This window comes from Mustela nigripes, chromosome 8, assembly GCF_022355385.1.
Source record: "Mustela nigripes isolate SB6536 chromosome 8, MUSNIG.SB6536, whole genome shotgun sequence".
Taxonomy (NCBI): domain Eukaryota; kingdom Metazoa; phylum Chordata; class Mammalia; order Carnivora; family Mustelidae; genus Mustela; species Mustela nigripes.
In genome coordinates, this window is record NC_081564.1 from 33280142 (window position 1) to 33568499 (window position 288358).

The following is a 288358-nucleotide window of genomic DNA, read 5'->3' on the forward strand; positions in this document are numbered from 1 at the left end:
CCAAGGACTGGACAGCAAAGGAAGTGCCTCCTTCCCCAAGGCCCAAGGCTCACCTTGTTCCAAATAACCACCTCCCAGAATGTCTACTAATGGTCACTCCCAATACCTTTCCAGAAGAGTCTCAACCCATTTCCTGGGGTCCCAACAATCATTAGGAGGTCAGCATGGGTTCACTTCCTAGAGAAAAGGATGTTTGGTTTTATACCCACATAGTCATCTTGAATGCAGTACTGGAAGGGCCCTAAATTAAAATGAAGGGGATGCCTGAGCCACCTCAAAGCCTCTGTATTTTCTAGAAGCTTCCCTGGTGCTAGATGGTTCCCTATGAACCCAGAGCGCGTTGGTGTTTGCTAGATAGGGACAGTGAGCAATACAGTTAACAGTATTGTCTCAGCCTGATTTTAATCATGGACAGTGGAACCAAATCTGAATGAGGAAGCCAGGAGGAAAGGAAAAAAATAAAAACAAACTGTTCTTCATGAAGGATAACGGCCATAGAGGGTATTTCTGCAACTAAGATGAAAAGGAGAGAAACCCAGAGTTGCAAAATGGTGTATCTGCGGTCAAGATCACTGATCTGTCTTCGTGGTGACAGCCTCTAGGAAGACTGGAGAGTGGGATGCAGAGGAGTGGGGAGGGTAGAGCCACTGGGGGGAGGGGTCATAAACGAGAACCCCACTCAGCAAAGTCACTGGAAGTGACAAGAGCAGGGTGGAGAAGAGGGTCAGGAGCCAGAAGCCACCATGTTAGAAGAATGGGAAGCCACAAGGCCATAAGCAGAAAACAGCCCAGCAAGGAGACAAGAGGGCACGGATGGAGTGCATTAGAAATGGTAGCCACTTTTGCAAGAGGAATTCAGAACAAGTGTGAAAATGAGGAAGGAACCCAGCCCTTCCTCCTGGCTCGGAAGCTTCTTCTGCATTCGCTACCAAGGCTTCTGTAAGAGCATGGTGGCAACAGCCATCCCTAGAGGAAGTTCATTGATCACCCATGGTGAATTCTGAAGCTCTGTGCACATTAGAAGGGTGAGGGATGGGGTCAGACTGAGGCAGGGTGGGGTTTTAACTAAATCCCATAGTAAGAATGAATTTACATTGTTAACCTGTGTACATGCATGATGGCACCCTCCCTCTGCCTCCCTGCCATCCTTCCACCAACAAAGATTTACTGAGCACCTACTATATGCCAGTCAGTTCTAGGCACTGGGACACAGCAGTGAACAAAACACATCAACTCCCTGATCTTACAGAATTTTCATTCTGCTGGAGAAACAGACAATAAACAGATGAAGTACATAGTATATTCAATGGGAGTGAGGGACACCTGGGAACAGAGCATGGAAAGAGGCAGAGTTTCAGCTGGAGAGGCTTAAGAAGGTCTCAGGAGTGAAAGCCTGAGAGAAATGAAGGTTAGCTATGAGACACAGAGAAGCATTCATGCAGACACAAGAAGGTCAGTCTCCAATCCTGGAATATGCTGGAATATTCTACAAATACCCAAAGACCAGTGAGACAGAGTGAAGGAGGGAGCAGGAAGTAAGTCTAGGGAGGCAAGCAGGGGTGGGGGAGACCGCAGAGTCTTGTAGCACACCGTAAGGTCAGAATGAAACACGAAGGGGCAGAATGTTGCTGTGACCCACCAGAAGCACTAGTCTAAATCCAAACCCAAGTCTTTGAGATGACAATGGCATTGGTCCTGACTTGAACCTTGAGTTGAATATGAGAAAGACTGAACTAGTCTGAAAGGGACTGACTGAATCAGAAGAAAGTGAGATCCATTTAAGGGGTGCAGTTGTTTTATCCCACTGTCTGTGTCACACTTATCTCTAAACCAGTGGGAAATGCCAGTTGGCTTAGACCAAGATCTTCTACCTCCCCTCTGCTGGAGGTGGGGTCCAACCCAGAGAACTCGGACTGAGAGTGGGGAAATGATGGTCCCTCTGGTCAGCAGAATAGTGGCCCCAAAGATGCCAGCATCCTAATCCCCAGCACATGTGAACACGTCACCTTACACAAAGGGACTTTGCAGATAGATGGTCTTGAGATGAGATTATCCTGGATTAGGTGGGCACTGTCACCACAGGGTCTGTAAGAGGGAGGTAGGAGGGTTGTAACAAGAGAAGAGGTATGATATGGAAGCACAGGTCAGCACGATGTGGTTGCTGGCTGGAGGGCCACCAGCCTGGGCATGCAGGTGGCCTCTAGATGCTGGAAAAGGCAAGACACCAGTCCTCCCTTGGAGATCGATATGGATGATGATGCCTAGCACCTATGGTGTTCATTACAAGCCAGCCACTTCCTTCGGCATTCTACTATTAACTCAGTAAATTCAAACAACAAACTTGTAAGATGGGTATCAATGCACTTTTTTTTAAAAATCCCCATTTTACGGATGAGGAAACTGAGACACAACCATGTTGAAAGCTGCCCAGGGTGATAGGGCAAAGCCAGCATTCAAACCCAAGCAGTTTGATTCCAGAGCCCTGAGCCCAGAGGGTGTGCGTCCTTTTTCTGTGTCTTCTGGGTGTACCTTTTTCACAATGAGAGGCAGAACCCCGTGGACCTCTGGGTATGATGCCCTGAGGACATAAAACCACTTCTGTAGTGATCCAGCTAAGACTCTGCAATCTGAACCTAATCGGGGAAAAATGTCCAAGAAAACCCAATGACAAATATTCGATTTTAAAAGGTGAAAGCAAGGGATGACTGCATTCTTCAGAAACATTAATGTAATAAAAGACCAAGACTAAGAACTGTTTCAGATTAGGGGCGCCTGGGTGACTCAGTGGGTTAGGCCTCTGCCTTCGGCTCAGGTCATGATCTCAGGTCCTGGAATCAAGCCCCGCATTGGGCTCTCTGGTCAGCGGGAAGCCTGCTTCCCTCCCTCTCTGCCTGCCTCTCTGCCTACTTGTGGTCTCTCTCTGTCAAATAAATAAATAAAATCTTAAAAAAAAAAAAAAAACAGATTAGATCCCAGAGACACGATAACTAAAATGCAACACATGACCCCAGCCTGGATTTAGTCCCAGAGCGGGAAGGCTGTAAATGACACTGGATGCATGTGGACGATGGATTCGGGAAAAGTATTGTATCAGCGTTCAACATACTCAGGTTGACAGCTGTCTTATGGCTACACAAGAGAAGAGCCTTCCCCTTAGGGATACACACTGAAAGGGTTAGGGGTAATATACGCCTGCCATACCCCCCCTGCAACTTAGTCTTGGCTTCAGGACAAAGTAAAACATGGGAATACAGGCACATTTGTGAATGCACATGTGTGTGTATACACATACATTATACCTCAGAAGTGCATAGTGCGTGCACATAGAAAACGTGTGTGTACTCATGTGTGGAGAGAGAGAGCAAATATTGAAGGAAATGGGGCAAAATGCCAACTAACTGATGAATGTGCCGGAAGGGTGTATTGGGGGGTTTTTGTATTATGCAACAATTTCAAAAATTGTTTCCAGATAAGAAGTAAATTCAATTAATTGCTCACTGGTTTACAAAAGCATACATGTTTTGATACTCTTAATATATATTTACATGAAATGTAACATTATATATTTAATACTTGCTGAGACACTTGAAAAGCTATTAGTAAGTTGTCTCTGGGGAATGGGATCCTGATGTTTTTTTCTACTATATTATTTTTCTTAGACTTTCCAAGCTTCCTTAATCAATTAATGTTACCTTCATATTCAGAAAAAAGAAACCAAAAAAGTAAATGCACATCACACTTAATGCCCATAGGCAGCTTACCTGCAAGAATGCTTCCTTCTTTACATTAAATGGTTTTGCGTTTTCTAACTCAAGATCACCATGACCATCAAACAGCTATTAAAATTTGCAAATTCTTGCCACATATCTTTTTGAAATAGGATTAAAGGACAGAGCAAAAATGCATTTTCAATGTTTATTATGTACCAAAAACACTAGGTTCTTTAAAATGTCTTACAGTACCCCCCCACAACCCCACAAGGTTATAAGAGGAATCTGCAAATCGGACGACATCACGGGCAACAAGGCTGCACTCTGGAGAATTTCCATCATTGTGCTCAAGAGCACACATCAGGTCAAGGGCAGGGCGGAGATCCAAATCCAAGTCTGTCTATCCTCGGAAACCCACGCTGTTTCTCCTGCTGCCTCCTTACAGGTGCTCGGTAAAAGGCTGGTGCACACATACGGCCAGATAACGCCTCCAACTGCAGGACTGGTTAATAAACTTCAAAAATAAAATTCCAAGCCAAATATGCACTATCTTGTTTCAGTTTTAATCCAAATAATCAGACAACCGCCCAATCTCCCACCTCATGTGTATAGAGACAGTAACAGCTGACATTTGCTGAGCCTGGTGTCACACCGCTCCAGGAGCTGCACCTCTCCAATCCCCTTCACACCCAGCAACGCAAGCATGGCGAGGATCCTCAGAGACAGCTGAGGCGCACAGAAATAAAATGCTCACGGTCGTAACTAGGAAAGTGACCAAACCAAAATTACAACCTATGCAGCATCACTCCAGACCCCATGCTCCTAACAACTTTGATAGGCTTCCTTCCCAAGTTACTCATGCTTAATATTCCAAACAAGAATGCTATAAATACCATTTACAAAGCTATCAATCTAGATTAACTGGTTGAAAGGCCTGCAATAAAGAGTCTGAATTCCGAAATACCTTAATTTCCGAAACCTTATGCAGCCACACCCCACCCCCTAACCACTAGTGCAGTGTATAATGAGCTGTAGGTATATTATTTGTCAAGATTTTCAAAAGCAGAAGCCATTTTTTATTTTATACTTCCAAAAGAGTGACCGAGACCAAAGGAAGCTGTCTCTGTCTTGTAATTGAATGAATACCATTAAGTCAGTTTCACAGTATCATTCCCCTTTTCCAAAGGCAGTAGGGCACAGTAAGGGGCCCAAGCTCGGGAAATAGACTCCGTTCAACCACAAAATGCACAAGTTCATTTCTCCAAGTTCTTCTTTGTTACAAAGTTTAAAAGCTTATTCCGAAGAGTCAAGATAGGGTAGGTAAATAAAGTACCTGACATACACTAGGTACTCAGTAAAAAGAGTTTTTAGTGTTCCTCAAACTTTATGCCTATATTTCAATTGACCATATTTGGGGCATTCTGGGCCCAATCACCTGTTGACCAGGCACGGGTGCCAAAGCATTCTTTTGTCCCCTGACAATAGGATCCCACCCCAACTCCCACCAGTGTGCAGGACGGGGGAAGTACTCCGTATTATGTGGTATCTTAACTAAGAGTCCCATATTCTGATGAATACAGATCACGGAGGTCACTAGTAAGTGAAACAGTATGAAACAGGTAGTGATGGGAACTGGAGGTAAACCTGCCACTTGGTTCCAGCAAATTATTGCCCACAAAAATCAAAGATTTGGAGCATAGGACTTGCATAAGGCAAGTCCTATGCTCCAAATCTTTGATTTTTGAAAAGTGGGAATTGCAGATGTTTATGGGACATTTTTCTAGTTGAAGAATGTGTCCAAGAAACACCTCCATAGCGACACTCACAGGCACATATGTGGTCTGCAAGCACACGGGGAATGCACAAATTGCAAAGATGCAGTCACGTGATCCCACGTGGGTACATGAGCACCTTCTATCTTCCCTCAGACAGGGAATTTCTACTAAAATTGTGTGCAAATGGGCATACATACGGTCACGCACAGCAGGTGGCCATTAAGGCTCCATTTGTCTGACCAACAGTCCTTGGGCCAGCCTTCAGACCTCAGTCCTACAATCACCACCATCAAAGAAATGGCTTCAGGGACTGTGGCAAGGACTGGGGTAGGTATTTGTGTCATAATTTCAATGGTAGCATCAGCAGCAACAGAGAACATCGCCACAACAGATCCCAGCTGACAGAGCAGAGGAGCAAACAGTGCGTGAGTTCACGGAACACATGTACACAAAGGATATGCTACTTCAAAGTGTGGGCACTTCCAAGTAAGAAATTTTAGGTGAGGGCAGAGCTAGAGAAGTCAAACTCTGAGTAAAAAACACGTCACATTTTTAAAACATGCAAAATACACTATATAAATGATAATCACGTACATGTGGAGTAAAATCTCATGCATGGCCAAGGAAGATACAAACTTCAGGCTAGTGGTGTGACAAAGAAAAATGTGCTCAGGGAAGGGCATAAAGGAGACTTCCGTTATTATTTTTCATGACTTGCTCCTTAAAAGAAACCAAAAGACCTAAACAGAAAAATTAAGATCTCGGGAAACCTTTGTAATAAAAACAATAAAATCTAAACAGATGGGGAAAGACACCACCATTCTACAGCCACAACAGCCCCTCCCACCCCCACACTACTATGACATGGGAACACATTAGGCAAAGGTAAAATCTCATTATCTAGTGGCATCTGCAATACACCTTTCTGGAGTTAAGAGATCAAGTATGGGATGGAAAGGGTTACTTACGTATTTGAGAAAGTGTTGGAGACATTTATACCATTTACTACCTCAACAAAACGCACCAACGTTACAAGACTCATACTCAGTAACAGGAGCCATCCTCTCTTAACACATCACCATGCAAACATTAGGATGAAGACACAAATTTTTAGCACTTTTAGTGTATAGTCCAATATACTTATCTCCCTGAAATTCCCATGCCACCCACAACTTATTTTACAAAGGAACCACCTTACCCAATTGTTAAAATTCTTAAAATCCTTGTGATAGTGTAAAATCTTGCTAAGAAATGCCTTAAAACATATATAATGAAATTCTTCAAATGACAAATTTCATGGGAGTCTCAAAGTGCAAGAGCATTTTTCCCTTGGGGAGATAATTCACTTATTTGATACACTAAATACCGTCAGTAAACTTCTAAAAGAAAATCTATTCTTAGGTTTATTATTTAAGCAATCTCTACACCCCACATGGGACTTGAACTCATGACCCCAGTACCAAGAGTCGCACGTTCTTCTGACCGAGCCAGGCAGGAACCCCTAAAAGAAAACCTAAATTTTATTTCAATATGTTGTAAAATTTGCTTGATAGTAAACAAAAAGCATCCAAAATACTTTGCAACAAAATTTTCCTTTGATTCTTACAAGTTGAATTTCCCAAGCGAATAGCTTCCTAAATTTAATTCAAAGTAGCATGATACACACCCAACACCTTTATATTTATCTACATATTATACATTTAAGGATATACTTTCAATTAAAGCAACACAGAAAAAGCAAGTTTACCCCCCCCCCCAAAAAAAACCCATATTAACACCTTTATATGACTCCTAACAAATCTCTACTTCCTAAAACATGCAACATACTACAATAAGGGATTCTCATTGCTCAGGTAATGTAAAACAGATTTCAGTCCCTTGCAATTACAACTCACCACACTCTTTTAGAACATAGGTGTAACTTCTCACCCTCAAAAACATTTGGATTAACCTCAGGAGTCTTAAGTATCTATATTACTTGACACCCTTTGTTCCTTGTAGAACAGCATTAAGAATTTATATAATTTATCAAAATTCAGATACTGAAATAATGGTTAAATCTCTTTTTTAAATAATGGTAAGGATCATATACAAGAGTGAAGTCATACTGTTCTCCAGCCTTGGTTACATAAACCATTCCTATAAATTCCTATAAATTCTATAGCCTCCTTCTTTAATGCATTGTTTAATAATGTTTCTATTGATTTTGAGTTGAGACTGTCAATGGGCAGACATTTTCTCTGCACTTCTTTGAGAGGTAAAGGCAAGAAAAGTCTTTGAATATTTAAGATCAAATGTTTTCACAAGGAAAGGTTAAGTACAGCCTTTAGAAAAGGATCAAATGCATCACATAATTACATGAATTTTCTGTGGAGACAATATTGGACTTGGACCAGGGTACAAGTCGCTCCCTTTCCTTCTAAATTAACAATGGTTGAAAGAATGGGCTCTAGGATCAGACCCTCAGGATCGACGTCCTGTGCTGTTAAAGCTGTGTAAACCTCTCTGCAAACCTGTCTGCCCCAGCACACGATGCAGATAAGAACAGTACCCTCTTCAAAGGTCCTGAGGACTTAATGAATTGACACACAGTACCTGGCACATATTCATAAGCACCTTGAAAACCATCTCATACTTCAAGAAATATAGGACAGGCAGAATCAACTTCCTAGTGAGTAAAGATAACCACTTGGGGTTATAAGCAAAGTGGTAATTAAAAATAATCCCATAAAATTTCTCAAATCATCTTTGCAGACAGCTCACATGTATTTACAGAATATTTGCTGGCATTTTACAATCCTAACTTCTACAAAGACAGTTCTCGCATTAAGCAATACCTAAAGGTGACTCCTGCAACTTAACTTTTTTAAGAGAAGTGGGGTGGGGTGGGAAGGGCAGAGGGAGAGAGAATCAAGTAGGCTCCACACCCAGCATGTAAGCCCATGCAGGGTTCAATCTCACCACCTTGAGATCACGATCTGAGCCCAAATCAAGAGTTGGGACACTTAAACAACTGAGCCACCCAGAGACCCCTGCAACCTGTTTAAGATTAATATACAAAGAATCCTGAAAATACAATTGCCCTGTACTTTAAGACTTAAATCTTACTTAAACACAATCTGTATCTGGCTTTGGCATTTAAAAGCCTATGAAACAGCTGTCTGGCTGCAAATTAAAATGACTAGAGCTTTAAACAAATGACCACGCCAGGTATTTCCACTCCCGACCAATTAAGCCAGTATTGCAGTTCAAGCATCAGTATCTTTATTTTTTTAAGCTCTTCACATGAGTTAATGTACTACTGTAGTTGAATACCAATGCTATAAACAGAATAGTTATCTTAATATTTCCCTGCACCTTTTTTCAAGATGCGCATTATATACCTCTTACACTGTTGGTAGGAATGCAAACTGCCGCAGCCACTCTGGAAGTTCCTCAAACTTAAAAACAAAACTACTCTACAACCCAGAACTACCCTACAACCCAAGAAGTGCACCAGTAGGTATTCACCCAAAGAATACAAAAAGATTCCAAGGGGTACATGCACCCAGATGTCTATAGCATTATCAACAATAGCCCAAACTACAGGAAGAGCCCAAATGTCCATCTACTGATGGAATAGAGTGTGTGTGTGGGGGGTGTGTGTGTGGGGTGTGTGTGTGTGTGTGTGTGTGTGTGTGATGGAGTATTAGTCAGCCACCAAAAAGAATAAAATCTTGTATCTGCAACGATGTGAATGGAGCTAGTGTATTACGCTAAGCCAAGGAAGACAAGAGAAAGACAAATACTATGATTTCAAACTCACGTGAAATTTAAGAAACAAAATAAATGAACATATGGGAAGGGGGTAAAAGAAACAAAGGAAAGGGAAGCAAACCTTAAGAGACTCTCAATGATAGCAAAGAGTTGTTTGCTACAAAGAGGATGGCCTAAATGAGTGATGGGCATTAAGGGCACTTGTTATGATGAGCAGTGGGTGTTGTGTCTATTTAAGTTATGAATTACTAAATCCTTCTACTGAATAATATGCTGTATTATTAACTAGAATCTAAATAAAAATTCAAAAAGAAAAAGGATGGGTGATATATTAAGGAGCAACTGGAAAACAAGAGAGAGTTCTAGAACAAAGGAAATGAGGTAAGTAGGAGGACGTGCCTAACTAGAAGAGTAATCACCTGACCAATCAAGCTTTCTGTTACACATAAAACGTTCATCACCTTGTGGTCAAGAAAGTGATCGTAAACAAAGAAATCTGTCAACAACTTCTACTTGGTTTTCAATATACCACAAATGATTTTGTGACAACTATAGGATACAAAGTTGTATGCAAAATTATGCTTAAAAAGTATTATTAGAGGGAAATAAATCAAATGTTCATATAAACTGATAATGCTGGATGCATGATTTGCCAGTACTTTTTATCTTTTTATAATTTTATTTCTAAATTCCCTAAAAATTAACATATGAACATTCCTATAATCAGAAATGTGGAACGATAAAATTTCCTTTCCTTTAAGGATATTAATGTTCAAACTTCTTCACACCAATGCCTATCAGGCTGAGCATTTCCAAGAGGCCACTGCTCCAGCACAGACCTCTCCAGAAGCATGGCTTCTAACAGTGGGCTATCAAATGTGGAACTGAAAGACCCAGCTGTTCCCACTTCCATGCAAAGTACTTTACATCTAGGTCATTAAGCAAAAGACTAGAGCTGGTGAGTGACTGATTACTACTATTTAACCTAAACACACAAACCATCATAATCTGTTGAAATCAAATTCCTTTTTTTGTTTCTTGGAAAGGAAAATGACACTTCACCACATTTTTAAACAGTTTATTTATTCACGCAATAGTTTGATTTCCTTTGAAAGCTAGAAAATAAAGATCATTTATTTACCTTCTTATTTTTGTTGTTTTTCCATACGGTAAACATTGATCTTTCCCTAACTTCATAAAGGTGAATTTTTTAAAAATCTATGCACACACCAAAATCACTGAAAAGGAATGTGCAAAACTCTAGGAAAACTCACTTGAATGTTTTTAAAGTGGCAGAAGATCACAATTTGGGGATCTACCCTATTAAGAACTATTTTTTTTAATCTTACAGATAGAACTTGTTTTCAAAGTGGCATATTTAGAATGATTATTATCCAAAAATAATCCCCACAACAGAAAATCTCAATTTTAGGAGAATTTCTGAGCTAATATACTTAAATGAGAAAATAAAAATACTGTTTTTCTTTGACCAGAACTTTTGAATTTGATACATACTTTTTTCCAAGTGTCATTTCTTTTTCTTTTTTTAAAGGTAACAAACCACACACTCAGAATACAATTCTTAAATTTGTTTCTTGTAAACACAAGAATGGGCAAAGTTAAGGTACATTATTATAGAATGAAATAAGGTAGTGCATTTAGCGTCACATATGAACTTAAGGCCTTAGTAAGTTGATTGTGATTTCAGTATTAGCAACAGTATATTTCCCTCATGCTTACATACACGAGTAAGCAGGCAGACAAAGCAAAAATTTCTAAACATGTAAGGAACGAAGACAAACAATTTAATCTATATATTATCAGTCAATTAATACAGTTGGACTCTTTCAAAGTAACCGCTGGTAGTAAAATAATCTGACCACATTTGATACAGCAATTAAAAGAATAGAAATTAGGTCTCCTATACAATCAGAGCATCTCCCGATGTGTAAAGCAGTTAAAAGCCCATGTATACTTTATTTTGCAGATACTGCCCAGACTACAAGCTACCCCAAAACCAACCTTTGCATAATGCATTTTGTAAAATGCCTACCTAAAAATACATTGTATTTCATAATATTACCAATACAGGGGGAGGGTTCTAACCCAAAACACTAAAACCAAATATACATGAGACTATTCAACAGTAGCCTGTGATACAATCTTAGGATAAGAAATTTCACATACATCTATTAAATAGCATCTTGTGTTCATAATTTCAGTCATGTCAAATTAGACTATTTTTTTTTCTACAAAGTTACCAAAAAAGACACTAAGCTAGAGTCAGGAGAGCAGATCTTCCTGTTCCAGCTCTACCTCTACCTGTAAAACACAGGACAAGTTCCCTTAATTCTCAGAAAGGCCTCAGATTCCTGAACTATTAAAAAAGGGGGCTGAAATAAATGAGTTCTAAGGAGCATTCCCATAAAACAGGATTCTGGTAAATTTTTGAAAACTCAAAATTTTCAAAAAAATTTTAGCTATGAAATATCAAGCCTTGATACTTATCATCAATAATGCTGACTTTTATAGAGAGCTTTAAGCCAAGGAATTACTGATTTTGCATTTATGGGACAAAATGCAAGATATTTTTTCAACATGCTTTTCCAGTTATCAGAAAGGGAGGGAAATTTTACGACGACTGTAAAGCATTGGAACAACAGTGAAAACACTACTTGTAATAGCATGCTAGTCATGGATAGGCATTACTTGTTTGCTTTTAGGAACTTTTGTGCACAAGGCAAGAGGTTTTATAAGATACCACAGAATACAATGACACACTACATGTGGCCTGACAAACTCAAAACACAGTCAAAATGAACTTTAAGGAGTATTTCACTTGTTTATAAAATGTATACAGAGACCTGGGCCTAACACACTTCACTGCATCAAGTCCCAAAGTCTAGTTTCCCTTTCAGAAAGAAGTGCATCTTTTACAAAACTAACACCTATTTTCAGGAATCAAGAGTCACTTACACTGGACTGCCCTTAGTAGAAAAACTGAATATACTGTCTCTGATTCCAAAGTTTTCTATGCTAGTACAAGTGAAATAAATGAAGACATAAGACCAAGTGCAAGAAAGAATCAGACCTCAAAATGCGTATTTATACTGAAAATGTTTCACATTAATAGGTAGATCTGCAAAGGATAAAGTCATTTTCCACAAAGAAATTTCCTAAGACTTACTAATTCCAAATTTCCATAATAGAAATTTACTTTGAATGTCAGATTGAGCAGGAAAAACACCTACTTTTAAACTATTATTATGAAATGTTCTAAAATAAAAGTTCTTAGGCTGGTTAAAAAGCACTGGACTAGAACCAAGGAGAGTAAGTCTTCCTTGAGAATATACTAGAAGAATCAAATGCAACAGAGCCATAAGGCATACATATAAATGGACTAAAATTATAGTCTTTGTATTCTCATGGGATTTCTTTACATTATCTTGAGGACAAACTGTGATTTTCCAAAATATCAAAAGTAGCTTAAAATTTTATCAATCCCTTTCCTTAAGAGAATGAGGATTTTTAACTATAAATACTGTAACATATGAAAGGGTTTCAATGCAAAATAAAATTATGCATCAAAAATTTCAAATTACCATTCAGTGGACTCCCTGGAACCCCCGCCTAATGACACGACACACAAACAAGCTATCGAGCAAGAATCTGTTAACAGTTTTATTTTTTTTTTTATGTTAAATACCATGGGACAGGATTGTAAGGATGAAAAACTCAGTCAACTGCCTCACAAGGGATAAGAAAAATTCTGCCATGATATTAGCAAAGGTAAAGGAGAAAATTTACACTGTAAGAGGCACCATTTCCCCACAGAATACCTCTTGGCATTTCCTGAATGAGTGGGATTAGCAATCTAAATAAATCATATTTCAAGAGGAAACAGCAACAGATAAAATTTAAAGGGATTATTAAAATAACATTTACAAGACTCTGAACAATTCTTGAACTCTTATTAAAACCACAAAGAAAGAACAATTCTTTATTTATGAATTTCATAAAGGACTGAATGTGCAACTGACATCTGCTAGTGATGATCTGGTAATATACAATTTGTCCAGGAGCCGAACAGTTTGTTTTATTGTGTTTTCTAACCGTAAGAGATCATTAAAGGCAAAGCCTATATGACGCTGTACACACAAAAAAAAATGGTCACCGTGGGCCATACTACCAATGAAATGGTAGGTAAACAAATCTTTTTCTGGTCAAGAGAAAAAAAAAGAAATAGCACTCTGCATGCTTCACTCTACAAGATGAACTTCCCTAGAAAGAACCCGATGAAAATGGCTGCAATTACGACAAGAAGGGAAGGAAGAGGACTGGCGACATTATCTCTGAAGGATGCAGCTGAGGTTGATCCAGGTTTATCCGAATGTGCTACCTTTCTGAGCCTTAAGCCTTCATCCTGAAAAAAATATATGCACAAAAAAGTTTTAAAAACAAATATGCATACAGTCAAACTGTCAAGCTACAGCTCTATGGCCAGAAAGCAGATCAGCATGCACATGGCTGCAGTGGGAACAGGGATTAACTGCTAACCAGCATTAAGATAACTTTCTAGGCTGATGGAAACATTCAAACACTGGAGTCTAGTAATGGCTGCACAAGTCTACAAATTTACTAAAAATGACTGAATTGTACACTCACAATGGGTGCTTCAATGGAATATAAATTATACCTCAATAATGTCGATTCTAAAAACGAGAGCTGAAAAATGTACTCCTAAAAAAGTGAAAAATTGGATACGGATATAGTGACACAGAAGGGGAAAATGTCACTAAACTATATTAAGTAAGGAAGAGCTCTATGCATGCACTTATTTCCGTGGTGGCCCGTGGTATCTTTACACTGTTACCAAAGACCACCAGGAGCAAAGCTGTGGTCCAACAGGGTTATGGACACACTGCAACCAGTGTGCCCACACAGCACGAGCACAGGGAGTATCAGGCCGAAGGAAAAGAACAGGAATTTTACAGGATCTGGAAAAAAGGGGAATTTCAGGATAAAATTTAAAAAGCAAGCATATTGATGAGTTCAAAGCAGGAGGTCCATGTGTGGAAGGGTCAGCACTGGGTCTTGACTACAAAGGAGATGCCTAATCCTACTTCTTCAGAAAAACAACAAACTACAACAGCTATAGAATGTTGTATACAGAAACTAGCCCCCCCCCCCCCCCCACCCCCCCATCAGAGGCTATGCCCCTGGACTGGAAAGGGACGCTGCTTCTCTGTGTCAGTGACTCAGATCCTCTAGACAAGAGTGAGCTGCTGCTCAGTTCTTACCAGTATGATTTCACACAGCAAAGTTTCTGACAATGTGATTTTACGGGACAAAGTTTCTCAGTAAGAAAGCAATAGTCACTCAAAATAGAAGGTTGTTATGACACTTTACCAGTCTCAGTGTGATCCTGGGGGAAATACTGATACCTATTACCTAGGCAACTGGCTTTACCTATGTCCAACATCCCAACCAGATGAATGACAGGACAGATTTTTACTTCCTTAGTGCAAGCTCATTTTTATTTTCTCACACTGATTTCTCTAGTATGCTTCTAATGCCAAATGAATTAAAGAATCCACCTCAGGTCTTACTTTTTTATTTCCAATTACTGGATTTTCTGAGGGTTGGTGGGGTTTTTTAGTCTCATTTTCCATTAGTCCTATGTGAAGGAAAAATTATTCTCAATCCCATCGAGAACTTTAAACAATACTCCTAGTGATTCTGATTTGCTGGGTCTGGAGAGGACCCGTATTTTTAAAAAGCTCACTAGGAGATTCAGATGAACAGTCTGAATTAAGAAACACGGGACTAAAGGAATAAAAAGGAACAGTGAATTTATGATGGGTCTTGTGCATGAAATGTTAATAAAGCACCTGAAATTGATCCTATAGGCCAATGGCCTTCAAGGTTCTTTTGTTTTTGTCTTGTAAACAGCAAAACACTCTTTCAAATAATATCTCCTACAAAACATCAGCCAATAAATAAAAAGGAGATACCAGCACCCAAATCTCACCTCTCTCCCTGTCCACTCTTCCTATATTCCAGCCCTGCCCTACTTACATCATTCCTACCATTTCCACTTCTCCCTCTCCTGCCAAGAAACAAACAGTGGTTTTTTGTCATGCTAAGAAGCCCATCTTTATCAAAGAACAGAACTGTGCCATGAAAGTCATGGTAGATAAAGTAGAAGTAACAAAAAGAGCATCCTTAAAAATCTATGGTGTATGGATATTAGTGTGAAATGAAGATAATCTTTCCACTATCCCAAGAGGTGCTGAGGGCCTCTGAGGGGTACTGTGAAATAGGAAGAGATAAACAATTTTTTCAACACAGATCAACTCAAGATACAGTACCTGTGATTCAGAGTATATGTAGTTTCTATATACATTTAACAGATGGAAGAATCAAATGTAGATTAAGCCCCTTAATTTAGGTTATTTACTCATGTATATTTTTGTATCATCTACTTTGACGGCACTTTAAAGGTATTCGGGTCTTGAAATAATTACTGTCAAGACAAATTATTAATAAACCCCACACGTATTCAATTAGTCCTCATTCACCAGTTCATCCATTTATTCACCCAAATGTATGAATGACTACTATACGCATGTACTATGAATGCAAAGATGAATGAGCACAGGTCCCTGCCTCTAAAGAACTACCGCCCACTAGAGGGAGAAAGACCTCCAACAGACAGGAGCAGTTAAGATGACAGAGGTTTCATGGAAACTAAGGAGAGAGCATTCCAAAACCATATTTCTTTTCTTCTGGGAGGCGAGAGCCCTAGAAAAGGTTATATTGAAAAGATGACAAGAACCAAGGAACCAAGAGACAATCATATATGTATAATGGGTTTATAAGGGTAGGAATGGGATTTCACAGCGATCCAGTCAGAAGGAAGAACTCAAACTAAAGCAAAAAAAGAGATCATTAACAGAGAGACCTCTTCAGGATACTCTAGTCCAAAACTGTCCAATATAAAAATAAGCTTCCAATGTGAGCCACCCATTTACTTTGAAATTTTCTAATAACACATTAAAAGGTAAAAAGAAAATGGTAAAATTAATTCTAATAATAAAATTCAATCCAATATAACCAAAATATTATTTCAATATGTAATAATACAAAAAAAAGTATTTTTTTTGTACTGAGTCTAAGCAATCAATCGGGTGTTTTGCACTCACAATACATGTCACTTCAAACTTACATTTCAAGTGCTCAACAGCCACGTATGTCCCTACGCTATATAGGATAGCACCATTTAAGGCAAGACATATGACTAGGGCACAAAATGTAAAGGCTATAAAAATGTAAAAAACAAGAGAGGAAGCTAGCAATGCCACCAGCTAGATCACAAAAAACTAGGGCATCTACTAGGAAAGGAACTTGCAGGCAAAGAGAAGCCTTTGTAAAACTAGAGGCAACAGTGGGGAGCAACAGCTAAGACATAATAAAATTAGGGAAAACGAGAACTGACCATGGGTAAATTTTAAAAACTGATAGATAACATGGCCTAATAATATTCACACATCTTATGCCTTCATTTAAATCAACTTATCTTCAAAAACAACTTACTCTCAGGTGTCGATTTTCTTCTGATAGTTTCATCATTTCTCCCTGAAGTCTTTTACATTCTTCCATGAGTTTCCTTGTTTCGGTATCGTTGAGTGAAACACTATGTGGTTTTGGCATGGGTCCATCTTGTTTAGAGGCATTCAGTGGAACAGTTTTGCTAGGTTCCAGATCATTCTGTATTACAAAGATAGTGGCACTTTTTTAACTGACCAAATCTCCTTTAGATTTTAAACAAATTCAAGTTGAAACTCCATACCCTTCTTTTCCAAAAAATCATTTAAATAGAAATTCTGAGGTTGTGATTTCATTAATAAGAACTTTTTAAAACTACCCAAGGTTACAGTCATCTGTGAACAATTTTGGCAGGACTAAATCAATAAAGGTCAGAAAGAGAAGTCAAAAAAAGCACCCCACTCCCTCTACTCCCAAAACCCTTCACACTTACCTCTACCATAGCACTTATCATATATCATACAATAATGTATTTCTGACGTTCTTTCCTACAGTATTTCAAATTCTGGGAAAGCAACAGTCATTCCTTTCTGTATTTATGGTTTGTGGATATAGGTGTGCTAAAAATCAGTGCCAAAACCCAGCACTTTGGCCAAGAGTAGTTATTCAATGAAAGTATGCTGAATGACGCCAACCAAAATCCAAATATGATGGTCATTTTCAGTGCTCTGATTCTGTAATTCAAATGAGATTCTGTGGGGGTAGGGGGATATTATAGTAATAATTCCAATGATATTATAAGACTACCTAAGAAAAACTTAAAACCTAACTTCTATTAATGGGAAAAATACCCAGGATATAAACATAGAAGGGAAATAATAAACATAAACATATCATGGTTTAAAAAAAAAAAAAAAAAGGGAGGTGGTAAGGGAGTTAATTACATGTTCTTCAACTCATACATAAATAATTCTTTCAAATCACCAACACTGTTTGCTTTAATTCATGAAATTCCATAGAGAATCATGGTAATACTTGGACCCTTTTAAAATTGTGAGCCCTAAAACTGCAATTCTTACCAATACCCATCCAATATAGATAAATATCTAGGGCAGTGCCTAAGTAAGTGTCCCAGGGCCTGTGGTCTAAAGTGCTTCAATGTCCTTACCTGAATGTCATTTATACCAGCACCTACACCTTAATAGTATTAGTGCAACAAGTCATCTCTTCAACTAAAAATTTACTTGCTAGAAATTTAATGCTATTTTTAACTGCTTTATTCAGATATAAACTTCTAACAAAAACATTTCCAAAATCAACCTCATGGCATTCCACAGTACTCAATAATGGGTTACACATCTACCACACCATCTCAAGTCCCAAATTTATATTAAGTGTAAATAACTGTTAGTTCAAGGGGCAAAACTAGTACCTCTTATGAAGGGAATGTGATTTCATCACCATGCTTACACCCATGTAAAAACGGTAATGTTATAATGAGGTTCTAATGTACAACACTACACTATTTGACTGTCAACATTCAGATTTTTTCATTTTTCTTCAGAAGCTTCTCAGCTGTGAAGAGTTTTAAGAAGCCTGCTTCTAATTTCTTTCTCTGAGTTGTCCTCTTACTAGCTTTCTTGTTCTTCACCCTATCTTCCCCTATTCTGAGCAATTCCATCTCTATCCGTAAAAATCTGTTTCAAATATATTTTGCTCTCCATTAATATTCTTTCTTAATCCTTCTCTTAACAGTAATTAGAATTCATTTCAAAATGATTTTTCAAGTGTGCTCCAATCCAACCTAGAACAAGCCAAATTTGTAAAAAGAGAGCAGCTCACGGTCTTTCTCTATAAAGATGAAAGCAGCAGTCAACAATATGGCAACTAAGGAATCCTCAGGTTCTGCTTATGAAATTGGAAAAAATATATACTCAAAACGAGAAAGCTGACTAAAAAATCAAGAGGCGATACATGAGGCCAACAAGTGAAGATAAAAAAAAACAAAAATGAAAAATCATCAAACTCCTCACAATTAGCTTATTTTTAAATGAACTCTTGAAATTCCAGAAAATTCAGAATTATCAGAGGGAAACTACCCATCTCATCAACCCAACCCAAGTGTTATTTATGTATTACTTTCAATATTTTCTCATATGCACATTTTATAAAATCAGCATACACTAACATTTTCTTCTTTATCCATTTATATGTTCATCTTTTAATTATCATTTTAAGTGACATAGTATGTCATTAAATATTCTATTCTGTGTGTAAACAAAACTACTTAACAATCTCACTCTTTTTAGACATTTCATGGGTAGCTTCCCACTCTTTGGGATTTTAAATAACATGTCAACAAATATTCTTATGGTTGACAGAATTAGATTTTTCTTTTTCACTGAAATTTTTCTTAATGTTATATTTTTTATAACAAAAAGGAAATGTCATAACCAATTTGTGAAGCATAAACATAAATAAAGGCTAGAATGCAAAAGATACAGTGAAGCTTAAAAACACATTTCAACAGTGAGTCAAGCAAACATGAAACAAGTTACTTGGGAGTACACTTCTGTCAAGTACTATTTAGGCTCCCTACAAACCAGCCAACATACATAGAAGATGCAATGAAATCTAATTTATTTGTGTATATTTAAAGTATAAGCATATATAACCTAACTTAACTGGGGGATAAAAGAGGGAGTTCGGCAGGGGGCTGAGTCATGCATATAGTAACCATCTGAAAAGTCTGAAGGGAACACTAAGGCTGCTGGGACTTTAAATGCATACTTCCATTCAGGAGCTCCGTTACTGAGGTTTGGCTCCAGGAAAACAGCTCCTTCTTGAGAGCTGCTTTAGGCTGGTCCAGAAAGAGGAAAGCAGTTGTTCTGAGAACCATGAAATAAGCAAACTGGAGGGATTCAACATGCTGTGACTCTTAAGAAAGTGATGAATAGTAACACTGTATTACATTAAATTTACACTGCAACTAGAGTAAATGGGAAGGTCAAGGCCACAATATCAATACAAAAAAATATTTCACAACTTGTACATTTTCCACTATTTTATATTATTTAGCCTATCTGCAATAATCCTTTTCCATCCATAAACTGAACTTACTTCTTTATTCTTCTTTAACAACCATCAGAATTTCAATTCCAATATTCTAAATTATCCCTGTTGGGGGTAATTAGGAAACAGAGCAAGGGATTGAAAACAGAAGGGACAAAGCAAAATGTAAGGCAAAACAGGTTTTTGCAATAATGTCTTGTGAAGGACAAGCCTTGAGCTAAGGAACAGAAGTATGAGGCTACATTCCTGTGACTATAATGAGTAAAGGATATAAATGAACATGAAGGCAGAGCAGCACCTGGTTAGCTCAGTCAGTGGAGCATACTACTCTTGATCTTAAGTCTGTGAGTTCAAGCCCCACATTGGGTGGTAACTCAAAAATAAAATCTTCAAAAAAGATGTTTTAAAGTCTATAAAGGAAATTATGACTAAAACTAAGGGCTGCGGCATGAAATCGTTATAGGCATAATTAAGGCCTTGACCTGGGAAGAGATAGTATTTGAAAAACAAGGTTACTAGAGACTTCATTTCACTCTTAAAAAACCAATTCACTGTTTCTGTAGAATCATGAGTCCCAGAAATAAGTAACTAAAATGAAAGTATCAGACATGTAGATAAAGATCAAATTTTTTTAACCCTCAGTTACATATTCTCTGGAACACTAAATCAAAGTATAAGCAAACTGTTCAAACTGTAGGGTTCCTCAAGTATATAGTAAGCAAAAAAATGGTAAAGAGAATCATACAGCACCCATTACACCACCCAGAAGTCATTACTGACACGCTGTCATCTTAAGTGAATGTTAAGCACACACATGTACACGCATGTGCACATGCATGCACATGCATATGCACTCACAAGTTCAACTATGACCTAAGACCTTTAGAGTTTAACCACATATTCTCCTACCCTGGGGCACTGTAAATAATAATTATAGTTAAAGAGGGGTTACCATTATCTGTGTTTGATAACAAAATAATAATTCCATTTATCTTTTTTAAAATATATATGAACAAATATTTGCCTGGAGATCAATGTTTGCCAGTTCCTACCTTTACTGCTATACCTGCTACTCTATTCAAATAAGCTCTTAACTCCTTTTTTAAAGAATGCTCCCAAAATCCCAATGACAGAAAAAAATCATACCAACTTCATAATGTTCACTCTTAATTTGTCCTGCTCACTGCTGAGATTTTTAAGTGCTCAATTTGCTTTTTTAGAACAGAGAATAGTGTCTGTGCCTGATTTTTAAGTGATCTGTGTTCTACTGTATTTTTTAAACACAGCTGAAAATTTCAATTCTATCTACTTCATATAATATACTCATAATATATGTGCTAGGTAAACTACATTAATATAACCAGTAACACTAGAAAACTCCTATAGCTGTTAGCTCCCTAAAACAAACCTTCTGCTTCTCCTGTTTGAACACACTGAGTCCCCTGGGATCATTCTTCGTATTAAAACTGCCAGTTGTTGGAACTGTGTTGTTGATGCTGCTTATTGAAGTGACAGCTGGAGAAGTCCCTGGTGGAGTTATACCCTGAGATGGCATGGGAAACATATTCTCAGATTCACATCAAACTGATTTCTCCTGCATGTACTGGGAATGACTAACATAGAAATCATTAGGCTTTTAGACATTCACATTTTATTCTATAAAAATATATTATATATAAGATATAACACTAATAATAACTATGTTAAAGCAAAAAGTACAAAAGTTTTCATAGCTTTTTATATTATTTCCCAAACAATATGCACTATGGTCAATTTGCATTATGCTAATTAATGTATAAATCTTACTAAATTTATGCTCACCTCATGCTGTCCTAAAATGAACATGTTCTAATTCTGTAGCTCTAATTTCTGTTGCTAATCAATGCTTGTCAATATCTAAAAGCAAGCACTTCATATTTTCTTACCTTTGGTAATACTCAACCTGAACAATTTTAAGTTAAATGAATTTTTCTCTCTTGAGATTCAACAAATACATTACTTTATAAGCCTCTCCTATACTCAACAACACCCACCCCCAAATGCAGACACACACCCACACACACACCACACACACACCACACACACAGACACCCTTTCCCAGGACCAATAAACTTAAAGATGCATGTAACATTCTAGTGTATCAGTTTCTCCATAGTTCTCTTCCTATCTTCGCAAATTCCTTTAATACAGGTGAAAATAATTGGATACCAAAATGTTGATACACCCTTTAAAATAACACTTAGTGATATTCAGGTCAATGTATATAAACTATGAGAACTCCATTTCACTTAATAAGGCACTGTCCCCAATCTGCTCCTTGTCTCAACACAAAACAATGCATATATTTAATCATAAAGGTTCTTTGTATACATAAGACCACTGAAATTCCTTGTTGACAACCCATCAATTAAGATAAATTGGTATTTTTTTCCTAGAAAATATGTCATCAACACACATTAGGATGGAGGGCATAAATGAAATGCAATATATTTTAAGAAATATGGAAAATTTCAAGTAGAACCAGAGGCCTCAAAATAAACCCCCCAAAAAATTTTTTTTTAATTGAACACAAAGAATTAAACAGGTGATAAAACACCATAAAATAACAAGTTAATTAAAACCACATTCAATCCTGGAAAAAAACACTACCACTAAATACACATTAGATTTCATAATACAGAGTTGATAGTAACTAAAAAGAGCTAATAATTCCAAGAATACAACTTTGCAAAAATAGAACAGTCAACACTTCAGTATCATCTGCCTCCAGCTCTCAACAGCCTAGGGAACACGCTGAGCGGCACTTGTTACTAGTGCTGAACACAACTCAACTGAAGACTCTATGGGCCATTAATTTACTGACATATATCCAAAGATCTGCTGCTTCCCTAGGACAAGAGTGACCGCGAATTTTAGTATGCTTAAGAACAGTATTAGTTAATGTTTGCTGTCTTGGAATAATTATTAATAGTACCTCCATTTATTTAAAAAGGGGGGGGCTCCTGGAATCCTAGATCACTCCATCTATGATGCAAATCAAAGAATTATTTCCCAAAAAGAGCCCGCTCTAATGACGATTCAAAATGTTAGAACTGTTTTGAAAAAAAAAAGATTTCTTTAAATTATAAAAATTTTAAAAGAACTCAACCACTATACTTCTAGACCTGGCATCCTTTTTACCCTGACAACCAAAAACTTCAATGTTTTCTTTATATGTTCAGTATCAAGGTCCTGAAAACTTGAAGAATCAACAAAATAGTAACATATCCTTTTCTACAGTTCTTAAGGACATGTAAATACCTCAACACTAACAGCATACCTAAAAAGATCCAGAACCTCAAATAGGTTAAGATACACTTACCTAATGTAATTGAATTACACGCCTATCTACTCCTTTTGTGGGGAAGATGGGTAAAGGAGGACCTGGGAGCAGGAGTGAGAGAGTGGGATGGGGTGGTTAACATAAGCCCAATTTCTCTCAACACAAACATTATACCTAATAAACGTAAGAATGACAAAATAACATTACTCAATCCTAAATAAATTAATGAATCTAAACTAGTTTCTCAGTTTTGACCGTATTGATGTTTGGGGCAGATAATTCTTTATTGTGAGGGTTGTCTTACCCACTGCCAGTGCTGAGCAATATCCCTGGCCTCTACCAACCAGATGCCTTTAGAACCTCTCCCTCCTAGTTGTCACAACCAAAAATGTCCCCAGACGTTTACAAATGTACCCTCAAGGGCAAAATTACCCCTGGTTGAGAACCACTCATTCACACACTGCACACCAATGATCACTAACTTCACCAAAAAAACAAAAAGAAACAAAACAAAACAAAAAAAACCCGAACATCATATATTGAAAAGAATTTATCACCACCTACAAAGCAGTCTTGCCTCTCCCCTGCCTCCAGTGAAAATAAATCAAAATCTAATCAAACTTCTAGATCCAACTTTAGAATATACCAAAACAAGAAAAATTAAATGACACCACAAGGATGTAATCAGCAAATCTAGTCTACAGGGAAAGTCTACAGGACAAACTTAGTTTCTTCAATAAAAATCTGAAAGAGAAAAACAAGGAATCTATAGATTAAGAGATTCAGGAAATGTATCATCCAAAAAGCAGTATGTGGACTTTATTCTGATCTCAATTCAAACGAACTGCAAAAAAAATCTTTCAATGACATCTGTGAGACAAATTTGAATCTGCCTACATAGTTTGATATTAATATTATAAGCTTTTAAAAGCTTGTTGGCAAGGATGCAGAGAAAGGGGAACCCTCTTACACTGTTGGTAGGAATGCAAAGTGCTACTGCCACTCTGGAAAACAGTACAGAGGTTCCTCAGAAAGTTAAAAATAGAGCTACCCTATGACCCAGCAATTGCACTACTGGGTATTTACCCTAAAGATACAAATGTAGTGATTCAAAAGGGCACATGCACCCCAATGTTCATAGCAGCAATGTCCACAATAGCCAAACAATAAAAAGAGCCCAGATGTCTATCGATAGATGAATGGATAAAGAAGATGTGGTGTATACACACACACACACACACACACACACACACACACACACACACAAATGGACTATTACTCAGTCATCAAAAATAAAATAAAATAAAATAAAATCTTGCCATTTGCAACAACATGGATGGAACTAGAGGGTATTATGCTGAGCAAAATACGTCAATCAGAGAAAGACAATTATATGATTTCATTCATATGTGGCATTTAAGAAACAAAACAGAGGAGCACTGAGGAAGGGAAGGAAAAGTAAAACCAAATGCAATCAGAGAGAGGGACAAACTAAAAGAGACTATTAACCACAGGCAACAAACTGAAGGTTGCTGGAGGGAAGAAGGGATAGACAGACGGGGCAACTGAGTGATGGGCATGAAGAGCACATGGTGGAATGAGCACTTGGTGTTATATAAACTGATGATTCACTGAAATCTGCCTCTCAAACTAATGATACACCATATGCTAATTAATTGAATGTAAATTAAAAATAAAAGGCTTAATTATAGTATTGTCAGTAATTTTTTCCTTTTTTCAAAGTTCTTATCTTTGAGCAATATATATCAAAACAATTCCAGATAAAATTCTATCTTGTTTTGCCTTACAACAATAAGTGAGATGAAAAGTGAGGGGGCTGGTTAGATGAATTAAGATTAACCATAAACTGATCATTATTAAAACTGGTCATGGGTTCACAGGAGTTCACTGTACTTTCCTAAGTGTTTAAAGGTCCTCCACAGAAAATGTTTTTAAAAAATCATTATCTTTTTTATTATATGTTTATAAAAAATAAAAAATTTTTTAAAAATCATTATCTTTAACACTTATTCCTTACCATTTAATCAGATAGTAACTACACCACAAGCCCAAGTAGTTCAATTAACGGAAATACACTCTGTAACTCGTTCATCTAGGCTCAGAATCAGTCTCTGGTGTACTCTGAAATTATACTGAACAGACTTTAGCTTCCTAATAATACTTGCTCTGAAAAGATTCCAGGGCCAAACTATTTCTGCTCATGCTCCATGGTATAGGACTCCAGAAACTCCATTCAGTATTTATTCAAGCCCTTCAGCAGACCCAAAACCGCTTTCATGGATTACTAGGTGCCATACCTGTATGTAGGCACACCTGCTACTCTCCTCTATGGGGTGCTTAAAATGGCCAGGCACAACTATCATAGCAATATCATTTCCATAGACTTCCAGTTTGGTTTTTTTACTCTTAATCAATAATATCAGATACTTGGGTGAACCCTTTTCAGAGTATAATCTCAAACTGTCTGCTATACAGAGTATAACAGAAGTCCAGATGAAAGACAGTCACAGCTCTATCCATGTTAATTAAAGAAACGCAAAAGATGACATAACCCTAAGTGAGAAAACATCCAGATGTATTTCTACTCAATTTTACTTCACAGAATATATCCAAAGAAAATGAAAACACTACATCAAAGAGTTATCTGCATCCCCATATTCACCGCAGCACTATTTATAATAACCAAGACAAGGAAACAGCCTAAGTGGCCACGGACCAATTGAATGAATACAGAAGTTCCGGTTAGGAAATTCTGCCATCTGTGCCAATATGGATGAACCCCCAAAGGCACTATGCTAAATGAAGTTAAGTCAGAAAGACAAATACTGACAATCTCATTTATATGCAGAACCTAAAAAAAATAAAAAATAAAAACAAACCCATGGAAAAGGAGATCAGATCTGTGGTTACCAGAGGCAAAGGAAAAGAACATGGGGGAACTGGCTGAAGGTGGTCAAAAGGTGTAATACTTCCAATCATGACACAAATTAAGTCCTGGGGATATAATGTACAACATGATACCTAACACAGGTATATGGTATATTTGAAAGTTAAGACAGTAAATACTCAGAGTTCGCATGCCAAGGAAAAAAAAACATTTTTTCCCTTTTTTATATCTAAATGGCATACTTAACTAAACTAAGCAAGCTATTAGCTTTCTGGCAGCACAGGCAAAAGAGAAAGTAAACTCCAATTGGGAAGCATCAATATGCCAATGAACTCTCACTTTCTAGTAAGAACATATTCATTCACATTTTTTATTTTTGGCAAATATTTCAACATTCCTTTAGAAGGGGATTAAAAGACACAATAAAAATTACCACTCAGGGACTCTTTCATTTCAGCTTATTCTAAAAGAATAACAAAATAATTGAGCACAGGTATTTATCTAATCTGTGAATTTCTTTTTCAAGAGGGCAAATGGCTTCCAGATCAAGGCAACAGTCATGTCAGTGTAACCTAACTGTTCTCACCATTTCTATTTACCTGTATTATTTTATATATTAAGTCACCAAAAGGAAAAACCTACTTAGCTTTTTCAAGTCCCTCCAACAAACCATAGAAAGATTAAAATCTGCATTGCAAAATAGGGTAAGTGACCACAACTCATTCTACACATTCACAGACAACTTTCTGAACTGTACACATATATTCCTCAGTCTTCCAAATTGTATTTGCCTGACATTAATCAAAAAGCAACATAGAAATTATTTACTAAGAAATAAAATCAGATGGATTTTGACCAAAATCAACAGTAAACAAAATACCTGGGAATAGACAAACTTGGAATAAACTGCTTGTCTATGTAAATTAAATCTTTTGTCCCCAGGCTATGGGTATACAGTTGTCCAAAAAGTGGTTTATGCATATTATTTAATTATATTTATGCATGTGTGTGTCTCATTCTAAAGAACTTGAACTTACTTAAAAGTGGCAAAAAAAACTGGGAGAATTAAATGGTTCTTCTCCATCATGAAGACTGTATCTGAAAGTATTTTTCTTCTTGAGTGGACAAAATATTCTCAAATGAAGAAAGCACATCAAGTTTTTTTTTAAACCTAAGTAAGCACTGTCTTAAAATGTGGAACAGCATTTTCACACATTCCCAAAAGGCCAAAAACAGAAGCAAAATTAATCTCAAAGTAAATGAGAACTTAATAGCTCCAATCTTCTCCCATTTTCCTACTTACCAATTTATCATTTTCATTGGGCATTTCAAATACACATCTCAATTTAGAATCCATTAATTCATCAGGTTTTGCCTCTTTCCACTAAAAACAAACAAAACCAACATGAGACAGAGAAAGTTTAACTGTGACAAATAGGTTTCACACCTCAAGGGACAACCAATAGGTTTCAATCAGGGGACACTGAGGCTGTTTGGAGCAGAGGTGAAGTCTGTGGCTCAGGCAGGACACAGAGCAGCACTCTGAACTGACAACCCTACCCCTCTTATCTGGCAATACCACAAAACTTTGTATATAATCCTCAAGAAACCTACTATCACCATCTGTTAAAATCACACTAACATCTCTAGAGACTGAGGGCTTTCTTCCTCACAGTAGCATTTCTAAACTGTTTCTAAGAAATACTATTTCAAAATTCTTTCAATCTTGAAATTAAGTCAGAATTATCTATAATTAACAGATTTACATATTTTTTAATTAAAAATTAGCTTTCTCAAATAAGGACTGTACAAAACCCACATTTTCAACAACATCCCTCAAAATAAATTCCATTCCACCGCTATACTTACCACAGCTTCCATATCTGAAGTGTTTGGTGGAGCAAAAATTGTCTGTACCATAAACTTATGTTTACTCTTCTCATTGGGATCATAGTCAAAAGGCTGTAGCATTACTAAATAAGAAGAAAAAAACACATTGCTTTGTTTCTTCTGCATTTGCTTATCATCCCTACTGCTTAACTGACTAATATGCAAACTTATTAAAAATCCAGGATGGGTTCAAGAAACCTAATCCTGGACTAGTTACATTAAGGATCCAGAATCAACTTTATGGTTTCCAACTATTTTAACAAGCCACAAAATAAACAGCTACTTAAAAAATAAATATAAATCTATGACTACCTCCTCTAAATTAAAGTTTGGGAAAATTTTCAAAATGTTGCCAACATTAACTATTATAATACCTATAAACTCAGATTAAAATCTAGTAAACTATCTATTAAAACTAGTTATAAATACAAGGCTTCATTTGGTATTTAGTGATAATATCTTTTAGAATGACAACAGGGATACATAAAGGAGAATTTAAAAGTTAACTTCAAAACTCACTACATTTTAGTGTTCTAATAAAACTAATTTTTCAAAAATAGATTTTAAGTATTTATTCAAGAAGCTTATCAATCTGTTTAAATCTCATTCTAAGAAAACAAAGTATAGGGGCGCCTGAGTGGCTCCAGCTGTCAAGCGTCTGCCTTCAGCTCAGGTCATGACCCCAGGATCCTGAGATCAAGCCCCACATTAGGATCCCTGCTCAGCGGGAAGCCTGCTTCTCTCTCTCCCACTCCAGCTGCTTGTGTTCCCTCTCTCACTGTGTCTCTCTGTCAAATAAATAAATAAAATCTTTAAAAAAAAAAAAAATATATATATATATATACAAGGAAGAGGTATACTCTGATCATTTCCAGAAATTTTCTAGCATCCCAGCAATTATATTCAAATTCTTCTAAGCACTCAAGATTTTCAGTAGTCTTTAAAAGAGGATTTTTAGGGGTTCCTTGTAACTAGAGGGGATACAAAACTTTTATTAAATTTATATTACAAAAACTGTAAGAACAAATCTACAGTTACACGGAATATATATACATATGGTATTGTACAAATTATTCCCCTCTAATACGTAAATTATTTCTAAGATATATCTTTTATACATGTACATCAACACTTTCAAAAAGACAAATGCAATTAAGCAAATGTGAGAAATAGCAATTACGTAAGAAAATCCTATTCTAAGTGTATCTGAGATGTCCATAACTCCCATCATGGCTAAAAACATTTTTGAAGGGGCAAATACAAAGCAGAAAAAAATGCACAGGATAAATACTTCGGAATCCACATGAAGGCCAGTGAATGTCCATTAATGCCCTTCACTAAGCCATCACTGCAGGGTCATCAGTAGGAATTGAATAAGAAGAAAAATTAAAACATGACTGATTGTGATTTTAGGACAATTATATTCTAAGTTATTGCAGACCATATAAGAATTAAACAATCTTAAAAATATATATAAATATGCCAAATTTAAAGAACCCACAAAACTAAGTGCTAAAGAGAGAAAGTTAAAAAGAAAGGAGTATGTAATACAAAGTCAATCAAGGAAAAGTTGCTAGAGAAAGGAAGCACAGTTTGAGTGACTACTTATAAAGAAACTCAATACACTAAAAACTGAAGAGCTAAATGCTAACTGGAGAAGCATCTGTAGGCTGGCTATGGAAACAGTAACTAATGTGTCTGGGGATTTTAATATGGCAGATGCTCAACAAAAGGGATTTATGGAAGACAGTTTTGGAAAGTACAGGTTGACCTCTGTCCAACACAGGGACTTAACATGTAACATGCAGTTGAAAATCCACATGTAACTTCTGGCTCCCCCAAAACTTAAGTACTAATAGCCTATTGCTGACCAGAAGCCTTAATGATAACACAAACCACAGATTAACACATATTTTCCATACTGTACATATTACATACTGTGTTCTTACAATAAAGTAAGCTAGAGAAAAGAAAATGTTAAGAAAATCGTAAGAGAGACCATCTGGATGCCTCAGTTGGTTGACTGTCCAACTCTTGATTTGGGCTCAGATGTGCTCTCAGGGTCATGAGATCAAGCCCCATGTTGGGCTCCAGGATCAGCATGCATTCTGCTCCTCTCTCTCCCTCTGCCCTTCTTCCTACCCACACACGTGCTCTCAAATAAATAAATCTTAAAAAACAAAAAAATAATGGAGAAGGGTGCCTGGATGGCTCAGTTGGCTGAGGTTCTTGGTTTCAGCTCAGGTCCTGATCTCAGAGTCTTAAGATCAAGCCCTGCATTGGGCTCTGCACTCAGCAGGAATTCTGCTTGAGATTCTCTCCCTCCCCTGCTCAGGTACTCTCTTTCAAATTAATAAATAAATCTTTTAAAAAGAGAGAGAGAGGGGCACCTGGGTGGCTCAATCAGTTAAGTATCTGCCTTTGGCTCAGGTCATGATCCTGGGGGTCCTGGGATCGAGTTCCCTGCTCAGTGGGGAGTCTGCTTTTCCCTCTCCCTCTGCCCCCCCTACCCCTGCTCATGTACATGCTAATAAAAAAATGAAAATAAATTTTAAAAATCGTAATAAGAGAAAATACACTTACAGTACTGTATAGTCTTTATCCCAAAAAAACTCACATCTAAGTGAACCTGCACAATTCAAACTTTTAAGAAATAATAATACAACAGAACTTCAGCAGTTTAGAAACTTCCAAGATAATGTCATTCTGAATAGTTTTATGGATTCCTAAGGGTCAAACTAGATGCACCAAGAAACTATTTTTAACCACATGGATAGAAATAATTCTATTTTCTTCCAACTTAGCTAAAAGGCTTAAAGATTTAGAAGGCAACTTCCAGAATGCATGTACTCATTGCTTTATCTTCCTCTCCATCCATCTTTCCCATGAACTTGGACAAACACAAACACATTCCTACCCGGCCACCATATCACGTTACTCACTAAAAACATTTCTTCTAGGGCCAACTAGCTCTCAGTTTTTGGCTAATCCTACTGACCCTGAGGATTCAGGGTCACACAGAATCCTACAGTAAGTCCCTCAATACCTTTGCAGTCAAGTTCTGCTTCTAAGTACTCTCCCTGGGCTTGCTATAGGTTCTCACTCTTTATATAATTGTTTTTAATCTGCTGTGGATTTAAAAGCCACAAAACTGATAAAGAATTAGTTTCTTAGGAATACTTATCAGGATCATCCAGACATTTTTTGTTGTTGTTGTTGCTGTTGTTGTTTTAAAAATATACATGGCTGGGGCCATGCCCCTAGAGATTCTGAGCTGAGAGAAGTCCATGTGTGTTCCTGCTCCACCTGTTATCAGGACATACAGTGAGTGGGAGATAAGAACAACTGCTAGAAAATTAAGAGTAAATGGTCTCTGTGGGAAGCCTAAGAAGTTCCCCCATAATTAAGATATGTTCTCATATGTGGTTGCTATTTCTCAGCTATATCAGAATATTGTTAAGAAGTACTGTCTTAGGAAGTGTGATGAAGAAAGAAGTTTATAGAGGGCATTAACTACAGCAACAGCACAGACCCCATAGCAGGGGTAAGCAATCCATACACAGAGTGAACCAAACATATTCCCTGGACTACAAGTAAACCAAAAGGGAGCCAAAAAGCTAAACTTTGGCATTTATAATGAAAAGTAGAAACACTCATCTAATTTGCTACAATCAGCAAAAAATAGGCATTGTACATTTTTAAGACTTGGAATACACTTGTATAGCTGCATGCAACATGTAACAATAGCTAGAGATCTGAAAAGAATGATCCATCACAAAAATGATGTCATATTTCAAAGATAAAATAATAAGGGCAGAGAATATGGTACTGAGTGGTAGAAATAAAGGATATAAAATATTTAAAATAACAACTATTGTTTACAAATTGACCACAGATACCCTCAACTACAAGATAAAGGTATGAAATGTTCTGCAACAGCTGGCATACAGGAAAAGAAAACCGAAGGACAGGACTAAGGCAAGCCAGAATAACTTAAAAACTATTTCCCTCCCTCCCTCCAGATGAAACCCTGTTAATTAAAACCAAATTCAACATAAACATAAGAAGATCAGAATCCAATACCGTTCAAATTCAGAACATGATTTGCTACCTGAAACAGTCACAGTCAACCCCGGGTCAATAATTCCACTGTTGGGCCTCACGCAGTACCGACGAGGTGCTGTAGTCTTCACTTTGAAACACACTTTTCTATCAGATGGATTTCGCAACTTAAGATTTGTAGTGACTACATCTGTGAAGGGGCCTGTAAGGTTTAAAAGACAAAAACAGAAAAAAATGTTAATTGGATTCACACATACAAACCAGGATTCAAAACTGAATATATATACCCTCAATTTTATTTAAAGTATATACTGAAGTCTGTGCACCTAACTGTATCAAAAACTAACAGTATTTTTTTTCAGGTGGTAGACTTACAAATAACTGTCATTTTCTTCTTCATTACTTCTTATATTGTATAAAATTTCTATATGAACACGTATTATTGCTATCAAATAAAAAGTATTTTCAAAGTTTTGATTTATGAAGTAAGCCCACAACTATATTCTTAGAGTGTGCTTTTACGACATTATTGAAGAGAGATTTTTCCAGTGGTCTGCAAACCAGTGCAGGTCTTCAAATTGATTTTACCAAGCAAATTCCATTTTACAGCAAAAATCTCTTTATCTAAAGATACTACATCTAGTGACAATAGTGTTCTTGCTTCACACCTCAATTAAGTCTAATTCATTCACTCATATATTTGTTAAGTGTTTCTTATAAGCACTATATCAAATGTTCTAGATACAAAATTTCTAAACTTTGGTGATATACCCAAACATGAGATTACGAAACAAAAAACCCAGAAGGGTAATCTACTCCTACTTGAATTAAATCAGTCCTAACTAGTATAACCTCATTATTTCTTAAAAGAGGGTAAAAGAAAGATTACAGCCACTTTTTATCTTGGCTGAAGAAAAGTCTGTAAGACATTATGTAAATTACTTTAGACAATAAAATTAGTATCTTTTACTTTGGGCAAAATACAAATTTAAAGGTATGCACCAAGAGGAAGCAGGGACTACACACTTCTAACTAACCCAAAAGCAATTTTAAATGGCTTTCAAAGCAATCAGTTTCAAGTTATATTTTTTAAAAGCAAAAAGGGTAAAATCAAAGACATTATAGAAACTATCTTTATTTAAATAAACAAAAATAAGCATGACTATAGGCAAACCTTACAGCATGGAACCCAGATTGAGAATATTCTTCAACTCTACCAGATAGTTTCCCATTTACCTGAATACTGGAAAATCGTCTAAGACAAAGATTTAGAAAGGGAAAAACAAATAACAGTCAAACGAAAAGAGACATTCAGAAGAGTGCAGGAGATGAAAACAAACAGATCTGCCAAGGAAAAAAGATTTCAAAGTTAAGGTGTTAAAAGGTAATTATTCCAAGTCCTAAGGAATGAAATGATCTTACTCTACACTCAAAATTTAAGTTGTGAAGTATTTTCCAACAAAGATTTGGAACTCTTAAGAGGGAGAAAACAACAGTAGAAAACACAAAGGCAGAGAAACAGCTACAAAAAAAAAATTAACGAAAAATAGCTGTTTAAATCAACAGGTATGCATTTTTTTTAAAATATATATACAAAGTATGATCTTCTGAACAGGCTGCTTTAATTATATGGTAACCTTAATGACTCAATTTGTGTATTATTTTACCCCCTTTACTTCTTCAATACCAAATGCTTGCATTTTTCCACAAGCGGCTAATTAGCAACTCCACCAATACAACAGCATAGGAGGTAAAAGGAACAGGGTAATCTGTTCATTTTGCACTCGAACCCACAATATCATTGGGTAGAGACATTATTTTTTTTTTTATAGATTTTTTATTTGTTTATTTGACAGAGATCACAGTAGACAGAGAGGCAGGCAGAGAGAGAGAGGGAAGCAGGCTCCCTGCTGAGCAGAAAGCCCGATGCGGGACTCGATCCCAGGACCCTGAGATCATGACCTGAGCCGAAGGCAGCGGCCCAACCCACTGAGCCACCCAGGTGCCCCGAGACATTATTTTAAACTACTGATGAAACTAGGAGTCTTAAAAGATATACAGATTCCATTTCTTAACATTCTCAAAATTCATAATTAGTAGAGATATTTAAGAACGTGTAAATTTTTATAGGGCTATTTCAACATTAGCAGGAAGCATGGATAAGAAAACAGTTTCTTAGAAACATGACAAAAGAAACCTTTCTCAATACTTTAATTTTGAACAATCCTATTTTTCATAACATACTTATGTAAGATTTTTTAAATTCAATTTTTTAAATCACCTCAATTTGAGGAAAATACCAATTTTCCAAAATAAGGTAAAATAACAGACTTTTAAAAGTGATTTAGAAAATTACCATGTGTCAATTTCCAACAACATATGAATTCTGAAGTAGTACTTAAAATTTATATTGCCTGAGCTTATAAATCTTTAATAACAGATTGTGGCTGTGACACAAAAATGCGAACTATCTAAAGAAAAAGATAAAAGAGGCTTTTTCATTTAGCCTCCGATGAAGATGTAAAAATATCTTTATTTTATATCTAATATCTAAATATCTAAAAAAGATATTTTTTAGCCTCTGGTGAATACATAAAGATGAAGATATAAAAGGCTTTTTTTCTAAAGAAAAAAGCCCACAAATTTAAAACAAAGTTCTTAACTGAATATATTGACCTGACCAGTAAAATGTGAAACTACCCACCTAACAAATGAGTAGCCCACCTAACATCTGAATTTGAAATTTTCAGCTCCATTGTGTCCCTCTACCAAAGTATCGTATGCGCTGCTATCCCAGCAAACAGCTCAGAGTCTGGGTCTATTTTCCAGGTTAAAATGGAAACTTAGCTCACACTTAAAGCATTCCTTTAAGAATAACCAGATTTAACTGTTATAAGAAATCATGGAAAGAAACGTCTGATCCACTTCTGTGAGTCACAGAACCCCTTGAGAATCTGATGAAAGCTATATACTATACCTCAAAATAGCCAAATACTCACAAAAAATTTACATGGACTTTGGGGGGGCAAGGGTACAATAGAGAGGTTAGGGCCAGTGTGGGGGGCGGGTAGGCAGTGCAGGCTTTGTGAAGAAACCGTTCATGACAAGAGTCTTCCAGGACCTGGACAATGAAAGGAGCCTGGGCAAGCACTGTACAGTAAGATGCACACAGCTTCACCTTTACTTGATCAAGTCTCATCCGAGAGAGACTAGAGATCCTGTCTTCACTTTAAGAGCTCTTTATCAAGAATCTGGGTGGGAAAAGGAAGAATGGGTTGTCAAAGGGTTTGAAATTTTCTGCAGTATTAAGCTGACGTTTAATAGAATAATATAGTAAAGCTGGCGCTTATTATTACTGAATAATTAATAATAAAGAAAAATCTAACAACAACAACAACAAAAAAGCTACCATATATCATAGATCCCTGAATCCTCAGGTTAAGAAGACCTGGCAAGGGGCACCTGGGTGGCTCAGTTGGTTAAGTGACTGCCTTGGGCTCAGGTCATGCTCCTGGAGTCCCAGGATCAAATCCCACATCAGGTTCCTTCCTGGGGGGTTGGGGGGAACAGACATTGGAGGGGGGGTGCAGGGATGAACAGGATGTTAGACATTCTGCAATGCCTGGGCAGTCACATACAAGTATCATGCCCTCATCCTATGGAATTTTCAAATAACCCCTCCCAGGAATTCATACTAATGAAAATCTTTCCAGAAATATATCTATTGTGTGAAAAAGGAAAAATCTGTTTTCTTTCCTCCAAAACTTGAAAAGGTTAAGTTTACCATCACAGAAAATTACTGTACAAACTGCAATGCCACTCATGATACTTGAATCACAACACACTTCTATCAAGATTTGTGACACACACAATTCTACCCATATGCATAAACTTTCTTATTTTGCTCTTATTAAGTCAAAATGTTAAAGAAAACCAGTCAGGCCTATTCAGATAACTGTTGTGTTCTACTAAATCCAAACTTACTTGTTATTAGGAAGGTTACAAGTATCTGGCTACTTCATTCCCTCTTGTAGTAGTGATGCCCAAATATTTACACTGAAATGCTTAGGTCATTATCAGTTTTCTTTTTATTTCTCCTTTATGTTATAATTAAGACATTATATTAAAATTTTAAAACCATATGCTGACAGGCAATATCATATATGAACTTTGACATGGTAAAGTGGGCATTAAAGAATGTAAAATATAAAAATGGGACATCCTGTCCAATAGAGTTAAAAACCACTGCATTATATCAGTAATCTCCTGCTTGACTTAATGAAAACTTATCCTTTGCAAAGCTCTGGTTGTTAAACCATTAAGAAAAACAAGGAACTGTATAGGGACCAACTCTGCAGGGAAAGAGAGAGTAACTGGGAGGGTACAAGGAAGATTTTCAAAGATTTTATTTATTTGTCAGAGAGAGAGAGCACGCAGAAACAGGCAGAGCGGCAGACAGAAATGGAGAAGCAGGCTCCATACTGAGCAAGGAGCCCGATGTGGGACTCAATCCCAGGACTCTGGGATCATGACCCCAGCCAAAGGCAGCAGCTTAACTGACTGAGCCACCCAGGCGCCCCTAAGGAAGATTTTTAAAATGATTAGCCAAGCTCTAGTTCTTGTCCCAGGCAGTGATTACATCGATATTTAATTTTTTGGTAACTCTATAAACCATACATATTTTTCATTTATGCAAAACAACAATTTTTTAGAAAAGCTGATTCTTCATGTATCCTTAAAAAAAAAAAAAAAAACCTGAAAAAAAGTGAGAAGCAGTTTTGATGAGAAAGTAAGTATCTGAAGCAATTTATATAAAAAACAAGTACTTTTTGAGGGCATCTAAACCTTAATCCCTCTAAGCAGAGGAAAATCCTGCCAGTTGTCTAACGCAAATGCTTAATTTAACATTTAGAAACAATCACTGAAATAGTCCATTTTAAGATTACCTAATAGTATACTAGTCACCAGTTACCATTTCATACATACTTCCTAGGTTAGAGATGAAATCTCACTGTTTGTATATAATAGTATTCCACATAAGAAGAAAATTCCATATGATACTTACTGTACTCATCAACAACAAAAAAACTATAATCAAACTAATCCTACCTTTTATAATTACATGGGTTGTTTCTTCCTTTAGCCTTTTAGGCAGCCATAACATTTCCTGTCACTAAGTATTGTGTCCTAATTCCAACACAACTGCTTTGCCAATAAGCCAAAATCCCTATGCCCTGCCCCAAATTCTGAAAATCAGAAATGTAACAGACACAAATATGGTCTCTGTGGGAAAAAAAAAAAAAAAAAATCTGGACATAAATTTTAAAAAGCCTGCAAACTAAAATTTCAGAAATGTAGTAAAAGTTTAGGACAGCTACCTAGAAGGATGTGCCAGGTGGGACTAGTCTGCTTCCTTTATCTAAAAAATATTCCTGCATGAAATGCCTTTTATACTCAGGCTATATACCTAAAATGCTAGCAAGCAGAAAAATGATTTCCTTCTAAAATCATTGGCTCACCTTCTAAAAATGGGATCCTTAATCTCCAAATCCCCAATTTTTTTTTTAAAGATTTTATTTATCCATTTGACAGAGAGAGATCACAAGTAGGCAGAGAGGCAGGCAGAGAGAGAGAGAGGGAAGCAGGCTCCCTGCTGAGCAGAGAGCCTGATGCGGGCCTCGATCCCAGGACCCTGAGATCATGACCTGAGCCGAAGGCAGCGGCGCCCCGCAAATCCCCAATTTTAAAAAGAAGCTCATAACGCTTAAAAGAGCTGAAAGTAGAACCACACTGACAAGTTTTTGAAATGTTGTCATCTATCTACATTTTTATATGAATTGACACTCAAGTTTTCTTGAAATGCCAAGGTGAGTCTAGTTACAAAAACTGAGTTGGGTGAGAGAATAGAAGACAGCTGTTGGCTTGGCTTTTCCCCCAACATTTTATTGCAAATTTTCATACAAAGAAATTGAAATTGGGGTGCCTGGGTGGCTCAGCCCTTAAGCATCTGTCTTTGGCTCAGCTGGGGTAATGATCCCAGGGTTCTGGGATTGAGCCCCACATCAGGCTCCCTGCTCCATGGGAAGCTTGAATGAAGCAGGAATGCTCCTACTTCTCCCTCTCCCACTCCCCCTGCTTGTGTTCCCTTTCTCATTGTATCTCTCTGTCAAATAAATAAATAAAATCCTTTAAAAAAAAAAAAAAAAGAAAGAAAGAAATTGAAATCATTGTAAACAATCATGTATCTATTACCTAGATTGGACAATTAACATTTTGTTGTATTTGAGACTATAACCTATTTATCCATCTCTGTCCATCCACCTTATTTTTGATGCAAAATAAGCTGAAGACATCAGTACACCCACTCCTAAACACCCCAACATGCATATCAATTTGAGTTCAGTATTTGCTTACTCTTAAAATCAAGTTTTAATTCACGATAAGCAGTAGTCTACAGCATAGAGCATTTCAGAAACTGAACAGGCCTCTGAGATGCAGCTTTAAGAATAAAAAGGCAATGTATGTGAACATTAATTCATGAACTCTGAGACATCCATTTAGGCTAGCTACTCCGAGTCCAAATGGGAGATATTTCTCTACAGGTCTCCAGCATTTCTGCATGTTTTCAACGTGGAGGCACTGGAGCTTTCATCCAGATTATCTTGTCAAGGATGTATTTAAAGAGTGAATAGTCTTGAAAAACAATGCCTCTCTCCTGAGGAAAAAGCAGGCTTCTTATTGTCCTTTATAATAAAGATAAGGTCTTCCTCTAGGAAAAAAAGGACAGGTAAGTTTCCATGCAGCCCACTAGCAAAGACTCAGATTTCCTACACTCAACAGCTTCTCAGCTATGATGCAAACCCACTACATGAGAAGCATCTGTCTGAACTAAATCCATGTGTTGCCCCTGGAGGGGGCAAAGGAAATCAATGCAAATACAAAGCTCATGTTACATACACTGTCACGAATAATAAAGTCCTCGGTCTCTGAACCCAGGAATCTCATATACTCTACCAATATTCATAAAATTATAGTACACTCAATTTTCAGACCCTTCAGTTCTTGACAAGGTCTTTCTGAGTTCTTGGCTATGGGGAACAGACTCAGTTAGTGGCATGAATCTTGGAGAAGAAAGATGGCTGACCATACCATTCCCACAGCACATACTCTATACCTCTCTCAGAACACTTCTCACTTACTTTATTATGTACATGTTTTATCTCATCCAACTAAACTATACACTCCCTAAGAAGAAATAGTCAATTCATTCCTGAATGAAATGGAGTAATTAACACAGACTGTTAAGTCATAACAGCTGCTTAATACTACTTGTTCGCTATACATGCAGTGAAGTATGCTTGAATAATCATCTGGATTCTTTCTAATGAACATGTAACAAAATAAAAAATATCAGAAATATGTATGAAATAACATTTTTACTCCTTCATCCTACCTTTATTGAAACAGAATAGTAAAAATTCTAAAGAGGAAGACTGGATGCTTAGCTCAAACACATAAATAATGCAGCTGTAGCAAAGCAGGTGATGACTACACTTCCATGTTTCCATAGGTTTTAGCAAATTAACAGCTATATCAGATTATACAGTATTCTAGTTAGATAAAGATTACATGGCTGAATACATGTCCTATTAAAATAATCACGCATGTGGAATATACACTGTACAATATACAGAATATCTACTAAGATTCTCCACAATTATAGTAGCATGGCAGTAGCAGTAATAGTAAAAATAGTGCTAACAAGTGTTCATAACAGCAAGCCTTTATTGGGCACTATGTATCAAGAACGCTGAACAAATTACGTCCCTCATAACAAGTTTACAAGTTAGACACTTTATTATCCCCATTTTACTGATAAGTCAACTCAGACTCAGAAAGGTTAAAATACTTGCCCAAGGCCATAAACTACCAAGCAGTGGAAGGTGGGGAAGTCAAATCAGGTGTGACTCCAGAGCTTGAACTCTCATAAGTTCTATATATACTTTATGCAAACTACCTAGCTACAGTTGTTTCCTAATTCATAAGCATTCCAGGCAGATTTCTAATAAGCCATGAAATGGCAGTCAAATCATAATATATGAAACAGATTTTTTTAAAAAGATTTTATTTATTTATTTGACAGAGAGAGAGAGATCACAAGTAGGCAGAGAGGCAGGCAGAAAGAGAGGGGAAAGCAGGCTCCCGCTGAGCAGAGAGCCCGATGCGGGGCTCAATCCCAGGACCCTGGGATCATGAGCTGAACGCAGAGGCTTAACCCACTGAGCCACCCAGGCACCCCTGAAACAGATTTTTAAATGGATATTTTATTTCCCTTTTTCCCCATACACAGGTCAACTTAATATTTTCTTAAGTAAGCATCATAAACAGTAAAATAATATCTTATGTTTTACAACCAAGAAAGTCCTAACATTTTCATTAGAATTTTTAAAAATGAAGTCACCTTAATTTATTTGTGTTTTTTATTTTTATTTTTTCCAAATATACTGAAATTTCAGGCTTGAATGCAAGGTTCATGAAGACTGGGTCTTCGTTCTGTTTTCTACTGTATCCCCAACAGCTACAAAAAATCCCTGGCAAAGCAAGTAGTGAACATATATTGTATAAATATATCTGTACAAATAAACAGAGTACTACTTTCTAGAAAATAAAAATGAGTCAATTCTACTCAAGGTTTCAAAAATACTAAACATACCTTGTTTTAAAGCTTCACTAACATTACTTATAAAAATATGGATCCTGAATCATGAATACATGATGAGAATATAGATAAAAAATCTCCAGGGGCGCCTGGGTGGCTCAGTGGGTTAATAAAGCCTCTGCTTTCGGCTCAGGTCATGATCCCAGGGTCCTGGGATCAAGCCCCGCATTGGGCTCTCTGCTCGGCAGGAAGCCTGCTTCCCTTCCTCTCTCTCTGCCTGCCTCTCTGCCTAACGTGATCTCTGTCAAATAAATAAATAAAATCTTTAAAAAAAAAAAAATCTCCAAAAACCACTAAAAAAAAAAGTGGTGTGCTTTTAAAAACAAAAAAAAAAAAAAAAAAACAACTACTTTTCTCATCTAGAATGGGGCTTAAAATCATAGTTAACAGAAGTTACCAACAGGCAGTAACCCTGTCTTATTTCTTTTGTACCAGTTTCAAAAAACGTAGTAGGGTTTTGATCATATAGTTAAATACTCATCCATTAACTTTACATGGAAAAGCACCTAAGTCAAAAGTCAAAATATCTATTCTCTTCATTCCTTTAGAAGCCTTTTGGAGAGGGAGGGGCCAGTTTCTGTTATTGATGATGTAATATGACATTTGTAAAAACTATAAAGTAACACACTGAATTAGAGGTTTCAAATCTAAAACCATTTAGCTAGGTGAGTGACCTTGACCAAACCACCTGACTTTTCCAAGGACAGTCTAACTCCTTGCATTTTAGCATCAGTAGACCAAAATGACCTCCAATGTTCCTCTGTGCTCTAAACTTATGTGACATTATGATCAACTTCACCTGCTTATGGCTTTAATTAAAGAATATCTTCTACTCTATGGCAAGATAGCAGAAAACTCAATCCTAAATTTTCACAGCTTTATTAACATTTTGTATTAAGTTACTGTAAACATTTTATAAGTGCTTTTTTAGAACTTCTGATACTCACTCTGCTAAACAATCCCATGACGGTCTTGAAAACATTAGGGAGAGAATAAAAAATAAACTGTCTTTTCACAGAAACAAAACATTTTGATTTGTAACTTTATATAAACTACATCCTTCCATTGTGTAACCTTCTACTAAAGAAAAATAAGATGTACACACACCTAAAAAACTACTTGAAGAAGAACATTTCCATTCAAAGCTAAACATGAAGGATGCCTGATACTTAATTTAACATCTTTATTAAAACAGAGGTGGCTCCATATCTTAAGAGTTTAGGTGACTTTTTAACATCTAATTAAGAAGGATGGTAGGGGGTGGGGCACTTGGGTGGCTCAGGTCATGATCCCAGGGTCCTGGGATCAAGCCCCCCACCAGGCTCTCTTCTCAGCAGGGAGCCTGCTTCCTTCTCTCTCTCTCTGCCTACTTGTGATCTCTGTCAAATAAATAAAATCTTTAAAAAAAAAAAAAAAAGGATGGTAGGAAACAAAAAAGGAAATGGTATTTGGGGAGAAATGGAAATAAAAGTTTTTAGCACCATTTACATATCTAAAACTTGTTAGATTAGAAGAAAATGATCATATTCCTAAGAAAATGATCACAATAATATTAACAAAAATACAGGAAATAAGTGTGTACAATTATAGACAGAAAACATAAGAAATACATCAAATGTTAACAGTCGTTATTTCTAGATGGTAACATTTCAGTAATTTTTATTTGCTTTACACCTTTCCATCCTTTTTCAATTCACTACATTAAGTATTCCAAACTTAGTGTCCAGAATTTTATGATCAGGAGGACTTTTTAACATGTATACCTATTAGCTCAATTTGTTCATAAAGCCTTTTATTTGCGGGGGGGGGGTACTGAAAATTTTCAGAAAAACACACCTTCTGAGGATCAACTGTTAGTGAACGTTTTGGTTGTGGGAACAGTACTCAGAAAACAAGACCAAGTGCTTCACCTTCCCCCGTGTTATAAAATTATCTCTGATTTTATAGAGAAAACAACTAAAGAGGAAACAAAGATACCCTATACCTTTAAGGCTATGGCAGTCACTCCAACTCATCAGATTATCCAAGTACCGGGGTAAATATTTCACACACATATATGTGTGTGTATATATACACGCACACACACAGCTTCAAAATAAAAGCTGTCAAAATGTAGGGCCATAAGAAACCTATTGAATTACACTGCAAGCTAAGTATTTTAAAGTCCTCTCATATTAACAATTCTTTTTAATTAACAACTCTATTTTTAAGAATGTTAACTGAATCCTTAGAAAGCTCTTTAAAATACACATTAACTAGACTCATTCATTTAACCTGAATTTTGAAAATAGCACAAAATGTTCATGATTACTCTAAAGAACATTCCAAATTCCAAATAGAACAGCAGCTGAGCAAACTATGGTATATTAATGACAAATAAGTCATCAAAAATAACTATGTGGATGTTTTTTCCATAAAAATTTAAGACACTGATCTAGATTATTTTCATAAAGTGAAATGTGTGACCATCACAAAGTTGAAAATGTTTTCACAAATTATGAAGTCCAATCTTGTTTAAGCAACGAATTGATTATGAAGAACAAAAATCATACTTAAGAGTTTATTATAAAGATATAAGAAGTCTCAATGACACAGGAAATGAAGTATAACTGGCCTTAAAACACGAGGCCGCAGGGCACTGGGTGGCTTGGTTGAGCTATCCAGTTGGTTTCAGCTTAGGTCATGATCTCATGGATCAAGGGATTGAGCCTGGCAGTGTAGGTATCCTGCTCAGCAGGGCATCTGCTTGAGTCTCTCCCTCTGACCCTACTCCCACTCATGCACATGCTCTCTCCCTCCACTCATGCGCTCTCTAAAATAAGTAAATAAATATTTTAAAAAAAAAAAAAAAAAAAAAAAGGAGGCTTCATTCAAGAGAAACCGATTCCTGGGACTACCAGATCTCTGGCCAGCTTTTCTCCCCCTCTTCTCTCTCAACTAGTTGCTTCTGCTTAAGACTTGGCACAAATCAGCCTACTTTAAAGACCTAAAGCCTATCATCTACCTTTATGTGTGCTTAAAGGGGTAGTATCAAAATTCTGGCTGGTCAGTCATCAGCACATATATTGGCTGGCCTTGGGTTAGGTGCTTGCCACTGGACCAGTCAACACTGGGGGACAAGGAATCCTAAAAATTTACCTGCAGGAGCCTTTCTCAGATAAATAAATATCCCCAAACAAATCTCATTTTTCATATTTCTCACAAGAGAATATCAACCGATGCCAATAGTAAGAACTCAAAGAAACAACACATTTAATATACAGTTATGATTTGTAAATTATTACAGGATAACTATAAATTAGATTTACTTTCAGATGCACATGGTTTTCTATTTGTCTTTATATAACTTCATTTGTGAAATGTTACTGGAAGGTTGCAAACATACTTGTTTACCTATTTACCTTCCTATAACTTAACGTATTTTTTAAAAAAAATAAGACCTCAGACTGTAAAAGACTTAAATTACCAATTAAAAATAAAAGGAAGTAATACAGGAAGAACAAATGAGGACTTTGGGATCTAATCTTCTAAAGGTATTAAGACTGGTAAAATAATTTTGAGTTTTTCTCACTTATGAAAAGCAACACAGGGGAACCTGGGTGGCTCAGCCTGTTAAGGATCTGCTTTGGGCTCAGGTCATGACCTCAGACTTCTGAGATCAAGCCCTGCTTTGGGCTCTCTGCTCAGCAGGGAGCCTGCTTCCCCCTCTCTCTCTGCCTGCCTCCCTACCTCCCTACCTACTTGTGATCTCTCTCTGTTTATCAAATAAATAAATAAAATCTTTTTTTTTTTTTAAAGGGCAATGCATGTTCAATGTGAAGTCCTGGAAAACAGAGAAAAGTAAAAATATAAAAACAAGACATCTGAATCCTAAAGCAGAGCTAACTGACAGTTAACATTTTCTTTCCAACCTCTTTTTTTTCTTTTTTTGCACATATTACCAGAAACAGGCTCATATCTACGCAACTTTTCTATGAAGGCTGTTACCACAAATGAGCATCACTAAAACTGGGATAACCAGACATTATACCTGATGTGACAGAATTCCATCCAAGAAGTATTTTTACCAATAAATACTGAAACCTAAATCTAATCAAGCCTTCAAATCTAAATCCAAATTTACAGGAAACACATTTCAGACATATCTAGAATATCAGAAATTCTACTGAACAACCTGATCTTTCTCAACGAGTAAATAGTATGACAAGAAAAAGAAAAAAAAAAAAAGAGGTGGGAGAGGTGGTGTTTAAAAGTAAGACTTGGATACATGGCAACCAAATGCAATACAGGGAAGAATGAACAGCTTAAAAACAAAAATACAATTAGGGAAATTTCAACAGATTAAATATTAAATGGTATTAAATAATTATTTTTGGTTTTAAGATAATGACATTATAATTATGTAAAGAAAATGTCCCTTTATTAAAAAAGCAAGCTCAGGTACTTAGGTTTGAAATGTTTGATATCCACAATCCATTTAAAACCCAGTAGCAAACATACAAAAAATAAACAAACGTGATAAACTGCTGTGATTATTAAATTTAAGGATATGAAGTTATTAGATTTAAGTATAAAGGTTCATTAAAGTATTTTTATGAATATTTGAAAGCTTTCATAAGAAGTTTTAAACTTTTTATCTAGTAATTTGAGTCACATTTCAGTTAAAATAAACAAGCTTTTGCATGTAAGAGCAACCCTCTTACATTTAATCTTCTTTTAAAACAACTTTTAACAGTTGAAGAGAAAAGTAAGATTCATTCCGTATTAACATTAAACACCTTCTCCTCTGAAAGGCAGCTAACTAGGACTCCAATGAATAGTCCGTCAAGGTTAAGATCCAAAAGCACAGGAAAAAGAGAGGGCAGCAAGTGCCTCTGGGAAAATAAAAGGGTGCTTGCTAACAGACTCTCCTCACAGAATACCTCTGCATGGTGAAGGAAGGTCTTACCTAAAGGAAATTAAAAGGTAACTAATACAGTAAGCCAACAAAAAAATTACCAGCACTAACAATCACAAAATACCAAACTTCAAGAACAAATCAAGTTTTCCCAATTCCTTATATATATTTGTCCACTTACAGAAACATCTTGTTTTCTTTTTGTTCTCAGCTGTCACACATATTCAAAACCTTTAAGGCCAGAAAAACTATCCAGGAAATCACCTAGTCCTGCTTCACACTTCACAAACAAAAAAGGGTAAAGCACAATGATGAGAAAGATTCATGGTTAGTCAGCTTTTAACAAAATACCCTACAATCTCTTTTGGAACTAAAAAAAATTTGAAAACACAACAACCTGCAAAGACAGATGAAAACCCCACTGAAAAGAGATCCAAGATGAAAACCATGGAATTATAGGAGAAATCATCAGAGTCCTATAAACGCAATCAACATTTATTGGGCCATCATCCATGCCAGATCTTGTTACCATGGACATAAAAATAAAACAAGTATATCCTCAAGTAGTTAACCCTACAGTTTGGAAGAGAAAAAATACACAAGCATAAATACTATGTAATGTGATATTACAGATAAGCACAAGGTTCAATAGTGGTCTGCAGAAGAAGGAAGGTGATGACCAACATGGACCTCAAAGTCAAAGACTTCACACAAAAGTGAAGACTGGACTGGAGACTGCTTGACAAATGTGAGGGAGAACAATACTCTGGACAGAGCCTTTACAAAGTCTTGCAACAGCTTAAAATGTTTGTTTCATGTAACCAGAGCTACGAAGAGAAATGAAGAGGTAGGCATTGGATTTTGGACTTTTTAATCTACATAATGGGAAAACATGCCAGGTTCTTTAACCAAAGGAGCAATAATACTGGGTTTGCATTTTACAAAGGGTAGTTCTAGCAGCAGTGTGACACTAGCGAAAAGCAGGCCTATTTACAGACTAGTAGAAAAAAGACAAGAGCTCATCACCCAAAATAAAGTAATTATCCAAACCCCAGACCTCTCCCTCAGTAACATATCCATATAACCAAAACCTACTAAGTTACCTTTTATTAATTATCTTGAAAGGACCTGAAAACATCTAACATACCTAATGAAATCAGGGTCCTCCTCCTATCACTCTCCCAAACACCCCAAGAAAAACACATGTGGTCTTCATTCAAATATCCAGTGTTTCTTTTTTTAGCTCAGCACACAGCAACACCATTCCTCCAGTTACATTAAGTCAGAAATCTTAGAGACATCCAAGATACCTTTACTCTGCATAAGCTTATCTAATAGACCACCAAGTCTCATTGGCTTGACCCTCTAACTTTTCACCATCTCCAATACCTCAGACCAAGCTGTCACTTCTTTCCTGGACCGGAACAATTGCCTAATTCATCTCTGTTTCCCCTCTAATATTATCTGATGTTGTTGCCAGAATTATGTCGGGCTTTTTTTTTTTTAAATATGTATGTGATTATCACTCCATTCCCTCTACCTCTACCATTACTCCCACTTAAAGTCCCTCAGTGGGTTAGGATAAAAACAAAACTCCTTACTCAACCAACAAACCAGCACAACACTCATGAAATGTTAGTTTAACATGTTAAGTAACATTAAATGTTTCATCCTCCCTCCTGCCACAGGATCTTTACAAATACATGCAACTCCTACTGCATTTTCCTTTCTTCTTCACCCAGGAAACCGCTCATTCTTAGAAAATCTTAGACAATTATTTTCTTTCCAGACCAAAGTCTTCTATTTCACATTTTCATAGCACTACACACTACTTCATAGCTACATCTCCTGGTTCTGATAAACAGATTGGTGTCTATCTCTCCCACTGGAATTGCCTCATGAATAACAGATTCTGTTTTATTCAAAACTGTAGTTCTAACACTAATTCAACACTTATGACACATAGCAAAAACTCAAATCTTTATTGTATAATTTAATGAATTAAAATGAATATATTTAAAAGAGTTGTTTTAAAAGAGATTCAAGAGTTATCTCTGGGATGCAGAAATACAGATTTTAATTAAAAGATATACAGAGTATGTCTGGTATAAGCAATCATGATACCACAGAATATTAAAAATATGGGAAGACTAGTAGGCTTGGGTTATAAAAAATCCATTTGGGATATAAAACTTTGATATGTCTGAGTTAAGGAGTGCCTGGGTGGCTCAGTCAGTTAAGAGCCCGACTCTTGATTTTGGCTCAGCTCGTCATCTCAGGGCTGTGAGATGAGCCCTGTGTAGGGCTCCTAGCCTACTTAAGATTCTCTCTCCCTCTGCCCCTCCCCCGCAAAAAGTCTTGAGTTAAAATTCAAATCCAGACAGTCAATAAGCAATTCTAAAACTGACTACTGTAAAGTCTCAATTAAAATATAAATCTGGGTGTGAACCAACATGGGCAAAGAGAGAGCAAGGAAGAGAAGTCATCAAAACAATGAGACTGAACAAGGAGTTCAGAGATAAAGCCAAATCAGAATCTCAGAAACATTAGCAATTCAGAAAAAGCCCACAAATGAAACAATAAAGACAGCAAAGAAAATTAGAAGACAATTACACAGAAGTCAAAAGACTTAAATTTTTAAAAAGAAAAATTGTTAATAATGTCAAGTGCCAAAAAGAGAAGCACTGGAAATGCTCAATGCGATCAGCAATCAATAAGCAGTGAGGACAGAAGTACTACAGTGGACGAAAGGTGAGAAAGTAGACAGTGAAGAGGGACAATTTTCCAAGTCTGACTGCAAAGGAAATGAGGGAGAGAAAGGGACAAATATCAGAAGGAGCCAGGAGTCAAAGAAGTTATTTTGTTTGCTTATTTGTTTTTAAAATGAAAGACTTATGTGTATTTGTATGTTTTAAAGGAAGAAGCCAGTGGTTGAAATCATGAGAGGGAAAATATCCGAGGAAACACGGTCTAAGTATGAGTCATGAGGGATTTTACCTTAACCAACAAAAAGAGAACAAACAAGCTTGAATATGAGAAGGGTTTTTCTTTCTCAGGGTAAAAAGTATGGATATGTGCAGATGAACAGGTGTTACAAGAGGAGACAGCATATCACCAAAGGGATTAAATGCCACACTAAAAAACAAAAAACAAAACAAAACAAAAAAATGGACTTTTATCCAGGGGGCAATCAAGAGCTACTCGAAAGCTTTTAAGGAATGAAGTAATAAGATGTCTGTAGCCCAGGAAAAGGCTGGGGAAATCATCCCTGGGATCTAATGATGCCACTGCGAAACAGGAGCTGATCTGAAAGACCTAAAAGTGTGCCAAGAGTAGAACTCTACATCCTCACTTGGACTTCTTAGTAATGTGCTGCTAGTCAAAGATGCTCTGGCGGACACATAACAGTTTCTTGGTTCCTAAGAGAGCTTAATTTTCTTTATTGACTCAATACTGCTATGGACCACCATCAACACAATGGTTTTAGTCTACTGTCCTTTCTCTGATTATTATGAGGAAGAATACTCTGACAATTTATTTTAGCATTTTCTAAATTTCTTTCTTCCAACTACTCTCCAAAAGTACAATACTACTCTACAAATAAACTGTATAATACAACTGGAAAAAATTTAATTATAATAAATTATAATGGGACAAAAAAAATCTCAGATATAATATCAAATTTCAAATCTGAATTCTAGGTCAAATTACTGCCATGATTTAAACAGAATTTGAAAATACCTACCTCTTTTTCTTTACCAAAGCAACAAAAGAGCTACCTTAGAATTCATTACACCCTTATAAAACAACCTTCATATGCTGACAACTGTATAAAATAAAAAATTTTAATAAAAGTACTTATAAAAATGTATTAAACTAGTATCTGTTTCTCCATAGTTGTGCAAAGTGCTGATAATTCCTATCAAGATGACTGTTACGCATATGACAGAAAAATTCACAACCTATTCTCAGAATGATTAAATGAGTCTCTCTTGGAGAAACCATCTTAGTCAAATGTTGAGTTCAAAAGAATTAAAATAAGCCTACTGAAAGGTAAGAGAATTTTGAAAACTATCCTTTAACAGACTTAAACTAAAAATTACAGACGATTTAGGGCAAGTGAGTATGAAATGACTTTATATCATCATCAAACTAAGCATATGGAGTTTGTGGATTCTAAATTAGTCTCCTTACCTAGTGCTGAACAGTGCACTGGAATAGAGAGAGCTTTCCATCAAAGCAAATTATTTACCCTTGACTAGAAAAATAACATAAAGGAAGGAAGCAATCAAATGACACCAAAGGGCACCTCTCCTAATTCATCCTACCCTCCTGTTTCCCAATCCTCCCCATTATCCCCCCCTTAGAACAGAAGCACACAGCAAACCACTGAAGTATAAGCCACACATTCTTTTACATCAGTGGTTGAGTAAACTACCACTCCCTTGCCCAACCTTTTCTCCTACTCCCTAAAAGAAAACTGGCCTCTTTCAAGAAACCTGGGGGGGGGGGGGGGGGGGTCTCTCTTCATACCAGTCTGCCTCTGTTATAGCACCTACAAGCCTTTTAGGTCTCCCTCACTAGTCTCAAGAGCTCCTCAAGGGCAAAGATAAAACCTAACTAAAATGTTTCACTGTTTTACTGGGTACTTTCCCCATTAAACTACAAACTGTAAATCTTTTCCCCCACCTTCTTTAGCACTGAATCCCCAAATATAAACCTATGATTGCTGAGTTACTCAGCTGTATAATCTTAATACAGGGATGGCATAAAGCTTTCAGTAAGTGTTCACTAAATAAGTGGCCCAACTGAGTATATCTCTATAAATTTTCAATTTATTATTTTTTGAAGTCAATTTTAAAAAGTGGTTATTGATGTCCAAACTTTTAAAAATGGTCCTTGGGAATTACTTTCATCCATAACACAGGAAAAACCTGTTCTATAATCATGACTAATAACTCTACAATACCTAAAATAAGTGAAACATATGAATGTTATTGCGTAGGGTTCTGAGTTTTTTTAGCTCGCTTCTCCACTACTATTAGTCTCTTACTCTGGCAACATCACAACTTTTCTAGGATGAAAACTTCAAATTCCGTGGACATTTCCTGGCCTAAAACTGGTTTTAAAGGCTTCTAAGTCCCTAACGGCAATATACATACGATTATCCAGTAGAGAAATTTCCTCTGTAAACTCAAGCTGTCAAAAAGTAAAAGTTCTTTTAACTTCTCAAAAGAACACAACCCATTATAGGGGTTACATTAAATTCCTCCAACCAAAGATCACGGCTATCTAAGGTAACTTCAGGACTCCCCAAAGGTGTTTTTTTTTTTCCTTTCAGCTAAAACGATAATGAAATGCCACACACACAAACTTGTTACAATAAAATACATTTAGTGCCTCTCAAAATATCTGAGTTGTCTTAAAACTAAATCCTTACTGAAAAAGCAGGTCCCATTTCCATTCAAAGAATTTTGCAAATGTACTAAAAAGCTTGCAAAATAAACTATACACTATTACTCTAATGCCAGAAAACGGTATTTTAAAATTCCTAAAAACTATTTAAAACGTTGCCTATGGAAGGCAATGGTTTCTCCTTTGGACTCAATCTTCTACAACGATAAAGGATTTATTTTGTTGTAAAAGCACTGAAATGGTTACACATTTCACAAAAACTGCTCTCATCGTTAACTGCTGAAAATGAAATACAAGATAAGGAACCTTCCAAAAAGCGAATCATTTTACACTTGAAATGAAGACAGGAAGGATTCTTTCCATTCTGTATCGCCACAGGCTTTCGGTATTCGTAAAAAGAAGCCAGTTTAACTCTCTTCCCTAAGGTACCCTACATACTGAAAAACAAATGGGCCAAAGAGCCCTTCAGGATTCCTGAGGGATCACCAAATCGGACTTATAATTTATCAGAGGCACTGCTACAAAGTAAATTAAGGGCGCTCGAGAGCTGAGTGACACCTCATCAACCTTCTCCGAAACCGCAAACGTAGAGGCAAAAGTCCTCAACACTGAAGATTCCGCAGCCAAAGAGCTAACTAAGCTCAAGAGCTAAACAAGCGCAAACACCAGGTCCGCCCGGCGCGGAAGGTGAGCTGAAATGTCATACGGGAGGACCAGGAAGACGTCTACTATTAACCTACTACTATCAATTCCCGGGCTGACGCATAGCTTTCCTGCCCGCACGCGCTTGGGTCTCTGCCAACACAACCGGGTAAGTCATAACCAGAGGACTTCACGGGCTTCTCCGCCTCCCTAACGCTCCTCGTACCTGACAGCCGAATTCTAAAACAAGGCAAAAAGGTAGGCAGCAACCCCCTCCGCAAGGGCCGGGGGCCGGCTCCACCCAGCCCCTGCTCGAGGCGGAGGGGTGGCTCGCTCTCGGAACCCAGTCCGGGGCCGCCGCACCGCCGCCTCGCCTCGCCTCGCCTCGCCTCCCACCGCCGCTGACAGCCGGCTCCGGCGACCGACGCACTTGCGCCACCCCCAGAGCCCCCCCTTCCCGTCGCAGACCCGAGCACACGCTCTAAGGTCACCGCCTACCCACACCCTCCCAGACAACGCCCGACGGCCCACGGGGGCCAAGGACGAGAGCCAGGCGCGGGCAGCAGCGCGGGCAGCACCCGGGAGGCGCCCCCGCGGGACCGCAAGATGGCGGCGGCGGCGCCAGGGCCGGGCCCCTCCGCCTCGCCTCGGCCGGCGCGCGCATCGAGCCGCCAGCGGGCGAGGGAGAGAGCCGGCCGGACGCGGGGCAGGCAGGCCGAGGGCCGGAGCGGGGAGCCGCGGCAGAATGGAAAGTGCCGGGCGTGGGGGAGGGGACGTTCACTCGCGGCCCGCCGCCGACCTTCCCTCAGACCCCCCCCCACCCACCCTAAATCACGCCGTCCGCCCGCCCTACCCGGGCAGCAGCCCTCTCCCAGCCCACCTTTGAATTTGAGGTCTGTGGGCGGGTCGAGGACCAGGATCTGCTCGTGCTTCGCCATGGCCCCGGAGGCGGACGCCATCGGAGAGACAGCGCAGAGCGGGGGCGCGCCCGCGGCGGCGGTTTGCTGGCTGGGGGCGGGGAACGACGGCGGCGCCGGCTCGGCGGAGCTCTATGATGGGGCCAGCTCACGGCTCCCGAACCCCCGACGCCTGCCGCTCTGTGGCCGGGCCACTGGGCCGCCCGCTGGGTCAGCAGCTCTGGGTCTCACAACTGACTCAACCTCACACCAGCCGCCGCGGCCACGCGCACTGCGATCCTCGGCACCCCACGTGACGGCCTCTGCGTGCCTACGTGCGCGCCCCGGCGGCCGGGAGCCTCTTGCGCTCGTCCCGCCCTCGAGAGCTACCCTGCGCGGCGCCGGCTGCTGCGCCTGCGCGCTCCGGGCCTCGCGACCCCTCGGAGCTCGAGCTGTCAAGGGAAGGGGCGTGCACAGGGGGCGGAGCGAAGCTCGGTGGCACCGATGCGGTACGCACCGCAGGGCAGAAGGGCGCAATCCTCGGTCACGTTTAGCTCCGACTACGAAACTGGAGAGCCAGCTGTAGCAGCGCATTACCGTCTTCCGAGTGGGAATGCCTAACAGAAGGAAAGAGTAGTCGAGCTCACTCACTACAACTCCCAGCATGCCAGTGGGACCTGGTCCTCTTGCGGCCCTGCGCGATGCTTGCTGGGAATTGTAGTAGTGACTGTTTGTGGGCGGGAAGGCTAATGAGGTCCGTTGGAGGCGAATGGGGTGGGGCGCGCTGACACTCCTTTTTGGCTTTCAGAGCGTCTTTTCTGCGCTGAAAAGGAAAAAAAAAAAAAAACTTTTGAAAACTGACCTGAGGTCGCCCGCCTATATAAAATACACCCTGTGGCCGGGATTTGTTAATTTATTCTCCATCTAAAACTACCCATCCCTCTATTGGCAGGGCAGCATTCTCGGTCGTATTCCAATCCAACGTCTACTGCTTCCTGAATTCAATCCAGTGATGCAAAAGCAGATGAGGAAACACCCCTCGTTTAGGAAGCAAATCCGCCGTTGGGGAAATCTGACGAGCTGGAAATAGAAACCAAAATCTACCGCGTCTGTTCTTGGGCTTTATTAATGATAGACCCAAACCGAAACCGTTGTCACGTTCCCGTGTCGGACCTGAACCCCATCTGCATCATTTATGGATAGCGTGTAGTAAACCGAACCGAATGAGGAAGATCTGTGAGCAAAGGTGCTGACAGACCTTTAACCGAGTGCCAGGGTACTCGGGGACAGGAACATCGAATGAAACAAATGAATGTGCCGTAAATAAACCTGTACCGTACTACTTGCATTTTAGTCCCTAGGGCACACCACAAAAGGAAGGACATGCTGAGGCTGCTGCCATGAAGGAGCAGCGCGGTTTGTCTGGAAAATAAATGAGCAGGTGAACAGTAATCTAAGTGTAGGCACAAAGTCCCAAGTTCTCAAGCTCAGTCCATGCGTGTCTCAGGGCCCATCTGGGGAGAGGTCTCCAGAACAGCTAACCCAGCGTCAGGGGAAGATGGTACTACACCGGAAGAATGTATCTCAAGCCGTGAAAAACCTCGGGGGATAGGAGTGCTTAAATAATCGGGAAAAGTCGTTTCTAAATTTGTCTTTCCTTTGGTTTATTTTTATCCACAAAATTTATTTTGAAATTTCAATCACCATCAAAGGAGAATACAAAAACCGTGTTTGTCAAGAGACGGCTTAAGGTTTAAAAAAAAAAAAAAAAAAGTTAAGATTGACAATCACTCCATGGGATAGTGTCTCACACATTCTTAGCTGTGAACTGACAGCCCAAAAGCTGTCACAAACTGCAATTTCTTTTTGCTTTTTTACTTGCCTAAGAACTGTTATCCATGGGCAAATTAATCAGCCTTGGCTGAATTGGCTCCTCCACAGCTAGATGGACATTTCTCTTACCGGAAAGCATTTGGGAATCCCCAGTGAGGGGACAGCAATTAGCAAGTACAGGAAGCTGGGGAAGTTCTCCCTCACTCCCAAACAGGACAATGGCTAGCCATTCACTATGAATTCAGTGGGAAGTCTGAACTGGATGTATTCCAGTTTTCCAGTCTATACAATGAAGAAACTTCTGCCCATCTTAAGTCATTACCTTTGAAATGTACTTTTTGTCTTTTCAATATTGCTTCAAATATCATATTGCCTTAGAACTATAGGAGAATTTAAATATCTGGTAATCTAAGAATCCATGAAACATCTTTGGAATAATTCCTCCATTACTGTTTTAGAACATCGCCTTAATCATGACTCAGAATCCTCCTGAATCATCTATTCCTCATTAAATAGTATGCTATTTTATGCTTTGGTATTTATTAATATCTTTCTTCTAGCAGTTCAGAGATCTTTACAAACATCATCACACTCTTCTCAGGACTACCAAATAACAGCAAGTTTTATTTTTGTTGTTAAATATGAGAAAGAAAAGACAGATGAGAGCATCTCATAGCAGGAACAGAGCTAAACTTTGGGGGATAGTTGCCCAGTTTTCCATCCCATGCATTTTTGTTTTTCCCAAAGCCACAATGAAATGATAACTAGAAGTGATTAAGACAATCTAAAATGTAATTGACTTATGTATTGTTTAACATTTAAGTTAGGAATGGAGAAACATGGAGCCAAATATTCATTCTTCTTCCTATGTTGTATTAACAAATACACAGAGTACATATATACATATACAGTCATACTCAGTGTGTGTGTGTGTGTATATAGATATACATATATATACATATATATACATATATATTCATATATAAGTACATATATATCTATATACATATATATACTCATATATATGTACATATATATCGATATACATATATCCATATATATGTACATATATATCTATATATAATCAAGCATATTTTTGTGGTTACTAAAAAGTTTTTATGAGTCTAAGAAGTATGAAGTCCTTGAATATTATGTCAACCCACTGAATCACTAATACTATTCACCTTTGGACAGATTATCTCACAGGTTTGGCAAGGATTTAAAAAAAAAGCTACCAGTACAAATGGTAACAAAGTATAACCATCTCCATAGTTAAACATGTTAAGCTTTCCTCTATAAAAGTACTCTGTAGTTTAGATGAATTTGTAGGGGATTAATCCACTGTGTAATACAACTCAGTCAACGTTGAAATGGGCATACTTGAAATAAACATTGAGGCAATAAAGCATATTGAGTAAGAGTCTGAACGCTGGGTTCAAGTCCTCTTTACCACTGTACAGTCTTAGCAAACTTACTTCACCTCTCTGTGCCTGTTCTACATCTGTGAACTAGGGAGAGTAATAATACCTACATCTGAGGTTTGTTGGGAGAATTCAATGAGTTAATGCACATAAAGAGCTTGGGGTAGTGCCCAGAGCCAGCACCGTTTCCATGCACGTGTTGAATGTTAGATTATTGCTGTGTGCCTGGTACTGTGGAAGCTGCACGTGGTTTAGTGAGGAGCCAATAGGCATGTTCTCTGCTCCCACAGGGCTACATTCAAGCAGGAGAGACAAACAGGAACTCTCTCCTTTGCAGTTAGGATTCTGTTCTTGAGAGTTTGAGTAGTGAGATCCACTCAGATGAGACTTAAAAGTTAGACGCAAGACGGAGATCAACTTTCTGCACCTTCTGACTATTTTTATGTTGAGGCAAAACCCCCAAGACTTGAAGTTTTCAGCACCAGCATTCCAGCATCCATTTACTAGGTTCCTGGATATCAAAAGACAGTCAGTTGTTGGAGGCCAATGAAAGCAGTGGCCCTTTCTTGGGTCCAGCTTCCTGACTCCTGGGTCGGAGGCAAGAGGTGCAGCCTCCAAGGTGGCAGCTGCCCAGGTGGGCCAGTTCAGTCCTGCCCTGGAGTCATTCCTGGGGAGCCTAGTGTAGAGCCTGCTCATCCACCCCTCCCCCCCCCCCATGTTATAAACACCTCATTCCCTTCATTGTGTTCTTGCAGCTTATGATGTCAGAGTACTGCAGAGTGAGGCATCAGGGAAGCCAAGAGTGGCTCAGGAAGGAAGTTGATAGGGCACAAATCTGCTGAGCTGTTCTAGAAGGCAAGGACTGCAAACCATTCTCCTGCCCGAGTAACAAGGATGCTGGGGGTCAAACAGGAATGAAGCAGAGTCACTGCACTCCAAGAGATCTGTCTAAAACAGAGAGACACAACGGAGACTGATAACTCACTAAAAAATGGACGAGGCTAGGAGGTATCACGGGGATGCAATGTCACATAAAGGGGGATTTGTAGGTGGCGCTTATTGAATGTAGCACATTTGTAAGACTTCAGTGAGAAATATAGATTCCAACAGAAAGCAGATGGGAGCTTCACCAGATAAAATCAAGGCTGGAAGAAGAGTTTAAAAAAAAAAAAAAAAAGACTTATCCTGGGGATTTTTCTTTTTATAACCATTTAAAGCAGTTAAAACTGTAAAATTAATCATCTTTGTTTACAAAGAATCATTTGAAGAATATGTGTTTTCTCAATTAATCTTTTATACTGTAAAAGCAATCTGTAGCAGATGACATAATCCAAAAAAAGCAGATGGTCCAAAAGTTTCTTCCTACACCTCCCAATTTCTACTCCACTTAGGGTAACCAGTTTAACTGCCTGAGCTATGTATCACTCTCTAACCTTATCCATACTTACAAAAACAGAGCTAGTTGGCTTTTTGGGTTGTTTTGTTGTTGTTGTTGTTTTTAACACGAATTCTAACACATTACCAGACCATTGCTTGATTCACAGTATATTAACAGTATCTGGCCAGGTCAATTGGTAAAAATCTAATTCAGTTTTTTAACAACTAAATCCATAGAATAGATAATCCTACTACAGAACCATTTGTCCCCTTATTGATGAACATGTAAATTGATCTAAGCTTTTCTCTCAACCAATAGCACTGAAATAAACATCCTTACACATGTATATTTATCATAGAATGCTTTTATTTCCAAAGGGAGATTTCCAGTGCTGGGACCACTGGATCAAAGATATTTCCTATTTCAGTATATATTGCATTCTTTTTTAATTGTAAGGTATTTATTTATTTTATTTTTAAAGATTGTATTTATTTATTTATTTCTCAGAGAAAGAGAGGGAGAGTACAAGCAGGGAAAGAAGCAGGCAGAGGGAGAAGTAGACTCCCAGATGAGCAAGGAGCCTGACACGAGGCTTGATCCCAGGACCCTAGAATTATGACCAGAGCCAAAGACAGATGCTTAAGCAAATGAGCCCCTGCAGGCATTGCTATATTGTGTACTTCTTGTCCAGTAGGTTGTAACAATAAACCTCCATCAGGAACATATTGAGGACATCTGTCTCCCTCATTGTCATCAAGCGCTAGATCCCACTCCATGTCAGCTGCTGAAGACAGTGCATATCTAAGTATCCTTGTACTGTTTGGATCAGTAATTTGGCCTCCAATATTGTACATTTTCATTAACTCCATTCTTGCTTACTGAACCATTTTCTTCTCTTGCTCATTTCATTTTCCTTCTCTAGATTGCAAAGGTGAGAGCACCTGTAAGCAACCAGATTCTTAGCAGTTCTGAATGTGTTTTCTCTCACAGATATAGTTATCCTTAAAGGCAACCACACAAGTAGAAATTAGAAGATGCCTGTGAACATAGAATCCACATTTGATACCTTGCCCGATTTTCATAGTCTCTGAACACACAGGCTTCTTCGTATGGTCCTAACAAAACCTAGAGTAGATGTGGGGTGAAGAACACAGATTTGGACATCAGACTGACTGGAATTTAGACTCCATCACTGTGCAGTTAAACACTATAGCCTTGTCTATAGAATGGCAACAATACATCCTATATTTAATATTGTCTCTGAGTACTAATAATAGTACTGAGTACTAATAGTACTAATGATAGTACTGAGTTTTAATAGTCTCTGAGTACTGATAAATCTGTATAAAGTGCTTAGCATAGTGTTTGGCATTTATTGATTATTATATGATTGTTCACAAAATTTGACATCTCCTTTGAAATATAAACCATAGAAATGTAAGTTGTTAAACATTTAAACCCATAGCCAAATGCCACGTTTTGCCCAGTGACCCAACTGTTTATATGCATCTTACACTACTTAATGTTAATAAAAACATTTTAATTAATAAATAAATAAACCCACAGCCAAATGTTATCTTCTTAATGAAAAACTTGAAATTTAAACTGGAAATAATTTTTTCTTTTCCCTTTTTCCAGGTGTTGGTTGATGGCTTCTTTGGGGCCAAGCTCTGTGGTGTAGGCTCGGGCAGACACAAAGAAGGCTAATACTTAACTTCAGCCCTGAAGAAGTTAACAGTCTAAAACTTAAAAAAATTAAAAACTTAGACTTAAAAACTTAAACAAGTTAGTCTTAAACAAGTTAGTCCCTAAGCAAGGGAGTCCGTGCTCTATGAGCACAGCGTTTCCACTTGGGAAGATGAAAAACTTCTGTGGATGGATGACGGTGACTGCTGAAAAACAGGGCGAATGTGATTAATGTCCCTGAACTAGACCCTTAAAAATGGTTCAAATGGCAAATTTAATGGGAGGTATATTTTACCACAATGAAATAAAAGAATAAAAACATTTCTGTTTAGCACAGATGGTTGCTCATTGCATTCCATCACCATGTTCTTGCTGTCTCCTTGCATTTCAATAGCTTTTCTGACCTTACTTGTCATGGGCATTTTAAGCACTAGCTCAGGGATCAGAGCTCTGGCTTCCTCAAATCTGGGCTCAATTTCTGTATCAACCATTTACATGGGGATAATAAAGCCATTTACCTCACAGGACTGCAGTGAAGCTAAATGAGATAATACTTGTAAATACCCGAACACAATATCTGACACATGTAAGTGCTCAATAAATTTTACAATTACGGGACGCCTGGGTGATTCAGTCGGTTAAGCATCTGCCTTTGGCTCGGGTCATGGTCTCAGAGTCCTGGGGTCAAGCCTGTGTCAGGCTCCCTGCTCAGGAGGGAATCTCCTTCTCCCTCTGCTCCTCCCCTGCTCATTTTCTCTCCCATGCACTCACTCTCTCAAATAAATAAATAAAATCTTTAACAAAAATAAATAAATTTTACCATTACTGTTCCCTCCTTCATAATGGCTTTTTCATAGGCAGGCATGAATATCCATTTTTGGCTCTTTTTTTGGAAATTATATAGCTTAGGATAACTAGGATCATACTTTGAAGAAAATAATGAATCGAGCAGTTGAATTGTCCCCCTGGAAACTCAATGAACAATCTGACAAATTACCGCCCCCCCCTCAAAATTCTCTTGAGGCATCTCATTGAGCTTGCTGCTGGTGCTGTCACATAAGTCGGGATTATATTAAGTAAGTTCCTAATCAATATATTACAAAATAGAAATATTAATCTATTGGGGGATCCCTTTTCTGGTTGCAGAGGTTAAGGAAAACCAGTAGTTTAAACCCAAGGGCTGAAGGGAGGAGGGGGACCCAGTGATTAAATAGACACCCAACCCGAGACCTCGCAGGTCACCGGTCAGGAATCTGGAAGGTTCGTTATCAAGGCGACTATGATGTGTTCACTCAGTGCAACTGCTGCTAGCGTGAGGTGGAGAGGGGGGTGGCAGGCACGGAGTAAACAGTTCATTCAAGTCAGCTCAGAGGTGTGCCTGGACTTCACAGATTCATTCATTTAGGCAGTTTGAGCCAAGAAATATGTCAGTCAAGCAGACAGTAGGATGTCTGTAGGGGAACTGTTCCATGCTGTAAATATCCTAGTGGTTTACTCAGGAGACTTTGTCAGTTTGCAACATGTCTGAAAGAAGTTGAAGCCAAGTATGCAGATTTCATTTCATTTAGCTGTAATTACATGGCCGAGGAAACTTGTTGAAGAAATTCATTGAGCTCCTTCCTTACCTTGAGTGCTCTATTTAGAATTAAAGGTAGTTCACCTGATTTTACTTTCTTCCTGGTGTGGTGAAAATGCTAGAACCCTTGGAAAAACACACACAATGCCCAATTTCTTTTCACATTCTATTTCTCTCCTCCCAGCTCTCTTTACATGACTGACCCACTGATACTGGCACGTGCTGGGAAAGAATAAATCACATAAATATCAGAGCTCTGATTCCATCCTCATTTTTGGCCAGTTTCACTTTGGGGGTTTCCTCTAATCTCCCCACAATTGCAATCTGTGGTCAGGAACAAGAGTCAGCATTAGAACTGACCCACCGGGCTGCCCCCTGTCCTGTTTCCTCACCAAGGGATGGTGATTTGACACAATTCGGACAAATAAATTCAGCACAAAACTTCTGGGATAGAATTTATCCTATTTTTAATCTGGTTGAAAATCAACAGAATGACAGATTTCGAAAAATTGTAAAGCCAAAGGATGGAAATGAAGTCGAAATTCAGATGCAAGCCATGGATTTTAACATGTATGAATTGTTCTTGATGTTTCTATAGTGACACGAAGTACAATCCAGATAATGTGTGTTATATCACACATCAGTCTTACCAGAGTGATTCAATTTCAGAAGAAATACATTAAACTGAAATTGGGCTGTGATCACCAAGAAGATGTAGTAATAATGCTATTATGGAAAGGAGTTTATCAGTTCCAGAACTGTTTGGCAATGTGGTAAACAACGCTTGGTCCTCGATTTTACATTCGCTTTTACAAAACCATTGTTCACTGCTGTATCTTCAGCATCTGGAACAGGGCCTGGGATCCAGAAGGTACTCAATCTACATTTATTGCTTTCTAATTTTTACTTAATTTTGCTTAATTATGTTTACTTTATTAATAATTACTTATGTAATTATTAATAATTATTTAATAATTTTAGACTTACAGAAAAGTTGCAAAAAGAGGTCAGAGAGTTCCACTTATACCTTGCTCTCCCCCAGCTTCCCCTGAAGTTAGTATCTTACAGAACCCTAGAACAATTACCCAAAACGGGAAAACGATATTGATTCAATATTGTTAACTAGCCCATAGACCTTAGAATTTCTCCAGTTTCCCCACTAATGTCCTCTGACTTGTCCAGGATACAATTAAGATCCCCAGCTTGCATTTAGTTGTGCTCTCTCCCTCGTCTGGGACAGTTTCTCAGTCTTTTTGTCTTTCATGACCTTGATATTTTTGAAGGGCATTGGCCAGTTATGTTACAATGCTCCACATTTGGGGTTTGTCCGATGTTTTCTCCCAATTGGATGGAGCTTCTGCATTTTTAGCAAGGATACCACAGCGGTGATGTCTGGTTCTTCTCAATGCGTTCTGTCAGATGTGCACAACGCCAATTTATTTCTGGTTTTGATAGCTTTGCTCACGTGGTTAAGGTGGTGTCTGCCAGGTTCCTTCCTGTAAAGTTACTATCTTGTTATGAGATGCTTTGAGACACTGCAGATGCCGTTTCTAATCAAGCTCTCACTCAGGACCCTGGGACAGTGACCTGAGCCGAAGGCAGAGGCTTTAACCCACTGAGCCACCAATGTACCCGTCTATCTACTATCTTAAAAACAATGAGTTCATACTGATACCTTTCATTCCAATCTAACATCACAGAGTTCATTCTAGCTTTCTTCTCCCTTATTTGCAACTTCGTTCTCATGGGATAGTACGAGACCTTACTCTCATTACCCACAATAAATGTGCTTATTTGCTCAATCCTACAATGTACATAGAGTAATCTCAGAATTGCTAACCCATACCTCTGTGAAAAACAGATTTACTGACCAGAGGTGGATATTTGTGACAGTTCATTTTTCCTTTTACTTTACAGATACAGTCAAAATACTGATTTTCAAGGTTACTTACCTAAGTGCTTTCCTTTCCCACTCCCTTCACTATGGTTATACTGTTCACTTGGAATACAATTAAATTCATTTTTTACTATTTTCCATTTTGCTCCTCCTCTTTGCTTTATTTATTTATTTGGGGGCATATGTGAAACATTGATATGGTTCTAAGAGTCAAAAACATTCTTTTTCCCTCCTTGGCATAATGAACAGATGTATGTATACTTTCTTAGATCACCCTCATTTTTACTCGAAGGGTTACATACTATATTCTTTTTTGTACTTTGTTGTTTTCCACTTAACATATCCTGGAAATTACTCCATATTGGTTTCCTCACTCTTTTTTATAGCTGAATAGTACTCCAAATAATTCTGAAGAAATATTTTGCAATAAGCAACCAAGGCTTCAGTGAATAATCATTCATACATATACAGATAGGCAGATACAGATATATAGATAGGGTATAGATATATTTTATATGTATGTTTATCTATATCTATATCTATATCTATCTATCTATCTATACCAGAAACCAAGGAGACATACCAGGCACTGTTTCTCTCTTTGTGGGATGCAAAAACGAGAATTCATCTTTTATTTTCTTTTTTTAAAGATTTTATTTATTTGTCAGAGAGAGAGAGCGAGAGCAAGCACAGGCAGACAGAATGGCAGGCAGAGTCAGAGAGAGAAGCAGGCTCCCCGCGGAGCAAGGAGCCCGATGTGGGACTCGATCCCAGGATGCTGGGATCATGACCTGAGCCAAAGGCAGCCGCTCAACCAACTGAGCCACCCAGGCGTCCCGAGAATTCATCTTTTAATTTGGAGAAAGCATCTCAGCACACATCTGATCACTGGATCCCTGACATGTTTCCTGAACGGCAGGTCCCTGAATTTCCACCATCCTGCCAAGGATACCGCGGTACTCTAGCTTCTGCTGTCCTCCTCGATTGTGTGATATCAAGTAATGTATCACTGTTATACAGGAGGTCCAGACGGTTCCTATTTTCTTCATACTATGTGATAACAAAAGATGGAAAATTTCAAAACACTTTGGAGCAAAACAGTAAGTGATTGTCGTTGTCTCTTCCGCCCGAAGACCAATTGTTTCTTTTCAGAATGGAAAAGAACTATTTGCCAAATCACTGGCCCCATAATATGTACCTGAAGCCTTATTAATCTGCTTTAGCAAGCATATGGCTCTGTCCAGCAATTGCAAAGGAACTACAGCTTAGTTTAGCTTGTGACGTTCTACCATCCGTTTTCTGCAAGTGCCAGAACGGCTATTCAAATGAAGATGTGATAGGAGGGACCACGACCCTGTATCCTTTCAAGCTTTAAAGCCCAGTGATCTACACTACTATACAGAGATATAGTAAGTGTACTGCTAGGGTGGCACTTAAACACTAAGATCTTGTCCATACTTGCCATGGCTCTTGAAGTCAAGGGGACCCAACTCTGCACTGCACCTCAGCCCCATTCACCAGTGGGTGTCCCACGTGACCTCTTCCTCCATTTCCCACACCTTCCGCACATCGTCTCCCCTGAGCCCCCCCTTGTCCCCTTGACTTTTATAACCACTGATCACCATCACCCCTACGGTTGAGGCAACTTCCATGGTCCCCTTCTGGTTTCTTGGGTCTCATTCTCAGTGCTTCATTTTTAGCTGTGTAGTCACATCTGCTGCCTGCACAAGAGACCCCTACTCTCAGCCCTTGACTTTCAAGGAACTCCAACTCCCTATTGCTTTGCTGTTCAGCTCAAGTCCTTTTCCTCCCAGAGAGGGGCCATTTGGACATATTTCACTTGGACTGTGGGAAAGGCATCCCCTCTCCATCCAAGAGGAGAGACCAGGGTCATGAAAAGCTCATATTTGAGCAAGTCAGTAAAGGATAGAAGAATCCTAAGAATTAAAAATCAGTTTGTTGATTTTAATTAAAAACAGGCATTTTCAGTTTCACAAGCACCTCTAAACTGTCTTCTCACAAGACAGCCTCTGGGCTCTGAATAGTCCCTGCATCGAAAGCAGTTTATCTATTGGCTGTGGATAGAGTTCATTACTAACATGTGAACCTATCTTCCTGCTTTCAACTTCAATACCAGTGATAAACATGTATAGTATCTGACCTTCACATAATAAATCTTAGAGTGTGTGTGTGTGTGTGTGTGTGTGGTTTGTGTGTGTGTGTGTGTGTGTGTGTGTGTGTGTTTTAAACCACAAACAGAAAACAATCAGTACATGGATGGGTCCTGAGGAGGATGAGGGAAGGCAGTTGGTATCCAACTGATACAGCCACCAAATTTATTTTAGCATTTTTCTCTCAATAAACATACATGAAACTTGCAATCACAAATGAAGTAGGATTATAATTTAGACTTATAAATCCTTTTTTAAACAAAACCTCAGGTGCCAAAGCAGAGATATTTGAAAGTAAGCATCTTTATCCTATGAGCAATTTCAAACTCACAGAAAGAGATCAAAATTATTCGGGAAATGAACATAGGGAGATTTAAGAAAGAACATTAATGCTGAATTGTTACACTGTTGCTGTTCTAGCCGTTTCGTTGTTTCTGACAGCATGATAACACACTGTAGTCTTGCCAGTGTTAAGGGAAATCTTCTTTAAAGCCTTCCCTGGGAGGCTAGCCTCATTTGCCATTTCTAAACTAAGAATCATTGCAAACTGGTGAATTTCTTCTGTATCTTCTAATGTCTGTAAAAGATATTGATCTATGAGTCATTACACTTGCATCTAGCTTTGCCTTTCAAACACCGAGGTTTTGTGGCCTTCCTGGGGCATGGGAGAGAGAAGCAGTCCTTCCCACCTTCTTCAAATTGCACTAGTGAGGTGGCTCTTAGAGGCCAGAGACCCTTCAGGAACATTTAGGGAAAACCAGCAATGAAGACTTGCAGAACTGTTCTGTGGGAGAACGGCCATGCCCTTCTCTGCTCCTCCCCAAGCCATGGTCCCCTTCTGGTTTCTTGGGTCTCATTCTCAGTGCTTCATTTGAAGCACTCTTATTTGAAATCACCATCTTTTTTTTTTTTTTTTTTAATTTATTTGACAGACAGAGATCACAAGTAGGCAGAGAGGCAGGCAGAGAGAGGGGGGAAGCAGGCTCCCTGCTGAGCAGGGGCTCCATCCCAGGACCCTGGGATCATGACCTAAACCAAAGGCAGAGGCTTTAACCCACTGAACCACCCAGGCGCCCCCTGAAATCACCATCTTAAGAGATGACTCTCAACTTGTATGAGTAAAAGTAACACACTCCAATCAATATATAATAGAATGATCATGTTTTTCTTCAGTGCTCACAATTCGCCTTTCTTCATTTCAATCACTGCTTGTCTTTACCACCCTTAACTTCTTCATGTTTATCATTTTCTAACATTGGCCCTTTCATTTTCAAATAAATCATTTTTTTTTTCCACTCTGGAATTTGAAAATCCTGATTTTCCTAAACCTTGAAACTACAGCCGTGGGCTTTCTCAGGCTCCCTGCTATCTGGATTCCACTATTTTTCATTGTTGCAATGGGTGACTATTGCAACTATTGTTGCAATAGGTGACAACCTTGGCTATTGAAGGATCTCCTGATTAAAGTGCCACTATTTAAAAAAAAATGTATTTAAAGATTGTATTTATTTATTTATTTGAGAGAGAGAAAGAGAATGAGAGAGAGAACACAAGCAAGGGGAGCGGCAGAGGGAGAAGCAGACTTCCCTTCGATCAGGGAGCCTATGTGGGGCTCAATCCCAGGACCCTGATATCATGACCCAGGCTGAAGGCAGATGCTTAACCGACTGAATCAGTTAAGAATCAAGCCACCCACCAACTTTTTTTTTTTTTTTTTAAAGAGGGAGTGGTGGGTAGCTGAGTTGAGAGGTGGAAAACATCAGTGTCTTGGTGATATTCGTTGAACCTCCAAATACCCCTGAAACACTTTGTCCCCTTAGAATTTCCAGTCTCAAGATCCGACACATTCTCCATTTTTGCTGGATCAGGTTTGAGTTGGGCCTCTGTCCCTTACCACCAAAACACAATTATACTGCCTTCCTTACAGCTTCTTCGACCACTTAGGCACTTCATCCTCAAGCAGAAGAACTTAGAGGATTTTGTCTCTAACACTATGGGTAACACAAAGTCAGGAAGGCCCAGAATGCTCAACCAGAACACAAAGCCTCAGGTGAAGTTCCACAGTTGAAGCCTTGGCCAGAAGCATCCTTGACCTTGAGCCATATGCTTGCTCCCTCTTATTTCAGTCCTCCCAGATTCTGTTTTAGCAGCTGGGTTCTCCCAAAACATTTCATTAACTGCTTTTGCTTTTCACTGTCTATGTAAGCAGCAAAAACAAACAAAAACAAGAATAGAATGGAAGAAAAAATATCCATACACAGAGAGCCAACAATACTTTATTCAATTTTTACAGAAAATAGGAATCATTCTGTTTTTAGTATTTTGACCATTTTACTCTTATTTTATTTTATTTTTTGATTGGTGAATCTAGAAGAGGAAACCAGTCTTCTCATTCCCACCTGCTCTTCCATTGACAGGAGAAGGAGGACCATTCTTATAATAAGTGAAGCTCAGAAATTTGGCCAGTCTATTAAGAGGCATTTAACAGAGCGACCTCACACCTCTGCTCTAGAATTCAGTGGGCTGAATTCCAGCCTTTGTTTAATTAATTAAATAGGAAGGCCTTTAGCCTGAGGTGACTCAAACTATGTAAACAATCGAAAATCTAAGCCTATAAATGCCTCAAGGTTAAGAAATCAAAACCTAAGGACAGGCGATCTCAAATAGCCCATTAGGCTTAAAGCTCTAGCCAATCAAATAATGTCCTTTCTTTGCTCACACACCTTGTCTACACCAAGTCTTCCCCTGACTCTTGTGGGCAGAACACATAGCCATTTTTGGTTTGGTACCTCCCTGATGGAATCAATTTTTACTCAAATAAACTCACAGAAATTTTAATATGCCTCAGTTTATCTTATAACGCCCTGTAAACATGACTCAGCAACGAGCCTATCTTCTTATTCCTGTTAGAACCCATTATGTTCCTGTGGAACCAATCTGAGAGAGTGCGAAGGAAGGATGCTTGGTCTAATAATGTGAAGTCCTAATCCACTGGAAAAGAAGCAGCCTTGCAAATTATGGGGACAGGAAGAGGTTTCTGGGGAGGAAGTTCCTTGTGGGGTTAGGCAATTCAGTCACTGAGGTGGGATTGTGTAGTGGAAATGTGTTTGTTCCAACAGTGATGTTCTGGATTATCAGAAAAATAAGGGGCATGCTAGTGAGGATTCCTGCCAACGGGGACATCTCCAAGGAGACTGAACCTGCTCAAGCCTAGCCTCTTGTATGGAACCTGGACGGCAAGGATCCACCTTCTGTCCCCACCCACTGACAGGGGTAGGGGCGCAGGCCTCTCTCTAGCAGTGGTTTCCCAAACTGAATAACAGAGTCTCAGGAAGGAAATGCTGTGGGAAGGGAACCCATCTGGGATAAGACAACCCTACGGTGCACCCAGGATGGGAGCTTGGGGGTGGGGTCGAGACTGAACTTGGACTATGGGGAGAGATTCCTGGACCCCGCCTACAACTACTGAAACTGATTTTACAAGTATGGAGGCCTAGAAACCTAATGTGGGTTTTTTTTTTTTTTTTTAAGATTTATTTATTTATTTATTTGACACAGAGAGAGAAAGAGAGCGTGAACACAAGCAGGAGGAGCGGCAGAAGGAGAGAGAAAAGCAGGCTCCCCACTGAGCAGGGAGCCGGATGTGGGGCTGGATCCCAGGACCCTGGGATCATGACCTGAGCCGAAGGCAAGACTGAACCACCCAGGGGTCCCAAGACACCTAATGTTTAACAACTTTTTAAAAATTACCCACTCACATTTGATCAAAGGGAAACATTTCTTTATTGATATATTACGATTTACATACTGAAGTCTGATTTTTGGTTACTGTTATGTTTCCTCTCTCTTCTTTCTCCATCAATACTTCTATTGGTATCCCTACACTTACTGTACACTTACTATACAGTTACTGTACTAATTATACATTCTACTATCTGATAGAGCAAATATCTCTTCATTACTTCTTAAAACTTTTTCCTATCTTTGAATTTTTAAGTATTTTGTCAGATTCTCCCAATGATCTCAATGAGATATTGGTTGGGATCACATTAAGTCTACTCAGGCGGAAAGACTCAACATTTTTCAATCTTTCTTTCCAATGTGGAAAGTAGACTGTGTCTCACTTTATTCAGATCTATTTGTTGTTGTTATTGTTTTTAAAAGATTTTATTTATTTATTTGACAGAGAGAGATCACAAGTAGGCAGAGAGTCAGGCAGAGAGAGAGGGGGAAGCAGGCTCTCTGCTCAGCAGGGATGCTGAGGCAGATGCGGGGCTCGATTCCAGGACCCTGAGATCATGACCTGAGCCAAAGGCAGCAGCTTAATCCACTGAGCCACCCAGGCACCTCTATTCAGATCTATTTGTGTATGTCTCAAAATGTTTAGCATTAGTCTTAAAAATCCTTACTGTTGTTAGGACTATTGCTAGGTGTTCTATTTTTTTTTTGTCACTGTTGTAAATGGAGACCTTTTTCCATAATGATTCTTAATCACTTATCAATGAATCAAAAGGAAGCTATTGATTTTTTTTGCAGATTATTTAGAATACTGCTGCTTTGTTAAGTTCTGGTTTTGCTTTGTTTGGTGTTTTGTTGTTTTTTTTTTTCGTTTTGGTTTTAAGAGAGAGAACATGCGTGCAGGGGGAGAGGGGCAAAGAGGAAGGAAGAGAGAGAATGTTAAGCAGGCCCCACGCCACAACCCTGAGATTGTGACCTGAGCCGAAAGCAAGAGTCAGACACTTAACTGACTGAGCCACCCAGGCGCCCCTGTTGAGTTTTCTTATCAAAGCAAACAGATATTCTATTGATTCTGGTTAGGGCTCCTGTTAGATTATCATCATGCACAGCCAATCTGATTATCTGGAATCTTCTTTCTCATTAGACATGATTCTTGTTTCTCCTTCATGTTCAATCTTAGAGGTGATGACAATTGCTTGGTTCATTTTTTCTAAGTGCATGATTTTTTTTTTAATATACATTTTTTTTTTCATATATCTATTATTTTATTTGACAGAGAGAGAGAGAGATCACAAGTAGGCAGAGAGGCAGGCAGAGAGAGAGGAGGAAGCAGTCTCCCTGCCGAGCAGAGAGCCCGATGTGGGGCTCAATCCCAGGACCCTGAGACCATGACCTGAGCTGAAGGCAGAGGCTTTAACCCACTGAGCCACCCAGGCGCCCCTAAGTGCATGATTCTTAACCAGCAAAACAGAATGCCTATACTTAAGCTTTATGCCAGAGAACGTAACTTTGACCTGGTTACTGTTTAACCATTATGCAAACAGTCCAAAGAAATGGTGGGTAGTCTGAAGGACATGAATCAATTCTCTGCTTGTTTAGATTTTAATCCCTGGATCCAATTAGATTGTCAGAGAGCCCCACATTTTCTCTGCATTGTGTTGGCCCTACAGAATTACCTTTGCAAAGCTGTGCTTTGCCTTCCTCCCTTGATTTACATCAGGAATGGCTTAAAATCACCTGAAAAATCTATCATGACTGTTTTCAGGGGTTTTCTTTAGGTCATCGTCCATGTTATCACTTAGTAACCTCAACATAAAGAAAGACCTATGATTTAAAAAAAAAAAAAAAAAAGACACCTACAATACTACAGTCCCAGAAATAGCTATTGGTGTAACTCACTAATATTAGATTTTGGGGTCCCTTGTCCTCCAAATTACAGAGTCTAAAGTGGTGTGGGGCTAGGCTGTCCAAATGGGGCTCTGGTGCCAGAAGGGTTGGGTTCATTCTTAAATGTCTAAGCAGATAAAGTTATATTAAAACCAGCCTGTTCAATATGGAAAACAAGAACACAGCAGAGTGAAAAAAGTCAGAGGAAGGTCTCTCTACAGAGGAAAAGAACAAGTATATGGATCATTAATGGAAGTCCATTTATATGAAAATCAAAAGCCACATACTTGTACACCCTGAATCCCAAATCCTCTCATTGAAGAGTGGCTTATGATCGTAGCTTTGGTTTTTATGAGAGATTATTACTAGAAATAGCTATATGAGAATTGTTTCTGAATTTCTCATAAAAAATACTGTCAAGGACCTCATCCAAAAGTGTCCAGATGAAAATTTCCTTTCAAGAATTTAGTTACAAGAAATCATGGGCTCGTTTTTCCAATTCCAGCGTTTTCTTCTCTTAGGGTAATGACATCTGGTTATTATGGGGTTTCCCCTTCTCTCACACCAGCACCCTCACCCTCTGCCCCATCCAGACTGCTGAGAAACTCAGAACAAAATGTGCCACTGAAACAGAGTGATTATATGAGCCTCAGTTGATATCTTACTCATTTTCACGAATTTGTTAGCCTTATCATTAATACTTCACGTAGGTCATCCCAACTGTTTTTGGACGAAAGTCCAGGTATGCATGGCATTTTGTTTCTATTCTTAGGTGGTTATTTTTCCTGGCTCAGACGAGGTCTATCATTGAGCTAGAGCACACAGTAGGAGTCCCTGGCGCAGCCCCCTCCTGCGGTTAACTGAGGCATTGCAACTCAGCTGCATAAAAGTGGTCAGCCCGGTTTCTCACCACCAATGGGAGGCAGTGCCACGGAGCCTCTAAGATTAGACTGGTTTCTTGAGGGGATGCAAGCCCAGATCGCCCGGTTTTACAGTGTTTCAAGAAAAGCTGGAATTCAAGGTTTTAAAGGGAATCCTGTTCTTTGAAATGTTGACCAGTTCAAATTCTTTAAAAGACTGGACCAGCAGAAGACAGGATGATGGCTGACCAAGGAATAGGGCGGGAAATGAAGAGTCGTTGCTCATTGGGTACAGGTTTCGGTTCTCTGGAATGGCTAAGTCTTAGAGATTTGCTGTACAACAGAGTTGGCCTGTCATTGGCAACACAGTATTGTGTGTTTAAAATGTTAAGAGGTCAGATCTCCAGTGAAGTGCTCTTACCACTGCCACCACCACCACAATGACAAAAGAGAGGACATACAAGGAAACTCTGGAGATGAGGGGTATGGTTTATTACCTTGACTGTGGTAATGACGGGTGTATGCATATGTCCAAATTCATCAAACTGCATACATTAGACACATGCTGTTATACGTGCGTGTATCACATATACATTTTTTTTTTTTTTTAATGCAAAAGCTCTGGACCAAGCCACCATCTGTGACCCAGACCTAAGCCTTTGGGATCTGAGACATCTGGGAGCAGGTTTCAGAAACCCCATTACCAGAAGACAAAGTAGGAACTCTGTCACCAGGGAGCTGATGTCATAATGGCATTGAAGATCACCCTGACTTTGACCTGAATCATAAAGCTCTTGATCTGAGAAATCAGAAGCTGGGAGCTCTGTATCAGATTTTGTGGGCATGATTAGTAGAAAGAGGCCTGCACTTGAGATCTGGGAACACAGCCTTGATCTCGGCTCTGCCACCAAGGAATTCCATGCGGGCTTGGTGAGCCCATGGTATGTCCTGAGGCCTCCAGAGCATTCCCTGCACTTAGAGAAGGTTAGGTAGGTTATGAGAATCTTTCCAATTCTTTATTTCCCAAAACATCTTATCAGAAACCCCAAATAAGAAAAGAAGTCTCCACTCATCTATAAATCCTATGCTTTTACAGAACTGTCTAAACGTCCAACGTTGCCACTAACACCAAGTGAACTGAATTTTCAAGGGTGAGTTCCAAAAAAGATCATCATCAAAAAAATAGGAGACAAAAAAAAAAAAAATAGGAGACAGGTGCGCTCCCAAACTCCACCAAAGGAAATTCTAATATCACACTTTCTATCAAGGAGAACATGGTCACAAGACGCTTTAGTGCTTTACTGATTTTTGAGAAGGTGGAGTTAATACTTGGTCACTTATGAGCAGACACTTTATGTCTCATCTCTTTTGATAAATAAAAAAAAAAACCCATAGAATAACCAGGTGACTGTTAACAGTGCTTTCAGAGTCCACAATTACTTTAATTCTGCAATGATTGCTTCGAGTTTTTCCTTAATGGCACCACAAAATTCTCCCACCTTTTCTTCGTTTTTATAAAACTGGAAAGTTGGGATGCAAATGATCTCCAGGTCCCTCAGCAGCTCCTCACACTCATCAGCGTCCACTTCCAGGAACACCACATCCTCATACTTCAATGACAGGGACCGGAAAAGGGGCTTGATGGTCCTGCAAGGCCCACACCAGGTGGCCGAGAAGTCCACGGCTACCAGTCTCTCCCCAGCCTCCTTGAGTGCCAACTCAAATTCCTCCTTGCTCAGGATCGCTTTCACCAAGTCCACCTCCAGGAGTTCCATTGTCTGTGACAGCTCTAAGACATTACCTTCTGTGGGCTGGATGGCTTCTTGTGAGGACTTGGGAATGTCATCCTCCTTGGACAGGATGGTTTCTTTTGAGGACTGGACGAGGTCACCCTCCTTGGGGTGGATGGTGTTTTCTGAGGATTTGATGTCAACCTGTCTGGGCAGGATGCTTTCCTCTAAGGACATAAGGATGTCTCCCTCCTTGGGGTGGATGGTATCTTCTGATGACTTGGTGTCACTATCCCTAAGCAGGATGCTTTCATCTGAGGACTTGGAAGTGTGGCTGTGCTTGGACAGGATGGATTTTGCTAAGACCTTGGGGCTGATGACCTGCTTAGACTGGGAAGTTCTTGCTGACAACTTGGGGGCATTGGCCCCTTTGGGCAGAATGGATTTTGCTAAGAACTTGTGGCTACTGGCCTGCTTAGGCAGGATGGATTTTGCTGGGGAATTGGTGTCACCCTTCTTGGGTGAAATGTGTTGTTCTGAAGAAGTAGACATGCCATCCTCCTTTGGCAGGATGATTTTTTCTGAGGAATTGGGGAGGTCATCTTGCTTGGGTGGTATATTTTTTTCTGAAGAATGGAGGGTGTCAGCCTGCTTGGGTGGGATGATTTTTGCTGAAAAATTAGGGGAGTCAGAATTCTTGAGTGGGATGGTTTTTGCTGGGGAATTGAGGCTATCAGTCTGTTTGTATGGGGTGGTTTTAGTTGGGGAATTGAGTGTATTGCCCTGCTTGGGTGGGGTGATTTTTGCTAAGAAACTGGAAGTTTCAACATGTTTGGGTGATACGGGTTTTGTTGAGGAATTGAAGATGTCCGTCTGCTTGAGCGGGATAATTTTTTCTGGGGAGTTGGGGGTATCAGCCTGCTTGGGTGGCATTGTTGCTGCTGAAAAACTGGGGATGTCGGCCTGCTTGGGCTGTATGGTTTTTGCTGAGAAATTGGAGATGTTACTGCCCCGTTCAGGTGGGAATATGTCCTTGGGCTGTGGACCTTTGGGCTCCACTGCAGACAAGTATTGTATATTGTTGTCCTCTTGGGCCAAGGCCTCTTCCTGGATATGTGCTGGATCCAAGAATTCTGGGACCAACGGAGTCACATGGCTGGACAGACCCTGTATTAGTGGACTTTCTGAACAAAAAAATAAATAAATAAAAATACAGAAGAAACACACACACACACACACACACACACACACACACAAATTCTTATCACATACTCCAGGGAAGACTCACGTCATTCGCAGAGCTCATAAATGTAGTTTTATGAATGATGTATCAACTTGCATAATCACATTCAACAGAAGGCCAGCAGTATGTGATTACACATATCTTTATATAAAGCTGTTTTTCTTTAAACACTACAACTTTTCTCTGCTTCAATCCTGTTGCCTCCTCCCTAAGCATGTGGATGCCTAAGGTGACCCTCCTCCCTCCCACTCACCATTAGCATCACCTTGACTGGCTTCTTCTTGTTTCTCCGGACTCATTTCTGGTTCTTCCGGGGCTCCCGCTCTATCACTTTCCACTTCCAGCTCCTTGTCCATACCCACTCATACTTCACGCATGCCTCACAGTGAAGACGAGGTGGTACCCTTCAACTTCTTCCAACCTCGCCAGCCTACATCACACAACGAGGAACAACTTACAGGCGGATGGCGCTTACAACTGGTCTTCCCTAGTAGTTGAGAGTTTCATGACAGCCTTGGTTCTGGAGGCCGAGCTGGGTGTTGGCCTTGCCCGGTGCCTGCTGTGTGTTCACAGGCATTATTTCCTATAACACACCACTGAGGTAAGTACCATTATGATCCTCACTTTACAAATAAGAAAGCTGAGCCTTGAGCAAGTTATGTAACTTGCTCAAGCTCACAAAGCCAGTAGATGGGCGGGTTCTAAGCCTGCCCTCTGCATACTACACTGAACTCTTCTGTTTGCCAAAGGATGGTAACTCGAAACCAACTTTTCTACAGCCTCCCTCTAGGATTCTTCAGCCCCAGCTTTCTTTCTGACTCATCACTTTAATCATCATAGTGTCTCCTCCTAATCATGTTACTCTCCTCTACAAAGTCCTGCCTGCCTGTCAGGTGTCCTATTGAGCTATTTGGAAGGGAGTAGATGGTAACATGGAGAGATTCCCTAACTGAGAAGAAGTGAAAACATCACACCTTCCATCCAAATAGATGGGAATCTGAGAGAACAGGTACCTGTGTCCTGGACTCCCCTCAGCAAGAATGAAACCTCAGCATGGACCCAGGTTAGATGTGTTCAGAGGAAAGCTGACAGCAGAGGAGTATTTGCCTGGGTTCCATTTTGGAGGCCAGGAAGAGCTCATGTCTTTGTGGACTCCAAACCAACATGGCAGCTATGGGCCCCTGGCAGAGGGCATGACTGGGTTCTTTGGCCTGGGGCAGGCTCCTGGCCGCATAGCCTGCTATGTGCAAGCCAAAGATCTGGAAATCCTGCACAGCCTGGAGTGGGGCTGTGAGAGTCCTGGGAAGACCAGCTGACCTACAGAGACCTCAAGGAAGAAGAAAGAAGCCACCATGAAAGGGGATTTTGGACCAGAGGCAAGAACTGGAATCGCAAGCTCAACCAGTGGGTAAGATTATGGCGGCCCACCTCCTCGATGGGACCAGTGGTCTTCAGCAGTCCTCAGTCTAGGGACCAGGCCAGACTAGCCACTTGACATGGGAAACAAGAGGCAGATGGCTGGGCCACAACCAGGCCCCATGACCCTGTGCACCCAAATATTATGGAGAAAGTGGAGGAATCGGAAAGACTGAGCTGCTACCAGAATGAGAAAGTGTTCTTCAGGCTGAAATTTAACAAATAGGCAGATTAAATCCCACCCCTCAACATTCCCGCACAAATTCCCTAGACCTAGGGCTCATGGAGAAAGTAGATCCACTGTAGAACAATTTTTTTTTTAAAGATTTTATTTATTTGACAGACAAATCACAAGGAGGCAGAGAGGCAGACGGGGGGCGGGGGGAAGCAGGCTCCCGGCTGAGCAGAGAGCCCAATGCGGGGCTCGATCCCAGGACCCCGAGATCACGACCCGAGCTGAAGGCAGAGGCATCAACCCACTGAGCCACCCAGGCACCCCCACTGTAGAACAGTTTTAAAGCCACATTCTATTTGCACATCTTCATAAAAGTGAGGGGATCTATGACCCTGTTGTGCTTAAATCTGGGGGATCTAAGCTATGTTTTAGATTTGGCAGAATGGTTCCAGTCATTTCTACTCTTCATTCTGCAATTCAGATGCATTTCAAGCAACCTGAAATATCGATGCCTCTGAATAGTCTTCATTCAACTTGTCATAAAATTATTTTCTCTTGAAAATACCTTTTTTTCCCCTTTTAGCACAAGCCGGTCCCCAAATTGCTCACGAACCCTTATGTCAGTTGTGGTTCTGTAATGGAGACAATAAGTCAGCAATTTTTAGGCATAGAAGGATTCATCTAATTATAAAATAGCTGGAAAGCCCACCTTTGGGCTAGGTGTCCTGGAATAATTTTTAGAACAATGAGCAGCATCACAGAACTGGGCTGCCAGAAGGTTGCAGTCTGCATGATATCAGGAAGGCAGGGAATCAGAAAGTTGTTGACTCCAAGAACTTCCTGCTCTAGCTGCAGTCCAGGAGGGAGAAAGCCACTGCCCCAAACCCCCTCTTAGCTCAGAGCTAGAGCTGAACTCTGGCAGAGAGGGATGAATCTGCAAGGTGATGGCTTTCTTCTCATCCAGGTCCATCTACTGGTACAATCTATTTTGAACTCAAAACCCCTGGAGGGTAGGGGAAAGGTGCACAAAAAGTATGGCTTTCAGGTTTCCAGACTCTGCAATGCAGGGAAATACACAAGAAGTTGGAATAAATCCCGTGTGGAAATTCATTTCTACCCTGAGCTTACAAAGACAACATGGTGGTCTAGTCTTTTCACACATTATGCTGGTGTAAGTTTTTTGGTTTTATAATTACAAAAATAATACATGTTCATAATAGAAACATTAGGAACAGAAGTTGAGAGAAAATAAGGATTATTCCAAGTGCCCATCTTCAAGGATCACCACTATTAATATGGTGATGTATATCCTTTGCTTTTCTCATATTTACACACAGATATTTTCAAATGAGATAATTTTCCAGAAGGTACTTTTGCAATCCTTTTCACTGAGGAGTATATTCTGAATCTTCTCCACAGCAAAACCTATAGCAGGGGTTTGCAAACTTCTGCTGAAAAGGGACAGCTTTAGACATTGCAGATCTCATGGTCTTGGTCACAGCCACTCAACTCTGCATTTGTAGCTTGCTAACAGCTGTTGCAGATTGAACGATGTCCTCCCAAAATTCCCATGCTGCCGTCTTAACCCCTAATACCTCCAAATGTGACCTTTTCTGGAAATAGGGTCGTTGCAGATGTAATTAGTTAAGATGAGGTCATACTGGATTAGGATGGGCTCCTCATCAAATCTCACTAGCCTTCTTAGAGAAAGGGGGCATTTGGACACAGACAAGTATAGAGATAAGACACCACAAAGATGCAGAAGATGGACATCGACAAAGCAAGGAGAGAGGCCTGAAACAGATCTTTTCCTCATGGTGTTCAGAAAAAAACATCCTCTGTGGACACCTTGACTTTGGATTTTTAACATCCAGAACAGTGAGAAAATACATTTCTGTGGTTTAAGTCACCCAGTCAGTTGTATGACAGCTCTAGCAAGCTAATATGGCAGCCATACAAATGGGCATGGCTATGTCCTAATAAAACTTTATTTACAAAAACAGGCAGCTGGCCAATGGACACAGTTAGCCAATCCCGGACCTACATAATCATTTTAATGACTGATGAATGTTCCTTTAAATGGACAACCTACAATTTAGAGAGTTTCCTATCGATGGACATAAAGGCTATTTTTATTATTTGCTGTTATAACCAATATAAAAAAGAAACATTTATGGATAAATGTCTTCAATTTATTTTTTTATTTTTTTATTTCTTTTCAGTGTAACACTATTCATTGTTTTTGCACCACACCCAGTGCTCCATGCAATATGTGCCCTCCTTAATACCCACCACCTGGTTCCCCCAACCTCCCACCCCCCCACCCCTTCAAAACCCTCAGGTTGTTTTTCAGAGTCTTCAATTATTCTTAATTATTTTCTTAGAATAAAATTCTAGAAATTGAATCCCTAAATCAACTGGTAGACATTTTAAAGACTTCTGTTTCAATCTGTAACTATCAGCAAGGTATGAAAGTACAATTTGATGGACAAAGAAAGTTATGTCATTAGTATCTTAATTTGCATTTCCTTGAATTTGTGTACGTTTTTATCATTAACTTACATTTCTTCCTTTGCAAACTGTGGTATCACAGCCTCCAGCCTTACTTGATCATTCTTAATGGGGAGGTGGCTCCATACATGCCCATTCCCTTAACATTTTGCCAGTTATCACAGTCTTTCTCTGTGTGTCTTTTAAATTTTTTTGTGATTTTTTTGGAACAACATACAGGTGCTTCCATTTTTGTGTGGTTAAATCCATCAGTTTTGACTTTCATGATTTTCGCTTCTCGTGGTATATTTGTTTATAAAATACTGAGCGTCTGATTCTAAGACTGCCTCCTCCACAGTCCCAAATGATGATAATAATAAAACCCATAACAATAAAACCCAAAGTGCTAAAACTTTCCAGGATTTAATTACATGAGAATCCCAATAATTTGGAGAGAAGTCAGTCTGTAGGTCATTCCTTTGGCTAACTTATTGAAAAGTTAGCCATCTCAGACAGATGGTAAAAAAAATCATGTATAAACACTTAGAGCTATAATTTTTCTTCCTTCCTTTTTTTTTTTTTTTTGAGAAAGTAGTGAGGTACGGAGGGAGAAGGAGAGAATATTAAGCAGGCTCTGCACCCAGTGGAGCCAGATGCAGAGTTCAATCTCACGGCCTTGAGATCATGACCTGAGCTGAAATCAAGAGTCAGAGGCTTAACCGACTGAGCCACCCAGGTGTACCAGAGTTTTAATTTTTTTATACACTGCATGTATCAAACTGACCACCAACTTACTATGGAATAATAAAAAACATTTTCCCTATATTCAGACTCTTTTAGTTATTTATCATATCATTAATGGATAGGTGACAGAAAGTGAGGAAATTTAGTATGAATCAACACTAAAACACCATAAGATACAAAATAAGATGTTTTGTGCAATTTTGTAAGAACTGATAGAAATCATATTTTCAATATAAGATTTGCATGTAAAAGATTCTATTAATCACAAGTTCTCTATACAATCACAGTAAAAACTGGAGCATGAGAGGGTTCTCTGTGTCTTTTTTTTCCCCCCAAAGATCCTATTTATTTATTTATTTAAGACAGAGAGACAGACAGAGATAACGAGAGAGAGCGGGAACAGGAAGGAGAGGGAAAAGCAATTTCCCCACAGGAGAGGGAACCTGATGTGGGGCTCGATCCCAGGACCCTGGGATCATGACAGGGCCCAAAGGCGGATGCTCAACCGACTGAGCCATCCAGGATCCCCAGTTCTCTGCATCTTTACCTGTTATATACTTTCTGATTTTTATTCCAGGAGAGAAGACAGTCTTCTCACACAAGAATGCATTTTTATATAAATTTTAAATTTTATAATAGATTTATATCTTTAGAAAACTTGCCAAGGTTGTGCAGAGGGTTCTCACATACTCCACACCAAGTTTCCCTTATTAACCTCTTACATGACCTTTGTCACAACTAAGAACAAATACTGATATGTTATTGTTAACTAATAACATATCAGATTTCATTGGCTTTTCCCTCCTTTTCTATGCTCCGGGATCCCACAGTGCATTTGGTTGTCATGTCCCCCTGGGCTCCTCTGGGCTGTAACAGTTTCTCAGACTTTCTTTTTCTTCATGACCTTGGAAGGTTTGAGGAAGTACTGGTCATGTATTATGGACAATGTCCCTCAATTTGGGATTTTTCTAGAGTTCTTCTCAGACCAGGGTTATATGTTTTGGCTTGGCAAGGAAGACCACAGAGGTAAAGTACCATTTTAATCACTTTATTATTAATTAAGCATATCTAGGGATAATATTTCAAAGTGTTATCAGGGTGACTTATCACTGATGATGTTAACCTTGATTGCCTGGCTAAGGTAGTGATTGTCAGGTTCCTCTGCTATAAAATTACTCTCTCTCCACTTTCCTTAGTGTACTCTTTGGAAGAAAGTCACTGTGTAAAGCCCAAACTCAAGGCATGCCCCATATCCTTGAGGGAGGAGAATCTACATAAATTATTGAGAATTTTTCTGTTTGAGAGATTTGTCTCTCTCATCCTCCATTTATTTATTTGTTCAATCATTTATTTATACTAGTATGGACTCATGGACATTTATTTTATTTTTATTTATTTATTTTGTTGAGAGGCAGCGGGCAGGGGAGGGACAGAGGTAAGGAAGAGAGAGAATCTTAAGCAGGCTCAACACCCAGCGAGAGCCCACCGCAGGGCTCAACTTCACGACCCTAAAATACTGACCTGAACTGAAATCAGGAGTTGGAAGCTTAACCTACCGAGCCACCCAGGTGCCCTGGACACTTATTTTATACTTGGATCATAACTCAGTACTATGAAATTTATTTTTTGCTCAAATCGTTCCAGCTTTGGCCATTGAGAACTCTTTCAGATGGCTCCTGTGTCCTTTTATTGTACACATGCCTGTGGTTTGGTCTGTTGAGCACTTCCTTACTTTGGGGCACTACAAGATGCTCTGGCTCATTCTATAGATTCCCAGCCATATCCCTAGAATCACTGATTTATGTAATGAGCCCTGCTTCCTCTTATTGGAGAATGGTATTTAGAAAACAAAATCTGAGCCAAGTGTGCTCATTGATACTGGGTGCTATTACCTTTAGAGTTAGTGAGCATAACTAGGAACTATATACAGATAAAGCTAACCTGTACATACACACACATATGCAGTTATTTCTACGTCAGTATCTGTATTAAGCTAAATATGAGTTGACTTTGATTCAGTCCCACATGGTCCACTGTAGCATTTCCTCCAAGCTTGTCTGTTAACTTCTCTTCCAAAAGCTACTTGGTTCCTACTGGCTGTCATTCATTTACTTGTTCGTTCAGTTCCAGCACATAGGTAGAATGGTTTCAGATAATTAACCTGTCCCTCCACGATTAATAACTGCATCACCTTGAGCACATTCCTTACATACAGTTCTTTTTGTCTTTGGGCTTATTATTTCTAGTCATTTCTGAAGTTATTTAGGTCAAGTCTCTCTGTTCCCCCACCCCTTTAGTGAAATTATACCATACATTTGTAATAGGTAATAGGTATATTCTTTGTCACATTCTGCATTTCACTCTGGGATCCCCTGCCATCTGAGTCATTGTCTACCCCCCCCCCAAATTTGCATACATTAAGTTCGCTCTGTGCTGCGAAGTCCTATAGGTTTGACAAATGGGTAGTATTATTATTCATCCCTACAGTACCATACAGAATAGTTTCACAGCTCTAAAAAAAAGTCCTGTGCTTCACCTAGTCAACTCCCACCCTACTGCAAATTCCTGGCAGTCACTGACTTGTCTCTATAGTCTTGCCTTTTTCAGAATATCATATAAATGGGGTCCTATCATATATAGCTTTCTCAGATTGACTCCTTTCACTTAGCAATATACATGTAAGATCCCCCATGTTGATTTTTGTGTCAAAGGTTCCTTTTTATCACTGAATAGATAATAATACATTTTGACAAAACTGTGAGAAGCAGATCTAAGACTTTGAGTGCAGGTAGCTTATTTGGAAGGTGAACTCAGGAGACACTGGTGGGGCGGTGGGGAAGGAATTAAGCCAACTGTCACTGTGACCATTAAGGGTCACTCCCTCTGGGGACTCCCTCTGGGGACTGGAGGAGATCACAGACCATATCTCAAGCAATCCTTCCTTCCTTCCTTCTGAGTACTTTTTCCAGGGGCATTTAGTCAGCCCTTCTCCTTTCCATGTGCACCTGTTTCACCTGTCCCTGCAGCCACCTGAGAGAAAAGCAGGTGTTTGTAGGAAGTGGTCATTTGAGAATAGAGGTGGGTGTTGACAGGCTGTGCGTGGAGCCTGGTGTCAGCAGTGTCTCTTACAAGAGATGATAGGTTTGAGCAGAAGAAAGTTTTGTTTGTAGAGTCTTCAGCCCTAACCCAGGGTAGCCCTGGGCACCCCTCTGGGATGGAGTTAGGAGCACTGGTCTACACTGACTTCGTGACTGTTTTTGCAAGAAAGAACTGGTATTCTGGGGAAGTGAGACAGGAAGAAAGACCCCTTCCACTCTCCTGTACAGCTGGAAGGGGACCCTGCACAAAGCAGCTTAACTGAGGAATCAACAGGAAGGAGTAGGGAGACGGAGTTTTCCTCTACAGTGGGGTTCACGCTGTCTTTTCTGAGCATTTAGAGCTCCAGAGAGTGGGCACTCAGAAAGAATCAGCTAGATGGTCTTGCCATGGTACCTCTGGGGGCCATAATGGTAGAAGGCAGTCTTGGCAGACTCCCAAGGGTCTTAGGTGCCTAGGCTCAGATGGTCAGAGGGGGCTAGAACAAGACAAGGGAGGGGAAAAGTGGATAGGCATGTGAAAGGGGAAGGGCATATAGAAGTAGGAAGGAAGGAGCTAGAAGAAGGAGCTCCGTGGCCAGAGAAATGCTATTTGAACTCTTCTGGGGATCTGGGTGCATGCATGTGTGTGTGTGTGTGTGCCTGTGTGTGTGCCTGTGTGTGTGCCTGTGTGTGTGCATGTGTGTGTACCTACCATAGTGAAAATACCAATGAATGCCACTTCATAATATTTCATAATATACCGGCAGATACTAGTCAGTTCAACAACATTTGTTGAATATTTACACAGGATACAATGAGGTTACACATCGGGGATAAAAAGGTGAGCAGACCCTCTGGCTAACTCCTTAGGGCTTTTATCGTAAGGAGGAAAACACATGCCATAAAATGGGCTTTCCAGTCCAAGATGGAAGCAATACAATTTATTTAGATAGACAGACATATCTGTATACATGCATTTATATGTGTAAATGTACAAAATAAAGGGAAAACTTGGCTCACGGGCTATCTACAACACTCACTATACTAATTGCTTTGAGTGGGTGAAAGGAGAAGGGAAATAGGTCTGGAAAGATTAAAAGGGACTTGAGCTTTTCTTGTTATATTCAATTTCATTTTGCTTAATTAAATATGTGTGAGCGTGTCTATCACCAATGCTTATAAATAAAGTGTTAATATTTGCTAACTCTGGATGGTGGGCACACACTCATGGGTTTGCTGCATAAATCTTTGAGATTTTCTATATTTGTAAGACTTTACATAAAAGAGGTGGGACAGCGACTGGACGAGGGCCTCGGTGGGTGGTGACAATGGCATCCCTCGTGCAGGTGTCTCATGCTGCACTGACATGTCAGCTCCTGAAGAACAGACACCTCTGCAGGGATTTAACTGGAAGCTTCAACTACAGTTTTATGTGGTTCTAATAACGTACTTATTAACTGATAGAGAATACCGCTTTAAGAGAGAAGTGTTCGTCACAGAGTCACTCTTCATTAAGAGACAAACCATGAGAGACTGTGAACTCTGAGAAACAAACTGGGGGTTTTGGAGGGGAGATGGGTGAGGGGTTGGGTGAGCCCAGTGGTGGGTATTAAGGGGGGCACCTATTGCATGGAGCATGGGGTGTGGTGCACAAACAATGAATTTTGGAACACACAAAAATTCAATTAAATTTGAAAAATAAAATATGTCAAACAGTCCCCCAAAAAAGAATTTCTTTAAAGATTTTATTTATTTATTTGACAGAGAAAGGAAGAGAGAGAGCCCAAGTAGGGGGAATGGTAGGAAGAGGGAGAGAGAAAAGCAGACTCCCTTCTGAGTAGGGAGCCTGATGCAGGGCTGCTTCCCAGGACCCCGAGATCATGACCTGAGCCAAAAGCAGATGCTTAACTGACTGAACCACCCAAGTGCCCAAAGAATTATTTTGTAATCAGATCAACAGAGTGTGGTTGTGGGCTCACCACTAAAATATAAGAATGCTTATCTTCATAGAAGTCTTTTTTTTTTTCAGCACGGATTGCTCTGAGTGTAAAGTTATCTACATTTCATATTTCCATCCTATCTTTTTTTTTTTTTTTTTTTTTTTTTGGTCATTGATGTGACCGCCGTTTAAGTATTTTTTACGACGGAGATCAGAAATCAATCAGTTGGGCAAGTCATTACACAGAGCTAGACTCGGTTTCTCTTCGGTTTCATTAGGTTCACCTACCATATCCTACTGTCCTTTAGACAATTCCCCCAAATCTGAAAGATGTTATTGTGGACTCACGTAAAACAAATAGAGCCATAAATCCATTTGAACATCTATTAGAAAATTATTTTTTACCTAGCTTGTCAATGACATAATAAAAAACACTAACAAACTCCTAAAACATACTAAGTGCTTTGGGGGCGCCTGGCTGGCCCAGTATGAGCTGGCTCAGTGGAGTATGTGACGCTGGATCTCAGGTTGTGAGATCAACACCCACTTTGGGTGTAAAGATTACATAGAAAAATAAAATCTTAAAAAAAAAAAATTCTGGGACGCCTGGGTGGCTCAGTTGGTTAAGCAACTGCCTTCGGCTCAGGTCATGATCCCAGCGGCCTGGGATTGAGTCCCACATCAGGCTCCTTGCTTGGCGGGGAGCCTGCTTCTCCCTCTGCCTCTGCCTGCCACTCTGTCTGCCTGTGCTTGCTCTCACTTCTCTCTCTATGACAAATAAGTAAATAAATAAAACTTTAAAAAAAAAAATTCTAAGTGACTTGAAGGTCTGGCTAGACTGATAAATTGCTCACAATACCTTCTACTTTTCTAGATTACCCAAAAAGCCAAGAATGGACATTTTTAATGGGAAAAGGCTTTATTTTTTAAAAAAAATTCAATGTGAATGCTCTTCTTTTCCACCTCCAAATGACTGGTCACACAGAGGTTTTGTCACGAACAATCAGTATTTTATCTAAGTTGTGGATCTCATGCCCTTGTACCTGGTTCTCTGAGTTCAGTACGCTACTCATTCCTCATCAGCTCTAAGCACATTGATACTAATGTTTTGCTCACAGAAGAGTGGGTTAGTGACTTCACTCAGTCCCTTTGTCCTAATATTTAACCTCCAACATTTTTGTGGTTAGAAATACTTCTGGTATAATATTTAAAGCTCTCCTGTATGAATATTTACCAGAAAAGTGTTCAGAGATGTTTTGGTAAGATTCAGGTGAGTTGTCAATTTGATGGTGTTTTTAACAATCGGTTGCTAAAGAAATTTTAAAAATGCACATGACCCAGCTCCTCACTCAGAGTGCAGGAACTTTGCTCTCTGCCCTTGGTTCCTTGACTCTCCCAACACCCACCTGCTAGAGACAAGCAGGTTAGCAGACCCCAGAGCATAGCTGTAAAAATAACACCCCCAGCATAACAGAGCAAAGCAACCATTTCCATTGAACATGTCTTGGCACATGAATTGTGGCTTTGATGCTCAGGGTCACAGCGCTGACCTTCCTGGGAAGGACCGAAGCTCATTGTCACCATACGTGACTGTGGCATTCCAGGGGCACTCAGTGAATGGATGTATAAAAGCACGAATGGATTTCAGCATGTATAGTAAGAAACCACTGAAGAAGGTTTTACATGAAAACCATTAACTTAAAAAAAAGATTTTTGCTAAAATTCTTTAATAGCAACTGGCAGACCATCATCCTTGCCTTGGCCTCTGAATAAAGAAACAGGAGAGTGGTAAAAGGAACTATTCCTATAAGACTTTCCCAAACCATCCATACCACATACAAAATCAAAACCTGGAAAATAAATGTTTAAAGGAAAAAAGATTTAGAATGTCAGACCCCACACTTTATCCTGGCCACCCAGCCCTTCCTGTCAGCACCACACATTGAGTGAAATGATGTCATGTGGCATAAATCCATAAATCCTGCCTAATCCAAGTGTAAACTTCTTAAAGATAAGAGAGATTGCCTTGGCCTCTCCTGTCTTTGGCCTGGTGTGCAATGTACCAAACACTCAAGGAAAACTCGCCTGTGAGTTTTTCTCCTTTTCCCTTTTTTTTTTTTAATTTTTAAAAATCTTATTTAAATTCAATTAATCATCAAACAGTGTATCATGAGTTTCAGAGGCAGAGTTCAGAGATTGATCAGTTGCATATAATACAGAGGGATCATTATGCCATGTGTTTACCAAGAGCAAGCGCAGCTTGACTTTAACTTACAGGCTAACCTGGTACCCCAAACTCCAGAGAGAAGAAGGGCTGTTACTCGCTGGTGGGGGAGCTGGGAGAAAGCTCCTAGAAGCCAGGAGAGAGGAGCAGACGGGGATTCCCCCACCCCCCAGGAGAGCCACCCAGCAACCATGTAGTGAAGCAGAAGGGAGCCACCCCAGCCCCTGCGGGGGAGAAACTGAGGCCCAGCTCAAACCAGAGCACTATTTCAGCACAGCTCACACACTCGGGATTTTCACTGTATTTGCAGTAGGGACTTACAGAAAGTTCTGAGGGGATGCCGTAATCTGATCTGTACTTCAGCAAATTCTCAGTCAGCATCTTCAACAACAGACCTGTGGGCCAAAGACCTCAGTGATCAGCTAAGGAGCCATGTCAATAGTTAAGACAGAATATATCAAAAGCCCCCCCCCCCCCGGGGAAAGAGGGTTCAAAATGTTCGAGAAATTCCAGAAATAGAATTTCCATCGTTTGACAAACACCTAGGAGAAGCTGACACGGACTCTCACATTTGAAGTCTGAGCCCCCGAGGGACTGCAGCTTGGGCAGCGACAGGCAACCAGGCTGAGGACACTCCTGGCGGCCCGATGGGGGTAAGGGGGAGGGACCTGGGGCGGGGCACCCACCTGTGCCCCCAACCTGGCCGCTGGGAGTCAAGTTCCCGTCTCCGGAAAGAAGCCAGGCCAGACCACAGTTTGAAAGTCCAACACCTAGAAGCAGTAGTCAAAATCATCAGACTGGATGAGATCATAAAACGGGGGATGATCTGAGAGGTATCGGGAGCCTGTTTGCAGGACCTACCTGCAGTTAAGCAGCTAGGAGTCTAAAAGGATTGAGCAAAGGGAAATGAACAGGTGCGTGAAGGAAGTTACCAGAAGCACAGAGCCCAGGCAGGAGAAGGAGGGAACCGCAGGAGGGGGGGCAAGGGGACAAAGCCTCAAGTTCCTGAAGGGATGCAGGGAGAGAATGAGGAGATAGAGGCAAGTAGGGAGGTGGCCCCTCCGTATACCTATCCCTTTGAAGGTGCAGAAGGACGGATAGAGGCCCAATTCTAAATTCAGGTGAGTGAATGAATAGATGATCAAGATTCTCTTTTAAGGATTTCATCAGTGTGGAGGAGAGAGGGAGGAGTTTGAGGGGGGAGGAAATGGAGGGCCGCTGAGCACCTCTAGAAGAGGTTTATGGGTATGTGTCAGTTGACATCGGGTGGGAATCGGCACAGGAGGACTTTCAGACGGGAGAAAGAAAAATTGTGGGACATGCTTTAGAAGCCAGTTGGGATCCTTTTCCAAAGGACAAGGAAAGGAGAGTGAATTAGGTACCCATCGAGAGAAAATGCGAGGTGAGGGAATGCAGAGGAGGCTGGTCGCCCTCGGGTCACCCAGGCTTGGTGCTGGGTCCTCGGGCGCATGTTCTGCTGCAGCAAAATTGCGGGACCCTGATGCCAGAGTCATTTCAAAAAGCCCGTTAAGAACTTCGGTCAGGGCTGAGCAAATGGTGTCAACATCGAGGTCAGGGATACGGAGAAGATCCATCACGCTGCCAGAGCAGTGGGTCAAGGAGAGTCCCACGTGCACTCTGGGACCAGATAATAGTTCCTTGAAACCAGCACATCTCGCTAATGGAGTGATTCAGCCCTTCTGGCCTGAACTGCTTAACCCAGAGCTGCCCAGCCCCCCACTTCCTCCTGAGAGCCCGGCCTCCACAGGGATAGAAGTTCCTTGCCAGGAACCACAAGATTGAGAGTCAGCAAAGCGCCCCGTGTTCCTTCCACACAGAGGATAACAACAGTGCAGCAACCACCCCACCCCCGCCACTCCCCTGCACCAGATTCGTTTTATGGCTGAAATGAAATACAACTTGGAAGTATTTAGCTCATGGCATGTATTCAATGAAGGTAGAACTCCTTTCCTTCGTGCGTTGTATTTACAGTGCTTCTAATGAGAGCAGAGAAAGGAGAAGACAGAAGGAGATCAAAAGCTAAAAATCCCAGTTGTAAAAGAAGTAAGTCCAGAGTATAACGCGGTGACTATAGTTTATGTGCTGGATCATGAATTTGAAAGTCGCTAAGACGAGGCATCCTGGGGGGTGGTTCACCCGTTCAGAGTCTAGCTTTGGGCTCTGGTCATGATCTCAGCATGCTGGGATGGAGCTCCTTGCCCAGCGGGGAGTTGGCTTCCTCCAAGGAGAGGAACCAAAATAAGCAAGTTGCAACTAGGAGGTCACATCACAAATCGAGGGCAAAGGTCCAGCCAATGGCATAATTGTGGCCCCGAGGTTGTCCGGGCTAAGCGCCTCATACAACAATTTTGCTTAATGTTGACATCAAACCTGTGATGTGGGCACTATCCCCATTTGACAGGTGAAAACTGAGGCTCAGAGAAACCAGGTAACTTGTTCAGGATCTTATGATGGGTGAGGGGTGGACTGATTCCTACTGATGTGGTCACTGGGCCCCTCCCAGTCAGGCTGACCTGTCTACCCCTAAAGGAACATCTCCTTCTCATTCCTGCCATTCGTGGCTCTTTTGTCTTTTCCCTTATGTTTGTTTCATCCTTTGTAAGCTTGAAAATTGCATACATCTGCTGGGGCACAGAAGGCTCATTCAGCACTGGCTCATAGTGACCCTCAACACTGCTGCTTTTTTTTTTTTTTTTTTTAAGATTTTGTTTATTTGACAGAGAGGCAAGCAGAGGGAGAGAGAGAGAGAGAGAGAGGAGGAAGCAGGCTCCCTGCCTAGCAGAGAGCCCGATGCAGGACTCAATCCCAGGACCCTGAAATCATGATCTGAGCTGAAGGCAGAGGCTTAACTCACTGAGGCACCCAGGCAGCCCCAACAAATGCTTCTTGAATGGATGGATGGATCATTGACTTTACCAAGGCAGCTATGATGAGCTACTTATGCAGGAACAGAGTTTTCCGCCCCACCTCTCGAACACCACCTTCCACCTTGCTACATGGGTAAGAGCTGGACCAGAATGACCATATGTCCTGGTGTTCCGGAGACTATGCAACTTAATCCTCTTGTTCCAGCTTGATAGTAACCACATCCCCTTCACTCTCAAAGGCACCCCAGTGAGGACAATGAAGTCTGCGTGTATGCAAGGGATTTTGGAACTCAAAAAGGCAAGCCCTGACAAAGCTAGGATGAATTTATGGCCCGCCTCTCCCCACTCCTACCCACTGGACTATGGGAAGTTGAGAAGCTCTCATGCAGGCACGACCTGGGTAAGGTGGGCCCAGCACTAGCCTCCCACCAGCCTCTCAGAAAGAGGACTGAGAACTGTACCCCGCCCCAGGCTGTCATCAGGGAACCCCAACAATAGAGGAACACCTCCACTGACAGAGCACCCCCATTCCAGCCCGGGCTGCTGTCCTACCCATCTCTGAGGATCCCAGAAGAGCTCATGCTTCCATCCATAATCTTCCCAGGAGTTTTATATGAGGTATAGAAATAGACTTGAGGGGGCTGAGGCCCAAGACAAGGGAGACGGAGAGAGACCACTGGGCAGGCCAGGCAATGAGACCCAAGAACACTACAGCGGTCCTCCAGAAGCTTCGATGCCTTCTGGTCACCCCTTCAGCCACCCCCTGGGAGAAAAGGAAGGTTCAAACCTGAGAGTACACTAAAGCCCGCAGTGATGGAAGCCGCTGAGTTGATGAGGTCAGACCAGCTGGGAGACCACATCCAGCTTTCCACACTACACAGAAAGGGGGCTCAGGGTAGAAAGGAAGACATGGCAGAAAAAAGAAGAGAGTAAATTTTCATACCTCGGACCCTTATGGCCAATACCACTGATTTTGAATACTGTCATTTTTAATGATTACGGTATTCTATTTTGTGGTTCTATTATAATTTATTTATTTAATCTTGTATTTAATTAATTTATTTTATTTTTAGTTAACTTCCTATCATAGATCATTTGGATTATCCTAGGCTTTCATTATTATAAATGATACTGGGACAAACACCTTAGCATGTGCGTGTCACTAATTAATAAATCCACGCTAGCCAGCTCCCATGACATGATGTCACTTGAGCAGGGTATGGAGAGAGCCCCCCACCAGGGCAAGGAAATGGGACGTCCTGTCAAGAGCCGTGTGAGGGAGGCGGTCAAGTCTTCAGTTGCTGCAATCAATCGACATCCCCAATTCACCTTGTTAAAGACCTCACACCGGAGCCACCCTGCTAAACTGTTCCCAAATTCTGCCCCTGGAAACCGTAAGACACAGGTATTCATGGTTTTAAGACACTAAGTTCTGGTTGAATATGTATTCAGTAATAGGTAATGTGTATGTGTATTATATGTATGACATATCATATATACCCATATATATACACACACAAGCACACACAATAATTCCTACAAATAGAAAACCGGGATTCATGGGTCACAGGATGTAGTCTTTTCAAACGTCTCAGATACACGTTATCAAGCCACTTTCTAGAAAGATGGTGGATTTGCGCTCTGACCAGCATGTACAAGAGCGCCCATCTTCAGTATGCCAACCAATGCTTGGGATTCTCTGTCTGTTGTCTCCATAAACACTGGGATGGAGGAAAGGATGCTTCACGGGTGTACCAGAAGCCAGGGGAACCAGATGGGGCTGTGCTCTCGAAACTTCGGAGACATCGCTCCTGGACACGGATGCTCATGAAGTTAGCATCTTCTGACCGGCAAGCCTAGCTCTTGGGACAGTACTTGCCTGAGCAGGAAATGTTTAATGACTACTTAGAATAGTCACAGGCAGTCCTCACTGGTCAAACTGAATAAAGCTCTGGGCTTTTTGCTGTGTTTTTCCAGAGCCCATAAGTCAACCAGAGTTGTTTTGTAAAAACATGTGAGGTGCCTCAGTGCACAACTCCTCAGACCCTGGGTCCTAGAAAATAAACCCCCCAGCTGGGATGGAGCCGGACAGAGAGACAGAGGAGAGGTTGGAGCAGCTATATAGAATGCTACTGACAAGGAAGGCTGGGCTGGCTAAATCCAGCAATCCATTGGGCTGTTCTAAAACATTTCCCCATCTCGCCGTAAATAGGTTACCACTTCCCAGGAGATGCAAAAGAAAGGCTTGTGTTCTCACAAAATTGGAATACCGGGTCTCTTGGAGAGGATGTTTTTCATTTTGTTTCTTGTTTGATTATGTACTGCAAGTGGCTTCTCAGCACGGGCATGACTAGAATGCTGAGAACACGAGGCCCTGCCTTCCTCCCTCTACACACTCTTCCAGGTCCATCTACGCATCAAGTATGCACAGAAGTACCAGACGCACAGGTGTGTGAGAGAAAGTCTGCGCGTGTCAGTGGGCAGGCGGGAGTAGCAGAGATGACGAAAGGGTGCGCCAAGTCAGCCTGGTAAAATTTACTGAGAGCATGAAGCTGGCAACTACACTTCTGAATTCTTTCTAGCACATTTACGATGTCAGCTTCATCCTTCATCGCTTGTTTCCGTTGTCTCCTCTCTTTGAAATAACTTAATATGGCAAAATGCACTGACTAATAAAGCATATACCTTGAAATTATCAAATGCTCTCATTTTGTCATGTTGGCTTCAGATTTTTAAATCATGAAATAAATACCAATCACTGCCGGTTAAATGCCCATTGTTCCCCTCCCTGATCCTGTCTACTTGCTGCTGCCTCGGCCTCCCCAGAGGTGAGCGCTATCATGGAAGTTGATGTTTTGCCTTCTAATTCCACCTTTTACACACTCACGTTCAACAACATACATGATTGTTTTTGTGTAAATGTGTGTGCTTCTGTACTTCTTCAACTTGTTTTATTCGCTCATTCAGGCCACAGCTCTGTTGCTCAGGCTGTGCACTGCATAGCTCCTGAGGTTCCATTCACACAGGCCACTAGGAGAGTAGCTCCCTTGAGAGTGGGCAGTATGTACCCCTGCGTGTTTTGAGATACGTCGGTGGTGCACGAGAGATCCTGCATTCGTTTTAATTACCCTATGGTTTTCATCATGTGGCTGTGCCACATTTTATTACTGGTTTCCTTAGGGGAAGGCATTTTGCTTTTGCAAACAGCGCCAGGGAACAGCCCCACATGTATCTCTGTATGTAGTCCGTATGTATAAATATCTCTGGGGGATCACCTTGCTTTATTCTGAGTAACTGTGATTTAAAAAAAAAATGATCCTCTGAACATTATAAGAAAAAGACCAACTTGGTGAAACTTACAATATTTATTAGTACAAATCAGTGTGTGTTAAACCCCAAATAACATACACAATGGGGTGATGTTGAGGGCAGCGCCTTGCTATAGAATACAAGGTGGAAAGGTCCTAATTGTCTGCAGCAGCGTCTTCTATACGTGAGAACTGGGTCCAGCCCAGCCAGAAGCCCTTTATAGAAATACGAGAGAAAGGAACGGTTTTCGCGACAAAGCACGGACATTGGATCCCTGGGTCTGCTTTCAACAAGGATGGCTGAAAAAGTAGACTTGATGCTGAATGGATCTGAATACAGCTCAGAGCCCTTTAGTTTCTAAGCTAGCTTGAAATTCAGCTGGCTGCGAGCATTGCAGCGAGTGGAGTCCCATAAGAGGAGCTCGGCTTCAGCCCTCATACGCCATAGTCCTTGACCATAAAGGAATTGTTCCCATCATCCAAACCTCCCTCGGCCCATGAATTCAGTTCTCCTTGGGGCACAGCCCTTCCGTTGGCTGAAATAGTTTCAGGTCTTCAACCTTCTATAGTCTGCAAAGTAATGTCATCTCAGCACCCTAATGCACCATTTCAAGTATAAAATGGCAAGTCAATTACGTACCGACCTAAAATGCGTGCGTGTGACTCCAGCGCCACCGTAGGGGTTCCCACGGGGAAATGACCCCCAGGAGAACCCAGGCCTACGCTGCACATCACATAGGCACGAGCTAGGCTCAGCCAGTGAAATGCATTACATGTCGGTGTCACAAATACAAAATCCTATTTACACATATACACGTGCGTGGAAAGAAAGAGAACGGAGGGGCAAAAAAGCAAAGGTTGGAAAATAATGGGAAGGATTTACATCACATGAAACTACTTGACATTCTGGAGCAACAGTCATTTCCAGGCCTTTATGTGGTATTATGTGGTTGGAGTTCAACAACGATCAGAACAGCCAGGAGGTAACTGCAAGGCAATATAAAGGAAGGAAGGAAGCTTCCTCGCAGATGAGACCGAAGCGTCTATCTGAAGAGGAGACTCCACGTTTTTATGAATGCATGTGTGCCCAAGTGCTGTGTTCTCTTTTCCCCAGTTGCTCTGAGTAGTGATTATAAACATATTGTCATCTGACTGGCTGGAAGAGTTAAGGCAGTATGGAAAGGTAAAAGAGTGTTTCACAGCCTCAATGAGATCCTGAAATAAGACCTCGGGCTTATTCGCAGGTTGCTCCCAACATGTGATTAGTATCAGCTCTTGCAGGCAAGATGCAGTCACTAAGGACCCCGCCCAGGGCTGGGAACCTTGCGGGGACGTGGCCTGCCCTAGCTGGGCATCCTGAGTGGCTATCTAGAGAGAGGCCCAGGTTCTCAGGGACAGCCGGATGAGGAAAGCTTCCACAATGAGGCTTCATGTCCCTCGCAAAGAGGTCATTCTATTTGCAGCCCCAATTTTTTAACTTTCAGAAGAGGCATGATCATCCCTTGGCCTATAAGCAGCATCATGCTGGCTGCTAGTGAAGTTGACAATGTGGGGAGAACCCTAAAAAAGCCCGGAAAAGACTCTGCCAAGACTTTCCAAATGCCACTTGTTCGAGTTTTTGAGTGTCTTAAAGAGCTAAGAGGCACTCTTGAACCAAAAATAAGTGTTTCTGGCCCGCACATCCTACGATTGTCAGACTATTCTAGCAAGCTGAGTGGAGCAGTGGAGATATCCGATTGACAACATACTCTTGAATTTTTCTAGAAAGAAAAGAACAATCCCTAAATCTGTGATTTCCACCTGTTTTCTTGATCGCAGTCCCCATAAATGAGGGTCAACTTGGCTGTGACTCTCTCAAAGACCCCAGCTTTTCCTTGATAGCCATCTCAGTGTTCCTACCCATCAAGGGCAGGGTGGGCACAGCCTCGAGAGAATCACACTGAGTTACTGGGGTCTTGAGGTCTTTTGTCGGCTCACCATCTCTTCCCAGGCTTTTGTGTTATAGGTTTTCTATTAATGTTTGCTGGGCCTTGAATGTTCCTAGCAAAAAAGGTACCATCTGGCCCTGTTCCCACACTGCCTGATTAACCATTCCTGAGACCAGCCAGTCTTGATAGTTTCCTAGTCCTCACAGGAGGCACAGATCCAAATATCCTTTAGGAATTTCCCCCCAGTATAAGCCCTACTAGGAAACCAACTGCATTTTGATCCCAGGTATTTACGGAAGTTAGAGTGGTAATAAGATTTGGATTTCTAGTGGAAATAGCTTTTATCCCCTTCTGTGTGTTCTTTCCTTTTCCTTCCATTAGATTCAGACACCTTTAATTAATTGAGCAGATGGGGAATCTAGAACGGAAGGTTTTCTGGAAGTCTACATGCAGCTAACAGGCATTCCAGGGTTGGACCTCTGGTGAGCCCTAACGCCAGCTGCCCAAGCTTGGCATCTTCTAAAACACTCTCTTCAGTTTTGCAATTTGCCAGGGGTGGGGGTGGGATGGGGGTGTCTCGAATCTTAAGGTGCCATTGCTTCTTCCGGCTGGTTTTCCTGTAACCTACTGATGGATATTAGAAGTTTGCCCTATGATTTAGATTCATACACCCTCCGGTTAATTTTGCCCCTAGATATGACACCATGACATACTGTCTTAGTAAAACCCTACTCTGTGAATTAACCTTCTGTAAGAGAGTGGGAATTTATAACTCTGGAGATGATGTATCCCAGGCAGTTTCTGGAAAAATATTTATACCCTACATCTGTCACCATTTATACAGTAACTACTCAAATGACTCTTTCAAACTGGGCCTCCCAAGCCCCAAATTGCATGAAATATTTTAGTCAGATCTGGTTTGTTTGTTTATATATGACCAAAATGTAGAAAAACAGGCATCAAGTAGAAGTCAAAGATGTAGACAACAGTTTCTAATACATCTTTCTCTGCTTTTCATAATGGCTCAAGTGTCTAGCTTGAGTGATGATTCAATTACACTCCACTGAAAAGTAAATGAAATGAAATGACCCTTTCAGTGAAGGCTGGCCAGGTAACAGAGGCAGTGGCACCGGGTAATTTGCCAGAACTGGGCTGAGGAACCCAGGAAGTCAGAGGGAAAGGCCACCTCAGAATCCCACACACAGATAAGCCAGTGAGACTGCTCTACAAATTGAAAAGTAGCTTAAGGTTTGTAACAACAACAAAAAACTCAACTATACTTATTACCTAACATCTGTTCCCTCTCATGTGCATTTCATGTACCAAAGGCCATTTTGTGACAGTATGGCAGATTTTTCTGGAGTGTTCTAAAAGCCTTTTCCAGGGACATTCCCTGCCCCATCGTGGCAGGTCTTCCAGGATGCCAAGCCAGCATCTCTCTTCTCCCTACGTGGGGTGCCAGGCCGCCGAGAATGGGAGGTCGACTCTGGCTTCTTCAAGCACAGCGGACCATGGCCCCTGGGTCAGCAGCACCGCCGGCCGGCTTGCGTGGTTTGCTTCCCAAGTTTGATTGCTCCGTTGTTTCCATTCTCATGGGGGTCCAAGGGTGGGATCTGGCGACCTGGAACAAAGAGGAGGCCAGTATTGATTTCCTTTTTTCCAGTCGACACCACATATAGACTGTCACCCTGCTTCAACACCTCCACTGAAAGTCTGGGTGATACAGGAAGTGGGAGGGGCCAGGAATGGCTCTTTTCCCTCATCCTTCCCTCCCACCATCCCTCCTTCCTGCCTTGCTCTGAGGCCTGAAGTCAAGCTTCTGTTTGGAAAGTGAAGGTAAAGTAAAAGCAGCTTCCTGACCACAAATTTCTCTGGATTTGGAACCTCACGCTCCTAAGTAAAGGGGAAGTCCCCACCCACCTTTTGTTCATCAGCATCAGTCCAGATACTACCTCCCAAGGGTTGGCACTGGTGCTACCAGTGCCGTGAGCTGCTTCATGGCCTCAGGGCTTCCGTGGTAACCATGAGGACTCATCTTTCTGCTTCTTCAAATAAAGCTATAATCTTCCCAGTAATACCATTTGTGAACAAGTAGCTCCTCATTCCCCATCCTGCCGTGCACGAGTCAGCTTATTTTTTTTTTAATGTAATTTAAAAAATTGTCCTAGAGTCTCCGTAAATAAACACAAAGTACAAATTAAGAAGGCAAGCCTACGGGGTAGAGAAGGGGGAGCTAAAAGGTACATGGTTTCTGAGATGATAGAGATATTCTAAAACTGTGTTGATGAACAGCTCTGTAAATGTACTAAAAACCATGGAATTGGACACTTCAAATGGATGAAATGGACAGTAGGTGAGTTTTATCTCAAAAAAAGCTTTCTTTGGAAAAGGCAGTGGGATCTGGAAGTAACGAATATGTGTTTAGGACCTCACAGTTTTCAAAGATGTTCCCGGGCACTCTCTTCACATAAGGCTGTGAGGTCAGTGTGATGGTTTCTGCTGTCGTCATTTGACTAAGTCTCAGAGAGCTCAGGTCATAGCCTGTAGGTCATGTCCACAGCAAAATGGCACCCGTGGTTCTTGGATTATCTTGATTTTCTGATGGATCCCAAAGCCCATGTCCTTCCCACTGGACCATGTCTGCTCTCTCTGCTGCATTTCTACCCCCCATAAAAAGACATGCAACACTGGCTCTAATATAAAGGTTGTTAAAATCAGCTCATCGGTGTATCAGTTTACTAAGTAACCAGTCATTAGAAATGGAAGGGAAATTAGTTCCAAAAACAAAGACCTTCAGTGCAGGTGGAGGTTACCACCAGACTATACCAATAGTCAAATCATCCCGGGAGAGGTACATCTTCCCCAGGGGCAGAAATAGTTAATGACAAAGGTATGGTACACTGTGTACCTTGGGTGCCATAGGAACTCATCAAAGCTCAGGCATAGAGGTTAAGGTCATTGGCGATTACCCAAAATCCAAAATTAATGGTAGAGCTCTTCATTTGATGATAAAGCAGATGAGAGGGTTATAACAATTTCTGAAGCCACTATTCGGGCCACTATTGGGAAGTGAAAAGCTAAGCAGAGCTGTCACTCATCGTTCTCAAAGCAGTTCAGTCCTGACCCAGAATCAAATGAGAACGGAAGTACAGGTACTTTCCTCTTTTGGACATGCTGCATTTTTTTTATTAGTCATAATTAAAAGGAAGTAAACAAAATGCCTCTTCTTGTCAATCTTAAGCAATGAATAGAGAGGGGAGCTTGGAATGACTACCAGTGCTGATTTATTTAGGTTTCATCTTGCCAATCAAGTTTTACTTACTCCTCCAGAGCAGGGGCTGTGTTTTGGAGGGATGACGGTGTAACACTATATCAGTATTTAAATCTGTAAGACCTCAGGTGTCTCCTGACTGTGTTAGCTGCTCCAACAGGGTCTTTGGCTTTTGCCTCCGAAATGCTCTGGGACAAAATTATAATTCTGATGTGGCCCTAGTTAACAAAGACAAGTACTGTCCACTGATAGGTAGTTTTGACAATTTCAAAATCAACATCCTATACTAACATCCACTTTGTGCTCTTATTGTGGTGTTAGCTCTAGAGTTAGCCAAAGAGTGGGGTGCCTGGGTGGCTCAGTCAGTTAAGCATCTTCCTTTGGCTCAGGTCATGATCCCAGGATTCTGGGATGGAGCCCCACGTCAGGCTCCCTGCTCGGCGGAAAGCCTGCTTCTCCCTTCCGCTCTGCCACTCCACCTGCTTGTGCGCACCCTCTCTCTCAAAAAATAAATAAATAAAATTTTTAAAAAAAGAGTTTGTGGAAGAACATTATGCCTTTCTCCCTCTTATCTGTGACTCATTCTCCATGCTTCATGTGGTAAGATCTTTCCTAGGAAACGTATGCCAAATACACCAAATGCTTCTGCATACAATACACACTGAAGTCACAAAGGTCAAGTGAAAATCTAGAAATCAAGAGGACATGGAAAGCACAATGGGAATGTCAGCAACCCTCCTTGCCGTGCGGTCTCTTCCCTCTTTCCAGCCTCCCATGTATCTCCTCTGTGGACAATAAGGAATACCATATTTAGGTTGCAAGATCCAGTAGACCCAAGTCAGGCCTCGCGAAGACTCCTTTCTTATTTGTTTTAAACTGTTAGCCATGTTTTTGAATCAGTTTTCAAATCTGGCTTCTTGGTGACACCAGATCAGTCCTGTTTCTCTTCAGAATATTCAAAATCTCACTTATTAGAACAATGTGTTTCTCAAAGAGGGAGTTACAGCAGTTTCTTTAGACTTTGTTTTTCTCCTCTAGTACAAGGGTTCTGAGATCTGAGAATCAGTGTTGCAGTTTAGTGAACTTGGACACGCTACTCAGTATCTCTAAGATGGCCTTTCCTCACTGATAAAAAGACTATGAGAAAGTCACCAGACAGCCACTTTGCCATATCATCTGCAGCTCTCACCAAGATGGAAGGAATCATCAATGATGAACAGGTCCTGGGAGTGTCTCAAGTGGAGTTTGCCTGGGGACAAGGGTTCAGGTACTAGGATGGGGACCCATCCTACTCTTCTACAAAGCACAACCTGGGATCCCCACTTCAAAGTGAGGAGAAAGGAAACTCTTCCACTTTAAGGCAGAGGTGGAGGAAGGCCGGTCGTAACAATGAGGCAAGCACCTTTAAACCAGAAGGAAGCCAACAGTGCTGTGAAAACACAACAAGCCCTGATCTTGTGATCTGAGTTATTTGGAACTCACAGAGAGGTTAAGTGTACTTAGACAAAGGAATGGTTCTGGAAAATGGCCAAGGCGTTTTGTACTAAGGCGATCACACAATTGAATCTGTATTAATTACAGAGGCACAGAATAGGACAAATACACACACACACACACACACACACACACACACACACACACAAACATCTGAAAGGCTCTGGGCATTATTTTCTGCAGGTTTCTATTCTTACAAACTATCCCTTGAGTACACAATCTCCATAACAAGTCATCCTGGGGTCGAAATCCAAGGTTAGGGTGTTTATTTTAATAAGGTTGGGATTGTGTAAGATTCTGCTTGGGAAAAGTTAAAGGACTTTTTTTTTTTGAAATTCAGTTTTCCTCAAAGTTGACAGCCTTGAGAAAAAGCAGGTTTTATAAATGATGCCTTGGGAATGCAATATGTGAAAAAAAAAATTCCAAGCCTATAAATTTGATCATGGCTCTGGACCGAGGGCTGTCGTGCTTCCACACACAACAAAAATAAAACAGCAAGCTTGGCTGCAGCTGTTCTTTTTCCTTGTGTGGAGGATGGGCCATTCCCCGTGTGAGCCTGGAGGCCTCCCTGAGATTTCTACTGTTCGGACTCCTCTCCCCTTTCCCTGCAGGTCTGGATTTACTCGGCTCAGCTACCTTCCGTTGGGCATCAGAAGCGTGGTAGTTACTGTGTAACTTTATTTCTTGATCCCGATTTTCTGAACCATCCCAATTAGTAAACTGACCAATAGGACTTGGCAGTATTTACTCCTGATAATGGCCTTTAAGCTTCTTCATTTGCGGGTAGGGGAGGTTTTCTGTGGAACACGGCAGTGGCTCACAATCAGGGAACACTGCCCTTAGAGTACAGAACAGGAGTGGGGACAGGAGGCCGGGCATGCCACTTGAGTCATTCCCTGAACTGTCCTTTCGCTGCTGTAGAGGAGATAATACTGGAATTAGTAGATGACCTTGAACATTAGAGTCTAGACCTGAGAAATGAGCTAGCATTCCTTTTGGGACCAGAATGGCTTAGGAGACACAGAATGAATGATGCTACGAGGCCTGCAGGAAGTCCATCAGGGACAAGGAAAGCCTTGATCTGGATGGACGCCAGGAAGAGAAGCAGAAAACAAAGATGGGAAGGACTATGGAAGACACCTGACAGAAAGACAGATAAAGCAAAGAGAGGGACAAAGAAAAGCAAAGATCAAAGCCTAGGTTGCTGAAGGCATGGTGATGCCCACGGAGAGGAAAGAATGGGGAGGTCACCACGGGCTGTTAGTCCCAAATGCCAGAGGTCTTCAATATGGACGGGCTCAAGTTACTCTAAAATCATTACTGAACCTTACTGTTCAAGGGCATCTCTTTCATTTTTCTTTTTAAATGAATAGGCTTTATTTATTTATCTATTTATGGAGCAGTTGTAGGTTTACAGAAAAAGTTGAGCACAAAGTACAGAGAGCTCCTAATATCCTCATCCCCAACATCCCCTGTTTTAATGACTAGCACAGCTGTGGAAGATTCATTACGAGTGATAAGCCATCATCGATTATTATGAACAGAAGTCCTTAGTTTATATTAGGGCTCATTCTTGGGTGTTGTATATCATTTGGATTTTGATAAAATGTATAATATTAGGCATCCTCCATTACAACACCATACAGAAGAGTTTCACTGCCCTAAAAATCCTCTGTGCTCCCCGATTCATCCCTCCCTCCTTCCTACGATGAGCCTCTGGTGACCACTGACTTTTCCACCATCCCTCTAAATTTGCCTTTTCTAGAATGTCTCATAGTTGGGATCATATAATGTAACATAGTCTTTTTTGATTGGCTTCTTTCGCTTAGCAATACACATTTAATGTTATACTATGTCCTTTCATGGCCTGACAGCTCATTTCTTTTTATTGTTGTATAATATTCCCTTGAATGGATATGTCCCTTTCATTTTTCTATTTTAACATTTAAAAATTATAAGACACAAAAAACACTCGCCATAAGGGGAAAATCTAACAAGACAGATTTCTTCAAAATTAAGAACTTCTGCTCTTCAAAAGACATTGTCAAGAAAATGAAAAGGCAAGTCACAGCCTGAGAGAAAATACTCGAAAAAAACAAATATCTGATAAAAACACATGTATCCAGAATATATAAAAAATTTGATAATACGAAAGCAAACAACTCAACACAAAACAGGCAAAATTTGAAACAACATTTTGCCAAATGAGACACAGGAATTGCACATAAGCATATAAAAAAGCAGACATTATTAGTCACCAGGAAGATGAACATTAAAATTACAAGGAGATACCACCAAAACCCCATCTGAATGACTGCAATTTTATCAACTGACCAAAACAAGTGCTGACGAGGATGTGAAGCTACTAGAGTTCTCCCACATTTGTGACAGCAATATAAAATGCCGAAAACACTTTGGAAAACTATTTGCAGTCCCTTAAAACGTTAAACATTACCAAGTAGATAAGCCAGCCATTCCACGCCGAGGTAGTTATCCACACAGACTCGTATGTGAATGTTCACAGCAAACTTACTTATAATTGCCAAAAGCTGAAAACACCCCAAATGTTAAGTGAACGAATTAACACATTTTTCCTTATGCACTGAAATACTACTGAGCCACCCGGGAACCCACCCAGCAAAGTCCATACTGTGTTAGGCAACAGACTGATCTCATTTCTTGAATAAAGAAATTACGTGAGGGAACAAAGGGAGCAAGATGGAGAGGGACTCTCTGGCTTAGGAGAGGCTTAAGAGACATATCCACTGATCACTGTGTGCAGAATTCATTTGCATCCTGATTCAAACGGTAAAACGCAAACAGAGAAACCATTTAGGGCAAACGAGACATTTGGAAATTTGAACACTGACTATTTGGTGATATTGATAGGATAACAGCATTATTATTACTAAAGTAATAATGAAATTGTTGCTACATAAAAAACATTACATTCTTTTTTAATTGGGTTGTATTTTATTAACATATAATGTAAAAAAGCTACACTCTGAAAACATTTACAGATGAAATCATGTCTGGAATTCCCTTCGAAATGATTCTGGTGGGGGGTGAGGGGGAGTGCGGCATAGAGATGAAACAGCCTGTTTATGTGTGCGTGCTGGTTCTCTGGGTTATTTGGTTTACTGGTGTGCATTTTTAAAATTTTCCAAAATAAAGCCTGTTTTTGTTTTTTAGTTCCCTGGAACTTCACCACCACGAAACAACCACTGTTAACATTCTAAGTGTATTATGTATCCTTCCAACCTTCGCCCGGAAGAATGTATTATTTGCCAATATATATTATATGGTGCATATTTTTACAAAATCAAGATACTCTACAAACCAGTCCGTAACTCCTGTTTCACAGTCAGCCATTTACCTTTCCACGTCAGGAATACAGATTTACATCATTGTTTTTAAACACTAGTTTATAGTGGTGAGAGCATGGCTTTTTTAAAAAACCATTTCCCAACTTTTGGACCATTAAGTCATTTCCTGTTTTTTTCTTGTTTTGTTTTGTTTTTTGTTTTTACTATCATGAATAACGTTACCATAAGCTGCCATAGGCAATGGGCAGTGAGACAGACTAGAAATTCCAGAGCGTCCTGCCAGGCTTCTAATACAGGCTACTCACTTACCAGCTCTGTGACCTAGACAAACCTCTTCATGCGTCAGCTTCCCCTTATGTAAAATAGGGATGATAACGGTGCTTATTTCTCAGCAAAAAATGGTGCACAAAATGAGTTAATAAACCTTTAAGCAATTGCAACAATGGGACAGAATGAGAGCTGTGCTGTGTGCTAAACATTCCTGCTACATTTTGCACACCCGATCAATTTCTGCTTTGGAACCATTGGGATAAAAGATACGTAGGTTTAGGGCTTTTTTTTTTTTTTTTTTTTAAGATTTTTATTTATTTATTTGACAGAGAGAAATTACAAGTACACTGAGAGGCAGGCAGAGAGAGAGAAGGAAGCAGGCTCCCTGCTGAGCAGAGAGCCTGATGCGGGACTCGATCCCAGGACCCTGAGATCATGACCCGAGCCGAAGGCAGCGGCTCAACCCACTGAGCCACCCAGGCGCCCGGTTTAGGGCTTTTGATATCCCACTTGTACCTATTCTGAAAATGACATTATTTCATGGACATCCTTTTTATTGTAGTCCCTAAATTAACTTTTTCAGTGTCAGAAAGTAGACAGGCTTTGTCTTTGTCCTTCCTGTCCCTTGGTGGCTTAGCTAAACCTACTTTCATTTGACAGCTAACTGCACTACTATAAAATTTGCAAACACTTCGTTTTGTTTCTAAATCTTCTCCAAACAAAAAGTAACTACTGGAGAATTGTCAAAATCCAGGGCACTTAACAAAGCTAACACTGTGCAAAGAATTATAAAACAAGAGCTGATCCCTGCCCACAAGTCGTAACTTTCTGCCTGTCGTAGGAACACTCTAGTCTAATTTTTCCAAACCAATACGCTTGTACCTAATTATACTCACTTGAAAAAATATCTCTCACCTTGTTCCCAAACTACCAACAAACAAAAAAACCTAGTTTAATGTCCACAGTGTCTCCAGATGTGATTTTCAGAAGAAAGCCCTGTATTCTCTTCTCCATAGTCAGCATTCAAATTAACTGGAACAAAAGCACAGCTGTCTGGCAGAGGTCCCACCCCAAAACAGACTTTTTTCTGGTAAGCCTGCAGCTCCATTTCTTTTTGCTCTTAGGGAGAGGTTTTTAAAAAAAACCCAAACGGTATTTAAGTTGGAAAATTAAAATCCACAAACCCAAACCTGTGCTTCTCACACTCCAGAATGCAGTCTGGTAGGTTCCCTTCAGATGCAGCCCCAAGATAGCCTTCATGGGCCAGGAAAGGGGACCTAGAGAACGAGGATTGGCTTGTACCACTCTCTCCCTCGGTCCCCACGCCCTGCCTGTTTCCTGTGTTCCTGATTCCACTTCCAAAAGATTTCTGAAATTCACGTCCACGTTCCTCCACCCCATCCCACCCTCCCTCCTTCTGCACGAGAGCAACAGCGCCCTGCCTGGGGAGCGACATCCCCCCACCTGTCACTATCCCCATGGTCCTGTTCTTTTGCTTCAAAGCATTTATAACAATGTGTAATTATACATGCACAGTCTACTCTGTGCCGATAGGCTGTCTCCGGCCTTGACGGCCAGCTTTGTTCATCTTGGTGTCCTCGGTGTCTAGCAAGGCACCTGACCCACAGATGAGTACAGGATGTGTTTATTAAACACATGTATGAAGAGGTGCCAGGCCTGTCCAATGGACTGGGATCATCCATCATTAAGTTCCCATAGTAGGACAGCTGCATTTCTCTTGATCTAGCAGTCACACTGAAATATTGCCTCTGGCACATTATTAGGGAGGATGAAGATCCAAACTCAAAAATCTGAATTCAGCCCTATCCTATTTACTCATCTTAGCATTACAGAGAATATGACAGTAAGATCTGCTCACAGAGACCTTGTTGTAGGTATACACCTAAAGCATCTGGAGAACCATTTGAAGTATTCATTTAACATGTTCATTTAATTTCATCATTTAAATGTGTTCAAATGTCAGAATGATGGGGAAGCCATAAGGAACCTTGGGAGCCACCCAAAGAGTTGGGGCCAATGACATTTCCATAAGGAAAAAGATAGGAACTGCACCCTTCAAGGAATTGTGATTGGCCGGGAGGAAGGAGGAGAATCACATTCAGGGTCTGAGACAGCAGATGTGTGATGGAGGAGGTAAAGAAGAAGCGTGATGGGGAGCAGACACGAGACCTCCGAACCCCACCTGCCAAGACCAGAGTCCAGCAGAGAGAGGAGTTTCACAAGGAAAACTATCAGGAGTTTGGTTTTGATATGTAACACCATCAAGAGCAAATAGCAACAGAGTATCTTTGCGCTTTCATACACTAGTCCAAATGCTCAAATGTATCAAAATTTTCTTGGCCAAGAATAGTTCTTTATCTTTCAGCTCAAGGAGGAAAGCATCAATGTTCCAAATAAAGGTATAAGATCTCAAGAAAGAGAAAGGAACAACCTTGGGGAGAAATGCATGGAGGAGAACGAGCCATAGACAGCGGGGAAAAGGAGCTCCAAAACCAGGATTGGGAAAAGGGTACGTGGAGGAATGCCAACTAGAGGACACCACATGAGGACAGGCTGTGCCCAGCTCCCCACCCCCCAAAACAGGGCAGTACCCAAATCCTTTACAAGGTAGCTTCAGCCTTCACAAACAGATAATAGTTGCTAAACAATTTCCAGTTCATAAGTACATTAACTCATGCCTAGGAAACATGGTTGTCTCTTTCTGGTTTATGAACACTCTGGGAATATAGAAGAGAATCATCTGTCTCTTCCTCCAAGTCAGTATGAATTAATTTTGTTTAAGCATACCTTTTCAAAGGGCCTTTATTCTCACCACTTTTTTTTTTTTTTATTGCATCTTTTCTCCTGGGCACGTTTGTCTCTGGAACATTGCTTTGGGGAGTGTACAAGTCAGCAATATCCCGTTCTATTTTGAGCTCAGGGAGGAGCGCATGTAATACAAGTAGGAACAGGGAAAAGGAAAATAAACGAAATGTCTGCTGCAGTGTATTTAGGTGTACTTGGTACTGCATTTTAAATTAACCTGTAATTAGGCTACAACACTGTTCTGAAGAAATTCACCTGAAGGAGTAAAGAGGCACCAGCGCTTACAGGATACATGCGGCTAGAGGTCTTGCGGCAGGCCGTGTATAATGCGAGAGAAATAATTGTTTATTTGACATAGAAGATGAGGTGGTACATCTACTCTATGGCTTATATAGGAATTAATTATTTGAAGCCATAATTTGAAGCCATAATTACCCAGTGCTTTAAAGAAAACACATGCTCGCTCTTTCTTTCTTTCTTTCTCTCTTTCTTTTTTTAAAGATTTTATCTGTTTATTTGAGAGAGAGAGAGAGAGACCATGACTGGGGGAGGTGTACAGGGAGAAGCAGATTCCCCGCTTAGCCGGGAGCGGGAGGCTCGATCCCGGGACTCCGGGATCATTACCGGAGCGGAACGCAGACCCTTAACAAACTGGGCCACCCAGGCACTGCAAACATGTGCTTTTTCTCCAGTGAAGAAGACCACCAAGATCTTGGGAATTCCTTACTCAATGTCATCATCACCTTGAGCCATAAAGACCTCATGTGGGTGAAGAGATGCACCATACAAAGAGGTATATTTCTGGTAAGATATCAATACTTGCCACTTGGGCTTATTTTTTTCTTTACGGTTCCTATTTCCCCCTTTATTTTAATCATGATCTGTGCACACCTTGGAAAGTCTCCTAGCTCGGGCAGAAACCTCAAGCCGAATTCCAAGGGTGCAGAGCACTGTGCTTCCTTCCCTGGCCGCTGCCGTCTGCACCACCTGCCTGCCAGGGGCTTGTGCTGGGGAGAGGGTTCCAGAACGCATAAGGAGCTGCATGAAGGAAAGGGGTCAATGTCATAGTCCTCAGGAGCTATCTGGCTTCACTAATTAAAACCTTTAATCAAAACAAAATGTTGAATACTTGCCTAACATACCAGAAAAGCCGAACGCCCCTGGAAAAGAGTTTGACAGGAGGGAAAATGAGGTTAATGGAATGAGTTCAGGACAAAAGCTCTAAGATGTCACCCAGCGTTCCACAGAAACAGAGGGCAGGCAGCTGAGCAGTCCCTTCACAGTCGAGCATTGTGGCCACGGCCCATTTTCAGGAAGGAGCAGGAGTCTGGGGATCCAGGGTTTCCAACCTAAAATGACAGCCTAGCATTCTGGAGTTCAACTGCTAAGGTCAATGAGTTTGGAGAACATCGTTCTGTTGCGAGTGTACAATAACAGCAGGAACACGACGCCTCTGAAGGAGGGTGGGAGAAAAGGTAATGTGGACCCCAGTGAACAATAAGACTGGGGCTGTGTGTGTTTTTGTGTATTTCTGTATCATGTAAGTAGCCCATGTCAGAGTTCCCCCTCTCCAAGTGAAATTCCCCATCAAGCCAAGAGAAACAAACAAAATAATCCCTGCTATGTGTTCTTGGAGCCTAGTGTAATGAACCAAAACCGGTTAAAAGGAAATCAGATCAGTTCTGGGAAGTGACAGCCCCTCTAACTTTGAGTGCCCCGCCAACAATGACCGCAGGCAGAAGAGAGATCAAACCATCAGTTTCCCCTCTGGAATTCCCTTCTGGAATTATCTGGAACCAGATAAGACCTTTGAGAACAACTGCCAACTGTTCAGGGATTCGACTCTTCCTAAGGCGGGTACCCCAGGCCTCGGAGTCCCAGCCCATCAGGAAAGGTTGATACTTGGGTGAAGTCCCCTGTTATGCTCTGGGGACATCCCAGGACAGTCTCCCAAGACAGCGGGCAGCAAGAAGCTCTCTGAGGGGACCCAATGCAGAACATTTTTACCAAAGAAGTTGTGAAGGGGAAATCTGGCCATCAGCTGGAGCACAGGTCCTAGATAAAGGTTATTTATGGGGAACAGCATAATGAAAGGGAATGATAATGTGACCCAGAACAGGAGACAAAAGAAGGGGCCACCTTCCCTGCCATTAACTGGCTAATTAGAAATGAGAAGAATTGACTGTCCGCCTAATTCCCAATTTCAGTTCTTGTGGGATGGAGACTCATTTTTTTTGATGACCACCAGGCGAAAGGAATTACCAAAAGTTTCCTTTATTTTGTTTACCTAGAATCATTCCGTTTAACACGTGACTTGAATTTCCTACACCTTATCACTGTCTGTTGTATTTCTCTCCCCCTCAACATATTAACACAACATGCTACAAAACACACACCATGGGGCGCCTGGGTGGCTCAGTCATTAAGCGTCTGCCTTCAGCGCAGGTCATGATCCCAGAGTCCTGAGATTGAGCCCTGCATCAGGCTCCCTGCTTAGTGGGAGGCCTGCTTCTCCCTCTCCCACTCCCCCTGCTTGTGTTCCCTCTCTCGCTATGTCTCTCTCTGTCAAATAGATAAATAAAATCTAAAAAAATAAAAAAAACCCCACATACACTTTTCTAATCATGATGACTTCTTTTGCAACACACTTATTTCATTTTGATTCATAAAACAGAGAATCGACAGGTTAAGGCACAAGAACTATGGAGATTCCTAATCTCCATACATAGGTCAGGAGTAACAAGTGCAGACTCCAAGTTCTATATCCATGGCACCAGACAGAGTCCCACAGAGGGAAAGCTCTTAGGTGGCACCCCGGGATTGTATCCTGTGACTCTCAGAAGCATACAAACGTAAGCAAAGCCAAAAACGCAGTTCAGGTACTTACTGATTCCTTGAAAGAGCTCTTCGATATTAATAGCATTTTTCGCGCTTGTTTCAACCACAACAGCACCTATGGATTCAGCATATTCCTTAGCGTCCTTCAAGGGAACTTCCCTAGAAAAGAGGTCACACCCAGACAGAAATGAATGCTCATTTGTATAATACAAAACCCCAAAAAATCAAACAGGAAGCTCATGCAGAAACAGCTCCTTATATCTAAGTCCTGTTGAATAACCACTCGGTCTCTTGGCAAATACTGAGAGCTAGTATTTGTGAAAATGGTGAAAGTTTAAAACCTGGTCACTGGTATCCATGGAATTATAAGACCTTCCCCACCCTCCATATGTAAAATGCTGTGCCCGGTTCCACTGAAGGAAAGAATTCTAGAACATTAGAAAAACTCGTTAGGAAGATGGCCACATCCATTTCAGCTTGCAGAGTTCGGGCTGATTTCAATTCTTTTCCCATAAAAAATGACTCATCGTTTTTTTAACTTGTCTGTGTGTATGTGCATGAACACACATGTGCACAGTCCTGCAACACACATGCTCTTGCAGAACTTTGTGCATTTTGTCTTTCACATGTCAGCGAGAATATGCAACAGGATGTGAATGTCTGGAAATGACCATGGTTATAGCTAAAGGCTGTGACGCAATAGGACCGAACTGGACTTTTGCCTGTAAAAGTCTCTTCCTGCAAAGATGTTAGGGCATGAACTCTATTTAAATGAATAACCTAGAAAGACATTTACTGACCTATTTTTAATAGGAAGATGCTGTGGTGGCTCTGAAGATTAAAAAGACACCGTTCCTGTTCCCCCAGAAGTTTAGTCATTTATTCAACAAATATTTATTGAGTGGTTATTATACGCCAGTCTCTCTTGTAGGTGCTAGAGAAAACAGTAATCCCTGCCTTCTGGAACCTACCCTTGAGAGCAAAGACAAACTTCCATGGTTACTCTAACTCACAACATTGTAACATTTGCAATACGCGGATAATAAAGGCAATAAAGCACTTGGAATGACAGGAAGTACAGAAGTACCAAAAGTACAGAAGTACAGGAAGGTACAGAAGTACAGAAAGTGTACAAAAGTACAGAAAGTGTACAGATGTACAGGAAGTGTACACAAGTAGCACAGAAAGTGTACAGAAGTATACGAATGTAGGTAGTTTATAGAAGTATAGGAAGTATACAGAGTACAGAAAGTGTACAGAAGTGCAGGAAGTATACAGAAGTACGGGAAGTGTACAGAGTACAGGAAGTATACGGATTCACAACGGAATGATACGGCGTCAGAATGGAGAGAAGGTCAGTATGGAGCTGAGAAGGGAGGGGGTCGCCAGCAGCAATGCCGGCAGAGAGGCCGGCAGACACCCCCGACACCTGTCTCATGCCCAGCAGCCACTAAAGAACAAGACGGCAACAGGGTCAGCCCCACATTCTAGGGAAAAACGGTACACCACAGAGACAGGAGTGGGGAGGGAGGCGAAGAATTTGGAAGCTCTCGAAGGCTGTGGGCGGGGGAGAATACAACGCTGGCCTAGACAGATGGCTACAGGAAAAGCAGAAAGACGGACTGAAAATCAAAACTGGGAGCGGGGTAAAGAGACTGTATCCCCCTCCCAACTCCTTCCCTTCTCTCCAGCCCTCCAAATGCCTCCAAAAAGGCTATAACTGGATTATAAAGTTACTGGGGAAATCCATCCTTGGCATTTAAATTCATTATAGAACCCACATCAAATGAGAGGAGGACTTTTCAGGAGTTTGATGGAAAAGGGCTCGAGGAGAGGCTACCATAGTAAAGGCAGGGGCCCCAGGATTCCAAACCAGAGAAAAGAAGTCTCCTGAGTTCTGTCAGCTACAATCTGTACCGCCATCATCTTTCTTTCCAAAGACCCACTGGGAAAAGCTATGCTTCTTAAGCTGCCCTCTCTACTGTTTCCAACAGACAAACCACAGGCCTCTCACAAAGATTGAAGGGAGGAAAAAAAGAAACTTGAGTTTTTTGGTGGCAATGAATTTTACATTTGAAACACCCTAGAAAAGTGTATTTCAGCGTTCAATTGGGCATGTTACCCTACTTTTTATTTCTTCCCGGCAGTCTTTATCAAAGCACAGATAGAAGGGTGGGGCTCATCTCTACCCAAATGAGGTTCAGGGAAGACAGGGTGTGCCTTGCTAATCTACGCCTGGGGGGTAGGGGCGAGTCTGGCCATCAAGGAGGCCTTGGAGACCCCTCAGGTTGAGAGCAGATTACAGTCACATGCTTCCCTAGCTCACCTCTCCTTAGTCCCTTTGTGAGACAAAGAGGAGTGAAATAGGTTTTGCCAAAATTAAGGCAAGAACAAAGTCACTTGCTACAGAGTCCAAAATGTCCATCCTAGCATAACTGTAAGCCTGGGGGCGGGAGGCTCACCGTCTCACAGTCTACACGCTGCACCCGGAAATGGACAGATAAGAAAAGCATGTCCTCACACTTCCTCCGTGTTTAGAGACGGTCTTATGAAATAAATTATTTTCCCAAAATGACACAGTGAGTCTGGGCTGGAGGCAGGGTCTAAGACCCTCTTGCTCTGCCCCCTTTGCTCCCATCAGACCTTGACACCCAATTGGCACCCACATTCCAGAGGCCATTCTTTGGATCTTTATAGACAGAAAAAATGTGGGGTTCGAAAGATCCTCAAACTGTAAGGCACCGGAGTCAGGGGCGGAGGCAACGGAAGGGCATATCCCGTCCTCTGAAGAACAGGTTCTTACTCAGCCTGGAGGGCCAGTGGAAGTCCCTCTAACAATGAACTGAAATCAGAAGGACCAACCACTCTTGAGTCTGTCAAAACAGGTTCCCTCTACTGTGGTATAAAAAAATAGGTATTTCCCTTCTCCTTGCTCCTTGGCACAGAGTTCCTGAAACCATGAAGCTACCTAGGTAATAGGTGTGTCCTTTGTTATTCGAAGTTACCTAGGTAATAGGTGTGTCCTTTGTTATTCGTAAAGAGCTCCAATATGCCAAACCTGAGTTTCAGATAGGGATTGGTTGCCAGAGGACCCAACCCCGTGATTAGAGAGTTGAAATTTTCAGCCCCACTCTCCAACCCTGGGGACCGGAGAATTGGAGATTTAATTAATCATGACTAAGTAAGGAAACCTCCGTGAAAACTCTTGAGCACAGGGCTTGGAGGGTTGGACTCAGTGAACATACGGAGGGGCTGGGAGCCCCTTGCTCTATGCATCTCTTCCCTTTGCCTGGTCCTGACTTGTATTCTTTAGAGGAACCTATAATCCTAAATCTAGTGCTTTCCTGAGTGCATAGAACTCTGTTCTACTGAACTATCAAACCTTCTGTGGAGGGGACCTAAGAGCCCCCAAACTGGTAGTCTGCTGGGAAGAAGTGAGGTTAACTTGGGGATACCCAAGACCTTCATCTGGCATCTGAAGTGGAGGGAGGGACAGTCCTGAAGGGCTGAGACCTTAATCTGTGGGATCTGTGCTGACTCCGTGTAGTAACTATCGGAATTTAAACACCAGACGCCTGGTGGCATCGGCAAATTATCATTGGAACAAACAGGCACAACTACACACAACTAGTCTGAAGGAAGAGCCTTAAAAAGGTGAGAATTTCCTTCCTTGGGACCTCTTGCAGGTAAAATAGAAACCACTGGGAACGCCCCCAGCAGCATGTCAGGGTAGGCCCGCCACCCACAGCTAGAAGGAGGCCATCACTGGTCTTCTGTCATTAGGCTTGCATGAGACTATGGCATCTAATGGCTTTCGTTCATTTTTTTTTTCAACAAACATTTACCAAGTGTCTGCCATATACTGGACATTGTGCTAGGCATTGGAACAGGTAGATTGAAACTAATTTTCCCAAGCCAGAGCGTAAACACAGCTAATCAATTTTGATGGGAAAAACGGTTTTTTGACTTTCTAGACCAACCTGTGTACAGAATTCTGGACTCCCAGAAATAACCCAGAAGAGTAACTGCCAGGGGCACCTGGGTGACTCGGTTAAGCCTCTGTCTTTGGCTCAGGTCATGAACCAGGGTCCTGGGATCGAAGTCCTAGTCAGGCTTCCTACTCAGCAAGGACTCTGCTTCTCCCTCTCCCTCTGCCCCAACCCCTGCTCGTTCTCTCTCTGTCTCAAATAAATAAAATCTTAAAAAAAAAAAAAGAAAAAAGACTTACTGCCAACCAGCCAGGAAGTGCAAGAAGTGTAGATGGGGCATCCTTCTCCCTTGGCACCCTTCCCACAACTGCCCCTTCAGCCCCTACCTTACATATCAGCGTCACCGAGGGTTTCTTTCTTTCTTTCTTTTAAAAAAAAATATTTATTTATTTGATAGACAGAGAGTACAGGTAGTCAGAAAGGCAGGCAGAGAGAGAGAGGAGAAAGCAGGCTCCCTGCTGAGCAGAGAGCCTGATGCAGGGCTCTATCCCAGGACCCTGAGACCATGACCTGAGCTGAAGGCAGAGGCTTTAACCCACTGAGCCACCCAGACGCCCCCGAGGGTTTCTTTCTCAACTGTCTGACGTCCTACACCCCACCGGAAAGCAGCCACAGGCAGGCACAGTGGCCAGGATGCAGAGCCAACGGAAGACATTAAAGGCAGAGAAAGTGGGAAAGCCGGACATCGGGGGAGGCTACCATCCCTTCCCCAGGAAAACACTAAATTCAAGGGACATCAGAAGAGACCAGAGTCAGGGTCGGGACCAAGAGCAGAGTGATGGGGAGAGAGAGCAATATGGCTCAGGCTTAGGGTGGAAACACACAGAAGGGGAGTCTTCTTTTAACCCAGGTCTGATGTTAATCAGCTTATACTTCGGCGTGGCCCACACAGCGGCCTGTCATGTGTCTCAGACCCAGGCAGAGGCCGGAGCAGGCTACAGCGCTGGGAGGCTCTCCATAGGGGAGGAGGTCACAAAACAGCATTCTTGTGGGCTCCAGAGTTTTCAACGGCTGCACTGCCCAGCAAGGGTCCTTGTTTCGTTGTTCAAGAGGTAACCTGGTAACATGGCAGCTGAGTCATTCTGATTTCAAAGGTGTTTAATTCTCCGTGATCCTCCCCCATTGATGGCAGAGGAAGAGGAGGGCAACCACCCCAAGAAGGAATTCGTGAAGCCCTACCTGAGAGGGAGGGCATTCAAAGCTTAAGGTAGACTAAAGGCAGAATGATGCTGTCCCCCCCTAGGGGTTCATCAGGAAGGTTCAGTTCCATGGGTTCCCCCTGGAAGTCAATAGAGATAGGTGATTCCCACGGTACTTCCCCTGCCCCAGGTCTTATGCCCCTGATTCTACCAGATGGGATGAATGCTTTATAGCAATTCTACATGTTAAGAAATTTGATATTATAAAGTGCTCAAAACAATACTCAGAACTTAATCAGTGTGATATCAGTGTTTCTTTAATCAGTTCTGCAAAGCTATATCAGCAAGGATGGTGGCATGGCACCATTTTCTTACGGAATGCCCCCAGAAAGACTGAGGAAATGATGCAGATGGAGGAAACAAGTGAACAGGAGGCTCAGACTAACTGTTTCAGAATCTGAAGGTCCTTCACAGGTTTATGAGACTCAACCCCTTCATTTTATGGTCCAAGAAGGCTTGTGGGCCAGTCATTGCTATTCCACAGAAGAATGAGTGAATACAGGCTATATCAGCCAACTCATTAAATACATTAATTTTGATAAATTACCCCAAAGTTAAATTGCCTCGTATTTTGAAGTCTTTGTCTATGAAAAAATCTGACATTAATTCTGAGTAACTTGTATTCAAAGTAATAACTTTTCTTTTCTTTTTTTTTTTTTTAAAGATTTTATTTTTTTATTTGACAGAGAGAGACAGAGACAGTGAGAGAGGGAACACAAGCAGGGGGATAGAGAGAGGGAGAGGGAGAAGCAGGCTTTCTACTGAACAGGGAGCCTGATGTGGGGCTTGATTCCAGGACCCCGGGAACATGACCTGAACCAAAGGCAGATGCCTAATGACTGAGCCACCCAGGTGCCCCTAAAAATGGTAACTTTTCATAAGCATGAATATATCTTACTTTGTGACATTTTATGCATGTTCTTTAACTACTTTGGTTCACATGATTTGAATTTTTTTTCTTATTTATTTGTAAGTGCTCTTTGCATATTAAGAAACCTAGTCCTTTGTAACATATTTTCCACATTTCTTCAGCTTATCTTTTGTGTTCAGATCTTTGCCACATGGAAGTTTTTATGTAGTCAGACTTTCTATTATTTTCCTCTATGTTTTCTGAGTTTTATGTCATGATTAGACAGTTCATTCTAACTTCCAAGATTATTTTTAACAGTCATCTGCTTTCTATAACTTTTATGGTTTTGTTATTTTACATTTAAATCCTCGTCCCACTTTCAATTTATTTTTTCTCATTTTCCCCATGGCTAGTTAATTATCCCAAGACCATTTATTGAACTATCCCTTTTTATACTTATTTAAAAATTATCTTTATCATATACTAAATTTCTCTATGTATTTCACCCTGTTTCTTGATTGTCTCATCTATTCAATGATTTTCTGTGCAATTCTGTGACAATGCTATATTGTTTTCTTACTCAATCATTAAAATAGATATCAATATCTGTTGGGATTTGTCCCTTCATTACTATTTCTACCTATTTATTATTATTTTTTTAAAAGATTGATTGATTGATTTTAGAGAAAAGAACAGGGGAAAGGGCTGAGGGACAAGGAGAAAGAATCCCAAGCAGACTCTGCGCAGTATGGAGCCTGACCTGGGTCTCAATATCACGACTCCAAGATCATGACCTCAGCGGACATGAAGAGTCGGATGCTCAACCAAATGAGCCAACCCAGGTGCCCCTCTGTTTATTTTTCTAGATGAATTTTAGGATCATTTTGTAAAACTATTTTTAAATGTCTTTTTGGTAATTTGAGTGGAATCTCAGTGAATTTGTGGTTTAATTTAGAGCAAACTGACATTTTTACAATACTGAGTTTTCCCATCCAAGGAAAAGTATACCTTTTCATTGCTTTAAATGTTTTGTGTCCTACCACAGCTTGTATGTTTTATCTATATAGTTCTTGCTCATTATTTGCTAAATTCATTCCTAGGATTTAAAATATTTCAAAATTTAAAAAGGACACACACACCAGAAAAGCTTATTTCTAGGTATTTGAGGTTTGTATTGCTATTATAAAGTGGGTTTTAACATTGATTTGATTGATTTTCTAGTTGGTTAGTATCTGTAGATAGGTGAAGAATAGTTGTGCACTAGACAACCTTGGTTTTCCTGGTCCTGCTAACAATTCAAACACTTCCCATGAAAATGAGGATCACGTGATTCATATATCAGATTGCCAAAGATGAAAAAGTTTAGTATCTGCAGTGTTAGAGCACAGAGAGGAAAAGTGATGCTCACACACTGTTGGCAGAATGACCATGTATTCCAAAGAGCTCATGGAAGTTTAAATGCAGAACAATCATAATCTCTAAGAAGTTTCCAGAACTTAAACACATTAAGTTGAAAGAAAAAAACAAACAAACAAAAAAACCAACCACATAAGTTGATGCTAAAAACAAAGACAAAATGAGGACAAACGTTCAAGATTCCTATAGTCGGTCACAGAGCAATCATAATTCAGCCTTCTCTAGACAACCTCAGAGGATGCCCATGAATTCTCTCAGGGACTCATCTCTCAGGTGTGTTCTACAGACCACCGTCTTCGTGATTATTCTGGACTCATTAGAAAAGAAGATCCATTCTGAACCAGAAAGGCCCATTAGGCAAGTCCCAGAAATAGGTATTCGGGCAACTTCCCAACGGCTTCTTATGCATTCTATGGCTTGAGCATAACTCTTCTAAGGGGTGGACTGTAAAACACTGAGTTTGTTATTTCTGCAGTCTATCCAATTCACAATCTGATACTACGAAGTCATGAGTTTGGAAATCTGTATTAAGATGACTACATCTGGGGTGCCTGGGAGGCTCAGTGGGTTAAAGCCTCTGCCTTCGGCTCCGGTCATGATCCCAGTGTCCTGGGATCAAGCCCCGCATCGGGCTCTCTGCTCGGCAGAGAGCCTGCTCCACCTCACCTCTCTGCCTGCCTCTCTGCCTACTTGTGATCTCTCTGTCAAATAAATAAATGAAATCTTAAAAAAAAAAAAAAAGATGACTACACCTAGGACATAATCAAATACACAGGTCTCAGGCAATATTTTACAAGTGATAAAATAAAAGAAGAGTGGCCCCATGAGCTCTTCCCAAAAGAAACTTTCTGGTGGCCTGGGTCTGTTCTAGAATGTATATTCTATTTCTAAACCACCAGAACAGCAATAACCAAGCATTTAATATTCTGCCAAACTCCTGGAATAAAGCAGTTAACATTTCACTTAAAAAGTTTTGCCCTATCAGGATGCCTAGATGGCTCAGTCAGTTAAGCGTCTGCCTTTGGCTCAGGTCCTGGGATCGAACCCTGCCTCAGGGGTGGGAGTGGGGATCCCTGATCTGCAGGGACCCTGCTTTTCTCTCTCCCTGTGCTCCTCCTGCCATTTGTGCTCACTCACATTATCTCTTTCAAATGAATAAAGAAAATCTTTTAAAAAGCAAGTTTTGCCCTATATTGTTCCTCTCTCCCCCAGCCACGGCCCCCTTCCAAGGTCAAGCTTAGAAGACCAACTAAGCAGGCTAGGAGGAAGTGGCAAGGTTACAGTGAGCAGGATGCGGTTGTTCAATGTCTGGTGGAATTCTTTTTTGTCAAAACCATCCAACATGTTTAAGGTATTCTTGCCAAAAGCAGTAGCAATCATTCACAACATTCTGTCAGAACCAAGCGGAGGAGGGCTGCTGTCTGCAAAGGCTGCCGTGAGCCACGAAATGGTCTCAGCCCTCAGCCCTCCCCACTCCCTCAAGCAGCCACTGAATGAATAAGCAGGGCAAGTTGTGTCACATTAGCTCACACTTTCTCTCACTGTGCAAGAGGTCTGTGTACCAATTTGACGAGGCCACCAGTTTAGCAATAATTAAAGCAGCAAAATTTAAAATGTTTAAAATGCTCGTTCTTATAGACAACCAGATTGGTTTCCCTGTGAGGTGGAACTAAAACCAAATGAACTTTAAAAAAAAAAAAAAAGAGTAATTACCACCTTTGCAGCAAAGACCTGATGGGTCTTTCATTTACAACGAGATAAGTGCTTACAGTTAAAGCCCTCACCATGTGCACCCTGGGAAGTGTTTCTGTTTTCATGGGACCTTGCTTACTTATTCATGTGTGTCCATAACTGCTATTCACCTGGGGCCACATTCCTGGTGTCGAGTTCAAACAAGCAGTGTCAGGTTCTCGCCACAGACTTAAATGGATTGTTTCTCATGGAAAATGTCAGCCTTTGAACTGAATGAGAACGGAGAAGAAAACACAGGTTCTTTAGGGAGACCTGGCCATTCCTTTGCTTCTTAAGACCCCTTTCTCCAGACCGAAGTTGAAGCTAGTCCTAAGAAGGCCGGAGAGAACCACAGGAAAGAGTTTCAAACCCTCTGAGGAGAAGCTGATCGGCTGCCATCTTCCCTCGGTCATTTGGAAAGGATTCTCCCTCACGGATTATGTTTGTCCTTTTTATAAGATGCAATAGAGCATGATGGTCAAGAACACGGGCTCCGGGACAGATGGGCAGGTGTAAAGCTGTACCAACACCCTTTTAGGTACAAGACCTGACACAAGCACCTTAGCCTCCATGTCTCAATTTCCTCATCAAGGCGGGAGAAGGAGAGAGACTCTTTTACAGGATTGTGAAGATTATCGTGAACTGCTTATAATAGCATGTGGCACATAGGAAGAATAACCACTACCTACATGAACAGTATAAAAATAGAAGTAATTATTGTGCTGCTTCAAAGAAATCATTGAAGAGGCTATAATCCATAATAGAAGTGACATTTTGAAACTCTGAAACTTTGGGCAGCATGGAAAGTGCAAGGAAAAAGATTACTGTATCCTCTGGGATGCCTGGCTGGCTCAGTCGGTAGAGCATATGACTTTTGATCTCAGGGTTGTGAGTTTGAGTCCCACGATGGGTGTGGAGATTACTTAAAAATAAAATCTTAAAAAAAAAAAAAGATTATTGAATCTTCTAAGAAAATCTCTAAGAACAAAAATCTTGCCACTCTGCTTTATAACACATCTGTTGATGACTTTACACTTGGTCTTAGCCAAAAGGCTGAAAAGCGATTACATCTGTTGATGACTTCAGAAAACATCCTTCCCCTGCCCCCTAAAGAAGGTTAAAATGAACTATGTGCTTCTGATTTTAGAATCCAGAGGCATCAAAATGAACTTATGTTTATCTCACTATAGATGCAGATGGATAGATGTAGAAATAATTACAGTTGACTTTTGAGCAACATGATTTGAGGGGCACAGGTCTTTGTACCTAAATACTATACTGTACTCATAAATGTATTTTCTCTTATGATTCCCTTAATAACATTTTCTCCTCTCTAGTTTGCTTTGTTATAAGAATACAGTATATAATACATATAACATATGAAATATGTGCTGATGACCTGTTTCTATTATCGATAAGGCTTCTAGTTATATTTTTGGAAAGTCAAAATTATACCCAGACTTCAGGTGGAATGGGGGGTCAGCACCACTGATCCCCATGCTGTCCAAGGGCCAATTGACAAAAATGCATGCACACTTGAGCAAGTAGACATACTGCATTTCCTAGCTCCACTTGCTCTAAGGTCCTAGAACCAGTGACACCCTAGTGTCAACGAGCCAATACAGCCCATATTTTGGCTTTTAAATACCATTCTTCAATAAGAAGAACCAGAGCTCCTTGGAGAGATGGCTGATTCTAGGGCCGAAGCCCAAAATATGCAGGATGAGTCCATAACATCTTGTTATGCCAGAAAGGAAGGAAGTGCCTAAAAACCCAAATGATAAGCATATGTTAAAGGGACACAGGAGCCAAAAGAAAGAACTCCCAGTGGCCAAAGCTGGAACCGTTGGAGCAACAGATGAGATAACACAGTACTGCAGTATAACCTAATGCATAAAATAAACATCTGTGAGTCCACATTGATATAAATAAATGGCTGAATAAACTAGTTAAGTGGGTAGAAGTGACAAATTTCATCTGCAGAAGAATTCTGAATAATGTATGTGGATATTCCTCTCTCTCTCTTTTCTTTTAAAGATTTTACTTATTTATTTGAAAGAAAGAGAGAGCACAAGCAGGGGGAGCAGCAGCCAGAGGGAAAAGCAGGCTCCCTGCTGAGCAAGGAGCCCCATGCAGGATAGATCCCAGGACCCTGGGATCATGACCCAAGCCAAAGGCAGACATTTAACTGACTGAGCCATCCAGGCATCCCTAGATCTGTCTCTCCAGGAGGGGGAGCGTAATCCCTACCCTTTGAGTGTGCACATAGACTTCCTTCCAAGAGTAGGGAAAGTAGGGGGAGGTAAATGTATGGTGCAGAAACCTGACAAACACTACCTCAGCTGGGTAACCAAGATCAGCATCACCAGTGGTAATTAGTAAGTAATGAAAATAGCACTTTACCACTGTAGTCTTCCTCACCCGAACCCATAGCCCCAGTCTAATCATGAGAACAATGTCAGACAAACTCTAATTGAGAGATATTCTCCAAAATACCCAACCAGGACCCGCAAAATTATTGAGGTCATCAGAAAAAAAAGAAAGTCTGAGAAACTATCACAGCCCAGAGGAGCCTGCAGAGTCATGTCAACTAAGTGTATTATGATACTCGATATTCCGGATGGGATCTTAGAACTAAAACAAAGGACATCAGGGAAAAATTAATGAAATCTGAATAAAGTATGAACTTTAGTTAATAATGAAGTATCAATATCAGCTCCTTAGTTGTGACAAATGTCCTACTGTAATATAAGATGCTAATAGTAGGGGAAAATTGGGGCATCTGTGTGGCATAGTTGTTTGGGTATTTGACTCTTGGTTTCAGCTCAGATTGGGTCTCAGGGCTGTGGGATTGAGACCCCCTGTCGAGCTCCATGCTCAGCAAGGAGTCTGCTTGGTACTCTCCCTCCCTCTCCTTTTGCCTCTCCCTGCCTCTAAAATAAATAAATAAATCAATGAATCTTAAAAAATTATATGGGAACTCTTCATACTACATTTTCAACATTTCTATAAATGCAAAACTATTCTGTTGTTTTTTTTTTTTTAAGATTTTTATTTTATTTATTTATTTGACAAAGAGAGACACAGCAAGAGAGGGAATACAAGCAGGGGGAGTGGGGGAGGGAGAAGCAGGTTCCGCGCTGAACACAAGTCCTATGTGGGACTCGATCCCAGGACCCCGGGATCATGACCTGAGCTGAAGGCAGACGCCTAAAAACTGAGCAACCCAGGCGCCCCAATGCAAAACCAAAACAAAAGGTTTACAAGGGGGAAAAAAAGGAAAATTCCAGACATCCTCGCTGGGCTCCCTTCCGGAGCCCAGCCTTCAGTTCCTTCTGTCCCATGTCCATACCAGCATCAGATAAGGGTTCACCCACTGGCACAGCATCAGAAGGAAAAGCGCATCTCGGACCACAAAATGCACACTTAGCAGCACACACTTGACTCATCTCACATACAGAAAACACCGTGTGCATTTTAATACTGGCCATGATATTTACAGACCTTCCATGGTGGCTTTTGATATTCCTTGGCTTTTGGGCTTTAGTATTTGGAATAAGCTGGATTTTCACGATCCAGCATCTCAAGTTCCATTACTTGTTTTGTATCATATTAAACAAACTCTTATACTCCTTTTTGGTCCACCATCAAGATGGGAGTGAGTTTTGGAGGCATATATAAGAAATAAAAGCAGTGTATGTATTCTTAGCAAAACACACACACACACACACACAAACAAAAAAAAACATTTATTTCCAGATGTATCTTTATCTGCTAAAGGCCTCAGGTTGATCCAAAAAATTGAAACAACCAATGCCTGGTGATTGCAGACGTGGTCGGTGTATTTGTGGGAAAGCTGTAGGAGGATCATCCTGGCTGCCAAGTCCAGGTCTCCCTCCAGCTCTCACACAGGAGATTGTACCAATCGCTTGCTCAAGAATCTAGAATGGCTCCCACAGCCCTTGCCTTGAGGCTGGCAAGTACATTTCATCTCCTTACCTGGTGATAACCACAGGAAGCATTGTTACAAAGGAGCCTGAGGCAACATAGGCTCAGGAGACAATAGGGCCATGACTGGCAGGCAAAGAATGGTGTCAGGGGTACAAGAGATGGGCACGTAGGAGGAAGAAGCCCCAGCTCCACTCACTCACTCTTCATTCTTTTAAGCCAGGCATAAACTATCCCCTCAGTATCCTTGTATCTCCCGCCCTTCCCCAGGCAAAGGGTAAGGTAAGTAAGTGTTCTTCAGGATCTCTCCTCCATAATACATGCCGAACTCCCTCCCACCTCCATGCCTCTGTCCATTACCTTCCCTTCCTGGAATTTCCTCCTACCTGACTGATCCCTGACAGGGCAGCTGAGGGCACACTTCATCCGTAAGCCTTTCCAAATCACTCCAGATGACTACAGACTTCCCTTTTCCTGAATTCTTTTGTCTCTTCTGCACCATGACATTTGGAGCTTTATTAAATATAGTCTTGTATTTACTCGTTAGATCGTTTCCTCCCATGCAAACTACTCTTGGCTTTCCAAATAGACGCAAATAGCTCTATGGAAAATACTTTCCTCTCTTTTCTTGTACTTCCCATAGAACGTTGCTGCACACACACAAAAACTACCAAAAATTACTTGTTAATTTTAGTTAAACACTGAGAGGACCAATTTCCTTCCTTCTACTATAACCGAGTTCCACTTAGACCTCGAATTTTCTTTTCTTGGACCTCTTCACTTCAGGGAGTGTCTTGCCCCACTGAGAGCAGCTCCTCCAATCTCTCTCAGTGTTGTGCTAAGAGATACCAGAGCCTGGAGACCCTGATTCCAAGAGGGGCGTGAGGACACTTGGTCCCTGGTTAACTCCTGGGTGATATCTACAGGGGATGGGAGGAACCTTGGGCAGAGGGAGCTAGTGATAAAGGAGCCATTTCCAGTTCCTAAGAGCCCACCACCCCCCTGAGTAGAAGCTCCCTTCCAATCTCCAAGCCCTTGTCTCCATCATCAGTTGGGTTGGGTAACTTTCTACGGCTACCATTTGCAAGATAAAATATCTTAAGCTTGAGGGGAGTTCTCCTATCAGCACTTCTCCTCCACGATCCCTCCCTCACACTTTCTGATTTGTTTACAGCTCTAACCTACCAGTGAGGTGTGGGATTCCAAAAAAAGCCAGTGGGACACACCTAAGCTTGAAGAGCAGGTCAAATTAGAATCCATTACAAGAAATCCAATGTCCAAATGATGAAGAAAGGCAAGAAGAGTTTGGGGGAGTCCAAGGGGATTTGTAGACAAGGCCAAGAGTTCAAAATAAGGAAAAGAAGATCAAGCCAAAGAAACAGGCCTGGGATCTACATGAGGTAGGACAAGGGTGGAAGTAATTTCTACCAAGAAAGTACTTACAATGATGGCTACAGGTCAAGGCTTGTTTGCTAGGCTGATGGGGAAATTTGAAGGAGTGGGGGTGGGGGTTCTGGCCAGGAGAGGATAGGATCTCCTTTCCTTCCTCTGACACCTGAAGGATCTTGCCCCCATTGCCAACTACAACAGACGATTCTTCCTGAGCAGGCTTTCTTGTGAAAATACCACAGCCATGTGACCCTAATCCCTTGCCCAAGCTAAAGGCAGCCAATACAGGCTGGATATGAAGAAGTCCCAGTGTTCCAGGAGGCACAAGGTGCTGGCCTAAGCAGGAACCTGATATTAATTAGATGGAGACAAACCCACCACATCCTTCCTTCTGGCAACTCTCAGTGTGAGATGCAAAAGAGAGGGGGCCAGAGTATGGGAACGGCTTCTAAAGGGGTGACAGGGTGATGGGTCAGGGGTGCTGGATCCTGAAAGCTGGAGAGCCACTGTTTCCATTCTCCCTAAGGGCAGGAGGGTGGGAGGGAGGCCCCAGAAGGTTTGGCCCACACAAGCCTGGGTCTATGCCCAAGTTTTCTGCACTACCTCATTCTTCCCCATCATCAACTCCTATCACCTAACATAGTGCTTTTTCAAGGATGGCCCTTGGAGGTTTGCAAAAGGACCACTTTACAAAATTCACCTATCCCCAGCCTGCCACTGCCCATTGGATCAGAATCTCGGGACCTAGGTTTCTGGAATCGGCATGAGTCTCATGTTCATGGAACTTTCCAAACTACTGAAGCAAGGTGACCTACTTCTCTTTTTCTTTTCAAGACTCATCTGCTCCAATTTTCTGCCAGACCCAGGACAAGGCTGGGCAGTCTCTTGTGGGCTCCCAGACTTCCTGAAAAGGTTTCTTTTCTCTCTAGACCCCAGGCCAAAGCTGCCCTCCTTAGAGCCACCTGGAATGAGCCCCATGCCACACATTACTTGTTCGAAAGTCCAATGACCCACCACCGCTTGGCACTGATGCCAGTGTCTTCTGCCATTGAAGCGACACAAATCACACAGCTTCTCCTGTGTGCTCTGGGCTGCCCCTCCCTTCTAGTCCACGGGCCTCTCAGGTCCTACACGATCAATCCAGTGGAAGTTCTGCTACTTTCTTTCAATTCTGTATTTCCCTAGAATGTCCCCAACTTGGCAATGGAGCAGTGGGGAGGGAGATGGAACCTTGTTTCTCAGGCCCCATCAGGAACTGCATACTCTCCTGCCCGGGCAGCGGGCATCGGAACTTTTCTCCAAGGCACATCTTCACTGCCAGGAAGAAAAGTGATAATGATGAGCACCTACAGTGTGTTGTCTCTCCTGGGACAGAGCTACATACAGTGGGGCCGATTCCAGTTTGCCTCCAGGCCGCAGATTTCACAGTCACTTGGGCACAAGGACATTTTGTCGAGAACTCAAGATAGTCAGAGAAATACCACAAAAATCAGGTGCCTAATAAAACAAGCCAGAAGTCCTGAATTCACCCGACCAGGAGATTTTGAATGCCTTTGACTCTGCATCGTGTGCTCAGACCTTCATCCATCTTTGAGAACATGGAAGCATATAAAACACAGTGATGGGATGTTAGGACCTGTCCTCCGTGAAGCACTTCTGTACGTGCATGCTTCAAGTGGGCTGCGTCAAGTTCATAGAGTTAATTCCATTTAAATTCCAGTACACTCTCCAAACAGGCCAGGCATACCTCTTCTTACTGACCTACGAGCTTCCAGAACCAAAGTTCGTTAGAGGACACTGCCTCCACCTGTGGCCACGGTTACACGTGCACGTCAGATCTACACCCTCTCCAAGCCCCAAGGAAAAATAAAATACAGCTTTCTGGCAACTACAGAAGGGAAAAATGTTTTAGAATTAAAGTAAAAGAAGGTCAAGCTCTAAATAAGGTCTGGAGTAAAGAGGTTTGGCTAACTCCCCAGAAAAATCATACCAGCGGGCACAATCTGGAGCAGACAGATCGGCTGACCGAGAACTTGATTCCACAGCCATGGAAAGGAGTCAACGGCAGATGCCCACTAGGCCCTATCATTTACTGGACTGTTCCAGTCTAGCAGCCGGCGGTTTATACAGGGACTAATACACCCGGCTTCCCCTTCCCTGCTTTCCTAGATGGGAGTTTTAATATAGTTATCCTGTTTTTCTTTTGCACATTGGGTTTGTTGGGGATGGGGAAATTCATCATCTGGCCCAGTGTGTTTATAAAACTTCTGTTGATCATATATAATGCATATATAACATGTAGATATAGGGGTGTGCATGTCTCTGTTTGTAATATATACATATATATCCACATATATGCCACTGTTCTAATATTTACTTATTATCTAAATCAACCTTTTGTTCATTAAATTGTTTTATTGAGATCATTGTAGACCCACCTACAGTTATAAGAAATAGATTTGTTGTACACTTTGTCCAGGTTCCCCAAATTATAACATTTTGCAAAACCATGGTATGATATCACAAATGGGATACTGACACTGGTATACTGTCTTATTTAGATTTCCTGCCTTACTGATACTCATCTGTGTGTGTGTGTGTGTCACGTGTGTTAGGCTCTATACAATTTTAACCCTTGTGTAGGTTCATGTCTCCACCACCACAGAGAAGACACCAAATAGTTCCAACATCACAAGGATCCCTGCTGTTGCCCTTTTAGAGCCACACCCACTTTCCTCCCCTTCACGTGCCCACCATGTCACCCCTAAACAGATCCCCTGGCAACCACAAATAAGTCTTCTATTTCTAAAATATTTTCAACTCAAAATCTCATATAAATGAAATAATATACAATGAACCCTCTGAGATCAGCTTTATTTGCTCAGCATAATTGCCCTGGAGGTTCGATCCAGGTTGCCTGTAGCCATGGTTTGTTCCTTTTCACTGCTGCATACTATTCCATGGCATGGATGTGCCACAGTGTGCTGAGTCATTCACCTTTAAGAGGATATCTGGGCTGATTGCAGTTTGGGGCTATTATTTAAAAAAAAAGAAGCCTCTATGAATATTCATGTGCAGGTTTTATGTGAACATAAATTTTCATTTCTCTGGAATAAGTGCCAAAAGTATGATTGCTGGGCATATGGTAATTGCATATTTATCTTTAAAAGAAACTGCCAGACTGTTTTCCAGAATGTACTATTTTACACGCATACTGGCAACATATGAATGTGCCAGTCTGTCCACATCCTTGCCAGCATTAGGTGTTATAACTCTTTTATTTCAGTGATTCTGACAGGTCTGCTTATGATGCTTAAACACCTTTTCATGCCTATGCTTACCATCTTGATACTCTCCAGGGTGAAATATACTTTGCTCATTTTCAAATTAGAATTTTTTTAACCATTAAGTTGTAAGTGTTCTTTATATAGCCTACATGCTTATCCTTTGTCAGATATATGGTTTGCAAATAGTTTTGCCCAGCCTGCAGCTTGCTTTTCAAGCTCTTTACACGGGCTTTCACAGAGCAAAGTGCTTTCAGTTTTGATGAGGTCCAGTTTATCAATCTTTCCTTTATATGGAGTGAGCTTTTGCTGTCAAGTCTCACAACTCTTTACCTAGCTGCAAATCCTCAAGATTTTCTCGTAGGAGTTTTTCTAAAAGTTTTACCTTTGACATTAAGCTCTTTGGATTTTTTTTCTAGAGTAATTGTTATAAAGTGTGAGGTTTAGGTTGCGGTCTTCTCCCTTCTATGGATGTCCAATTACTTCAGTACCATTCATTGAAAACTAGGGGAAAAGGAGCAAAGCAAAACCAAAGTACAGAAGAAAGGAAATGGTGCACAGAGAGAAAATAAATGGAATAGAAGAAGAGTGGAAAGAAATCAGTGAAACTGAATGTTGGTTCTTTGCAAAGATCAACAAAACTGACAAACCTTCAGCTACAGAAGAAAGTTAAAATTTCTAAAATCTGGAATGGAAGAGTAGACAAGAGAACACTGTGCACTACACAAACAAATGAGAGAACTTAGATGAAATGACTAAGTTCCTAAAAATGTATAAACTATTCTAACTCAAGAAATAATAGAAAACTTGAATAAACCTATAGTAAGTAAAGGAATTGGATTAGTATATAAAATCTTTCCACAAAAGAAAAGCCTTGGTCCAGATGGCTTCACCCATGATTTTATCACTTAAGGAAGTTAAAACCAATCTTTCACGAACTCTTCTGGGCAATAGAAAAGAAGGGAACACTTTTCAATTCACTCTACAAAACTTACTGCGTTGATATACCAACATCAAACAAAGACAACACACACACACACAAAAAAATGAAAACTACAGACCAATATCCTCATGAATACAGATATAAACCCTCAGCAAAATGAGTAAACAGAACTCAGAAACATATAAAAAGTTATGCATCATGGCTAAGTGGGATTTGTCCAGGGAATGCAGGTGGTTTAAATTAGAAAATCAATTAATGTAATACGTTATATTAAGAAAAAAGAACAAAAACCACATGATCACCTCAGAAGATGCAGAAAAAAAGCTGTTGGCAAAATTAAACATTCATTCATGATTAAAAAAAAAAACACCCAGCAGACTAGGAATAAAAGGCAACTTCACGACACTGATAAAGAAGATCTACATAACACGCCTGCCAACATCATAGGAAGAATGACTAAATGCTTTGCCCCTAAAATCAGCAAGATTATAATGTCTGCTTTCACCATTTCTATTCCAATTGTATTGGAAGTTCTATACAGGGTAATTAGATAAGAAAAAGAAATAAAAGGAACTCAGACTGGAAAGGAAGAAGTAAAATGGTTTTCACAGACAACAGAATTAACAAAACAATCCCATTCACAATAGCATCAAGAAAGATCAAACACTTAGGAACAAGTATAGGAAAAGAAATGCAAAACTTGTACACTGACAACTACAAGATATGAGCAAAAGAAACTAAAGAAGACCTAAATAAAATGGAAAGTATATTTCCATTCATATCTCATATTCATGGATCAGAAAACAGTATTGGTAAGATGCCAATAATCCCCACATTGTCCTAAAGAGTCAACATATTTCCTATTAAAATCTCAGTAGCTTTTTTTTTTGGTAGAAATTGAGAAGAGGATCCGAATGTTCATACAGAAATGCAAATGGAAATGCAAAAGGCCCACAGTAGTCAAACAGTCAAACAATCTTGAAAAAGAAAAACTAAATTGGGGGCCTTATAATTCCCAACTTCGAACTTATAAAACTATAACAATCAAAATCATGGGGCATTAACAGAAGGATGTGTAGATCAACTGAATAGAATTAAGAGCCCAAAATAAGACTTACACTTATGGTCAACTAATTTTTGACTAAAAGTTCAAAAAAAAAAATTCAATGGGAAAAGGGTTGTCTTTTCAACAAACGGCGCTGGGAATTAGATATCCACACAGGCAAAGATTAATTTGGACCCTTACCTCATAACGCACACAATAATTAACTCTAAATATAAATATAAATGTAAATACAAATATAAATGTAAGCTCTAATATTATAAAATTCTGAGAAAACATCCGAGTAATCTCTGTGATTTGAATTAGCCAGTCACTTGAGCATAACAGATAAAAAGGGAAATATCACAAATTGGACATACGATTTTGCACTTCAAGAGACATAATAAAGATTTTAAGGAGAGCTCATGAAAAGGAAGGAATACCTGCAAATCATGTATCTGATAAAGGACTTGTATTCAGAATACATAAAGAATACTTACAACTCAATAATAAAAAGACAACTCAATTAAAAATTGGGCAGAGGATTTGAAGAGACATGTCTCCAAAGAAGATAAACGAATGACCAATAAGCATAAGAGAAGGTGTTTAACATCATTAGTCATTAGAAAAACACAAACCCAAATCACATCAATACAACTTCACACCCACTAGGATGGCAATAATGCAAAAGCCTGGTAATAATGGTGTTGGTTGAGAATATAGAGAAAATTAGAACTTTGTACATTGCCAGTAGGCATACAAAGTGGTGCAGCCGCTGTGGAAAACCATTGGGCAGTTCTTCAAATTGTTAAACACAGAGTTTCCGCATGACCCAGAGATTTCATTTCTCATAACACACCCAAGAGAAATGAAAACATATGTCCACACTAAATTTGTCCATGATTGTTTGCAGCAGCACTTTTTAAAGTGGCCAAAAAGTGGAAACAACTGAAGTTTGAGGTTTCATTCAACTAGTGAGTGGGAAAATCAAACGTGGTATATTCATATGATGAGCTATTATTCTGCCATAAAAATGAAGGAAGGCATTTCAAAAACCTTATGCTCAGTGAAAGACGCCAGTCACAAAAGACCACGTAAGTGTATGATTTGTTTTCTACAAAATGTGCAGCAAAAGCAAATTTATAAAGACAAGAAAGTATGTTAGTGGTTGCCAGGGGCTGGAAGGAGTTGGACATTGGGAGTGACCAAATTGGCATGTTCTTTGTAGGGTGATGGAAATGTTCTAAAATTAGATGTGATGATGACTGTACAACCCTAGAACTGTACAAAAATTTATTGACCTGTACACTTCAAACAGGTGGATTTTATGGTCTTTAAATGAGTTCAGTGAAATATATTTATAAATAACTTAAAATTTTAAATGATCTATTAATAAATATTTTAAAATTAAAAATCTACTAACATCCAGGGGTGCCTGGGTGGCTCAATGGATTAAGCTTCTGCCTTTGGCTCAGGTCATGATCTCAGGGTCCTGGGATCAAGCCTGGCATCCGGCTCTCTGCTCAGATGGGAGTCTGCTTCCCCCTCCCCTTCTGCCTGCCTTTCTGCCTACTTGTGATCTCTTTCTCTTTCTCTGTCAAATAAATAAATAAAATCTTTAAAAATTTACTAACGTCCAACTGGTCTTTCTCTTTGACCTAAGCAAACTGGTCTTTTTCACTGAGGTTGGAAAGAGAATTGCAAAGGGAGTCATTTCTTTGCCGCATGATTCAGTAACAAGTGGCATCTAACACAACTTTGTGGGTAACAAAAGATATACACTCCACACTTTAAACCACAGGATCTTGAGAAGTCGCGTGCAGACCTCACTGAGGCCAAACTAGAGAAGAAAGGGCACGATGCAGAAACATGAACTAGTGGGACAGCGGCCCCATGATGTGGCCACTGGAAGCAGCACCTAGATTGTCTCCCACTGGGGATAGAGGAGCTGTGTGTGAATCTACGGTTGAAACGGAGTTGGATGGACGACGTTAGCTGGGGCATCTTGAAACTATACATATAGGCTTGGCACAAAGCAGAATGACTGCTGAGAAGAATGTAATACCAGTGCATGGAAGGCAAATTTCACCCCCAAACACGTGTACGTCTGTCCTCAGCTATCTGTGGCCAAGCCAACATGTCACAGACATGTTTTATCAGGCCAGGCTGTACTCTTCTAGGAACACCCCCCTCTTCAAGACTACCTACGTTCCCACTCTAATCATGTCGATGGTGGGAACAATCCTCTTAAGCCACCCTAATCCCCTCTCTTGGCCACAAATGCCTTGTCATAGTCTGAGAAAACCCTTCCATGGCCATTTAAACTGAAACAGAGAGAGTGCCAGAAACTAAATATGGAACATATCGAATGCCAGTCAGGCAATCCTGCTTTTTAGTTCCCTTTTTCCCAAAAATAATTGAAGTGGGATTTAGTTCCATGTCACCAAGAATCCCAATTCCAGTCAACTTTACAGCATTGTCTGCTTAAATTCTAGCCCATCAGTTCTGTCACAATACGGAAGGCTTAGTATCTTCACAGTCACACCTTCACTACAATCCAGGGGTGTCAGATGACTGTGCCCGCATTCAGCCAAGAGTGTTCCTACCCTCCCACCCCCACCCCCACTTCTGACGACAACAGTTAAAGTGATTCTTTTGCAATTCTAGACAAACAACCTGTTTCAGGGTTACAGTAAAGAACGTAGAGATCTGAGCTAAGTCTGGGGAGTTTAAAGATGTGTCCAGCCCCCGGGAGAACAAATGATTAAGTGGTGTTTATGGCTGGTTATCATAAACCGATCTGATGCAATGTGATACAAAGCTTTTGAAATCCCAAAGAAACAGAGCAATTTGTCAAAGGCCATGTTAAGAGCTTTTGCAAGATCTGTTTCCATTGTTTATCAAACTTCAGCTTAATCGTACTTGGATGTGCAAAGCCTGAAGCATGACGTCGTTGTCTTTATGAAGACCCACGACTGGAATTGCAGAGAGTTAAATTAACCAGGGGGATGGAGATGATGTAAATTCACTATTCCTTTTTCATTGCATTTTCATTTAGTAAAAAGACCTAGCTTCTCAGGCTGCATAAAAAAAAATCTCTAGTCCCTGTGGACTGGCTCCCTGTAAACCTTGGTCCAGGTAAAGAAAGATCAACAATCCATTGTCTCTGAGGGAAACCAAAGTGCTTCTATACAATAGGTCCCCTTCAGATCCTACAACAAAATAGTGAGATTTTATAGACCCAACTACACCCTTAAGTTAAAGTCAGAACTGAAACAAACACGGGTGCTATGGGAAATGTTACAAATCCTAGCTCTCCTTACCATACGAGAGTGTTATTAAAATGGCCATCGTTGTAATAATGTCGATAAATAACAAAGAAGGGGACAACAATAGTAATAAAAGCATTTAGCCCAAAGACCTCTAGAGTCAGGGATGTGACCGTGCTCAGTAGAGGAGATTAGGTTTTAATATGCACTCCTAGGTGATCCATCCAATTTGCATCTCATTATTTTCCCCTATGTCTACTCCGGTTGAACATGTACTACCCAGACCACAAGTGGATGGCCGTCGATTAAATCATTACACTGAGAACAGACTTAACAACACCGGCTTGACAGCTTTTTACATGTGGACATTCAGAGATGGAGATGTTTACGACACCAAAAAAATTTTTAATGCGTCTTACCTAATATCTGAGAGATCACACTTGTTTCCAGCAATAGCCATTACAATGTTTTCTGGACCATGTTCCTTCAGTTCTTTCACCCATTTCTTCAGGGTATGAAATGAATCCTAAATCCAAAATGTAAATCGATCAATCACTGTAAAGACCCACCAACACAAGATTTCAACCAAGTAGAAATATAAACCCAACCCAATGTAACAAAGGAAAATATTTTTAGGAAACTCACATACATTAACATCCTACCTCCCTCTTGGCATAAGACTTAATATTAGCTATTAATACACTTAAATAGCTGTAAAAGTTTCCTTTTCTAAAATTGAGACTTGACAAAGTTAAGAAAATCATGCCAGTAATTTTCTTCTATAAATAACATTAATTTAAGATGATAGCTTTGATTCAACATGAAAATGACTGAAGTCACAGAACTAGACATGTTCATGCTTATTTCAGGGAAGAAAGAGAAAGAATACAGATATACATTATCTCTGTCTCTGTCTCTCTCTCTCCCCGTTTCCCCCTCCCTTTCTTTCTCTTTTCCTCTCATCCTATTTTCCTTGCTGCTCTTCACTTAAAACCCTCCCTCAGCAAACCAGTCAAGGTAGACACCACATTTAGGTAGAAGAGTTCAGGATCCCATAGGTGGTAACGGTGATGGGTGATTGAACCTGCAGTCCTGTGCGCTGAGTCAGCACTCCAGGAGTGGAAAAAAACAGCCAGCAAACACTGCAGTTCCTTGATGGATATCCTAGATCCTCAACGTGATAACTAAAAATATGGTATACTATATATATGCAAATACACGACACATACATAAACATTATCCCTGACATTTTAAGTAGTGTGATTGAAACACTAATAGAAAATCAGCATTCCATAATTACAAAACATGCAGGACTTAAAAATAATTTCCCTCTTCCTGAAAAGCTGACGTTTCACAGAGCTGTACTGGCAGGCATGACCTTGCCTCTATGACGAACAGACAGTCAATTTTAAAAATAAATGATCATTGTTGTTTATTTAATTTGGCCGATAAATCTAAAATGCTCCACTGCACAGAGGTTGATAAACTCAATATATGGTGATTACCTCTGCCTACCATGCTATGAAATCCCACTCCAGGCTACTGGCAAGACTCAGGCCATCAAGCCTCCGCTTCGGTCTTTCTAAGACCAAGAATCAACATACAGGGCATCAAAATTTTAAAGGGCTTTTATTTTCTTACCTGTTTGGTAATATCATATACTATGACAGCGGCAGCAGAACCACGATAGTACATGGGAGCCAGTGAATGAAACTGTTTAAGAACAATGCATAGTTTTAGGCCAAAGTCAACACATTTTATGCAACCCCAAATTAAATATAAGATTTTCCTGCTACATTATCTCTACAGGATCCCCGAATTCTCCCTAGAATTTTCCCAGGAACCCTGTTAGGCAATAAATTCTCCTCCTCCACCACACATGTGCTTGTGGCCAACAGACTGTGAAATTCACTTTTGGGCAAAGGCCAAGAATAAATTTTATTTTAAATGTTCCTCTTCTATGAATTTTATTTTCTCTGCTGCTCATTACTTATCTAATACGACTGACCCAGGGCAATCTCATTAGAATTATTCACTGGTAAGAAAAAGATGTTTGCCAAGGGGAGGACAAAAGGAGACTGACACAGATCACAAGACCCTCACTGAGTCCTTAATGAGGGCCACTGAGCAAGGGCGACTCCGAAACCTGCCCTCAGCCTGCACGGCTGCTGTCCCTCAAAGGCACACAGTGACACAGACAAGCTCCATTCCAGAACGTGAGCAAAGCACGGCTCGCTGGTCACTAAAAGGCTCACCAGTCACTTTTGGGATTGAATCCTGTATCCCAAAAGAGGATAGATAATTAAGCTGAGGATACATAGACATTCTATGTCTATTTTGAAGAATAGCTCTTTGAATGCATTTGAAGACTATATCGTGGAAAGGTTTTGAAAGCTGAGAAGTAAGAGATAGCCCAACAGACAAATAGACAAAGGATAGACATAGATAAATCTCCGGGAAAGAGACGGAAATTACCAATAAATATTTTAAAACATTCGATTATGCTAAGAGAAATGAAAATAAAAGCAATGAAGAGGCATGTATTAATTTATTAAATATCAAATAGATTTATTATATCCATTGTTGGTTTGGATTTGGGCAGGGGGCCACTCCCACATGTTACATGGGAATGTGTTTTAAGACCTTCTTTGGGCACCTGGGTGGCTCAGTTGGTTAAATGTCTGCCTTTGGCTCAGGTCATGATCTCAGGGTCTTGGGTTCAAGCCCCAGGTCAGGATCCCTGCTCAGTGGGGAGCCTGCTTCTCTCTGCCCCTCCCCCTACTTGTGCATGTTCTCTCTCTCTCTCAAGCTCTCTGCCTCTCTCAAATAAATAAAATCTTTTTTTAAAAAAACCTTCTTATAAAAAGATGCTCAACATCACTAATCTTCAGAGAAATACAAATCAGAATCACAATGAGATATCATACCTGTTAGGATGGCTATTACCAAAAAGACAAAAGATAATAAATATTGGTGAAAAAAGGAAACCCCGATGCACCATTGGGAATATAAATTGGTGGAGCCACTGTAGAAAAGAGTACGAAGGGTCCACAAAAAACACAACTATATGATCCAGAAATTCCCTTTTTGGGTATATACCTAAAAGAAATGAAATCAAGTACTTCGACAAGATATCTGCACTTCCACATGCATCACAGCCTTATTCACAATGCACAAGACATGCAAACAACCTAAGTGCCTACTAATGAATGAATGAATGAAGAAAGTGCGGTGTGTGTCTATATATACAATGGAATACAACCCAGCACTTAAAAAAGAATCCTGCCGTTTGCAGCAACATGGATGAATCTAAAATATATTAAGCCAAATGAAAGAAGCCAGGTGTAGAAAGAAAAAAACTGCATCTCACTTACAGATGGAATCTTAAAAAGTCAAATACACAGAAGGAGAGAGTAGAAGGGTGGTTAACAGGAGTAGGCAAGGGAAGGAATTGCAGAAATGTTGGTGAAAGGGTACAAAGTTGCAGTTACAAAGGGTGAATAAGTTCTAGAAACAACACACACAGTGACTGGTTAATCATATTGTATTGATTCTGGAAATTTGCCAAAAGAGTAGATTTCAGGTGCTTTGGTCATTTACAAAAGGGAAAAGATAATTGTGAGAAGGTATGTTAACTAGTTTGACTCTAGTAATAATTTCACTATATCTATGTACATCAAGCCATCATGTTGTACACTTTAAATATATGACTTTTTCTTTTAAAAAAGACTTTCTTTAAAAGCCACTGTTGATAATATATATCAAAAGTTTAAATGTGCATATTGTTTGACCCAGCAATTCCACTTACAGGAACGTATACTCAAGTGATCGTCACACACACCAAGAACCTCGTCCCTGTGTTATACGTGGGAGCAAATATTTGAAAACCCCCTAACGGTTCACCATAGAGAATCCATTAATGGTCTCTGGGTATAATGGAATAGCCTGCAATAATTAAAACGATGGTGGGGATTTTCATGTACAGGAAAAGGTTACATACTGTTGAAGGAATAAAAAACATCTCAAAGCAGCCTATGGAGTATGCTATGATTTAGGGTAAAATGTGAGTGGGTTTGCCTGTGTGTACAGTTACAATAATGTTTCTCAAAATATTCATGTGGGATTTCTAGTGATATGCACAATTTTCTTAAAAGAGCACTATACATAGCATTATACATTGCACAAATGTTTACAATGTTTTTTTTTTAAATTAAATAAGTTTTCAAGTTAAAAAAGCAAAAGCAGCCATTTTTATTGGAGTAGGATAAGGAGCAGGGGGGTAAGGAAGAATGGATCCTGAAGCTTTCCCAGCGAACAACAGAACCACCGTTCATTCATGTTTATTTCTCCCGGAATACTGATCACCGAATAAAGACCTGGCAAACTGAAATGATCCTATTTGGAAATGTGAAGCACATCGGTTCCCACAATTTCCCTTTTAATGCACTGAGGAAGGCTAGTGGCGCACTCTCAAGAGTGTGGAAGGAAGCAGGCTCTTTCTTAACTTCTAGCCTTTGTCTGCCTTGAGCAGAAATCTTCCTGGTGCCTCTGTGGTTTTCATAAAAGGGGATGGGTTGGATGGGGTTCAGGATGAACCCAGGAGTTCCCAGCTGACGGCCCTTGGCCTCTTGCCAGGACTCACTGGAGGACAGCAGGCCATTTACCATGCTTGCCTTGCATATTCACTACCCAACACTGTGTGTTTGTTGTAATTGTTAGGCATCAATAAATCTATTTTTAATTCGTCCTTTGGCAATCCACTCCACATATAGAAAATAAAATCAGAATTCTTGCCCAAAGGGAGGAAAAAGCAATGTATTGTTGAAACATTCCTGCTTTGCTAAGGGTAAGGAATGCATATAAAGTGTCCTTCAGCCCAATTACATAAAATGCCCATTTTTTTTTCAAAATATCTTCCATATAAGAAAGGTCCACTTAAACACAGCACATAGGTACAAAATTTACATCTCAAAAATCAAGATACTCGTGGACTCAAGCACAGAGAAGAGTAAATTGTGAACATCTTCTTAAGACAGAGTCATTTTCAGCTATAATACCATGAGCTGAATCTGAAATGGCCACTGGTGTGCAGGACTCATGGATTATTGAATAGATCTTTGTATATAATGCATTACTTGTTCCTTCCTTCCTCCAAATGGAATCATTCTGAAATAAATCTGTTGGTGAAGCCACTTAAATGACTTTATTGCCAGGTACTTGGGGTTTTAACGAGTTGAAAGTTCATCTCTAGTCCAAAACCCAATAATGCACTGACCAAAGGATAATATTTGTGGAGGACAAAAAGATAAATCACTTCTAGTTTACAATGTGTATACTCTTCCCCACACAAACATAAAAACAAAAGCACCACAATTGACTTCAATACTCAACATGACGTAATTCAATTTCCGTAGAGCCCAAATTAAGACTGATGAAAACACTCACCTAAAAGATTCTTCTAGAAACACAGTTTTACAATCACAGGAGGTTGCTGTAATTTTTAAATCTCACCTTGAAGAGTTCTTCAAAACTTAGCAGGACAGACATCAGTTCAAAATTCCTTCTTCTCTAACTACCCAACAAAATATCTAGAATACTAAAAATTAGAGTACTCAGATGACTCTCAAGTGACATTTAATTATTTAGAAAAAGCACAGGGAATTGTGAAAAGCAAATCTGACCCTCAAAAGAAATGGCTGTTCGTGTACTTGGTGTTGTACAACTGTGTATTTTCAAAGATTACATGTCTACAGAATAAAAGAGAAGGGAACAGTTTCATTCAACCTTCTCAGACTTCTCAGCTTTTACAGATGGATGCTAACCCTGTCCCCACTACAGGAACTGGGAGACAGAGGCATAACCTTTCTGGAAAGCAACAAAACAATGAATAGCAAGAGCAAGAAAATGTTCATACACCGATTCAAGGATTGCGCTTCTGAAGGGAATGGTCAGAGATGGTCACAAAGTAACGAGATTTCACTCCAGAACTATCAGTCATGCTGAAAAACTGGAACCTATTTCAATGTCTAGCCATCAGGGACCAGAAAAGTAAATTTGTCTAGACTCCCTCTGAGTCTACGTCTCTTCATCCTTTGCCCTTAGCCATGCAACGGACTGCCAGGCAGCAGTGAAACTCATGTTTCTGAAAAAATAAGAGACGGCATGAGACATAAGGGGCACAGTCTAGTATTTCCCAAGGGTCTTCTACTGAACCCTACGTTCATGAGGTACTTTTTGGAACAAAAACATTTCTTAGCCAAATAAGTTTCAGAAACACTTTACCTAATAATGTCCCCCTAGAGATTTGTGAAGTCTTATTAGTGTATTAAAGACTCTGAAAATTTCTGTAGTGAAGAAATCTATTTGTTTTGGTTTTAACTCAGACGTCTCAATTGATTTTTTTTTTAACCTTTGTTCAAGTAATATTTATTAACATCTTGAGACCTAGTATGCTCAGAACCCACATTAAAGGCAAAGCATGAAGAGATCTAGGGAGTCTAATAGAGCCTGGCTCTATTCTGGTAAAATGCAGGTAGTGATGTGGGAAACAAAAGCAAAAGCAAAAGAAAAAAATTCTATCTCCTTACAATTTACACACGTCCTTGAGACAGGCAGAGTGACCTTCCTCTAAGGACTCAACGGTCTGGGTGTTAATAATTTAGCTTAACATTAGCCTGACCTCCAGGATCCTGTAAGTCTCCTTTCACATATAAAAATCCTTTGGAAATTTCCTTTATGTCTACACCCCCCCAAAGTATGTGTTAGCAATCATCCTCCAAGCATATGGCCCACTGATACACATCTGAAGGGACCCATGACTAAAGTGTCACTAGTAGTAAATGACCTTTTCCTAAGAACAGCTAACCCTCCAAGGTCCTTGCTTCCAAATTCCTTAGAGACTGATGCTATCCCTAACCCACTTCCAACTTAAAAGTATATAAACAGCCACTCTTCCTGACCCCAGTTCATCTCTTTCTGCCTATAGGTCTTGTCCCGTGTTTTAATAAAACCACCCTGTTTACATCAAAGATGCCTCAAGAATTCATTCCTGACCATTGGCTACAAACCCCAATACTTTCAGATCAGATAACAGTGGAGGTGGGGTGAGTGGTGGTAACTAAGGTTTTTCCAGCTCTGTGATGTTACTCATGGCCAAGGCAAGGGAGACTTCAAATGGAACCTCTTTTTCCTTCGCCCTGCACTTGATTCCTCCAAGTGCATTACCTACAACAGAGGTCTCCTTTCTTCGCATCCCATGCACACACTGTTCAGCTCACAGTGGAAAGTCTTATTCCAGGAAATATCTGAATCCTCCAGACCACCCAGTCTGCTTCAGGCAAAATTCCTTAAATGCAGGTTTGTGGCATCATAAATTCCATAGCAGCAAAAACTCTGCATGTCAAGAAGGAGCAGTAGTGGAAAACTCACGAATTTTCAAAAACAAGGACAGGCTCCAGCTGAGCTCTGCCTCCCCACAGGAGAATTATCCAAGCCAGGCCACTCTTGCATCAGGTCCAGGAACGTGTAGGAATGGGTCACATGTAACGATTTTCAGACAGCGCTGTCCCTGGTGAGTCGCTTGTATGCAGCCTGGGAGAACCCAGGCTGGTCTGTATCCAGTGCCAGCACACAGTGAAATTCTCACATCCTGCAGAACCCTGAGCCTCTGGGCAGTCAAGGGCAGAAACCAAAACATATCCTGTGATTCCACAGGATTCAAACAAAGAGGGAAGTGGTAGAGGAAAATTCTTGACATTCCCAACATTCTCAGCTGGCAAAAGCTGAATGGAAAAACCATTACTGAATGTTCTTTCTGTGCCATTCAGAAGAACATTTCTGGTGTCTACACAGACCCTCTCCTTCCACGGAGAAGCAGAAGTCCTATTTAATAGACCCACTCAGATGTCCTAAAATCCAATAGTAGGTAGAGGTGAAGAGAAAAGGGGCTGGGACTATTAACAGTTATTTCTGAATAATACCGTGATAGGCAGAGCACCACTTATTATAATATGTCCAGATTGTTTTAAAAAACATTTTAATAGGATACACTACTTTAGAGTGAGAAAAGATTTTGACACACACACACACACACCCCTTCTTTCTTCTTTCAATTTGCTAATTAAAGACAAAGAGTTTCCTTGGCATTCAGGGGTCAGGGCATTGAAGCAAAAGCACCAGGAGAAAGCTGGGTTTTAGAGGTAACTTGACCTCCAGTGGACTCCTTTTTGACAAGGAACAGTGCAAACCTCCTTGGGGAGACGATGATACAACACAAATCCAAACATCCTTCCACAAGATAAGGTGTTGGTGGGAAGGGCACAGATTTGTGTTTTGAGAAAAGACGAGGTAATGAACTGGCGTATTCTCATCCTCAGAATAATGTGTAAGACAAAAGTCAAGGTTTTGAAATGAGGTAGAAATACATTTCTTCCCACCCACGTAATACCCAACTACAGAGAATCTCAACTCTTCTTCCTGTCTGCTAGCAAGCCAGAGGAATTGCCTCCAAGTCCAGAACTCTGCCCAACCCCGTCCAGAAGCTTTCTGCGTTTCTCATCGCACACAGTCCCCATTTACGGGAAGGAAATGCCATGAGGGTTGGTCATGAGTCTCCCTCTCTCCATACTCTGCTCAGGTAGGTTTGATCTCTCCCATCTGCATACAGCCCTCCTGTTCACAGTAAACATCCCGTCCTCGAGAGAGGTCTCCCTGCAGAATGGGACTGCAAAACAAACATCGCCTGGGATTACTCCCAGAGCAGGACAGATGTTGGCCCATGGGCCTCAAAGCAGAGGCCTGACCCAGCGCTCCCCGGCAGTGGTACCCTTCCGTCCTACAGCCCCACCAGCATGGTGCTCCCAGGAAAGCCTGCCTTCCTGGGCACCCACAAGGAGTTCCTTGAGTCTGTGAAAGCAGCTTGCTGGGAAGAGATCAGAGTCACACAAAACACATTCTCAGGCGTGTGGTTTCATTCACCCCCAAAACGCCGTGCACCCAGGCCTCTGTGCCATGTTCACCGAGAGCAGCCTACAGACCCATCTTTCCTTTGACTGGCTATCTGGAAGTTTCCACTGGAGTACTTAGATACGGTAGTGGCCACACAGCAGCCAGAAGGTTCCTGTTTTTAACTTGTGAGTTATGTTATTTACACACAACATAGAATCTATTTTTGACTTTTTAATTGTGGAAATTTTCAACCATACGCACAAGAAGAGAGTACGGTACAACGCGCGCCCATGCTCTCATCTCCTAGTCTCAAGATCAGCCCGAACACATGGTCCCTGGCATGTTTCCACCTCCCTCCCACCCCACCCCCGCCACTGGAATCCTCAGAAGCAAACACTTGACGTCATATTCTGTTAACTGTAAAGCAGAGTGATTTTTTTCTTCCAACAAAGTCAAATGGTGTCATTTTTCAAAATCCTTCTAACTTACTAGGCAGAAAATCCAAAGTCTGTCCTATGGTGTCATTCGGGCACTCGGCCCGGCCTCCCTCCCTCTCTCCCCAGCCCCTGGCCTCCTCCCGGCTCCCTGAACACCCAGCCACATGGAGCCCTCAGGGTTGTCCCATAGGCCTTCTCCAGACGAGACCCACCTCCGCTAGACATCCTCATGCCCACCTTTCATTCACACCTTTTTCAACAGCCATGTCCTCTGAGATCCCTTCCTGACCCCCACTCTGGGCCATAGCAGGGGCTCAAGAAACACGTAAGGGCGGAACACACGTGATGAATCAATAACCCTGTGAAGGCAGGTAAGCTGGGTAAAACTGTCCCCATTTTACAGATGAGAAACTGGGCTCCGAATGGTTCAATAAATTGCCCACAGACACACAGCTCTTAAAGGCTATAACCAGCCCTTGAACACAGCTCTTCTGACTCCAAATTCCATACTGTTTCCATTCCTCAGTTGCTTCCCCAAAATGAAATGCTGCATAAATTGATATAATGCTGATACGGTCTTATACTAAACATATTCAGTCATTCAATAAGTATCTCTTGATCACCCGGTACATGATGGGAACTATTCTAGGGCGGTGGAAGGTAGAACAACAATCCCCAAAGATGTCCATATCTTAATCCCTGGGACCCGTAAATATGTTATGCTCCATGGCAAGGGGGCATTGAGGTTGCTAATGGAATTAAGAGTGCTGATAGCTGTGGGATGTTGACAGTGGGAAAAGCTATGTATGTGTGGGGGCAAGGGTATATGGTAAATCTTTATATTTTCCCCTTCAATTTTGCTGTGGCCTAAAACTGCTTTAAACAATAAAGTTTATTAATTTTTAAGTGATTTCTTTCTGGGGAAAATTAAATGAAAGGAGGCAAGTGGGTCTTTTTCAGATAATGTAAATGTCTTATATCTTGATTGGGATTGTGGTTGCATAGGTACATACAATTGTCGAAACTCAACAAACTTATAATTAATGTCTACAATTTGTGCATTTTATTCTGTTAAAAGTATATGTCAGTAAAAAGTTAAGAAAAGATTTAAAAAAAAAAAAGGAGTGCTGACAGCTGACCTTGAGATGAGAAGATTATCGTACAGTGTCCAACAGCAGCATCAGGGTCTTCATAAACGGCGGAGGAAGGCAAGAGAGTCAGAGAGCTTGGAAGATGGCTCTGCGGCTGGCCTTGAGGATGGGGGGAGGAATGCGTGCACAAACTGGGGAATGCGGCAGCCTCTGAGAAAGGCCAGAAACGGATTCTATCCCAAACCCTCCAGAAAGGAACACAGCACTACCTATGTCTTGCTCTTGGCCTGGTGAGCCCTACTTGGACTCCTGACTTTCAGAATTGGGAGGGAGCTGTGAGGGATCTGTTGGAGCCGCCCCAGGAGACAAACAGAAGGTGCAGAAGAGGAGTGGAGTCAGGCCGCCTTCAAAGGGGCCGCTCTGGGGATAACCTTCTCCAAACAGCGAGCTCTGTGTTCTAAGGACACGCCAGCTGTTCCTGCTTGGACACGTCCTTTGGCACCTCAGGAGCACGCTCTTTTGTTCTTAAACGAAGTCCGCGTGCCTAATTCCCTTGTCACGAATGACATTCCCGGGCTTGGTCTGTATTTGAACCAGACTTAGGAAAGTAGATGCAGGAAGGTAAAAAGCGAAGTGGGGAGGAGTGGGGAGGGAGAGGGGGGAATGGGGGAGGGCAGGGAGAGGGGAGAAAAACACAACCAGATAAAGTGCTTCTTAGCTGCTTCTTCCTCAGCGCAAGTCTTTGCCCGAAGAGAGTAGGAGAACGGAAACTGGCCTCAACCCAGGAGGCACAGACAATGCTTCATAATTAGAAGCTACTTAGGCCGTCCCAGACCAAAATACACACCAGGAAAATGTCATTGCCTGACTTGTGAAGGATCTTCCCCTGGTGGCATGACCCTCCCTCCCAGAACACTCCCGCCACCGTCCACCCTCCCCCCACCGCCCAGTGGGGCAGTGCAGGCAGGCCTGGAGGAGGGGAGACCTACCGGGGCCTAAAGGACCACAGTGGGGTCGACTGTGACAGAGAGGGAGCTATGGGACCAAGGGGCCAGGGCCACTTGTGAGCAGGAGAAGCTCATTCTTGCTGTGTAAGACTTGATGCTCGAGGCTACCCTCTCTGCTGTTCCTGTCTGTCCACTCCTCATTTCCTCTCCCTCACTTCCGGCCTTCCCATGGCACAGGCTTGAGGGCACTAGTGCTTGGGGTTTCCCTTAGGACTTACTAAATTCATTTCAATACATGGCCATGTCCTTCCTCTTTCTTTCCCGCCAGTGGCATTCTCCCCCCATCTCCTAATTTCCTAAATGACGCCAACCCCCCCCCCCAAACAGGACACCTCTGGGAACCGGGCCTGCCCACAGTGGTGACTCTGGACCCTGCTGCCATCGGACACCCCAACTCGAATGCCACAGTCACCCTTTCCTTCCGCAGCTTCTGTCACCAAGTTTTAAAGATCCACTGACCTCTTTGGCTGTAGGGGATTCCTGAGGCTTCTTCTAAAAGGAGATGACGGGGCACAGTCCTATCCGAGGAACTGTTTACCTCATTTTTAACAGCTTTTACCAGATTCACAGGCTTCTGTGTGTCTCCTGACTACACAGTCTGCATCGGGTTTTCCTTTTGAGGGGGAGTGACAAGAGTGGAGTGTGGCGAGGAGGAATATTTTCCCAATCAGGACATCAATGTGTACTGATTAAAAGCAGCGTTCTCGGGCGCCTGGGTGGTTCAGTGGGTTAAGCCTCTGCCTTCAGCTCAGGTCATGGCCTCGGGGTCCTGGGATGGAGTCCCGGGCTCTCTGCTCAGCAGGGAGCCTGCTTCCCCCTTTCTCTTTGCCTGCCTCTCTGCCTGCTTGTGATCTGTCTGTCAAGTAAATAAATAAAATCTTTTAAAAATAAATCAATCAATAAAAGCAGTGTTCTCTTGTGATAGGCGGAGAAGGAAAGCAAAACCAGGGACTGACCCTCTTCCACTGAAGGTAAATTCTTTCGTGGGTGTGGGAAAGGTTTAAGGGCGAAGTAATTTCCCTCCAGCCATGGGTGAGGAGCAGAGTCTGCCCGTGCTTTTTGCTGCTGCGGCTTGGAGCCAGGCCTGCATTGCCAGAGGCCACGGGGCAAGCAAGAAGGAAACAAAGAACAGCTCATTCTGAGTTTCTAACAGGCCCCATTCTCCAAGGACATCCAAAGGTCAACATTTCCTCTGACTTTGGTCACAGTTGATGAAAAGAGAACCACTCTCTTGACCACAGAGTCTGGGGCCCCGAAGAAAGAAGGAAAGAAAGCCAAAAAAAGTTTCTTTTGATGTTTGTCAAGCCCCAATTTGACCTCAGCTATCTGCTACCTTAGTTCTCTTTTCTTTCTCAGGGACCCACGGGGGCATTTCAGCCTCAGCCTGGCTTGGCTGCCTCTCAGCTGTCTCTGCCTATGTCGTCCTGTCCCTGTAGGAGCCTGGGAGGGCCTGCAAATTAAGGACGAACGAGACGAACACCAGCATGGTTCCACAAACCACTAAGCCGTTGGTTTCTGGAGGGCATCAGTGAGAGTTTGCCTTCTTCGGGTACTCAGATCCCAGGAAAATTCCTTTTTTTTTTTTTTCCGAGACTTTATTTATTTATTTGACAGAGAGCACGCACAAGCAGGGGGAGCGGCAGGCAGAGGGAGAAGCAGGCTGTCCACTGAGCAGGGAGCCCCCATGTGGGACTCGATCCCCGGACTCCGGGATCATGACCTGAGCTGAAGACAGATGTTTCACCAACTGAGTCACCCAGGCACCCCAACCAGGAACAAGCAAAGAGTAAACAAATCTTGGTGGTGTTAATATACTTATCATATTATTTTCTGGAGTGCATGAAACATCTTAAAATTGGGGGGGAGGAAGTCTGTACACTCACTAGGAGAGTCACTATAAGCCTTTGAATCAATGGATTTCAGCATATTGTCACACTGTCTTGAATAGTATCTATTAAAGTAATAAAGTCTGGCCCTGGATTAGATAATACTGCTGAAAAAAACTAAGTCAGCGGCAATTAATACTATTTTGAATATAGGTTCATTTTTAAAAAAAAACATAATTCAGTCAAGTATCATGCAGTTCAAATCGAGTAATATTTTGGTAAATTGTAAGTGATCACTTCATAAATATAACTTTATTTAGAGTTCTATATGAATTTGTTACAGGAAACACATTTTAATATTTCAAAGATTTAACGTGTATTCAGAATTTTTTCTTAAGGTACCATTCTGAGGTCAAGGCTATACTTCCGGTCCACAATTAAAGATGAAAACAGCTTGCAACTTGCTTACCACTTATAACTTAAAGGCTTAAGGAGTAGGTGACTTCATATTCATCTACACATTTAACATAATCACTAACAAATACATCTGGAGTTTTTGCAAAAATGTAAACTCCCATCCTAAAATTCCTGTGAAATGAAAGGGACGCAGAATAGCCGCAACATTCTTGATAAAGGACAAAGGTAGAGGACTCATACTTCCTAATTTTCAAACTTGCTGCAAAGCCTGCAGCAATCAGGGCACCGTGGTATTGACAGAAGGGTAAAAATTAGATCAAAGAAAGAGAACTGAGTCCAGAATTAAACCACACATTCGTGGTCAACTGATTATCACATCAACAAAGGTGCCAAGAAAATCAATTTGGGCAAAGAATAATCTTTTCAACAAACTGTGTTGGGACAAATGATTTTGTATGATAGCAAGACAAGGAGAGTAAAGTTGAATCCCCTCCTTCTAAGATATGCAAAAATTATAACAAATGAATCATAGAGCTAAAGGCAAGAGCTGAAACTATGAAGTTCTTAGAAGAACATAAAGGAATAACCCTGAGTCTGGCAAAGACAAGTGTTGGTGGGAATGCAGAACCTTGTACATTGTGGGTAGGGATATAAAATGGTGCAGTGACTTTGGAGAAGTTTGGTGGATCTTCAAAATACTAAACATAGAATTACTAGAAGACCCATCAATTTCAGTCCCAGATATATTCCCAAGAGATTAAAGAACAAATAAAGCTATCTAAATAAAAACTTGTACGTAAATGCTTAAAGCAGCATTACTCTTAAGAGCCCAAATGTGGAAGCGATCTAAATGTCCATCACTTGATAAATGGATAAACAAAATGTATGGCATCCATAGAATGGAGTATTAGTCAGCCATGAAAAAGAAAGAAGCACTGATTCAAGTTACAGTGTGGATGAACATTGGTAACATTATGCTAAGTGTTAAGAAGCCAGTCCTCAAAACACCCAGCATGATTCCATTTATATGAAATGTCCAAAGGAGGTGAATCTAGAGGCAGAAAGCAGCCAAGGGCTGGGGGACTTAGGAAGAAATGGGCAATGACTATTAATGGGTTTAAAATTAATTGTGGCAACAGTTGTACAATCTTAACATACTAGAGTCCACTGAACTGTACCCTTTAAGTGAGTCAATTGTATGGTCTGTGAATTATATCTCATTAAAGGTGGGTTTGTATTTTTTTTTAAAGATTTTATTTATTTACTTGACAGAGAGAGATCACAAGTAGGCAGAGAGGCAGGCGAGGTGGCGGGGTGGGAAGCAGGCTCCTGCTGAGCAAGGAGTCCAATGCGGGGCTCAATCCCAGGACCTGAGATCATGACCTGAGCTGAAGGCAGAGGTTTAACCTACCGAGCCACCCAGGTGCCCCTGTTTTTCTCCCTGCCCCCCCCCTTTTTTTTTTAAGATTTCATTTATTTATTTGAGAAAGAACATGAGCAGCAGGGAAAGGGAGAAGCAGGCTTCCTGCTGAGCAGGGAGCCTGACTCGAGGCTTGATCCCAGGACCCTGGGATCATGACCTGAGCTGAAGGCAGACACTTCAGACACCCAGGCATCCCTCAATAAAGCCGTTTCTCCAAAAGAGAGGTAATACTCTACACGCTGATAATCCCCACAGAAACAAATGCAGACAAAAGCATTTATAAGTTCATTTTATTTCCAACCACTAAGACTCCAGGATGGATTATCCAAAAAAGAGGAAAGCATGGCTCAGCTGCTTCGCAGGTGAAACAGGGAATGAAAACAAAAAGCTGATGAGATCGAAGCTTCAAGCAAGTCTAGAACGTGTGCAGGAGTGGACAGGAAAAGAGTTCCCCTGTCAAGGAACAGGTAAATAGAGAATTTCACACCACAGCTACCTTCACTGGCTCTTTTCAGAAACATGGGGAGAGACCATCTCAGGGACCAGGAAGTAATGAATATACTACAGTGGACCCTTGAACATGGGTTTGAACTGCACACATCCACTTAAAGGCAGATTTTTTTTTTTAAGTCCAGTACTGTAAACCCATTTTCTGTTACGATTTTCTAATAACATTTTCTTTTCCAGAGCTGGCTTTATGGTAGGAGTACAGTGTATGACATGCATCGCACACAATATGTGTTCTCAGGAAGACTTCTTGGCAACAGTAGGTACCAGTAATTATGTTTTGGGGAGGGTCCAAAGTTGTACGTGGATTTTAAGCTATGTAGAGGGTCAGCACCCCTAACCCTCACGTTGTTCAAGGATCCGCTGTATCTCAACAGCCACAGGAGGGCAAACATTATCTCTACAGTTTCAGATTTCTTCACAAGAAATTCATTTTGGATGAAACATTGTAGAGTGGGTAAAAGTAGAACTCAGTGGGGAAAGACTGAGGTAGGCTCTGAAAAGAAGTTCAAGAACGCACAAAGTGGAGCCTCCAAAGTACACAGATTGAGAGAATCCAGTAGTAGCCTGTGGCAGACAACATTATGACCAACAATTAAATGCTCACCTCTGCGTGAACCGCTGTTTATGCCAGTGTAGTTTCTCACTTCCTCTAAAGGCCATGTGTCGTCACTTGACTTTGGGCTGAGCCACATGCCTTGCCTCGGCCAATGGAAGATAGGCCATGTGTCATGGGCTCAGTCGGACCCTAGCATTAAAAGGCCTTGTGTCTGTGCCTTGCTGCTTGTGCTTCTGCATCGACCGAGGAGAGCTTCCTCAGGTACTACTGCCTCTCTAACCCCAGGATGAACAAGCAAGCCTCTGCCACCCCACAGAAACACCCACAGCTTGAGGCAGAGCCACTTAAACTAGAGAGCTCTGTGATATATTTTTTAAAGCTTTTATTTATTTGACAGACAGAGATCACAAGTAGGCAGAGAGACAGGCAGAGAGAGACAGGGAAGCAGACTCCCTGCTGATCAGAGAGCCTGATGCGGGGCTTGATCCCAGGACCCTGAGATCATGACCTGAGCAGAAGTCAGCAGCTTTAATCCACTGAGCCACCCAGGCGACCCGAGCTCTGTGATATTTTTATAAATTTTCTGTAGGTATAAAAGTCTTTGTTTTTGTTTCTGTAGACCCCATACCCATTGTGGAGCCCAACATGGCACTTGAACTCACAACCCTCAGATCGAGACCTGAGTGGAGATCAAGAGTCAGCCATTTAACTGACTGAGCCACCCAGGCACCCCAGTATAAGAGTACTTTTAAATAAAAAGATTTTAAAAAGGAAGAAAAGGGCACCTGGGTGGCTCAGTGGGTTAAGCCGCTGCCTTCGGCTCAGGTCATGATCTCAGGGTCCTGGGATCGAGTCCCGCATCGGGCTCTCTGCTCAGCAGGGAGCCCGCTTCCTCCTCTCTCTCTGCCTGCCTCTCTGCCTACTTGTGATCTCTCTCTGTCAAATAAATAAATAAAATCTTTAAAAAACAAATTTTAAATAAATAAATAAATAAATAAATAAATAAAAAGGAAGAAAAATTAACACGCACAACCATTATTAACTAAACACCTGAAATAGTTAATAATAGTATTCTAAATTCTAAATAATTATATTCTAAATTCTAAATAGTCTTGTTTATTTAAGATCATATGCAGAATTCAACAACAGTTCCATCTTTTATAAGATCATACAGGTCCTCTACAGTATTCAATATTGTTCTTATTTAGCATTTCTTGCATTTTCAGTGTTCCATCAATTTTTTAAATACCCCAAAAAAGACAGTCGTTAAAAATTATATACCTTCTTACACAAATCTTTGCATCATGTCATTTTTACCATTAAGTTCAAAACTCCATAATTCCTACTAAGTATTGGAGGGGGTGGGGCTATTTTTTAATCTGCACATGTGTTCTCCAATTTCATCTTTGAAAAGTATATAATGATGAGGGGCACCTGGGTGGCTCAGTGGGTTAAGCCTCTGCCTTCGGCTCAGGTCATGATCCCAGGGTCCTGGGATTGAGCCCTGCATTGGGCTCTCTGCTCACCAGGGAGCTTGCTTCGTCCTCTCTCTCGGCCTGCCTGTCTGCCTACTTGTGATCTCTATCTGTCAAATAAATAAATAAAATCTTTTTTTGAAAAAATTTTTTTAAAAAGTGTATAATGATGAACTTGATTTCAGAAGTCAATCTAGTCGACTCCAGATATGTTAGAGTCAGAGGAGAGCTTTTATTCTAACCAAAGAACCATCAACTCACCTTTGTGGAATTTGTGGCTGTGGTGCATTTGAAACCCAAATTTTATAAATACAATAATTCTTTCTGAGGCAGTAGGGCAGATAGACAGCCATAACACTGACTTCAACCCAAGTGAAACAAGGTAATGAGATGATGTTCATATTTGTTCATGTTAGATTCTTAGAATGATATTGTTCTCACAGATCAGACCAAGAAAATGAAGCATGGAATTCTTTCAAGATATGAACATTTTAATGGACATATCCTATGAATTGCAATTGTGGTGTTTTTTTTTTTAAGATTTTATTTACTTATTTGACAGACAGAGATCACAAGTAGGCAGACAGGCAGGCAAGGCTGGGGGAAGCAGGCTCCCTGCTGAGCAGAGAGCCCAATGCGGGGCTCGATCCCAGAACCCTGAGATCATGACCTGAGCCAAAGGCAGAGGCTCAACCCACTGAACCACACAGGAGCCCCTGTAATTTTGTTTTAAAGCAAAAACAGAATGATTTGGAAGCACACATCTAGAATGTGGAGACTGCAATTCCTATTGATGAGACTTTCTTTTCCGGGGGAGGGCCAAGGGGGAGAAAGAATCCCAAGCAGGCTCCACGCTCAGCATGGAACCCGATGTGGGACTTGATCTCATAACCCCGAGACTGTGACCGGAGCCAAAATCAGCCACTTAACCGACTGAGCCACCTGGGTGCCCCCAAACATTTTTAATAACAATGAAAATATTCTAGTCCCCAGTTTATGTGGAAAAGCAAAGAAGGGAGTGAAAAGGAAACCCAAAGGGAAAGATGGATGTGTTGACACAGTAGGACAGAAGTCTCATCTCCCCATTACAAACCTTGGTCAGTGGGAGACAGGAGGACAAAGCTGAGCAGATAAATTCCTTTCTCTCCCCTGGGACCATTTTGAGCTCCTCTGAGCTCACAGGAGTCATCTGCTGACCTACTGCTGAGTTCTCCTCATAGATCACAAAGCAGCACAACAACTCATTACAAGAGGACAGGATAAAAACCCCCAAAAGCTCACACCAACACTACAACATGGGCACTCCAATGGCACTCTTGCTCCCACTCCACCCGTCTTGACAGCAAAAAACTGAATATACAAATCTCGAAAACGGTAAGCTCCTAAAAAACTGGATTCAACAATCGCTTGGTTAACTGAAAATGGTTGAATCTGAAAACACTTTTTTACAGAGGTGATTTATGGATTACTGTTTGCCATTGAAAGGATCACAGGATGTCCGCCATATATAGTTGAATGAAAAGCCTAATTAAGACAGCACATCAAGAATGAACACTCTCTTCTACGAGAGAGGGAGGAAGAGAGAGAGGGCTCCTTTTATATTTCCCGTACTCAGATGGAAGAGTGATTTTTCCAGACTATGAATTTGTGCCACAAATGTAGTCCAGAATTAATATCGTGTACGCTAGGCAGAAGTGTTTCACTAGTTCCACAAATAAACAAATACTGAGTAATTAACACATGCAAAGCACTGTACTGAACATTACCCCCCTTTGAGGACACAGCATCGATGTCTTCATCTTATCAAATCATAAATCCAAGGAGATTTTGTTTGTTTAAAAGTGTGGAGACTAAGAAGTACAGGAGCCAATTTCTACAAGGATATGGAGGGATAATGGAGCGCGCTGGACTCCAACAATTAATGAGACAGAACAAATAGCATAAGGCACACGCAGCAGCCGGGAAGGTATTTTTAGCTCCAACATTAGGCAATGTCATTACAAGCATGATTAAATCCAGCAACAAGCCACTAGCACAGCAGAGAAAATGCCATCACTGGAGAGATGCAAGACGGCATGGAGGGATAGCAGACAAGGACGGCCTGAGGATAACTAAACCAGGCCTTCGAGGGTTAGAGGGTTCGATGACCACAAAGGCTGTGCAGGCATTTCTCACACATTCTCCACAAATCAAAATTCTAAAAAGCATCCCCCTGAAGTTATCACCCAAAAGTCAGTCCCTCCTCCCTAAAGCACAAGTGTGCACTTGGCCTTCCACACATAACACTAATAATTACAAAAATAGATACTAGTAAGAATTTATATAACTCTGATACAGTAACATAATAAATAGTATATGATACAATATGTACAATATAATAACATATATAATACTAAGCTTTTAAAAATTACATACATTGCAACATAAGCACAGATGTCTATCATCTCCAACCGTCAAATTTCAGGAAAAGCAATTAAAATAATTAGAAATCTGGTCATACGGAAGATTTTCTATTGCTGTTTTGCTTTGAGATGGTCAGAGAGCAAGCTACAAACTATAGCAGTTACTTTAGAGGACCGAATTTCATCAAAAGCAGTCACCTACTTGAATTATATCAAAATAGGTAAAGACATGTCAAATACTCCGTTTAGCTTATACAGAAATCTCTCTTCAGGAACACCATTATTACCAAGTGAAAATGGCAGGTTATAAAGAACCCTGAACGCTTTGAGATGCCTGGATGGCTCAGTGGTTTAAGCCGCTGCCTTCGGCTCAGGTCATGATCCCACGGTCCCGGGATCGAGTCCTGTGTCCGGCTCCTTGTTCAGTGGGGAGCCTGCTTCTCTCTCTGCCTCTGCCTGCTTGCCTGCTTGTGTGCGCACGCTCTCGCTCTCTCCTGCTCTCTCTCTCTCTGACAAATAAATAAAATCTTAAAATGAAAAAAAGAACCCTGAGCGTTTTGATATGAAGTTACCAACACATGTAAAGTGTGAGAGCTGCAGAATGGTCACTAATGTCAATAGTGGAAACTAGACTTATTGCGGGGATCATTTCATAATGTATAAGAATATCAGATCACTACGATGTACACCTGAAGCTAGTATTTTAATGTCAATTATCCTTCAATGTAAAAACTAAGTTTAAAAAACAGTGGAGATATCTGGGTGGTGGGATTTTTGGATAATTTTACTCTTGGCTGCATGGCTCTTGTGTGATTTTTAAAGCAGAACAAAACTACAAAGCAAAGCTCAGGACCCAGACTGCTGGATCCAGATTTCAGCTTTCCACCTAATGGGCTGTGTGACCTTGAGCAAGTGATTTAACCTCTCTGTCCCTCTGTGACCTCACATATAAAGAGGGATAAAATAGTCCCCACTTCAGAGTGCTGCGAGAGGACTAAGGGTGTTTGTTAGTACATGGAAGGCATGCGAACAGTGCAAGGAATGCAGCTAGCCCTCGGGAAATACCCATCAATAGTAGAAGCATTAGTATGGCTAAGTCTTTTGGTAAAATTGACTGACATTCATTAAAAGTGGCTGCAAAAGCAGCTACTTCATGGCCAAAAGTAAAAATGGGAGCAAGAAAGCTTCTCTGCTTAAGTTTAAATTAATAACCAAAAAACCAAACCCCAAACCCCCAAACCCTAGCAGATCTACATACTACAAATATACACACAAAGTAGATAAAAAGGAAGCTATGTAAAGACGAGATCCCTGAGTAGATATTTTCTCCTAGCATCCATCCTTTCATTTCAGAGGTCAGCAGGCACAGCGGACTAACAGAGAGGTGCTCTAGGTAGCGACTTCGTGGGTGCAAATCTGTGCTCTCAACTTAGCAGTGAAATAGAAGACGTTCTAATGAGGTTAGCGTTTGTAGGCCAGAAGATTCGTCCTGATTAAGGAGAAAGACATCTTTAAAACTCTAGTAGCCTTAATCTACAAATGCTGGAGTTGGGAGTTATATAAAATTAAAGTTACAGAAACACACACTTGACTAGTTAGGAGCCGATAATGAAAAGGATGCTTTATCCCTGGGTTCTCTTGCTTTGAGGGATAGATAATCAAAAATGGAATTCAGTAGCATATTACAAGGTGGTAAGAGCTGTGGAGAAAAAGGAAGTGAGTGGAGCAAGGGTGGGAAAAGGGGAAGTATTGACCTTTGAATAGGATAGGTCGGTAGAGAAGGTGACACGTGAGTTTGAATCCGACAAGCTCAACCTAGTTTACTCCATAATTGTTAGCTCTGATGAAAGGTTTTGTTTTTTTTTTTTTTAAGAATTTATTTATTTATTTGACAGAGAGAGGGAGCGATCACAAATAGGCAAAGAGGCAGGCAGAGAGAGATGGGGAAGCAGGCTCCCTCCTGAGCAGAGAACCTAATGCTAGGCTCCATCCCAGGACCCTGAGATCATGACCTGAGCCAAAAGCAGAGGCTTAACCCACTGAGCCACCCAGGCACCCTTCTCTTATGAAAGTTTTGAGCAGGATGGAAGCTCCCGTGGAAGACAAGCTAGTGGTTATCCCTGTCACTTATCTGGACCACCCCTTTCAACTTTGATAATACACACTCCAGTGCTTACACTGTCCTATTATAGACAAACTGTGTTGGTAACCATTTCACTTTTTAAAATCTAAAAACACGAGCTTCTTAAATAATCTTCTCCATCAACATTTTTGGCAAATCAAAGGAATTAGGAATGAGACAAGTCATTGGATGTTTCTGGTAACCCAACGTCCATTGTCCCATTTTCCAGTAAAAGAACCCAGATTTTCCTTGGGTAACTAAGTTTACGGGACTTCCCACTGGTGTGGCTCAGATGGGGCTGATGGCAGTCCCTACCTCTAGGGGTAGTGTATACAAATAGGAGTGCCAAATCCCCCTTGAACACTACTACAGAGTGTCAGGTTCAGGAGTGGAACACGTGACCAAACCAGGCAATGAGACACGGGGCATAACTTGGAGAAAAGAGGAGCTGTTGTCTGTGGGACTCCTCAGGAGGCAGAATGCGGGCCTGGGGTCACAGATGGAGACATCCTTGCCACCCTTAGGGAAGAAAAGGATGTGAGTCTGCCTAAAAATGAAGCCAGTCTAGAAGGAAGCAAGCAGAGAAACAGGGACAGAGCAGGGTGCCTCTGACAATTCATTTGGAGGACTTGAACTTGGCCCTGACTCAAGAGGGCGACCCCATACATTTTTCACACAGTGGAAGAGCACACTTCCTTTTCTGATTAAATCACTGAAGCTGGGTTTCTCTCACTTGCAACCAAGTGTCTTGCCAAATACAAAAAAACCTTCCTTTGGAGACCGGGCTCAGTATTTTCCCTAGAAAGCCAACAACCCATACACTTACCCGTTCCTGCCCAGCAGTGTCCCAGATGAGGAACTTATGAAGCTCATTTCCACAAGGCACGGTTTTGGTCATAAAAGATGCCCTGAAAAAGAGAATCAACATCTCCACGTTACCAGGCGCCCCTAAAATCTTCACAAAGACTCCTGTTTCACCCAAGTTCCTCTTGCCTCAGCAAGACTCCCCAGGGTCCGTCCTGGGGGGGGGCCTCTAAGAGGAAAGAAGGGCTGCTAGAATCCCGTCACCCAAAAGAAAATATTCTTCATATTCTGTTAGTCCAAATGGAGGCTTAAGGAAGGAAATTGTTTTTAAAAAGCCAAGAATGCGGGGCGACTGTGTGACTCAGTGGGTTAAGCCTCTGCCTTTGGCTCAGGTCATGATCTCAGGATCCTGGGATAGAGCCCTGCATCAGGCTCTCTGCTCAGAAGGGAACCTGCTTCTCCCTCTCTCTCTGCCTGTCTCTCTACCTACTTGTGATCTTTGTCTGTCAAATAAATAACTAAAATCTTAAAAAAAAAAAAAAAAAAAAAAAAAACGAAAGAAAGAAAGCCAAGAATGCATTCAAAGCCCCGGGCTACCAAAAACACAGTCCTGAGAGAGTATGCTCAATAGTTCTCAGATAATATGCCCCAAATCTCAGGAAAGAAAATAAAACCTAAGATTAAAAAATGTATTATTACAACAGTGAAGAATGGACAGGGCAGCTAGTCTCTGAGCAACTCACAGTATGCAGGCTAGGCACCCAACACTAGTAGCAATACCATATCTCATCCCCACCCTGCTTTTATACATGCAGGGATAAAGGTTGGTGGTTCACCAAATATTTACATTTTCTCCCTTAAAAAAAAAAAAAGGAAGGATTTGAAACCCTCAGCAGATAATGAAACACTTGATAGTTTCTTTTTTGCATATTTCCTGTTAACAAACCTTTTCTTTGCGTTCATGAAAGACATAAAGATACAGCACGTGGAAAGTTTATACCCTTGACTTTTTTTGTTTTCTGTGAGATAAAGCTTTCCATTCATGAAAATGTAGTGAGTCTCCCCAACAATGGGACAACCAGACAAGAGAAGACTCCTCACGTGATGGAATTAAGAAGCGGATACAACCCCTGAGCAGCATTCCGGCCAAAACCAGTTCACCTGAATGTAATCCTAAGAAACCAGTAAGGCAACTCCAGAATGTGGAGCATTCTACAAGACAACTGGCCCAAATGCTTCAAGTAAATCAACGTCATGAAAAGCAAACAAGACAAAAGGCAGGAAGATTGTTCTAGAATCTAAATTAAGAGAGAAGAAAGAGATAAAACAACCAAATGACCCTTGGCTGAATCTGGAATTAGGAGGGAAATAACTTTTAAAAGACATTTTGAAGACAACTAGAGAAATTTAAATTTAGATTTTATGTCAGATATTATCATTGAATCAGTATTAATTTTTCTAGGGGCGCATGGGTGGCTCAGTCAGTTAAGCATCTGACTCTTGCTTTTAGCTCAGGCCATGATCTCAGGGTCATGGGATCAAGCCCCTCATTGGGCTCCACGCTCAGCATGGTCTGCTTGTCCCTTTTCCTCTGCTCCTCCCCTACCCTTTCTCTCCTCTCTCTCTCTTTCAAATAAATAAATAAAAACATTTTTTAAAAAATTAATTTTTGGGGTGCCTGGGTGGCTCAGTGGGTTAAAGCCTCTGCCTTCAGCTCAGGTCCTGATCCCAAGGTCCTGGGACAGAGTCCTGCATCAGGCTCTCTGCTCAGCAGGGACCCTGCTTCCCTTCCTCTCTCTCTGCCTGCCTCTCTGCCTATTTGTGATCTCTCTCTGTCAAATAAATAAATAAAATCTTTAAAAAAAATTAATTTTCTGTGTGTGATAATGGTATCCTCATTATGTTATTCTCAGGAGAGGCAAAGTAGAGTTTTTAGGGGTAAGGTGTCAGGCTGTCTCCCCTGCTTCCTATGGCCCAGCAGACCCACCCAGTGGACCCAGCCCACTGTCCAGCCCTACGTCACTCAGCACTCACCCCAATAATGTCTCCTCAACTTTTCCTACTTTTCCTCAACACTAAGAGGCAAACTACACAAGTCCCAAGTAGAAAAGCATATGTTCCTGCAATTCTCACACACTCCTCAAAACATACACAAAGCCAAAAGTTAACAGTTTTATTTATCAAATGATGATTGTACTAAATGGAAATTCGAAGTATTTTTCTAAGTGATACGACCCAATATTATCAAAACCACAACTGTCCCATGATGCTTTATTTCTTTTAAAGTGCTTAAAATATACACAGGCTACTGATAAGAGTAAATATATTCCAAAAATGGAAATGTCTTTATTATTTTTCTCATTACAAAAGCAATAGACGGACATACCAAAAAAGAAAGTCAAAAAATGAAAGCACAGGAGAAATAGAAATTAATCATCACGTCACCACTGAGTCACAATCACTGTTGGTGTATGTCCTTCTGAATTATTTTTATATAATGATTACACCCATAATTGCTCATAGTCTGCATACACTTTGTTTTCCCTCCACTCGATGTTATCATGGACATCTTTCCATTTACATAACTATAGATCAACATCTTCATCCAAAATGAATAAATATATTACACCATGTTATGGCTTTACTACCCCACTGATGGATATTTGGTCACCTATTTTCCACTGTTATGACAATGATTAAATGGATATCTTTGTACTTATATCTTTGTGTCCTTGTGCAACTATTTCCTTAGAAACATACATGCCACACTGGGTGGGACCAGCCTATATGCCAATGATGACAATGTTGGAGATGCCCTTCTCCCCAGTCAATCCTGATCTTTCAAATCTTTTCCAGGAGGATAAGGAGAAATGATACATCATTCCCATTTTTATTGTGCTTCTTACAACTTTGAACATCATTTTAGTGTTTACTGTTCACTTACATTTTTCTTTAGTAAATATTTAGCTCATGACCTTTGCCTACTTTTTCGCTGGGGTGGCTCCTCCTTTTCTTCTTCACTTCTTGACTATTTTACACTAACATTTGTAATAGTAGGTTTTAAATAATATTTTTTCTGGTTTAACCTTTGGCCTTTAACTTTATTTAGAGAATTTTTCCATAAATACCTTGGGTTTTGTTTTTACTTTGATGTAAGCCAGATTTTCATTTGTTCTTCAATAAACTCTAGGCACTGGGATAAATAATACACCAACCGGGCCCTTAAAAAGTTCTCAGGCTTAGAAAACCAAGTTCATGCTTTTAAAAATCTTGGAACCAGAGATTTTTAGAGATGGAAAAAACATGCAATACCCAGGCCAACCTCTTCAGTCTACAGATCAGGGAATAAAATCCGAGTCGTGAGAGACTGCCTTGCCCATGGTCAAAGAGTCTACCAGCACAGTCAGGAACAAAACACAGAGGCCTGCCCTCTTTTCCAGAAGGGTAGAATGAGCGGTTAGATAGCCCCTCAGTTTCCCCATCTGAGAAACAGAGCCAATATCTACTTTGCATATCTGGGGGATATGAGGGAATGACATCTGCAAAATCTCTGCTTGACACACAGTAAGCCTTCGAGGAACAGCTTTGTTATAGCTGTCATGCTGATCTCTCACACACACACACACACACACACACACACACACACACACACACTCATGTACACACCCTTCTCTATTCCTCATTTCCTGCCACTAAAAAAAGACTACTGATATTTGAAATGATGACTGACAATCCTTGTTCTTTTGGTTGGTTGGGTTGTTGGTTTTTGTTTTTTTTTTTTTCTTTTAACAGCTTTGCTCACATTCCATCTTAAAAAGCTCAAGCATCTTTTCTTCTCGTTAGATTATCTTCCAGACTGGTCGTGGGAGGGAGCCTTGGCAATGCTGAATGGACTTCATTATCTGTGGGAACCAAAATCTGGCAGAGAAGTAACACAATTACCTTGTGAAAGTCGAAACAGAAAGGGAGACACACACATCCACACACACACATACATCCACACACATATATGTTCAAGATGTCAACACAATCTGCTTGAACAGCAAAGCCAAGATTTTTCATTGTGAGTCACAGAAGATGATAAGAATGAACTCTTTCGATGCTGAAACAATGACATTTTACGGCCTTTCCCCAGTGGTAGTTTGATCACAGTGGGAAGACAAGGGTAGACTTCGAAAGTGGACTCACTTGGTCGGAGTCATCAGTTCACTGCTCACACGCTAAGTGTGCCTCAACGAGTCACCCGGCTGCCCTGATTCTTGAGGCCAGCAGCGTTAAGAGTGAGAAAGGCCCTGGGCCAGGGGCCTGAACTCAAATGTCTCCAGGACCAGGCAGCAACCATACAAATGAACCAAGGGGACTAGGTGTAAAATTAATACTGATAAAAATAATAGTAACAGTAAACAGCAGAAGCGCTGTGGAAAGGAGAGTCCGCCCACCCACACAGCACCCAAGGCTCAGGGACAGTGGTTTCTGCCACATGGGCATGGGTACCCGGTACACCAAGGCTACTGATTTTTTAAAATAAGCCAGAAATGCAGTTTATTATGCAAAAATCTCCTAATTCTTCATTAGTGACTTAAAAATGTTAAAGCACTGGGCAGGCTAAACAAAACACAGGGCTAAGCCAGAGTCCCAGCGCACCAAACCCAGCAGCTAGACCATGAGCACAGCGGTCTGTGTATAACACCATCCAAGAAAGGCATTTGTTCCTGCTAGCTTTAGTTTTCCGAAGCTGGGGTGTGGGAACACTTTTTTCAAAATCATAAGAGAACGTAAATTTTGAGTGGGTTTTTTAATTGGGCAATAGAACTATGTCAGGAAAGGACAACAGATAAGAATGGTAGAGCCCATCTCAACCTTGACTCCAGAAGAAAAGCGAGGAATGTAGATAGAAAGCAAAACAGCCCAGAATTTACAGTCACTTAATATTATGTTTATGAAGAAATCTTAAGGTATGAGAAAATGCTTCAGTTTGAAGTTTAGCAGAAAACAGCAATTCAAAATCATATATACAAAAATGTTTTAAGAGGGACACCTGGGTGGCTCAGTGGGTTAAGCCGCTGCCTTCAGCTCAGGTCATGATCCCAGAGTCCTGGGATCGAGTCCCACATCAGGCTCCTTGCTCAGCGGGGAGTCGGCTTCTTCCTCTGCCTCTGCCTGCCTCTCTGACTGCTTGTGCTCTCTCTCTCTCTCTCTGAGACAAATAAATAAATAAAATATTAAAAAAAAAAAAGATGTAAAAAAAAAATGTTTTAAGACCTAAGCTGGTAAGTGTACAGGAAAATAAGGACAACCTTTCTGAAAATAAATTTGGGAATATCTAGCAAGACCCTTAAGAGTGTTCATATTCTTTGACTGAATTATTCCCACTGCTATGAATTTAACTTAATGAAATAATCAAAGGTATCTGCAAATATTTATACCCCAGGATATACATCATACATTATTTTACAAGTTGGGTGCCTGGGTGGCTCAGTGGGTTAAGCCTCTGCCTTTGGCTCAGGTCATGATCCCAGTGTCCTGGGATCGAGCCCCGCATCGGGCTCTCTGCTCGGTGGGGAACCTGCTTCCCCCCTCTCTCTGCCTGCCTCTCTGCCTACTTGTGATCTCTGTCTGTCGAATAAATAAATAAAATCTAAAAAAAAAATGTTTAAAAAAATGATAACCTCAATGCCTTAAATGGAAAATACAATCATTAAAAATCATTTTTTTTAAAGTTTTTATGTATTTATTTATTTGAGAGAGAGAGATGTTGAGGAGAGAGAGAGGGCAGGGAGGAGCAGAGGGGGAGAGACAAGCAGCTCCATGCTGAAAGCAGAGGCTAACTCAGGGCTCGATCCCATGGCCCTGAGATCATGACCTGAGCTGAAACCAAGAGTCAGACGCTTAACTGACTGAGCCACCCAGGTGCCCCCCCAAATCACTGCTTTTTTATACAATGATGTATGTCAATTATTTCTCCATAAAACTGGGGAAACTTGTTTTTAAAGACCATTTAGTAAAGTGGAATTCATAATACAATGTTAAATTACTAAAGATTTTATATACATCTAGCAAAAACACTAAAAGAACATGTATTAGATATTTATGGTAGCTACTCCAGAAGGCAAATTATGGGTTAGATTTTTTTTCAAGATTTTGTTTATTTATTTGAGAGATAGAGAGAGAGCAAGAAATAGAACACACACCAAAAAAAAAAAAAAAAAAAAAAAAGAGAGAGAGAGAGAGAGATAGAACACAAGCAGGAGAGAGAAGGAGAAGCAGGCTCCCCAACACAGAGCTCCATCCCAGCACCCAGGATCTTGATCTGAGCCCAATGTAAACATTTAACCAACTGAACCACCCAGGTGCCCCAGATTCTGGGTGGTTTTTATATTTTCTTCACAGTTTTCTTCATTTTCAATTTTTTAGGAATATATAATAAGAGAAAATAGTATTTCCATCATGTTTCTAAAGATTACATGGTATTATAGGAAAATGTTCTCAATATATTAAGAAGAAAAGATAAAAAATGGTATGTGCACTATGATTCCAATTTTTATAAATTCTGTAGTTTTTTTTAGAATGAACATGAAATTTATAATCAGAAAAATTAGACTTTAATCTTGACTCTGTCAAAGAACTATATAGATAGCATGTAAGTGTTCCATTTATTTTGTCTTCTAAGAAATTTGTATTTATGAAAGAAAAATAAGGCAGAAGATGGAGAATGCATGTTGTGCCATGTCAGGTAGTATGTTATATCATTTTTGGTTTTAGAAATTATGTATTTGTTCATCTGCATAGACACAGAAAACACTTATAAGAAGTATGTTAAATGTACACTTTAGACTAAATATTGGTAATATAAATTGAAGAAAATGGGATCAGAGAGCTAGTGAAATTCTCTGATTTCAAGTTTTATTTTACATTTCTATGTATGATCTGAATTTTTCATAATAAGCCTTATGAGGAATGAATACATAATGTTTTAATTAATAGACTTTTTTAATGAAGTATTGGGTTTACAGAAAAAGTAAGGGTAAAGTACAGAGAGTTTCCATATAATACATAATTTTTTTAAAAACCCGAAATTTGTTACACAAAGCAGAGTCAACAGAGTTTGACTTGTGTCCAAAATGGATACCAGTGGTCCATACCAATCTCCATTAGAATGTTGCCCCTCCCACCATGAGGGGGGATTTACTTCTCCTCCCTTGAATCTGAGCTGGCATTATGACTTGCTTCACCCAAGATACTGTGACCCAAATGATCTACCATTTATAAGCACAACGATGCTTACACCTATATGTAAAAGTCATGCATGGCGCTTACCTAAATCTTTGGTAAGAACATGCATTGCCTTTTTATTTAGAAAAATCATTACAAAAAGAAAACAGATTTGTTATTAAAAATGAATATTTTTAAGTCTAGAAAGGAGATGAGAGTCTCCACCATTTTTTAAAACCACTCTTCAGCTCTTCAGACTTAATCACTCTTAGAGGTTCCACTTTTACTAAACACACAGAAGGGAAAATTAAGGAAAATACAAGGACATCACAGAGAAGAGTGAAAAGAACTTCATCTATAAAACTGTTTTGGAGGGCCTGGGTGGCTCCTTCAGTTAAGGGTCTGCCTTCAGCTCAGGTCATGATCTCAGGATCCTGAGATCAAGCCCCACCTTGGGCTCCCTGATAAGCAGGGAGCCTGCTTCTCCCTCTCCCTCTGTCCCTTCCCCCTCCAACCCTCCACACCCAGCTCTCTAGCTTTACTCTCTCCCAAATAAACAAACAAAATCTTTAAAAGTAAGTAAGTAAATAAATAAATAAATAAATAATAAATCTTTTCCTGAGGGGGAGCCTCAGGGCTCAGTTGGTTCAGTGCCCAACTCTTGATTTTCACTTACGGGGAGTATACTTTAAGATTCTCTCCCTCTGCCCCTCCCCATGCTCAAGTTTTTTTTAAAAAAGATCTTTTAAAAAACAATGTCAGCGCCTGGGTGGCTCAGTTGGTTAAGCAATTGCCTTTGGCTCGGTCATGATCCTGGAGTCCTAGGATCGAGTCCCACATCTGGCTCCTGACCCTTTCCCCTCTCATGCTCTCTCTCATTCTCTCTCAGATGAATAAATAAAATCTTAAAATTAAAAAAAAAAATGCCCCCAATCCATGGAAGTGCCTATTGAGAGCCAACATCCACGGTTCTCTCTTATTGTGCATACCTTGCAAGCAGAGACACAGTCTTTCTCCCAGACTGTGTTTTTAAGAATATTTGCATAGCAAATAGTCTTGGAAGAGAAAAACAAGGTCTCACTCTAGAGGGAAGCACAGACTTGCATACTTCCCATTATAAAAGATTTGGGTTCCCTAAACTCGGGGGTCCTCTCTCAGAACCCAACTCACTGCATATAGCATTTCGTCTGATTGTCTTCACATAACCTGACAGGAAATTAGTGTTCCAAGAACCAATAAAAAATGAGAACACTGCGAATTACTACTGCTTCCCCTGTGTCTGATCCAGGAATCGTGTGTCCTCTGCGGACATCTGTGCAGGCTTGTTAGCTTGACATCATGGGTCTTGGTGCATATTTTCACAAACATGTTTCTTAAGCCATTTTAAATGTAGTGGATTTTCTCACCTACCTCACTCCAACTACTGACCTATCAACTAACTGCTGGAGCATCTACTTTTACCCTGCTATGAATCTTCTCCGGTTATAAGTGACAGAGACAATCACCCCTGTTCTCATCAATCCTACAGTGTTCCAAAAACACAGACACACATTCTTTCCCTTCTGAAGGAGACAAAACATTTGCCCTCTGCAAAGAGCATGATATCTTCAGGGAGAAAATTTAGTGCGGCCAATTTCAAAGAGAGTGAGAAAGAAAGCACGTACAAAATGGTACAGCAAAGCACATCTGGCAAAAGCATCTGTAGAAAGGGGAAAATGGAATAGGAAAACGCTCCTATATTCTAAGGTTGGGGGTCTCAGATGTAAACAATCTATCTCCCCTCCCCAAGCTTAAGAATGGAAATGCTAAACTTGATTAATCCAGAAAGGAAAATCCATCTGCCCCCCAGACTATGGACAACTGTGCTGTGTGAGTGGACTGTGTTTCCAGGCTTACTAGCAGGCAACTCAAAGCGGGACCTTCGGGGATTTGTCCTGTGTTATCTTCCATCTGGAAATAAAGCTGACGTGATTTGCAGAGTAATGCTCTTGGAGATCAAGGAGATGGTCTTAGGCTGAAGCCCAAGAGGACAGTCAGCTAGGAAAAAAGAATTATTGGCAGGGACAGTAAGCCCGGACATCCTGCCTAGAAGTCACTGCATTTCTGTCAAAGTCTTTACAGTTGGGATTGATTCTTGCAAGCTGGGGTGAAGACTGCTTGAAGGTGCAGGCAACAAAGTGACCTCTCTGAGTGCTTTGGAAGGTAGAAAGGTGACAAAGAAGAAGATACCTGAACTTACCCAATGGTCGGGCTGATGTTGTGGTCAAAATGATCCTGAACAAATCGGCACACGATGCTGGATTTCCCAACCCCGGTATCCTGGAAAAGAATAAGGACACAGCCATGAAGACCAAGGGTATCAGTTCTGACCTAGTATAAATGTAGAACCAGAGGACAGGAGAGGTTATTTCTCATTGGTGGGAGTAGGAGAAGAGGATATTTTCTTCTATCTCTCACCAGTATTTTCTAAAAGGAAATTGTTTTTGCTTTTGTAGAAAGAAAGAAGTATGGAAAAAATAAGCTTTAGAAACATGGCCCACATCTATACAATAATTAACCTAGAATTCACATGTTCACAATATATGTATCTCCAAAAATTTGAAAAAAATTTTTAAAAGGGTCTAGAGGAGAAATATGGTAAGGCATGGCATTGCTTTGGTAGAGATAGACCTGGTTTTGTGCAAAACCATAGCTCCCCAAAACTACATAATCTATTTTTGTAGGTATCACCCTGTAAGACATATGAGTTCTAATTTCTGCATTTCTAACATTTGTTCTTCAGAATCTAACGGGAGCATGGTAAACTCCAGGTCTGCGTATATAGAAAGGTCTCATCTCAATGCTCTCTCTTTTAAATAATTCTTTAAAGCTGATTAGGACAGAGGTCCATTATACGTCGGAAATCGAATACATGCATTTTTATCCACTCCCTCCAATCATCTTTGTCAAATGGCTTAAGGAACAAAAGACACAAATTCACAAGGTCAGACATTTAGGAGACGAGACACCAGACAAGTGATGTCAATGAAAAGCATGTGGTCTAGTGGTCACTGAGAAAGAAGAAGTTGGAAACTTATGGGCCACCAGGGAGGAGAGCCACTGAGAAAGAAGACAAGTCGTGTCACAGAATCTACCCTGAACATATTAAGAATTGGAAGACAAGGCTGAAAGCAGCAGTAACAGTTGAAATTCTGCACAAAAACACACCCTTGGTGTTCCTGGCCACAAAACCAGAGGACGGACTCTCCTGCCTTCCAGGAGGAGGTGGAAGCTGAGCCTCCAGGAAACCTGTATCAGACAGGGCCAGGCTTGGGGCCTTGAGATGCTGCTCAGGGAACCCCATGTGACCCCATTGCCCCATGTGAAGCCAGGCAGAAGGAGTGGGGAGTCCCCTCTGGGTAGAGGGGAAATCCTGCAGATTCTGATATGTGGAGTCCCCCAACAAAAAGCCATCGTGCACCAGTCTACAAGCCCCAGTGCTAACAGACCTTTCAGGACACATTTTAATCTATCAAAAATACACGCTCAGCTAAGAAATGCCACATGTTTATACCCACACACACACAAGAGCAGGATGCTATTTTAGAAGACTATTCAGAGAATAAGATTGACCTTAGAAATTAAAAATATGATGGTAGAAATGGAAATTTCAAAGGAAGAGCTGTAAGATAAAGTCAGGAGACTTCCCAGGAAGTAGAAGATACTAGAACAAAGCAGCTGGTCTCAGTTGCCAGTCACTGCTCTTCCAAGAGGGGCGGTTGGGCAAGGAGGCATACGATTCACAGACAATTGAGACACAGAGACGTCCTCCTATACATATGTTTATCAGAAGGGATCAGGGTGATGTTCTGAGATCTATATGTAAACGGGAAACAAGACATAGTTAGCCCAAGAAGAAAATAGTAGTGATGTGGTTATCTTCTTTTAAAGGTGTCTGAAAGCCTAAAGGTCAAGGAAGAAATGTTGAAGAAGAGAGATGTGCTTTTCTTTACACTGAAATACAAAATTAGACTTGAAATACCAACTGGAAATCGGAATTATTTTTACTCCTTCCCGTCTCCTGTGCTTAAAGGACAGTTCCCACAAACATGAAGCAAGAGGGGCCCTGTGGTGACATTCATCAGAACGTCACTCTCCAGAAGGTCTCCTATCCCAGGGCAAGTGGCCTTCACTGGTTGTGAGCCATAATGAAACAAAAGCACCAAAGACCATTTATCTGCAGAGCGCACATCGATGTGAGGAGTACAAGGAGATGGCGACAGAATTAAAACACCAGCTCTCGGATTCCAGATCAATATGCGGCTGTTATTTCCTAGCCGAACCTTCAGGATGGATTCCGGCTAATGTGCCTCACATTTCCCCCCAACCCCACAAGTTGGTTCTTCTAATCTCAGTTGCTTTGAACTCCCTCTGCCCCATGGCCCCACGGATAGGTGGCTCTTGTCACCCTCTAGTCCACGCAACCCCCAGAGACCCTGAAACCACAGGACGGCGCTGCCCTACTCTTGAAGAGAAAGAAAACACGCTCTTCTTGCAACGAGAGCTGCTCTCTGCAAACGGTTCCAGTGCGCAGGGCGGGGACCCATTTGTACTTTTATACATTTTTATGTCACTGAGCTCATAGCGTGCAACTCCTCCCACAGAAGTCTCAAGTTCATTTTCCCACAACAAATGCTAAACGATTCATCTTTGCCGCCTGTGCACCCCCAGAAGCCAATCCCATCCCTGGGGCCTCTCATCCCCAGTGTAGGAATGAATGCTCTCTCTCGGGCTGACCACTGGGCCAACAGGCGGTCAGCAAGCCCTGCCCTCCCTGTGCCCGGAGTGGGCAAACCCAGACCGGCAGGACGTTAGAGCCCCCCACTTCCACAGCTGGGAGAGGCGCCTGGAGAAGGGGGTACCACACTCACAGGCGGGCTGGGTTGTTTGCTCAGGGCTCGGCAGACAAATCCACACCTCCCGAGTTTTGTCCCTTCTGGGCCCCCTTTAGTGTCCTTTCAGCTTGCACCCAGGCTCCCCTTGCTTCCAAGCTGAGAAAATCAGCCCTCTGGAATCACACTAGCCCCCAGAGGCCCCTCCCCTGTAGGCACCATGGCTCTTAACTCTCTGTGAGTGAGGGGCCCCTGGGGTACAGGCTTTGGCGAGACCATGTGACTCACGATGAGGCCTCTGCTCTAGGAAGCACATTCTGGGCCTCTCCTTTCATCCCACGCAAGGACTCTGCTCTGAACACCAGCTCCAGATCCCCAAAACAACCCAACACAACCTGGAAGGCCCACCCTCAAAATGCCCTTGAGAATGAAAAATTCAAAAGCCATCTGGAAACGATTCCTTTCAACTCATCATCTTCCACAGATAACTCGGGCTTAAAATACCAGCTTTTCTGAATAGTTAAGGCAGCCTACTCAAATTTAGACTGAACAATTCATCCCTTCAGCCAAACTATGCTCCGTGTTTCTTTTCTTTTTACATTTCCCTTCTCGAAGTTTCTTTTTCTCTGTCATCAATGTGACAGGAAAAAAAGAAAATAGAAAAAAAAAAAGGAAAGGCAAAATTTAAGTCTGTCTCAGAAAACAATATTCTCAACAAAGAACTGCTTCAAATAACCTTCTGTGGCCCGTGGCTTTGCGCGATTCCAGAAATGACCTTAGGGGGCGACTGCAGTTCCCCCGCTGGCCACCAGGGGAAGGCCCTGCTCTAGGATTGTGAGGGAGCCTGCCTCTGGGAGACAAGGCGCTTTTCCTGACTCTCCCGCCTTTGTGAGTTCGTGAGTTCCTCTTCCTGCAGGAACCCCGTTCACCCTGTGACACATACCCAAGAGGGAAGCGCCACTGAGTCAGGCCTCAAGCACGCAAAAACATACAGGGTTAAATCAGGAAAAGCTGAAAGCCCGACTGAGTGAAGAAAGTCGACCATGAGGAAAGAGAGGACAAGGTGGGGGAGGCCGCAGCTGCCCACTGTTCTCTAAAAGGCAATTTTATTTTTAGTGGGCTTACAGGGACGGAAGGAAACTCCTCTCTGCCGATATTTTTCCGTTTCACAAGATTATGAGACTTTCAGAGTCCATCTTGTCCAGGCTCCTAGTTTTTCAAAAGAGGAAGCTGTGGGACTTCCTCAGGGTCACACAGCTGGCTGGTCGAGTCAGAACCTAATTTTCTGACTTCCGGTGAGATCCTCTTGAGGTGCTCGCCAGGTTAAATCAATCTCCTTGCCAAATGTAAATTTCTTCCCCCCAAAAGTCCGTCTTCTAGAACTCCCAAGGAGTATTTGTATTCCTGGATCACTGCCTTCCATTGTAGCATCCTGTGTCCTTGAAAGAGATCTGCTGGGGTATTGCCTGTAATGAAAGGCAGACATACTACCAGCTACTGGAAAGGGACTAGAATAAAACAAATTCTGATTCCACAAACCAGGAAGAAAGTTCAGTAGAATCATCCCTGGGGGGTAATCAATGTGTTATTGTATTCTCATTTGTGTGGTTGGTATCAAACCCACGCTGAGGCCCAGCGATCGGTTCCATCTACTCACAGGAAAATGGATGCCTTCAGTGATATGCCTTCCATATAAGTCACTATCTGGGGCTAAGAACGCAATCCTCTGAGAACCACCACTTACTCTGACATGACAATATCTGCTATTTGAACGGTCACATTTATTAATCACGTGTAAATCTGTGATTATGAAATCACAAACCGCAGACTTGCAGCTGCTATCCTCAAACACAAGGCATCCCTTGGTTCCCTCGTGGACACTGTGACGGGCTTCAGGGAGGTGCTCCTACCTCTCAACATAAAGAACGACAGGTCCTAGGCAAATATACCACCCCTACCTCACCTGTTTTCATGGAAGACATCACTCATCAGTTGAGAATATAAACCTTTGCAATTCAGCTCTGCAGACAGTCGGTATGACTCAAGCATTGTGTGTTCCCAGAACAAATGACCATCCTTTACCACTGCCTTACTCTTCCCAACAGTCAACATGCTTCTACCATCTCCTCCTCTCAAAACTCACAGAGCACATTATAAGCCAAAGTGCTTCCTGTGGAAAGGAAATGACAAGCTAGACCAAGAATCACAGACTCAGGAATTCCATTCCTAGGAATGTAGTTAAAAGAAGAAAAAAAAATAATAAGCACAAAAGTTCATGGAAGTATTATTTACAGAAATCAGAAATGGCCCCCCAAAACCACTATAAATTAAATAACTTGTGGCACAGACAGGAATCTCTTAAGCTTCAATTTCATGCCAATCAAAATGTCAAAGAAGCAGAAGATGATTTGCCCATCATGTGAACTATGGAAATGATCATTTCAGCATCTGTCTCTGGTCTAGGAATCTGAGACAACCCACATGACAAGAGGTTTTTTCCAGGCATCCACTAATTTGAGTGTTTAGACTTATGCACTTCTGAAAAGTCTTAAGTGCTTACACATTGATAAGGAGTTAAGTTAGGAATTTAGGAGGACTGTGGAGACCAGCCAGATTTTATGGATGGAGGAAAACAATAAAGAGAGACACTGGCAGAACCATGGGATGGTGAATGGCTTGATCTTCGAACCCCAAAGTACAGAAAGCTGAGAACACTGCAGAGTCTGACCCAGTGGAGTAAAGGTCTCTTCAAGGACACTGGACATGCCCTTCCGCATGCACGAGATGGCCTTGTGGAGATAACAGCAGGCACAGGTGAAGAGCAGTGACTAGTGATTTGGGACAGTGTTGTGTGTGCCTGCTTATTAGTTCCACTTGGGAGTAGATGGGGAAGAAACGTCTAGAGGAAGTGCGTCCTGCTGTTGAAGAGATGAGGTCATGGAAGAGATGATTTCTGTTTCCTGTGGCTATAGGGTGCCTGGGTCAGGGCCTCACCACCGCGCCCTGTGTCAGCTGGCCAGGTCTCCGCCACCCCGGCAAGGACTCCTCAATGGCACCACCTGTCCTTCCCCAAACCCTGGAACCACCCAGAAGAGAAAGCAGAACAGTAGTGACCTAAATGAATACATTCTGTCAAGCATATTCCAATCCTAGAAGCTCTGCAGTCTGCACCTAATTCGGAAGAAACCCCACAGAAAGGTGGCACAAATTCCATATTAACCCACCAAGTATCTTCTTTTTAAAGCTTTGGCTAAGGGGGAGAAGATATACACCCCCATTCCACTCCTTGGCTTGGAATTTATGACAAAGCAACGGGCAGAATATTCCAATCACACAGTCGAGCCGTTGCTTCTGAGGGACCTCAATTGGCCAGACTAAGGAATCAAGGTCAAAACACCGCAAGTCACCCCCCAGAGCTGCCAGTAAGCTCCGTGGAGAACTCCCAGCATCACCTCGGTTCTGTCTCTGCAACACCCTTTCCACAGGGGAACTGAAGTACTTTGTTCCTGGATGACATTTAAAGGCTTATTGGAATTACAGACTTAATGGGCCTGTTTACCCCTGAGCCCAAAATATCTTTGGCACTGAAATGAAAAGGGTTCGATATTTACAAATCACAGTTACCACTACCAAAAAAAAAAAAAAATAATAATAATAAGTGCCGTGAAAGCAAAAAACATGATTAAATTTGAATCTATGATGTGTTTGTTTTATTATCACGCATTCTACAAAATTTCCTTCGGTGGGGTGAGACCACTGTCCAAACAGAATAAATTTCAGCCTTCACGCTCCGTTCTGGGAAAAATTTGAACTAGCAAGGCAAGAAAATCCAACTGTAGACATCTCACTGTATTTAGGAAAGCACGCCACAAAATTATTTGAGGAAAATCCAATATAAATTAAAAGCCCCTGAGCATTCCCACAGACAACTTTGCTGTGCCTTTGTCATGGTTATTTTGAAACATGTCAATGGTGTGCATTAAAACAAATGTCTCAAAATCAATTTACAAAGGGAACCTAACTACGTATGTGACAAAAGGAAACTGAATTGTCTCATATTGAAAAAGGTGGGTTCTGCACCGAGTCTGACAGTCACTCTTTTCTCTATCTACCTCATGGGGACAAAAATGCTTAGAGACATTTTAAGCATGTAAATAGCACAAGTGCGTTTTTAGAAAGATTTTATTTATTTACTTGAGAAAGAGAGAGAGAAGCATGAGCAGGGGGAGGGGCAGAGGGAGAAGCAGGATCCCCGCTGAGCAGGGAGCTGGACAGAACTAGGGCTTGATCCCAGGATCCCAGGATCATGACCTGAGCCAAAAGCAGACACTTAACCGACTGAGCCACCCAGGTGCCCCAACAGCATAAATGAATTCATGTATGTAAATCAATGCCCCTTGGGTAGTAATGAACAAAGCCTGTAAACATCCACAGTTCTCTAGATGTACATGAGAATAATGTGAAGTCCACATACAGAGAATAAGAGGTCATTGTTTGGAGTGCAAAAGGTGACCAAGAAATATATAAAAATATCCCCCAGGGTAGAAAGAAATAAGCAGAAATGAGGAGCGGGAAAGCCACAAGAAGGAGATAATTAAATGGCTCCAAAGGGAACAGAAACACATGTATTCACTTACTCTCTCTCACTGAGTCCTCACAACAGCCCTTTGTAAAGCAGAGGACAGAAGGCATTGTCCACAGTTCCCATGTAAGGAAACCATGGTCTATGGTCCTAAAACTAGTAAAAGCATCATCAAGGTTCAGACATCCCCTTCCTCACACCCAGGGCTCTATTCACCAGCCAAACCAACTCTCTCCAGAAGACATGCCTCCATCCTCATCCACTGCCTGTTCCGTCAGGAATATGCAAGGATGGGAGATGAGAAAATTAAGCCCAATTCCTGCAGTCAGGACACTTAGGCTCAGACCTAAACTTCACAACCGAATCAAAGACAGGAGGTTAGAGTGATCGCACCGAGGTCATTGTTCAGAAAATGGCCAATACATCAGATGCACGACCAATGGCCATCTTCCAACAACGCATTTGCTGGCTCATCATTTGAAATTCAGAGAGCATTTTTCTGTTTAAATAATTCTGTAAATAAATAATGATTATTTCCCAAACTTGCCACTGAACTATAGCACTCTACTTTGGAGGAATCTGATCTCTGTTTATATCTAGAGGGTAACTTGCTGTTTCCATGGGAAAACTTACTCTAATTTCCAACTGGGGATTGTAGCCAGTGAGAACCAGATGCTCAGGCTTTCAGTGCAAGCAGAACACCCTGGGAGACTAAAGAGATCTTTGTTGAACAAATGGTCTAGCAGATTTGGACTCCGGCAATATTGCCAATAGCACAAATCTTCCATAGGAACAGAATCGAGCAAAATAGTAATATGGACAATAAGAAAAGCTGACATTTACTGAGCACATAAAAAGGTCCAGGCACCAAGGTAGGCATTCCCTATGGAAGTATCCGTTATTATCTCTCTGAGTATTGCTTCTGCTCTGTTCTCTCTTCTCTCCTTCTGGGATGCTAGATATGCTCATACTCAACTTTTTCACCTTTTTCTATATACCTCTTATATTCTTTTCTCTATTTTCCATATTTCTCTATTTTCCATATTCAATATCAGTTTGGAGATCTTCTGATCTAATTTCTAGTTCTTTGTACCCATGTATGTAACCTGATAGTAATCCCATTTATTGATCAGTTATTGTATTTTTTGTCATAAAATTTTCCTTTTTTAGTTTTCAGTTTCTTGCTAAATCTTGGGATTGTGATTTTATTTCCTTGAAAATATTAAACATATTTATATTTTACATATTTTAAAGTCCACATCTGATCATTCCTTTATCCACGTCCTCTGTAGGTCTGTTTCTATTGTCTGTGGAAATGTTAAACGGCCTTTTCTCCTCCTATCTCCAGTCACATTGGATTAAACCTTAGCATCCTCCCGTTATAGGAAAGAATTGCAGGAACCAGAATAAGGTAAGGACGTGGGTGTTGAGGCTAAGACTCCACCCAGGATCTTCTATGATTCTTAGGCAAGTGTTTAATTTTTTTTTTAAGATTTTATTTATCTGACAGAGAGAGAGATCACAAGTAGACAGAGCAGCAGGCAGAGAGGGGAAAGCAGGCTCCATGCCGAGCAGAAAGCCTGATACGGGGCTCGATCCCAGGACCCTGAGATCATGACCTGAGCTGACGGCAGAGGCTTAACCCACTGAGCCACCCAGGCACCCCTTAGGTAAGTGTTTAAAAAGAAGAGATGGTCATGCTTCTGGGACATCATCCAACCCCAAAGAAACCAATGCTAGGAAGAAAATATTTATGATATTTAAAACTGCCATCCCCTTTCTACTGTTGTTAAATTTGTCTCTCGCTCTTCCAGGGTTGGCAGATCTAGTGGATTCTGCAGTTTAGACATCTTTCAGGCACGGATGTTCTGGTCCCAGTGGTGGAGTGCAGTGCCTGTTGGAGTCTCAGGGAAGCCAAAGACATGGCCGTAGTGGAGATGAGGAAAGAAGAGTACCAGGGCCTCCGTCCCTCTACTTCCCCAGCTCCTAAAGCCGTCCTCTCGGTCACCATCTCTCCTCCTGCCTTACTTCGCAGATAAGCTGAAGAAGGAACACACTCTCAAAGAGGAAGGGCAGTTCCCTAGTTCCTTTACTTTTGTTATTCTTATAACAGTCCCCCTGCTTCTTGGCATATCTCAGAGAGCAGTTTGTCCTCGTGTACAAACTCTGGGCAGCTAAGCAGAAATTTCAGTTTATCTAATGAATCTTAGAAGGTGTGACCTTAACCACTTAAATTAAAAAAAAAAAAAAGTTAACACAATCTTTTACTTAAATTGTACTTCCTGCCCAAGGAGCCAACTGTCTCTTGTCCACCTTTCTTTCCTCATAAGCGACCTATATGTGGGCTCTCAGGTGGGCAAGACAGTCACTGGACAAATGACAATGACATAGGCTCCCCTCTTCATAGAGGGACAATACACTGATCTCATGAAATACTTGGGCTACACAGGCACCAAGCACCAAACATCAGATTTTATTATATTCTGGAATTTTTCTGACAAAACACTCAATATTTGCTGTTCCTGATTTGCAGAGCTCACAAATAAAGATAAGTAATGGTCATAATTGTAGTAGCCAGCTTCTAAAATCGTTCCCAATGATCTCCATCCCCCCTCTTTTGCCCCCATATTTGGTTCCTTGTATGTGGTCTGGACCTAATGATTTGCTTTGAAAAAACAAAATATGAAAAAAAAAAAAAAAAAAAAGACAGTCATTCCTGGGGTTAGGTTACAAAAATTGCCCTCTTTCTGACACTCCTGAGGAAGCAAGCCACCACGCCTGGAGGGACCATGACACAGGAACTGAAAGAGGATTGAGCCCACAGCAGCTGCCAAAGCCTCAGAGCAGGTCTGCAGGGGGTCTCGGTGCCAGGAACCACCAACGGAGCTTGGAAGAAGACCCTGCCCCGGTCCCATTCCAAGGTGACTACAGCCCCAGCTGAAACCTGACTGCAGCCTTCTAAGCGACCCTGAGCTGGAGGACCCATGAAACTGAGCCCAGATTCCTGACCCACAAAATGATGAGATAATCAGTGCATGCTGTCTCAAGCTGTTAAATTTTGGTGCAACTTGTTACACGGCAGTGGACAGCTAAGACAGAATTAGCAGACTGCATATATTAAGCACAGACCCTGAACCAAATTTATTTCATCCAAGCAGCAACCCTGATGAAGGAGAGCTATGCCTCCTTCGCAGAGTGGGAAGTGAAAGTTGAGGGCAGGTCAGGAGTATGATAGGGTGTCTCAGACACATGATGACAGCAAAGCTACAAGGGACTCACGAGGCTCTGCTCCGAAAGGAGCGATTCCGAGTCCTCCTCCAGGAGCCCAGTCTCAGGCCCGTGAGAGAGAGAAAGATACTACATGACTTTAATTGACAAAGCCTATTTTTAGCATGACTTAAGCCACAACAGTAAATCCAAAGTCAGCAAATACAGTTATGGGAGATAAAGACCTACAATGTAAAGCAATAATTCAATCTCAAGGGTAAACCTCTAGGGAAAAGATCTCAGCATGGAAAATCAGAAAGCAGAGAATGGGAGCTTTCAGAATTTGCTTTTAAGATCTCATTCTAGACATTTCAGAGTTGCTTTGAGCAACCATTCACACAGCTCCCTGTGTAGGGCTGCATTATTTTATTGAGTGCCCTTTCATGTCATTAGAAATGTTCTCCTTCATTTAGGATCATTTCCACACAGTGAGTCAGCAGGGACTCGGCACCAGTGGGTGGGGCGGGAGCTGTTTCGGTTCTTCCCCTCTTCCTCCATCCACACGCCCTCACTATTGTCCTTAGGAGCCATAACAAGACACTTGAGGGGAAGTGTAGGAATGTTCTCCTACCCAACCGTCAGACCAAGGCCTCGATGGTTGGTGCTCAAGAGTGGGAAGACCGAGGGAAAAAGGAAGTGTGAAGGACACATCCGGGGGCCTGGTTTCCTCATTTCTGGGCCTTCAGAACATGACTGTTCTGAAGAACGGCTCATTAAATCAATCCTAAATCTCTGTGGAGAAAATGTGTAATGGTAAGTCTCAGATAAAAGGCAAAGGCAAATATAGGCACAACCTCCCCTCTCCAGTCAGGGGGCTTCTCTTTCTCATACACACACACACACACACACGCACGCGCGCGCGCGCGCATGCACACACACACGCACACACGCACACACACTATCTTAACAGCAGACACGTCAACACTTCAGAGCACACCAGAGCTGCAGCACCCGAAGACTGGCCAAGGAACTATGTTCTTGTCAGAATCTGATGGCCTCGTGTTATTTTCCCTACCTCTGTAACCAGGCCAAAGTCAAGTTGCAGCTCGGTGAGGGCACAGCTGTAATCTGAAAGAGTGAGCCTCTCCTCTCTGCCCAGCGCCACTTGACCCCAGCTGAGCACATTGTCTCTTCACTCCTGTCACCCTTTTGCGGCATGAGTCATGAGTGTCAAGCATCTGACACCCCCAAAATCACACATTACCTTTGCGGGTAGGTAAGCGTTTTCTGGTGAGAAGGTCCCTCATCAGATTCTCACTGTTACTTATGACCTAAATATTCGTAAGTTCTGCTGAATCCATAGATGCCCCCCAACTCCCTGCCATTTTGAACACTGAGCATCTCCGTTTCAGGCTATGCCCCTCCCCTTCTCTGAATGCCTGTATTCAAGGCAACACTGGATCCAGAACGTAGAAAGAACAAAGCTACCACTGATTGTCCATCTCAAATCTGCACACTGCTTGATTTCAAGACCAGTGCTGCTTAATCTCCTACCACCTTGCTTCCTGTTCCCACCCACCCAAACAATCTGGTGATCTCTGAAGATGTTGTAAGGTGCACTGTCCTAAGGTCCCACCCCCCATGCTCGCTCCACTTTCAAAGCAGAGGTCCTACCAGTGGTGGGTCAACTGGTCAGCCCCACGGGGGCTGGATGAACCATTCACACACACACACACACACACACACACACACACACACACACACAGAGTGGTGGTCAACTGGTCAACCCCACAGGGGAATGGATGAACCATTCACACAGACACACAGACACACACACACACAGTGGTGGTCAACTGGTCAATCCATGGGGAAATGGATGAACCATTCACACACACACACACACACACACACAGAGTGCTGGTCAACTGGTCAACCCCACAGGGGAATGAATGAACCATTCACACACGCACCCACACACACACAAGCATGCATGCATGCTCACACACACAGCTTAGAACCTAGAATCAGAAAGGCCAGCCCTTATCACCTGTATGACATCAGGAAGGGAAGAAATGGTGCTTGCTGGTAAGTCCCAACAAGATCATCTGTCCCTACCCACTCCACCCGGCCCCACCCCGAACTCCTGGTCCACGGAAGAAGAGACAAGTAAACTGGAGAGTATCATATACCGTACATGGTAAGTGCTCGGATGAGGAACCAAAGGGGCATCGAACCCACATTTGAGAGCTCAGGGAAGGCTTTCTGGAGGCAGGGACATTAAGTCTGAAACCAAAAGGATGCATCGCCAGGCAAGTCAGGGAGTAGGATTGGAGAACGGAGGAAGAGAGGTGGGGGAGCTGAGTTCTAGCAACAGGAGCAGAGAAGGGAGAAAGTAAGTTTGTCCAAAAGCTGAATTTAGTGGAGGTTTGAGGGTTTTTTCCCCCCTGGAAGGCAAAGATGCCAGCAGCTCCCATGACCATGTGGATGGAGAGCCCAGGGACTAGCAGAAGCCCCTTCTGCCCCTTCCTCTGGCCTTTCCTGCCCATCCTGCTCTGACTACAACCCAGTCGGAAGCTTAAAGAAGGTCTCTAATCCAGAGGCTCTAGCGCTGTGCTTCTGATATTCTCACACATTTTTACGCAGGGGACCTGAAGAACATGTGTGCCCGTGACAAACGCACCGTACACCTGCACCCACGCATGAGTGCGTACAAACGTGCACATCGGCACACGCATGTGCAAATGCATCCACACCCCACACAGGCTCTGTTACACCTGTCTGCTCTGCACAGTGCTGGACCATCCTACTGGCTAAAGCAGGGATGACATTTCCCAGGATCCCTTTCTCCATAGGGTTGTGAGTTCAAACTGGCCAAAAGGGGAATTTGCCAGAAGCGGAGAATTGCTGTTGCACCACTGAAGGTCTTCAGCACACAGGTGGAAAAAGATTCCCAGCAGAGCTCACTTCTGTATCCACCTCTTCTCCTGCCTGTGGCCCCAAGGCCTCCCACCAGATGTAGGCGAGAGGCAGCAGCTGTCCACAGACAGCGAGCTGTGGGCCACTTGCTGTTGGCTGTGTCAGCTTCTCAGAGTTTCTGTGACAGCCCCTCCCGATCACCATGTTGTCACTTCTCTGCTTCGAGTGGTTTCCTCTGATTTTCAAGCTCCTTCTTCCAGGTATCGGTATCAAGTGTGACAACCACCATGAATCCTTTCCACAACACAGTAGCTCTGCGTCCCTGAAGGAACACTTCAGTTAATGCCTCAGTTAACCTTTAAGTTAATGCTGACACACCCACCAGAAAGAAGTACCTGGAAACAGGTGCAGGAGAATGCAAGCAAATGTTCCACAGGCTGGAGAGAGGTCAGGCCAGCAGGAGCAACATCATGATGATGGAACCACTAACACAAAGAGCGTCACTCCAGCAGAAGAGACCCCGGGATACTCACAGGCCAAGGACATTGTCCTAACCTCGGTAAGGAGTCCAAAATCTGTGTGAGGAAAACCAGTAAAAGCCACCCAGTTGCGGAGCTTGATGAGGACTGGAGGGAAACCCAAGGAGGAAACAAAGGCCATTTAGAAGGCTGCTCTTTCATTGGCTGCATTTTTACTGAGAACCTACTATGTGCCATCATAGGTGATGACTCACAGAGTCTATCATGTCAATGCTAAGACTCTAGAAGACCTTGGCCTGCACCCTAGGTTCAATTCTGCAGGGCAGACAGAAGAAAGAGTTCATACATCCCAAATATAGTCACCTTGAAAAGTCAGCACCCTGGGCCACCTCACTCATATGAATGAACACTCAGTGCTTCTTGGATCACCCTGCCGAGATTTGGTGTAATACAGCCACCAGTAGTGATCCCTTAATCAAGACAGTAGCTGACAGCAAGTGTGATTTAATCAAACAAGATGCACACATGCTTACAGGCTGCATTAGCAGCAGCCGGGAAGATGACCGCCTGCTCACAACCAAGCCACCATCCTTATCCTATCATAGTTCCAAGAAAAGAACAGTCTGGACCCACGATGTATTAGGAAACATCCTGTACTTATGAAGTTCAAATATATCGAGTCTAGGCCTCAATTAGCACATTTGAGACAGGAAAGGCACTTGCAAGAAAGGAAGGGAGTGTGTCAGAGGAAGGGCGGTTGGCCTTTGGAGTGTGAGCAGAAACACCCCCCATCACTAGCTACTATGCTAGCCTGACTTTCTCATGGCTTAGATTCTGGTTTTGATTCATCTCACTTCCACACGTGCTTAAGAGACTTTACAAAATACAAATAAAAGTCATTGATGCATTACTACCACCCTCACTTTGGGTCTATGCTCTTTGGAGATAAATGCTAAAACAGTATCCTTAGTTTTAAGAATGTGACCAGGAAACATGAAACTGCCTACAGCACGGCTTCCTGAAGACTCTACCGCATATAGCAGCCTCTAAGCAGAGGTCAGCAGAAACCCCCACCTCCCTACCACTGCCCAAGCTGCCAAGATCAAAGATGAGGCACCTCTGTTCTATTATCATCCAAATGAGAGAGAGTGAGTGTGTCTGCAGATAAAGACAGACACTCAGATGTGGACAAATTTCCCAGGAACAACCTGAGTGGGTGTGATGTTGATAATAAGCAGGAAAGCCATGGAAATATACTCCAAATGCAATTTGCTCTCCTGGACCGTGTCCTCAACTGCTCCCAGCCAAAGACCAGCCAAAGGTCATGAAGAAAGCAAGTAACTGCCGATCTGCCCTTCACTGCTGTGCTGGATATTAAATTGTGGAGACAACCTCAAGTCCTTAATGCTATGGTACAACCGTGATCTTAAAAAAAAATAACACCCGCAACCCCTCTGGCATGGAAAACTAATCTAAAACCTTGCCAGAGGGTAAGAAGTTCCCACCGGGGGGCGCCTGGGTGGCTCAGGTGGTGAAATGTCTGCCTTCGGCTCAGGCCACGATCACAGGGTCCTGGTATGGAGTCCCACACTGGGCTCTCTACTCAGCAGGGAGCCTTCTTCTTCCCTCCCTGTGCCTGCCACTCTCCCTACTTGTGCTCTTTCTGTGTCAAATAAATAAATAAAATCTTTAAAAAAAAAAAAAGAAGAAGAAGAAGTTCCCACCGACAGAGATTAATATCAAGGGCACTGAAGTGAGCCTGCCCTAAAAAGTCAGTGCTCTGGTCCAGGTAAGTGGAAATTGGCATCGCCAACAAAAATGGTGACTAAGGGAAAATTAAATGGAGGACAGTTAAAGACATCAAGGCAAAAATGGAGCTTCTGGGCTTCCAAGTTCCAAATCACAATATCAATGAGCTTTTAATAATGGTGATCCTGTTATTCATAATGACAATGAAGATAGTTGTTGACATTGTGTTAGGCTAGACTCTGTGCTGTTCCCCTGCATCATCTCATTTAATCTTCAACCCAATTCAATGAGAGCTGTGCTATTATCACCCCTCACAGTTGGGAAACAGGCTTAGCAACTGAACAGGCCCATGCCTCAGAAACCCTAGCTCTTGACCTCCATCCCAACCTACTGCCTCTTGATTTAACACCGTCTGGGTTCCCAATCCTATGACAAGCCCAGAGATGCAAACAGGTATGATGATCATTCTTCTGCTGCTCTAAGCACCCTGCATGCCTAAGTCATATCCAGCCCTGTGTCAGGCACTGGAGATTCAATAGGATATCTCTCTTTTTTTAAAAAGATTTTAATTATTTATTTGAGAGACAGAGAAAGAGAGAGAGAGAGAGAACACTAGCAGGGTAAGGGTCAGAGGGAGAAGCAGACTCCCGACTGTGCAGTGAGCCCAAGGCAGGGCTAGAGCCCAGGACTCAGGGATCATGACCTGAGCCAAAGGCAGATGCCCAACGAACTGAGCCACCCAGGTGTCCCTCAGTGGGACAGCTCTTATCTCATAAGCACACAGGTTACACAATGGGAACAAGAAATGGAGGCAGACTTCAAGGCCTTAGCAGCCCAGAAGAGGTGGGCTTTCGTCCTGAATTCATCCTCACGACACAGAGAGACAAGTAATAGTGCACCATACATGGGAACGCTCTAGGGTATGACTTCTCAGAGCCAGTGTTGAGTTCCTTGGCACCCCACAATTCCCCAAAGGCATGATGTGTAAAAATATGCCCTCTGTCAACAGCTCATGAGGAGCTAAAACAATGGCCTCTCTTTACCTTAACCTACACTCTAAAGGCTCTGTGGTTCTTAGAGCAGACTGGGATTTACTACTGAATTTGACCTTCATAGTGACTCTGCGGTCATTATTCCCATTTTATGCATATAGAACTTGAGGACTGGCATAATTCACAGTCACGCTGGAATGGAGTAAGGCCAATTCCAGGCCTCTATGTCCTGGTAATTTCCTTCCCTATCACTAAACCGTCTTCAGGCCACATCTGAGCCCTAAGATGGCAATAAAACCTTATAGAACCTGAGCATGTGGGACCTTCAAATGCTGGGGAAGAACAAGTCCAGAGCTGAGAAACCTCAAAGTGAAGTAACAGGCAGTCTGTAACTTATAAACCAACAACTTAGGTCAACTTTGATATTAAAAAAATAATTTAATACAAATAAGAACAGACAGTGGGATAATCTCACAGCACAGGCCACCTTCCTGCTCATGATAATCTAAGCGATCAGTGCGTATTTGAACTTCATATACCAGCACTGCAATCATTGCATGCATCCTCTAATATGTGTATATTTACTTATACCCTGTGTACATGTGCTACTGTACTCAGATATTACACAACATAAGAAATGTATACAGAAACACAACTTTAAAAGAATGACATGTCCATCAGGATCTTCTCAATTCTATGCCACCAAAGCCCAGAGATCTACTGGATGCTGAAGCTGGTGAACTGATTTCACATTGCTGTTCATCAAAAAAGCCCCACTGACACCACAGAGAGATTTCTAATAACCACAAGCAAACACATGGGAAGGGAGTCTCAGTGTGTCTTTCCACACAGAGGCCAGGAGATACAAAGAGACAAAGCTTCCGGAAGCTACAACTGTGTCACGTGAGGCAGAAGCTGGGGGCGGCCATCTTTTCTCTCCCTCAGAAGGAAGAAGGAAGGAAGCACCCTGAGACAACACGCTCAGGGCTACTACTAACCGCAGGAGGTTCTTTATCTTCCTGAGGCCTTGGTACAGCAGTGGGTTACCCCATCTGAAGTTACTTACACACACACACACACACACACACACACACACACGGGGAAACATCGCTAAGAACTTTCCAGATAAGCCCTGGTGACCTTACATCATCACCAATCCCCTCTCCACTCGACTCCTTCACTTCTTTGTCACATCGTCACACACAGTTTTTTTACACACACTCGCTCAAGTCAGTTTCTTGCACAAATATTATGTATTACAACCCAACCATAACTTAATAATGTGCTGCTCTATCAAAGTGGCTGGAGAATGATACATCAGAATACTGATTTCTCTTACCCAGAAAGAGTCGACACGCAGAGCCTGGAAAAGACCTCCACCGCCTGATGTCCAGCCATGCCAACAGCGAAGTCACCTGTCTCTGGCCGGAGCCTCAGGAGGGCTCACTTGGCCACATTTTAAACCTGAGCGTATTTCACCCACATTGTGGGCCACAGACATGATTGCTACGCATGTACTCAGAATCCAAGTATGAAAAGTGATGTGCCTCATCTAATTTGCCAGTGAATGTTCATTTCTATACTCTAGCTTTATGAAAATACAACCGATTGACTTTATTGAAAAGAGAGAGAAAGAGAGAAGAGGGGTGCCTGGTTGCTTCAGTCAGAAGAGCATGCAATTCTGGATCTCAAGGTCATGAGATGGAGCCCCATATTGAGAGTAGAGATTACATAAATAATTTTTTTTTAAAGAAACTTGAAAAAAAAATAAATGTGCTAGGAAAAACAGGAGTGAAGTCATCCTTTGGTTTCCATTTGGACTCTGTGCCCGTTCACGTTTTGACTCTGGGGACCAACGATACTCTGCCCCCACTTCCCCCATGGGATTGACTCTCAACCAGGCAGGAAGATTACAGCTCAAATTGAAGCAACCAGGCCAAAAGTTTACAGATAGTAATTTGCTCAGATGAGCCAAAGGAAGTATGTTTCTTCACTTAGTGGTTCGGACAACTCTGGAGATCAAGAAAGATATTTCAGACCTTCTCTGAACTCAGAGCACAAACTTCTGCTCCTCTGTGACCTAACCATATGACCTTAGCAGCTACTTCCTAACTAACTGGGTTTTCTACCTGTAAATCTGGTGCCTTTCCCACAGTGGTACAAAACAGACTCTCCCGAATGTACAATGCTGCCCAGAGTCCCTATTTCATGTGCCTGCCCTCTCCCTCAAAAAGATCAATCTACTTCAGAATGAGTTCCCAGAGTTCCCGAGACTGCCAAGCCTACACTTCTACCACAAGACAGGATCCTTTTCTGTTAAATGGATCTAAATGGCAGACTGTATCTGCGGGGGCCAAGAACGTAGGGTCAGCCAGGACACACAGACGGCAGGAGCATCCTGTCATTTTGCTGACCAAGGGAAAAAAATGGGGAGCTTGATTTTTCTATTACATTTTTTCTTGATTCTTGATCCAAACTAGCTAGCTGTGCGTGCTCCCATAAGACAGTAGACAGTAGCAGAAAGGCTGGCGGGCGTCACGATGCTATTTTCTTCTTTCTCCACAAAAGCCAAAACATAAATCCCCAGTATTGGGGCCAACATACATCTCCAAAATATGCCCTCGTGTATTAATGTGCCACAAATTCATAAAGCACCCCCTACTCTCCCCACTCTGACCTGATCAAGTCAAGCCAGTTTGTTGGATGAGTTAGAGGCTACATTTCGATCTGGAGCTCAGTTTGGAGACACAATGGCCTTGTAGGAAGAAAATAAAGAAATAGGCAACGGCCCACTAGCCCAAGGGTCAAGCACTTCCTCGGCCCACCCTTTTATTCTGGGGCCTAGTCATACCATCTGGGTGGGTTTCCCTGTGGTGTCCCAATTGAATAACTAGGACCTGTGCCCCCTACAGGTGAGAAGAGCACTCGCTAAAGATTTCTTCTAGTACGCCCATCACACTGTAAAAATTATACACTCTCTTTTCCAGGCCAAGAAATCAAGTCCTGGTAGCCATGCTTGGGAAAAAAAATTTTGGAAATCTTTATCATAATTGGCTTACTCTTCGTGGTTATTCCCCAGTTCTTTTAATAGGAGAAAGAAAACATTTCGAGAACTCCAATAAAACACAGACCCCAGGGCGCCTGGGTGGCTCAGGTCACAATCTCAGGATCCTGGGATAGAGTCCCACATCGGTATCTCTGCTCAGCAGGGAGCCTACTTCCCCCACCCCACCCCCACTGCCTGTCTCTCTGTCTACTTGTGATTGCTCTCTGTCAAATAAATAAACAAAATCTTTCAAAAAAAAAAAGAAAACACAGACCCCCAAGAGGTCATGGCCTAGAGGGTGAGATAGCAGTGCACATTTCAGAGAACAGTCTGACAAATGGGGAACAGAAAACAATCAAGGAGTAGAATGCATGAAAGCTGTAAATGATGATAAAACCCAGTTCCCAGGATCCTAGGATCAAATCCCACATCAGGCTCCTTGCTCAGCAGGGAGTCTGCCTCTCTCTCTCTCTGCCTACTGTTTCCTCTGCTGGTGCTCTCTCTCTGACAAATAAATAAATATAATCTTAAAAAAAAATCACAAGAACATAGAGAAACCTTCCTTTTTCATTCTGTACCTTCCTGTGTCACTTGAATTTCATAATTCTATACAAAGTATTCTTTGTATATATTTTAAATAGGAACAGATATAATCTCGGTGGAGGGATTAGGGTATCTATTTTGTATTCTTCCTTAAACGTTGCTTTTGTTGTTGTTAAGATGTTTTAATTATTTATTTTTGCAAAGGAGAGAGAGAGCGTGAGGGCTCATGTGCACAAGTGGGGTGGGGAAGCAGACGCCATGCCAAGCAGGGAGTGCAATGCGGACTGAATCCCAGGACCCCAAGATCATGACCTGAGCCACCCAGGTGGCCTCCTTAAAATTTTCTTAATAAACATAACATTTTACACTAACATTTCTCCCCATCTTCCTGTCTCACCCTCCACCTTCACATGTTCAAAACTTAAAGTGATCATCACCTAAGTCGCAGATTCTTGACTCTATGAGATATGCCATGAGTAATCTGTAACGAAGCTGGTAAAGTGGGATTACAGGAAACTCACTGGAAATTGCACACATAATCCTGAGAACCCCTGGGAGGGTGCTTCCTATCTCAATGCCATTGGCCAGAGGTGTCCTTTGTGTTTTGGGTGGGAAGATATTAATACTGCCAATGTAAACCCTCTTCCTCTTGGGAACTAATTCCTCACATTTAAACTATATCGAACATGTAAATTATCTACCCTCGTCTTTTCCAGTGGCAGTTGTTGTTGAGGTAGTAATTAGTAATTCACAATATTGTGCTATCAGGACCTCTGTTCAGTTCCAAGGTTATTTTCTTCATCCCCAAATAACCCCATGCTCATTAAGCAATTACTCTCCCATTGTCTTCTCCGCATAGCCCCTGGCAATCACAGATCTTTGTCTCTGGATTTACCTGTTCCAGATATCTCATATAAATGGGATCATACAATATGTGACCTCTTGTGACCTGCTTCTTTCAATTAGCATAGTGTTTTCCAGGTTCATCCATAGTGTACCAGGATTTCACTCCTTTTTATTTTTTTTTCTAAGATTTTCTTTTATTTATCTGACAGACACTGATCACAAGTAGGCAGAGAGGCAGGCAGAGAGATAGGGGGAAGCAGGCTCCTTTTTGAGCAGAGAGACTGATGTGGGGCTTGATTCCAGGACCCAGGGATCATGACCCGAGCTGAAGGCAGAGGCTTAACCCACTGAGCCACCCAGGTGTCCCTTCACTCCTTTTTGAAGGTAATGTTTCATCATATGTATAAATCACAATTTGTTTCTCCATTCATCCATCCAAACTACGTGGGTCGTTTCCACCTTTTGGCTAGTGTGAATAATGCTGTTATGAACATCCATGTACATATTTGTTTGAGTACCTGTTTTCAATTGTTTGTGTATATACCTCAGAGGGAAACTTTTGGGTCATATGGTAGATCTGTTTAACTTTTTGAGAAATGGCCAAACTTCTGTTTTCCGCAGCCGCTGTACCATTTTACATTTCCTCCAGCTACATATGAAGGTTCCAAAATTTCCCCACATCCTTAACATTTATCATTTTCCTTTTTTTTTTTTTTTAATTACAGCCATCCTAGTTGGTGTGAAGTGGTATTTCACTGCGGTTTTAATTTGCATTTTCCTAATGACTAATGATGTCAAGCATCTTTTCAAGCACTCTTGGCTATTTGTATATTGTCTTTGGAGAAATGTCTATTCAAACCCGTTGTCTGTTTTTAAATTGGGTTATCTGTCTGTTTTTGATTTGTAAGTCTATTTTACATATCTGGATATTAGATTCTTACTTGACATCTGATTTGCAAATATCTCTTCTTCCTATTGTGTAAGTTGTCTTTTTACTTTCCTTTGATGCACATAATTTTTTTATTTTAAATGGAATCCAACATATGCATTTTTTTTCTTTTCTTGCTTACTCTTTTGTTGTCATGTGTAAGAATCTATCGGCAAATCCAAAGTCATGAAAATTTAACCCTGTTTTCCATTAGGAACTTAATAGATTTAGACCTTATATTTCAGTCATTGATCCAATTTGAGTTAATTTTTATATATGGTATGAAGTAGGGTTCCATTGAAACAAGTGGCTATCCAGGTGTCCCAGCACAATATGTTGAAGAGACTACTGTCCTCTTATTAAATGATCTCAGCACCCTTGTCAAAAATTGATTGTCCATATGTAAGGGCCTATTTAGCCAGAGCGATTCCATCTTGGTTAAACAGTGATTTTGTTGTTTATGCAGTAAAACTGACCCTGCCCCCCCCCCCAGGGGAACTTACTTAAAAGCAAGTCGGGAAAACCAGTAAAATATGGTCGTCCAGTCCCTGATAACAGAGCCCAGAATGCAAGGACAAGTCAGGCCAGGTGGAGACATCCAATCACTATCTCCCTAAAGAATGTGGGCCCCACCTTTTGGGGGCCTTTTGGGTGCCAATTCTGACCAAGGTGATAGGCTAGTTCAAATAGCTACTATGGGGTGAACTGTAATTCAATTGGCCACCCGTGTGTGAGCTACATGACTATGTAACTTTCTCTGTGTGTTATAATCTCATTGGCCACCTGTGTGTGGCTAGGATCAACCACATGGCCTTTGCTCTATAAGTTAGTCTGTGAGGCTGGGGGTCGTTGCTCTCTCTGTAAGAGACAGCCCCAACCAGTTCGGTTTGATTCTCGATGCTTGGCGTGAAATAAAGCTTTGCTTGTATTTGCTTGTATAAAGCTTTGTATCGGTCTCACTCCTTTGATCACAGTCACTAACACATAGATGTATGAGTTTATTTCTGGAATCTCAATTCTATTCCTTCGGTCTACATTCCTTACACCAGTACCACACTGTTTAGCTTACTGACGACTTGCAGTGAGTTTTGAAATCAGAAGTTTGAGTCCTCCAACTTTGTTCTTTTTTTTCAAGATTATTTTAGCTACTTGGAGCCCCTTGTGATTCCATATGAATTTAAAGACTGGCTTTTCCACTTCTGCAAAAAACAAAGCCATTGGAATTCTGACAAGAAGTGCACTGAATCTGTTCATCACTTTGGGCATTATTGCCATCTTAACAATAATAAGTCTTCCACGGCCTCTTCAACAAATGGTTGAAGAGGAAAATTAGCAACAACGCCAAAGAATGAAACTGGATCGCTTTCTTACACCATACACAAAAATTAATTCAAAATGGATTGAAGACCTAAATGTGAGATATGAAATCCTAGAAAAGAACACAGGCAGTAACTTCTTTGACATCGGCCATAGCAACTTCTTTCTAGATATGTCTCCTGAGACAGAGAAATAAAAGCAAAAATTCAAAGGAAACACTGGTACTGATGAGTATATGGTGTTAGAATGAAAGTGTTGAATCACTATATTGTACACATGAAACTAATAAAACACAACACCATATGCTGAGTAACTGGAATTAAAATAAAATTAAATAAATTAAAATAAAAAATTTTACGGGCACCTGGGTGACAGTCAGTAAACGACCACCTTTGGGTCAGGTCATGATCTCAGGGTCCTGGGATTGAGCCCGGCATTGGGTTCCCTGCTTCCCCCTCTCTCTCTGCCACTCCCCCTGCTTATGTACTCTATCTCCTTCTCTCTCTCTCTCTCTCAAATAAATGAATAAAATAGTTTACAGAAATAAGTAAAATAAAAAACTTAAAGAAAAAATATAAAATTCTGAATAAAGATAAAAATTATGATAATCTGACTTGTTAAACTTTTTATCTTATTGGATGGATTTTTAGAGATTTATTTAAAAGTGCCACTGAGTATGGACTTTGTTAAATTTTTCTCTTTATGAAAAAAATAAAAAAAAACAGAAACACTTTACCTTTAAAAAATAATAATAAGTCTTCTAGTCCATAATTGTGAAATATATATATATATATATATATATATATATATATATATATATTTACTTAGGTCTTCTTTGATTTCTTTCAGCAATGTTTTTAATTCTCAGTGTATAAGTTTCACTTCTTTGATTAAATTTATTTCTATGTATTTCATTCTTTTGGATCCTACTATAAATAAAACCATTATGTTAATTTCCTTTTCAGATTGTTCACTGCTGGTATACAGAAACATGACTGATTTTTGTGTGTTTATTTTGAACTTTGTGAATTCCTATGAATTTAACTTTGTCAAATTCATTTTTTAGCTCTTGTAGTCAGTGTGTGTGTGTGTGTGTGTATTCTTTGACATGTTTTATATCTATGATCATCTGCAAACAGTTTTACTTCTTCCTTTTCAATTTGGGTATCTTTTCAGCTTGCCTAATTGCTCTGACTAGAACTTCTAGCACAGGCACAAAAGTGGGCATCCTTGCCTTATTCCTTGTCTTCAAAGGAAAGCTTTCAGTCTTTCACCACTGAAAATGGTGGGTTTTTCATAATGCCTTTTCTCATGTGGAGGTATTTCCTTCTATTTCTCAATTTTTTAATGTTTTTATTGTGAAACGGTGCTGGAATTTGTCAAATACTTTTTCTGATTGAGATGCTCATGTGGGTTTTATTTCTTCATTCTATTCATATGGCGTAGTACATTGATTGAACTTCTGTGGAACTACTTGCACTCCTGGGATAAATCCCATTTGGTTATGGTGGATAATCCTTTTAATATGCTGCTGAATTCCATTTGCTAGTATTTTGTTGAGGATTTTTGCATCGGTATCATAAGGAATCTTGGTTAGTAGTTTTCTTATCTTGATCTTGGTATCAGGACAATGATAGCCTCATAAAATGAGAGAGAAAGTATTCCCTTCTTTTCTATTTTTTTGGAAGAGTTTGAGAGAGATTGATGCTATTCTGTTTTGTTTTGTTTTTTTTTTTTAAGGTTTTATTTATTTATTTGACAGAGAGAGAAAGCGAGAGAGGGAATACAAACAGGAAGAGTGGGAGAGGGAGAAACATGCTTCCCGCTGGGCAGGAAGCCACATGCAGGACTGGATCCCAGGACCCCGAGATCATGACCCAAGTGGAAGGGAGACGATTAACGACTGAGCCACTCAGGTGGCCCAAGACTGATGCTATTCTTTAAATGTTAATAGAATTCACCAATAAGGCCATCTGGTCCTGAACTTTTTAATGACTGATTCAATCTCTGGTTATAGATCTGTTCAGATTTTCTATTTTTCGGTGGGACAGTTTTGGCAGTACGTAGATAGATTTTTAGGAATTGTTCCATTTAATCTAGATTATCTAATTTTGGGGCATACAACTGCTCCTGGTATCTTCCCATACTTCTTTTCATTTCTATGAGGTCAGCAGTAACACTCTCACATTCTTAATTCAGTTATTTGTTCCTCTATTTTTCTTAGCAATCTAGCTAAAGGTTCATCAATTTTGTGGATCTTTGAAGAACCAACTTTTGGGGGGGTGCCTGGATGGCTCACCTGGTTAACTGTAAGACTCTTAATTTCAGCTCAGGTCATGATCTCAGGGTTCTGAGATCAAGCCCCACATTGGAATCCACACTGGGTACAGAGTCTGCTAGAGATTTTTCTCATCTCCCTCTCCTGCTGCCCACTCAGGCTCACTCTCTCGCTTTCTCTTTCAAATAAATAAATAAATAAAATATCTTTTAAGAAAACAACCAACTTTTGGTTTCATTAATTTTCCCTCTGATTTTTCTAATCTCTGTTCCATTTAAGTTGGGTTATTGATTTAAAATCTTTTTAATGCTTGCTTTTAAAGCTATATATTTCCCTCTGAGCACTGCTTTTACAACATCCCCTAATTTGTGCTGTTTTCATTTTAATTCATCTCAAATTGTTTCCTAAATTCCACTATCATTTCTTCTTTAACCCATTGATTGTTTATGAGTCTATACTCATTTTTACAATATTAGAGAGAAAACCTTCCAATGTTTTGAACCCCTTAGGATTAGTTCCAATGTTTTGAACCCCTTAGGATCCAAGTTCCTCTTACTAGGGTCCATTTCTGTCACTGGTTAAAGGAAGCACAGCAACTTTGTTATTTTTAATAGAGACCATAAAATGTTATGTTAAACAATAATTACCAAAGGTAAAACCATGACCCTCATAAGATACAAAATAAACATATGTTAAAGATTTAATTGAGCTCATCATTAATGAGGGTGTTAGTAAAATATTACAATCCGTTCAAAGGAGAAGTCAGAGAAGCACAAATTTATATAGATTAAAGGAATGACTGAATTAATGGTTGAAACAAATTTACAGACAGATGACAAACTGGCTTTTTCTTTATAATGGGGAGGGATAGTCATTTTAACCACACAAAAAGCTTTTTTCCATGTCTATACACAGTAACTATTTCACCCTGCTACCAGTTACCTACAACTTATAGAGCTGTAAAACATATCAAAGGCAAGGAAAAGGCCAGAATCAGATACCTTGGAAGGGTGCTCTCTACACAAGACAGTTTTCCACTGGAGGAAACACCCAGTAATCTTTTCTGCTTATGCCAACTATCCTCACAATAGGACACAGAACATAAAAAGAGAAAAATTAAAGGTGTGAATGAGAAAAGGAACGAGCAGAGGCAACATCACCATGGAACAAAAATGAGAACCGAACTGAAAAAAGCTTAATGGGCCCAAGTACCATGAGGCCCCACGGCTGCAGTGTTGTTGGGAGTGAGGGAGGTAGCAGAGAGAGGCCCAGGCACTGCCAGGGAAGTAAGCCCGCTTCCCCGCAGGCACTGACCACCCCCGGCCACATGAGTCCACAGTGGAGAATCCGTGGGCCACCATCCCGATCCCTCTGCAAACAAAGACCCATACCTCCCAGGGAGAGGCCCCAAAAGCCCAAAAAACCCGATTTGGACTGCAAGATGGCCACACCTGGTGGGGCAGCTGTCACCAACCAGGCCCCAAGACCCGACTTTTACAGCCCACCTGCCTGTACTTGCAACTCATGGTCTTACACTTTTTCTTAAGCTCTTCTTTCTGGCTTACCTCTTAACTCAGGAAAATGGAAAGCGACACACCCCTCAAGTGACTGCCCAGACCACCCAGACCCTTTGAGCTAAAATTCCTGACTACCGCCCATGCAGCTGGAGTGACCCCTGAAACAACCCACAGTTGCCTTTCCCTTATTCTAATACGAAAATCTCCACCCAAGGAGGAACACCAGCCTCACTTACGTGCATACAGTATATGTATAAACACCTTTCCTTAAAGCCCGTGAGCAACCTTAAAGCCCACCTCTACAGACCATCCAAGGCTTCCTTATCTAAATATTCATCCGAACCCTAAACCGAAGGAACCCATGTGCCCTCTCTCAGGGAGTCACGCCTTTAGACACCATTCCCTGTGATCTCCTTATATGCTGCAAAGAAAGTTTTTCTTTGTGTGACACTCAGCCTGGTGCGGTTTCTGACTCATTGAGAACGGGCTCACGTTGGGTCGGTGACACAGTGGCTGACACTGCTTCCTGGGGCGCTGTGGGGACTCAGAGCGTGTCAGGGATGACTAACCAAACAGGTCCTGCATGGGCGCCCGGAAGGGAGGTGCCCTGGAGCCCAGGGGCAGGGCACACACGTGGGCGGTGAAGACCTGGGACTTTTCCCACCCAGGATCCAACTCCACAACCAACCATCTGTAAGTTGGGGTAAAGATCGGGTGGGTGTCAATCCTTAAACCAATCATCGGCCCCTGGATGAACCAGCACTCCTAGATGTCAAGAAAATAATCCCTAAGTTTCAAATACTTTTCAGATACGCACTGAGTAAGCATTCAGGTTTTATGGTAACAGAAGGCAATACTTCATGGTCAGGTAAGCAAGATGGATAATTCGGATGTTTAGGTATATCCTGTTGATTTTCAGTAACAATTGTTTTATAGCTTTCAAACCTATTTTCAAGCACATACGTTATTTGCCCATCTGTTCGGCCTTCTCCTCAAATGCCAGTAATGCCTGCATAGGGAAACTTACCAGACACAACTGAAAAAAAAAAAAAAATCACAAAATCAAGGAAAATAATGATTTCAAACAAAACTGTACCAAAAGGAGGTCTGGGCGCTATCATAGGTCCTCATTGTGCTGGTAAGCGTGCCAGGGCGTGTTTGCAAGAACTTTAGAAATAGTCATTTATCCCATCTACGTTTATGAATAAAAACATATCTTTTATTAGAAGACAAAAGACTGTGAAGAAAACACTGAGAATGAATGTCCTCACCGGGTACACTTGCCCCCTCCAGGCTACTTCAACAGGACTTGGCTGTCACTCCGCTACATTAGCATTTCTTTACCCTTCCTGCCCAGACAAATGGGATGATTGTTCCCACAGGAACTTCCCAGAAGGCCTGTGGACTCTTCAGTGGGACACAGCAACAGAGAGTTCGCAAACCCCCTCCTCGGGATTCTTTGAACCCCTCAAAAACGCTGTCTTGGTCTTGCCTTTGCTACCAATCCTGCAGTGTGATATCATGATATCGTGATTCTTCCCAATCCTATCCTAATTCCTCTTTCGGAAAGACCACCTTAACTCGAACTTCTAATTCCCCATCGTCGGCCTGTGTCTCCCCGCTCCGAGAGCCTGCTGACGCTCTGGCTTCGCCAGGTGCTCAACAAGGGGGTCAACTCTGTGACCAACAGGCTGTTGGGTGAGTTCTGAGGTCAGCTCTGGACGGGAAAGAGGGTGGCGAGCTGGAGGCCCCAGGACACCCCAGGCCTGGAAGCCACTGATTCCCTTTCCTGGCCTGTCCCAAGGACCCCTGGAGCATCAGGAGGCCTGCGGGCACTGACCGAGGGATAGGTTCCCTTCATAAAAAACAAAGGAGCCATGGGGAAGAGCAAGGTGAGTGCTTCTGAATACAATCCGCATCCCCCAAGATGGCGATCTCGGGGTTCCTATGGAAAGCTGCCACACAGAGGGAGCTAAGAGGCTCCTACCACTTCCCAGCAGGGGCTGCCAGCGCTCTGTGAGGCAGACCACGAGAGCCTGCCTGCCCTGCAGCTGCAAGACTCCCAGACCGGGAGGCACGGCCCACGGGGCGCCCTCAAAACCCTCCAGAGAGCTGTCTGTACACGTACAGGTGAGCACTCCGGCTGGGGAGGGGTGCCCGCACACACACGGACAGTAGTGATGTGGAGGAGTGTGGCTTCACGTGGCCTGCCTGGGAGGCCGTGCATCCCTGCTGGGCTGCTTCACAGGGCAGGGAAAGGAGAACCCACTGGACAAATTACCAGCCATTCCCAGTGCCAAACAAAACAAAACAAAACAAAAGAAAAACCTCAACTGAGTGAATTTTAAAGATCTTACTGGCTTTACTCAACAACTGATGAAGCAGACAGCAGATAGAGAGGAACTCCAAAAAGCTGTACAAAATGAGAGGCTTTCATAGGCAGAGGAGGGCAGAAAAAGGAAGTTTCTAGAAAAGTGCGGGTTGTTTCAGGAAAGGTCACCTTCCTGTTGAGGACCAAAGGGGTGTCACAAGTGGATGACCTCAAGAGCGCTGACCAGGTACCTGCAGATTGTCTGCTTAGAGGCTAAAAGTCCTGTTTCGGAGGCTGAAACTTCCAGGAGATCAGGTATGAGGTCTTAGTTTGCTGACCTAGGTTTAACACAAGTGACTCCATTGTGGGCCTGTCATCTCTTTTTTAACACCAGGAAAGCCTCATAAATTTGGGCTCTACCGCTTCAGTTCTTGTGATGGTCTCTGTCACAGCGCTGGCACCCAGTTCTGGAGCCACATCCCAAGGGGGCCATTAACCACCAATCACGCTTCACCGTGCACAGTGCTCCAACAGACTCTCACCTCCTCGAAGCAGCACCTGCCAGGGGCCTGCCCGGGACCACAGGCTAGAGTCCACAAATAACCTGCTCTGTGGTAAGTGCTCTGGTGGCCTTAAAGCCTCATCTGAGGCCACGAGCTGCCCCTCAGATCCCTGTGAGGCAATGTCACACATCACTCCCCCAAGGAAACCTGCTCTTCTTTACCCCTTTTATACTATATATTGATACACTTGTAGCATTGGTGTGACAGGACCCGAAGAAGATGTGTCTTGGTGCCATGAGCTGCCTCTGGGTGAACACCAGCCCATCAACAGAACTTTAAAATTTGCATTTGGAAGAGTAAAAATACCTTTCCTGTAAAGTGATGTAATCCTTGTGCAATAATGCAAATTAAATTAAGTTTCTGAGCAAACCAACTTGTTCATCTAGAAGCATTCGGGAAGTTGGTGACATCTACAATTCTAGATGAACTAACTTTTACCGGGAACTCAGCACATGACAGACGTGTTCCTGGATGTTCTCATTTTACTTCTGTTATCACAACATCTCTGTGAGGCAGACATCGTTGGCCACATTCTACAGTGAAGGATCTGAGTCCCAGAGAGGCTCAACAGCACAACGTAAGGTCATAAGCAAGTGACAGAGTCAGGATTCGGTTGGTGGGTCTCACTGGAACTATCTGCTCTTCCACGACCCCATCTTGCTTCTCTCTCTTTCAAGTCCAAAGTCTGAGAGAAGAATCAATTCAAAGTTCCAGTCAAGGCCTGAACTCGTATTCTTTGAATTCGTAATGTGGCACGGACCTGGCAGGAACGTAATAGGTGTTGAAGGAGGAACCTGTCGGGACTCCATGACCCCCACTCTCCCCTCATCTGTTAGACACAGAACCCTGAGTTTCAGCTGGGTACTCGGTCATCCTTGTTGGTAGAAGCAGCCATGGGTCTCGGTTCCAGCAAACAGGATGGAAGCAGAGACAACATGTTGACCTTGTACAGCACCAAACCCACCCTTAACCAGCTACCAGGACTAACAGAGAAGAAAGAAGTGATTTCCATCCTGCCTCAGTCGCTACATATTGAAGTCTCTTGTTTCAGCAACTTCGCCCAGGTCCTAATCAACGCAGCTCATCTAAGAAACTTAAAAAGATGAGGCTAAATTCTTAGCCTGAAGAGGATAAGAACTATCCTTACAGCTTGTTGAACCTATTCATTTGCTTTGCACCCCACTTCCTTAGAAGGGATACAAGACAAATTCATCCTGTGCCCTGGGTCTCAATTCTCACAAATTCTAAATCCTAATTTAGGAGACGAAGATTGATTCGTATAGTATGACACTACACTACTTCTTTAAACCCATAGTCCTCCCAATGTCCTTACTTGGAAAATGCCACCCACCCATATTTAGCCATGGGGCAGGGGACCACTATGGCTTCCCAACGGCCCAGGCCAGCGTGACATCATTCGAAACAAGGCCATGTTCACTGGTCTGCTGGGCTGCCCTTCTTCAGCAGCTGCATCTGCTTACACCCGCAGAAGGCCAGGTGTTGTTGCCACAGCAGTGAACATCACTGCAATGCTGGTAGGCTGGCTGCCTGCTGGGACCAGGTTGTTGGTAATCCCGTCTTGTTGGACAGACAAGACATTAGGATAGACAAAACTCTTCTTAAGACCATTCAGTAATAAGAGTTTTAAAAAGAAGCGGAAGGGAGTAGAGTATCTGGTAGAACCCTCTAACCTATTTAGAGACCCTGGCTTGGATGCTTTCTGCAATGTAGTATTTCAGGCCCTCCCAGTATAACTGGCCATGGTTACTGGAGATTATATAATAGGTATGGGTCCATGTGTTCCAGCCTGCCGTTTTCTGCCTTCGTGACCACCTATTACCAATCCAAGACTGATTTGCTATGACACCTGCTACTATCCCATGACTAGAATAATAAACACAAGCAAATTACTTTGGCCATTACATTCCTGGTGAAGAGCTACAGTAGATGATGACATATGCCTGCTCATTAGAAGTAACACACAATTAACAACATTATGTAGCCACCCCATACCAAGCTACTTAGGTTGTAGTAGAGACTGAAGGGTTGGTAGAGTATCTCTAATTCAGTATCTAGAGGATGCTGCTGCTTTCCCTTTATGAAACACTTTGTATCTATTCATATTCTATCGTATAAGGAATTATATGACATTACATATATTACCTGTTTCAAACGCATGACTGAGGCTAATCTTAAATTGAAACAGATGGAATCGCTGACAAAAAGACGACTACAGAATTAAACTGACATATGGAACTGTGCTTTCTATGGCATTTGATTGGGATTTTTATGTGCTTGACCTTGTCACAGTAGCAGAATCCATCATCCATGGAAAGTCATAAAACTGAGTGTCACCTTGGCACACTATTCAAAACTAATTAACTGAACCTGTTAGGCGCATAAATCCATTGATCCATTCTCACCACTGGGACATAAAATATTTATAAGGAAAATAAGGTACTAAATTTCAATAGGTATTTGAAAGAGTGGGCTAGAGATATCACAGATTTAAAACAAAAATAATGAACCCTTGCCCACTTCCATGCAACAGTAATTCAAAATGCTGCCCCTGAAACCTTCCTAGCATTAGGAGAAAACTTGGAAAGTTAAGTATAATAAAAAAAGTATTGTGCTTTCAAAATAAATCAGTGTATTCTAACACAAATTACATACAATTTGAAAGCAAGTTAATTACCACCATGGTCTGAAGCCTTTTAGAAGCTGAAAGCATAACCCACTTAAGACATCCCCTGTCTTTGGCAAATCTAATTATTAACAAACATTTCCCGAATTGGCTTCAGATGTGGGATATCACATTAACACAAACAACAAGTATTTATAAAAAAAAATTCCCAGGATGAATGCCACTGTTCTGATGTTCTGAGCTATCAAGAAATTTATAAGTGAACAAATACAAACTCACGGACAGAGGGAAATGTCAGTTCTACCAGTCAACAAATGAACAAGAGGGAAGTGGGAGGGTAGGATGCCCCCTCAGTAACAAAGAAAGCCCCTTCACACAGTCTCCAGAGTCCTGAATGTCCTCCTATGAGGAGGCCCTGGGCAGCTCTGGTCCAATACTATCCCCCAGGGAGAAATGACCCATGTTAAAAGATCAGTAACAGCAGTGGAGAGCACACTTCTAGAGTGTAAGTTCTAGGTTTACAATCTAGAATAAAAATTAAATGTTTTAATAATTTACGACATCAAGAAGGTTAAGAGTGAGAAAAACAAACCACTCTTTTTTAAAACAAGAAATAGATGTTGATGGAATAAAATCACATACAACATGTCTAGCACACAATGTTGAGGTAAAAGAGATCAGCTTTTTTTATTTGTTTGTTTTTTAATTAATATCTAACGTATTATTTGCTTCAGGGTTACAGGTCTGTGAATCATCAGTCACACAATACACAGTACTCACCATAGCACATATACTCCCCAATGTCCATCACCCAGCCTCCCCATCCTTCCCACACCCCTCCCCTCCAGCAACTCTCAGTTTCTTTCCAAGATTAAGAGTCTTATGGTTTGTCTCCCTCCCCAGTCCCATCTTATTTCATTTTTTTCCCCTCCCTTCCCATGACAAGCCCCCGCCCTGTCTCTCAAATTCCTCATATCAGGGAGATAATATGATAATTGTGTTTCTCTAATTGACTTATTTCGCTTAGCATAATACCCTCTAGTTTCATCCACGTTGTTGCAAATGGCAAGATTTCACTTTTTGATGGCTGCATTGTATTCATATATATATACATACACACACACATACCACATCCGCTTTATCCATTCATCTGTTGATGGACATCTATGTTCTTTCCATAGTTTGACTACTGTGGACATTGCTGCTATAAACATTCAGGTGCATGTGCCCCTTCAGATCACTACATTTGTATCTTCAGGGTAAATACCCAGTAGTGTGATTGCTGGGTCATAGGGTAGCTCTATATTCAACTTCTTAGGAACATCCACACTGTTTTCCAGAGTGGTTGCACCAGCTTGCATTCCCACCAACAGTGTAGGAGAGTTCTCCTTAAGAGACAGGCTTTTGATCACCTGGTGAGTCTTTCCCTTCCTGAGGCTCATGGACACAGTGATTTGGTCCTGGAGCCAAAGGTGGCCACCCCTGGAAGCTTCTGGTGGCCAGAGCCAAGGATAGCCTCCCAGTGCCCCTTCTGACTTAAGATTCTGTCATCCCCTGGCCGTGTCCACCATGTCTTCTGCACCAGTCTCCCAAGCCTGGGAGGGCCCTGCAAGGGCTATGTGACCTCCAGGCCCTAAACATCTTCACCTGGCCAATCCCTTATCCCTACACAGGCTGGCTGGGCCTACAGAGCCAGATGGGAACCAAGATCAGGTTGAGGTGTTATGTGGTTAAGCCTTCCACAGAGATGATTCTCTGGACCTCCTTGGTCTTTCTTAACTGGGATCCTTTCCCCACCCCCACCCTGCCTCGCCTTTCCTCCTGCTCCTCAGGAGCTTCCTTCACTTAATAGGACTCACTGCTCGACTCTTCCCCGCTGCGGACCTGAATTGCTGGTTGCACCTCTTCAAGTCCATGGTCACATGGCCTGACAAAATCGCCACACCCTAAAGTTAGCGTTGGAGGCTGAAGTGGTGTTTTGAAGCAGAAAGGAAATTTACAGGAAAAAAATTCTAGCAGAGAAATGAAAAGACACACAATGAACATAACAAAATGGTCAGAGCTCCGTGGAGGGCCTGGAGTGGAGTAAAGAAGAACAAATTGACGAGAGCTAAAATATAAGGAAGGCTGCGCGGGGGCCAGGGATAACTGCGATATGAACTGAGGAGTCGGGTTCGTTGAAGCCTCCTCACCTGAAGGACACCAGTATGGGTGAGAAACCATAATGCTGGTTAACTCAATGGGGTTTTCAGAAACTGGAGACCCCAGCTGGGGAACAGATTTTGGTGCGAGCCAAAATCACCCCACGATGTCAGGCTGGCAAAGCAAGTCTGCTGGACACGGTTCCCCCGTGGCCTGCCTGCTGGAGTTACTGCCATTCCCAGACAACACATCCTCCCCCATCCCAGCTCCCTGGGTCCAGCCCCCCCCCCCCCCCGCCCCGGGGCAGAGGCCAGGACGCATGAATCTGATTGGTCGGACGAGGTCATGAGCCGGTGCCGGCGGTGGGGGCATGGGGGAGCGCAGAGGTTCCTGCCTTCTGAGCCTCTGCTGGGAAGGCAGAAACGGCTTCCCCGGGGAATCAATGCCAAGAGGAGTTGCCTAAAGTAAAAGACCAAGGTCTACCACATTCCTTTGGTCGAATTTTGTGGTTTGTACACCTCAGACCTGCTGCGGCACCCACCTCCAGAAAATAACTGTTCAGTGCCAAGGGAGAAGCCGTTCTTGGCTCGGACGCCTTTCAGGGAGGTGTTCTGAGAAATGTTCTCTGCATGGGATCTGGAAACTAAGCCAACGAAGTCTCCTGTCCCATGATACCTGAGGACTGGAGGCAACGAAAGCATGGACATTCCAGCTAAGCTGAGGCCCGTCGACTCCAAGAGCAATGACACGTCATATGTGCACAATGTCACCGCTGACCAGCAGGAGTTCACACGCGAATGGGAAACTGAGTGGGGCCGCGTGGGGATCCACCTTAGCGCGGAGTAACACACGTACCAGCTCACTATGACTCCGTTTCCCTACCCCTTTACAGAAGAGAGTACCTCATCAAAAAATAAAAGTACTCTCCCAATAGATCCTCAGCAACCAGAACTGGAAGGCGAAGACCCCAACCCCAGTCCCTCACTGCAGCAGGTGGGGGCCTGTGGGATCGCTGTACACGAGCATTTCGGTCGGACCCTTACTGATTTGTCTTTCTGGTCTCACACACTTACACTTAAACTGGCTCTCATAAGAGATCCAGCTATTTCGAACTATTCTTTTCAACAAACTTGAACAAGTGTATGCAGTTTGAAAAAGAATACTGCAGAATACTTGCAATGTCTCATTTCAATACGTAGCGGCCTAATTCCTCTATGAGGGCAGCATGGGGAACGCAGGCAATGACTTCCACTTAAGGCCAAAAAGATGAGTGGGGGCCAGGGCCTCTCCTTCCTCAGCAGCCACTCGAAGGTTCCTGGCAGACGTGTCCCTGCCCAGAACCATCGTCTTCCTTCTTCCACCAGCAACCAGAAACGTGCCTGTGCAAAATGCTATCCTGAGGGACGCCTGGGTGGCTCAGTCGGTGAGGCGGCTGCCTTCAGCTCAGGTCATGATCCCAGCATCCTGGGATCGAGTCCCACATCAGGCTCCTTGCTCGGCAGGGAGCCTGCTTTTCCCTCTGCCTCTGCTGCCACTCTTCCTACCTGTGCTTGCTCGCTCTCTTTCTCTCTCTCTCTGGCAAATAAATAAATAAAATCTTGTAAAAAAAAAAAAAAAATGCTATCCTGAGCCTCTGAAAATACCTAGTGAGCATGTCTGTGCCCCCACGTGTGGTCACCCAGCTCTGTTTCAACACCTCTTGAGACAAAGAAAAATCCTTTCAGCCATTCTTCAAATGTCACCACTGAAGTCACCTTCATATAGATAGGCTTCATGCTGCACGAAACTGCAGACTTGGGAGTAGACACAACCCCTCAGCTAAAACCACTGGTCCAGAGACGTGGGCTTCCCCCTTCCTCCCTGAGGATGAGCATGTCAATAACCAAACCTGGCCGTGGATCAACCTTGGTTACTGTCATCTTTGAAGCCAATGTGGAGCTTAATCGCAATGTACGTAGCAAACTTTGACCACACTTCCAGCATGAGTCACCTCATCCTGCCCCTTTACGGGAGGCAGTTAGCATGGTGATTCAACAGCAGTTTCTGGAGTGGCCTAGAGGTGAACATCAGTCCTGCTGCTAACTGACCAAATGGCCCGAAGCAAGTTGGTAACTTCTTTGGGCTTCCATTTCATCTGCACAGTGATGCTAATAAGAGGTGCACCTTACTGGGTTGGGGTAAGATGGTACAGGGCGTCTGCCCAGTGCCCAGCGTGGGTGGTTGGATAGATACTGACAGTTGACCCTTGAACAAATCAGAGGTTAGGGGTGCCGATCCCCTGCCCAGGTGAAAATCTGCATATAACTTCTGACTCCCCCCCCCAAACTTAACTAATATCCTACTAATGACCGAAAGCCTTACTGATGACACAAACCGTGGATTAATACGTGTTTTGTATGTTATAAATATTACATCCTACATTCTTACAATAAAGTAAGTAAGAGAAAAGAAAAGGTTAAGAAAATCGTAAGGAAAATCATTTCTGGGGCACCTGGGTGGCTCAGTGGGTTAAAGCTTCTGCCTTCGGCTCAGGTCATGATCTCAGGGTCCTGGGATCGAGCCCTGCATCGGTCTCTCTGCTCAGCAGGGAGCCTGCTTCCCCCCTCTCTCTGCCTGCCTCTCTGCCTACTTGTGCTCTCTGCCAAATAAATAAATAAAATCTTAAAAAAAAAAAAAGGAAAAAATCATTTCTACAGTACGGTATTTACTGAAAAAAAAAAAAAACCCACGTATAAGTAAAAGTGTGTAGTTCAAACCCCTGTTATTCGAGGGTCATCTGTATTTACTTTCTACAACGAGTCTGAGGGGTCCGAGTGCTTCACCTTGTCTTATCCCTTCCTCCTTCCCCCGTCTTTGCTCCCAGGGAACAGGCACAGGTCCCCTGCTACACAGCAATCCTCTCCGTAAAATAGAGCACACTCTTTCCCCTCTACATTTTCATACACCGCTCTCTTCTCAGGGAGAATTAGACACACATCAGCAGCATTCACCTATTTTTGTGCCTAAGTATAAGAAACAGAAACCTGTCTTTAAATAATTTATATAATTTTTTAAAATAGTAACTTCACTTTGCCAACCACCCTTCCCCACTGGGGCAGGGGTGGGGGCGGCAGTGTGGCGTGCTTCTCTAGTTGCTTCTTTCTGATAGCTGCCACCTCCAACTTCAGGGACCTAATTTATCTGGATGAACACCAGAAGACCATTCGGAGGCTCTCTCAGTCTGGGAGGGAGGGTGGGCCAGAGTCTAAAAACTAATGGAGAGGCCAGCTGCTGAAGGGCTGGGAGTTGTGCCAGCGGGAGCCTGGATCTGACCAATAGGACAACAAGGAGAGGCAGGGAGCTAGGAGCCCACCACCGTCTACCATCCCAGGAGTTCTGGCCACACCCACTTCGGGCTGACTCCTGGAGGTAATGACAGCCCAGGAAGATGGGACAGGGCTTGGGGTTTGGCTGGAACTGTAGGCATACAGTGGGAATCAAAATTCTAAGCTAACCTAGTAATCAGAATAAAGGAGAAGCTGTGCCCCTAGGATGGCTATTGATACTGAAGAATGGGACAGCTCTGGTCATAGAAAGTGTCATCTTCCTGGAAGCCACCTATCCCCGGTGTGACTCGCCACAAGCAGCACTGGACCTCACCGCAGTGTGGGGTCATCGTTTCATCCACCAGAGCATGTCCCCTATAGTCCGTACATGACGTGCATCAGAAGCCTGGTGTCCCAATGACCCCAGCACCGCTCACTATTTGGGGGAGACGAAGAATGAATGAAGACGCTTTTAAGTGGACTGCGTTACATGTTAAGCTCATTTTATCCCCAACTCTTAGACTCAAAATTCCCACTGACATAGCAATTTCTGGACTAACTCCAATGGAAGGAATCCTGCTCACTTGAAGTGGAAAAAAAATAAAGATTTACACCATGGAAAATACCCAAGGGCTGTAGATGGTGGAAAGTGCAACTCATCACTCTGCTTGCTTATTTTTCTACCACCGATCCAAACACATGGGCCACCACACTTCAGAGCCAGGCCCACCCCAGCTAAGACTCAGCTCCCAACAGCACTCTTTCCATTTAGCTACCCTAAATTTTTCACTTATTGAAGTATCTTCCAGTAACCACCAAATGAATGGAATAAACAGAGTGTTCCAGATTACTATTCTCAGTGAGATGTTTAGTGTCATAAACAATCAAAACTCACCATACACTTAGCACCTAGCAAAATCTTGCATGTTAGTAGTGGCTAATAGTGTTAAAAGGGGCGGCATAAGTATCTGTTAAATGAGCAAATCAATTAACTCGTTTCAGCTTATAGCCCTGGATGTTCAGGTTCATAACAGACTTATGCTGTTCAGCTACCATAAACCAATTACTTTATACTATTTCTAAATTTTCCTGAATATGATTGATTCAGAAATTAATAGATTTTTTATTAGAACAATATGGAATATAGAAATAGACCCACATACACATGGGGGTTTTGTTTATAACACAAATAGCATATCAGATCAGTAAAAAAGATGAATTAATCAGTAAACTGAGACATTTGAAAAAAGAAAAAAATAAAAAATAACAAAACAAATCCCAACCTGGCTTTTGGTACCAAAATAAATTCCATTTAATCAAAAAAAAAAGTTTAATTTAAAAAACACACTATAAAAGTACTAGAGCAAAATAAAAATATAGGTAAAGATTTTTATAATATTAGAGTGTGGAAGGATTTTCAAAGCAAGACATAAAACACCAAAACCATTAAAGAAAAGACAGTCATATTTGGCTAAGTAAAGGTTTTTAAATATTTGGTATGATTTTTTAAAAATATTGTAAACAAAGTAATATAGAAACCAACAAACTGAGGAAAAAGACGTGTAATATAAATGACAAAGGTTTGGTTTCTGAATATGCAAAGAGTTCTCACAAATCAATAAGAAAAACAACCCAATTTAAATGGGTAAATGATGCAACTTAGAAAATTGCAGAATAAAATAGTCAATAAATATATGAAAAGATATTCATTATTTAAGAAGTGCAAACAAGAACAGATTATCACTTTTAACCTATAATATTAGCAGAGATAAAAAAATCCCGGTGATATTCATTATGAGTAAATGTGTGGAAAATCATACTCTAAACACTTAAAAGGAAGTAAGTTAGTTAGTACAATATTTTGGAAATTAATTTTACAATATCTTTTTAAAGATATAAACTTCAGTATCTCTGACCCAAAACTCTATTTCTGGGAATTATCCTACAGATGTATTTTACACACATACATTAAAATTTGGATACAAACACTTTATTGCAAATTATTTATAAAAACCAAAATTGGAATTATCCAAATATCTGTCATTAGGGCACCAATTAAGTGAATCATGGTATATTGTTGTGAGAGAATTCTATGTCACTCTTAAAATAAAGGAAGTAAATCATATAGCAACATGAAAAGATAGTCAAGGTTTACCTCTAGGGGAAAGATACAGGGAAAGAACACTTGCATATGTACAGACCACATCTAGAAAACTACATAAGAACCATAAGACATCACCAGATGAAGGTGGTCTCTGCACTTTTCATTTTGGAACGTTTTTGTACCATTTGTATTCTTTACAAGTATGTATTAACTCCAGTCATTAAAAAGAACTTTAAGAAAGGGGCGTCCAGGTGACTCAGCTGGTTAAGCATCTGACTCTTGATTTTGGCTCAGGTCACGATCTCAGGATTGTGAGATCAAACCCCACGTTGGACTCACACTGAGCGTAGAGCCTGCTTAAGATTCTCTCTATCCCTCTCCCTTTACCCCTCCCACACCACCTGTGCACGTGCCTTCTCTCTACAACCCCCCCAAAAAAAGAAGAAGAAGAAGAAGAACTTTGAGGAAGAAGGGTCTTCGCAATGGTTTTCTTCATAGAAAGGTCTTCTTCATTAAAAATAGGCACAGTATTTTTAATACTTGATGGAATTGCTTTCAAACACCCTGGAACACTTTAAAAAAGCTTACTTATCTACAACTAATAATGCTTCCTATTTAATTAATTGATGAAAATAGGCCTCCATTGCTTTCCAATCTCCCTCATATCCCACCAAACACGGAAAATACTATACTATTTGTCTAGCACAGGACACAGTGGACACAGGGGACACAGGTGGCTGCAGCCTGCTCACCCCCACCAGCCAAGGCTGGCGCCTGAGTCCCTACTCCCTGTGGCATGAAGGCAGCCCACACCCACCACCTGGGAGGCTCCTGTTCTAGGAGCTTCTATTAAACACCACCACTTTAGTATATACTTTAAAATAATGAAGATCCTTCAGTAAGTATAATTTTAAAACAAGCGAAATCGGGTGCTTGGGTGGCTGAGTCAGTTAAGCACCTGCCTTCGGCTAAGGTCATGATCCTCAGATTCTGGGATCAAGCCCCGTCCCTGCTCAGAAGGGAGTCTGCTTCTTCCTCTCCCTCTGCCCCTTACCCCCATTTGCTCTCTCTCTGAAATAAATTTAAAAAATTTTTTTTTAATTTAAAAATAAAAAAGTTAAAAACTAGCAAAAATATAGTTGACCCTTGAACAACAGGTTTGAACCACAGGGGTCCATTCACACACAGATTTTCTTCAATGAATACACAGTAGTACTGTAAATGTATTTTCTTTATAATTTTCTTAATAACATTTTTTCTCTGAAGTTAGAGAAAACTTCATTATTGTAATAATGCATTATATAATATATACAAAATAGATGTTAATTAACTTTATGTTATTGGTAAGGCTTCTGTCAACAATAGGCTATCAGTAGTTAAGTTTCCAGAGGTGTTAACAGTTATACATGAATTTTCAACTGTGCAGGTGGTCAACCCTCTAATCCCTGCATTGTTCAAGGGTCCACTATAATAGCATAGTGTTAGAAGTCAGAAGAATAGCTTAGTTTTCTTTATTTTTTGCTTTTCTTTTCTTCTTTCTTTCTTTTTGAAGGCTAGTGCCAGGAAGGAGAAACAGGGTGGGCTTCTGATGGACTGGTCACTTTCTGGACCTGCGTGTTTGTGGTTATACAGGTCTACTCATTTTGGTGAAAATCCATTTTGCACCACATTTAACATCTGTGCAGTTTTTTTTTTTTATACGAATGTTATACTTCAACATAAAAGTTTAAAGAGTATGTTATAAATTTGATCAAGTTAGTAAAAATAATGAAGTTCGACAATATGGAGTAAATCAAAAGCTATTATTAGCATATATACATCTTGCAGATCCCATAGCAGAGAAGATTAAAGAAAACTTCTAAATTGGAATCCTCTCGTAGAACCATCTATTCAAACTCCCCTAAAGCCTTTTGAGGTTATCAGGATGTACAATGGTTCATGGCGGGAGAGTAAGAGAATTTTCTGACTATGATTTCCCAGGCAGGATTCCCTGGTAGATGTCACGTGAGTTAGTTAAGTGGTGAAGAGAGAAGAGGTCCTCCCATGTCCCTGCCCAGAGGTTTATCCAGGCTGGCACGGCTGTGGCGACAGTCACACCAGCAGACATCTCACAGGCCCCACCCATCTTACAGGCTGGCGGTCCTGACGGATGGTTCACAACTTGCAAACTGACATTCCTAACATAGCGCTTAACAGGCATCCCAGGGAAGAGTAACGGACTGAAAGGACCAAAGTAAAACGCTGCTTCCTGCACACGTGAGCCGGGAAATGGGGAAGGGCGAGAAAGCCGGGGCTCCGGGCCGCTCCCCCAACACACAGGCTCTGGACCTGGAGCAAAACGGTCAACACCCCAAGCTCAGTGTCTCGCACCTGCAAATCGGGGACAGGAAGCGCACCCTGTAGGTGGACCGTGCACTACAACCATACAGAGTGCTGCTGCTTTGCTGTCGTTGTCATAGAGCCCGTGGGGACATGTTAGGACCTCCCCACTGTCGTCAGGATCCTGATGCTGTACTTTGCCTCTTCATATGTACTACATTCCCAGAACTGAGAACCAGCCGTCTTGTGTCCTGAAACACTTGCCAGTGACCCTAACAGGCTGGGAATTTTGCCTCCTTTCTTCCATGGACATACTTCAAACCTGGTTCAGTGGTTATTATTTTTTAAACACGGGACCTTCTATTTTTTTTTTAAGATTTTATTTATTTATTTGTCAGAGAGAGAGAGAGCGTAAGCAGGCAGAGTGGCAAGCAGAGGCAGAGAGAGAAGCAGGCTCCCTGCTTAGCAAGGAGCCCCATGTGGGACTTGATCCCAGGACCCTGGAATCATGACCTGAGCCGAAGGCAGTGGCTTAACCGACTGAGCCACCCAGGCGTCCCAACCTTTTATTTTTTAATAATCCCATTCTATCGAACCATTACTGCATGCCAGCTGTGCTCAAGTGATCTGGGACCAATAAGGATCAAGTTTTGAGGCACAGCAAAGTAGTTCAGTGCATTGTGTCCTGGAGTCAAACAAAGCTAGTTCCAATCCACAAAGCCTCCCTTCTTAGTAGTCAGTGTTTGTGCCTGTCCCTAATCCCTAAGCTTCAGTCTGCTCATCAGCAAGGTGGAGACAATAACAGAACCCCCGTAATGCCATAAGGTATATAAAGCACTTACTCAGTTGGGGAAGATTAAATATGGCCACCAATTCTTGGCATTCCTCCCATTAAGAGGTGGAGCATAAATCTCCTCCCTTTGCTTCTGGGCTGGCCTCAGTGATTTCCTCCATCAATCACACCTCACAGATATGCCATTCTGGGCTCTTCCTCCCAAAGCTCATGGAACACTCACTCTGGAAACAGCCAGCCCCCAGATGACAAGTCTCCCTCCCCTGAGACTCCACGCTACGAAGAAACCTATGCTAACTGCAGGGAGAGGCCACATGGAGAGAGACACCTGCTTAGCCCCAGCTGGCCCGGCCACCCCAGCAGAAGCACCAGATGTGTGAGTGGCACAGCCCGCAGAGGGTGCCCACCCCAGCCAGCACCGACCAGCGATCGGCAAGGAAACCCAGGCAAGAGCTACCCTCAGAGCCCAGTCAAACCACAGAACTGGGAGAATAAAAAACAATGCCTTGTTCTTTGAAACTACTCAGGGTGGATGGCTTGTTACACAGCAGTGGTAACTGACATACTCAGACGGTGCCTGGCGCACGAGTCAGACTCAGCACATGTCCGCTGTTAGGATTACGGAGATACTCACAAACTAGCCTGGGTTCAAGTTCATCTATGCAGTGACACCCTTCTTAATCAGAGGCATTCGGAAGCACCCTGTTGATTGGGGAAGAACGGGGTATGTTTTAGTTTCAGTTCCAAGACTGTGCACTGATCTTTTCCAACCAACTATCGAGGACCCTGCTGGGTTAGGGGTAGGGGCAATTAGAAACCCATTGTAGTGCTTCTGAGGAAGAAGCCAAGGATGTCTGAAGACACAGGCAGAGTGTCCATAACTATGTTGCTGGAAAACAAGAACTAGGATGTGCACATCTGGTTAGCGGTGACACAACAGTGGTGATTCACAAGTCAGAAGCGCGGGGCTGACAGAGTGAAATGTGCAGTAACCCGATTCACATTAACAGCAGCAACGCGCTCAAATCAGTAAATCATACAGCCAAACTTTTAACAACAATATTTTTTAAATATTTCCATTTTTATTGTGCAACAGTACAGATTAGGTTATGTTACTAAGATTAACCTACGAGGAGGTCTACAAATAATACAACTCATCTGTTTAAATAGGGATCTTTCGGGGTGTCTGGGTGGTTTAGTCGTTAAGCAATTGCCTTTAGCCGGTGCTGGGATCGAGTCCCGCGTTGGGCTCTTTGCTCAGCGGGAAGCCTCCTTCTCCCTCTCCCACTCGCACTACTTGTGTTCCCTCTCTTGCTGTCTCTGTCTCTCTCTGCGTCAAATAAATAAATAAAATCTTTTAAAAATAAATTAATTAATAATTAATTAATTAAACAGGGATCTTTTTTTTTTTTAATCTATAGACCAAAAAAAAAATCTATAAACCCTATTTATTACTAGTTCCTTTTAAACTGAATTATTCTGGAAGATCTATAAATCTGAGTTTGTGATCCTCAAGCTTATATGAATAATGCTTTTATGAGAAGAACATTCTTTTAAAGGCCTAATGCATTCTTTGGCCACATACAGAACAGAATCTAGGTATCCCTATGGGAGGGTCTCGGATTTCCAAGGCTGTCCATGAGCTGCATCACACCAGAAAAAGTAGCAAGACTGTACGGTTGAGGCCTACTCCTCTGGGAATAGCATCCTGGGCCAGCACTTGGCATTGCCAAGAACATACCTCCACATTGCAGCGGACCCTGATTTCTAGAATACAGCCTCCTCTCCCACGGTCCTGCCAACATCAGACACTTCATGAGGGACAAGAGTGCCATTAACCCAAGGACAACCTTAATGGTCAGAGCAGTGTTTCTCAGGCTCTTTTAAGACTCCATAGGCTTTTTTAAGGGGAAAAGCAATCCCATCCATGGATCCCAATGTAGACATTAATGGCAGTGTAAATAAATGCAAATGATTAAAGGACACACAAACTGCTTATGATATTCTGAAACTATAAACATAAATGTATTAATTAAATGCAAAGTGAAGTACAAAACCAACAACATTCAGATGAGTATCAGTCTGCTGTGATGTATCGTGTTGCTCTGCTAAACTGAAATAGCCCAGGGCTGGGGAGCACTCAGAGGTCAGCATGCTGTCACCATGTGACGGTATGGTTCCCTCCCACTCCATACGTGATCTGTCAGCAAAGTATTCACTTCTACCTTCAAACAGCCAAAGTGGGACCCCACTCACAGCCTAGGCTGCTACCCTGTGATGGAAATCACCGTGCCCTGGCCTTCCACCAGTTCCCCTGCCTGTGATCTACCCTCCACAGCTGCGGGAGCCATCTGCCGAAAAGAGAGGTCAGACCATTGCTACTCTTCTGCCCCAAACCTCCAACAGTGCTCCCACCCCACTCCCTGCCCTTCCCTGTCCCCAGCTTTCTCTCTGCCGCAGACCTCCCCAGGACTCGGTATTTAAGAGCGGTGATCACTCTTGCTGCAATGTCAGCTCCACGAGGTCAGGACTGTGGGTCTGATTTGTCACCCGCTGTATGCCCACGCCCTGGCACAGTGCCTGGTAAATATCCGGGACGTGCCACAGGATCACTGGATCTTCACGTGGCCCCCTGCGTTATTTCTGTCCGAACTCTGCCTGGGCTCTTGTCCCATGAGCCAGTTCTTATGGGCATTGAAGTTGATGCACTTCTGTCACACAGCGATCACCCTGAAGATCCAGGAGGTAATTTTCTTTCCTTTTTAAAGAACAGCCTCGAAAACAAACAGGCACAAAAAGCAACGGACCCTGTGGGGGGCAGAATGCCAGACCCACAACTTTCCAAAATCCCATTTTGAGAAAGACTAGCTTTGAGAGCGCTGGGGAAGCCAGAGCAGTCACGAGGAGACCTAACAGTGACACGCAGGGATAAGAACATAGCATCCTGATGAGCCCTTCCAGCGGTCTTGTGTCCTGCTGAGGACAGACCTGGCCTCCCGTGGCCTGTGGGCATAACCTTCACGGTTTCAAGGACCTCTCAAGGTCTCACCCAAATTACTTTCCAGTTTTAGTGTCAAATTATCAGTCATTACCAGTAACAACCAAAGGGAATCTCTCCTTGTCAAACGTCTCCTTGGCCTTGCAGCAAATTTTTACAGGTTTTAAATGACTGACACAAGCAACCATGTGTGCTCATTAAATAAACCAAAGAAGAGAAGAGTAAGTCGTATTTAAGTGCAAATTAGGCCCCACCCCCACAGGGATCACCACTTGGACAAATGAGTCTTTTTAGAATTTTTTCCTGTCAGTGAATGCCCATGTAAGCAACGCCTCTCCCACTCACTCCTCCGCACTTCCCTCCTCTGCCCTGGGCCTACGTGGTTCAGCAGCAGACACCCACACGGCCTCTCTGACCTCTGCCAAACTCCCCGGCCCTTCCTTGGGAACATGGGGCAATGAAGTATCACGTGACACCCCACAGGGTCACCAGGGGTTGATTCCCATGTGTGCCCATCACACCAAGGACACGGCTGGACGATAAACCTCAAAGACATTGTCCCCTCCTCTCTGGGAAACTGTTCTACGCGCTACAGCCCAGCCCAGCAGCCACGTAGCGCATCTCCTAGTGAGTAGCTCCATTCCTCGCTAAAGGCACACGCAGCCCTCAGTTAAACCTTCATCCACTTTACACAGACCCCTGTTGTCCTGCGTTACTCTCCAAAAGGTAAGCCTGGTTGGGGGTTCTGGTCTGTACTGGCATCAGGAGGGAAGGTCACCAGGCTCAGCTCAGCACGCACTCCCCCACTCAGCAGTGGGGAAGCCCTTGAAGAACAGACTAGAAACCCTCCAAGACCTAAGCCCCGATGCCTCTTTCAGGGAGGACAGTCTGATGATCCATGGATGAGAAGTGGGGAGAATAAGAAAACAAATTAAACAGATGGAGGAAAATGATCCTGCGGGGCAAGAAAGAACAGAGACGACAATAACAACAACGACAAAACAGTAGAGCAAGACCGTGAACTTGATGTTGACCAGAAAATTAAGAGCGGTCATCTAAATGTAACACCAGAGACAGGGAGAGAAGAGGGGCTACAAAAAGGAGAACCAGGGCATTGAGGAAGGCAGGTAGGCTGATTTCTTCATACCCGCAGGATTTTCAGCTAACAAGAGGAAACAAGACTGTGGCAAGTTTGTACAATCCTAGGTCATTATGAAGAAACAAGGCTGAAGGTATCGTCCTGGATCCCTCAGTCTTTGTGGTCTCAAATGGAAATCAGCATCTCAGTCACTGCCCCCTCCCCATAATTAGATTCAAAATTTAATTAAGATGAGCATGTGTTACTTTACAACAACAACAACAAAAATAGCTTCAGAAGAGCATTATGAAAAAATTTAGAAAGGGGTGCCTGGGTGGTTCAGCAGGTTAAGCCTCTGCCTTCGGCTCAGGTCATGATCCCAGGGTCCTGGGATGGAGCCCCACATCGGGCCCTCTGCTCAGCAGGGAGCCTGCTTCCTCCTCTCTGTCTCTGCCTGCCTCTCTGCCTACTTGTGATCTCTCTCTGTCGAATAAATAAATAAAATCTTAAACAAAATTTAGAAAGTATTTTAGCTCCTGAAATGAAAGATAAGTCTATGAAGTATGGAGCATTGATGCTAGGCGCTTTTTTTTTTCCTTTAAAAAAAAAAATAAGACTTTCTTAATTAAGCTTACCATAAGTGTAAATGCCGTGGCCAATAGTTTGACCAGAAAACAAACCGACCAACAAAAACCCATGGAAACACTTGGCTCTTTCCCTTTGCCAGCAGAGGGCAAGTGGGTAACTTCTACATGACAGTCTCCAGGCACAGGGACACTCACATTCCTCTCTCTCTCCTTCTCTTTCCCTCTTTTTCTCCCTTTCTTCCCCCCAGCCCTTCTCCCCTTTTCTTGTCTTCCTTTCTCTCCCCTCACTCCCCCTCCCTCTCTCTCTCCCCTTTCAGGAAAGTCTCTGACTGAGGCCCCTTTTCGGACTATGCTTTCTACCAGCAGATCTCAGTCAGAAGATCTCCTGCACTCCAGGAGAGCAGAAAGGAAGTGATAGTGGATAAAGCAGGTATCTTTTTCTCCTAGAAAAACAAATACTATCAACGAAAAGGGATCCAGCTCTCTGCCACTTTGATCAAAGTTGAGAAAATAGGAGGGAAGTGATTTCCCCTGGGTTCTGCTTTGCTCTCCCGCAGGTTCCCCCAGGTGCCTCTGGGGGAACTGAAAGCCACCTGGGGCTGCCTTTTGGGCTAAATCTTGAGCAAGCAGAAGCTGAGTTCATGACCTCCAGAGAAGGCAAGGCAGGTCTGAGGCCACAGGAGCAAAGAAACAGGTCCGAAAAAGATTCACCACAACAGAAGATTCCACAGTGAGAAACCCATTCAGTGATCCTGATGTTAAATCTCTCCTTTTCTTTTCCTTATTTCTGCTGAGAAAGTGAAGCAACAAGAAGCACAGCTATTTCCTCAGGAGCTACATGCCTCTCTGCAGCTCAGTGGTCAGGCCATGCGACCAAAGCTGCAAAACCAAAGTCAACCCCTGGGTAAAGCAGAGGGCTGGGCTAGTCTCCGAGGGAGACTGAGCACTCTCACCCACCAACCTACCTATGTGCTCCCCACCTGCCAGAGCTCCTGTGTCCCTCCCCCAGCTCTGGCCCAGGTCTGTTTCTCCACAGAGAACACTGACCACCTTCTAACCAGCCATAGAATCTGCTTTCCCACCTTCTGTTAAGATGGAGTAAGCTCCACAAGGGACATGAGCAACTAAAAAATAAGGCATCTCAACACCTTGAGAGGGTGTCTCCTCACCAAAATGCATAACCCAGAAGAAGCAAGGAGGTAGCAACCAGACAAATGGAGATCTTGGGACTTTCTATAAGACAAAGGGTCTGGATTCGTAGAATCCAGAAAAAAAGAAAGAAAAAGAGGGAAGAAAAAGAGGGGGACAGTTTAAATGACAGACATGACAAACAAATGTAGTTCAAGGTCTCTTACTGTGGATTTTTAAAACAGCTATAAAGGACATGGGGGACAATTGGGAAATCTAAATATGAACGATGAACGATATTCTTGATACCATTATATCTGTGTTCAATGCTGGGGGTATTACAGGTGTGCAGGAGAACGTCTTTTCTCCGAAAAGATACATACTTAAGTATTTGGGGTTTAAATGGTATAATGTCCACAACTGACTTTCCGATGGTTTAAGAAAGAGAAATAGTATTATTTAATACATTAGAGAAAAAAGAGATAAAGCAAGACTGGCAAAATGTCACCCCCACTGAATATAGGTGAGAGACCCACATTCATTGCACTACTCTTTCTAACGTTTTGTGAGTTTGAGACTTTTCAACATAAAACAAGGGAAAAGGGGAGTTAAAAATAAAAAGACCCACATGCTAGGGAAATAGTGGGGTCAACAGGACAGTGGTCAGCCCAGGAGTGGAAGGGCTGTGCCCCCTGTCTACCACACCCTCCAACCACCTCAACCCTCCACCTGCTCTCCCCAGTGCCTAGGGTGGTCCACACCCACCTCTCCATTCTTGTCAAAGCCCTGGGTGTCCTCTGGGGCTGTTCAAACCCTTCCCTCTTGGAGAAGCTTTCCCAGATTGTTCGTTTCCAAGCCCTGCTGTGCTCAATTTCACTTCCGCGGCTCCCACTAAACCACGTGACACCTCCAAGGCCCCTCACCTTCATCCCTGTGGCCGGGAATGCTAGTTCCTGTGCATGTGCCTGTCTTTCCTGCCCGACCAGGAACCTCTCCATCACCAGCAGCTACTAGAACCCCGCCTTCCCTGTTTTCTGTCTCCGGCAGAGATAGCCCAGCAACAAAAATTTTCTGTCCCTCACCTGTCCTCACTTCTAATAAGACGGATGACAGTCAGTATTTGTCATCATCTTACTCTTCTGCCATGCATGGCTCTGTGGCAGGTGGTGTCACAGGAATCCAAGCGATGTCACTTAGTACACCGCTGATCTGTCCCCATCCCAGGAACAGCGATTACTTCCAAAGATAAGGATCATCGAGGCTGTCCTGTCTACCTACAGCCACCCACAGCTCCTGGCATGAAAGGAGCACCAGATAAACGGTGAGTGGTTGAGTATTCGAACGCCTCTTAATGTTCAAGCACATATTAGAAATTATAAAAGCAAAGATAAATGAAGGGCACCTGGGTGGCTCAGTCCGTTGAGCAGCTGAGCTGCCGACTCTTGGTTTCGGCCCAGGTCATGATCTCAGGGTTGAGAGGAAGGGATGAAGCCCCGTTAGTTGCTCCGGCTCAGCAGGAAGTCTGCTTGAGAGTCTCTCTCTCTCTCTCCCTCTGCCCCTCCCCCTTCATGCTCCCGGGCACTTGCACACTCCCTCTTTAAAATAAATAAGCAAATCTTAAAAAAAAAAGATAAACTAAAGTATAATATTTTCATAGATATTCAAGCACTAAAAGTAGCCTCTCTTGTTGGACACAAGTCTGAAGACCTTTTCTAATTCATGAGCTCAAAATCTTTTCATGTCTTAGCATCTCAAAATGCGAAGTTTTGTATTTTCTAATGGCCGTGGACTTGGAGCAGTCCTGAAGGACTCACACTCACGAGAACAGGGGAAGGCGTGGGGGCCACATGCCTGAAAAGGGTCGGGGAGGGACCATGAGAAGTTTGACAATGCTTTACGAGCAACTCCAACGCATACCCAGACATGAGCTGAGCTCTGGAAGCAGAGGGAGACACACAGCCACTCTGACCCTGAACAAAAGAGGAACAAACAGAGCCTGGTGGGTTCTACCCGCCTGGCCTGGGTGCTCCGTATTACTGTGTGTTGTGCACTCCTGGGAACACGTCCCACTGTGTCATTTATATTTATTTTCAAGGCTGAACCACACTTCCCACAAAGGGCCCAATTTAATAGAGGAATCAAGTTTGATAAGAGAGAAATTAGGTTGGGGCGCCTGGGTGGCTCAGTCAGTGGAGCGTCTGCCTCCGGCTCAGGTCATGATCCCAGGGTCCTGGGTGCAGCAGGGACTCTGATTCTCCCTCTCATGCTCTCTCTCTCTCAAATAAATAAATAAATAAAATCTTAAAAAGGAAAAAAAGAAAGAAAGAAATGAGGTTTCTAGCCTGTCTGCACCCTCCCCAGCAGCCCCCACCCATGAAATGCAGGTTTCTGGGAACAACTGAAAACAACCATGTTAGACTCTCAGACTGGGAAAGCAGTTCTGATGACTTCCTGGCCCAATCCTCCCCCATCCTACCCACTCCTTCCTTCCACAGTGACCCTCACAGATTCATACAGCCTTATGAATACTTCTGGCAGCGGGACATTCCCTATCACCCAAAGCAGCCCATCTGAGGTTCCACAGCTCTGACTGATCTGCTTACTGGGAGCAGAAATCTGTCCCACCCTCGGGTCCTAGAGCCTCTGGGGATCACACAGCCCCGTCCTGCCAAGGCCTTGTACACCTCTGAAGTCTTCACTGTCCAGATGTCACACCACATCCCGGGGGTCTGCTCCATGAAGAACCACCACACAGATTCTAAGAAAGGCCAGAAGGATGGGCATCCCCAAGCTCCTTACCAAAATCAGGACACCCCTGGTTGTCTTTTAACCTTGCCACTCAGCTGTTGAGGAAGTGGCAGAATCTCTAAACTGTCGTCAAGACAACCGAAGTCCAAATATAAATGTCTTTGGGATTCCATCCGGAAGCAGTTGTTAAGTGTACACACCCAGAGGAAATAATAAAATAAAAGAAAGCTCCTCTCCTGCCCCCGCCCCCCTGCCCCTCCTCCCCCCGCCCCCCACCCCTCCTCCTACTCCTCCTCTTCTCCCTGGTCTCCCTCTCTCTCTCCCCTTGCTTTTTGCCACGTGGTGATGTGTGTTAAAAATGCATACTGGGAAGCTTTCCACCTTTGGGGTTGGAACAGCTGCTGCCTCAATATTGTTTTTGTTAGTTTTTTTTTTAACATACTTTGCTGTTTTTAAGGGGGTTGTTTTTAAGCTACGTGTTTCATAATACTAGTTCAGATTACAAAGTGGGACGATTGGCACTTTATTGAAAAGAACAAGACTCCTGGGTCCCAGGTGTTTAATAAGGACCCTATCCCAGTGTGGGACCCTGTCCTGCATGGCTGGCTTCCACGGGTGGCCTTCCTTCCCCCAGGAAAGGGCAGTCACAGAGGCCTAGAAAAGACATGAGAAAGTCCACCCATGAAAATAATGAGAGCCCAACAATTTATAATAAGTAGCCTAAATAAATCCAAAACTCTGAAGTCCTTAGGTTTTCTAAGAGCACAAAACATTCGGAGAATGTCCCACAGACTGCAGTGGATTCCGCTTGGGAGCACTTCTGGCTCCCTCTGGTTTCCACCTGTTGCAAATGACCCTCCTGTCAGGAACCTCCAACCGCACAGCAGAGATTGCAGACTACAGTGAAGAGGAATCAAAGTCTGCACTGCCCTCGCCTACGACAACCTTGTGCCACAAACAGGAAGTGCATCCCTGCGGGTAACCATGGAGCGATCAAGGCAAACAGCTAGGCACAAAAACACCAGCCCCTCACAGTCCCCAGAGAGACAGCCAGACTTCAGCTAGGAGGGCCGCATCTTCGATCACCTTCTCAAAGAGGCCCGAAAACAAGTGATAGGAACAGAGGGCATGGCTTGTAGGATCTCAGTCATACTGAGACTTCAGGCAGATGTGGTAGTGGCTGAAAAACAGGAAGCTGAGTGCTAGCCCCATGCAAGACTTCATCCAGAAAACTGGACCTCCCAACAGAGAGAACCAAAGGAGCTCAGGACTTCTGGTAAAATTTTGAGGGCCCATTCAGACATGGCCTTGATCCCTTCTTTTAGTCACTGACCCGCAAGGTTCTTTCTCAAATCGAGCAAACCCCACCTTTAACCCAAGGTGGTTAAAGTGGCTTTGACCTCCCTCAAACGCTATCTCACTCACACAAGCCCCCCTATATGATGAGCCGCTAAGAATACAGCCCTATCACTCACAGCTTGCCCAGGACAGGCCCGGCCCTAGTACAGGACTTAAGAAATTCTACTCAGTGTGGGCAACAAGGTCATTGGCCCTCTGACCTAAACAAGACAAAAACCTGGAGCCACTCTAAAAAAACCGAAGCCTGAGGATACGGTATTACGTGGGTGAACCGGCAAGTCTCCATCTGCTCAGAAATACATTCTTGCTCTGGCAGAGTTCTTTCCTCGCAAGCCAATCCCCTACCAACAGAGCCACTGTTAAGACCCAGCAAACAAGGGTGAGGCACTGTCTCCAGGAAGCCACTAAAAGAGTGTGCTTCGCTCTGAGAGATCAAAGAAAAGAAGGGAAGGGACTTCTCCAGCTATCTCATCGCCCCGCCTTGCTAATTGTCACCCTGGAATCACAGGTTAGCAGGAAATGGCACCGCGTGTCTTAGCAGATCATCTGGTATAATCCTCTGCCTTAAAAGGGAAGATGTTATGATGTCCATTTTCTAGAAGAGTCAACTGAAGTCCTTGCCCAGAAATGCACAGCGAGCGATCTGTTTCCTTGTAAAAGGATACAGAGACTCTTCCCTGAGCAGTGTGAAGATAAGTCATGGGATGTGTAGGGCCTGTGCCACCTATGTAGGGGAGAGGAGGCAAAACATTTCCTACTTTTTTACTCCCGAAGCCAATCTCCATGCACACAACACACGTCAAAGTTGCTCTTGATTCCTTGGGACACGACATTCCTTCCAAGTCTCTGAAAGCCTTCCATGAGGCTGAAATGACCCCTCGCAAGTAAAACACAAGATGCCCGAAATTTATGTCAGGACTATGTTGGAGAGCCTAGCTGAGAGTGAAACCCACCCCGGCAACACTCAGAAAAGTCAACAGAGGAAGACCAGGACGGGAGCCTTTGCAGATCCCAGCTGTGGTTGAGCAAGCCAGGAGGGCGGGCACACCAGGGAGTTTGTGACCAGGCTAACAGCAAAGGGAGGGCCTTTGCCAGGTCTTCTGGAATTCTAACCGAACAGGACGATCTAGTGTAAATGACAGTTCTGGCAAAAGACAGGGACGGGAGACAGTCAAGAACATTGTCCAGAGATTCCAGAAGGGCCTAGATGGAGCCCAGACACTTGGCTGGTCTGGCACAATTCAATCCTAACCTGGAATTATTTCCTCATTATAGGAGTCTCTCCATCTCTCCTGACCAGTTAGCATTTCTTGTAAATAACAATGGGTTTCCCCTTTTACTACCCTTTTTGTAGGAAATAGTTTTCTTGGGAGACCGGATTTGCCAGAGGCAGTACCCTCTGGAGTCCTTGCCAAAGGCTGCTGGAAACACGGCTTAAAACCAGCTCCTTCAAAAGAACAAACTCTGGAATTTGACGTGGGCACCCAAAAGGAAATGACCCGTAGTATTATCTGAGCTCTCTGCGGCCAGTTTCCAGAGACTGTCCTGCATCCCCTGACGGGTCGGCCGAGGCGAGGGGCTGGGGTATCTGTTTCTATCTGTTTCTTGGCTTCTTTCCCATTTCCTCAGACTCAGAAAGACCCACTTGGGGAGGCGAAGCGGTGATCCGGGGAGACTTTCCATCCTGCCTTCTTGCTCCGGAGCACGGAAGTTTCCGAGGCGCTAAGCTCTCCAACACTTACCCTTCACCTTCCAGCCAGGGCATCCCCTCGCGTCCCCTCGCCTTTGGCTGGGCTTTCTTTCCCACCCACTTCCCCGCCACCTCCCCGAAAAGTGAATAAACCAATTGCCCCAGAGAGGCAGAAAGGATCTGGAGCCTGGGCTGAGTAACCTAAAGTTTCCGCCGGAAGGAAATTATCAAAGGCGAAGGAGAAAGCCCTCGGAGGCCGGAGGGACTGCGGCTCCTGGCCGCCGCCGCTCCGCCTGTCCCCGCCGAGGGTCCCGCGGCCCGGCCCCAGCGCTGCGGGGCCAGCGCGGATCCCGGGAGACACGGGAGCGGGTGAACGAGCCAGCAGCTCCCGCGCAGGCTCGCACCCGACCGCCGCCCGGCTGGGAAGAGGGGCGCACGGACGCGGGGGGTGCGCAGGGGACGGCGGGGGGACGCACGGCCGGGGATGTCCCCGGCGGATGGCGGCGCAGGACTCACCCCGAGAAGACACACTTTGAGCTCCCGTATCGCCATCATGTGCTCGGGGCCGGACCAGGCAGGGGCTCAGCATCCTCCGGGGCCGGGGCCGCGCCGCGCCCGCGCCCAGCCAGCGGCCTCCAGTCTCCGCCTTTCGCTCGCGGCAGCCCGCGGGCGGGACCGCAGCTGCTGCTATTTCTGGGCCGCCGGCCCCGCCGCGGTCGGTCACGTGGCCGCCGGCCGGCTCCTCCCGGGGCTTCGGGTCTAACCTCGGCGGCCCCCAGCTCCCAGGAACGCCCCCCCTCCAACGGCGTCAGCCACCCCGGGGCAGCCACCCCCTCCCCCGGGACCTGCGGCGTTCCTGGCAGCGTGCCTCCTCCCTCAGACCCGCTCAGCGGCCGGACCCCGCTCTGCCGAGTTCCCTCCGGCATCTGCCTCGCCAGTCCCTCCCGGCCGCAGTGCCCCACGGGGTGTAAATAGAACAGGATCTCCCCGTGGGTGGGGGGAGACCCCGCGGTGGTTGCGTCCCTGAGGATTCCATTCCTCATGTCCGAGTGGCTGCTGTCAGCTGAGGTCCTTTATGGGGGAGCACTCGGAAGTCCCCCAGCAGTCCCATCGTTATAGGACACTCTAGGATTGCCGCAGAAATGAAGCCAGAACGCAAATGTGAGGAAGAGAAGGAACAGTGAACTTTGCAACCCACCTTCTCCTCCTGCAGTTCCCAATGCGAGGGTTTCCACGAACTCCCATGTAGTTCTTCACCCTCAGCCCTGAGTTCATTCTTCCCGTGTGTACTTGAAAACGGTTCTCGAAGCAGGGGTCTATAACTCCCTCCAAAACAGATGTGTCCCTGTCTGGAAAAGGGAATGCACATGGCCGAGAGGAAGCTGCCTTGCTCAGTACAGAAAATGCTATAATTTGCCTGGGCGGACACCCACGCTCAGAAACATAGCTAGAAATATGTAGCTCCCAGAATGGACCATCCTTCCTTAACCAGCAAAAAAAAAAAGAGGTTCAGGCTGGAGACAGTCAAGGAAGTCTTGTGGAACTATCCTCTCTTCTCCATCCACAGCCCAGTAAACCTTGTCCACTAAGATGACTTCACTTCTTGATACTACAGACATGTCACCTTTTTGGACACATGCACCTGAGTAATCCATGGGCATTTCAGATGGGAAATAACATGATTTTGTCTGTTTGTGTTTTAAGATTTTATTTATTTATTTGACAGAGACATAGTGAGAGAGCGAACACAAGTAGGAGGAGTGGGAAAGGGAGAAGAAGCAAGCTTCCCCGCCAAGCAGGGAGCCCAATGCGGGGCTCTATCCCAGGACCGGACCGTGGGATCATGACCTGAGCCGAAGGCAGAATTTAACAACTGAGCCACCCGGGCGCCCCATAAGATCCTTTTTCTTAAACTTCATCCCTCATCCCGAACTCTAAGGCCTCTCTCCTGACTTGCCAATTTTGGTCAATGACATTTCCATTCCCCCAGTGGACCACCCACTTTCGTCATCTGACTTTGTTTCTATTGCAGCCATGTTGAAGCAACCTCGCACCCTCGTGACACTGCCTCCCCCATCCAGTGGGAGCTTCAGAATCAAGACCTCCAGAGAGAAGCATCCTGGAGCTCTAGAATCAAGACAGGCCCCCAAACTGACAGTTGGCATTTAAATTCCCCAGAGCAAGTAGGGTCTTCGGTGGCCAGGTACAGGCTTCTGGAGGGTTACTCACACAAATATGGACTACGTGGTTCAAAAGACAGCCATGGACAAGACACGAGTCTTGTTCAACATGGAGATTATTGTATCAGCATCTGTCCTTGGTTCAGTATCCAAAGCAAGGACAGTCTTTTATGTGAGCAGTGAGAAAAGGTCCGCCTAGAATTACACAGCCCTGGTCACAATATTTCCCTGTCCTCAGATTTGCTGAGCACAGAGCAAGGGCAACACAGTTGCAGAGACATATCGTGGTGTAGTAGCTCTGTGGCCAATGCCTGCAGCCCCCTTCCCTAACACCTCCCCTCTCCCTGATAGTATGACATGAGTCTCCGTGTACAGTCACTTGCCTTTGGCCTTTTCTCTCATTTTCCGAAAGCCCATCAGACCAGAATGGAAGCCTTTCTGTGTTTTCCACCCTCTGGAATGAGTGGGAATTTGTAAACTACTGTGGGTGACCGAGGGCAGGACCATTCCCAGACAAAAATGAGCTGACAAAATTTCTCTTCTATTCCCTTACCCTTTTTCATGATTCTTCTTCCATGCTCTTCTCCATTAGCCTAGGTGTTTGGGGTGCTTGTTTGGTTTCTAGGCTCTCCCCAAACAATCCCTTACCCACATCTCCTGGTCCTAGGCCCCCAGAATCACTCAGATCTGTTTATCCTTCTTCCCACCCCCAGCTCCAGTAAAAAATCACAGCATTTAGGGCACTTGAGGGGCTCAGTTGGTTAAGCAATTCCCACTCTTGATTTGGGCTCAAGTCATGATCTGTTTTTGAGAAATCGAGCCCTGTGGGGTTCCATGCTAGGCATGGAGCATGCTGAAGATTCTCTCTCTCCCTCTTCCTCTTACCCTCCCCCCACCTCCACCTCCCCTCCCTGCCCCTGCTCTAAAAAACAAAAACAAAAACAAAGAAACCCCACCTCATTTGTGCCAAATTCTGGTCAGCTTTACAAAGTAGCAGTCCTAATCTGTCAACTGGACCCCCTTCATGGGTATATACCCCTTCCTCAGCCTTGGAAACTTAAAATTGGCCTCCTGAAAAACCTGGTCTGCATGACCATCCCAAGGTGATGCATAACCTTCTCGCCCAGGAAGAAGGGGTGATGATGATACCATGACATATATTTTGGGAATGACAAGATCCCAGGTAGCTCTCAACTTTTAAAGATATAATGTTCTCTGTGAATGCTATTATTATACTCTTTGATTACTGTGCTAAGCACCTGTCCTGACTCCTCCAGGATTTTCTGTGTAGGAAGATGTTCTGATATAACTGAAGCAGGGATCAACATTCAGTGATACATAACTGAGAACTTACGAGATTAAATAAAATAGAACAAGCAAGTTTTCTTAATGAGACCTCTGTTAAAGTAAAAGGTCACTGTATTAACTCAGACTCCTGCCTTTCTGCTGCTTTAAGGTCTTCAGTGATGGGACGCCTGGGTGGCTGAGTCCACTGAACATCTGCCTTCGTCTCAGGTCATGATCTCAGGGTCCTGAGATCAAGCCCCACGTCGGGGTCCCTGCTCAGCGGGGAGTCTGCTTCTCCCTCTTACTCTCCCTCCGTGTTCTCTCTCTCTCTCTCAAGTAAATACATAAAATCTTTAAAAATAAACAAATGAAGCCTTCAATGGCACCAAATGAGATGAACTCCCAAGCTGTTCGGGACATCTTACCATACCCTTCCCAAGCCAGCCTCTCCTCTGCCCACCTGGTAAAACCCGTCATTGTTTAGAGACCCTTTCAGATTTCACCCCTCACCTCTTAGCATTTATTCAACACAAATAAAGGAATTAACAACTAAATCCCCTTTATAATAAGTCAGCCTCCAAACAGATCAGCTGATGGAATTACCCATCTCTATGAAAGGTATCCATAAAAAAAAAAAAAGAAAGAAAGAAAGAAAGGTATCCATAGTTTATACCAAGGATCATCTCTGTTTTACTAGAGTTTTAAAAGGACAAATAATGTCTTAAGAAGAAAAGTGACTAGGAATGAATGGTTTTTCACCTCAGCTAGGATGTTTCTCCATCAGGATCTTTGACCTCTCAGGCTATTCAAATAAGACTACTGTTTCAGGGTAATGTGTGACGAGGCCCTACGATCCCCGGGCTACACACAGAATGGATGCTTGAGCACAGATACTCATCCTTGGATGACTTCTCAGAAGCTTCCACATGTGATACCCTTTCAAAGAAAAGAGGAATTCTCCGACAAGTACTTAGAGTTATTCTACCGAGTGACCAGAAAGTGACTGGGAAAACTGCCTCATGCTTTCAGTAAAAATCTAGCAAAAGCCAATAAAAGCCATAAAACTGGTCACATTTTTTGATCCAGCAAATCCGTTTTTGGACAGTCACCTGTCCAAATAAGCACAAATAGTGACCCAATACAAAGCCTGCCTGTTTGCACCCAAACATGTGTACAAGAAACAAAGAAACATGTGAGAGGAACAGAAAAATCAGCTCTGCCGAGATAAAGGGAGTGGAGCTACATCCACGGCAAGTGAAGGGCCGAGACAATAGACCTCCCTTCACTCTTAGGGGGCTAGTAAGCAAAGGACAATGCTTCTCTGGGATATGCTTAATGGTGCACAGCGGCACGTGTCACCTAGGTGGCAAAAGCTATGTGTATGCTGGGATACACATAGAAATTTCACAGAAATTTCTTACAGGTAAGTTTCTGTGAGAATCACATGAAACAAAATTGGGCCTGCATGTTACAGAGGCGAAGCCACGCAAATGGGTTACAACTCTCCAGGCTGCAGGCTGAACTCAGCGGGCCGCGGGTGAGCCATCTGGCCCGCTCGAAGGCCAGTTAAGGAAAAATTAAAGTGTTTCTGAACCTTGTTTTTAATAATTGTATCTTTTCGGAACTTTGGTGTCTGCGATATCGGTTAAATAGCCTTTTAATATATCTCATTTTCTGAGCCCCTTCTTCGTTTCTCCCTACTTTCCTTCTTTCCTTCCCTCCTTTCTTTCTCTCTTAAGTTTCAGATATTTTCTGACAAGCACATGCCGCTCTCTCTTATCTGCAATTCAGACCCTTTAAATACACTTTGAGAAGCTCAACTCCTGAATATACCAGTTAAGCCAGAGGTTTGAGGGATTTTAGGAACGCAGAAGTGAAAGGGCCCCACGATTCACCCACAGACTCAGAGAAGGAGAAAGTAGCCTAAAAGAGATTCTGAGTGGCTGAGAATCCTGGGAACAGAAGGAGCCTCCATCGTGGGAAGGAGGATGGTCTCCATGCCCCTGGAACAGGGCAGCATGGAGAAGGGCATGGTAGGTAAGTGGATACACATTCCTCTGTGAGGGACTGTTCTCCCTTAGCCACTCTGGTTGTCTTCATCTTCACGTGGAAAGGATGGTGGCATCTCTTAGGAGCTCAGGAAGGGCAACTAAAGATGTTAGTGAGCTGTCAGCTCTTGAGATAATGGATGGAGGAGGGTCAAGACCCATTTTCTTCATTGTCTCCATTACGACCTGAATGAGAGTACTCAGAAATGTTCAAGAACGAACAGATCACCCAAAATTAAAACAATGGAGGACTCCGTTGGGCTCTCACAAAGGATTGGCAATAAGTAGCAATGTTTAGATTTTCCAGGCTTACCACCCTGGGTCTCCAGACAGAGCACCTCTTTACCTAATGACCTCTTCATGGACACTCCTGCCCACTGGCCCGTAAAGTCTTTCCAATCCCTGGTTGAGCTCAGAGGGTTGAGTTAGAAGAAGATACAAGATACATATTAACACCTCCCACAAAATATAAAAGAATGGATTCAGCAGGGAAACCACCACTCCAAACCCATAAACAGTATGTAACACAGTCAGTCCTCTTCTCTCCTCGCTTATTTGTAAAATTGAGAAATGAAATTATAATGATGCAGCTCAAAGTCAACCCAACTCAGTTTCATTTCTTAGGCCATCAGTAGGTTGCCCTTTCCCACCATTCATGTCAGTTTCACTGTCATTGCTTAGAGTAATGCTAGGAATTTAGGATATACTTTTTTCTTAAAGGAGATTGTGTATGACTCTTTTTTTGTTGTTGTTCTTTGACATTTGTTATCAAACTAGAACACCGATTTTTAGATGCTGGAAACAACTCTCATATCTTCAGGAATTTTTGTTTTTAATTGTTGACATAGCCATTCAGCAAATGACAGATGCTGACTATGGGCTAGACACTGGGCGTGGAACCAAGTGAGACAGAGAACATCCACTGGCACGGAGCCCACAATGGAAACAGGCAAACAAATAAACCGGCAATTCTCCTACGCTGTTACATGTCTGAAGTTCAGTACTTCTGTTTTATGTTTTATTTTTCTTACTCTTCTGATTGAGAACATGAGATAATTTCCAGAGTCAGCAAACCTTGAATGCAATAAAACCCAGTCTCCAAGGTAAGGGAGACGATGATCAAGAAGGATAGAGTTTGAACCTAGTTATTCAGAAGGTGAGTGTGTGTGTGTGTGTGTGTGTGTGTGTGTGTGTGTCAAGAGACACACAGATCTTTGTGCTGTCTGAATTCCTCAACACTGCCCTAGGCTAGGAAGAGCCAAATGCTAACAATCCCCTAATTCCAAGTGCCTCTCAGAAGACCTAAGTACCTAGTTTCATGGTTAACTGAGTTGTCTTCAGGGTTTAATTACATTGGAACGCTCACATTTTGTGTTTCTATTATTGTGGTTATTGTTGAACTATCACTCTCATTGTTATTCATTGACTTGCTTGATTTGCCAGTGTGACAGAGCCTGTCATAATCGTCTGTAATCGCTCCTTAGAGCAGCACATATTTGGGGTTTGAGTGAGTCGATGAGTGAGTGAGTTGTGTGTCCCCTCCACGTATAATCTCCAGAGTGCTGGGGCAGAAAGAGCACCTGACAGCAGGTGGAAGGAGGTTTACATCAAGGGTCCTTCATCCCCTGTTTGTGTGAACTTAGGGAAATTCCTGAATCTCTTAGACCTGCAGTTTCATATTCTGTTAGGGTGGTTATAGAAGAACTGTTGCATTATTTGGGGGAAGATTACATTAGGTGTGTGTGCATGTGTGTGTGTGTGTATGACTAGCAAACCTGGATGACTGACTGTCCCAGTTTGCATGGGACTGTCCAAGTTTTAATACTAAAAATCCTGAATCCCTGGGAAACCCTCAGTCCCATGCAAAAAGGACCGGTTGGCCATCCTATTCACTTCCTGAAGCTTGTAAGACTTTCTGGGTTGCTATTATCCTTAAAAAGGAAGTGTGAACTTCCAACCAGCCCCACTTCCTTCCTCAGTTTTACAGCTCTGAATATAGAAAGGACTCTAGTTTAGAAAGCAGCACCAAAACTTTACACAGACCCATCAACATCTAAATTACCTATAAGCTTTCATCATTTTACACCCGGTTCACATGGAAGACTTAAATATGCAAATTATAACTTCAGCTAAATGACAGTTATTTCACTGAATGACATACTAGGTTTTTAAAAACAGGAACTAGGAAAAGATTGCTTAGTTTTCCAGGCCCCTGGTAAGGCCCCTTTCCCCCTTTCGGTGGTTTATACTTTACTCTGTCTCTCATTTCTGATGCCCACTCCCTATCTTCCCACACATACATCTCAAATGTTGTATTCTTCTACTGAACTAAAACTTTCTGTCAGAACCCATCATAGCTCTGGTGGAAGGGATTTTTAAGGCAAAAAATCCTTTCTTGGGTAAATATTCTGGGAAGTTGAGTTTCCTCCAAATACTTACGCCCTTAGCCCACATGTGGTTTCCTGAGTTTCAAGCTATGGCACCTCTCTTGATTCTGCCATCAGTGGTTGTTAGGAAATAGTGTGCAAAAGTCATCCGGTGGGGTGCTGTGGAGGCTGAAGTGGGAGGGTTCTGGCTCTATTTCTCCTAAATGGAGAAAGGAAAATGCAGATTTACTTTCAGAAATCACAAGGAGACAGATTGATAGAGTTGAACACATAAAAGTTAACTCCTTCTTTATGCAGGAAATATTATAAACATAATTTTTAAACTGCAATCTAAAAGAATATTTGGCATAAGTATGACTCAGTTAGTGATCATAATATAGAAAGCATTAATATGTTAAAAAAGAAAGAAACTAAGATCCCATTAGGAAAAAAAATGAACAGACACTAAGATTAGATATAAGGCAAAGATATTCCCTCTCACCACTACTTTTCAACATCAAACTGGATGTTGCTAGTTTCTTGCTAATGCAATAAAACAAGAAAAGGAAATTAAAATGTATACATATTTTAAAGGAAGGTGCAGAACTTCCTTTGCTATCAGATGACATTATCGTCTATGTAGAAAATCTGGAAGAATTAATTTAAAAAAAAAGCAAACCTGAAACTAATAAGCAATTATACCTATGTTGCAGGATACAAGCTTCATACACAAAAGTCAATCACTTTCTTGTAATTAGCAATGAACAAGTAGAATTTGAAATTAAAAACACAATACTATTTACATTATCACCTCAAAAATTGAAATACTTAGGTATAAATCTAACAAAATAAGTGTAAGATCTACATGAAGAAAACTATGAATCTCTGATGAATAAAATCAAAGAAGATACATGTTCATAGATAGGAACACTAAATCATATCAGTTCTCCCAAATTGATCTACAGATTCAACACAATGGATGTTTGTGGATGTTGACAAGCATTCTAAAGTTTATATGGAGAGGCAAAAGACCCAGAACAGCTAACCTGATATTAAAGGAGAAGAACAAATATGGAGGACTGACACTACTTGACCTTAAGACTCACTATAAAGCTATAGTAATCAAAACAGTATGGTATTGATGAAACACTAAACAAATAGATCAATGGAACAAAATAAAGAGGCTGGAAATAAACCCCCATGAATATAGTCAACTGATCTTTGACAAAGGCTCACAGGTAATACAATGAAGCAAAACTAGTCTTTCAACAGATAGTGGTAGAACAATAAATCCCTGAGTTGTATGATAGAATTACCTACTGGTAATTCTACCTATTCGAATTACCAAAATCCAGAACACTGACCACACCAAATGCAGTGAAGATGAAGCAACAGGAACTCTCTTTCATTGCTCTTGGGGAACTCAAAATGGTATGACCACTTTGGAAGACAGATTGGCAGTTTCTTATAAAGCTAAAAATAATCTCACCATATAATTCAACATCATCCTCCTTAGTATTAACTCAAAGGAGTTGAAAAAGTAATATCTATACAAAAACTTGCACATAGACATTTATAGCAGTTATTCATAATTGTCAAAAGTTGGAAGCAACCAAGATGCCCTTCAGTATGTGAATAGATTTACTGTGGTACATTCAGGCAATGAAATATAATTCAGTCCTAATTAGAAATGAGCTATCAAGCCATAAAAGACATGGAGGATTATTATATGCATATTACTAGGTGAAAGAAGCCAGTCTGAAAAGGCTACACCCTGTATGATTCCAACTATATGACATTCTGGAGACTAAGAACAGTGATTGCCAGGGGTTAGGGGTCAAGGGAAGAGATGACAGAGTGGAGCACAGGGATATCCAGGGTAGTGAAAATACTTTGCATGATACTTTAATGAAGGATACAGATCATCATACATTTGTGCACACCCATAGAATACACAACACTAAGAGTGAACTCCTAATGTAAACTATGGACTCTGATTCTAATGTCCCAACACAGGTTATCAATTTTAAAAACCATACCCTCTGGTGAGGGATTTTTATAATAGAGGAAGCTATGCATGTGTGGGGCCAGGAGGAATATGGGAAATCTCTCTACCATAGCTCCTCCCTTAACCACAGTTTTGCTTTCTGAGATTCCAGTTACCCATGGTCAACTGTGGTCCAGAAGCAGATGATCATCCTTCTGACATATCATCAGAAAGTCAATAGTGGCCTAAAGCTATGTCACAATGCCTAGGTCATTCACCTCATTTCATTTCCTCATGTAGGCTCTTCATCATCATGAAGGGTAAGTACAATAAGATCTTCAGAGGGAGACCACATTCATGATTTTATTACAGTGTATTGTTATAATTGTTCTATCTCATTATTAGTTGTCATTATTCATCTCTTATTGCCTAATTTATAAATCAAACTCTATCACAGGTATGTGTGCATAAGAGAAAACATAATATATACAGGGTTCAGTCTGATCTGTGGTTTCAGGCATGTACTGCAGGTCTTGGAATGCATGCCCATGGATAAGGGGAGGCTATTGTATCCTCCTCACAACTTTGCTGTGAACCTAAAACTCATCTAGAAAAATCATCTTTTAAAAATGAGCAGACACAACCAGGAAATCCCCAAGTAGGAAATGAATGGACAAAGAAAATGTTCAATTTCATAAGTAAAAATTAAAATGAACCATCCAGAAACTATTATCTGCTTATCAAATGATCAGTCATAAAACCTAAAACTCCATGCTGCTGTGAGTGGGGTAGAAAGTGAAATGGTCATTCAGGGTGTCCTGAGGGTATGCTGGTTTGACCTCTTTGGAATTACACATTGTTTCTTCCTTTTTGTATTTTTAAATGAAGTATAGTTGATATTCGATATTATATTAGTTTCAGATATACAACATAGCAATTCGACATTGATATGTTAATATCCTCACAGCCACTCTCTCATGTGGATACCTTCACTCATCGTTTCTCTGTTGCAACATCGATTTGTTTTCTCAGTGAGCAAAATTATACTTTCATCAAGCTTACTTTGGGGTTCTGATGAGAAGGGAGATAAAGGATCTGAAAATTTTCTGCTCTTTGCCAAATACATATTTGCATATAGAAGATAAGGAGGGGAGGGAAAGGGACCTTGAGGATTTAGGTCAGGACAACTGGGAAAACACTCCTCTTTTGAATATGAAAACCCCTGGATGGGAAGAAGACTCTAACAACAAGAGTGAACACTAGCCAAGTGTTGATGGCAACTGGATACCAGGTACCACTCTGCCAACTATCTTTTATCAATTTTATCACTGTATTCCTGACTAGAATAAGGTGCAATTGTTCTTGAAATGGAGGCAGAGAGGTCTCTGGAAAGATCTGCTTTTATGGCCCACTGCCAGGATTCAAGCCCAGACATTGCTACTATTCAATGAGCCCTTTACTTGGTTTCTAGTTTGTTTCTAGTTTCTAGGTGTTGGCAAGGATATGCAGGTAAAATGATGAGCTAAGGCAAAGTAAAATATTCAAGCTAGACATGGAGAGTCTGGAGTGTGCTGCAAAGATGAGAGAGTTGGTGCTGGCACGTGCACACACACACACACACACACAAACTGCTTTTTGGACAGATACCATTCCTCCCTGTTAACTGGAAGCTTCTAGGGGTCCAGGATGGTATCATGAACATTTTGGTTATCTTTACAGGGCCAAGGAGTCTCCCCAGAGTGTAAAAATAATAAATATTTGTGAAACACATGAGACCGTGTCTATGAAACACGGAATTTTCCACTCACAGTATTATTCTTGATGCCCTAAATTTCTTACCAAAGAGCAAACAATAAACCCAATAGTATTTGTGATGGTGAATTTCATGTGTTAACTTGGCTTGCCCATGATACCCAGATATTTGGTCAAATATTATTCTAGATGTTTCTGTGAAGATATTTCTAGATAAGATGAACATTTAAATTACAAGACTTTGGGTAAAGCAGATTACCCTTCATAATGTGGGTAGGAGTCCTCCAATCAGTTGAAGGTCTTTGTAGAAAGAGACTGACATCCGCAAAGGAAAAGGGTATTCTGCTAACAGACAGCCTTCAGACTTGAACTGTGACTGCACCCTGAGTCTCTAGCCAGCTGGCCTCACTACAGAGTTTGGACTTGCCAGCCCCCAGAATCACATGAGTCAATTCCTTAAAATAAATTTCTTTTTATATATGTATATATACACACATTATACACATCCTATCAGTTTTGTTTCTCCAGTGAACCCTAACTAATACAATATTTACCTGGTTCTTTCTTTGTCCTGAATCTGCTACCCACTATGCATAAACACTACTCGTGACTCTGTTTCCCCAATATTAACCAGACACCCACTATGTGGCCAGGAGCTAGAGTTGCAAAAGGTCAACTAAGAGGCATCAAGAAACCCGCAGTCTGAACTTGCCTTTGACCATGACCCTTTGCAGAAATAGACTGCTTCTCAAACCTCTATAGTCATGGCCACACCATGAGAATTCATGAACATAAATGTAAGTTTGGGTCACCTCCGTGTTGTGAGGAGAGGACCATGATGACTTAAAAATAAAAATACAAAGTGGAGGAGCTTCCAGGTGGCATATGTTGGTAGGCAGCACACTGAGAGATGGTGTGCAATCTCAAGCTCTTTCCCACCCTGTGCATCTCTTCCAGTTGGCTGTTTCTGGGTTATAGCCTCATCATAAACCAGCAACCTAGAGCAAGATGGCAGAAGAGTAGGAGACCTAAATATTGTCAGGTCCCCAGACTTCAGTTAGTTAGTTATCAAACCATTCTGAACACCTACAAACTCAACAGGAGATTGAAAAGAAGAAGAGCAGCAATTCTAGGAACAGAAAAATGATGATTTTCTGGAAGGTAAGATATGCGGAGAAGTGAATCTGAGGTGATATATGGGAAGATAAACCACAGGGGGAGGGGCAAGCAGTGGAGCAGCAGAGCACAAAATCAGAACTTTTAGAAGCCTGCTCCACTGAGGGACATCGCTCTAGAGGATAAGCAGTGGGTGGAATCCTTGCAGGGACAGGATGGTCTCAGGACCCTTGGGTACACAAAAAGACTAGGGGTGTCTGAGTGCGGGAGAGCTCCCAGGTATTGGAGCAGGGAAGCCAGTGCAGAAACAGAGCTAAGGGGGCGCCTGGGTGGCTCAGTGGATTGAGCCGCTGCCTTCGGCTCGGGTCGTGATCTCAGGGTCCTGGGATCGAGTCCCGCGTCGGGCTCTCTGCTCAGCAGGGAGCTTGCTGCTCTCTCTCTCTCTCTCTCTGGCTGCCTCTCTGTCTGCTTGTGATTTCTCTCTGTCAAAATAAATGAATCTTTAAAAGAAAAAAAAAAAAAAAAAAAAGAAACAGAGCTAAGGAGGGGCTCTCAGCTTGGGGTTACCATAAACTGTGATTCAAGGCACAGTCAGGCCACTGCTCTTCAAACAGGGACCCCACAAGTGGCAGATCTGGGGAGACTCACCTTCCTTCTCTGGGAGGAGCAGCCGGAATCTGCTGGGTTTGGAAACTCCAGATGGGGCTGTGCGCCACAGATAGAAACGCTTGGTCACAGGCTGGGTGAGCATGGAGTGCAGCAGACACGAGGGAGATGGGAGAGATTGACTGCTTTTCTCTGAGGGCACACTGAGAAGTGGGGCCTTGAGCTCTTGGCTCCTCCAGGGCCAGAGATTGGGAGGCTGCATCTTCATTATTCTCCTCCAAAGCTGTAAGAAAAGCATTCAGGGAACAAAAGATACCGAGAGTGAACCTGAGCAGATTACTTATCCTGGCCCCTGGCAAGGGTGGTGCAAGTCTGCCTTAGGTAAAGACATTTGAGAATCACAGCAACAGGTGCCTCCCCCAGAAGATCAGCAAGAACATCCAGCCAAGACCAAGTTTGCTGATCAATGAGAGCTGTGGAACTCCAGAGCTACAGGAATGCAGCACAGAGAATTCATGACTCTTTCCCCATGATTTTTTAGTCTTTCAAAGTTAAATTTTTTTCTTATTCTATTTTTTAAGTTTTTTCCTTTTTCCTAACTTAACCTTTTAAAAATATTTTATCTTATCAATACCTTTTTTAAAAGTCTTTTAAAATTTTCATTGTTATAGTCATATCCTATCCCTTCATTGTATTTAACCTTCTTTTTTTTTGTATACATATAGGTTTTTCTTCCTTTAAAATTTTAGGATAGAGTTTCTTCTAACAGATCAAAATATACCCTAAATTTAGCACATGGCTTTGTTCTAGTATGCAGCCTGATCACATTCCTTCCTCTTCTTTTTTTTTTTTTCTTTTTTCAACCAACTTCTTATCTTATCAATTCCTTTTTAGATTTAGAATCCTTTTTAATTTTCACCTTTACAGTCATATGCCATCCCTTCATCATGTTTACCCTTATTTTTGTATATATATATAAGTTTTCTTTCTTTAAAATTTTGGGAGACAGTTTCTTCTAACAGATCAAAAATCAAGTGTGTGGTTCTGTTATATTCACCAGTCTAATAAATATAATTTTTAAAATGTTTCTTTCTCCTTTCTTCTCCCCCTGGTTTTGGGTCTATTCCGATTTGGTTATTGTATATTTTTCTGGGTTGTTGCTACCCTTTTAGTATTTTGTTCTCTCATTCACCTATTCTTTTCTGGATAAAATAACAAAACAAAACAAGAGGCAGTATTGATGGCTAGGGACCTAATCAATACAGACATTAGTAAGATTTCAGAACTGGAATTAAGAATGATAACTATAAAGATGCTAGCTGGACTCAAAAAAAGCATGGCACATACTAGAGAATCCCTTTCTGTAGAAACAAAAGAACTAAAAGCTAACCAAGTTGCAGTCAAAACTATTAATGAGGTGTAATCAAAACTGGGGGTTCTTACTGTTAGGATAAATGAGATAAAAGACAGAATGAAATAAAAGAGAGAATTAGTGATATAGGAGATGAAATGATGGAGAATAAAGAAGCTGAGAAAAAGAGAGACAAACAACTACTGAACCATGAAAGGAGAATTTGAGAGATAAGTGACACCATAAGATGAAGCAATATTAGAATAATTGGGATCCGAGAAGAAGAAGAAAGAGAAAGAGGGGGCAGAAGGTATATTGGAGCAAATTATAGCAGAGAATTTCCTTAATTTGGTGAAAGGAACAAGCATCAAAATCCAGGAGGCACAGAGAATCCCCCTCAAAAGCAATAAAAATAGATCCACACCTCATCATCTAATAGTAAAACTTACAAGTCTCAGTGACAAAGAGAAAACCCTGAAAGCTGCTTGGGAGAAGAGGTCTGTAGCATACAATATTATTAGATAAAATATTAGATTGGCAACAGACCTATCCACAGAGACCTGGCAGGCAAAAAAGGACTAGCATGATATAGTCAAAGCACTAAACAAGAAAAATATACAGCCAAGAATACTATATCCAGCTAGGCTGTCACTAAAAATAGAAAGAGAGATAAAAAGCTTCCAGGACAAACAAAAACTAAAAGAATTTACAAACACCAACCCAGCCCTACAGGAAATATTGAAAGAGGTCCTCTAAGCAAAGAGAGAACCTAAACGTAATAGACCAGAAAGGAACAGAGACAATATACAGTAACATCACCTTGTAGGCAATACAATGGCACTAAATTTTTCTCTCTTGTTAGTTACCCTGAATGTAAATGGGTTATCTGACACAGGGTATCAGAATGGATAAAAAACAAACAAACATCAATATGCTGTCTGCAATAGACTCATTTAGACCCAAAGACACCTCCAGATTTAAAGTGAGGGGGTGGAAAACAATTTACTGTGCTAGGGGACACCAAAAGAAAGTGAGGTGACAATCCTTATATCAGATAAATTAGATTTTAAGCCAAAGACTATAATAAGAGATGAGGAAGGACATTATATCCTACTTAAAGGGTCTGTCCAACAAGAAGATCTAGCAATTTTAATTATCTATGCCCCTAACATGGGAGCAGCCAATTATATAGATCAATTAATAACCAAATCAAAGAAACACATTGACAATAATACAAAAACAGTAGGGAATTTTAACACCTCCATCACTGAAATGGACAGATCATCCATGCAAAACATCAACAAGGAAATATAGGCTTTAAATGACACACTGCACCAGATGGACCTCACAGATATATTCAGAACATTCCACCCCAAAGCGACAGAATACACATACTTCCCTAGTGCACATGGAACATTCTGCAGAATAGATCACGTCCTGGGTCACAAATCAGGTCCCAACTAGTACCAAAAGACTGGCATCATTCCCTGCCTATTTTCAGAAGACAATGCTTTGAAACTAGAACTCAACCACAAGAGGAAAATTGGAAATAACTCAAATATATGGAGGCTAAAGAGCATCCTACTAAAGAATGAATGGGTCAACCAGGAAATTAAATAATTTTTAAAAATTCATGGAAACAAATTAAAATTAAAACACAACTGTTCAAAATCTTTGGAACACAACAAAGGCAATCCTGAGAGGAAAGTACGTAGCAATACAAGACTTTCTCAAGAGAAAAGAAAGTCTTAAAACACAACCTAACCCTACACCTAAAGGAGCTGGAGAAAGAACAGCAAAGAAAGCCTAAACCCAGCAGGAGAAGAGAAATAATAAAGATCAAAGCAGAAATCAATGAAATAGAAACCAAAAGAAGAGTTGAACAAATCAACAAAACTAGGAGCTGGTTCTTTGAAATAATTAATAAGACTGATAAATCACTGGCCAGACCTAACAAATTAAAGAGAAAGGACCCAAATTAATAAAATCATGAATGAAAGGGGAGAGATCACAACCAATACCAAAGAAATACAAACAATTGTAAGACCATATTATGAGCAACTATACACCAGCAAATTTGACAATCTGGAAGAAATGGATGCATTCCTAGAGACATGCAAATTACAAAAACTGAACCAAGAAGAAATAGAAAACCTGAACAGACCCTTTACCAGGAAGGAAATTGAAGCAGTATTCAAAAATCTCCCAATAAACAAGAACCCAGGGTCAGATGGGTAATTCTACCAAACATTTAAAGAAGAATTAATACCTATTCTCCTGAAACTGTTCCAAAAAACAGAAATGGAAGCAAAAGTTCCAAACTCATTTTATGAGGCCAGCATTACCTTGATTCCAAAAGCAGACAAAGAACCCATCAAAGGAGAATTACAGACCAATATCCTTGATGGATGCCAAAATTCTTACCAAAATATTAGCCAATAGAATCCAATAGTACAGGGACGCCTGGGTGGCTCAGTTGGTTGGACAACTGCCTTCAGCTCAGGTCATGATCCTGGAGTCCCGGGATCGAGTCCCGCATCGGGCTCCCAGCTCCATGGGGAGTCTGCTTCTCTCTCTGACCTTCTCCTCATTCATGCTCTCTCTCACTGTCTCTCTCTCAAATAAATAAATAAAATCTTTAAAAAAAAAAAAAAAGAATCCAATAGTACAATAAAAAGATTATTCACCAGGACCAAGTGGGATTTATTCCTGGGCTGCAGGTTTGGTTCAACATCCCAAATCAATCAATGTGATACACTACATAAATCAAAGAAATGACAAGAACAATATCATCCTCTCAAGAGATGCAGAAAAAGCATTGACAAAATACAACACCTTTCTTGATTAAAACTCTTCAGAGTGTAGGGATAGAGGGTATATACCTCAATATCATAAAAGCCATCCTGAAAAAACCGACAGCAAATATCATTCTCAATGGGAAAAAACTGTGAGCTTTTCCCCTAAGGTCAGGAACATGGCAGAGCTGTCCACTATCACCACTGCTATTCAACATAGTACTAGAAGTCCTAGCCTCAGCAATCAGACAACAAAAAGAAATAAAGGGCATCCAAATAAGCAACAAAGAAGTCAAACTCTCGCTGTTTGCAGATGATATGATACTTTATGTGGATAACCCAAAAGACTCCACTCCAAATCTGCAGAACTCATACGGGAATTCAGTAAAGTGTCAGGATATAAAATCAATGCACAGAAATCAGTTGCATTTCCATACACCAACAACAAGACAGAAGAAAGAAATTAAGGAGTCAATCCCATTTATAACTGCATCCAGAACCATAAGATACCTAGGGAAAAAACCTAACTAAAGAGGCAAAGAAGCTATACTCAGGAGACTATAAAGTACTCATGAAAGAAATTGGAGACACAAAGAAATGGAAAAACAAGCTATGCTCATGTATTGGAAGAACAAATATGGTGAAAATGTCTATTCTACTTAGTTAAATGTCTATCTACACATTTAATTCAATCCCTATCAAAACACCATAAATTTTTTTCAAAGAAATGGAACAGATAATCTTAAAATTTATATGGAACCAGAAAAGACCCTGAATAACCAGGGGAATGTTGAAAAGGAAAACCTGAGTTGGCAGCATCACAATTCCAGAATTAAAGCTCCATTACAAAGCTGTCACCATAAGGACAGTATGGTACTGGCACAAAAACAGACACATAGATCAATGGAACAGAATAGAGAGCCCAGAAATGGACCCTCATCTCTATGGTCAACTAATTTTTGACAAAGCAGGAAAGAATGTCCAATGGAAAAGAGACAGTCTCTTCAACAAATGGTGTTGGGAAAATTGGACAGCCACATGCAGAAGAATGAAACTGGACCATTTACTTACACCACACACAAAAATAGACTCAAATGGATGAAAGACCTCAATGTGAGACAGGAAGCCATCAAAATCCTAGAGGAGAACATAGGCTTCAGCCTCTTTAACCTCATCCTCAGCAACTTCTTCCTAGAAACATGGCCAAAGGCAAGGGAACCAAGGGCAAGAATGAACTATTGGGACTTCATCAAGATCAAAAGCTTTTGCACAGCAAAGGAAACAGTCAACAAAACCAAAAGACAATTGACAGAATGGGAGAAGATATTCACAAATGACATATCAGATAAAGGGCTAGTATCCAAAATCTATAAAGAACTTATCAAACTCAACAGCGGAAGAACAAATAATCTAATCAAGAAATGGGGAGAAGACGTGAACATACATTTCTGCAAAGAAGACATCCATATGGTCAACAGACACATGAAAAAGTGCTCAACATCACTTGGCATCAGAGAAATACAAATCAAAACCACAGTGAGATACCATCTCACACCAGTCAGAATAGCTAAAATTAACAAGTCAGGAAACAGTAAATGTTGGCAAGGTTGTGGAGAAAGGGGAGCCCTCCTACACTTTTGGTGGGAATGCAAGCTGGTGTTGCCACTATGGAAAACAGAATGGAGGTTCCTCAAAAAGCTGAAAATAGAGCTACCCTATGACCCAGCAATCGCACTACTGGGTATTTACTCAATTTGTATTGAGATACAAATGTAGTGATCTGAAGGGGCACGTGCACCTGAATGTTTATAGCAGCAATGTCCACAATAGTCAAACTATGGAAAGAGCCAGATGTCCATTGACAGATGAATGGATAAAGAAGATGTGGTACATATATACAATGGAATATTATGCAGCCATCAAAAAAATGATCTCTTGCTATTTGCAATAATGTGGATGGAACTAGAGGGTATTAAACTAAGTGAAGTAAGTCAATCAGAGAAGGAAAATTATCATATGATCTCTCTGATATGAGGAATTTGAGAGGCAGAGCGGGAATGGAGAGAAAAAATAAAACAAGATGGGACTGGGGAGGGAGACAAGCCATAAGAGTGAGACTCTTAATCTTGGGAAACAAACTGAGAGTTCTTGAGGGGTTGGGGGGGGGTAGAGATAGAGCCACTGGGTTATGGACACTGGGGAAGGTATGTGCTATGGTGAGTGCTGTAAATTGTATAAGACTGATGATTCACAGTCTCATACCCCTGAAGCAAATAATACATTGTGTGTTAATAAAATAAAATAATATATGTTAATAAAATGAAATGAAATAAAATAAATGCAGAGTGGAGATAATAGATTCAGGTCTAAAGCAGAAAAAAAGCATAGTCTATAAGATTTAAGCTAGGGACCAAGAAGTGGCAAGAGTAGAGAAAAGAAGCTGGTAGAGAAGCAGAGATGAGTCAAAGCTGACGAGGCTAGCTCAGAATAATGTATCAGGGCTATCACATAGAAGGGTTGGATCCAAGGAGGACAAGGCACCATTTGGGGATGATGTTACTGACCAGGCCACCAGGATGTCCAGAACCTCATCTGGACTGCAATATCTAGCCTGAACTCAAGGGCACAATCCAGAGAAGTGAAACAGAAAAGACATGATTACTTCTTCACTATCTAGGGGAATTGAGAGAGGAGGTTGCAGCTTGGACCAGGAATAGAAGAGTTGTTTAGAAAATGAAAGAGACAAGCAATATAAAATTCTATGGTGTTAAACCAGAGCCAGCTGGTGAGAATAAGACTGCAACTAAGCTACATGGGTAAAGTATTGGGGCACATAGTAGATGCTCAACAAATATTTGCTGGGAAAAATGAATGGATGAACCAGTGAAATCCTTGAGATATGGGGCCAGCTGAATGAAAGAGGAAAACCAAAAGAAAGTAGAATGAAGGGCTGGATGCCAAGGAGGAGACCTCTAGATGGTGAGTGGTGGGAAGTTACCACTTCTGCTGGGGACTTTCTGCTGGGGACTGCTTGCTTCCTCATGCTGGTCCCATCCTGTGTTGCTCAGGTCAGTCTGACTTCTCAGTCCCAGCATCTGGGACGCACATCTGTCCCAAAGCTCAGGCTCAATCCTGCATTTGCAGATAACACTCAGGTATTCTTGAAGCTATCCAGAGCTGGTACTCTCCTTTTTCTCTTTTTTTAAGATTTATTTATTTATTTGACAGAGAGAGACAGCACAAGCAGGGGGAGCAGCAAGCAGAGGAAGAGGGAGAATCGGGCTCCCCACTGAGCAGGGAACCCAATGTGGGTCTTGATCCCAAGGCCCTGGGACCATGACCTGAGCCAAGGGCAGATGCTTAACCGAAGAGACACCCAGGCACTCCCTTTTTCTCCTTTTCTGAAGCAGTTTTGTAATTATGTAAGTAATATCTGGTCATTTATTGAAAATTAAGAAACACTATCACAAAGGAGAAATCACATTATTTTTACCATCCAAAACTCAAACACACACACACACACACACACACACACATACACACAACTAATAGTAAGTTATTTCTGATCATTTTTCTATATGTAAAGTTACATCCTGAAATGGTTATGACCATTCTACATATGTAACTTTGTATTTTTTACCTATTAACATTACATCTAAAACAGTTTCATGTGCCATAATCTGATTATGTAAGAAATATGATGTTGAGGGGTTTTTTATTATAATAAAATACACAGGACATAAAATTTTCCATTAGTGACATTTAGTGTACCCCAAGATTATGTTCCTATCACCACTATCCAGTTCTAGAACATTTTCATCGCCTCAAAAAGAAACCTTCTACCATTAAGCAGTCATTGTCCACAGTCCCCTCTCCCCAGCCCCCAGCACTCACTGATCTGCTTTCTGTCTCTATGGATTTGTCAACTCACATAAATGGAATTATACAATTCATGGTCCTTTGTGACTGACTTCCTTGGCTTAGCATAGTCTTCAAGGTCCATCCACATTGTGGCATGTGTTAGCACTTCATTCCTTATTATGTGATACTGTTTTAAATTCTACTCTTTGGCTCAAAACTCTTGTATGGCTCCCGATTGCCTATCCAAATCAAGCTTGAGCTCCCTCACATGGCACTCACTATTCTACAAAATCTGGTCTGCCCCTCTTACCTGCACCAACCTACACTACTTGCTGGCCTCTGCACCTGTGCCTAAGCCCCAGTCTCTGCAGCTCTAAACCCATGGTTCTCAAAGTATGGTCCCCAGAGCAGCCGCAGGAACATCACCACTTGGGAAACTGTCATACTAACTGAGAGACCCAGTTCTATGGGTTGATTCTGATGAATATTAAGTTTGAGAGCCATGGGTCTAAATCACAACAGCCCTCAAAGTCTGGCTCATATGCTGTGTCCCTAAAACCTCGGCTTTCTCCCTCCTCTTATTTCCCATTGGACATTTTCCTACCTGTTTGAGGGGATTTTTCACTTTTTACACTACGTTGTAATCATATCTCCACCACCAGAAAGCATTGCGTTATTTAGTTTATCTTAACACTGAGAAGAGGTCTGGAGAAGATGATTTTGAAGGTTGTCTCCCACTGAGATTTCTGGAATGAACTCTCAAGGGCAGGTCTAGAACTTCCATACATCTTCCATTGCACATTGTAGCTGAAAGTGTGGCTCCCCCACAGTATGGGACAGACTTCTGTCAACCTGCAGCAAAATGAGAAGAGAAAAAAAGATAAAGTAATAAGCTTCCTTTACACCAAATGTATCCAAGTATATTATCCTGAAGTTATAACTTTCCTGTTTTGCGGGTATTAAAATGTCCTTTCTTTTTTCAAGTAGGCTCCATGCCCAGCATGGAGCCCAATGCGGGGTTTGAACTCACGATCCTAAGATCAAGACCGAAGCCAAGAGATCACGAGTTGGATGCTTAACCAACTAAGCCACCCAGATGCCCCCAAATGCTTTCTCTTATGAATAATACCAGTCATAGAGGGGATGTTTGGACTTCGGGGGTCTTATCTGGGTTTCTGTTGTATTTGCTTACAAGTCTATTATCAGATATCAGGTGTTCTCATTGTATTGCTTTGTCTGGAAACCCATGGTCTATCAAGATGTTGGGCATGGGAGGAGTCAACCAGAGAGGTGTTTGGAAGGACCGCTCTGGAACCATCTGGGAATGCCAGGCTTCTACACAGTTTAGGAGCCCTCACTGAGCCAAATTCAGCTTCAAAACTGCTCTCCCATACAGAGTCAGTGCCTGCTGTAAATGTGTCAGAGCCATAACTCTCAGAGATCACAGAGCTCAGCTAAAAAAGAGATAAGGCAGAGGGAAACCCACTGCTGGGTGATAAGGGTCTTCAACATGCATGATGGAAAGCAGTTTGAAGGAAAGCAAACCTCCTACATTCCAGCCTTGTAGGTTTATGCATGTGCACACACACATACACACACACTAACTAGAGCTATAAAAACAGTTGATGAGTACTTAAAATCTGAACTTTGAGGAATTGCAGATGGAATGTCTATGAAAGTCCTGAGTTGTTTTTTTTTTTTAATATCCTACTCCATGGTCCATATCAACAGAGATCAGCACATTAAACCCCAGCAGATATTAAGTTATCAGGAGAAAAGTTCAGAATGAGCAGGATGAGACAGGACAGACATCATTCTCCCAGTCGTAATTGGCAAGAGAGTGATAGATAGTATTCATGTTTCAGCTGAGTGGTGATAAACTCAACCCAGCTCACTCAGAAATGAGTTCAGTTCTTCTCATTTTATTATTATTGCCATATTTATAAAGTCTTCAGTAGATTAAAGAATCCTCTACCAGACTATTTTTTAGAAATTCTGCCCAGTTTGGAAAGACACTTTCTTCTACGGAATGCTCCTTCTACCAAAAAAATAAAATAAAATGAAGTGGGCTTTAGGGGTGGGAGGGCCCAGAAGTGACTGTTTTACTACCTACCCAACTTCCTGACTGATGACTGGACCACAGGTAGGCATAGGTGGATATCCGACTGAAAACAGACCAACGAAATTCTCTCACAGGAATTTGGAATTGAGGCTCTGAGATTCTATTCAGTCTCCACATGCATCTGGAACAAAGGTGCTAGAAACCCAGGTGATATAACAGGAGTCACATAGAAGAGGGTGTATATAGATATCCGTAGATATAACATGAGCATGACGTAGAAGAGGGTGTGAAGCCAGGTTGTAGAGAGACAAATGGGTTTTGACCATGTTTCAAGAGGAAGAGAGAGTCTAGGAAATGACGGACAGGGTTCCAGTCAGCCCTCCAGTTCCTGGGTCAGGCTTCTCCTGAGAGATCCACATTCCGTGACTTGGATCTCTGAACTACCCATGAAACATACCACAGTCCCCTTCTTGACTCATGTGAGCAGGAAGTGAAGTTCCATTTCTTAGAGCCCAAAGAAATTCAGTGAGGACCTTCCAGCCAAACCCAACCCCAAATAACAATGCCACTCCAGATTCTGGTGTCGCAGGAAAGCAAACCAGGCACCCTTGACGAGAAGGGAGCCTCACAGGACCACAGACACACTGGCACGACACCAATCCTAGCAACCAGGGAAAGTTCAAGAAGTAACAAATCAATCAAGTAACCAACGAACAGCTTAGAAGGGGTATTTGAAAGACTGGTACATTACAACTAGCGATGAGTTAAGACAAGACAGCCACCTTCAAATAACAAAAGCATATTCAAAAAGAGGGGGAAAGACTGGCACCCATTTTCTTTCTTTTTGGACTCATACCTTACCTCATTGGAGGGGAAAAAGTTATGTGGCTAAATTCTGATGTCCTCCAGATGGCAAAGCAGCCATCAAAGAGGAAAAGCCACAGAGTGGCCCATTTCTGCTCATCTACAAGAGAGACTTACTCTTCAAGGAATTGTTCGAGGTGGCATATGATCTGGAGCAAGGATATAACGGTCCTCCTGTCTCTCCTGGAGACTCAAAGCAAAACCAAGTGGCAGGTGTGACTCCCTGCTGGGAAGTGGTAGGACTCCGTGGCGGTCCCCAGTGCCTATCCAGCGACTCCCAGCAGCCTGTCACGTCTTCGCTTGTCCACCCTGAACAAGAACAATGTGTGCGTTCACGTGGCTGAATGCAGCTGGTTTTTAAAAAAACTTTCCACCCTGACTGCCTTTTTTCTTTGAGGTCTTTATTTCATTAAAATGACATTTTTAGTGACACGTGTGTGATAACAGATGGGATAATGGGTGAACTTTTAATTTTTTATTCCAGTCTTCTCTAGACAAAATATGGAGTTAGCAACTTTACATCAGCTCCTCCCAATGTTTTGCTTTGTTCTTCTATGTGCACGTGTGTGCGTGTTGTTGATATGTTTGTTTATACTGCTCCAGAAATCCAAGAGACTGGAACTACTCTCCTTTCTCACCTTCTGCCATGACATATTCATGTCTGAACTATATGACCTTAAGCCTCCATCCAACCATGGATCCTAGACTCTAGGATTGAACTTTGTTTGTAACAAACCTTGCAATCTGTCCTAACACTCAATGTGGACAAGCAGAAGAAAGCAACATGTCTCCCTCTAGAATCGCTCTTGACTTGCCTCAACTTTCTAGCCTGGATTTTCTAGCTAAGGAGCTGCTGCCAAATGGGGAAATTTATAGTGTTACACTGAAAGAGACATTGGAGTTTTGCCTCAAATTTTCTGTTTTAAAAATTTTTGAGTCTACCAAAATGTTAAAAGAATTGAACAAATCATTCAGATATCCTTCACTGTCACCATATATATATAAACCATAAATATATATAACCATATACATATGGTTATATATATTTATGGTTATATATATTATATTATATATATATTATATATATTTATCAATATATATTTTCATTTATATATTATATATGTAATAATACAAATATAAAATAAATATTAAAATATTAATAACTATAAAATTTATGTTTATAAATATATATGTGCTGTGTATATATATATTTTATATATATATATATTATATATATATATGAGACACTTTTTTTGGCTGTACCATTTGAAAGTAAATGAGACTTATCACATTTCACCCTTGAGTACTTCAGCATATATCTCCCCAAAACAAAAACAAAAACATTCTCATATAAAACTATAATAACATTATCATTCTCAATATATTTAACTTTGAGAAACAATTAATAATATTGTTATGTTAATAGTTATTATAATAATTTGTCATTGTATTCATTAATTAATATGAAATATATGACCCAGTTTCATGCCTTGTTCTACCTTTCATGATTTCTGACATTTTTGAAAAGCTAGTTGTCTGGTACAATGTCTTCTATATTCGGACTTATCTGATTGTTTTCCCTAAATTAGAGGCAGGTTGAGCATTTTGGCAAGAATACTACAAAGGTGGTATTGTATTCTTCTCCCTCACATCAGAGCAGGGGGCTTGGTTGCAAATGTATCCCATTACTGGTGATCTTAATTCAATTAAGATGGTGTCTACCGGATTTCTCATTGTAAAGGTAATTTTCCCTCTCTACTGAGTAAGTAATCTGACACAGTAAGGGTTTCAGATTCACCTTTCACTTTTCCTGCCCCAGACTGCAAGTCAGCTATTTCTCTAAGGATCCCTGATTTTTTTAAACATCAAGATTTTGGTGCTAAGTATTTCAGTGACATTGGAAAGAGCATATAGTTTCTTTCAATGGATTAGATTAAAGGAACAAAGAAAGATGAGTTCATACTAATACAACCACAGCTCTTCTTTCTCACCTCCCCACCATGACTTATTTTCCCCTTCCCTGGTTCCGAACAACACAAAACATCTATCCTACAATGTAGAGAAAACAGTTCCATGTAGGTAAACCAGTACCACTTCCTACAATAAAACTACTAAGCAAATCCAGGTTTTCTCAACAGTTCCTTTTGTCCTCAAATCCACTAAGATTTACAACCAGAGCACATAATTTAAAAGTTAATTGCATTGTTTTTTTCTCTGTGGTCTCGTAATTTGATATACAGTTAGGTTTGTTTGTTTCTATTTATATTCAATTTTAGGTAGATTTCGTTTTGTGTTATGGACTGAATTGCCCCCCTCCAAGTTCATATGTTAAAACCTTAATTCCACTTATTTGTTATTATTTAGAGATAGGGCCCATAGAAAGGGTAATTATAGTTAAACAAAGTCATAAGGGTAAGGCCCTGATCTGATAGGATTATTGTCCTTAGAAGGAGAGACCCCACAGAGCCTCCTCACTCTCTCTCTCTCTCTCTCTATCTCTGTGGGTGTGCACTGAAGGTGAGGATAGAGCAAGCAGGGGGTCATCTGCAAGCCAGAAAGAGAGCCCTCCTCAGAAACTGAATTGGCCAAACCCTGGTATCACTTCTGGCCTCCAGAACTGTGAGAAGATAAATTTCTGTTGTTTCAGCCACCCAAGATTATATTTTATGATGTCAGCCTTTGCCTTGTTCTTCTACTTACTGTTGATTTCTTATAGGACTCTGGGACACCTGCCTCTCTGGAACAGTAGGATTGTGGCCAGAATGAACATACAGATGAAAAAAAATAATAATTGGCAAGTCTATATGCTTCAGATGTCTCTACGTAGATTACAGTTATTAATACAAGACTCCTAGAACAAATCAGACAGTGTCTGAGATAATTTTTTAGGGAAACCAAGCCTAAATGGGAGATTAGCCTGAAATATCATCTGGTCAATGATAAAACCAAGATTGAAAGCCATACTTTTTCTAGATCCAAAGCTTGTGTTTTAAATATCATGTTATAGAGTCTGTGACACGAGGAGCTGAGAGTGAGAACCACCCACTTACAGTGGCCGGTTCGGTGGTCAAGGCAATGCCCAAAGCCAAGGGGAAGACCAGGAGACAGAAGTTCAGTTACAATGTTAACCAGAAGTGGCTGAACCAGAATGTTCGATGGAAAGCGGCGTCATGGGTCAAGTGCTCCCACATCCAACATGCCTGGAACCACGCCAAATCCATGCAACAGAACCTGATCGAGATGGGGTTGGCTATGGACCCCAACAAGGCGGTTCCTCTCTGTAAGAGAAAGGTGAAGGCCATGGATGTGGATGTAGAGGAGAGGTCTATGGAGCTTGTGCGGAAGCCCTATGTACTAAACGACCTGGAGGCAGAACCCAGCCTTTCAGAAAAGAAAGGAAACACACTTTCTCGAGAACTCATTGACTATGTGTGCTACATGGTGGAGAAGCATGGAGACAACTACAAGGCTATGGCCCAGGATGAGAAGAATTACTATCCACATACCCTGCAAACAGATTCGGAATAAGATCAACGTCTATAAGCATTTTTACCCAACGGAGTGGCAAACCTTCATTGATTCTTTGCAGAAGAGTAAGAGGGAGGTTGAGGGATTGGCTTATGCCTGCCCCAGGCTGAGGTCTCCTCCTGGATCAGCGAAGCTCAAAGCCATGGGTTAAGGCAAGGAGGGGGATGTGGCTAAATGAGGCTGGTCAAACCCCAGGGAATCAGAAGGTTACACACACATGCACACGCACGCACACATACTCCCCTTTCTGAAGGGAAGGAACGGTCTCCAAAAGGCTTCTGAGGGCCCTGAGAAAAGCCAGAACCTATTGTTTTCAGCATGAGTGGTTTGTTTACATATAGTCTGTACATAATAAAAAGACCATTTCATAAATAAATAAATAAATAAATAAATATTGTGCTATATACTATAAGGAATAATAAAGAGTTAATAAAGGTTGGGGCACCTGGGTGACTCAGTCGTTAAGCGTCTGCCTTTGGCTCAGATCATGATTTCAGGGTCCTGGAATCGAGCCCTGCATCAGCCTCCCTGCTCAGTGGGAAGCCTGCCTTTCCCTCTCCCACTCCCCCTGCTTGTGTTCCCTCTCTTGCTGCGTCTCTCTCTGTCGAATAAATAAAATCTTTAAAATAAAGAGTTAATAAAGATTAATAAGAGTTTTGGGGATTATAATGAGCCTGTGGAAAAAACTATTCATTATGCATTTATAAATAATAGATAAATATATACATATGTAAATATTTTTCTCATGTGCATAAAGAAAAACGAACAGGTTTACTTGGATTTATCTGAATAAGAGTGGGGAGCATGACTGAATGCACTGGGATTGTGGTCAATCTCCAATACCAAGACACCCCAAATGTACCCCTAGCTTAGTCTCTCAGCAATGCATCTTTTGACATAAAACCCACCCTTAGGGAACAAAGAACTGCTGCATCCAAGTCAGTCCAAGAAAGCTCAAAGTTGCTTCCATTTCTCCCATTCCAGAGAGGTGGGAAAGAACTGTGATGACCATGCCACACCCATAGTAGAGGAAAAGAGAGATTGCATGAGGTCAAACTTTACCATTGGGAAACAGTCGGGTGGCATGAAAACTTTCAAAAGAGAGAGCATTTACAATTAAGATTTTAAACCTAGAGAGCATCATTTGGGTCCCTTTCTTGGTATGTATTTTAGAAGAGTTAGAAGTGCCAACATTGACCAAAGAGACAGAGAGATTTAGCATGTCTGAGTCCAAGGTTGTGGTTATCCCCAAGAGCAGATCATCTCTGCTTTGCCTGAACCTGGCAACAAGAGCCAATAAATCCCCTGTTGTGGTTTAGGCAAGGTGCAGTTTCACTTGCAAACCAAGACCCCTGACTAGTACATACATCACCATTAACCCTCACAATGGTCTGTAGGGAAACTAGGAACACTTTTGTAATGAGAAAACTAAATTTCACATACTGTAATTAACTTATCAAAGGTGGTATACTTAGCAAGTGGCCAGTAGGATTTGAACCAAGGTCCTCTGAGGCTGAAGCACTTTTCACTAGATTACATTATGGAAAACACTGTACGTTCAACAACTCTATTAACACAAAGTTTATTTGTTAAAAAAAATATAGATTGTAACATGTGTTTTTTCCCCTAACTTCTCAGTTATCATGAAAGAAACAAGGAGAATGGTATTGAGCACGCACCAATGCTAAATTCTTTCGAATATGTGAGATCATTATCCCCCACAGCAAACCAGTGAATCATCCCCATGGACAGATGAGGATACAGAGCTGCAGAAAGTATAATTAGTAATTATCCATTTACTAATCCATTAACTAATTATCCTGTTATTCAGTAAGTAACAGGACTAAAGTACAATGTCTTCTGAACAGAATTCTGAGATTTTCTTAACGCTATCAAATTCCTTCTTCATAGTGTAGGATTTGATTGTTTTACCCCAGTTCCACAATTCAAGGTGCTAACAATCACTGAGTGGCCTTTACTCCCTCCTCCAGGGAGTAAATGAGGGTTTATGAGAAACTAACCAGGTCAATGGACGACTTTCCATGTTCAACCCAGTTTCAGTGGTTAAAAACTGGTAAAAACCATCATAGCATTTCTGGGCAATTACCTCAAGCTCAGCTGACTTTAGTATGCATCAACAATAACGAATTTACAAAACCCAGAGTGAGTGTCCAGGCAAATAAATTACCTCATTTATATGTTCTTGTCCTGGCTAGTAAAGTTTACATTGATAAGAACCAACAGTGGAAGCCAGCTTGGAAAACCAAATGTTTTCACTCATGACCATTAAATATCCTAGACCATTTCTGAAACATTTTTATCATCCTATGACCATCAGTTAAGTTTTTCTTCATAACAGTATTAGGTTCCAAGTTAAAACATCAGCACTTTAAATGTTTAACATGTTTTTATTAACAGTTTCCTTTGCTCTTATAATGGCCCAGAGACTCACTCTTTCAGGCACTGAAGAGATGGTAAAAGAGCTTTACTACTTCCTTTTGGAGGATTCCAAACAGATTTATCTTTTTCTTTCTTAATGCATTTTTTAATGTATTCGGGTATAAACGTGCATACAGAAAAGCTCAGAAACCATAAAGTGAACACTTTGGTGAATCACCCACATTGAGCACACTCATCTAACCAACACCCAGATCAGGAAATACCAGAACCTTAGAATCATCCCCATTTTGGTCCTCCTCCAAGTAACTACCTCTCTCCAAAGGTAATGACTATCCTGGCTTTTAATGCAATAGATTTGTTTTGCCTGTTGAACTTAATGTAAATAGAATCATAAAGTCCTATGCATCATCCTGTAGGGTACTTACCCTGGAATTGTGGAATTGCTAGATCATAAAACATGAATACATTCAGTTTGGGTTGATGCCATTGGTTTTGTGAGTTGGTTGCATGAATTTACATGCTCCCCAGTAGAGTATGAGCATTCTGATGGCTACAGTTGTCCAAGTGGTTTGTTGGAATTTACTGTTCCCTTGCAGAGTATGAGCATTCCGGTTGCTCCAGATCCTTGTCAATATTTGATGTTTCTCTTTTCCAAGAATTTTAACCATTCTGGTTGATATGCAGTAGTATTTCATAGTGGTTTTAACCTGAATTTCTCCAATGACTGATGAGATTGAGCCTCTCTCATTAGGTTTTATGATGGTTTGATTAGTCTTTTCTACCAGCCATTAAATGAGGGAAATCCTCAAAATCTTGGTCTTAAGTATTCTCTTCTCATCTCATTCTCATACTATTTCAATAACTAATGTTTATCTGCAGCTTGAATTACCTGTCATTTTCTTTCATTCTTTATTCATTTAACGTACATTTACTCAGGGCTCCTGGGTGGCTCAGCCAGTTAAGCATCTGCTTTTGGTTTAGGTCATGATCTCAGGGTCCTGGGATCAAGTCCCGTGTCTGGCTCCCTGCTCTGTAAGGGGTCTGTTTCTCTCTCCACCTCTCACCCTTCCCCCCAACTTGTGCTCTCTCACTCTCAAATAAATAAATAAAATCTTTTTTAAAAAATGTACACACCTCACCTAAGAAGATGACTACATATGGAAAGATTCTCAACATCATATATTATCAGGGAATTGCAAATTAAAGTAATTAGATATTACTAAAAATAGCAGTCAAAATTCAAAGCACTGTCGATGCCAAATGCTGGCAAGGATGTGAAACAAGATGAACTCTCATTCATTGTTGGTGAAAATAGAAAATGGGACGGCCACTTTGGAAAACAGTTTGGTGACATCTTAAAAACAAAGCATTCTTTTACCATATGATCCAGCAGTTACACTCCTTAATATTTACCCAGAGGAGCTGAAAACACACCCACACAAAATCTGGGTATTTAGAGCAATTTTATTCATACTTGTCAAAATTTGGAAGCAACTAAGATGTCCTGCAATAGGTGAATATGTAAGTAATCTCTGGCACATCCAGACAATGGAATATTATTCAGCACTAAAAAGAAATGCACTCTCAAGCCATAAAGAAACATGGAGGAATCTTAAACACACGTTGCTAAGTGAAGAAAGCCAAATGAAAAGTCTGCCCGTTGTAAAATGCCAACTGTATAACATCCTGATAAAGACAAAACTATGATGACATGGAAAACATCAGTGGTTGCCAGGGGTTGGGGAAAGAGAAGAATGAATGGGTGAGATAGAGCACAAAGGATTTTTAGGGCAGTGAAACTATTCTGCATGATATTCTGTATGATACTGTAATCGTGGATACATGTCATTACACATTGTCTAAGCCCAAAAGATGGGCAATGCCTAGAGTGAATCCTAATACAAACTATGTACTTTGGGGGATAACGATGTTCATTCAGTGATTATAACAAAGGCACCACTCAGGAGCAGGATATTGATAGTGGGAAGCATGTGTACGGTGAGGGGAGCAAGGTATGTATAGGAGCTCTTTGCACTTTCTGCTCAATTTTTCCATGAATATAAAACTTCCCCCCAAGAAATAAAGCCAATCTAATGAAAAAAGAAAAGAGAAGAAAAGAAAAGGGGAAAAAAAGGAAAGGGAAGGGAAGGAGAGGAAAGGAAAGAAAAGGACACGACAAGACCTCTTTCTGGTCTTCTATTCTAGTGACAGAAGCAGTTGTTAATCAAAAAAGAATGCAAATAAATGTAAGACCACAATTGGTAATTTCTCCAAGTGCCACAAAGGTGAGATAGATATATGGTGCTGTTGGGGTAGGGGGTTATTATAGGCATGGGGGTCAGGAAAGTTAACCCTGAGAAAGTGACAGTTAATCTGGAATCAAGAAAAAGTAGGCGGTCACTATGCAAAGGGGAAGGGGAGAAGTATTGGGGACAGATGGAATAACATATGCAAAGGTATGTCACATCAAGCACGACATCTCTGAGGAAGTGAAGGCCAGGAAGGCACAGATGATTTCAAAATCATCTTCGTGGCCAAGTAAAATTCCACATACCACATCTTCTTTGCCCATTCATCAGTGGATATTTGGGCTGTCTCCAAGTTTGACTATTTTTGGTTATGCTGCTATAAGTTTGGAGTGTATGTACCCTTTCGTATCCCTTGGGTAAAAACCTGTGCAATTGCTGGATTGTAGCAAAACATTCTATTTTTAACTTTTTGAGAAACCTCCATACTGTTCTCCAGAGTGGCGGCACCAGTTTGAATTCCCACCAACAATGTAAGAAGGTTCCCCTTTCTCCTCACCCTTGCCAACACCTGTTGTTTTTTGTGTTGTAAATTTAACCATTCTGACAGGTGTGAGGCAGTAGCTCATCCTGGTTTTGGTTCGCATTTCCCTGATGTTGAGTGATGTTGAGCATCTCATCATGTGTCTGCTGGCCATCTGGATGTCTTCTTTGGAAAAGTGTCTACTCGTGTCTTCTGCCCATTTCTTAACTAGGTTATTTGTTCTTTGGGTGTTGAGCTTGGTAAATTCTTTATATTTTGGATAGTAACCCTTTATCAGATATGTCATTTGCAAATATCTTCTATTCTGTGGGCTGTCTTTTAGTTTTGTTGATTGTTTTTTTCACTGTGCCAATCATTTTGAACTTGATGAATTCCCAATAGCTCATTTTTGCCTTTGTTTCCCTTGCCTTTGACGATATTTCTAGCAAGAAGTTGCTGCAGCTGAGCTCAAAGAGGTTGCTGCCTGTGTCCTCCTCTAGGATTTTGATAGTTTCGCATCTGACATTTAGGTCTTTCACCCATTTTCAGTCTATTTTTGTGTGTGGTGTAAAAAAGTGGTCCATCCAGTTTCATTCTTCTACATGTGGTTGTCCAGTTTTCCCAACACCATTTGTTGAAGAGACTGTGTCTTTTCCATTGGACATTCTTTCCTGCTTTGTCGAGAATTAAGTGACCATATAGTTGTGGGTCCATTTCTGGGTTCTCTGTTCTGTTCCATTGATCTGTATGTCTGTTGCTGTGCCAGTACCATGTTGTCTTGATGAAGACAGCTTCAAATCCAGAATCTTGATGCCTCCAGTTTTGTTTCTCGTCTTCACGATTGCTTTGGCTATTTGGGGTCTTTTGTGGTTCCATACATATTTAGCTCTGTGAAAAATGCTGGTTGTATTTTCATAGGGATTGCACTGAATGTGTAGATTGCTATACAGCCATCAAAAAGAATGAAATCTTGCCATTTGCAATGAAGTGGTTGGAGCTAGAGAGTGTTATGCAAAGTAACATAAGTCAGACAAATACCACACTATCTCACTCATATGTGAAATTTAAGAAAGAGAATACATGAACATATGGGAAGAGGGGAAGGGAAAAAAGGAGAGAGGGAAACAAACCATAAGAGATTCTTAATGATAGAGAACAAATCAAGGGTTGATGGAGGGAGGTGAGTGAGGAATGGACTAGATAGTTGATGGGTATTAAGGAGGGCACTTGTTGTGATAAGCCCTGGTATTATACATAAGTGATGAATCACGGAATTCTACTCCAGAAACTAATATTGCACTGTATGTTAACTAACTAGACTTGTAATTAAAAAAAAAAATCATCTTCTGTGTTGACCTTTCCTCTGAGCTCCAGATTCCTTTATCTGACCAGCTACCTGAGATTTTACCTTACATGTCTTTAGGATATCTAAACCCTACATAATCCTCTCTCCAACTCTGGTCTCCTTTATTCTTGTCCCTGCACAATGTTTGGAAGCTTTTCCTAATCCCCTCTACAAAGATCTGTCTCTTTTACCTTCTAGACATATTTCAAGGTTGTCCACTTCTCTGCATCTCTATTGTCTCTCCTGGGATGTGGGCCACCATGGTCTCCTGTTAGGATTCTTGCACTAGCATCCTGAGCCATCTACTCACAGACGCCTCTTGCCCTCCTCAGGATACTTTCCACACAGTAATTGGAATGACTTTTCAAAACTGAAACTCAATTACATCCTATCCCTTGCTTAAAACCCAACAATGATTTCCAATTGCTCTTAGGATAAAGACTGATATTTGTAACCATGGTCTAATACACCGTGTAAGATCTGGCCTTAAATCTCTGCCTCACATTGCACCACCGTCATCCATCCCACACTTCAATCCCAGAGGTCCTCTCCTACCCCAAAGTGCATACCATGCTCCTGTTGTCTTTGCACATCCTTTCTCTTCTACTGGGATGGTTCCCTCACTTTGTGGTCTGTAAACACCTACACGTCTTTCAGATCTCAGCTTAAACATCCCTGTCTGAAAGAAGCTTTCCCCAACTCCACCCTAGATCAAGTCCCAGGATCTGCTCTCATCACTCTGACCTCCTTTCCTCCAGAGCACTTATATCTGCACTATTCTGACAAATGTATCTCTCCTTCAGGAGACAGTAATATCCAAGAACCTAGAAAATGTTTGTTTTTACAACTTCAGGTCTTAGCATAGTCCTAAATAATAGAAATGCAATTGGAAATTTTTGACTCAATAAGGAGCACCCTCCTTGCTATCCTGTTACCTTCTTGGTTTTGGAAGTCCCCTCTCATTAGACAGCTAACCTTATGAAAGAGTAGAGGTGAATTCCTTTGCACTGTAGTACATAGGAAGGTTACCCTTGGGCCCCACTTCCCCTGAAATAATGTCTATGAGCTCACTATGGTATTTTATTTTATTAATATTTTATCTATATCTTTACCTGAGAAGAGCATGCAAGTGGGTAGAGAAGCAGAAGGAGAGAGACAAGCCAACTCCATGCTGACTGTAGAGTACAACTTCGGGCTCCATCTCATGAGCCCAAGATCATGACCTGAGCCTAAATGAAGAGTCAGATGCTTAACCAACTGAGCCATCCATAGAGCCATTCCCATTAGGTAAAGCCAACAGAGTGGTCCAATTACCACTAGCCACGTGCAGTTGTTGAGCGTGTGAAATGTGGCTGATCAAAACGGAGATGGGCTGTAAGCATGAAATTCAATCCACAAAATTTTGAGGACTTGGTATGAGAAAAGGAGTTCAAAATATCTCATTAACTTTTTTATCAATTGCAGGTTAAATGATAATATCTTGGATATAGTGGGTTAAATAAATATATTATTAAAATTAATTTAACCTGTTTCTTTGTACTTTTTCAAACATAGCTACTAGATAATTTAAAATTACATGTGTGGTTCACATTATATATCTATTGGACAATACCTTTCTAGCACGTAACTTTCAAAATAGAAAAATCACTACATCATTCATGTCCCCCAATGAATTAGCATAATTTTTTAAAAAATTTCACTGGAGTGAAACAGATCTGGGAGCCGTTTTGTGTCATGTAACAGGAGATAGCTTTGGAGCTCACTTAGGTCTGAAAAAAATGGTAATTAGAGGGAGATATCAATTGAACAGCTTCAAGGATAGCCAACGGAAAACACATGTAAGACTCAGGAAGGGAATGAACTTGAAGAGCAACGTCATCTGGACCTTCCATTTTGCTTCTGTCAGCACATCGGACTTCTTCTTTTGGTCTACAGGCTGCTGGGTGTCTCTGCCTGGTCCACCCACGTGGCAGGTCCTGACCAACACACCATCCCTGAACTCCACCTACTAAAGTGATATTCACACACAAACCTCAACTGCCCCTGCACTGCAGGCTAACTGTGCTGGAATGGGGCATCAGCCTCTAGAATAGGGCACTTACAGCAGAGAGCACCAAGACATGTAGACAATAGGAGAGGAATCCCAAACTACAACACAAAGGGAAGGGAACAGTCTGTCTACTTAACAGCTCTGTCTCAGCTTGAATTGGGTCATCGTGGAAAGAACCAAGGGAGACCAAATTTTTCTGGACGTAGTTGGGAAGGAATAAGGAGCCAGATTAAGACCTTCAGGAAATCAGGCAGACCAGTGAGAACTCAAAAGTACAATCAGCAGAGGTAGGAAGAGAATTGACATTGTGACATGCGGCCTTCATGACCTCTGAAGAAGAGAAACAGATAGAGAACAAATGAACAGACATGAAATAGTTAAATTGGACTCCTAAGCCTTTCTTTTCCAGGAACTGACCTAAATTTTGTTTGTCTGCCTACATGGAGTTGTGGTTAGGAACACATTTCTGAGGGATTGGTGTGGTTTCAATGTTTTCCAGTGTCTGGTGAAAACAGAACTATGAAAGTTGAATGTTCAGGGACTTTTGTTTGGGTTTTTAAACAGGAACATTTTTGAAATGCTGAATATGTTATTCTTTCATTTTATTATTTTACTTAAAGAGGTACTCTTTATGTAAAACCAAATGTTCAGCCACTAACATAAACACATCAACTAGTTCCCCTTTTTGTTCTAAAGGCAGTTCCAGATATTATAATTTTAGAGGGAGGGAGGCAGGGTATGGGGTGGATGGAAGGACGGAGAGAAGGAGAGAGAAAGAGAAAGAGAAAGAGAAAGAGAGAGAACATAACAAGTGAAAAGGACATTTAGGACAATTATGGATGTTCTTCTGAATGTTCTAGCTAATCACTACATCCCTTTTCTTACTTTGACTGGGCAGATCTTTCTATGGAGTGTAACCTATTGGGAAAAGTTAGAATTTACCTGAGGCAGCCATTTGCACTTGACTTTTAATATCTTTAAATAATATGTATGACCAGATGCTTTCACTACTTACACATAAAGGAAGTTCACTATGTTTGCTTTTTTATTTTCTTATTGGAATGTAGATCTAATATAGTTTCATTTACTAGATTTAGAAAAAAATATAGAAACTAAAAAGGGGGTCCTAGATTTCTGTTTCTGGCCAAAATGGAGTAACAGATACCTGATTTATATTCCTGCCTTGAAACAACCCCTTGTCCCCACCCCCAAAAAAAGCTAGATCAAGAAAAGTTTCAAGACCCTGGATTCAGGCAGTGAATGATACCAGCTAGGCAAGAAGCTGGTTAAAATCAGATTCCCAGGCCCCAACCCAGATTCTTGTCTCTACAGTTCTGTATTATGGCTTATATGTATTTTATTTTCATAATTTTTTTACTTATTTTAATGTATATCTTAAACATACTAAAAATATAAATGGTAGCAAAATGTTAGTAACCACTGAAGCTGGGTAATGGATATATGGGGATTCACTATACTGTTCTCTCTATTTTTCTATACTCTGAAATTTTTTATAATAATTTTTTTAAGGGTTAAAAAAAAAAACTCAAACTGATGCCGAGTAGAAATTTGGATCTACATAAAGGAATGAAGAATACCAGGTATGGCTTATTATATGGTAAATCTCTGATGTTTTCTTACTGTTTAAATATATTTTAAAGATCATTGGCTGCACAAAAATGGGAACAGTGTGCTATAGAGAATATAACATATATAAAAGCAAAATGTGTGATAACAACAGCACAAAAGTTGAGAAGGGAGAAATAGAAGTACAATATTATAATACTATACATCCAGTGTTATAATATCACTTAAAGGTAGATTGTGATAAGTTAAAAACATATCCTATAAACTCCAAAGCAATTACTTAAATAATACAAGAGTTACAGGTAATAAGTCAAGAAAAGGTATAAGATGGAATGATAAAAAAAAAATACTCAGTTAATTCAAAGGAAAGAAGAGAAAGGGGAAGGAACACAGAAAAATGAGTCATATAGAAAACAAATAGCAAGAAAATACATCTCACTAAAGCATTTCAGTAATCAATAAATGTGAATGGTCTAAACACTCTAATTAAAAGGCACTCTAAAGGAAACAGTTAACAAAACCAAAAGACAACTGACAGAATGGGAGAAGATATTTGCAAAAGACATATCAGATAAAGGGCTAGTATCCAAAATCTATAAAGAGTTTAGCAAACTCAACACCCAAAGAACAAATAATCCAATCAAGAAATGGGCAGAGGATATGAACACACATTTCTGCAAAGAAGACATCCAGTTGGCCAACATGAAAATATCACTCGGCATCAGAGAAATACAAATCAAAACCACAACGAGATACCACTTCACACCAGTCAGAATGGCTAAAATTAACAAGTCAGGAAATGACGGATGCTGGCGAGGATGTGGAGAAAGGGGAACCCTCCTACACTGTTGGTGGGAATGCAAGCTGGTGCAACCACTCTGGAAAACAGCATGGAGGTTCCTCAAAAAGTTAAAAGTAGAGCTACCCTATGACCCAGCAATTGCACTACTGGGTATTTACTCTAAAGATACAAAAGTAGTGATCCAAAGGGGCATGTGCACCCGAATATTTATAGCAGCAATGTCCACCACAGCCAAACTATGGAAAGAACCTAGATGTCTACCAACAAATGAATGGATAAAGATGATGTTGTATATATACACACAATGGAATACTATGCAGCCATCAAAAGAAATGAAATCTTGCCATTTGCAACAATGTGGATGGAACTAGAGGGTATTATGCTTAGGGAAATAAGTCACTCGGAGAAAGACAACTATCATATGATCTCCCTGATATGAGGAAATGGAGATGCAACTTGGGGAGATTGGGGAGTAGGAAAAGAATAAATGAAACAAGATGGGATCGGGAGGGAGACAAACCATAAGAGACTTTTAATCTTACAAAGTAAACTGAGGGTTGCTGGGGGGAGGGGGGGAGGGAGAGGATGGTGGGGTTATAGACATTGGGGAGGGTATGTGCTATGGTGAGAGCTGTGAAGTGTATAAACCTGGCAATTCACAGACCTGTACCCCTGGGGCTAATAATACATTATATGTTTATAAAAAAATTTAAAAATTAAGAAAAAACAGAGCTCTGAAAGGCAAAAGAATTTTTTTAAAAAAGGCACTCTAATTTTCAGGTTGGATTAAAAAAATGAAATGCAGCTGCATGCTGCCCATAACACACTTTTTTTAAAAAGATTTTATTTTCTTATTTGAGAGAGAGAACAAACAAGGGAGAGAGGCAGAGAGTGAGAGAGAAGCAGACTCTCCACTGAGCAGGGAGCCCGCTATGGGACTCAATCCCAGGACCCTGAGACCATGACCTGAACTGAAGGCAGATGCTTAACCAACTGAGCCACCCAGGTTCCCCCACAAACACACTTTAAATATAAAAACACAGAGCATTAAAAGTAAAATAATGGAAAAATATATGGTATGCTCATCAAAAGATAGAGTGGCTATATCAACATCAAAGTAGATTTAGAGCAAAGAATATTACCAGTGAAAAAAGGTCATTTCATAATGATAAAGGGGTCATTTCATAAGGAGGCCAGAATAATCTTAAATGTTTAGGCACATAATAACTGAGCTGAAAAATACATGAAAAAGAAACTGACAGAATTGCAAGGGGAAACATGAACCTATAATTATAGTCAGAGATTCCAACAATCCTCAATAATTGGTGGTAGAAGAATTAAATAGAAAATCATTAAGAATACGGAAAACCTGAGAAACATAGCCAAATCATAGTCCATATTTTTATCTCATCATAGTCCACCTTCAAATAATAATATATCATATCCATTTCTGAAAAAAACAAATTCTTGGTAAACTAGAAATAGAAGGGAAAAAAAAAACATCTACATAAACTTACAGCTAACATCATACTTAATGGTGGAAGACTGAAGTCTTTTGGCCTAAGATTAAGGACAAAACAAGGACTTATGCTCTTACTACTTTTTTTCAACAAACATATTGAGATTCAAGCCAGTGTGATAAAAGAAAAATATAAAATAAGAATAAGCATAGCCAGATTGAGAAGGAATAAGTAAAACTCTTTCTTTACAGATGATTTGATCATCTGTTTAGAAAATTACAAGAAATCTACTAAAACTGGTAAATATGTTTATCAGGATTGCAAGATGCAAAATCAATAGTAGAAAATCAATTCCAAGGGCACCTGGGTGACTCAGTTGGTTAAGCGTCTGACTTCGGTTCAGGCCACAATCCCAGGCTTCTGGGATCAAGCTCCAAATCTAGCCCCCCGCATTGGGGGGGGCTGCTTGCTCAGTGGGGAGACTGCTTCTTTCTCTGCCTGCCACTCCCCCTGCTTATGCTCTCTCTCTCTCTCAAAAAAAAATAAATAAATAATTTAAAAAATATATTATTTATAATAACATCAAAAATTGTGAAATTCTTAAGAATAAATTGGACAAAAGATGTGCAAGACCTATACACAAAACTATAAAACATTGCTGAAGGAAATTAAATAAGACCTAAATAAAAGGAGACATACACTTTATTTGCTGACTGACTCAATATTGTTAAGATGTCAATCCTCCATAAATTGATTTCTAGTTTTAACATAATCTGAATCCAAATCTCAACAGGCTTTTTTGTGGAAATTGACAAGATGATTCTAAAATTCACATGGAAACACAAAGAACCCACATAGACAAAACACCTTTGGAAAAGAAAAAGAAAGTTGGAGGCTGACCACTACTTGACTTGAAGACTTCTTTTATAGCTACAGTAATCCAAACAGCATAGAATTGGCATATAGACACATAGCTCAGTAGAACAAAAGAGGGGGTCCAGAAATAGACCCACACTTATATGAACACTTGATTTTTGACAAAGATACCAAGACAAGTCATAGATATTGAAACAGTTGAATATTCATATGAAAAAAAGAGCTTTTTTCATACATACATGCATGTTTGCATGGTTCATACATGCAAAAATGAACTCAAAATAGGCCTTTGACCTATATATAAAAGCTAAAATTACTGAACATCTAGAAACAAACAGAAGAAAACTTTTGTGCCCTTGGGTTAATTGAAGGTTTTGTGATACCACCCCCAAAAGCATGGCCTACTAAAGAAAAATTGATTTTTTTTTCAAAATTAAAAGCTTCTGTTCTTCAAAAGACACTATGGAGCAAATGAAAAGACAAGCCATAGAATGGGGGAAAATATTTGCAAATCATGTATCTGATAAATGACTCGTATGTAGCATACATGAAGAACTCTGAAAACTCAATAATAAGAAAACAAACAATTTTAGAATGGGCAAAAGATCTGAATAAACATTCACCAAAGAAGATCTGAATAGCAAATTTTCACACTGAAAGATATGTAACATCATTACATGTTAGGGAAGTGAAAATTAAAACCCTGGTAAGATACCTCTACTCACCTAATAGACTGACTCAAATTAAGACTGATCATTTCAAGGGGCGGTGAACCCCTCATACACTACTGGTGGGAATGTAGAATGTTACAGCCCTTTGGGAGAAAAGTTTTGCAGTTTCTTAAAAACATAAACATTTATGTATCTTATGAAACAGACATTTTATTCTTAAACACCAAAAGGAATGAAAACATACGTTTATGGCACTTTGGTATTTTTTTAAAGATTTTTAAATTTATTTTAGAGAAAGAGAATGTGCAAGAGGTAGAGAGCTGCTGAGGGAGAGGGAGTAGAAAGAATCTCAAGCAGCCTCCCACTGAGCACAGAGCCCCACCTGGGGCCTGATCCCATGACTCTGAGATCATGACGTGAGCGAAAACCAAGATATTCAACAGACTGAGCCACCCAGGTGCCCCTTATAACACTTTATTGATAATTGCCTCAAATTGGAAATAGTCCTAAGTCCATCGACAGGTGAATGGATAAACAAATTGTGGTTGTGATGTTGTGATTTATAATAAGAAATATATATTTGATCTTTGTCCCTATTCTTGGCACAGAGCTTCTAAAACCCTTCAAATTTCTTAAGTAATAAGAGCTATAAAGATAAGAATCTTCCGTTAGATCCTTCTGGTTGACCCTTTCCACCGCATCTGAGTTTATGTTAGTGAGGCAAATTTTGGAAAGCCCCTAGATAACCAACCACAGGATGGGGCTGGTTGCCAGGGGAACCAACCATGCCCTTAGAGGGGTGAAACATTCAGGGGCCGGAGGTTGACTTAAGAAATGGCACCAATGGCCAATGATTTAATCAACCGTGCTTTTGTAATGAAACTTCCATAAAACCTCAAAGACCAGGGTTCCTCAGAGTTTCTGCGGCAAGGCATGGTGCCTGAAGAAGGCATGGAAACTCTGTGCCTCTTCCCCCATATATTACCCTCCACCTATCTTCCATCTGGATGTTCATTTGTATCCTTTGAAATATTCTTTGTAATAAATCAGCAATACTAAGGACAGAGTTTTGCGAGCCATTTTAGTGAATGATCAAACCCCAGAGGTCATCATAGGCACCTCTGATATAGAAATGATAGGTCAGAAGCACAAAGTGACAATCTGGACTTATGGTCGGCATCCAAAGTTGGGACAATCTTACAAGACCGAGCTCGTCACCTGTGGGATCTGATGCTGTCTCCAGAAGATAGAGTCAGAATTCAGTTACACTGTAGGACACCCAGCTGGTGAGAGAAACACCCATATGTTTGGTGACCAGAAGTTGTCAGAAGCGAAGCAGCATTGAGAGTACAGAAGTATTCTGAGGGTAGAATTTCAAGGAGGCACAGTAGAGATTTTCCCACTGGGTGGTATATTTGCCAAATCCACTGCCCACGACCCCCATCCCTACTGCAAAGACCAGCAACCGAGACTGATTATCCATCTGACAGAAACAGGAGGCACAGGCAATGTCCAGTCAGACCATAAATGAGTCGCATATTATTTTAGAATTTCATCTCTGTGGAAAAAGAAGATACTCAAACAGAATCAGGTGAGCACTTTGAGTAAGCAATCTGAGGAAAAGTTAGTAGTCAAAAGCTATTTCAAGTCCCCCGGACCGCACTCCCAGTTCTCATTTCAGATGGACTTGTATCCTTTTCTGGCAACTAAAACTCCCCTTTACAGCTGGAATTTTTCGCCCCACGTATTTTCAGTAGACAGTGATCTTACCTATTATTTTGAAGGAGAAAAGTTGAGACCCAAAAATTCCACTGATCTTGATCAGGGCTTTCAAATGTTCTAAAAGTTCATCGTAGGAACCCCAAGGTAAAAACACTGTCCCCCCCAGATATTGAAAATCTTTTGCTGACCTAATATTGGCACTGGGAGAGGAGCATAGGAAATAAAATTAATGGACCACAACTCAATTTATTTAAAGCCTTGGTTAAAAATAAGTTTGCTGCATGTCCACAATAGCTAAACTATGGAAAGAACCTAGATGTCCATCAACAGATGAATGGATAAAGAAGATGTGGTATATATATATATACAATGGAATACCATGCAGCTATCAAAAGAAATGAAACCTTGCCATTTGCGACAACGTGGATGGAACTAGAGGGTATTATGCTTAGCAAAATAAGTCAGTCAGAGAAAGACAACTATCATATGATCTCCCTGATATGAAGAAGTGGAGATGCAACGTGGGGGGTTTGGGGGGGTAGGAAAAGAATAAATGAAACAAGATGGGATTGGGAGTGAGACAAACCATAAGAGACTCTTAATTTCACAAAGCAAACTGAGGGTTGCTGGGGGGAGGGGGTTCGGGAAAGGGTGGTGGGGTTATGGACATTGGGGAGTGTATGTGCTATGGTGAATGCTGTGAAGTGTGTAAACCTGGCGATTCACAGACCTGTACCCCTGGGGCTAATAATACATTATACATTTATTTAAAAATTTTTTTTTAAAATAAGTTTGCTGCTTTGAATTGTCTCCAGAGAAATCACCGAGATGATGTCCAGTCGTGGAAGAAAACAGTTGCACGGGAAGGCACTAAGCCTCCTAGAATCTTCGATAACCCACAAAGTTCTATTTTTCAAATGGATCTTTGTCGCAATTGTATATACAGTGAATAAAATCTATGCCACCATAAATGATGTGCACTGAGATATGATACATAAGTAAAAAGTGGGAGTTTACCATGACATACTGCTCTGATTTCACCCAGGTGGCTAACTTCTAACATTTCTCAAGTGGAAATGCTGTGGCCAGTCCATTGGTTTCACACGATAAGTTAAAAATTCTTAAAGTTCTGCAAATCAAAACTTCTCTATTTTCTCTAACATCTAATTCTAGGAATCTAGGGACACCGCGACTGGTGAAGTGTTGAAGATCCCAGGTATTCAGGTGTCTATGATTGCTGTAAAAATTTCAGAATGGGATGCACCAGTGACTACATTCGGTGGGATATACCAGTGACCACACTCGGTGCTTTCTGTGCGTTACCCCCTCTAGTCCTCACAATGATAGTATCGCCCACTGCTCTGATCGCCCTGCTTTTGCAGAGGAGGGAATGAGACCTTACAGGAAGAGCAGGCTGGAACCACCCTCTTGCCCAAATTCCCCCGTGTCCTTGGGCAGTTCCCTGACTCTTCCTCTGCCGCAGGGTTAGACCCGCCTCTGTGTGGTTTCTAACCTCTGACATTAGATGGCAGCGACTGGAAGCTGAACGGGTCCTTCAGGTCCGCTGTTCTCGTAGGAAGCAATGAAAGGGAAACATCTGTGTTACGGAAAGTCAGAGATGAAAGGAACATCTTTTACTGCTCTGGCATGAAATTTTATTTCTGGTTGACATCCATTTACTATGCATGAGAAAAATGATTAAATTGCTTCAAGAAGTATATACTAAATCGCATGATGCTCACACGGGGCAAGAGAGTACCATTTGGGTGAGAGGTATGTATTTGTTGACATCTAACTACCTTTTGCCGGTAGCCAGAGGATCACGTGACTTGCAGGAGTCTAAGGCCGCGCCACTCACGAGGGCGTGGTTTAGAGGGGGTGGGGGCCCCCAGCCACCGGTGTGAGAGAGCCATGACTAAGGCCTCTTAGAACAATACCTGTAAAGTATTAGCTCCAGTTCTAAGAACTCTGTTATTCCATGAAAGGTAGAGACATCATAACTGGGGAACCCACCCAGGGGATGATGAATGGAACCAGAGAAAAGGCAGGGCCTGCCAGTTCAGGTTTAGAATTTCTAGAAAAGCATCCTTGTGAATCTGATGGCATTTACATGCTGGAGTATTTCTATTTCACTATAAAAAAGCTATTTCAGTTTCCTCTTGTCTAGCATCTAATTCAGAATACTGAATTTTAGGGGCGCCTGGGTGGCTCAGTGGGTTAAGCGACCACCTTAGACTCAGGTCATGATCCCAGAGTCCTGAGATCAAGTTCAGCATTGTCTTCCTGCTCAGCAGGTCTCCCCTCCCTTTGCACCCTCCCTCTACCCCTTCAACCAACCCCTCCTCCCTGCTCCTGCGCTCTCTCTCAAATAAATAAATAAAATCTTTCAAAAAATTAAATTTTATTTAGTGAATGAATGAAAAAATAATTTTTCTTTAGATTGCACAGATATTTCTCATACACGATCACTTCTTCTTCTAATTTCTTTTTCTCTAAGGAGAACAAAGGAAGGAAATTATATAGTCAAAAGCAAACATGAGTTTTGGAAAACATAAAACTATACATTTGATAGACAAATGCAAGAGCTCTGAAAGAAACAAAGAAGTTGTGGGGCATCTGGGTGGCTCAGTCAGTTAGAAGTCTGCCTTCCACTAGGGTCATGATCAAGTCCAGGTCCTGGGATCAAGTCCCATATCAGACTCCCTGCTCAGCAGGGAGTCTGCTTCTCCTTCTACCACTCCCCCTGCTATCTCTCTCTCAAAAAAAAAGATAAAAAAAAAAACTTAAAAAGAAAGGAATTTGTGGATGGATGTAAACAAAACATCATTTGAACATCATTTCACTAAGACAGAATCAGGGAATATAACCACGGTTAATATGTGAGATTTCTGTGAAAAAAAATTTTTTTTACATTATGACATAATTTTCTTAGAAAACATAAATGATCAAAACTTATATAAACAATAAAAATACTAACAGGATTATTTAAAAGTAAACTATCTGATTCTAAATTTCATAGGAAAGACAAACAATGATGGCTGGAAAAATCTGAAAAACTAAAAAAAATAACTGAGAGGAGGGTGGTCCTATCAGATATTAAAATGTATTTTTAAACTATAGCAATTAAAGTTGTGTGGTACTGACACTTGAATAAAGACTGGAACATCATGAAGTCCAGACTAGACTTAAAGAAATAGGAAAATTTAGTGTAGGACACTAGGGGCATTTCAAATCGTGGAGGAAAGATGTGTTATTCAATACATAAGTTTTTTAAAGATTCTATATATTCATTTGAGAGAGATTGAGAGCACAAGCAGAGGAGAGATGCGGAGGGACAAGCAGACTCTCCACTGAACAGAGAGCCCGACCTGGGGTAAGATAGTAGGATATATATACATAGATGCTTATACACATATGCATATACATGTAACTACATACGTATGCTGTGTGTAAATATGTACCAGTAAGGAATCAATCAGAGAAGCAGAACCCCTAGAAATGCTGTAGAATAAAGAATTCACATCTAGGAACTGGACCTTACACAACTGTGGGAGCTGATTAACCAGCCTCAATTCAACTCTTTATTCTGCACCTGTTTTTAAACCTGATGTCACAGGACTGTGGTCAGGCAAGAAAGACACATGGGAAATGGGAGGGAATTAAGGACTCACTCCAACCCTCTTCCCCTCCCACCTGGTACCCAGACAGATTCCCCTAGGCTCCGGAGGACTCTGCCCGTTAAAGATGAGCTGGCAGATAGCAATAAACGTGCTGGAGATCCAACAGGGCCTGTTCTATACTGAATGTCAGAGAGTAAGCATGACTACTTCAAATTTTCTTGCAAATTTCTCCTATGTCCAACCTTGGGCTAAAAGCTACTGGGAAGGGAATTCTGGGAAATGTAGTTCTGTTTAGCCACGTTGCCATATTATTAAGCCGTATATGTCTATAAAGTATGTATTTGTATACATATGTATATATAACACAATTTATGTTAATTAGGAATCCAGCTGTTTGATATAAGAGGGAGAAGATACAAATATAAAAACCTAGACGTGAAGTCCATGAGGTACTTAATTTGAATTAAGAAGTAAGTATGAACTCATGATGTATTTCTCTTTTTTGGAAAAAAAAAGGAATTAGTATGCCTTTCCTAGCTCAAAACTGGGAAGGCCTTGAAGCAATGAAGACAGTAGCATTGAGGATACCTGTGGCCTCCAGAGACCATTTCTCACTAAAAGGAACAAGGGCTTCTTGGAGAAATGGCTGTTTACAGGCCCCAGGGACAGCGAAAGTACAGGGGAGAACAGCAACTGAGCAAGGAAACAATCAGCGACATGGAGGTTAATGTCAAAGACTGAGGAACCAACTTCAAGGGAAGATTGAAATATATAGGATCTACAAAAACTCATCAACTCATCATTATACTGAAAGAGGAAAAGAAAAACACACGTGTGCACACTCAACAACTCATCAATAAACCAGTGGCTGGAGAATGGTCTCTACACTGGTACTTTAACCCTGAGTTTCTGCAAAGATGGGAGACGTCACCGTTCACTCTATGAAGGTGTCCTAAGCCTGATGTGAAAAGCTGACAAAGCAGCACAGAGAAGTAAATGGCCATCAAACATCCTTTGTGATAGAAGCAGAGCATGAATAAAATATGAACAAATGGAATGCAGTCACATCAGAAGACGAATAGGAATCTACTACCCTTAGAGAATCCTGCCACATTTTTGAGGTTACAAAAACAATCCTCCCTGGTTTCTTCCAGGGCTTTTTGGTCTCAGTTTTTATAGATAAGATTTATTGATCCCAGGGTAGGATGTGAGGAATGTAACCCATTTCCCCCAAAGTCATGTTTATTGTCAAAATATTCAAACATACACAAAAGTTGACTTTACATGCAGGATAGAATGACTTCCTGTCCTCCAGCTTTAACTGTTATATTTGATGACTTCTGATTTAGCAATACCCCTCACACCCATCTCCTCCAACTCAACTATGTTATAGCTGTGAAGTCTGGATTTCATAATGTTCTAGTCCACGGATCTGTCTAGCCAAGTGCTAGCACCACATAATTTTAACTGCTGTCACTTTCAATACATTTTATTGTTTTATGGAAAACATAACCTTCTGCCTGAAATACTCCAGATTACTTTAAGAGATTAAAAATTGAATTATTTTCTTTTTTTAAACATAACCACAACATATTTAGTATCTTCTCTTTTAAAAAAAAAAAAGTTGCTTTAATATTATCAAATAAAAAGTCAGTGTTTAAATTTTCCCAACTGTTGGGGCCCCTTGGTGGCTCACTTGGTTAAGCATCAGGTTCTTTGTTTCAGTTCAGGTCATGATCTCAGGGTCGTGGGATCAAGTCCTGTGTGTGTCTCCACGCTCAAGCACAGAGCCTGCCTGAGATTCTTTTCCTCTCCCTCTCCCTTCTCCTTTGCCCCTCCTCCCCCCTGTACTCACTCACATGCACTCTCTCTCTCTCTCTCTCTCTCTCTAAAAAGAAATAAGTAAAATCTTAAAAAAAAAAAAATTCACAACTGTCTTCCCAATGTCTTTTCGCAATCAGTTTGCTCAAAGGAGGGTTCAAACTAGGTCCCAAAACAATACATTTGCTAAGTCTCAAGGCTCTTTTAGACTTCAACAATTTACCTCCCCTCTCCATTTTATTCCTACCATTTATCTGTTGAAGATGTTGGGACAATTTCCCCATAGAATTTCTCACCATCTGATTTTGGTATATGGAACCCTTGCTGCTCATTTAGTATTTAATATACTCCCATATTACTTGTAAACTGATGGTTAGATCCAAAAACTTGTTGATATTCAGAACAGTTAGGTTGAAGGCAGAAATACTTCCAAGGTAAGGCTGTCTATTTCCCAGAGCATCTCATGAGGAAGAACACTCAGGTCCGTTTGTCTGACCCTTAGTCACACCAAGATTGAGCCGTGATTCAGGTGTGGTCAGCCTGACCATCCACTCCCTATCAACTCTTTCCCTGCTGGCTTTAGAGGTCATTCTTCATTGCCTGCATCCATTATTTGATTAAAAGAGACACACTGATTTTCCAACTGTATCTCTCTCCCTGCGATCATTAACTTTGCTCCCTCTCTAAAGAAGAACTTGTCCCATCAACTATTATCTACTGTGAAGCAACCCACCCCGCCAAGGAAGCAGAATAAATACTTCACCTTTTCCCTTTATGTCCCAATTTTGGAAAAAGTTGATCAGTGCCTTATCAAACCTGGAGTGGTCTCACGTCTTGTTCTCTCCAGTCCCCTCTTCACCTGAGTCAGCTTTTGTCCGTCCTTTAGAGGAATTCCTTGGGGATGTGGTCATACCCCCACTATCGGCTTTCAGGACTATTCTTCTAGAACAATTAGAACTCTTTTGGTTGCTAGTAACAGAACGCAGTTTGGAAAAGCTTAAGAAAAAAACATGTAATTTCTTGGCAAGATACTAGTTATCGCAGAATCCTTGGAAGATCTAATCCAGGAGGAGAGGGAGTCAGGCCAAGCTTTGAACACCTCGGCAGAAGGCATTTGTAGACCTTCTCTTTAGAGAGTCATCCCTTGTGTGTCTCAGAGTCAGCAACACTGACTTCCAGAGCCTGAATGCAGGAATTTAGTCCACTGTCCAATTAGAAAGAACAGTTCCCACAAGTTCCTTCCTTCTAATATCAGTTGCAATATCAATTGCAAGTTGGAGAGGTTCCCAAAACCACCTTCAGTGTTTATAATACTGATAGTTTTGGTTTATTACAAAGAAAAAAATACAGATTAAAATCAGCCAAGGGCAGGGACACATGGGGCAGAGTCCAGGAGGGCCCAGACATAGAGCTGCTATCTGGTCATCTTCTCCAGATTTGCTGTGGTTGATGTTAACCTCTCTCAGCCACGATGGGACAATATGTATGGAGACCTGCCAACCAGGAAAGCTGACTAGAGCCTTTGGTGTCCGGGGTTTTTATTGGGGCTTGATCACATACTTCCCACATGGCTGGACTCTAGCCTCCAACCCCTGAAGATCTGGCCAATACCTTTTATCTCTAGTTCCTTCCAGAAGCAGAACTGATACCATGTAGCCCAAAGTCCCATCATAAATCACGTTGTAAGACTGTCCAGTGGACCAAGCTCCTGGGCAAACAAAGACACTCCCACCAGGCAGGACATTCCAGAGCCAGGAGATCACCTCCCAGGAGCTGAGGACAAAGGCCAGACTTCCTTTTGGGTCAGGTTAATTCTTCACTGCACATTGGGTCCATCACAAGTTTAAAATTACACATGAGTCAGAAATGGATTAGTCCAGTTTCTACAAAAATCACATAGTTCAGACATAGCCACTAGAAAAAGACCTTCTCTATTTTATGTGTGTACTTCTTCCCCTATCCATTTAGAGATGCTCCTGTCTAAAACAACTGAGCTAATCTATCATGCATCCTTCTTTCCCCAGAGGACATGACCCAAGTTAAATTCAACAGCTGCCTGCGAAAGCCATTTCAGGAAGCCACATTCCCCAGGGTCAGAAATCTCAGGCCAGGCCCACACTTCTCTAGTTCTGCTGAGATCCCCTTTCAATGTTCTGCACCTTAGGGACATGGGCCCATTCTGGCGACAATACCACATTCAATATCAAGTAGAAGAGAGGAAAAAAAGGACAAATTATAATAACTTCTTTTAAAAAGGGAAAAGGGTGGTAATTAGTTGACACTGGCAATCAGTCATAAAATACAGATGGAAGCACTTTATTTATTTTTCTATAGCTGGTTTCAAGGTTGGGCTGGTGTCACAAGTTGAATTATGTCCCCTTCAAAAGATACAATGTATCAGAATGTGACTGGATTTGGAAAGAGGGTCTTTACAAAGGTAGTTAAGTTAAAACAGGGTCATTGGGGTGGGCCCTAATCCAATATGGCCGATGCCCTTATAAAAAGGGGAAATTTGCACACAGAGACAGGCATGTACAGAGGCAAGATGATGTGAAGAGATGCAGAAAAAGATGGCCATCTACAAGTCAAAAAGACAGACCTGGAACAGATCCTCCCCTAGCATCCTCAGAGAGAGCATGGTTTTGCTGACAAATTGATTTCAGACTTCTGGCCTCCAGAGCTTCAAGACAATCAATGTCTGCTGTTCTGAACCAACTCAGCCTGTGGTGCTTTGTACCAGTAACCCTAGAAAACTAACCCAGCTGGCATTCATGACTTCCCTCTTCCACAGTGTCATCTATCTGGCGGCTGTGGCCCACCCTTACTCACTGGGTTACTTGTCTGGGTGAGGCGGCCCAAACCTTACTCAGGATCTAGCTCTTCAGCCAAAACTAGGATGCCCTTAGTCATAAAGAGCCTCAGAAAGCCCTGTGGCCATTTCATCTTCTAATTCAAAGGAACCATCATGGCATCCTTGCCACAAACTCCAAGCACACTGTCTGGTGGTGTAACAGTTAAGGACTTACTGCCTAGCTTCACAACTAACCTCATTCCAGGGTTGTTTTCTTTGAAAGGAGGAACCTCACTCACTGCAGATTTCAGAGCGTAGGTTTGGTACAACCTGTCTTTGATCAGTTCTCACGAGATGCAGAGGGAGACAAAGGGAAAGATAGCCCAAGAATGGAGTTTAGAGGAACAACATCTCACTCTTCAGGCAGGTCCATTCCATTGGCTGAAGGTCTCCAGGTCCTTGCCGCATGTCTGTGACTGGCTGTGAGCAGACACAACAGAAACAACCCTGGGTGAGTCATTGTCCTGTTGTCTCAGGCTTCCCCAAAGAGATGGCCACTGTGGGGCCCTCTTGGGTCTAGTACTGACTCTTCTTCAAGAGGAGACAAGCATTCAGAAGCCAGCATTAGGACAAATATCCCACATATATTTTAACTCTATTTTAATCATAGTGTCAAAACCCAATATTGTACTATAACTATAGGTCACATCATGTAGTTTTATCTCTAACGCCATCAAGATTCTCATCACCAGAGGACAGTCTAGGAACCAAAGAAAGATGAGGTAAGCATCCTAGTGTGTTTCTACAAACACACAAACTTTTCAGAAAGATGCATGATTGAGTGCTAAGCAGGAGGTACTGGGATGAAGGCAAAAGATAAAGAGGAGTAAAAGACTTTTGCTTTTTATTTTATGATTTTCTCAATTGTTTGAATTTCTAAACATAAATATGTATTAGTGTTACAATTTAACAAAAGGGCTTCTCCGTGGATGGATAGATGGATGGATGAAGAAAATGTGGTCTATACATACAGTGGACTATTAGTCAGCCTTAAAAAGAAGGGACATCCTGACACAGGGTACAACATGGATGAACCTTGAGGATATCATGCTAAGTGAAATAAACCAGTCACCAAAAAAATAAATACTATATGTTTCCACTTATATGAGGAAACTAGAGCAGTCAAATTCATACAGACGAAAGGTAGACTGATGGTTGCCATAGGTCAGGGGAGGCAGGAATGGGGAGTTATTGCTTAACAGATGAAGAATTTCAGTTTTGAATGATGGTGAGAGTTCTGGAGAGGGACAGTGGTTGTGGGTGCACAATGTGGATATAATTGATGTTGTTGGACTGTATACTTAGGAATGGTTAAAATGGTAAATTTTGTATTATACAATTTATGTATTATACATTATATCACAATTTAGTAAATTACCTTCTTTTTGTATTCTCTTAGGAATTATCTTTTGTTCTTTACCATTAGTCCATTTATTTGCATGAAGTCTTTATGCATTAGATAATATTAACCTTGTTTCATTTGCATTTACTTAGCATATATCTCAAAATTTGTCATTTATTTCCTTTTCTATTTGGAAAATTGGATTATTTTAAAGAAAAAAAGAAAGAGTGAAAAAAAGAGAGAGTGAGAGAGAGCACAAGTTGAGAAGCAGGCTCCCCACTGAAGGGGGAGACCGAGGCAGGGCTCAATCCCATAACCCTGGGAGCATGACCAGAGCTTGACTGAGCCACCCAGGTGTCCCAGGAAAATGGGATTTTTGTTAATTTAGAAGTTTATCATAATTATTTAGTCACTTAAAAATCTTTTCCTTTGGGATTTCCCTTCCAACTTCAAGCTTCTGAAGCTGCCTACCCTTAGTGTTTTGATATTTTTTCAGTTTTTTCTTTTTTTACACTTAATTCTTTAACTCATCAGTTTTGAAACATAAGTAATTGAATAATTTTTCATTCCTACTAAGTTGAGATGATTATTTAATCATATATTAAAATTTAAATATAATAAATCCAGTCATTTGACTTTCTATTTTGTGCAATCGATGAGTATGTTTTATTTTACGTTGCTACAACCCTATGGAATTATTGCAGTTTTGTGTGGCAGCTTACATTTTGCAGAAAAAATGGCTGCAATGATATTTCCCATCCCGCACGGTCTTCTAGAACTTTTGCATTCCTCTATAAGATCTGGAAGCTGTGTTCCCTCGCCTTAAAACTGTATGGACCCTTGTAACTGCCTCTAAGAATATGATGCAGTGAAGCTGACCATGGGTGACACTGGCTGCGGGGGTCTTGAGTCATATCCAAGAAGTGCTGCTACCCCAAGTCTACCATGTTGGAGAGAGCATGTGGAACAGAGAGATGACCGGGAGCCCCATAGGTCCAGCCTTAGCAATTTGAGTCTTCTTTGCCCAGGTACCTACCAGGTCTGGGAGTGAGCAGCTTTGTTATTATTTTTTTTAAGAGTTTATTTATTTTGGGGTGCTGGGTGACTCAGTGGGTTAAAGCCTCTGCCTTCGGCTCAGGTCATGATCCCAGGGTTCTGGGATAAGCCCCACATGGGGCTCTCTGCTCAGTGGGGAGCCTGCCTCCTCCTCCTCTCTCTCTCTCTCTGCCTGCCTCTATGCCTGCCTCTCTGCCTACTTGTGATCTCTGTCAAATAAATAAATAAAATCTTTGAAAAAGAAAAAAAAAAGAGTGCTTCCCTCTAAAAAAAAAAAAAAAAAAGAGAGAGTTTATTTTCTTTTCTTTGAGAGAGAGAGAGCATACGCAGGGAGAAACAGACTCCCCAGTAAGCAGGGAGCCCAACCTGGGGCTCGATCCCAGGATCCCAGAATCATGACCTGAGCCAAAGGCAGATGCTTAACTGACTGAACCACCCAGGCACCCGTGGGAGTGACCATTTGTTTAGACATCTGCAGCCACCACCATCTGACAGTAATGCCACATGGACTCCTAGGTAGGAACCCCATAGCTGAGTCCTGTCAATGCCCAGATTGATGAGAGATGGTGATGAAATGATTATTGTTATTTAAGCCACTGAATTTGGGGTGATTTCTTATACAGCAATAGATCACCAGAACAGTTTATAAATATGTATTAGAGTAGTGCTGCCAACTTTTCAAAATTGTCATTACTATTGGCATACATTTATTCTTCCCTTGAATTTTAAAATTATTTAGTTCCATTCCTTCTTCCTTCAAGTTTTTTTTCTTACAATCTGTTACAGTTGTAACCCTATCTATATAGAATCCCACTATCTTTTTAAATAACATGTCTAAAACCTTTTCTCCATAGCTACACAGCTTCATAATTATATTTACTCAAATTTTGTCTTTATCATTGGACATTAAAGTTATGCCATTTTTTTTCATATTTATAAAGAATGCTGTAACAAATACCTTCACGCATGTGGTCTTTTCAAATAATGAACTATCTCTTTAAGGTAATTTCTTTGAGGTGTGTCAAAGAAGTTGGGGCATTTTGGGGGTTGATATAGAACACCAAACTGCTTTCCAAAAAGGCTGTAACAATCTGCACTCCTCATCAGTCATTCCTACAGGAATGCATGAGCAGAGGGGAGAGGCAGAGGGAGAGAGAGAATCAGACACCCCGCTGAGCAGGGAGCCCTATGCGGGGCTCGATACCAGGACCCCAAGATCATGACCCGAGCTGAAGACAGATCCTTAACTGACTGAGCCACCCTGGCACCCTTGATTTGTATTTCTTTGATTCCTAGTGATGTTGGACATTTTCCCATTCATGAACTGTGGATTGTCTATTCATTTCCTTTGTTAATTTCTATCTTGGAATCATAGTTTTTCCTATTAACACTGTAAGTTTTTTAGGGTTTAGCTCTATTTTATAGTGAATGCTATGGGTGTGCTAACCTTAAAAATAAAACTGCCAGTCATTTTGCCAGCAAAAATAAGTTTATACAGGAATAGCAGAGAATTGCAGCTCAGAACTTGCAAACCACAGCAAAACTACAGACAAGCCCAGGGAACAAAGAAAGGGGAGGAATGCTCTTTGCTCTTTTGTAGAGGAAAGAGAGACAGGAGGAGGGGGTGTTAAAAGCAAGTCCATTGGACTAAACTGGGAGTTCAAAGTGTGGTGGCTTTTCTTTGGCTGAGCTGTGACATTCTCTCACTGGTTGGGCTGTTGTGGGGGGGAGGAGAAAATCCTTCTTCCTCCAGCTGGGGTAGTAAAACAGCATTGACTTGCAAGGTCCATCTCTTCCAGAATGTTTGGGTCTGCAATGGACAAAGAATAGTAGGGTGAGAGAGCTCCCCCTTCTGGTTTCCCAATTCCATTTTAAATGAGATTTCCCTTTATTTCACAGTTGCCACTTAGAACCCCCTTGAAGACGGGGTGCTCTCACTGCCCCACTGTCACGCAGACTAGCTGTGGACATTTCGAAACCGCTTCCCTCTCTGATAATTGTCTTCAGGGAAGGGAACACCTTGCTCAAGGTTAGACCCCCTCTCTGGGGACACCCATAGATGAGTCCCCTAGAAACTAGGCCCCTTGACTCAATCTGAAGCCTTTGCTGCGGCTGAATCACTGCTCAGCCTCTCCCTCCACCAGCTCTGCTGCCCTCCCTCACTCACGAGGCTGTTTCTAGAACCCTCTCCAATGAACTTTCAGCCTTACTAAAGTATAATTGACAATTGAATTGTAAGATATTTAAACTATGACTGTGATGATTTGATATATATCTATAAATATATACATTGTGAAAAAATGTTCCCATTGAGTTAATTAACTTATTCATCACCTCACATATTTACCTCTTTTTATTTTTTTCTCACATCCAAGTTCTACTGTTAACAAAGTTCAATTATATAGTAGAGTGTTGTCAGCTATAATCGCCAAGTCATATAGCAGATTCTCAGATCTCATTCCTCATATCTGAAAGTTTATCACCTTTTACCAACCTCTCCTTATTTCTCCCATTCCTAGCCCCTCGTAACCACCATTCTACTCTCCATGAGTTCAGCTATTTCTTTTTTATTATTATTATTTTATTTATTTATTTGAAAGAGAGAGAGGGAGAGAGGGAGGGAACACGAGCAGGGGGAGTGGCAGAGGGAGAAGCAGACTCTCCACTGAGCAGGGAACCTGTTGCGGGACTCAATCCCAGGACCCTGGGATCATATGACCTGAGCCGAAGGCAGGTGCTTAACCAACTAAGTCACCCAGGTGCCTGAGTTTGACTTTTTTAAAGATTCCACACACAAGAGATACGGTGCAATATTTGTGTCTCTTTGTCTGGCTGATTTCAGTTTGCACAATGCCCTCCAGGTTCAGCCACATTGTCACAAATGACGGGACTTCCTTCATTTTTAAGGCTGAATAATAAACATTTTGCTAGATAAATCCATCACATTTCTTGATCCAATCATCTGTTGACAGAAACTTAGAGCCAAAAAAAAAAAAAAAAAAAGTTGTATACCGAAGCTGCATCTGAGCCTGTTGCCAGGGAACCTGATCTAAGGCAACAATTAATCACTTGTTTCTTATTGACCTGTGATATTTCCCCATCTTTTAATTTTTTCACCTTTTTTGTTACTTGCAGATACCGAATTTCAAAAGATGCATTCACATCCTTTCTTTGCTATGTGATTTCTTCTAAACTTAAAAGGCTTCCTCACATCCACACGCCCAAGGGCTGATTACTATTCCGTTATTTTTTCTTTCAGTCTTCCTACCACTGCCATTTTATTCTTAGCTTCTACTTGTAATGAACTTAATTTTAGCAAAGGATTTGAAGCGAACGAGTAAATGCCATTTGTTGACTATGCCTCTCTTTCTTCATTTGTGATGCTTCCATTTTACCATAGTGGAGGCTGTGATCTTACTATATTCTGCAGCTCCAAGAAGGGTTCTGAAGAAATACTGCTTGGAAATGATTATCAATGCTGTCAACAACTTCCTCCCCGTGCCTAGACTTCTCAAAGATTCTGATCCTATTGATGAAGTGCTCTGGCCAACCTCCCCTCTCTGCTCCCCTTCAGCAAGGCCAAGCACATTACCATGTTTAAGAAGAAGGTTGGATCCCAACACTGGCCCTCTTTCACTTTCCAAGAAACTTGCCCATGCATTAACGAACTGGTAACTTTGCTCTCAAATACCAAATGGAACTTTGTATTCAATACAGATGTGTATGGCCAAATTGCCAAAAAAACTTTCACAATTTCACTTCTTAATTAAGCCAAATATTGTAAATGGGGTGGGGGGGAACGGGTATTAAGTTAAGGTCAGAATTTTATTGTCCAGTAAGCACACTTCTTGTGTGTATTGCCAAATGAAGATAATATGCCCTTTTAATACACAGTCAGCACATTCAGGTTCTGCCAAACAGGCATGAGGCTTATTTCAAAAGATCCTAGTGTATTTTGTGCCAACCAAGAAGTTTTTATTCAGATCCGTCAGCAGAGCCTCAGCCAATGGATGTGTTTTCACTTGTGTGTTTTTTCCTCATAAGCGTTCATGAGAAACCTATTTATAACGTTTCCCAAACTAGAATTTCTGAACAAATCTGAATGGAATTCACACGTTCAAAGCTGAGGTGCAGTCAACACAGCCCCTGAAATGAAAGGAAGGGCCATGATATTCGGAGAGCTGGGTCTCCCACAAAGCCCCCTTGATGAGCTGTGCGCACCCGTGCGACCGACCCACAGAGCATCTCCTCAGCATTCTTGGGTTGGGGGGAGTAGGGAGGAGGGTGTCCCACGCATTCATACACATCACACAGGACTCCAGCTGCTCAAGGTCTCCAGCATTAGAACTGCCCAAACTTCCCTTAATAGGGATTCACTGGGTAAACCCACTTTCTTCCCATTGCCATTTGCCTTTCTGATTTCTTTTCTTCTCCCCAAATTCCTGCCTCCTCCCCTTTCTTGGCAGCACTCTATGTCTCCTCCCTTGCTCCCAGATGTTAGCAGATCCCGAACATTCTGTGGCATCTTAGAGATTTTCCCAGCCCCCTCCTCGAGTTGGAAATCAAAGCTATTCTCATTTCTGCTGTATCTGCTAAAGAGAGGAAGGGTACAAACACAGGAGCCTAAGGTTACACAGAGTGGGGAGGAAGGGGCTTTGGGTGATTCTCCACCACCCAGATGGAAGTTGGGTTTTTGCTTTTCGGTGACTGTTTCCAAGTATACATGTTTTGAATTATATATAGTTCACACTGACAGATTTAATCTCTTTATCATGGCCCTCTTTGGGTTTTCACATGGACTCAAATCTCCATCCCAAGCCTTGCTGGCATGTGTGAATTTACTGCAAAGAAAGAGTATTGGTTCCACTCATGGAGAAGCCTCGTCCATCATTATGGCTGTGGTAGGAACCAGGCCAATGTACAGTTCCCTAATTCCTGAGTAACACAGCCACAAAGTTTTGGTACTATCTACGTATTTCCACTGATAGACATGTTCTCACTTCTTCCCACCTCATTATCTGCTCCCCTCTGTTAAAACTGCTGTTTTAAATGTGTGGAGTGCAGAAATTGGGGCAGCTGACTCAGAAGCCCACAGATGTCTTTGGGCAACCACTGTACCCTATCTGAGAAGTGGGTAATGCCACACTCAGGGATGACCCAAGAGGGTTGGTTGAGACACTGTGACAACTTCCTGGAAAGGTTTCAACACATTTTTTGTTAATCTTGTTGAAGATGAAGGGCCACGCAAGGTATTCACAAAGGCATGAGTCAGGCTACCTTGCATGGATACCTTCTTCCCCAAGACCTGAATAAAACTGCCCTACTCACTCTTGGGTCATGCCCTTACTCACTGACACATCTCAGGTAGCATGTCTCATATATCCATTGTTGGACCTGATCAATCTTTGCGTTTGCCTGAAGGGCAAGCTCAGCATGAGGGCTAGAAACCAAGGCCTGATTTGACCTGAAGAGATTTCCTCAGGCCCAGCCATCTTTTGCCGGAAGTCAGGATGGGGCAGCTAGGTGATTTACCAGTTCCTCACGCTGGGGAAAAGTGTGTTTATGTGGCTGGGAAAGCCTGTCCCACCAAAAAATCGCGGGAACCATCAAACATCTTGTGGTGGAGACTGCCAGTTGTCCAAGTCCGGTATTCCTTATTCAGAGAGTTTAGACAGAGCACATGGTTGCCCAGCGAAGACTACATTTCCCAGACACCCGGGAGGCTAGGCGTGGCCCAGTGACTAAGTTAGCAAGTGACTAAGCAATGAGCAACTTCCTCATTGCTTGAAAGGAAATTGCTCCTCCTAAACTTCTGCTTTTTTTCCTTCCCTAAAGTGGGAAACAAAGTGTCCAAGGTTGAACAGACCTTTGACCAGGCAGTAGTCGGACCACAACTGTGATCTAATACAGGGTTCTTAGAACCTTCTGTGCCGTGGAACCTTAGAGGCTGGTGACACCTGGAATACCTTCTCAGGAAAATAAGTGTGTAAAAAAAAATACATCATGAAACATCCACAAGAGTACCTAAAGTTTCAAAGACAGATAACCCCTTATATTTGTGAGAACATGGAACAACTGGAGCTGTTATACATTGCTTGTTAACAGGAGTATAATCTCATTTAGCCATTTTGAAAAATAGTTTGGCAGTATCCCCTCAAGCTAAACACATGTTTACCCATGACCTGGCAATCCCACCCATAGGACTATATCCAAGGGAAGTGAGCGCACATATGTACTCAAAATATATATCAGGACGCCTGCATGGTAAACACCAGTTGAGCGTCTGACTCTTGTTTTTGGCTCAGGTTGAAATCTCCTGGTTGTGTAATTGAGCCCTGAGTCAGGCTCCACATTCAGCACAGAGTCTGCTTGCATTTCTCTCTTCCTCTCCCTCTGCCTCTCACCATGCACATGCTCTCCTTCTCTTTAAAATAAATAAATAAATCTTAAAAAAATAAAAGACATGTATATAAGAATGTTCATTGTAACTTTATTTATGTCAAAAAAACAAGAAGTAACTTATGTCTATCAACAGAAGAATAGACAAATCAATTGTTTCTATTCATAAAATGAAATGCTACATAAAATATAGGGAATGGGTTAAAATACACACAAAAACTTGGATGAATTTAAAGACATTATGTTGAGTTGAAAGAAGCCAATACAAAAGTGTATACACACTTACTAGACTCTGTGGTTATCATTTTCAATAGATAGAAATAGCAAATCCTCATGTTACACCATTGAAATTAATATAATTTTATGGGCCAATTATGTCCCAATAAAAAAATATTCCAGAGTCACAGAGAGAGATGAATAGGCAGAGCACAGGTGGTTTTTAGGGCAGTGAAACTATTCTGCATGATATTATAGTAACAGATATACATCATGAGCATTTGTCCAAATCCAACACCAAGACAGTCCAACACCAAGAGGGAACCCAAAAGTAGACTATGGACTGGGTGATTATGACCTGTCAATGTAAGTTCATTCTAATTTTTAAAAAGTGTACCATTCTGGAAAGTTGTTAATAAAGGGAGACTGTGCATGTGTGGGAACAGGGCCAATATGGGAAATCTCTGTACTTCCCTCTTAGTTCTGTTGTAAACCAAAAACTGCTCCAAAAAAAATTAAGTCTTAAAAAAAGTATACTTTGAACATAATAAATAAATAAATAAATTTGAACATAATAAATAAATAAACATACTATATAATTTCATTTATATGAATGTTAAGAACAGATAACACTAATTAATGATAATGGAAGTCTGAATAATCATTACCTTCACAAGAGAGGCACATCAAAAGGACCAAGGAAGTATCTGGGATAATGAAAAATTTCTATATTTTCATACCATTAAAATGTATATTTTTACCTGCTCTTACAAGGTTTGTGTTTATTTTATTCACTTTACTGTATATATTAAAACAGTGAAAAAGTAGAATACATACATACATAAAATATACAATTCTTGTATTCTATATCAAGAATATACAATTCTGGGGCACCTGGGTGGTTCAGTCAATTAAGCATCTGTCTTCAGCTTAGGGTCCTGGGATCGAGCTCCACATCAGGCTCCCTGCTCAGTGGGGAATTCTGCCTCTCCCTCTCCATCTGCCTCTCTCCCTGCTCATGGTCTCTCTCTAAAATGAATAGATAAAATATTAAAAAAGAAGAAGAAGAAGAAGAAGAATATACAATTCTTGGGGCACCTGGCTGGCTCAGTTGGTAGAGCACACAACTCTTGATCTTGGGGTCATGAGTTCCAGCCTCATGTTGGAGGTAGAGTTGACTTTAAAAAAAAACTTAAAAATTTTAAAGAAATCATATTAGAATACACTATTAAAATATCGTAAATGTTTGAAAAACTGATTTGTATATAGTAGCACATATGTTTCTTTAGCGATTCATCACAGAGTAAGTAGCAACAAATCTAATAACTACCACAATTTCAAAGTGATGAATGTGATATTTGAAGACAATTGAAATTGATGTAAAGTATTTTTTATTTGTATTAGTGATAAATTTATAAATATTGCTAATAATACTATGTTTCATTGCCTATATTCGTAATTGAAAGAAATGCTGAATTAAAACAGAGACTTAATTTTTTTTTCCTTTCAAATTTATGGTGCTTCTGAACTCTATCCATGGAGTCTTTGGAGGTACAAGAACCCCAGTTTAGTAGCCTTGAGGGGTGGCAGAGCAACAGTATGGGGGTACTGGGGTCCCACAGTGGCCATGTGGAACAGAGCCTCTGATGATCTGGCCCATTTTCCATAGGGCTAAAGACAAATAAAGTTCTATTTTTGATGAGTCATCCTATGCTCTTTGTCACAGCAGCTTAGCCTTTGCCCCTCACTAATACACACCCCTATTCAGTGAATTCATGAACCTATGACCCTCTTTCACCAAATCCAAGTGGAAAACTACTTCTTAGACCCTGGTTATGTAGCATCTATTGTCCCTACAGGGAAATCCACAATGGAAACCCATTATGTTTATCCTCACCTACAAGATACATTTATCAGGTGAGAGCCCTAGTGTCCAGCCCCTCTCCCCCAGTTTCAATCCCCAGGCCTTTAAATGGAAAAGCATGTTAAAGGGCTCTGGCTTAGAATTACAATATCACTTCCCTATGTCTTAAATTATTTCCAAAAAAGATAAAATATGTATAATTTTGAAAAATTAAAAAACCCTGCATACTTACTACCCTGCGGTGCCTAGATGGGGTGGTTGGGAAACACAGCCCCACTAGGAGCCTGGGTATGCAGGTCGTGGGCTTCTGGTCTCAGCAGTGGTCATTATCTCAGGCCACATGAGGGCTGCCGCCTAGGAGCTCTAGTAAAAACTCTAAACCCTAATAGGTACATAATAACTAAAACTCGTCTTCAGCCTATCCCATCTGTTAGTATCACCTTCTAAAACTCGGACTGATAAGCAAGGAGAAAATTTTCTCCCTGAGACAAGTTAGAATTGTCCAAAATGTTTAAGAAAATCAAATCGGGGCATGGAGGTGGCTCAGTCAAATAAGTGTCTGACTCTTAACTTCTGCTCAAGTCATGAACTCAAGATCCTGGGATGGAGCCCCTTATCTGGCTCCCTGTTCAGTGAGGAGTCTGCTTCTTCCTCTCCCTCTGTGCCTCCCCACTCGAGCTCTCTCTCTTTCTCTCTGGAATAAATAAATAAATCTCACTTTTCTTTTTATGTAGTTTCTTTCTTTCTTTTTTTTTTTTTTAAAGATTATTTATTTATTTGACAGAGACAGTGAGAGAGGGAATAGAAGCAGGAGGAGTGGGAAAGGGAGAAGCAGGCTTCCCACAGAGCAGGGAGCCCAATGTGGGGCTGGATCCCAGGACCCTGAAATCATGACCTGAGCTGAAGGCCGATGCTTAAGGACTGAGCCACCCACGTGCCCAATAAATATATCTTTAAAAAAAGAAAGAAAGAAAGAAAAGAAAATCAAACCTCCAGCATTTAATAAATGGATTTTTGTGTTGTGGAATTTGTGAATTTGAAATTTATATGCTTGCAAAGTTTTTAATGATTGACTTATCAGAGTCCAAGAAGTTAGGGCAGTGATTCAAATTTAAAATGTGTAATTATTTGATTTGTGATTATTTCATTGAAATCTCATCATGCTTTTATACTGTTAGAATGCCAAAGAGAATGAAAGTTCAAGTTTTCATGTTTTATTAGCTACTTAGGAACCTGAGGGTCTTCTGAGTGATGCAGTCGGTTAAGCGCCAACTCTTGGTTTCAGCTCAGGTTGTGCAGGGTCATGAGCTCGAGCCCTGCTTCCAGCTCTGCACTCTGCAGAAAGTCTGCTTAAGTTTCTGATTCTTTCTCTCTCCCTCTGTCCCCCACCACCATTAAAATAAATCTTAAAAAAAAAAAAAAAAAGAACTTGAGAAAGTTTTAAAGTTTGAGATGCTTAAAAATATCAAGCATATTATAATGATAGTTTGAAACATCTAAGGGAACTTAAGTTGTAAAAATTCCTCTGAAAGGAATGGCCAGAAGGTATCAAATTAATAAATAGACTAAGAAAGCTGAATTGAGGACAAATGCTTAAGAAAGAATTAAGTTTTGACTATTTTTAGGTAATTGCGATTTATTTTCAACCTTAAAATAAACCTCTAAACAATCAAGAAAAACTCTTCTTTATAGACCAAAACCAGACTTAGACACCTGACAACCACCTAACCAGAAACCCTTGTTTGTGAGAGTCTCAGGCTGGTCCTGGGACCCCTGGTAAAATATGAACTTCTCAGCCTCCACTCCAGACTAAATCAGGAATTGGGGTGAAGTCTGGGAGCTGTGGGTTTCCCCTTCATGTGCCAGAGATGAGGACACTACTAGCGTATTGAAGTCTATTTGATATTAATGTCATGGTTCCAGTGAGGAATTTAAAATGCTTTCATACAATATCCGATAATATCTGAATGTGTGGTAATCGTTAACTCCAGGCCAGTGGACTTAAAAATGTCTCCATGGTAACGGTTAGCGCTCTGGTCTCCATGGTGAGGCTTATAAGGGCCCTCCCATTCGCTTTATTTTAAATGCTAGATTATTTTGCTGTTGATCAGGCCCACGTAAAGAGCTGGGTTTTTCAAAATAACTCTAGCCCCATTTCAGGAGTACTATTTCTTAAAAAAGAAAATAGGAGACTATTAGCAATAAATCAGTCTCTCTCATGAAAGCTCATTTTATACAGCAATGAATTAGAATATCGAGGTCAAATGATGTGAAACTGAATTAAATAGCCTATTTTTTTTTAACCTGACATCTATTTGTCAGAGATCATTTTGTATTATTTAATACATAAAAGGATTCATTGTTCAACCAGACATCATTTTAGGCATTAAAAATGTGTAAATCATCTCTGTACCCTTGATGCAGGAAACATAGTTCTCGCCGTCTAAACAGCTTACCCAGATGTCTGATCACGGGAGAACCCATTGACAAATTGCTGTTGAATCAAACCTCCAGTCCGTGATTGGGAGAAGACCTCACAATTAAAGTCACCGTCTAACACAAGTTGTCCCTTCAAACCTGTCGCAAAGCGTACCCTGTTTTCCCCTTTGTTAAGGTCTGGCTTCATTTGAGAACTGAACTGCCAAATAAGGAAGCACTCTGTACATTCCAACCTCCGGGCCCCAAAGAGCAATAAACATCTATTGATTGATTGATCGCCTGCGGAAGGGTAGAAACTAGTCACTGGAAGGGCTGAAATGAACAGATTGTCAGTGGTCTGTTCAACGCTGACCATGTTTTCCAGGGAAGGATGAAATAGACCCGAGCAACATAACACACGTACTTTCCTCTTTAGAAAAGAGAGCTGCCTCTGTTCTAGGGGACCCAGCCTCTCTCGGGGTTCCCGTCTGAGGGCCTTTGCTCCGGGCTCCCATTCTGCCCACCCACACACTTCTAGCTGCGCTGCCCCCGAAGGTGCGTTCAGCTCGGTGGTGGTGGGAAAGTTTCATCCTTCCAACATCCTTCCCGTAGCTGGACGGGAGGCTCCGTGGAGTCAGCCCCCGCGGGGGTGTGGGTCGCTTCATTCCCTCCGTCCCTGCTTCTCTGGCTCTCAGAGACAAGTCTACTACCGATTTGTTGATTGAGAATGAATGAATGATCATGAATGAATGAGTGGTTCCAGGGGGCACGAGCAAGGGCACAGGGAGAGAAGTACTTCATGGCGGGGGCTGGGGGGACACTGTTGCCTTGGACCCACCCAGTCCACGAGTGCTGGGGTGCAGCGGGCCTCAGTAGGCCCCCTCACACACCCCACCCCCTCGGGTGGTAACACGCAACCCTCTCTCTGACCCCGCCTCCCAGGTCCTTCCGCGCGCGAGCTCCACACTTATCTTCACTGCGTTCCTTTCTTCACTTTATTCCACCACATCTCATCTCACGTTAATCTCATCTCACTTTACTTTTGGAACAAAGGCCTTTCATTCTTCTCACGGCGCTCTAGTCCCTTCCCCTATTCATGCATTAAGCTTCCTGTTAAAAACAAGTATTCTTCTAAAAGTATCATAGAGGTTGCCTGTGCGGATTTAAGGGGGAAACCACGGTAGGCTCTGTTTAGCCCCTCAAAAGTCTGCTTCGGGTTCTGGTCTCCAACACTACGAAACGTCTTTTTAAAGTCACCCAGCATCCTGGGCCCCTCGTTTTCTCCATCCCTAAGATAAGCTGAAAAACACAGACCGTTTCTGGGTTCCCTTTTAGGTCAGGATTCTCTTCTTTGCCTCTGTGCCCATGACAGGGTCAGGCGTGTTGGACACTGAGGTCATGTCCCCAGGACACGCCCCCTCATGTAGCACAGCTGGGGGCCCTGGGGCAGAGCAGAGACCAAGTCCAGGTCTCTGTCCTGGGCCAACAGAGATAAATGATACTTGCACGCCCTTCATTCTGCTATCCTAAAGACAGCGAATGTCCTTTCTGGAACTCTGGAGCTTATGGGAAGCTGAGTTGGAAACCGGCGGTGTTGGGAGCCTGAGTTCAGCAGTTTATTTATTTTTTAAAAATCGATTTTATTTATTTGTGGGAGAAAGAGCGAGAGAGAAAGCACAAGAAGGAGAAACAGCAGGTAGAGGGAGAAGGAGAAGCAGGTTCCCTGTCATGACCTGAGCCAAAGGCAGATGCTTGTCTGACTGAGCCACCCAAGTGTTCCAATCAGCAGTTTATTCAGACAAACTTAACAGAACAGTATCTTGGTCATCTGTATGGTTTTTATTAAATGAGCTTCTTCATTCTTGGGATAACTTTTGCCCTGGATCTCCTTAAAGTGAGGTTCAATCTCTACTCTGGTATGTAGGCAGAATAAGCGCCCTCCCTCTTCCCTCCCTCTTCCCTCCCGGCAAAGATATTCCCACACTAATCCCTGGAACCCATGTGTATGTTAGGTTACATGGCAAGGGGGAATTAAGGTTACAGATGGAATTAAGATGGTTTTAAAGAGATCTTTCTGGATCACCCAGATCCAGAGGTCCAGTATAATCGCAAATATTTTAAAACAGAAGAGGGGGCGCCTGGTTGGCTCAGTAGTTAGGTGTCTGCCTTGGGTTCAGGTCATGATCTCAGGGTCCTAGGATCAAGCCCCGCATTGGGCTCCCTGCTCAGCGGGAAGCCTGCTTCTCCCTCTCCCACTCCCCCTGCTGTGTTGCCTCTCTTGCTGTGTCTCTCTGTCAAACAAATAAATAAAATCTTTAAAAGCTAATTAATTAATTAATTAATTAATTAAAAAGAGGGAGGCAAGGAGGCTACTTGAGGACACCAGCTGCTGGCCTTGAAGATGGAAGGAGGAGACAAGAGCCCACAATGCAGGGAGTTCCCAGAGGTAGAAAAACTCAAGGAAACAGGTTCTCCCTTAGAGCCCCCAGACCAACACCTTGTTTTTCACTCAGTAAGAGCCTTATCAGACTTCTGACCTCCAGAAGTGTAAGAGAACAAATGTCATTTTTAAGCCGCTAATTATGTGGAAATTTATACCAGCAACGATGGGAAACTCTTAGAAGGTATGTATCTTCACACTTCAGAAATGTACTATAATGATTTCATTTAGATGGCTGAAAATGGATCCACTTAAAGCAAAAGAAAGAGTCCATTAAAAACTCCAGAATAAAACCACAAGGAAATGAAATGCACATTATTCTTCTGAGTTGAAAAAAATAGACGTGTTCCATCTTTCATTGTCATTGTGTGAGCTGCGAGTACCAACTGGTCATGGCAGTAGGAACTGAGGGGAAGGAAGGGTGGGGAATCAGCACGAGGTAGGAAACTGGGCTGGACCTGGAAGGTGCTCAAACACCAGGTTTCAGATTCAAAAGAAAAGTCAGAATGTTGGAACCCTGGATAGCAGAGATCTCAGCAGGACCACAGACTAGGTAGGTGTTGGGGACCCCAGAGGTGTGCCGACATTCAAGGCGGGGTTAGAAGCTGGAAAGAAGGTAATGACAGCATACATAGGGCACCCCAATGGGGAAACCTTTAAAATAAGGGACAATCAACATCAGCCAAGACACATCATACACACTTCCTGATGAGCCCAGAGCCATTCTGAGGCAAGACCAGGTGAGATGTGTTTAGGTGATGCCTGTTGACAGAGCGTGGAAACACAGCAAAGGACACATTTTGACATGTGCCCAATTATAGAAGAAGTGGTTTTACTTATCTGGTCATTCTTTAAAGTTTGTACTATGAAAAATTTCATGTGCATACCCAAGAAGACAGATGGCCCATTTGATCTGCACCCCCAACTGCTTGCCTCCTGGGGAACCCAGTCCCAGACATCGTATCGCTTCACCTCGAAATGTTTCAGCACGTGTCTCTAAAAGGTAAGGACTCTACCTGCCAAGCGTTTAATAAAAATACTCATGCTAAATTGTTTTAGCTCGACCTGCTTGCCTGACCTGCTTCTCTGGTCCCTACCCTCCCACCAGTCCTTTGGAAATACTGTAATTGGCTAGCAGCTGGGAAATCTGGGAACCATCGCTGACAGCCACACTCCTATCAACACTATATCCCAGGTGCATTGGAATTTGCAATCGGTAAAGGACTGACACACGTGTACGTCCAACTGTCCAGAATGCTTCTCATTCTAGCCGACGCTGGCAACATCTCTCGCAGTCCTTTCTGCCTTTCAAGTGTAGGGACAAGTAAACTGGAATTATAGGCAGGAAAGTGGGCTTTTGCAAAGCTGTTTGAAACAGGTAGCATCACAATTCCCCCATAACTCATCCCTCCATGTTATCAGACTCTGGGGGAAAGCCAGGGAGTTGGCAAAGTATTTCAAATGTGTTGTGTCATTGAAAAACCATCCTCTGGAGTTGGCACTGTTACAAAGTATAATGGCACTTTCCCCCTTTTTACAAATAAGAAATCTCAAGTATCAGGAAGGTGAGGGCGCTTGTTCAGGATCAACTCTGGAACACTCTGGAATACTGGCCCAGGTCTGTCTGGCTCCTACACTGGGCAGTGATTGGCCACACCACACCCCAGCCCTGCCCTGCCCAGCCTTCCTGCAGCCTCACTGTCACCCACTCCCTCTTCCCCAAGGGCAGCAAAGGAGTTGGCTGCTGGAACTCTAGATCCTTTACCCCCAATGCTAAATATTTCGGTATGTTTTAGTGAAGAATGGAAAATAAAGAGATCACTCGTCTCCAAGCACCTCAAATCCTAGAGTTCCACTTTCCGGAAGGTTTAATGAAACTGAAACTTCAGGGTCTCTTGCTTGCTGAGACTCCTTCAGGCGCCCTACTAATATGTTCACACAGTCTTAGGTTTTTGTAAAATTGGCAGAAGTCAGTGATTTTTATATTATTATTATTATTTAAAGACAGGCCCCAAAGTTCTGGAAGCTGTCTGCCCTATAGCTTGGATACCCGCCCCCCCACCCACCACCAATCTCCCTAATCCCAAAAGCCTTGACCACCCTTCTGATGTTGGCTTGAGACCTGGAGGGGGAAGTGGAGGAGGGAACCCTGGTCCCACGTCCCGTGGCGGGGCAGCAGGAAGCTGTGTGTCTATCTCCCAACATTTGAACAGCCTGAACTTTCCCATAGGAACCCTGACACTGTATCTATGTGTAGTTGAAAGAATGTATT

General features: G+C 41.7%; 4 protein-coding genes across 5 annotated transcripts; 1 reads left to right on the forward strand and 3 right to left on the reverse strand.

Annotated features, from left to right (window-relative positions):
- Positions 1-12898: 12898 nt before the first annotated feature.
- Positions 12899-52980, reverse strand: VAPA (VAMP associated protein A). Of its 2 annotated transcripts, none has more exons than XM_059409180.1 (6): positions 52597-52980; positions 32093-32245; positions 27961-28064; positions 27395-27475; positions 16838-17011; positions 12899-13664 (listed from the first exon to the last, which is right to left on the reverse strand). In XM_059409180.1, exons 1-6 carry the CDS (start codon positions 52673-52675, stop codon positions 13506-13508), a joined length of 750 nt encoding a protein of 249 aa, XP_059265163.1. In that variant the 5' UTR covers positions 52676-52980; the 3' UTR covers positions 12899-13505. The 2 variants fall into 2 exon arrangements, with proteins under 2 accessions (XP_059265163.1, XP_059265164.1); XM_059409181.1 differs by lacking the exon at positions 52597-52980 and adding an exon at positions 51943-52131.
- A 19515-nt stretch (positions 52981-72495) lies between these two features.
- Positions 72496-91597, reverse strand: TXNDC2 (thioredoxin domain containing 2). The gene is made up of 4 exons (XM_059408057.1): positions 91423-91597; positions 74286-74393; positions 73265-73922; positions 72496-73084 (listed from the first exon to the last, which is right to left on the reverse strand). Exons 1-4 carry the CDS (start codon positions 91595-91597, stop codon positions 72496-72498), a joined length of 1530 nt encoding a protein of 509 aa, XP_059264040.1.
- Positions 91598-92335: 738 nt separating this feature from the next.
- On the reverse strand, positions 92336-219253 carry RAB31 (RAB31, member RAS oncogene family). Its single transcript, XM_059409182.1, has 7 exons — positions 219091-219253; positions 163774-163853; positions 154345-154426; positions 132948-133019; positions 131726-131832; positions 108296-108405; positions 92336-95842 (listed from the first exon to the last, which is right to left on the reverse strand). The coding sequence occupies exons 1-7, from the start codon at positions 219127-219129 to the stop codon at positions 95745-95747; spliced, it is 588 nt and encodes a 195-aa protein (XP_059265165.1). The 5' UTR covers positions 219130-219253; the 3' UTR covers positions 92336-95744.
- Positions 219254-245924: 26671 nt separating this feature from the next.
- On the forward strand, positions 245925-246377 carry LOC132023892 (nucleolar protein 16-like). The gene has a single exon (XM_059410015.1). It carries the CDS (start codon positions 245925-245927, stop codon positions 246375-246377), a length of 453 nt encoding a protein of 150 aa, XP_059265998.1.
- Positions 246378-288358: the final 41981 nt, after the last annotated feature.

Excerpts from the sequence above, each read along its gene's own strand:
- VAPA (XM_059409180.1), bottom strand. The coding sequence starts at position 52,675 with ATGGCGTCCGCCTCCGGGGCCATGGCGAAGCACGAGCAGATCCTGGTC. Across the intron at positions 28,065-32,092 it reads GTTGACTGTGACTGTTTCAG|TAATGCTACAGCCTTTTGAC; the intron begins GTAGCAAATCAT and ends CTTCTTATTTAG. Across the intron at positions 27,476-27,960 it reads CTTCAGATATGGAAGCTGTG|TGGAAAGAGGCAAAACCTGA; the intron begins GTAAGTATAGCG and ends GTTTGTTTTTAG.
- TXNDC2 (XM_059408057.1), bottom strand. The coding sequence starts at position 91,597 with ATGAAGGATGAAGCTGACATCGTAAATGTGCTAGAAAGAATTCAGAAG. Across the intron at positions 74,394-91,422 it reads CTCACACACCTGTGCGTCTG|TGGGTATGGACAAGGAGCTG; the intron begins GTACTTCTGTGC and ends GTGAAGTATGAG. Across the intron at positions 73,085-73,264 it reads GCAAAATCCATCCTGCCTAA|GGATAGTGACACCAAGTCAT; the intron begins GCAGGCCAGTAG and ends CATCCTGCTTAG.
- RAB31 (XM_059409182.1), bottom strand. The coding sequence starts at position 219,129 with ATGATGGCGATACGGGAGCTCAAAGTGTGTCTTCTCGGG. Across the intron at positions 154,427-163,773 it reads AACATCAGCCCGACCATTGG|GGCATCTTTTATGACCAAAA; the intron begins GTAAGTTCAGGT and ends TCTCTTTTTCAG. Across the intron at positions 95,843-108,295 it reads AGAGCTCTTTCAAGGAATCA|GTCGCCAGATCCCACCCTTG; the intron begins GTAAGTACCTGA and ends TCTTTGTTCCAG.
- LOC132023892 (XM_059410015.1), top strand. The coding sequence starts at position 245,925 with ATGCCCAAAGCCAAGGGGAAGACCAGGAGACAGAAGTTCAGTTACAAT.